Source organism: Eptesicus fuscus, chromosome 11, assembly GCF_027574615.1.
Source record: "Eptesicus fuscus isolate TK198812 chromosome 11, DD_ASM_mEF_20220401, whole genome shotgun sequence".
Lineage (NCBI taxonomy): Eukaryota > Metazoa > Chordata > Mammalia > Chiroptera > Vespertilionidae > Eptesicus > Eptesicus fuscus.
Genome location: NC_072483.1, coordinates 44,163,585 through 44,451,942, shown reverse-complemented (window position 1 = coordinate 44,451,942; position 288,358 = coordinate 44,163,585). Strand labels below are relative to the sequence as shown.

General features: G+C 37.7%; 2 protein-coding genes across 2 annotated transcripts; both read left to right on the top strand.

Annotated features, from left to right (window-relative positions):
• Nucleotides 1-17,867: 17,867 nt before the first annotated feature.
• Nucleotides 17,868-100,597, top strand: SCN7A (sodium voltage-gated channel alpha subunit 7). The gene is made up of 25 exons (XM_008138613.3): nt 17,868-18,079; nt 37,103-37,341; nt 42,237-42,349; nt 42,705-42,794; nt 43,806-43,934; nt 45,900-45,991; nt 50,098-50,304; nt 54,014-54,083; nt 55,817-55,958; nt 57,666-57,866; nt 67,447-67,543; nt 68,287-68,525; nt 69,605-69,778; nt 71,195-71,551; nt 75,519-75,947; nt 79,697-79,802; nt 81,550-81,704; nt 84,740-84,913; nt 86,043-86,147; nt 90,761-91,039; nt 91,794-91,847; nt 92,838-92,975; nt 94,063-94,167; nt 94,474-94,744; nt 97,852-100,597. The coding sequence occupies exons 1-25, from the start codon at nt 18,070-18,072 to the stop codon at nt 98,871-98,873; spliced, it is 4,998 nt and encodes a 1,665-aa protein (XP_008136835.3). The 5' UTR covers nt 17,868-18,069; the 3' UTR covers nt 98,874-100,597.
• A 22,564-nt stretch (nt 100,598-123,161) lies between these two features.
• On the top strand, nt 123,162-249,282 carry SCN9A (sodium voltage-gated channel alpha subunit 9). The gene is made up of 27 exons (XM_054722948.1): nt 123,162-123,196; nt 175,555-175,861; nt 177,796-177,914; nt 178,478-178,567; nt 179,150-179,278; nt 182,105-182,196; nt 183,182-183,388; nt 185,263-185,326; nt 188,207-188,348; nt 190,737-190,943; nt 192,491-192,775; nt 194,577-194,915; nt 197,689-197,818; nt 199,271-199,509; nt 201,563-201,736; nt 203,428-203,784; nt 204,865-205,341; nt 221,461-221,575; nt 229,217-229,371; nt 232,726-232,899; nt 236,313-236,435; nt 240,090-240,371; nt 240,983-241,036; nt 242,592-242,733; nt 243,977-244,074; nt 245,554-245,824; nt 247,355-249,282. Exons 2-27 carry the CDS (start codon nt 175,604-175,606, stop codon nt 248,545-248,547), a joined length of 5,916 nt encoding a protein of 1,971 aa, XP_054578923.1. The 5' UTR covers nt 123,162-123,196; nt 175,555-175,603; the 3' UTR covers nt 248,548-249,282.
• The last annotated feature ends 39,076 nt before the right edge of the window (nt 249,283-288,358 follow it).

Below are 288,358 nucleotides of genomic sequence, written 5' to 3'. Positions count from 1 at the left end.
CAACTGTCCTCCCCTGCCAACCATCTTGTGGCGGCCATTTTGTGACGATGTGGGGGCAGCCATCTTGTGATGACATGAGGGCATCACGTAAGGGCGTCACGCAAGGGCAGGAGGGCCACCTAGGCTTTTATTAGTATAGATATATAAGCCTAATATGCAAATTGTCCCCTCGGGAGTTTGATCACTCACTATGACGTGTGCCGACCACCAGGGGACAGCATGGAATGAAGGAAGGCCCCAATAGGTCCTGATCGCTGGCCAGGCCTAGGGACCCTACCCATGTATGAATTTTGTGCACCGGGCCTCTAGTAAAGCATAAGCAAATAGCTTTTGCTTCAGGTTCTGATGTCCATAAGGATGAGAGAACAGATTAAGTAGGAACACAGCTTTGAAACAGAATGAGTTTTTCCTTTGTCTTGTTGGATACTGTCATAGAAGTAGGGAACTACTGCGTCTCAAATAATCCAAACCAGAAGGATGTTGATAGGTGATGTCTTCTGCTTCACTCTGGACTCCTATTCCTCGTGGGTCAAAGTTTTCCCTCAATAAAAGATTAATTTGCCTTCATTTCCAGGTTCCTCACCTGATTGTTTCAGCTACTGTCAGGAAACCCAATTCCTTTGCCTGCTGTGTGGAACTTCCTTTGAGTTAGAAGGGGTGGGAGGAATAAGCAATCACAAAATTTTGCATGATATCATACTGCAGTGCTGGGACAGGGTCCACATTAAGGTGGTAGATCAAAAACAACTGGGACCAAAGAATTGGTTTAGGAAACAAGATGAATTCAAGAAGCTCTGTAGTGGCAATAAGTGATGCCAGGTGTACTCCTATAACCCGAGTCTGTTTGTTAAACTCTAGAAATATAGCCCATGCTTCTAGTATTCTTTTTATTTTTTAAATTTAAATATATTTTTACTAGAGGCCTGGTGCATGAATTTTTGCATGTGTGGGGTCCCTCTGGATGGCCTACAGGGATCAGGCCAAAACCCGCAGTCTAACACTGCCTGCAGCTCCTAGCTGTCACTCCCACTCATCCTGGCCCCCCTGTACTTGCTGTGGGATTGTAACCAATCATTCCCAATAGGGAGAGGCTTGAGCTGCCGCAGCAGTACTCACCAGCCATGAGCCCTGCATCTGGCGCTCTCCCAAGGGGAGTGGCCTGTGGGATCGGGCTGAAACTGGCTCTCCATCATCCCCTGAGGGGTTCCAGATTGTGAGAGGGTGCAGGCTAGGTTGAGGGACCTCACTGGTGCACAAACGGGCTGGGGAGGGACCATAGGAGGGCTCCAGGGCATGTCCGGCCCATCTTGCTCAGTCCCAATTGACTGGACCCCAGCAGCAAGCTAACCTACCGGTCAGAGCATCTACCCCCTGGTGGTCAGTGCACGTCATAACAAACGGTTGAGCAGCCTTAGCATATCATTAGCATATTACGCTTTGATTGGTTGTTTGGATGTTCTGCTGTTCCGTCTATTTGCATATTATCCTTTTATTATATAAGATTGATTTCAGAGAGGAAGGGAGAGGGAGAGAGAGAGATAGAAACATCTATGATGAGAGAGAATCATTGATCAGCTGCCTCCTGCACCCCCCACAATGGGAACCGAGCCCACAACCCGGGCAGATGGCCGGACTGGGAATTGAACTGTGACCTCCTGATCCATAGATCAACACTCAACCACTGAGCCATGCCAGCTGGCCTAGTGTTGCCTTTTTAATGAATGAAATTATTTGCTGGTGTTCTACATCATACTCAAGAACACTGTTAGACTGTCTCCCAAACTGTTTGCAAAATCAGTATTACCACATTTTTAAGATCTGGGACAAACATCACATATTCTAGCAGAATATACCAGGCTAATATACTAAAGTAATTTATCATTCAAAAAATATAAGTCATTCATTGACATTCAGAATATATTAAAAAGTCCTGCACTAATAGCAAGTTTTATCAAAATCAATAATTTTACCCAAATACATTTTTGTTTCTTATTTTATAGGTCTTCTTAGCATACACTCAGTGATTGTGTTAACATTTCTTGAGTACATAATGCAGTTCTCAGACATTATAAAACAGTGTGATGACAAAAACAGAATCCCTTTTAGACAGTATAAGCAATATTCATAGTAAATTTAAAAACACATTTAGCAAACAGTGAACTGGGTGGTTAGAAGTAAGGAATAAAAATGGCCAATATGCCAATGGGTTTTACAAGTTAACACTTCTCTTTTATATCTAACTTACAATAAAACTGAAAATTATGTTACTAGTGTAAGAGATGGTTACTTCCATCCTTCCATTCCTTTTAGCATCTCCATTTATTGTGTTTAGAAAATGGATTTAAATTTAACCTGTCATTTATGGCTGTTAGTAAAGCTTGGAAAGAGTTGCTTTCAAGACTGTCCACTTGACAGTCCCAGTGGGCCTGAGAGGAGTATTATGTTCTTCCAACTCTTGGCATTATGTTCTAAGATGCCAATGCTTAGCCAAAGCATTTATATTAGGAAAAGGGAATATCTGGAAGGAAAAGGGAATATCTGCTCTGTTTACTTAGGAAGTAAACAGAGCAGACCTAGGAAGGAGTTTGGCTGGTGCTGGGTAGGCAGTGATGCACAGAGGGATGATCCTGAATGAAGAAGCTGCTCCACCAATTGGTAGAAAACAGATACCTGACGCTCACATGTGCAAAATGATTCCATTATTATATTCACGATCATTGCCAAACCAGTATTGAAACATCCATCTTATATAAAAACTGCTTTTTGAAGTTTTAACTCTGCTATTTGGCTTCTGTAAATGCTTGCTTGCTTACATAATAAGGAAAATGAGACTACTCCCACTTCAGAGAGGCCATTAAACCTTCCCCGGATGAAATTATCAGTGCTGGCATCAGGCCAGGCCTTTGGTTGAGGTCTCCCTCCCCAGCACATAGGGGCTCTTTAAGAACTTGCAAAGGAGGCTGGAAACACCCCATATTTGGGAGACAAAGAAGGTAAAAACATATAAATAGGGAAAATTCCTCCATGTTGGGGCCCAGAATTTGAGAGACATTTTCCTCTGGACCCGCACGTAATAAATGTAACTCCATCTCTCTAAGTATTGCTTGGTTCTTCTCCGGTATTCTGTAACAGTATAACACAGTACTTTAGTGTGTCTAAATGTGTGATAGGAACTGTAGTTAAAATATAGTCCTCTGGACCCCACTCCATATCTACTAGATTTACAAAAGGTTCTTCAAGCTATTTGTATGCAAATTGAAGGCTGGGAACTAAGAGTTGGCTTAGACTCTAAGGTTAAAAGTTATCCACTAGGGCAGTGGCCGGCAAACTCATTAGTCAACAGAGCCAAGTATCAACAGTACAACGATTTAAATTTCTTTTGAGAGCCGAAAACCAACTTCTGCGCATGGGCCACGAAGTTTCAATCGCACTGCACGTGCGTGCCCGCACGTGGTATTTTGTGGAAGAGCCACACTCAAGGGGTCAAAGAGCCACATGTGGCTTGCGAGCCGCAGTTTGCCGACCACTGCACTAGGGGTTAAGAACATGGACCTTGAAACAAGTCTACCTGCACTCACTATTTATGTTGGGATGATAATTTTACTTCCTTTATGAGCCTTTAGTTTGGCACATAATATGTGCTCAATGAATGGTGGTTAAAATTATAATTGCAAAGGCAAAGATCCATATTTTCAATGCCTTTGCTCCTTGCATGTTGCTTTAAAAAATTAAATATATTAGAGAGAGAAGGGAGAGGGATACAGAGATAGAAACATCAATGAAAGAGAAACATTATCGATCAGATGCCTCCTGCATACCCACTATGGGGATCAAGCCCGAAACCAGAGCAGGTGCCATGGCCAGAATCAAACAGTGACCTCTTGGTTCCTGTGTTGTTGTTCAACCGCTGAGTCACATGGGCCTAGGCACATGTTGATATTAATGAATTTATTTCCCCTTCAAGAATTCTCTGAATGACATTTATTATTTCAAACCTGCATAATTAGGGATGTTTTAAGTTGAAAATAAAAGATATTATGAACCTTTCTGGAGTCAGGGATCTATTTATTATGTATGGTCTAGTTACTTCTCTATACAAGAGGAAGCCTAGAGTTACCTAAGTAGAAGCATCATCGTTCAGCTGGGTTAAATGTCAGAGGAAAATAGGCTGAGTTGTCCCCCAAGTAACTGGGACCAAGGTAAGCAATTCAGAATTATTTGAAATTTTAAGACAGGTGAAAAATAACTAGATATTGGAAGAATAAGGAATGAAGGAAATGGGTGAGGAGTGAGGAACCCCACTCAAAGGAGAATCCAGGCCATTTTCAAGCAAACAAATCATTGAAGAGTCCAATATACAGCATTATTTACATGCTCCATTATGCCTCAGACTTCAAGGAAGAATTAATCCTCCATGAAATAAATATCTACCATAGTTTGTTTGAGCTGAAATATGTATTGTATATAATGTTATCAAAACATTTTAAAGTATAAGTAATACTCTGAAAACAACTGATTTTAAGGAAAATGAAGCCATCATATTTCAGACTCAATTGTGAGTTCTGAGACAATCACAATCTTCTTAGTCTAAAGACTCAGAGACTTGCATAAGCAGTAATACATTTTTTACATTATATTCACTCTCCAAATGCATTTTCAGTTTTCTTCCCTGCTCTTGGCCTATTGAAAATCATTACCATTGCAGCAAGACTAATTTTTGTGCTATTACAAATAATGGCATTTATTCTTAATGACTACAAGGGCAGAAGCCAAAAAGCAATTGCAATTGATTATATGCAGAAGGCTCTTTTAGTTACAATTATAGCATTTGTATAACTTTTAAAATCTGCAGTTGTTGGTGTCTAAGAAAACAAATTCTCAATTGTCATTAAAATATGAAATATAATTTTCTAAAACAAGTGTTTTTCTAAAACAATATCTGGAACTTGTAACTAATTCTGACCCTCAAAATGTTGTTCTTTTTTCCTAGCTCCCAATATAAATGGTCACCTTTTCCACAACTACCCTACCCCCCCCCACAATGGAGCAAAAATTTCCTGAAATTCTGAGTTCTTGAAACAAATTCTCTTTTTAAAATAAAGTTTGAGAACTGTTTTCATACAAATTCCCTACAGTGTACCTAGAATTTCAAATGCAAATCACTCTCTGAAGCCCTTTAGTGCTGTTAACTTTACTGACGTATATTTAAAACCTTCTAATGTCCTTTCTGCCAACTTGTTTCTCTCTTCTTCTTTCCTTACCTTTTCCCATACCTGGATTAGGGGAGGCTCAAGTATTTAATCAGGAAGAGAATAGGTTCTAAATTTGCTTTCATTTTTTTCTTCATACATTAATCTCTATTTCTAAACAACTATGGCTCTACAAATGTAAGCCCCTTACTCTTAACTTCATGACCAAATTTCTTGCAGTTACAACCAAACTCACTGTTATAGAGATTATTGAAGTTGTTGCATAGGTCAAAGCTTAACCATAACTCCTAATGAGAAGGTTTTTTTCCATCTCTGCCATGTAAATCAGAATGATTTTTCTGGATCCTCTGTAGTACCTTCTATTTGTTCTTTTATTGCACTTAACACATTGTACTGTAAATCCTGTTTATTTATCTGTAGATTATAATTTTACTAGACTATTTTCCTGAGGCAAAGAAGAGGTCTATACCTTGTGCCTAACTCAATATCTGGCACACAGTAGGTATCCTACAAATATCTATAATAATAAAAGCATAATATGCTAATTAGACCAGATAGCCGAACAACCTTCTGGATGAAGCCGGGGCTGTGAGGGCCAAGCCCCTTGCACGAATTTCATGCATCAGACCTCTGGTTTTTATATAAAATTAACAGTAAAAATTCCCTTTGTGTTTGCTTCTGGAGGACTAAGAAGGAAAAAGTCTGAATGGTGGGCAGGACATCTAACACTCTGTCACTGATACTCTGTTATTCTAAATGTTGCTTATGAAATACATCTTAAATTCTAAAATGAGAAGTCAAACTAGATGCCATCTAGAGATCATTGCAAGCTATGAATATCTAATAATATATGATTTCTGATGTTCCTTACAGTTAATTTGAACAGGAGAGGCAGAAAGCAAATTAAATGAATGTGCATTCTTGCAAATGTGCATGAATGTACATATAAACTGAGTAACTAATGAGAGGGAGAGAGCAGGAAATGAGCAAGGAAGGAAGAAGAGTGAGATAAAAAGAGAGCAAACAGATTCTGAAATTTAGATTTTACACAGGAATTATGTCAGATATACCAATTGAATCAACTAAAAAGTATCAGGTATAATAGTTAATCTTGCCAAAATCACAGCTTGAATGAAAATAGATCTACTGGAATAAAAATTTTGTACAACACCCTATTCTCCAATGAAAAAATGCTTAATAAAATGATGGGGATGAGAGGTGGAGGTAGACTGTGTAGCAAATAAGACTTAATTTGAACACCAGAGGGCAGTAGGGTATTTTCTTATTTAAAATATAATGCTATCAAAGTACAGCCTGTGAAATATAAGGTTCCTTGTATCACCTAAAAATGAAATAAAATATAATGTATCAAAAAGAATTTGAAACAGTTTTTAATCAGCCACATTTACTCAGTGCCCACTGTGTGCAGACTCTTGAAAAATACAGGAAGGGCAAAAGTATATTTATAGATGTGAGTACATAAAACAGTTTATTCTAATATTGTTATTATTTATTAATTATTTTATTCTTTTCTATATGAACAAGTGTAAACATACTTTTGCCCCACCATGTATGTTGAGGAAATTCCTGAAGAAGTAATGCACACAATCATAGGTATTTAAAATGGAATAATTATTAAATTCATTATCCTCCAATGTTAATTTATGTAAGTCAATGCTTTCTAATTTAATTAAAACTAAAGTAGCTAGTGCATAAGCCTCTTATAACAGCAAACTATAATTGCTTCTTAAAATTAAGATATAATTGACATATAACACTATATTAGTTTCAGGTGTGCAACATAGTGACATATATGTATATGTTGTGAAATGATCACCACCACAATAATACCCATCATCACACATAGCTACAATTTTTTTCTTGTTATAAGAATTTTTAAGATTTACTCTCTTAGCAGCTAAAGTATCATTTCTTGAGTGGCTTTCTACCTTCTTTGCGCAAATGCTTTCTGAGTAAATGCCAAAAACTGAGTGCTAATTCTCTTCTCCAATATTCAAACTGCTTCAAATCACAAAAAGGAAAATCTTTGGGGTTTATGTTTCCAGGAAATATTTTTTTTTCATGTGAAGGAACACAATCAAAATTTTAGAGCTAGAAGTTAGAAAGAATAGTTGAAAACAACTATTCTGACTGCAATATCGCACTGTTTTCTAGCATGTTCAGTGTTTTAGCCACTGGCTACATGTTACTATTTGAATTTAAATAAATTAAAACAAATTAAACTTTTACAGTGCAGTTCCTCAACTTCACTAGTTATATTTCAAATGCTTAATAGCCACATATGGCTAATGGTTACTGTATTAGGCAGATATGGAACATTTCCATCACAGCAGAAGGTTCTTTTGGATCACACTGAACTAGGAAAGAGCTGGAATAAAACCAGATCTCTTGAGAGGATGTGCCAGAGAAATTGAATCAGAAAAATGTGGTGTCAGCAAACACAAAGCAAAAGATCGTTTCAAGAAGGAAATAATAATACAACAGAGGTGTCAGGCAGATGGAAACTGAAAGGAGTCCATTGATTCTGGCATTTAGGGAATCTTTACCATAACAGTATACAGTGCCTCCCCACCTCCCAGGCTCTTAACATAACATCATGATTTCCCAAAAAGGGAAAATAGTTGCACCAAATGAAAGTACTGAATTATAAGACATATCAATTAATCAGCCTTGCAGCATGTCCAATTTTAATCTTTATAATGTAAACTTTGTGAAATATTTGTGAAACTATACACTGAAGAAAAGATAAACTAAGATGGCTTCTTTGGGAGACCACCACCTATGTGCCCTCTGGAAAGTTATTCATAGAAGATGCTCTTATTGGTGATCCTGGCATTTACATTTCAGTGGGAGAGAAACAGCCTAAAGCCAGGTTCCAAGAATGAAAGAACCAATGGGGAGGAAGCAAAAGCATCAACCTGTTCTTCTAAGAAGGTGACAGAGAAAAGAGAGGATGGCAGCATATGGAAGACCAGGAGTTTGCTTTTCTGCCTATCAACCTGAAGATTAGTAAATGCGTTTCAGATTCGTTCATGAATCTTACAAAACTCAGTGCAAAACTTTCTAGGTTTGTGAATTTGTGTCTTTTTCTGTAGGTAGAGTGTGGACCATATATAATCTAGGTTAGTCAGATGGGAGAATCTGAACATACAGAAAACCAATCAAGCAAGGTCCCAGAGGAAGCAGGTAAGAAAAGGAATAAGGTAGAGAGGGAGAAGTAAATCTTAGGAAAGAGTACAAAAGCTTCAGTTTTGGTCATCATAGGAAGAAAGGCCACATAAGCAGAGATAGTTTTGAATAATTGAATTGAGAAATTTTGCAACACTGTTCAAAGAGCTTCAAATTTCTTCTTGGTTTCATGCCAGCTTTCTCCAAATATTTTTTGCCAAATATGACCTCTATATAGAAATTTGTTTTGGTTAAACTATATTTTGTGGAAAATATCTAAAAACACAGATTATAAACTAATATATCAACATATACTAATTAAGCACTTAATAAAGTTGATTATGTTCAGTACTGTTTTAATATTCTTACATATGTTTACTTGTACCAAGACAAGAACTATGCAAAGAAAGACCTCGTGCAGTATAACTTTAATATTTTTAATATATTTCATACATTTTGGACTCTTACTTTTCTCTCCTATTTCATCATACATAATTAATTTATTTTCTGCCTTTCTTTCAGCTTGTCCAGAAACCCTCATTGTACTTTACATTAAGTAGTTGCAGTACCTACAAAGCCTATCTAATTACAATGTGACATCATTTCCTTTAATCTGTCTATATTCTTTTACTTTAGATGTTTAGAAATTTTATCGTCGTTCTGTTATTGTTCTGATTGTTCCTTAATAATCTGTAGTAAAAAGTCCAATAACAATACAATATTTATTAAGTAATATCTACATTAATGAAGCTTATATTCATTGAATCCCAATGATTTTTGGCCTAATATGTTATTATCTTGTTTTACAGATAATATATGCAACAATTCTAAAATCTCCAGAACTCATACTGAGGCATAGTGGTAAGAACATATATAAATTAAACAGTGACACAATAACTTAATTACAATAAGTAATATGGAAGTCCATAGCTAACTCTGTCTGGTAGGAGAAACAGCAAAAAGTTCCCTAAGGATTAAAAACATGAATGAAAACATGTATTCACAGAGATACTAGTATATTCACCCTTACGTTCATTGCAGCAGTATTCATGGTGGTCAAGACATGGAAATGACCAGTGCCCTTTGATAGATGATTGGATAAAGAAAATGTGGTGCATATATACAATGGAATACTACTCAGTCATAAGAAAAGATTAAATACTGCCATTTTGGACAACTTAGATGGACCTTGAAAATATCATGCTAAGTGAAATAAGTCAGACAAAGAAAGTAAAGAATCATATGATTTCACTTACATATGGGACATGAAACTGAAAGTAACTAATGAATAAACAAGAAAAATGAACAAACAAAAACTCATAGACACAGACAACAGTATGGTGGTTATCAGAGGGAGGGGGTGGGGAGATAGTAAAAGGTAAAGGGCATCAAAAAAGGGGTTGCTGGAAGATGGGGTCTTTGGGTAATGGGTGCACAATGCAATATACAGACCATGTATCATAGAAATGTGCACATGAAAAGTATATAATCTTATTAACCAATGTCACCCTAATAAATTTAATTTAAAAAATAAATGAAATATTAAGGATAAACAGTTGAAAGAAAAATAAAGCAAGATGCAAAATGTCTTGAGATGCTGTTGGAGAAGAAGGTGATTCGCAATGCATTGATAATTCATTCTTCATTTTGTATAACATGCTAAAGGAAAAAAATATGAATACTCCATCATTTTAAACATTTGAGAAGGCTGGCTTTAGATGAGTAGCTATTTACCTGAGCTGATGTTGTGCAAACTGAGACAGTGTTGACAGCATATGAACTCTCCTCAAAGGTTTCATTCCAAGTTCATTCAAGACTTGTTCCCTTCATCAGCTGTAATGTGGGGGTTCTGAAGGACAATTACATTGTTTCTTCAAGGGGTGGAATTACTTCTGGGAGGGAGTTGCCAACAGAAAAGAAGTTACAAGACGGAATCTGCAGGTAGGCTTCAGGGGATGTGGCAATGGAGTTTTGAAGGAGGTAGAGGTGAATTTCTCAGGCTATGGCTATAAATGCACGGTATTAACTTAATAAGAGAAGAGACAATTTAAGATTTGGTGGTTTTCTGGAAATTCCTCTCATTTCTGGTGAGATGAGATACCATCTCTTTGTAGAGTCAAGTAGAGTCATCTGTTGAATAGTTGTTTTGTGAAATCTATCATTACAAGGCTGTTTTTTCTTCTGGTGGAAAATAGGAGCAATCAAGGGGAGAGGTGGGACATTGTTTAAATCTTCATGTTGGTGTAATAACTTCCTGGGAAATTATGTTACATCATTAACTTTATTTTCAATAAATTTTATTTTATTAAGGTAAAGCATAAAGATGATTTAAAACTATAAATACTCCTAAAAGGCTTATGCTAGTATATCAACGCCCTCCCATCTTCTTGACTTTTCTTCCCAATAGGCAATTGTTTAAATCATTTTAGCTGCTAAATCTGTAATCTACCAAATTTACAAATAATATATGGAACTGATTTATTTTGATTCATCAATTTAGGTATTACATATTACATTTCTACTATAGAAAATAAGCATTTCCCCTCTCATCTCTTTTCCATGCAAACATCCTGCAAATGTGGCTATATGACACTAATTAAATCCCCATTGTAGCTTTCATAATATGATTCTGGTAAGAAAGAAGAGTATTGTAATTATATTTCCTTAAACATGTGTTTTTGGCCCTAGCTGGTTTGGCTACGTGGATAGAGCGTCAGTCTTCAGACTGAAGGGTCCTGGGGTCGATTCTAGTCAAGGGCACATGCCTGGGTTGCGGGCTCAATCCCCAGTGTGGGGCCTGCAGGAGGCAGCCCATCAAAGATTCTCTCTCATCATTGTTGTTTCTATCTCTCTCTACTTCTCTGTCATCAATAAAAATATATTTAAAAAAACATGTGTTTTTGTTTTTACAAATTAATACTTTAATAACTTTTTTAGTTTCACATTTTTTTTTTTATCTTTTGACTAAGTTTACTCACACTCTTCAAACTTTCTGTAAAAAACCACATGGACTTCCACCTCCAGTCTAGACTGGATGCTCTTGGGATCTATTGTGCAGCTCTCATTCTGGCACTTTTATTTTCATCATTAGGAAGCAATTCTCATTTTTCATGTGTTGCAATCCTGGTTTTTGGATGCCAGAAACATTTTTGTATTGCTTTCTCCTTGGATAAACCACATTTCCCAATAACTTCTTATGTAAGAATGCATAGGAGTTGAATAAAAGCATGGAAAATAAATTTTTGAGAGTCTCCACATCTAAAAATTAATTATATTTTCTCTTATATTGACTGATGGCTTGGCTATATATAACATACTAGATTGGAGATCATTTTTTGCTAGAAATTTGAACATACCACTCCATTGCCTTCTGGATTCCAATGATGCTATTGCTGAATCCTATACCATTGTAGCCCAATCCCCTGTTGTTGTAGTTTTAAATCTACAGACTTTATTAAAATTTCACTAATTTTCCCACCAATGTCATTTTGTTGGTTCAGAATCTAATACAAAATTCCACATTTTATCTACTTGAGATGTCTCCTTAGTCTCCTAAGGAGACATCTCAAGTAGATATATGACAGTTCCTTGGTTTTTCTTTGCCTTTAATTACTGACACCTTTGAAGAGTATTGACCAGTTTATATTGTAGACTGTCCCTCAATTCGTAGACTGTCTTATGTGTCCTACTGATTAGATTAAGTTTAACGCATATTTGGCGAAATCACAGAAGTAGCATTGATGTATTCTCGGGGCATAATATCAGGAGGAACATGATGTCTGCATGTCCTATTATTGGTGACTAAAGGCCCAGTGCACGACATTTGTGCACTTGGGGGCGGAGAGGTTCCCTCAGCCCTGCTTGCATCTTTCTGCAATCCAGGAGCCCTCAGGGGATGTCTGACTGATGGCTTAGGCCTGCTCCTGCGTTGAGTGTCTGCCCCCTGATGGACAGTGCACGTCATAGCAACCAGTCGTTTCACCGTTCAGTTGCTTTGCATATTACCCTTTTATTACATAAAATGTTATCATATTGCGGACCAGTAGTTTTACTGCTAGCTTTACCCAGTGGCCAGAAAAGTTTCTATTGAATGAGTTCAAAAAACGTTTTACATAAATGTTAAAGGCACACTTTAAAATTAAATACCCATTGCATTTTGAAGTTATTTATTACATGTTCTTACAAGCTAATATCTTTTTAAAGTATGATACTTTGTAAAACACTGTGTAATATGAAGTGAGAATTCTCGTGATCCGCCCTCAATGTGTTAACTATGATTATTTTATTATATTGGCTTCTGCCAGGATATGTCACTGAAAAGTTGCTGTTTTCTACTTTGTAATTATTATTCTTGGGATTTGGGTGTTAAGAGGAAGATCAAAGAGGTAAATCGCCATTTTCATCAAATCGCATCAAGAGCACATACTATCAACATGATTTATGAGTGGATGTTGACCTTGACCACCAGGCTGAGGTAAAAATGTTTTTCAGATTTCTACACAATAAAGTTTCTCTTTTCCCCTATTGCCATGTTGTACACCTTGGAAAAAAGTCTCTATGTGCAGCCCACATGTAAGAAGTGAGGAATTATGCTCCCTTTCCTTTAGTGTGGAGTATCTACATCAATTATTTAGAATTCTTCTGCATGAAAAATTTGTCTCTTCTCCCACATTTCTTAATTTATCCAATTATTTATTTATATCAGTATGGTCTCATGGATATTTTATACTTTGGGTTATAATCCAACTCTACTTCATTTATTTTGTAGCTCAAATTGTTCCAGCTTTGTTCATTAGTAGCTTTCGCGGGTGGCTCCCATGCTTATTTGCTTTGCTATACCTCCATTAATGTGAGGGTTTTTTTGAACACTTTCTTAATTTCTGGAATTATAAGATGCTCCAGACTCTCCTTGTAAATTTCCTACTGCAATCCTAAAATCAGCCATTTATCAAAGAAATCCTGGTTGATATTAATTGGAGAATTATATTAGACCCAAAATTTGTGAAATATGTATCCTCCCCATCTCTCTTTTTAACTCATTTTTTTTTCCTATATGAAAGCTTTAAAATCTTGTCTTTATCCAAAGGTTCTAATATTTCATGATAATTTTCTTTGGTTGAGGAGCTATTTTCATTTAAACTGATGGACCCTCTGTAGGCTCATTCACTTAGGAGAATTGGGTCCTTCAATTTTGAGAAATTTTCTTGTATTATTTATTTGAGGATTTACTCTCCTTGTTCTCTGTTCTCTCTGAAATTCCTGTCAGCTGGAGGTTAAACCTTTGGAATTTATTCTCTATTCTTATCTTTACTATCCTATTGTCCATCTCTTTGTACATTCTTTGTGATTTTCACAATTTTATTTTCCAAACTCTTCTTCTCTTTCTTCCCTCCCCTCCCCCAATACTCCCCTCCCTCTCCCCTCCTTCTTCTATTCCACTATTTCTCCTGTTCCTCCTCCTCCTCCTCTTTCTCCTTCTTCTCCTGTTCCTCCTCCTCATTTTTCTTCCTCCCCTCCTCCTCCTCCTCTTTCTTCTTCATAGATTAAGATTACAAAAGCTTTCATATATAGAGCATCCTACTCTTGTTCCATGGAGGTATCACTCTTATTTCTCACATTAATTCTACTGCTCTGTCTTTACTTCCATAGAGTTACTGGTTTCAATAGATTTGTTTCAGTTTCTCTCTGCCATAACAAAGGCATTCTCCAAATGCCCAATGATTCTTGTTTAGTGAGTGTGGGAATTAATAAGTGAGGGGCAGTGGAGGAAAAAGATCATCTATTAGGGAGGAAGTCAGAAGCTTGTGCTTTATTCACAATGGTTATTGGCATCCAAATGGATAAAAAATCTGTTCATAATTGTAATAAGAATTCAGACGAAGGCGAAGATTTTCAACCAGAAAATAAATTCTTAGTAAGAATGTCCATAAAGTAAGAAGATGGTTGTCACAGCAAAAGAAGAAAAGAGTGACACAGCTAGAGGTCCTATCTTTGAAGGAAGAATTTTGATTTGTTCGTATTTTGGGAGAATTGTTGGTCATGTTTTACACAAGGTTTTACCAACTGAGAATATAGTGATGTGGAGTGGGAATAAAAACGCTAGGCTTATCCCCACTCCAAACACTGACATCTTTGACGCTAGAATAAACTGGCCCCACTGTGGCATCCTGCAAGGAAAGTAATTCCCCCAGGGGGCTTATCTGGTTCAAGTGCAGTGTGATAGAGCAGTTTTATCTTGACAAGGTAGGACATGTGGGTCTAGAGCTTTCGCCTTATGAATATACTAGAAGCCCAATGCATGAAATCTGTGCAAGAGTAGGCCTTCTTTCCCCCGGTTGCCAGCACTGGCTTCCCTCCGGCTGCTGGCAGGCACCCAAGACCTGGGCTTCCCTCACAGCCCTCCTTCGGCTGGAAGGTCATCTGGAAGGAGGTCTAATTAGCATATTATGCCTTTATTATCTGTTTGGTCTAATTAGCATATTATGCTTTTATTATTATAGATACTTAGAAAACACAGCATAGAACAAGGGTGTTAAGGCAGAAATGTGGGAAACAAATAGCAAATGACCCCTCCCACCACATACACCTCTGAGCAAATCAAAGGGATCTCATCAGCTTATTAGGAGCACAATAATTGCTAAAATTTATCAGATCCAACCTAGCAAAATTATCTAACAGTGGTGACAGATGTAATGTGCTCCAGAACAACAACAACAAAATGGATGTACCACTCAGAAGATACAGCCAGTATCATCAGTTTCCCTTCTATCTGTCTCTTGTTTCTATTATTGCTCTGCAAAATGGTTTGAGATGAGTTGCGTGTTCATTCCATATTACACAAAGCCATACAGTAATCTCCCCTTATCCATGGTTATACACTCCAAGACCCCCCGTGGATAGCATGAAACCACAGACAGTGCTGAACCTTGTATATATACTATATATTTTTCTATATGTACACGTGCATGATACATTTTAATTTATAAATTAGGCAATAATTTTATTAATTTATAAAATATTAACAAAAATGCTACTAATAAAATTGAAAATATAATAATATGCTGTAACAAAATTATGTGAATGTGGTCTCTCCACCCCCACACACACTCAAGAATATATCCTATTGTAGTTACTCACCCTTCTTCTTGTGATGTTGTGAGATGACAAAATACCAAACCTATTCCTCAATCTGTGTAACCATCCCTCACTTTCAGTAAACAAGCGGTTTGGTGCCACTTGTTTCCGGGTCTCCCTGGCTGAAGTTTCCTTGTAGGCTCGGTGTTTTCTGGCATATCACGCGGTCCCCAATCAGAACAAGTTCCTATCCATGTCCTCCAGCCACGAATTTAACGCCTTTTTCACTGTCACTAAGCACTTATCACACACTGTGGCCACTACTTTTGCCGTTTGAGGTGCAACAAACAGCAAAACTAACACAAATTTCTCTTTTCCTTCCTTACCATTATATGGGTGAAAAAATTATTCTTACCGTAGATCTTAGCAACCTCAGCATACGATTTCTTTTTCTTTCTGATTAAGTAGAGAATTTTCACCTTTCACTCAAAACTTTAAAATTTCTCTTTGGAGTATCCAAATTGCCAGCATAATGACTTTTGCGCTCTGGGGCCATTACGAAGAACACTAGTGGTACTTGAACACGCAAACTCACGAGCCTTGTGATGCCATGACAATAGCTCCCATAAGCAAGGCGGCTGCTGATGGTCCAGGAGGGGACAGAGGGAGGATTCACATCTCGCTCGCGGGACGGAACGGGATTCTCAAGATTTCCTCATGCTGCTGAGAATGGCACTTGAAAACGTATGGATTGTTTGTTTCTGGGATTTTCCGCATAATATTTTCAGACCGTAGTTGACAATAAGGTAACTAAAACCACAGAAAGAGAAACCGCAGGTAAAGGGGCTTACTCTACTGCTCTTTATTTATGTCAAATCGCTTATTTAAGCTATCAAATATTTTATATTAATAAATTTAAGTTTATATTATGTGTGAATGTACTGAGAGATGCATAGGATTTTACTAAGTGAGAAGGGATGTGTCAGATTGCTCCAAGGAAAAGTTCTGTGCACTGGAACGTTCACTTGTATTGTCACCACAAAGCATGCGGAAGAAAGCTGGTGTCTGTTAGAAAAAAATCAAGTACATATTTGATACCACAAAATAATTATTGTTAATTTTTAGGTATGATAATGGTCTTGGGTTATATGTTTTAAAAATCCTTATAATTCAGAGACATTTGCAGATGTAGTTTTGGATAAAACGATATGACATCTGAACTACTTTTAAGTTCATTTAAGGTGGGAAGGAGGATACAGAAAAACAAGATTGTCTACGTGTTCACAATAGTTGAAGCTGAGTACATAGGATTTTATTGTACTTTCTTTGTATTTTTTGTATATTATGAATTTTTTCATAATAACCATGTAATTTAAACAAACAAAATACATGCACCAGACCCTTTCTGTGAATCGTGAATAAAACATGCTGTCCCTAAGATGGTTTTGCACAGAAACAGTGTTAGCTTAATCCTGCTTTACTCTTCTGTTCTATAACTGGCAATATAAAATTTGAGTCTCATAAATATACATGATTTCTCTGGCCGGTGTGTTGCAGGAATCTTTTTTTTTTTTTTTTTTAAGGGAACCTTACCCCTTCCTAACAAATTGGAATTATAAAATGAATGTGCTATGATGTGGGAAAATTTCCAAACTCCCTTTGAGAAAGAAAGTTCAACAACTTTTCCCTTCACCATCACATTACTATTGTCCACCAGTTTCCCCAAAATTCCCCAAATGCATAATTTTCCCTGTGTCCCTTGTGTTTCAAATCGCCAGAGCTGGAAAGAAATCTAGAGGGCGGAGGTTGTAGCTCCAGGCCTTTGTTCCCTAAACAGCTGCACACCTACACACACCTACATACACATCACACAGCCACACCTCAGCCACGTCCAGATTTGAATGCTGCAGGCTCCACTGGGGCAGCTAGGCAAGGCGACAGAGAGAGCAAATGGAGGTAGAGAACCTGTTTGCTGCCGTCCTCTCTCCCTCTTCTCCTCCCTCTCCCTCCCAATCACATCTCTTTGCCATCCTCTCAAACCTTCCACCTTAACTGCATCCCTGCTCTAAATCGCCTCTCCGTTTCCTCAAGTCCAAGTCTTCTCCCAGCTCCACCTCCTCACACATCCCGCTCCCCTCGCCCCCTCCCTTCCCAAGGCAGCTGGTGCACAAGACCCCGCAGCCGGTTTCAGTCACCATCACCCCGCCCACGCCCGGGTGTTGAAGTCCAACACTGGCCTGGAGCTGAGGGCGGAGGAGCGGGGAGGGAGGAGTGGGAAGAACACAAAACAGCTTCGAGGCGGCGGGCGCGGCTCCACTGCGCATCTGGCCGGAGGGCTGCCCTGGGTTAGTGGCTGGGCGGCTGCCCCAGGGACTCGGGTCTCTAGCTGGCAATTCAGTGGGGCCCGTTTCCTACCGAGCCTAGGTGGCATCAGCTGGTGAGGGCAGATGCTAACCTAGCAACACCATCTAAGCCACCGGAGCCCAGGAAGCCAGAGAGATCAGAAAGCAAGAGAAGCCCAGGAGGAGAAAAAGGGCTCCCAGGAGCCCAGCTCCAAGGGCTCCAAGGAGCCCAGGTACTGGCGGAGACCCATCCCATGGGAGCAAGTAAGTGTTTTTTCCTTGCTGTGTGCCCAGTCCCAGGAGGGTGTCAGCAGCAGCCAGTCTTTCCCACCCAACCCCCCACCGACCCCACCCCATACACACCCCAGGCGATTAATAGCTTCTGGACATGAATTGAGAGAGCTGCTTTTGAGAGCAGCAGTGGCCTGTGGATGTTTTCCCCGCAAGGTATGTGTGGTCAGTTTGTTCATCCCACCAGGTAAGCTTCTGAAACCAAGAAGTTATGTTAGTGTAAAATATCTAGAAACCCCCACTTGTCCAGGGTTTTTAGGTCACATGACACAATAATAGAAGAGAAGGAATGACACCCTATGCAGGCTGGAGCACATTTCTCCTAAGGAATCTTGTCTCATATCCTAAGTAACTTAGTGATTTCAAGATTGGTGCTTTTCGTGTAAGAACTGAGAGTATAAAATTAGAGGCATAGATGTGATGGGGTTGTGCCTAGTTTAAACCACTAGGCATTTTGGTATTGTTTGGATCAACAGGTTTTGGGCTGTGGTTGTTTTCTTTCATTGATGAGTTCTGTAAAATGCATACGTCCGGAGGTTTTCTTTTAGAAGCGATGATTATTCATTGTGACTCTGGCTCTATGTTGCCTCCAATACCCAGGGTACCAGTCAAAGCAGGATAAATGGTGAATACAGGTGGAATGACAGTGATGGGCTCCCTTTATTTGTGGAAATGATGGATGCAAGTTTGGATACTGGTCAGAAAAATCTCTTGAAATGGGAAGGAGTTTGGGTGGTGCTTTTTGTGGTTGATTTTTTCTTCCTGGCTATTGTTCAGGAGAGTAGTTTATGGCACAAATAGGAGCAAGCTGGGCCCAATAAAAAAGAATCCTGGGTACCATACCTGCTACGTGGAGCCCTTATTAAAATTACAGGTCAAGCAGATAAGGCCCATACGGAGTAATTAGTCAGTAATTACCTAGCTAATGAATGAAGAGTTGAAGTCCAATGAAGAAGACTTTGAGGTTAAGAATAATAAAACATGATTTCCATTTATGTGAAAATGAAGCAAATTATTTAACTTCTGATTAAGCTTTATATTTCTTATTTGTAAAGCACACATCAAAAACTTACATTCTGGTAAGGACTAAATTACAGAAGGGTTTTGCGAAGGTAATGTCATGTTTAACTATTGTTTGCATAAAGAATTTTTCTGTTTTTATACATTTATTTCATCATTCTAGCTCTCATTTTAAGTCAAGTTCAATATCTGAATAAAAGGAGCTTTCACAGGCCTCACTAGAATGCACTAGAGGAAGTGAAATTCACGTGCAGGTCATGATCTCTTGCCACCTGTACAGTTTCAAGTATATTCTAACCCGTGAGTTTCCATCCTTGCAACATTTTATGTTTAAACACCTTTGAATGCTCTCAACATATGCTTTAGCCTCTTTCTCTTTTTAGTTTCAGATTTTGATTTAGTCATATGGTCTTACTTCCTTGGGATGAAACCATCAAGTAAATTGGCTATTGCTGAATGTATTTTAATCCATTAGTCAATATAGGAAAACTCAGAGTTTAGGCATAAATAATCTACTCTTGAGGGCTGGGAGTAATTAAAACCCTGCCCTCAGGGGAGAAGTACTCTGAGCCCCTTCTCTCCCATCAATATATTTAAAACAATAGGAGAAAATCTTAAAATTGGACTTGGGCTCAGGAAGAGGAACCAACAGATCCCAGATGATGTGGGCAGGCCCCAGGACCTGCCACTGCCCATCAGCCTCCACTGGAGAGTGGGTGGTAGAGCCAGGCACCTGGGAACTGAGTCTTGTGTCTCACAGCCTCCTGTGGGAGAAGCCCTGGGAGGATAGTTGATCTATACTCCCATAACTTGATCAGGGAGGATAAATATAGGCCTAAAGCATACTGGAAATAAAAACAACAGTATTTGGCTCAACTCCTACCTAGGAAAGAAATATCCTAATACACCCCAGCCCTAGATCCCATTATGATAGGATCTGGACCTTAAATGAGGCATTCAGAGCCTGACCCATGATCCTATCCCTACCACCATAGACTGTCTTTTGAAAGCATATGGTGGGGGCATTAGCATAAAAAGGACATTCTTGATTTCTGGGAGTCTGGTCCGATTATTTTTACTAACCAGTATCGACATTGGTCAGTTGTGAGAGGACATGTGTAAACTCTGCCCACCCTGACTAGCTGTCAGCAATGCACAGTCACTCACCATCAAGGCCAGGTAAGCAAGGTCTCACCTCTACAACATTGAAAGAAGGAACCTTTAACTCGGCAGAGAAAGTTTTCATCTCATGGCTTCGAGGGATATTTTTCCATTGGCCTCTATCTCTCGGCCCAGGTGGGATTATGATTTCCATGAATTTGTTCAATCATTGCTATTTATACACCAGCCTTATTCTGGTTATACTCCATGCTGACAGGGGAACCCCATTTGTCTGGCCAACAGATAGCCCTGTTGTGTACACAGTATTTCTGACTGAATTGACTCAGACGGATGCTGGCTGAGGATAACCACCTCTGTGGTGGCAGCCAACTGCCAAACTGACTGTATCAGCATCAAACAAAAGCTTGATTAAGTTAGGGCCCTGCCCAGGGAAATTCTGTTTTTAAAAGGCTGAAATTAGGTCAGGGCATTTGGTTTTAAACTAGAACATCAGAGGATGTTGATTGGGTCGGGGGAGGACAGCGATGGTCCCTGGTTGAATCTATGGTGTTGAATGGAATATTCCTTCCTATCTGCTTTAGATGCCAGAGTGAGGCTCCCGGGCCACCAACCTCTCACTCTCCAAGTTCTTCCAGAAGCTGCATGGTCTAAGTGCTAATTATGGGCTATAACTCTGGCTCTGGTCCATAGCTAGTTTTGTGCTAATATGTTTCAAGGCTCCTCTCTGGTTTCTCTGAAATTCGAGAAGTGGTTGGGTACTTATGGGTTTGGTTCCTCATTTGAAAAGCTAGAGAGTTGGGGGAGTAGGAGGAACAGACCAGGAGCCGAGGTAGACAACCAGCTTTAGGAGGCCTTCAGGGTTCCAGTGACGGTGGCAGTTCTGGAATTTTTAAAAATTTATATTCCACAGATTCATTGGCACCTAAAACCATAGGTCAAAAGGTCTCAGGCTTGCTGATGAGCATAAAAGTTACATGCATAACAAGCTCTCCTTTGTATGACTCCAGCAGAGGCAAAAATACATTCTTCCTGGTTGAGCTCTTAAATGGCCTCTGGCCAGATTTTCCTTGTCAAGGGGTCTGACTGACTAGGGTCACAGAACATTTAGTTCTGGAAAGATTCTGGCCTTTCCCTAACACACTTGTTTTGGTGGGCTGGACAGGCACAGCTTGGAAATTGTTGTCATATTCAGAGAAAAAAGGGACCCGACTAGTGAACCATGAGGTTGCCATAGAGAAGCTCAAGTGGGCACACTTAAAGACCAAGGCAGCTTTTCTTCATGTTCCTGGAACCCCTTTGTTGCCTTACCAGCCATAATGGCTCACCCTGCTGAGACTCTGTCCCCCACAGAGACTTATTGTCCTGCATCTTCTCAAGGCATTGGGACATGCACCTGGCTTTCTTTGGGCTCATTCTTGTAAGGGAATTTGAGACTGGGTGCTAAGACTGTCATATGACACTTTTATCCAGATTTATTCTCCTCAGTATAGGAGGATCACACATACTCTGATCCTGGATAGAAGACATTTGCAAAGACCTCAGGTCCTGATTATTTTAATGAGCCATCATTGGAATACAAGTTTACCAGATTTTGAGGGGAGTTCAGTTCTCAAAAGTGATCTTTCTATTTGAGGAGAGATGGGACCTGTCCCTTTGAACTTTTGCTACTGCTCGTTGATTTACAAGGCTGTTTTCCTAGTTTTTGAATCCAGAAGAATGCCTAGATTAAAATTCTTAAAATTTATTTTAAAAAGACAAAATGACAGTGCATACTTGTGTTTTTGAGAAAGTTATTTATAATTTTCTTCTGCAAGATGACATATTGGCTGAAATTGCCAGAGTGAGAGAGTTGAGACCAGAATGAAGTGGATATACTGAGGCCAAAATGGGCTGACTTGGGAATAGAAACAGCTGCAGTCAGACTCCAGGTCCGAGGACAAAGGAGGCAAAGTCAATTAAGGCAGGCGAGATAAATTGTATGCCAGGAAGAATTAAAGAGTAGGAGTCAGCTAATCAAAGTTCAACAGGGAATAAGCAGCTGAAGTGGAAAAATAATCCCAAAGCGGAAAACCAAGTGGGTTGAAATCAAGGGGAACAGGCAGCTGCAAAATTCCAGGTGGATTGATGCCTTTTTGGTCAATCTAACCTTTATTCCCAAGCCTTCAGTGTGTGAGCGTTCCAATTCTGGGTTTTAGTAATACGTACATGGTACATTACATTCAAGTAGTAGAGACCCGTTAAGCAGAAAGCAACAGAATCCCTTGACACCTTTTCAGTTCCTCTTCATGGATATAGCAGTTTAATTTCTTCCAGAGAGGAAACATTATGCATGTGGTAGCATATATAACCCTATGTATATAACTTATAAAACATTTTATTCAAAGGTAAACAAGGCAAGCCATTCCTAATGTTACATTTTTCATGAAATAATTTATTTTGGGAATCTTTCCATATGAGCACAGACACAGCTCATTCTTCATGTTTACTAAATAGTGTCTCATGATAGCAACCTACTGGATTTACAATATTAGCTCCTTAGGGTGGACACTTGGATTGATTTCAGTCTTTGAAATGAAAAGCCTGCTGTGACTAACATCTTTGCAAACATGACCTCTCAACTTCAGCAAGAATATTCACTGGGAAGTTTAATTTGGTGGTGGTGGTGGTGGCGGGGAGCAAAGAGTACAAGTAACTATTGCCAAACAGTCCTTCCAATAAAAATGCAGTATTCACACTCTCACCTGAACTGTGTGAAGGTGCCCATTGCTTTCATACCCCAGTGGGTTAAGGGTCGTATCCACTGAGAAGAGTCTCATTTATGTCTCTAGAGCTTTACTGCTAAAGCTATTGTTTTCATCTTATCCGTATCTTTCAGAATATTGTTAGTTTCAATCACATTTCCTCATATTTTTCTGCTTCCTAAAAGACAATGATAATATTTTTGTGTCTTCCATAAAAAAAGCAATGCATCTAATATCATTTGAGTTCTAAACCCCTGTGGGGAGGGGTGGGGGAGAAAGGGAAGATGATAGAGAGCTCTAAGGGAAAAGGCTCTGCATCAGAGAACTTAGTTGTGAGTCATCACAGAATGTGGGGAAGATGAAATATAAGCCATAATATATCTATGAAGTGCACTCAAGTAGTCCTGACAAACAAAAATGTCAATATAAATTGGTCTCTTCTCTAAAGCATGTGTAATTTCTACATTCTCAACAATATAGATTTCATTCAGTAATTACATTACCTGTCTCCTTCACTTATGTATGCAGTACATTCTAGTCCCAAGTTAACTTGTTTATCAGCATTGTCATTACTTTTTTTTATTACAATTATCTGAATTTCATTGGTGCAATAGGCTTGATGCATTGTTCATGCTGATAGAAAGCTTAATTGTTTCAAAATAGTTTGGAAACTAAATGAGAAGTCATTTTTACCTTTTATTTTCTACTAGAAGCCCGGTGCATGAAAATTCATGCACTGGAGTGGGGGTCCCTCAGCCCGGCCTGCCCCCTCTCACAGTCCGGGAGCCCTCAGGGGCGGGAGGCAAGCGGGCAATCAGGAGAAGGCAATGCTCCCATCACACCTCTGCTGCTGCCACTGCCAGCAGTACAAGCCTTGGCTGGCCCTGGTTACCTGAGCCTCGGGTGGCCCTTGGGCAGCTGGGCAGCCACCATCCGAGGCTTGCCTGTGCCTCAGGCCTGCCCTGGCAGCTGGGCAGCCAACATCCGAGGCTTGCCTGTGCCTTGGGCATCAGCTAGGCAGCCACCATCTGAGGCTTGCCTGCACCTTGGGCCGACCCTGGGCGGCTGGGGGGCTGAGGGCAGGTCTGGCCGCACCACATGCCTGCTGACCCTTTGGCTGGGCTGAAAGGGTCGGCAGGGCTGAGGGGACTGGGCAGGTCTGAGAGGACTGGGCGCCACCATCTTGTAGTTATGGATGCCGCCATCTTTGTGACAGCATGATGGTCAATTTGCATATTCCCTCTTTATTAGATAGGATTTCATGTTAGATTGAAATTGGCATTTGGGATATTATCCTTACTCTGTGGATCCATTATGCTTTATTTTCCCCTTCATTTTTCCTAATTCATATTATCTTGCTCTATGGCTTACACCCTTGTAAGCTACCCTAAATCTTTTAGTAAGTAAGGAGAATACATGAATATATACTATCTAGTATAGAGTAGAACATTTCATAATTCTTTTTGGCAAAGCAAATCTAGCATCTGTTTCTCATCACTACGATCAAATTCAGCTTCCCAGGAAGCACAGAGGTTGATTATTTGTATGTTGTTGTTTCATTCCCTAAGGAGAAAAGTGAAATTGAGGAGGCTGTGACTGCCCTAGACAGTCACTTCCTACATGTGCAGAATCTGTCTCCACAGCCTGACTGCATTACTGGCAGGCTGTCTCTGGGAATCAAACCGAAAGACGGAAGAAAGGGGAGTGGGAGGAGAGAGGAAAAACATTGGCTTCTTACTGGCCCTTTCTTTGCTCTCCATCATTATCTCTCAGAAGATGCAGCTACAGCTGCTGGTAGGAAATGTTATCCACACAGCCTCTTTCCTGGGAACAGAGGCAAAGCACTGGCTCACTGATTGAGTGGCCATGTCATTCATCCTCCAACTCAGGATGCTTTTGAAAAGAAAAGAGAATGACATTTTCTTAATAATTAGTTTTCAACAATTTCAGCATCCACCCAAACTTTCCCCAACACCCGTGACTTCTAATCACACTACTTATAGATGAGATTGGACATGTTGGGAACAAGAGGAAAGAGTGGAAAGAAAAAGAGATTTGCTATCTCCGAGGGAACTGGGAGCAATAGGATAAGGTGGATGTCCCAGTGCATTTCTTTGTGTGTTTTTTTAAATTTATTTTTTGATTAATGTATTCCACATGTGTCCATATCCTCCCATTATCCCCCCCAACCCCCACACTCATGCCCTCACCCCCCTGTTGTCTGTATCCATTGGTTAGGCTTATATGCATGCATACAAGTCCTTTGGTTGATCTCTCCCCTTTACCCCCACCCTCCCCTACCTTCCCTCTGAGGTTTGATGGTCTGATCGATGCTTCTCTGTCTCTGGATCTGTTTTTGTTCATCAGTTTTTGTTGTTCATTATATTCCATAAATGAGTGAGATCATGTAACATTTATCTTTCTCTGATTGGCTTATTTCATTTAGCATCAGTGCATTTCTTTGATTTCAAACTTTAGAACTGTTCTACCATAAGATCTGTGTGGCAGAATGGTAGTATTTGGTAAGGTCATTGCTAAACAGGTACCCAGAGAATGAGGAAACTCTAGAGCTAAGGAAAAGAAGGTGCTCAAAGGGGTGAAAAGGATGTGGATCTATGGGAGAAGTGATGTTCTATGTCTCATACTTAGGATATCCAACAAGAAAAAAACAATGAAAGAAAATGTAATGATGTCTCTGCTTGCTTTATAAATGAATCTTTCTGTCTGACAGGCTGCATTAGATTCATTTCAGGTGGCCTCCACCCAACATATTCTGAAACTATCTTCCTGGGTTGGGCTGTTTGCTCCTAGGTTTTCAATATTAACACCTGGAGATTTCTAATAGGTAGTCAAGAGCTAGAATACTAGTAATTCAGCTGCATTGAGGGGATTTGCTTTCCCTATAATTCAGTACCAAGGTTTTGACCAGAGGCCACTCTCACCTTTGTCTTTTGAGGGATTCATGAACTGCAGATTGGACACTGTGCCATCTTGTCAGCCATCCAGAGTCTGATACATTGTTGAAGTTCTTATACACAACTCAAGCTAACCCAGAGCCAGACTAAGTGCTAGAGGTTTGTGGTTTGCCTTACATGACAACTGGTTCAGAACTCTATCTTGTTGCATATTTAGGGCATGGTTTGTGGATCTATGAGCTTAGTTCCACTGCTCAGAAGCTGGGCAACAATGAAGGTTAAGAGAAATTCAACAGTCCCATTGCAGATTAGGAAGATGCTCAGGGAAGTCAGTTTGCTGTGTATGGTCCCCAAGAGCTCGAGGAAGAGTTCCAGTTATGGATTTTATTAAATAGAAATTGAGATCAGGTCTTGCATCTCAGGGGAGCCAGTGGCACCAAGGACTTCAGGGTTGAAGGCAAGTTATAGAATCTGGTTGCATGACAAAACCCTCATGCATTCTACTGGGAAGTGACAAGTGGTACTTTTTCTTTCACTTGTTGAGCCCCAATGTGGTCACTGGCCAGGGATTTTTGGTCAAGGATTTGACAGACCGGGTTCACCAAAAATACAATTCTAGGAAGATCCTGGCTCTTCGACAACTTGTTCATTTTGTTAGGGTAATAAGGGGTAATTCAGAAATTTTAGAGGCCAATTTTACAAAGGAGAAGTTTGAAGAACATCTGGAGAAATTGGAGCCATTAGTGCTTTACAATGTTGGGTTAGACCACTTTCCCAGACTTATTAGTAGGTCACCCAAACCTGTGTTGTCTTAGAAGATTCAAATTGAACTATTTAAGCCAGAGCAGCTTTACTTTTGTGTTCCTAGTAGCTTCACTTTCTATCATCTCTGTCACTGTCATAGTGGCATTTGTTAGTGAGCCAGGAGTCCTTCATTGGGATCCTATCCCCAGTGCTGTATGTTCCTTCCTGTTGTTTCAGCTGCCAATACGTTTTCCTTTATTCATTTTTCATAGCAAATTTACACTCAGATGCAGATAGGGAGACTTTGTTATCTGACACTGCGTATGGACCTCTAATCCTACTGTGTATATTGACTGTAATTCTGAAGCTTAGTTCCCTAGACTGCCCCCTTCCTCAAGAAGAGAGACATTAATTGTTATCAGGTTATTAGAAAATTTGGCACTCTGAAAAATCCAGGTCCACCAGTGTTGGAGATGATTTTAATTTCAGTTAATGTTGCTCTTAAAACTTAAAAATTTTCAGAGATGACCAAGATGACTTGGTTCTTATTTGTGTACAAGTCTGTCTCCTATTGTCCTTAAATTGTCCTGTGATTATATTTTATTAATTTTTCTAGAACTGCTACCGGGCATAGTACTTGGCACTTAAGTATGTTCTGCAAATAATTGCTAAATAAATTAATGCCAAAAGTAAGCACCATGGTTGAACATATTTTCCTACATGACATATTAACTGGCAAGAAGAATCTTTTAAGGAAAATTGGAGCTCACTTTTTAAAACATGTATGTTATTAAAATGTTAAAATATAGAATTAAAAAAAAGTACTGATGAATTTTATATATATATATATATATACATGCATATATATATATGTGTGTGTGTGTGTGTGTGTGTGTGTGTGTGTGTGTGTGTGTGTATACATATATATATATCATCTGCCAAACAAGAAGTTGTTTACAACTTCTTTCTGAAAGAGAGAACATTTCAGTAATGTGTTTCAAGGATTCTGAGAGGGGTTAGGAAGGATAGAGTTGAGCAATCAGGAAATCTGAAGCCATCAAAAAACGCAGAATGTCCACCCAGAGAGTAGGTCAATCCTAGGTCAGGCACACAGATTAGGAGCCTTAGCCAACATCGGTTGAACTCTGGGCAGACCATAATTGCAGAGAATGTAAAAACAAGAGCTATGTATCAACAGTTATTTAGTCAGAAAGAGCAAAACAATCTTAGGGGCAAGAAAACGATTTGAAATAAAAAAAAAGTGATTAGCCACACTAGAGTAAAGAGATGCTAATACAGGAAGAATCTAAGCGTATAAATTATTATGTGATAATTAAAATGAAATCTGAGCCAGTTTTGGAGACTAGAGATTGTATACTCACAGGAGTATATGGTTATTTGCTATTAGATGTTAAGTCTGTTCAGCTAGTTGCCTGTCATTCAGTCTTTCCGCTTATAAATAGTCTACCCTCGGGACTTCAAATTACCAGGTAATAATTTGTGACATTTTAATTATAATAAAAGAAATATCAGATTTTTCTAAACATGACTGGAATCTTGAAATCTAAAGAGACTTATGCTCAGCCCTATTTATTATTATAAAGCCATTTATTTATGCTGCAAGCTATATCTCAGGACAAAAAATAATGGAACTTGGGGTTAGGGAGGATGGAGAAGATTAATGAAAAGTTAAAAGTTTTACAGTATGGTTGATTTTTTTTTTCCATTGGAGATTTTGGACTGTCACTCATGTGCAATTGTTATGGTTGTTTATCCCTAGCAAATTAGAGAGGAATTGTTAGAAGGGTAAGCCAATAGAAGGAAGCAATGTGAAAGCAGCAAGAAAAAAATCTACAAGTATGGTGATGAAAGAGATACAAATAAATAAAGCAGAAAAAAATGTAAAAAGCAGAACTCTTTCAAAAATTATTTAAGCATGTCACAGTATGGCAGTTGATTGTAATTGAATATTATCATTCCTTTGATTTATTAGTAAGAAATTATATTCAGCATATTCTCTTTATAAATTCTAGGAAGTATGGCAGAAATTTTAACTTAAAGAGAGTTAAACATAAAAATACAGTGCTTTAAAATAGTAACAGCTAGTATATACTGAGTGCATATTACCTCTTCTGGATGCTTTGTATTTATTAACTCATTCCATGCTCACACTATTCTAGGAGGTAAGTACTCTTATTATTCCCATTTTTTATAATTGAGGAAACTAGCCTTGGAGAGGTTAAGTGCCTTGCTCAAGGTCACAGTTTAAGAGTTCTCAACTCCAGATTGAAATCCAGGTGATCCAATAAATATTTGGTTATGGAGCTAGATATTTTCCAAATATTTATTACAAAATATTTCAAACATATGGAAAAGCAAACAAAACTGCACAAGGAACATCCAAATACCAGCTGAATCTTCAATTGTCATTTTATAATGTTTACTTTATTATTCATATATATATTACTTTATTATTCATATATATATTACATATATATATGAATAATAAAGTAAACATTATAAAATGTCAATATCATATGACAGATGTTATGTCATAGAATTGTACGCTTGAAACCTATATAATTTATTAACCAATGTCACCCCAATAAATTTAACAGAAAATACAATTTTGAACACTGTGTACATTAATTGGTTTGAGGTGTACCTATTGGGTATGTTCTTATTGCTCAAATTACTAAGGTAAAGTTTACATATTTTAATTTAGAGAACAAGTGCTAGATATGTTTTTGGAAAATATGTACCAATTTATAATACCAAAAAAGTTTATATTGAAGTATTTATTTCTTCACATCCTAGCCATCACTTTGTTTCATTAAACTAGGACCTTCATTTTAAATAATTATAAAGCCATTTATTTATGCTTTCTTTTGTAAGTTTTATTGTGTAGGTTTTTAATTTTAAATTTTGTTTAGCATTTAAATCATTCAGCCGTCCAAAATTTATTTGGCTATTAGAAGTGTCTGGAGCCAAGGATAATGGGAACTGCACAACTCTGAACCTCCCCGTATGTTTCACGAACAATACAATACAAAACAACAACAACAATTAAAACGACACAAAACCCATACCATCAGCAAAACTAGAAGTCAGAGAATGCCCAAACTTCAAAATGCCCGTGAAGAAAAAGTAAAATTCAACCCATATGCACTCTCTCTCATGCTCCAAAGGCTTTACAGAGAATGTAGTCTAAATTTAAGTTGAAATGACTGACAGAGAACACTCCCACGAATGGTGAAAATACTTGGGAGAAAAGCATTTCCCACTAACTTCTTTGTATCAATTATTGAATAGCCTCTATTTTGCCACTCTGCTTTGAAATGAACTACTAAGTATATTCTATATGATCCCAATGCTTCAAGTTATGCTTAATGACAGTAACATATCAGCCTGGGAGAAATGAAATCATTGATAGATTTAAACTCAGCTCTCAATAATCCTCAATCTGAGCATCTACAGAAGAAAATGGAAGGACGGGGAGAGAAGGGAAGGACTAAGTTAAAGCCAAGATCACAGCCAATATCATATGGCAGAAGCAGTCCAGTGAGCATCAATGATACTTCAGCTCAAACCACCAAAAATATTTCACTGGGCACACCTGAGTTAGCATATATTTTCACCACTCAACTAGCTATACCATGATGGAGAAGTCATGAAACTCATCAATGTCTGCTTCCTTATTTATAAATGGTGATCACAAGGATGACATGTGAGAACATGAGATAATAGAAACATCTAGTCCAGTGCCTCACAAATGGTAGTCACTCAGTAAGTGTGACCAAAATTATAATTGCCTTAATTATGATAAATACAATATTGGCTCATTTTCAAATGCTTGAAAATTGTTATAAGGATAATACTTTTCTATCATAATGCCTCTCTTTTTCTCATATTGATGCTGGTTGTGCTACTTTCAACTGATATCCAAGATACATGGCTTGCACTTTAATCAATATAAAATATTAGTGCAACTAGAACTTGTTAGAGTCCAAACTTGAGTTTAATTTGATACAATTCTTGCCAAAAGCGCACTTTAGCTTTCGATTTTTTAGAAAGGCAGTCTAATGGACAGATTAACTATTAATCTTTCTATATTTTTCAGGCTTTAGTGTGCTGTATTAAGATCACTCACCGGAAAGCATAGTGCCTGGACCATATTTTATAAATTCCCCACAGAAATGCTTTTACCTAAGTGTGACTTAATTATTAATAATTTATAATCTTTTCTTAGCCATCTAGAAGTCAGATGCAAGTCGGTTCCATTTGATAAGTACTTGCATTTCTTTGACATACTATAAAAGTCAGTGCTCACTATCAGTTCATTTACATAGTCAACCAGCCAGAGTACTTTCATTCAGCATCAAAATTATCACTAAGGAGCCTGGCCTATATGGCTCAGTAGTTGAGTGTGGACCCAAGAACCAGGAGGTCAGGGTTCAATTCCAGGTCGGAGCTTTCTCAGGTTGCAAGCTCGATTCCCAATAGAGGGCATGCAGGAGGCAGCCAATGGATGGTTCTTATTGATGTTTCTATCTCTCTCTCCCTCTTCCTTCTTCTCTAAAATCAATAAAAACATATTTTAAAAATTAAAAAAATATCACTAAGGAAGTCTTCTGGGATAACTGAATTGGGGGAGAGAATTAGCATGGACAGAGTCAGTACTGTCCTGCAGGCTTTCTGTATATGGTCTGTTTAACCCTTATGATCTTGTGCAATACATGAGGGATTCTGGTTTACATGTGAAGAAACATGACCCAGGCAATGTTATGATACTTTGAAAAGAGAATGTTTTACTTGAGTCTTTTCTACTTCAACTAATGTAGCCTCTATTTTTTTAAGTAGTCTATAGATGCTGTAATTTGAGTCTAATCAATATTCCGATTCTATCTGAAGACCCTTCAGTTTACCTACATGCCTTTTGGGTGTGGTTATGGATTATAGCAGAATAGAGAAGATCTGCCTCCTACATCTTCCTTCAATACAGATCAAGGTTATATAGCTATTTGGCAGATACAAGGTAGTATTGATTTACATTGCAATTACTATTAAGTAAAATCTCTTGGCAGTTTTCTCTGTTACAAAAGAAGTATCTTCACTGTACTTGTGCAGATGGGATTTTTTTGGCCCCACTTTCATAACCATACATATATTCCATTATATATTATTTTATTAGGTTTGGCCCATCATTCTAAGATATAAAATCTTATCACAATTAAAATTTATATTTACTTCCCATTTATTAGGTGCCAATGTACTAGGTATTGTCACCTATATTATTTTATTTTATTCTTATTTAACCCAAAGAAAAACACCAATTTTATGACAATGTTCAAGAATATTGAATAACTTGACTGAGACCTCTCAGAACATTAGTAACAAAATTTAGCTTTTAAATGCATGTCTATATAATTTCAAAGTTCATGATTTTATTTGTTTATTGTTTATACTAACCTATAATCATAAGTCATTAAGAAATCTTTTAATTTATACTCAAGGAACTCCATGTAAGGAGTTCAATTTTTTTAATTTAATAAATCTTTATTGTTCAGATTATTACAATTGTTTCTTCTTTTTCCCCCCATAGCTCCCCTCCACCCGGTTCCCACCCCACCCTCTGCCCTTACCTCCCCCCAATTGTCCTCATCCATAGGTATACGATTTTTGTCCAGTCTCTTCCTGCACCTGCTACACCCCTTTCCCCCTGATAATTATCAATCCACTCCTTTTCTTCGCCCCTGATTCTATTATATTCACCAATTTATTCTGTTCCTCAGATTTTTAATTCACTTGATTTTTAGGTTCACTTGTTGATAGATATGTATTTGTTGTTCATAATTTTTATCTTTACTTTTTTCTTCTTCCTCTTAAAGAATACCTTTCAGCATTTCATATAATACTGGTTTGGTGGTGATGAACTCCTTTAGCTTTTTCTTATCTGTGAAGCTCTTTATCGGACCTTCAATTCTGAATGATAGCTTTGCTGGGTAGAGTAATCTTGGTTGTAGGTTCTTGCTATTCATCACTTTGAATATATCTTGCCACTCTTGTCTGGCCTGCATAGTTTCTGTTGAGAAATCAGCTGACAATCATATGGGTGCTCCCTTATAGGTAATTAACTGTTTTTCTCTTGCTGCTTTTAATATTCTCTCTTTGTCTTTTGCCCTTGGCATTTTAATAATGATATGTCTTGGTGTGGTCCTCTTTAGATTCCTTTTGTTTGGGGTTCTGTGCACTTCCTGTGCTTGTAAGTCTATTTCTTTCACCAGGTGGGGGAAGTTTTCTGTCATTATTTCTTCAAATAGGTTTTCAGTATCTTGCTCTCTCTCTTCTTCTGGCACTCCCATAATTCTGATGTTGGTATGCTTGAAGTTGTCCCAGAGGCTTCTTACACTATCTTCAACTTTTTGGATTCTTTTTTCTTTTTGCTTTTCCGGTTGAGTGTTTTTTACTTCTTTGTATTTCAAATCTTTGACTTGATTCTTGCGTTCCTCTAGTCTGCTGTTGGGTCTCTGCATAATATTTTTTATTTCAGTCAGTGTATGTTTAATTTCTAGTTGGTCCTTTTTCATATCCTTGAGAGTCTCGTTAAATTTATCGGCCTTTTCTAGGAAATTCTTGAAAAACCTTATAACCATGGTTTTGAATTCTATATCTAGTCGTTTGTTCTCCTCCATTTCTTTCATTTGTGGTTTGTTTCTTTGACTCTGCATTTTCACTGCTTCCCTGAGTTGATAGGGTAGCTTTGTGTGCCAGGTTTCCTATATGGCCCAGTGGGTTGGCCTCCCCAGTTACCTGAGGTGAACACTCTTGGTGCTCCCCTTTGTGGACTGTGTGTACAGCCTTGTTGTAGGTAAGTCTTGATTGTTGTTGGTATCACTGGGAGGAATTGACCTCCAGGCCAATTGGCTGTGAGTATCAGCTGTGTCTACACCGGGATACCTTCTGTATTGGAGACAGCCTTATAGGACCAGACTTGTAAAATTGAAAAAGCCTCTGTGTTCAGCTTGGATGGGGCGGAGTCTCAGGGCTGAGCATACCGTCTTGGCTTCCCGTCAGCCCTGCCCTTGCGCACGTGCCTCCAGACCTCTGCCTTCCACGGATCCCTTGAGTTTCCGCCTGATAGTCCAGATTCCCTCTGTAAGAGCATGGGTCCCCCAGGGGCTCGCCTGGAACTGGATTTCAGTGCAGTCAAAACTGGGATTCAGTGCAGTCAGAAGCTTCCGACTCCTTCCGCTATGGAAAGCCTTCAGCAACCTCCGCAGTCAGACCTCTCTGCACACACTCACATGCGCACGCGCCTCCAGACCCCTGCCCACTGCTGCTCCCCCAAGTCTTCGAGTCTCTGAGTCTCCATGTGCCTTTCTCTACAGTTCAGACTCCACCCGTATGAGCCTGGGTCCACGGGGTTTCAGCCGGAGCTGGGGTTCAGTGCAGTCTGAACTGGGGTTCAGTGCAGTTGGGGGCTTCCTTTTCTCTCCCGCCAGCCAGGCACTTGGCCGCCCTTTCTCTTTGTGCGTGTGTCTCCGTACCTCAGCGCTTTGCAGCTCCTCTGATCCGTGAGCTTTTCTCTTTCCTTCTAGTTGTAGAATTTCCACTCAGCCAGCTTTCCTGTGGTTTTGGATGATGTCCGTTCTGTCTTTTAGTTGTTGTTTTAAAATTGTTGTGCAAGGCAGCAGTTTAGGTGCTTACCTAGGCCGCCATCTTGGTTTCTCCTCAGGAGTTCAATTTTGAAAGCACATTTAATATATTAAAGAAGTAAGATTTCAAATGTAACAACAAACTTCAGTATCTGTAGCCTATGTTTATAAATTGTGTTGTTGCTGTAGATGTGTTTGTATGTACATATGGTATATATAAATGATTCTTAACCAACTTTTAATGTGTTAGTTTTGTTCATGATATTGAGCAAGGTACTTGGAAAATAAGCAAATTTTAAGATGAACAATTGTTAGTTTTTTAAAGCATTAATCTGGAAAGAGAGATCCAAGTAGATACATGCCATTATGCGTACTCCATATTTATCTCTTATTGCTTCACACCCCATCCTTGTAACATGCCTTGAGGGAAGTAGAAATGAGGTAAGCTGTTGCTATTGTGAAAATCTTTCTCTCTAGTCACAAGTGACTATACCAAGGGGAAATAAATCCATAGGCTGGGCTAGACCAATTATGAGTATCTTTTTACAGTTTTTCAGACATAGGCATATGGGGGAAATTAAACTGAAAAAACAAATAAAATTGAAGCTGGGATGGCATTGTTTAATGTGTATTCTGAGAAGTAAGCAAAGGCAGCCATTCTTTAGATCAGTGGTTCTCAACCTTTCTAATGCCGCGACCCTTTAATACAGTTCCTCATGTTGTGGTGTCCTCCAACCATAAAATTATTTTTGTTGCTACTTCATAACTGTAATTTTGCTACTGTTAATGAATCGTAATGTAAATATCTGTGTTTTCTGATGGTCTTAGGCTCTACAGCAGCAGTTCTCAACCTGTGAACAGTTATGAAGTAGCAACAAAAATAATTTTATGGTTGGGGGTCACCACAACATGAGGTACTGTATTAAAGGGTCACGGCATTAGAAAGGTTGAGAACCACTGCTTTAGATGAAAAGAAAAGTCCAGAAGACGGTGATCCCATGAGAGGCATAGGAGTCATCCCAGGACTTGATTTTCCATTTTTATGTCCCAGGACACAAAAATGTACTGTGTGTTCTTTCCTTGGATGTCTGTGAGTTTACCATTTGTATAATTAAATGTCTGCCTCACACCATTTATTTAAACAAGCATTTAGAGTCTGATTTTTACAATGACTGCTATTCCATTAATATTAACTAACATCTTTTCTTTCTGAATATATAAGTAATGAACTAAACTATTAAACAACTCAGTTTCATTAAACTGTGGAATTCTGGTGCAGAATATATAAGTGTGTACATATGTGTGTGCTTTCTGTTTTAGGAAAACATTATAGAAGGAATTCAGCCAAGGCCAGCACTATAAGAGACAACATATATACATACAAAATGCCACAATTATCAAGTACAAAATTTCTTATCCTTTATTGCAGTAATAAAATTACAAAGAGGGTTAAGGGGAATGAATAAAGAATAATCAGTCGGTTGTCACCGAATAGGATCACTTGAGTAGGTTTTGACAAGAATTAGACTGGAGAAAATCAGCAAAATAACATATTTTTATGTGAGAGGAAGTAACAAGACTTATGAATGGGGAATTGATACATAAAATTACATTTCATAAAGACAAATTTGAGTGGCCTGTAGGATGATTTGAAATAAAGACTAGGACGGAAGGAAACCTGTAAATACTACAGCAACCCAGATATAGATGACTTACCTCAATGTAGATATGTAAACAATGGATCATATGTAAATACATAATGAAAAATAATTGAAAGAAGATTATTTTCTTTAGAGAAATTGATGACAAATACAAATCTCATGAATAATATTCAAGATAATTAGTTTATATTTGTGCTTTTTTATATAATGAGTAGAAGGTTAAAGTTTGATTATAGTCATGAGGAAAAACAATAATTTTGTTTTTACTTGTTTAGTTGCTCTCATTGGTGTGTTTGCCTAGAAGGACATAACAGAAGGGAAAGGCATAACTTTAAGGAATATCAGAGTTAAAATTTGGAGGGAAGAACTGTCAAAGGGAGTATTCAGAATCATAAGAAGAGTGGATAATGCTGCCATGAACATAGGATTGCATATGTCTTTGCAAATAAATGTTTTCAATTTTTCATGTAGATATAACCGAAACAAACAAAAACTCATAGACACACTCAAGAGTATGGTGGTTACCAGAGAAAAAAATGGGAGTGGACGGGTAGAAAAGGGTAGAGGGGGTTGAATGTGTGGTGATGGAAGGAAATTTGACTTTATACAACACAGTATTCAGATTATGTATAATAGAATTGTACACTTGAAACCTACATAATTTCATTAACTAATGTCACCCCAATAAATTTAATTTTAAGAAAAAGAAGAGAAGAGTGAGGTTCAGAGGCAATGAAGACTGTGTTTAGGAAAGGAAAGCCTAGTCAATAGTTAAATGCAGATGAGAATGAAATCATTGGATTCCCCACTTCCCACCTCCAAATGTCTAGCAGCTTTAGAACTCTTATTACAAAGGAGAAATGGAAAGGCATATTTCAGTAAGAGGAAAAGGATTCAGTGGAGAGGTAAAGAAAACAGAGTGAGTTACACATAAAGTTACAAACTAAGCTTAATATTAAGTATAGCAGGACCTAATTTAACAGCTCAGTTTTCTACAAAACTCAGGACTTTTCTTTGAATACATGCAGTTATCTGTTACCTTTTATTTATATTTTTCCTAAACTTTTTAATTTAAAATTTTTCTTTCTACAATATATCCAAATTTAATAGAGAGCTAAAAAAAATACATTTCTTGCAGGTGCAAAATTGAAAATGGCTTCCCCAGAACCTAAGGGCCTTGTCCCCTTCACGAGGGAGTCTCTTGAACTTATGGAACAGCGTATTGCTAAAAAACACAATGAGGACCATGAAGAAGATTTAAAGCCAAACACTGACTTGGAAGTTGGAAAAGAGCTTCCATTTGTTTATGGAAATCTTCCTCAAGGAATGGTGTCAGAGCCCTTGGAAGACGTGGACCCATACTACCAGAATAAAAATGTAAGGATCGATTGAACTTATTGTGACCACATTTGTTTTTCAGACATGCAAAAAATGTAATTGAGATAAGATATAAAAAGAGAATTAAGAATAAATTAGAAGGTAATTTTAAATTATACAAAACTACATAAGACATCCCACACATATTTGAGAATTTTATCAAAAGTCACTGTTTGCCTGGTTGGCTAGTTTGTTTGGGGTTACTTTACTTTGCAATCGGCTATACTGTTATACCATTTTTATTTTTCCTCCCCATCTTGTGAACATGAGATGTCTTTACATTCATTTAGATCTTCTTTATTTCAACAGTGTTTTGCAGTTTTCAATGTACATGTGTTTGCTTTTATTAAATGTATGCCTAAGTATTATATCCTTTATGGCAATATTATACTAGTGCATGGAACTAGAGGCCCGATGCATGACATTTGTGCACGGGGTAAGGTGGGGGTCCCTTAGCCCAGGCTGCGCCCTCTTGCAGTCCAGGACCCCTCAGGGGATGTCCTCCTGTTGGCTTAGGCCCCCACCCCGTGGTGGTACCCCAGTAGCACTCCCCCATGGGAGCGCACTGACCACCAGGGGATAGCTCCTTTGTTGAGCATCTGCCCCCTGGTGGACAATGCACTTCATAGTGACCAGTCATTCCAGCATTCAGTCAATTTGCATATTAGGGTTTTATATAGGATTGTTTCCTTAATTCATTTTTTGCTTATTTATTGTTACAGTGTAGAATACAATTTATTTTTACATATTAATCTCATATCCTGAAACCTCACTAAAATATTTTTTAAAATTGTTGACACTATTACAGATGTTCCTCATTTTCCCCTCTTTGCCCACCTCCACTTTGCCCACCCCACCCACCCCGAGCCTTCACCACATTATTGTCTGCATACATGGGCTATACCTATGTGTTCTTTGGCTAATCTCTTCACCTTCTTTTATCTAGACCCTCTCACTCCCTCCCCCCTGTTATGCATTCATATAATGATTTGATTGATTGGAGTATGATGATCAGCTACTTAAGGTTATCAATTTTAAAGCACTATAATATAAAAGTTATATAATAGCTACACAATTTCACATGTTCAACTTGATAAGAGCTCACTCAGTAGTTAGGAAAATAAAGTCAGCCTATATTTTATCATTTTTATTCATTCATACAATCATATCCTACCTTATCTCCAGAATAACTTGAAGAACCTACTAAATATTTGAAAAATTGAAAAACAAGCACAAAATGTTAAAAATAAGAATAATTGTTTAGAAAAGGCAGTGATCTGTGTGGCTTGGTAGCTGGAAGAGTCTTCATTAAAGAAATAGAATGTGAGTTATAGTTTAGAGAACATTTCAAATTTTAACAAGGCAAAGGGAAGATCTATGAACAAGCAAGAGCAGAGATTAATTCTGGAATAGGAAATAGATGAAATAAGGGAGATTTCAACATGGATTTAATGTGATGGCCAAAAGACTGATGTGATGAATGCAATATTTAAGTAAGGTTAATATGAAGATTTCTAGATTATTATTGCATGGAAGAGATAGGGTCAGAAAAATGAAATAGGAGAGAAAGAGTAATCCAGTCTAATGGTGTCTTAGAGGAGAGAGAGAGGTAACAAATCCGAGAAGAATCAGCAAGATTTGAAGACTGACTAATAATGCCAAGGTCTTCAGCCTGAAAGAATGGTGGTACTGCTGACAAAAATGTAATAACTATAAACTAGATCAAGTTTGGGAGACAAAATGATTAGCCCCACTGTGGACAAATGTAATTTGATATTCTTGTAGAGCAAGCATGTCAAATTCACAGCCCGTGGGCCCCATGCAACCCACAATGAATATTTTTGTGACCCAGCCAACTTAATGGTATGTAAGAAACGTTCTAATAAAAATTTCATAACTTAATTTTTACAATATCCTGTTATACATAATTATTAATAACAAACTACAACGTTTGCTAATGACCGATCACTAGAATCATGTTGCATTCATTTACCTTATACTCCTTATGCACAGGCACACCATTTCTCTCCACTAATACTAGCAGCGAATATTTTAGTAGCCGATTTCCACGTCATTAGTCTTGGACTGACTTGTTTGGTTGTACACAACAGGAAATATTTCGCTTTCGGAGAACAAGAAAAATAGGTTTATTTGCATTATGCTTATTAATTTGTGCAGTTATTCAGTGTCTGGTAAGTTAATGTTCAAGAAAAAATATTAATTTTTATAGAAGCATAGATCAGATGCTCAAACCTCAAAGGGAAGGTAGGGGAGGGTGGGTATAAGGGGGAGAGATCAACCAAAGGACTTGTATGCATACATATAAGCATAACCAATGGACACAGACACCAGGGGGGTGAGGGCATTAGTGGAAGGTGGGGAGGGTAGCGGGAAAATGGGGGGATAAGAACACATAGGTAATACCTTAATCAATAAAGAAAAAAATAAAAAAATTAAAAAAATAAAATAAAATGTTCTATTATTTTATGTTAATGACTAGAGGCCCAGTGCACGAAATTCCTGGGGATCGGGCCTAAACCGGCAGATGGACATCCCTCTCACAATCCGGGACTGCTGGCTCCTAACTGCTCACTTGCCTGCCTGCCTGATTGCCCCTAACTGCCCCACCTGCCAGCCCGATCACCCCTAACCATCTCTGCCTGCCGACCTGATCGCCCCTAATTGCCCCCTCCACCAGCCTGGTCACCCCTCACTGCCCCCCCACCGGCCTGGTCACCGCCAACTGCTCACCTTGCTGGCCTGGTCGCTCCTCACTGCTCACCTTGCTGGCCTGGTCGCTCCTCACTGCCCCCCTCTACCAGCCTGGTTGCCCCTAACTGCCCCCCTTTGCTGCCCTAGTTGCCCCCAACTGCTCCCCCCCACTGGCCTAGTCACTCCTTACTGTCCCTCCCCACTGGCCTGGTCACCTCCAACTCCCCCCCCCCCCCCCGCCAGCCTAGTTGCCCCTCACGCCCCCCCCCCTGCTGGCCTGGTTGCCCCAACAGCCTGCTGTTCTGTCGTTACCTTTTATTAGTATAGATTACTCATTTATTTCAGCTCTTTGTATTTAGCATGTCTCTATCAAAATAAACCTACGATTTTATGAAAATTGAAGCTTTTGTTTTTTTGCGGCCCACATGAACTTAAACTTTGTTTATTTGGCCTGTGTTAGCCTTTGAGTTTGACACGCTTGTGTAGAGCATTCATTGATATACCAATAGAATTGAAGCAAAACTCTGGATGGACGGCAAGGTGATCATTTTATAGAACCACAGCTCTTCTGAGATATCCATAGATTGTATGTTGGAAAAGGTTTCCATTTAGAACATATACTAGTATGTATAAATAATTAGCACATATATATTTTTATTCACTAATATAAATATAAATACCTATATACTAGTATAAATAACTATATACACTTATATAAATACTTATATATATAAGTGATTGGCTATTTAAAGTTATCAATTTTAAAGAACTATATCTATAATAATAAAAGCGTAAAATGCAAATCGACCAAACTGCCATCTGTACATCCTTCCAGATGACCTTCCGGACGAAGCTGGGCTGTGAGAGACAGATGGAGGCAGCTGTCACAGCCGCAAAGGCCTACTCTTTCATGAATTTCATGCATTGGGCCTCTAGTATAAATATAAATACCTATATATAATTACCATATACACTTCTGTATAATTATATGTTATATAACATAAAATATAATACTATAGTATACCCAGTGGGGCAAAAGTAGATTTACAGTTGTATGTGAAACAATTTATTTGTATTATAATTTATTAATTATTGTATTACTTTCCATATGAACAACTATAAACCTACTTTTGCCCCACCCTATATAAGAGATCATATTTAATACATATAATTTAGTATATTATAGTATACTAAAGGCTTGATGCATGAAATTCATGCAAGGGGCTCGGTCCTCACAGCCACAGCAGCTTACCTTGGCCCTGGCAGCCCCGACTTGGTCCAGAAGGTTGTTCGGAAGGACGTCTGGTCTAGTTAGCATATTATGCTTTTATTATTATAGATTGTATTACACTGCATTATATGCTATATATTATATCCTGTTATATAACATATATAATACTCAATATGAAATGTATTTATGCACATATCACAATAAATGAATTTTCAATTGGATATGTATTATAGTAAAGGTGTGTATACAGAGACATACACACACACTTTCACTGTGTGTAAGTGTATATACATATATATTGTAGATACACACATATATATACATATATACAGATACACACATATATACATAAATGACTCATTTTAAGGATTTTTTTTATCTTTCATTAGTTTTGGTTTTATGTTCCAATGTATTATATTTACATGATTTAAATGTATGTTATGAAAATGATAATAAACAAGTGGGGTTTTATACCATGGATAATTACTAATGATTGGGGTAACATTTAGGTACATTTGGGTCATTTTTACTATTGTAATCCCACACCTCATTGGCTTTGAAATAAAATTAATGTTTTTTTACATTCATTGAATTCTGGTATGTGTAAATAAATCTCCGTGAATCATTAATATATACCTTTCTTCCTATTATTTTAATTTTGCTGGAAATTTTGAGGACTGGTGTGTGGCAAATGGTTTTCTCAGTAGAATCCTTCCCTCCACCCCCCGCAAAAAATAGTGGTAGATAAGCCTAAATATCAATTAAAAGAGTATTGAAAAAACACTTTTCCATTGGTTTTATATGTAAAAGAATATCAAAATATAAGAAAAATGTAATTGTTAGAACTCATGACGGAAATGACCAATGTCAATATGTTGCATAATTGGTTAGATTATATAGTTCATGTTCTAATTTCACATGATCTTTTTTTTTTTTTTTTTTTGCCTTACAGACTTTCATGGTATTAAATAAGAAGAGAAAAATTTTCAGATTTAATGCCACCTGGTGTACATTGTCTCCTTTCAGTTCAATTAGAAGAGCAGCTGTTAAGATTTTGGTACATCCATATCCTTTTCTATTGGCTTTAGAATGTACAAATATCAAATGCAACCGTTTTATTCAAATATTGCTGCAGTCATTTCCTCTTTTGAATTGATATCTCATTTTAGGTCATATACAAATTTGGATTATAACTGCACTAAATGTTTCATATTTGAAAATTCATTTAAATATATTTTCAAGTACACACAACAGTAGTAAACATTAATAAATCTTAATCTTCATCATTTATCAATAACTAATATATTTTTGATAATTTAAGAAACTATTTTATCTCATATGTGTACATACATATAAACAGATTTAGAAACATATATTTCCAATATTATTTATTATCTATTATTCCTTGACTGCAGTCTACCTTTTTTCGACTATTAATTTTGATTAGTGTTCTGATTGACTGCACATTTATGTCCCTGACTGAGAGGCCAAAGTGGGGGCCAGAATTACAGTAAGTTATATAATTTCATTGTATGTAATCTAATATAAGATTATATTTTATATTTACATGTGGCATTATAGTACATTACATACTAAGTATTATAACATTGCATAATTTAATATTTATAATGTATATATAATATTCATTGTACATAATATAATACTTATATATCATGATTAATGAATTTGCCAAATAGAACTCTACATATATATCAACTAATCAATTTTAATACCCTTTCTACCCTTTCATTATTTCCAAACCTGTTAGGTTAACATTGTGTAAATTTGTGTCTTTAGCTGTATGTTTATGTCTATGGTATAATTTTAAAGTTAATCACTAAGGATTAATGTAATATTTCAGTGCCTCAGATTTTCTTTACTATTGCAATCCCATACCTGATTTGCTTCAAACTCAAATCACTTTATTCTTTTTATTCTTTAAGAAAAGTTATTTTCCTTTCTTTCTATCTCTTTTCTCTTTCCTGAGAGATGTGAGTAGATTGAGTTGCATTAGCCTATAATGATGGAAAGGCCCATTACATTTTCTAGGGATGAAGGCTTTTTTGATGCTACCTCTCAAGTTTAATTCTGTTCTTAAAACTAGTTGAAATTGGAAGATAAATATAGTACTGATTCACTATAAAAATCCTTATTTAAACATATGATAAAATTAGTCTTTAAACTACTTTACAATTCAGTGTGATCCCCAATATGGAATAAAGTTGATATTTTATATTTCTAAATATATAGAGAGAATATAACCTTGAGCTAGGATTGTTGAAAAAACTGATAATCAAATTATATGGTTAATGCCATGAGACATATGCCACCCTAGAAGCCCTATCTAAAGCCTGTCTGTGGTTCAAAGGGCACTTGCTTTTCTTATTGTCTGGTTGGTTGCTTGGTTCATTAGTTGATTGTTTGCCAGACAGTTATCATAAACATTGTATTTCAGAACTGACAATGTATTATTTTCAATATATATATATGTATAATTTTTAATATATAATTTTTTCTGCAGGATCACTTTGCTTGCAATTTACACATTTGAAATACTTGTAAAACTCATTGCAAGAGGCATCTGGACAGGATCTTTCTACTTCTTTGGTGATCCGTGGAACTGGCTTGACTTCAGTGTAACTTTGTTTGAGTGAGTATTTATTTAAGTTGTGAACATCTTAATACCTTGCTAAGCATATACTTTTCATTAAAAAATTGAAGTTGGCAAAATTTTCTGCCCCAAAAATTTTTGCAAATATAGAGTATTTTATAAATTCTAATCATAGTGAGTTCTCTCAGACAGCTCCAACTGAACTAGGTAATAGGATATGGAATAAGAATGAAAGGAATGGGATATTATCTATGTTTTCAATATGAAATGAAGAAAATAGAGGTTGATTTTTGCTTTTTAAGTTAGTTTTAGTGAGCAGAAAATCTTCTGGAGACTCAGCAGAGGATACTAGCATATTTGGTTCTGTCTCACATTTACTTTTTTTTTTAGCTACCTTTCTTAATACCAATAATATATATTAGATATCTGAATAAGATATTTTAAAAATACACACACATACATTTTCTACATTTCATAGAGTGTTGTTACATTAAATTCTAATGATTTACATGTGTATTTATTTTTTCAATGCATCTGTTTAATATACTCTGCTTTGTAGCTGAGTGATTAATGGTGTTGAACCCCTATTAAATAAATTAAAAATAATATTCTATTTCTAGATTTTGGGTAAAGAATTTTTCTTCAAAAAATCTTTATAAAGGTTAATAATTAGTGTCTGCCATATGGTAAGCAATAAAAAATAGTAGCTAAAATTATTGCAATTATCACTACTACTTCTATTACTATCACTAATGACCCATTGCACAAAATTCATACATGGGGAGGGGGTGTCCCTAAGCCCAGCCTGCACCCTCTTCAATCTGGGACCCCTCGGGGGATGTCTAACTGCCGGTTTAGGATCGGACCTAAACCGGCAGTCGGACATCCCTCTCACAATCTAGGACCGTTGGCTTTTAACCGCTCACCCTACCTGCTTGCCTGATCACCCCTAACCACTCTGCCTGCTGGCCTGCTCGCCCCCAAATGCCACCCCCTGCTGGCCTTCTCGCCCCCAACTGCCCTCCCTGCTGTCCTGATCACCCCCAGCTGCCCCCACCCTGCTGGCCTGATTGCCCCCAATTGCTCCTTTGATGGCCTGCTCACCCCCAACTGCCCCCCACTGCTGGCCTGCTCGCCCCCAACTGCCCCCCCTGCTGGCCTGCTTGCCTCCAACTACTCTGCTCCCACCAACCTGATCACCCCCAACTTCCCTCCCCTCCTGGCCTGATCTCCCCTAACTGCCTTTGCCTCAGCCCCACCACCATGGCTTTGTCCAGGACATTCGGAAGGTCTCCCAGTCTAATTAGCATATTACCCTTTTATTAGTATAGATTATTTCTGCTGTTGCTGTTGGCAAACAGTTAATAGCTAACATTTAGATATCAAATAGCATGTGCCAGTTGCTTTTCTATGCACTTTACATATATTAGCTCACCTAGTCCTAACCCTCTGAAAAAGAAAGTATTATCCACACCTTACTTCTGAAGAAACTGAGGCAAGAAAGGTTAAGTAATTTTTCTCTGTCACACAGCTAGTGAAGAGTGGATTTCTACATAGGCAGTCTGGATCCAGAGTCTGTGCTCTGGACCAGTATGTACCCTGCCTTCTGCTATCACCACCATTACCATTGTCATCATCAGAATCACCTTAAACCCTTACATTGAAACTCATTCCTTTAAAAGACTGTGGGTTTGTATTTTAAAGAATCTTTTTGTTAGTTAAGCAACAAAATATTTATGAAGATGACATAAATATGGACTTAAGAGTACTCACTGTCAAAATTTTATAAATTCTCATAATTTATTTGTGGATTAATATTTACCCGGCTACTTTGCACATTGTAGCAATCTTTGTCTTCCAATCAGTAATAAAACTATTTTCAAAATGGAACAATGAAAGCAAGGAAAATGTTTGGATATATGGTTTTTAAAATAAGTTTTAAAGAACATAAGGAGCCAAAGATACGTTGTATAACCTCTAAATAACTCTAACTTAATTCCACAGGCACATAACAATATATTCGCCTCTAAACTTCACACCAATATTTAGAGTTGCAAGAAGTTTGAGAATTTTGAAAATTATTCCCTTAAACCAAGGTAAGAAATGATATTGAGTTCCTTTTGTTCATTTTGTTTTATGTACTTCCATATAATCATTTGAATTCCTCTGTTATTGTTTGGAGAAATATTAAATTGAATACTGCTTCAGCTTATTCAATTAATGAATTATATGATATTTAAATTTGTTTCAGTCATTACAGGAAAGGCAAAAAATTTACACATTTGACTGTTATTTATTTGAGGTGGGTTCAATAATTATAAAATATAGAGATCAATCAAAAATATAATTTTTCTATTTTTTAATATTTATTTATTTATTCTTATATCTTAAATATGAACTTATATAATTGTCTTTAGACTTCTTAGAGAGACAGCAGCCTAGACAGATATCTAATCTAACTTCTCCTTTTTCTAATTGCATCTAACAACCAGATGAAATGAATAAAGTAATGTAAAATAAGAAATTCCTTTTTGTTCTGAGTGCTTGGATAAGGTGTATTCCATATGCTACAAAATTCAAGGAGTTCCTGCTAAATAAGGCTGTGACCACATTGATGGAAGATGCTGAGGACAAATTTTAGCTCCCATTCCTGAAGATATCTTAAAACCTTCTAATTTGTTATTAACAAAGTAGAAAACTCCAATGATTCAGACTAGTACGAAATAGTTAGTAGATCAATAAACCCTGAGGCAAGTGTGATAATACCAAAAGTAAGAACTACAGGCAACTTTTGTGCACTGGTACCCCATGAAGAATGCCAAACACATGCATACTGTGTATCAATTCAAACAAATTCCAGGTTGGCAAAACAGCAAAAAGATTGGGGAGTGTGGTGATGGATGCATAACCATGTGGCCATACTAAAACATTAAATTGTACACATTAAATGGGTGAATTGTATGGTTTGTGAGTTATATCTCAGTAGAGGTGTATAATAAACATGATTTGTGCATGACAGTTTTGCCAAACCCAGTGAAGAAACCAGTGAGAATTGCCCTGCTAGGAATAGTCACAGTCTGAACTTCCTTACTGGTCTCTACAAATCATTAGAACATAAAATTGCATCAACTGCATCTTAATCTTGACAAGGATTATAGAAGAAATCAGGTGGATCCCAGTTAATACAAGAGGAATACATACACTAGAGTTCAGAGCACTCAGGCTGGTAGAATCTGCTCTTTACAAGGGAGAAAGTAATCAAGGCACATAGCAGCAATATAAAATGTATAAAAATATTTTGCAACACAGAAAGAGAAACATACTATTTAAGAGAATGAAAATAATTCTCTTTTTTTCTTTAAAAACAGTGCTCTAAGAAATAGGAGCAAGCATAAAAATATCATATTTTGTAGTCCCAATTGAGACTCTTTGAAGCAAAAGAGGAAAATGAGATTATAAAATGACAAATAAAAATACTCTTAAAACTAAAATATGATAAAATTATAATAACTTTGGTTAATATTTGATGGCAGTAAAATATAGTATCATCTCTATAGTATTATGGTAAAGCAAAACCTGTTGTACAGAAAAATTAGAGACATTCTATATTAATGCAGTAGAACCAAAAATTGGATGGATTAATAAAGGAGAGAAAATTTAAGTTTCATTTTATGGATAATAGGTAATACTAAAAAGGAGGCAGAAAAATGTAAAAGACAAATTATTAAAAAATACACTAGAATTTTTTAATCACTTAAATCAGGCGTCCTCAAACTACAGCCCGCTGGCCACATGCAGGTGTTTTTGCCGTTTTGTTTTTTTACTTCAAAATAAGATATGTGCAGTGTGCATAGGAATTTGTTCATAGTTTTTTTTTTAAACTATAGTCCGGCCCTCCAACGGTCTGAGAGACAGTGAACTGGCCCCCTGTTTAAAAAGTTTGAGGACCCCTGACTTAAATTGAGAAAGACCTTAGTTACAAATGGAAAAGGCTCATCTTATACTAGATAAATAAACAAACAAACAAATAAATAAATAAATGATACATTCATAAAAGTATTACAAAACTCCTACAAGCAAAAAAGCAAAGATAAAGAGCCTATGGAAAGGTAATCCTTAGGCCTCGTGAGTGGGCAGTAGAGTTTCAGAACTTGGAGGGCATGTAGGCAGGGAGGTTATGACACCAGAACTTCATACCTGTTTGTCATTTATGTGTGAAGTGAACAGAAAAATAATCTCAGTCACCCAAGAGTTCTTGAATTTTACATGTGTCTTTCCTGAATGTCTGCTGAAAAACAAAAATATAAAAATAAAATATTCAACAATGAGAAGATTTACTATCAAAAGTAATCACAATGAAGTCTTAAATCATTTCAACAGAGAATGAATTACAAATTATGTTGTTAGTGGGTTGCAAAACAGAATACAAATATTATAAATTATAACTTGGACATCTGTGGGTCATTCTTGAACTAGAAACATATGTTGTTTGTGCTTTTAAAAACTTTGGAATAGATACCAACCTTATAAAAATCTGGTGATTTTACATTCAAATCTAAATTAATTTGGATAAATTGTCAGCATCAATCCAACCAAATTCCTGGATGCAGCTACCACCTGTAATTGAAGAGCAGCTTACCCTTTAGGTCAGGCACATTCATCCAAGTCTCCTCCACTCCCTACTTGCACGAATTTATATTTTCTGACAAGCCTTTGTAAGAATATCAATGTTATCTTTCCTGTAAATCATGAAAAATAATATACAATGCTAAATCCATAAAATTCAACTATTATAATTAGGTCAGAGGTTCAAAATTATATTAATAAAAATGAGAACTAGAAACTGAGAAATGTGAGAAAGCAAAAAAATGATTATGTTCTTATATGAGAAGACTATGGTAGATACAGTTTTATTTTTGATGTAGAGAGTACGTTTGTTGAAAATAAGAATTTAAGTTTGATACAGGTGCTCAAAATAGACACACTAGAAGAAAAAAGAAAAATATTAAAGTTAATTTAGGAAAGATAAAACACATAGAAAATCATAAGGGAAATATAAAAATAGGAAACCAAAATGGCAAAGGCCAATCCAAAACAAAGGCAATTTATGAAAATAAAAATAATTGAGTTAAATGTTTCTGTTAAAATGTAGGGACTTTGATATTAAATCAGAAATAAATTGAACTCCCCCAGAGATACCTAAACTAAAACAAAATAAAAGTTTAAAACTAAAATGAAGGGGAAAACAATACCAAGAAATCAAAGTCAAAGTTGGCATATGGTAGGTAACAATGAATAGTAGATAATAAAGAAAATTATTAATCAGTTTGATTCTGTAAAATTGGATGGTGACTTTTTTACCTTCAAACAAAATGTTACCAAAGAATAAAACTCACAAAAACCTGGTTTATATATACTGTATATGTATACACACATACAAATATACACATATACAAACACACACATGTGATATTATTTAAGAGCTACTCCAATAAAACAATATGGAACATTTTTCAGTAAAATAATATACAGAGGGCTCGGGGTAGTTGCCAAACAGAAGTAAGTGCAAATATACATGTTTTAAAAGTTCATTATGATAGCCACAGAAATTACATTATAGTAAAGTGATCCCATTTTTTCTTCTAATAAAATGGAAATACTTATTAAATATTTCATTTTTAATGAAGACTTGGTTATATACATATGTAGTGTTTTGGTTTAGCCATTGGTTTTACATCTCTTATTTAATCAGCTCCAAAAAATGAATTCTTAAAAATTAATGAAAGAATATTATAGAATACTGCTGTTTCAAACTAGTTTTTGTTTCAACATTTTCAACTCATTTTGATTAATAACTCTATATTTTACATATGCTTATAAACAATAGTGATTGGTATGAAAAGCAGTAACCAAGAGAGAAAGTCTGTCCTTTATGTAGTAAAGAGAAACAAACAAATGCCTAATTATAAAATATATTGTGACTACATTATTTTGTTAAGTATAAAAAAATTAGCAATTATACAAAAACCTTCCAGTTTGGTGTTTTATTCATTTTATTTATTAGACCTAGATAATGGTAAATTAGATTATGAAACACAAAGCTACCAATTTCAATGGATATGTATTTGCCATGGGAGAAGTTTGCTAATGTTGCTTTACTAAAGTATATTACTTTATTGGAAACAAACTTGTCTCTTTTCAGGTGTGAAGTCTTATGTAGGGATCCTGCTCCAATGCTTGAAGAAACTTACCGGTATCATTATCCTTACTCTATTTTTTCTGATCATATTTTCTCTAATTGGGATGGGGTTCTTCATGGGCAACCTAAAGCATAAATGTTTCCGATGGCCCCAAGAAAATGAAACTGAAATCCTGCACAACAGAACCAGAAACCCATGTTATATTCGAGGTAAGAATCACTTGCCATCTATGTCAAACAATTTAAATGCTTCTTTAGGGGGACGGGGGGTATTTTTAGTTCTATTTTTTAAAATTGAGGTGTAATTTATGTACCATAATAGTCACAGTTTTAGTTTGTTCACAAGGTTTTATAACCATCACCACTATCTAATTCTAGAACATTTTCATCACCCTAAACAGAAACTCCTATCCATTACCATTCATTTCTCATTCCCCTTGCACCAGCCCCTGGCAACCACTAATCTACTTTTTGTATCTATATACTTTCCTATTCTGGACATCCTATCTAATAAAAGAGTAATATGCAAATTGACTACCACTCCAACACACAAGATGGCTGCTCCCATGTGGTCAAAGATGGCTGCCCCCATGTGGACACAAGATGCCCACCACAGATAGCCAGCAGGGGAGGGCAGTTGGGAGGGACCAGGCTTGCAAGGGAGGGCAGTTGTGGGTGATTAGGCCAGCAGGGGAGGACAGTTGGGAGGGACCAGGCCTACAAGGGAGGGCAGTTGTGGGCAATCAGGCCAGCAGGGGAGGGCAGTTGGGAGAGACCAGGCCTGCAAGGGAGGGAAGTTGGGGGTGATCAAGCCTGCAGGGGAGGGCAGTTAGGGGTGACCAGGCCGGCAGAGGAGTGAAGTTGGGGGCAACCGGGCTTGTAGGGAAGGGCAGATAAGAGCAATCAGGCTGGCAGGGGAGCAGTTAGGCATCAATCAGACTGGCAGGAGTGTGGTTAGGGGGTAATCAGGCTGACAGGTGGAAGCAGTTAGGGGCAATCAGGAAGGCAGGCAGGCGAGCAGTAGGGAACCAGCAGTCCTGGATTGTGAGAAGGATGTCTGACTACCTGTTTAGGCCCGATCCTATACGGGCAGTTGGACATCCCTCAAGGGGTCCCAGATTGGAGAGGGTGCAGTCTGGGCTGAGGGACACACCCCCCCATGCACGAAATGTCACTAGTTTCATATAAATGGAATCAAGCAGTGTATGGTCCTTTGTGACTAACGTCTTTTACTTTCTTCTTTGGAGAAATGTCTATTCTAATCTATTTCTCTTTGAGTTATTTTTCTGTTTATTATTGAATCAAAATAAGGTTTTATATATCCTGGATTCTAGACTCTTATCAGATACATGATTTGAAAACATTTTCTCCATTCTATGGGTTGTCTTTTCACTTTCGTGATAGCATCTTTTGGATCTCTAAAGTTTCCAATTTTGAGCATATTTTAGGCTAATAGAAATAATATTTACCATAATCTTGCAGAGGAGGCATGAATAACCCCTGGTACAAATAAGGAAATGAAGTTCAGAGAAATTTAGTGAATGCTCCAGAATACTGTAACTACATGGGGATAAAATCAGGATTCTAACCAAGCACAATCCAGGTTTAATACCCATTCCCTTTACACAGACCATACTCTTACTGGATTTTTCTCTCACATTAAAATTATCAGGTCCTTTCTGACAGTATTTAGAAAAAAATAAAAGCATATTTTTCAACTAATAAAAACCAAATATTGATTAACCTTATGTAGTCCTTCTACATTAATTTATACTTCGGATTTAATAAGTTCTAAAATAAATCTTAATCAATTCTACTCTTTAGTTTTCCCCATGAAATGATAATGATGCAAGTAATACAGAATTATTAGCATATGAGTATGTGAAATGTTTCCTTATAACATGTGTCTATTTCAAGGCCCCAATTTTAGTGGTGAGAACATTAGGAGATAGATATTAAATGTTAGATTACAATTGAAATACCCTTTGGTTCCTTTGACAATGTAACAAAATATGCTAATTACTTAAAAATAATTTTTGCTACTTCACTAATTATTGCTAAGAAAACAGGTTATTTTCATCTTTGTTAAAATATATTAAGAACAAATCACTTTTAAAGATTACCTCTTTAAAATAGTCAATCCATTTCCTCAAATAGCATGCTAGGAGCTGCTGAAATATAATATTATTAACCTAATTGTCATGTCATAATCCTTGTACATAGAAAAGTATTTGGGACTGTCCAGTTTTACTAATGTCAAATTTCAATTGTTTTTTAAAATTTATCTTTATTATTGAAAGTATTACTGATGTCCCCCTTTCCCCCCCTTGACTCCCTCCTCCTCACTCCCATCCCCTCCTCAGACTTTCGTCTCACTATTGTCTGTGTCATTGGGTTATGCATATATGCACATAAGTTCTTTGGTTGTCATTTCATTTTTAACTGCTATTCAAGAGGTTTGATCAATGGTTTCTAATTATGTATAATTTAAAAATTCTTCTAAAATGATTTTAGATGACAAATTTAAGTGACATTATTTGAGATTGGAGTAATTCAGTTTTGTATATATAACATATATAGTACAATTTTATGTACATGTATTTTTTTGTATGTACATACTCTTACACATACACACACACACACACACACACACACTCAGAACTGCTCTCATGGGTTTGATTTCTATGATTTGAATTTAGGATCTAAAAATAAATGCTCCTAGGAATGCATGTTCCCAACCCTGGTAACTATATTTATAAATACACAGTTTACATTTTAATAGGTAACGATATCTGGATAAATTCTATGGGCTATAATTCAGATCAGCTTCGGATGTGGTTGAAATTAGGTGACACCAGGGAAATAATTGGCTCTGGCTGCTCAATGAAGAAAAATAAGCTTCGAAGTGAGAAGAGAATGGAAATTTAACCCAAAGACAGAAAATCTTGTCTTCTGCTCAGGAAGAGCATCAGGAATAAATCTTGGAAATAAAGACCCTTGGCTTTCCAACATATTAGTTTTAGGAAATTTTCCTTCAGGGGTCTGGATGTACCTGGCTGGTTACATTCATTTTCTTGAACTCTAATTTTGAAAGGGATTCTCCTCTTTCTACACTGAGTTTTGTCACGTTCAGGTTAGTGAAGTAGATGGATTGCCAGAGGACTTTTGGCCTGTGCTTCAGATGCTGAGACAGCTTCCTTGATAAAAGTATGGAGTTTCCTCAAAAAGTTAAAAATGGAACTCCCATTTGACGCTGTGATCCCACTTCTAGGACTATATCCCAAGAAACCAGAAATACCAATCAGGAAGGATATATGCACTCCTATGTTCATAGCAGCACAATTTACACTAGCTAAGATTTGGAAACAACCTAAGTGCCCATCAGCAGATGAGTGGATTAAAAAAACTGTGGTACATCTACACAGTGGAATACTAAGCCTCGATAAAAAAGAAGGAACTTTTACCATTTGCAACAGCATGGATGGAACTGGAGAGCATTATGCTAAGTGAAATAAGCCAGTTGGAGAAAGATAAATATCACATGATCTCACTCATATGTGGGATATAATGATCAACATAATTTGATGAGCAAAAATAGATCTAGAGACAAATAGCAGAGGAGGTCGGGGGGGTTAGAGAGCAACCAAAGAACTTATATGTATGCATATTAGCATAACCAATGGACACAGACACTGGGGCGGTGGGGCTTGCCTGGGGTGGGAATGGCTGGAGGGGCAGGGGGGACAATGCGGGGGTGGGGGGGTGGAGGAGACATATGTAGAACTTTAGACAATAAAAAAAGAAAGCCAGGCTATATGCTAATTTCTTCTCACTATAGAGGTTTAAATGGCTTTCAGATATGCTGTTCACTCAAGATTAGAAAATTAGATATAGAATATAATTTATTTCTTATTTTCAGAAACAGAAAACTATTATTATTTGGAAGGAGAAAGATATGCTCTCCTTTGTGGCAACAGATCAGATGCCAGGTAAGTGAGGTTAATGTTTTCTTCTGTCAAGTCAGTATTATCAATCAATTATATTTATTGGATAATTATTATCTTTACTTATGGTTCCTATTTGATTAGATCATCTATTTTTCTTTCTTTGAAACCATGCTGAGAATGAATAGTATGGAATACTATTAAACCGATTCTATTTTTTTTTTTTTTTTTTTTTAGAAAACAATGGGCAAGCTAGCTAAATGATTTGTTTAAGGTCAAGAAAAATATAATGCTCATTTGTAAACAGCAGAGCTGGGACTTAAACAAGATCTGATTTTTTCTGTTTTTAGCGTGCCTCAGAGCTAGCAGAAAATACCAAAAAAGACAATAAAATTTTTTCTTTGGCCCCAAGTCTTTGAAGAAAGAAATATTAAAGACATGCTGTTGTTTCACTTATTTATGGCTTGTCTATCTTTTATGACTATAATGTTAATTAAGAAAAAGCTTATTGTTCTTGAAAACAATATTTATAAGTAATTCTTCAGTGAGAACACAACTCTCATGTCTTGTCCTATAATTTCAGATGAAGAGATAATAAAGTAGAAATAAAGTGCTTCTTGACAGTGCAATGCCTTTCGGAGTTCCTTATGCTACTTTCCGCAGCTGGATGACTTGTTACCCATCTGTAGGCTTACTTTTTCTTAGGCTCAGGGGCCCACGTTGACAAATGGCACATGATGGGGAGAGGAGCCTAAATTATGCAGTTTTGTCGTATTTCATTGATTTAGATATTTTGTCGCTTGCTCAACTCTTTTTGCCCAGCCACTTCTGGGTTTACACTCTATTCTCAAGTCCAAATTGTGAACTCATCCCATTGTGTCTGTCGTATACAACACCAGCTAACTCCTCTTTGTGGACATTCCTAACACATATTGAAGATACCTGGTTATGAATATCCAGAATCACAATAATATATTTCAAGGCCAGAAAGTCATGCAATACTTCACCTATAGCCATCATACTTTGCTGCAGGATAAATGATCCCAAAAGTTAGTGCCTTAAAAACAAATATTCATTTGTTCAGATTATGTGGATCAACAATTTAGAAAGCCTCAATGCGTAATTACTTTTTATACCTATGTTTGTATCACATTTATTAAACATTAACCAATGTTCAAAATAAGACACTTGGCCAAAGCCAAAATAATGTATGAGGGAACTAGGATAGATAATCATTTATTGGGCCACTACTGTAATAATTGACCTCAACACTCAAGCCCCCAGTAGATAAAAGTATGAAGACTCCATAAAAGGAAATGAAATATTATTTGTTCTTTCCATGGTAGTGCAAGTACTGCTTGTAATTACTGATATAATAAATGTTTTCTCACCCTTAGATAATAGGATCTAAGAATTTGAGGTGAGACCAATTAAAAATTAAACCCTTAACTCTTGTAGTTTTATTTTTATTATGTTATAGTTCATCATTCATAACTTCACGCTGATATTGGTTACTAAAGAAACCTTTAACAAAGGCTTGGCAAAAAGTACTTGTCAGGCCCCTTTTCTTTTTAGCTTAATTAACACTCTTCACTTATACCAACTTAAAAATCTAACTCATTTGCAGCTTTCCCCTGGAAATTGTTTGGGAGAAGATTGCTCCCTATGGAAACAAGAGCCCTTTCTGATTTATGGGCAAATGTTCTAGATTTATGATTTGGCCATAATCTGGAAGTCACCTAAAAGTAAGCAGTTGTTCTTTTCTTTGTATTCTTTAGTCAGTGTCCTGAAGGATATGCGTGTATAAAAGCTGGCATGAATCCTGATAATGGCTACACAAATTTTGACAACTTTGGCTGGGCCTTGTTAGCCCTATTCCGGTTGGTGATGCAGGACTACCCTGAAGCACTGTATCATCAGGTAAGAACAGAGAGAATATGCCATGCATATAAGAATGGTACCACACCCCTCCCTTTTAAGACAATGTTCAAATGTGACATAGTTTATTACATTTGGATGTGAAGAATTTGAAGACAGAAGGAAAGAGAACAAGAATTATTAAGGATCAAACTATACCCTAACACTGTATTGAAGTTTGTACTCTTATGTGTGATATCTCATTTAACCTTTGCAACAATCCTACATAGTGCGTATATACATCTGATTTTTATATGAAGACACTAAGATCACAGTGGCTGCGTAACCTCTCCAAAGTTACAACACAGGTATATACGGGGATCACTGTCCTGCTCTGTGATATGAACTAAGTTAAGAAGATTTCTGGGTACCAATTCTTCAGTCACAAATTTGAACCTATGAGATTACCAAGTATTACATAATTATTTATTGAATACCAACAATGGGCTATTTTTTTTTCAATTCTTCTATTCTCATTTCTCTTTAATGTTTAATCATGCCTCAGTTGTAACAGAAGGCTTGCTGTTATCAGACTTGAAATCCAAATTCTGAAAGTGTGTCTTCATCACTGATGATTTGTGTGCCATAGTTTCTCAAGAAGATATAATAATAATTAAAACAAAGATTCAAGTTTTTTATTCAGAGAGGATTCTGACTCCTGAATATAGTACAGTAAATGACAGCTAGTTCAATAGGAAAAAATATTTAACCAAATCTTAAACAGTTGACTCATTGGGATACTAGGGTTTATTAAAAATATTTTTAAAGACTATATACTATAGATTAATGAAAATTATTTCTCATGGAATGTTACAACTTCCTATTAATCAGTACCTTCTTAACTCTTTATATCAACACAATATTTTCTGTAAATAATGCTTATTTATTGAATCAAATGGATATTTAAAAATTAAACTATTCCCATTTTTTTCTTGACTTTGTTCATATATTTTTAACAAGGAGGATAAATCAATGGACTATATTTTGGATTTGTAATGTCTACTTAAAATTTTCTAAATTTTTTTAATTTTATGATCTGTCTTAGGTACTTATTATGAAATAAAAACTAGTTAATGCTTAGTTTGGAAATCTAAAATTTAGTATTTTTCTATCTATAAATGAATACACATAAGTGAATTATATGTCTTTCCCTTGTGATTAATCCTAAAGTTCTTTACCAAATAGATATTCTGACAGGTACAGAAATATTTCTTTTCCCCATCCTTTTGAATACCTAATTTTGGATTTTGTTGTAATATTTCCATAAAGTAATTATTAGAAGAAAGTAATCTGTAAACATTCATTTTCTAACTTTATTAAATTTCATATATTTAAAGATTCCATTGCAAAGAAAATAACCTTCCATATTTAGATCATCCAGCTTTCTTTATTGGGAGATGACAATTTTTTACTTTTACTATGTTTTCTTTATTAATGAAGACATAAAAGTCAAATGCTTACCCTAAATTAATTAAATTACTCAAATCTTTTTTTGGTTTTGTACTATATATTTTATACCTTAGATAAGTCTAGAGTTGAAGTTCATTTTGCTTATTTTTCCACATAGAGCCAGTGCTTGAACTGTCTTGTGATTACATTTCACTTATGACTAAATTATTTTCATAAAAAAACTTCATTTTTATTTTAAAAAAGATTACAGGAAAATAAATAACATTTTCCTTTTTTGCCCTGTTTTCCACCTCTCCTTAGATTCTTTATGCTTCTGGAAAGGTCTACATGATATTTTTTATTATAATAAGTTTTTGGTTTGCCTTTTACATGGCAAGTTTGTTTTTGGGCATACTTGCAATGTCCTATGAAGAAGAGAAACGGACAGCTGCTGAAAAAACTAAGAAGATTGGAACAGAATTTCAGCACACTTTACTTCAAGAAGAAAATGAAGCAGCTGAGGTATAATTTTTAAAATGCTTCTTAGAATCACAGAATTTGAGTTATCTTCTTAAGATCTTAGAGTATATTGCTAGATCCTCAATATGTGTGTGGTGCATGATAAGAAGATTGAAAGTAATTTTGATAAGAGCATTTTTTTTCTACATAACATTCTTTCCTGAGTGCACTATAGTAAGAAAAGCCAATACCTATAAATATTTCATTAATATATACATTTTTGTTCCAAAACATGTATTACTGCTGTTAATAAACTATATACATATATATTTAAACTTGACTTCCCACAATGCAGTTATAGTTTATTAATTCAGACTTGCTTCAAATAGCACATCATAATTTTGAAAATTTTGGTGATCAACTCAAAGTGATAATGTCTTCCATAATTAGAAATCACAAAGTACTAAAAGCATGGATAAACAAACATACAGGGCTGAATTTGTAAAAGGAGAAAAAAATTACTTTATTGGCTTTCTAGATCCTTCAAGAGGAAATACACTATGCATCATGATATATGAATTATTTTATCCATGAAATAATCAAATCCATGATTAGTAAGACTTAATAAGGGTGTACTCTAATTTTTGATGATTTTAGTGTGTTTGAATACATTTTCAAATTTTTAGCTTCCTAGCAAAATATTTGGTTTATGAATCAAAACAAATGACAGAAGTGGCATTAAAGAAGTTGTAGGAATTTATCTTTTAAAATCTAAATAGTGCTGTAAAGTTGGCTAAATGGGAGAACAGGACCCAGGACAACAACCACAAGTAGCTTTCTTAAATCCCACAGGAGCTCGCAACCTCACACCTCTTCCTTGGATTGGAGAGGGATAGTTTTAGCCAGTCTCCTAACACCCCTACCTGGAGTTGTTGAGCTGTGCTGGGAGCAGAGGCCAAGCAGCCCATGATGGTACCCAGCCCAGGAATCTTCGGTGGTGTTGCTCCTTTCCCCCTGGGATCTTGTTTGAAGATCCGGCGGTACTGGGTTCAAGGTGGCTGGTCTGGTTACAGGCCCTCAGCTGGGGGAAAGGAGCCATGTCCTGCCTCCTTTGGATTCCTCTGGAATTGTTACTAGTTTGTACTCTTGACACCTGCTAATAAAGATTGTGCACTCTGGAGGGAAAAACCCTCAAACTACATTCTCTATTAGATGGAAAAAGGATAGATTAAGAGAGCTGACAAAGATAGAAAGGCCCTATACCAGGAACCCTGTCATATTGATGCCAAATTTTCTGTTCTGGTCCAATTCCGTTGTCTCGCAAAACCGAAAAATGGATTCACAGACAAAAATGGTGAACAGAGGCAAAGTTTATTGAGAGTAGATGGACTTCTTGACGCAGGCGGCAGCAGGAAGGGGGCCCAAAGCAGGTTACTCGTGAAGCTTCTTTGTCTCAGGTTCCAAAGTTCCATGCACCCCAAGCCAGTCCTGGAAAAGGTGCATCTGGGGTTCGAAAAGTAGGCCAGTGCTCAGAGCTTCCATTCCATGTTGTAGTTCAGCATCCAAGCTAATTAAAGTCCATTAGTCCTTGTGTGGAGTCCCACACAGCCATAAGCCACAAGGGTAGAGAGTAAGCTATCCTCTGCCATAGAAGCTAGAGAGAGAAGAGAAGAGTGTGTTCTTCTTTGTGTAGGGTAGATACATGCTTTGCTAGATCCTAATTGGTGCTTTCAAATAATCCCGCCTTAGCAACATCCCTATGATTGGTTATCTGCAAGCTGCCTGTCTTAGCAACATCCATGCATTTTAAAGCTCATGTTTCCCATGTGCCCTTCTTTTCCCGCCCAGCTGGGTTGCTTAGCAATTCCACCTAGCTAGGGTCAGTTCTAGATCCTTTTGTTTGTCTCTGTGGTACAGTCAGAAAGCTTTATCCTGTTCACATCTGTAAGGTCCTGTTATTCAAGGACTTCCTCATTCTTCTCCCTCCCCCAAGGTCCTGTCTCTGACTGCTTAGGCCTTCTATCTCCTCAATATAGGAGAGATGGGGAAAAGTAAAGGGTCAAGATATATGCTCCGACACTAATTGAAATGCCTAGTAAAACTGGCTAGGAGGTTCATGGATACTAAAGTTTCCTTCTGAGTCATAAAGGGGAAAATGTTAACTTACCTACATATGTAATCCTTTTTATCAAGTCATCTATACTAATAAAAGGGTAATATGCTAATTAGACTGGGAGACCTTCCAGGAGACCTTCCGGACGTTCTTCTGGACAAAGCCATGGTGGCAGGGCCTAGGTAGAGGCGGTTAGAGGCCAAGAGGGGAGGGCAGTTGTGGCTGATCAGGCCAGGATGGGACAGCAGTTGTGGGTGATCAGGCTGGTGGGTGGTGGGGCCATTGGGGGTAAGCAGACCAGCAAGGTGGCCAGTTGGGGGCGAGCAGGCCGTCAGTGGGGTTCAGTTGGAGGTGATCAGGACAGCCGGTGGGGGGCAGTTTGGAGTGAGCAGGCCAGGAGGGGGGCAGTTGGGGGCAAGCAGGCAAGTGGGGAGGGACGGTGGAGGTGAGCAGGCCGGCAGGGGAGGCAGTTGGGGGTGAGCAGGCCGGCAGGGGAGGCAGTTGGGGGCGAGCATACTGGCACGGGGGGGCAGTTGGGGGTGATCAGACTGGCGGGGGGCAATTGGGGGTGAGCAGGCCAGTGGCAGGGGGCAGTTGGGGACAAGCAGGCTGGCAGGCAGGCAGGCAAGCAGGTGAGCAGTTAGGAGCCAGCAGTCCCGGATTGCAAGAGGGATGTCCGACTGCCAGTTTAGGCCCGATCCCTGTAAACCGGCAGTAAGACATCCTTCAAGGGGTCCCAGATTGGAGAGGGTGCAGGCTGGGCTGAGGGACAACCCCCCTCCCCGTGCATGAATTTCGTGCACCGGGCCTCTAGTCCCTATATATAAAAGGCTAATATGCAAAATGTCCCTTCAGGAGTTTGGCCGGGACACCGGGAATTCAATTGCTTATTATGATGTGCGCTGACCATCAGGGGGCAGGGCAGAACAAAGGAAGGCCCAGGTCAGCAGCTGGCGGCTAGCAGCTGGAGAAGGAAGGCCCTGGCAAGCAACCAGAAGGCCCCTATCAGCCCTGATTGCTTCCAAGCCTAGGGACCCTACTTGTGCATGAATTTTGTGACCAGGCCTCTAGTTATCAATAAAGAAGCTCTAGGAAAGTCATTATTCCAAGTAGTGGGGCCTGGGTGACATGATGCAGGATCATACCAAATGACAACTTATTAATAGACTAGAGGCCCGATGCACAAATTTCATGCAAGGGGCTCAGCCCTCGCAGCTGTGGCTTCGTCTGGAAGGTCGTTCTGCTGTTCGGTCTAATTAGTATATTAATTCTTTATTATATAGGATACTTATGTCTACATGGTCCATAACACACATACCATTGAAACAAGAAGCAATTATACACCATATGAAGAAAACATGTATAAAAAGAGGCTATTGAGTATAGCCATTATATCACCCATGAGGAAGTCACAGAAAAACAAATTACAAAAGCTTTCTGTTTCTAGAAATGAGTCTTGGATCCTTAAGATTGAATGATTACCGTCTGAATGATATGTTGAATGTGTAATTTCTTTTGAAGTGACATTTCAAATGTCAAGGGCAACACACAAATGTATCCAAGAGCACAATACTGCTCTTATCCCAGGATGAGATGCCCTATTAACTCTGCTTAAGAACTTGGATTATTTCCTAATTTTCCAATATCCTCATTCATTTGGCGGCTTTGGGTCACACAAAGCCTTTCTGATTTTAATTAAAGTTTCCAATTGTAAAGGATTTCTTTTCTTGGAGGAGTACTAGAACATTTTGTCATGCAAAGGTTTTCCAGGAAGTGAGAGTGAAAAACATTTTCACAGGATTTCTTTTCTTTTTGATTTATACATAAGAAAACACTGGAGGGAGAACTTAACATGGAACATACTGAGGACACTTTAGGTGACCCATCTGAATGAAGACTAGTCAGATTCCAATGTTGGTATTATCGGGAGAGTATTTAGATGCTTCATATTCTCACATTACAGGAAAGCAAAAGATCATATTGGCTAACAGCTCAGTTTTTCAGTCCATTTTAGTCAATTAATGGAAGTATTGCCAATTCCGTTAATTTTTCTAAACTTCAGCTTCTTTATCTGTAATATGTAAAAATCTATAGTATGCATCTGTCGCATAGGTTGTTATAAGATTCAAGTGCAATAAATTCATGTTAAGTGCTTGGCACTTCTCAGAATATACTAAGCAACTGAAAAATGTTAATGACTAATTATAGGGAACACAAGAAAACAAACGCAAAAAGGCACAGCAGTTCATATGGAGAATACTTCATCAACATAAAACTCTAAGTCACTGACTATATCCCGTTTTAGGGAAGTTTAAAATAATAACAATAATAACAAATAATGCTTATTGGTCATCAACTATGTACCAGACACATGAGTGTCTCCATGAATCATCAAATGTAATCCTCATTGAGGAGTTCCAGTTGCAATAAATCTATAATTATTAGTATTTGATTTCTCAATACATAGGAAGAGAGCCTATTGTTCACTACTTTACTTAATTGTTTCAATGCTGAAACATTATTATTCCATCAATTGCACAATTTGAAATCTTTTCTATAAATTGTCAGTTACCGCAAAACCTCAGGAAAAGAATCAGACATATACAACTGCAGGATTATAAATATTTTCAAATTATTTCCCCATCTAAACTGTCATTTCTGTAACTCATCTATCCAGTTAAATAACACATTATTGTCCATCTGCTGTGTGCCAGGCATTGTACAAAACACTGAAGATAAAAAATAAACTTGAATAGATACAAATATAGTACCTATCTTCATGAAGCTAATGAACTAGTGGGGAGATAGACTATAAAATTATCATGACAGAAAATTGTAACTCTAGGACCACTAGTCATTATGTCTTTCCTGATGTTATGAAATAGAAAACATAAAACACCACATACAATAAATTATTTTCCAAAATTTGAGCTAAGTCTAATAAGCCTCTAGATCTATCTTTTTCCAGGGACAGTAGGAGAGAGAAGAACAGATTAAATTACACTAAGTGGGCATAATCTGTCAAACAAAGAATGTGGAGAATTCTACAGTATAAGTGAACAAGTATCATCAACAAATAAATCACATAAGAAAAAATAAATTAAAATCTCAATATAGTCAATGGACATCAACAAATGCAATATATAGATCTTATTTATATTTTTATTGGAACAAATCAACTAAAATAGAATGTTTCTGATCAATGAAAGAAAATTGAGCATGGTCTGGGTATTGGATAATATTAACCCTTTGCACTCGCTTGCTTTTTTCTCGATTCCTTTATTCTAATGCTAACCATGTCAAGTCACACTCGACAGCCGAGTGCAAAAGGTTAAGAAATTACTAATTTTGCTGCTGACGATAATGGTGTTGTGATTATGTTTCTTAAAAAGCTTATTCTGTCAGAGAAAGACAAATGCTTTGTCACGTGGTTTATCTTATATGTGAAATCTAAAGAACAAAATAAATGAACAAACAAAACAGAAACAGATGTAGCCAGATGGGAGAGGTGTTGGAGGGCTGGGTAAAAAAAGGTGAAAGGATTAAGTACAAATTGGTAGCTACAGAATAGTCATGGGGATGTAAGGTATAGCATAGCAAGTATCCTACCTAATAAAAGGGTAATATGAAAATTGACCACACCTTCGCTATGCCTAAGCCACGCCCACCAGCCACGCCCACCAGCCAATCAGGGTGAGTATGCAAATAAACCCAACCAAGATGGCTATAGCCAGAGAGAGCAAGGTTTCCCAGGCAACAGAGGAAGCCAAGCTTTCCGCCTGCCCTTGCTAGGCCTAAGCCTCCACTCAAGCTACAAAGTTTCAATTATAGAAGGTAAACAAATCTTAACAGAAATGGCGGCAGCCACGGAGCTGGAGAGAGCAGGCCAGGGTTGCCCCCGGCAATGGAGAAAGCAAAGCTTTCCGCACACCCTGGCCAGGCCCAGGCCTCCGCTTAAGGCTACAAAGTTTCAATTATAGAAGGGGAATTAACCCCAACAGAAGTGGCTGCTGGCCACAGAGCAAGCAGGAGGCTTGGCTCCATTCCAGGCTACAAAGTTTCAATTGTAGAAGGTAAATAAATCCCAGATACCAGGGCCTCCTCTTGGGTCACCAGGGGGCGTGGCTGGCCTGCAAACCACCACAGGCCCCTTGCTCAGGCCACCCCACGCCCCAAGGGAACCCCCATCCTGATCCAGGACACCCTTCAGGGCAAACCAGCTGGCCCCCACCCCTGCACCAGGCCTCTAACCTATCTAATAAAAGAGTAATATGCAGATTGATCATCACTCCAACATACAATATAGATGCCCCCATGTGGTCAAAGATCCTGCCCCCAAGTGGACACAAGATGGCCACCACAAGATGGCCAGCAGGAGAGGGCAGTTGGGAGGCACCAGGCCTGCAAGGGAGGGCAGTTGAGAGGGACCCATGCCTGCAAGGGAGGGAAGTTGGAGGCAATCAACCCTGCAGGGGAGGGCAGTTAGGGGTGACCAGGCCGGCAGAGGAGGGAAGTTGGGGGCAAACAGGCTGGCAGGGGAGCAGTTAGGCATCAATCAGGCTGGCAGCGGAGTGGTTAGGGGGTGATCAGGCTGGCAGGCAGAAGCGATTAGGGGCAATCAGGAAGGCAGGCAGGCGAGCAGTTATGAGCCAGCAGTCCTGGATTGTGAGAGGGATGTCCAACTGCCCGTTTAGGCCCGATCCCACTGGGATCGGGCCTAAACGGGCAGTTGGGGATCGGGCCTAAATGGGCAGTTGGACATCCCTCGAGGGGTCCCAGATTGGGCTGAGGGACACCCACCCTCTCCGTGCACGAATTTCGTGCAACGGGCCTCTAGTGGTTAATACTATTGTAATAACTATGGTGCCAGGTGGGTACTAGATTTAAAAAGTGATCACTTTGTAAATTATGTAAATGTCTAACCACTAAGCTGTGTACCTGAAACTATTAGAATATAATATTGAATGTCAACTATAATTAAAAAATAAGAAAAATGTTTAAAATTTGATTTTAAATCTTTCAGAAAGAAAGTTGGATGAATAATATATTATAAATGAAGGGCATAGTGTTAATTGTTGAAGCTGAATATTGGGTTTCTGGTGGTTGACTTTATTGTTATCTCCAAGAAAAAAACACGTGTAGCTATAAAGAGAGAAATATGCTGCTTTGAGAGACTAATAAAGCATTTCTCTGAATCAGAAAAAGTTTTTATGATGAACTGTTACTTGAGTTGAGATCTGAGGAATGATCATGCTATATAGGGAGAGAAAACAGGGTCAGTGTGGCTGCAGTAAAGAGAGAAAGTCTGAGCCCAAGATGAACACTTCAGGTATTTGTTGCTTAATGCCAGAAATATGACTATGTTCTTTCTTCCTTATTCACTCCTCCCTCCAGAGAAAATTTAAACCAGTTATGAGAAACATAGTTCCTTTTCCCAGTCTAATTTTGACATTGAATTGTCTGAAATTCAGGCATATGCCCTTATTAACTCTTAAACTTCCAAAAAGGAGTTACTGTTATAATCCTCTCAATTTGCATTATAAATAGCTGTAGCCTCAAGAGTTGGCCCACATGTGGGTGTTCATTTAATATTTTTAGCTCAATTTGTTCATTTTGTATTCTAAAATACATCCATATTCAACCCACATTAGTAGAAATTTGGCATTGACTATACCAACAATAACATTGTTATTCTCCCCACTCCATCTTTCCATTCCACACGCAGAAGGCTGTCTTTACTGACTTGCTCTTTGGTGTGATTCCATGAATTATTGTCACTGCAAGAAATAGCTCTATGGGAAGTAATTTCTCTATATTAAAAGCATAGTGAAAGATATTATTCCCTATGTCACCAAAGTGTCATCTTCATGAAGATACACTTGGGAAATTCTTGTCAGATCTTAATAACAGGAAAAAGGTATGCTTATGTATTTTTTTATTTCACGGAAATTTGGAATTGTATAATTTATAACTTATATTTTATGTAATTTTATGTCAGCTAAAATAATTTCTTAAATAATCATAGTTTAAGTAAATACATTAACGTGGCATCCTCAGTTTTTAGCTTACTTTTTGAGTTAAAAGAAGGGGGTGGGGAGGAAACCAAGATTTGTAGACCTGCAGAATCTGCCAGTGGAACTCAGTATGAAATACAACAGGTTTTCACCACTATATGTGAAATTAGAGGGGATTTGACTGGTACTGAGTGAGATGAATGCGATTCCTTTCATATCTATTATGCCTCTTCAGATAGACCACAGCAGAACTGCCAACCTGAGTGTATTATGTGTGGGTTATTGGTGAGTCTCAACTACTGATTCCCTCAGTGTTAAGGTGGGAGTATTCCAAACAGTGTATATGTAATTACATATATATGGGTATTACATAATATGTATATATATAATACATATATATATGTAATTAACATATTAAGGTCCTCTCTATATTGACTCTGCTTTTTAAACATGGATAGTTACTTCTATCCAAGAGTAGCTTCACCTATTTATCCCAAGTTAACAAATCGATAAATATTATTATTCTCTGTGTGTGCCAAATGTGAAAACTCTTGGGAAATCTATGGTGTAATATCATTACCCATTATGAATTTCTTAACAGTTTAAATCCAATTACAAAGTTTATACATGGTCACTAGAAACATCTTGAGCTATATTTGTGATACTGATTGTGTAGAAGTTATAATCTCCACATCAACGTTAGGAGTTGTGAGTGCCTTTTCAATGCAAGGATGCTTTTTAAGCCTATGTAGCCACATCAGCAAAGCAGAGGGTACCTTAAAACTGTTATTCAAGAGACATGAGAGACAGAAAGAAGTGATTCCTTTGTAGAATTATCATATATGTTCTAACAATGCAATTTTAAAAAATTTATCTATTACTTGATATTCTTCCAGACTTATTTCATTGTTACAAAACCAAGTCATTTTTATTTTGTCAAGAGAATTTGCAAAGTTATATTGTTAACAAAGTCTCAAGGAAAGAAATTTAAGATGTTAGAGCAGGGGTGGGGAACCTTTTTTCTGTCAAGGGTCATTTGGATGTTTATAACATCATTCACGGGTCATACAAAATTATCAACTTAAAAATTAGCCTGCTGTATTTTGTAAAACATTTAATTAGCTCACTCCTAATGCCTTGGCAGGGCCAGATCAAATAATTTCATGGGCCTTATATGGCTCAGGGGCCAGACATTCCCCATCCCTGTGTTAGAGGAACACTGTTGCTATTCAATAGCATGCTTACCAACTGGATATTTCACAATAATCCTAAACTATACATTGAATTATTTGTCAAATATGGGTAATACCAATATCACTCTCTGATTTACTCTTTTTATAGTTGACTTCATAGGATACAATTATTTTGTCAAGTTGCAAGTTATACGTATTTTCCAAAAAAAAAAAATGAAAAGCTTCTGGAAGTAAAAATCAGCATATTTGAAGAGGTTGTAAACCTTTTTATAGTTATAATCTTGGGAAGAAGCCAGTATTATACTCATCAAATTTCTTTTTAGGCCAAGACCACACAAATAGAAATGAAGAAAAGATCACCAACTTCTATGATCACTTCTTTGGATATGTTGGATGATGCTACTATCAGACATGAAGAAGGTAAAGTAAAAATTATTTAGATACTATGAAAGGTACTATTCATAAGATTCACTTTTAAAGAAATTTTATAATGACTTCAGAATTTTATATGATAACTAAAATTTAAGGAATAACTTGAGAATATTAGGATGAACAATTTAGAAAAATTCCATAAACATAATGTTTTAAACATTGGAAAGGGTTACTAGAGGGCCAAATAATTATTTTTAACATTGAAAGTGTCATAGTAGTGGCTACTTGTAACTAAAAATAAAGCTTGAATGTGTGTGTGTGTGTGTGTGTGTGTATGTATATGTATATATGTATCTATGTATCTATGTATATATATTAATTAATATATTAAGGTCCTCTCTATATTGATTCTGCTTTACATACAACCAGTAACTCATTATTATGCCAATATTAAAGGGCATTATTTTGTAAAGTATATAAATCTAGGAATTATAAATCATAATGCTCTCAGCTATATTCCATATTTGTTTTTTTGACAGATACTCTTATGTTTTTCTTCCACTAGACAGTTGGTCTCATTTTCATTTGTCTAATTCAGCTTCCATGAAAAAAATAGAGGAAATTTACTTTGTTCTGCTTATTAGTATAAAATATTTCTCTTTTTTTGCTAATTCCAAATCAGAAGTCTAGTTTCAAACCTCTTTTTGCTAGTACATGCAAAAGTCAACATTTCCTATTAGTTATACTTAGGCAATTTTCTAAAGTTTTACTTTACTATTCTTTCATTGCAGAGCATAAAAAATCTCAGAAGAGATGTCCATTGTGTTGGTATAAATTTGCTAAAATTTTCTTGATTTGGAATTGTTCTCCCTGTTGGGTAAAGTTGAAAGAGTTTGTCCATGTGATTATGATGCATCCATTTACTGATCTTTTTCTCACTATATGCATAATTCTAAACATATATTTTTTGGCCATGGAATGTTATCCAATGAGTGCAGCCACATCCAATGTTCTCAGCATTGGAAACCTGGTAAGGCTCTTATTCTATGTTACTTTCATTTGCAATTTCAATTTTCTTTAGTTGTCATTATTCCATTATTTTATTCTATAACTTTAATATGTTGGAAATGCATTATATAAGCACAAGATAAAGTATTGTGTTCATGCTTCCCCACTTCACCGACCCCAGCCCTGCTTTGTAAATGTTCTTAACAATGAATAGGTTTATACCTAGAGTTTAAAAATCTGTCATTTAAATTTGTGATTTCTCGCCAGCTGCTTAGCAGGCATGTTAAGTGGAAATTATCCCTTTCCTCTCCTTTTCCAAGTATACCTTCTCTTGGGTACCATATCCCCATAGATCAGAAATAGGGTAGAAGTCAAATAACAGACACACGTTCTTCACTGACACCTGATTCTGAATCCTGACTACAACTGCACCTGACCCTGTCTGCTCTCACCACCTGTCTTTGCCTTAGATTGGAGCTTATCCTTTGCAAGGTATTGTTGGGATCCACCTATCTTTTTCATCCCATACAATGCAAAAGGCAAAACAGATTTCTATGAATTTAAAGACAAGTCACATTCAAGCAAATATATAGTGTTTAATTTTTTTCCCTTTTATTAAGTTGTTATTGGTTAGTTGGTTGGTATTCATACAAACAGTCATTTTGCTACCAATTTTGAATTATACATTTACTTGATACCAAAACCACAATTTAGTTATTTCTTCCAATATAATTTTCAAAAGACAGTTTTCATAGCTTCATTCTGTTTATTTATGGATCATATATGTACTTCTTTTAATCTTTTGCAAGTTGAAAAATTAAATATCTTAACAAATATCCCATATACCAAAGGAAACTATTCAAAACGAAAAGATTTTTTACCCACAAATATTCTTTTATTTTCTTCCAGACTTGCTTTAAAAAGTAATTGATGATTTTGTATACAGTGTTTAATATTAGATTATTAAATAAAACATATGAGTCTATTGTAATAGACAGAACTGTGAGGATTGTGGCTTTAAAAAGATACAGTTTCTGTGCATGAGGGTTCCAAAGAGCCATTGCAATCATGTTCTCATCCATGTGTTTTGTTTTTATTTAGGTTTTTATTGGAATTTTCACAACAGAAATGATTTTTAAAATAATTGCCATGCATCCATATGGGTATTTCCAAGTAGGCTGGAATATTTATGATAGTATAATTGTGTTCCTTGGTTTAGCAGAACTTTTTCTAGCGAATATTCATGGACTGGATATTTTTCGATTATTCAGGGTGGTAAGTAGAATCCAAGATCTAAATTTTATTTTATGAAAATTTATCTCAGTTTTCTCAAGCATAAAATGAAAGAATAGTAATAGAAATACCATTGGGACATTTGGACTATTACATGAGTTAATACTGCCTCGGGAAAAAGTATGCAGTCTCTAATACTATTATTTAACCAAAGCATTCAAGGAAATAAGCCATATACTAGTATGTAGCAAATTTGAGATGTAGTTCTAGGAAGCAGGGCCAGGGGTCCTGGGCCAGCTTCAAGGAGCAAGGTAATGAAGAGCCCCAGAAGCTGAATGTCCATGTGTAACTAAGGAACTGGAACCAGGTATTTCTAAATGCAGGGCAGAAAACTTTATATAACAGCAATCAGGCCAGCAGAATGTTCTTATAAAAATTATTGTCAGAATCAGTATGTATGCAAAGAAGATTGATGGTAAGAATCAGAAAACTAGATAAGGTAATAATGTTATTAGAATGGTATTTATGGAAATATTAAGCATTTGATAAGTAATATATTGTCACATTCTGGCAACAAGTTGAAGGAATGAAGCAGGAATCAAGAGCAACCTGTTTTAATCCTCGTCCATAAACTTTTCTAATGACTGAGAGAAAAATATCAAGATGTAGTTATCAAGTTTATGTAAGAAACAAGACTGGGAAATGCAGAAAATGTGATCAAAGATTGGATCAAAATATCTGAAAGGCTAGTAAAAGAATGAATAAAAGATGATTAAGTTTTACTTGGATAAATGTAAAGTCCTGCTCTTGAATCCAGAAAGCCACACATATACTAGGAAAGGTTAAGGAAAGTAGATAGTGCACATAAAAATGATGTGTGGATTTTAGATGACTAAGTTCATTGTGCTATGGTGGCTAAAATGTTAAGGTAATCTGTGCTGTACCAATTTAAAAAATTAGTGAAAAGAAGGGAAATATTCAAACTAAATGTTGTGTTTGGTCTTTAATGTGTTTCTTTAAAAGGAAAACACACAATAGAACCTTCAATGGAATTCAGTGGAAAATGACAGGTTTTTTTCAATATCATCTACATGTCAGAATGTGGGAAAATACCTGATATAGTGTGAAAAGCAAAACAGAAGGGACAGTTGCCCTACCAGATATTAAAACATATAGCTAGAGTAAATATAGAGTAATATTGAATGGGCATTGACAGATCAATATGTATGAATTGTGTGTAAATAGTTATAGAATATGTATGCTTTGTATTAAGAATTATTCATAAAGTGAATTGTTAGTGGTTAATATTAAAATGTTCAAAACTGAATATTACATTAAATACTATATATTTGAATATGTATATTGCTGATACAGATTTTAAATGTATAACATAATAAATAATAACCACGTTTTTTTGTATTTTGTTTCTTATTCCTGTTTTTTACATTGCTCTATTAGTTGCGAATTTTCAAGTTGGGGAAATACTGGCCAACATTTGAGATTCTGAAGCTGACTCTTACAAATTCACTGGCGGCCCTGAGTGACTTGATCCTGCTGTTGTTCACATTCCTGTTCTTCTCTGCTGTGGTCGGCACCAGGCTGTTTGGTTTGTATTACAAAGCATATGTCTACAACTTAGACAAAGACTGCCAACTTCCACGCTGGCACATGATGGACTTTTTCCACTCCTTTCTGAATGTGTTCCGGATTCTCTGTGGAGAGTGGATAGAGACTCTATGGGATTGCTTTGACATAGCAGGCCAAGTCAGTTGTGTTCCTTTTTACATGATGGTCATTTTAATTGGAAACTTTTTGGTAAGTAAGCCATGCTTTTAAATTTTCCTTAGAAGACTGATGTAATATAGTCTAATATTTCCATGACGTGGATTCATGGGATCCAATGGTCTATAACTGTGCTGCCCAATGTGGTGCCACGTAGCCACATGTGGCTCTTGATAGGTTGAAATATGAGTGCTTTAATTTGAGGTATGCCCCAAGTGTAAAACTATCCACTGGATTTTAAGTCTTATCCAAAAATGTATGTAAATTACTTGATTAATAACTAGGGGCCTGGTGCATGAATTCGTGCATCTTGAAAGTAACTGTGGGCCGTGAGGCTGCGGTGGGCACAGGGGCAGGTCTTGGCCCATCCTCCGTACCCCTGCCCGGCCCCTCCCACCACGGCCCCCTGTCCCCTGTTTGTCAGCAACCCCACTCCTGCCACTGTGACTCCCACGGGCTGATGGCTCTGGCCCTGCTCACACCCGATGACAGCGCTGGGCGATAGGGGCTGGCACCAGCAGCGGGTACGAGAGGGCCCGGCGCCATCAGTGGATGTGAGTGGCAGCCAGTGCCAGCCCCGAACACCCCTCATGAGCAGGGGTTGGTGGAGAAGCCCTGAGGGGCACTTGGACCAGCAGCCACCACTCGCACCTGCTGACAGTGCCGAGTGATCGGGACCGGCGCTGGGTGCTGGCAGCGGGTGCGAGCAGGGCCAGTGCTGGCAGCAGGTGTGAGCACCAGGTGGGACCACGGTGCATGGGAGCAAAGAATTTTCAGTAACCACCAGAGGCTCACCCCATGACAGCAACTGGCACCTTGTCTTGGTCTGGTGCCCCGCTCACCTGCTGTACCATCCTGCTGCGACTGAAGCCCACCATGTTCCACACATGCCCCCTGGTGGTCAGCACATGTCATAGTGACCAGTTGTTTGTTCCACCATTAGGTCTATTTGCATATTAGGGTTTTATATATATATAGAAGATTTTTATTTAATTGCATTTTAAAATGATATTTTTATATATTTAGTTAAATTAAATGTTAGTAGATTAATTTTAACTTTTTGTTTATGGTATGAATGTGGCTATTAAAAATTTGATGTGCATCACATTTCTATTGGATAGAACTGGTTTATAACCTTGCTACTCAAAGTAGCATTGGCATCATGTGAGGGATAGTTATCAATGCAGACTCTCAGAACCCACCCTGACCTATGGGAGCCGAATCTATAGTTTAACAATATCCATAGGTGATTTGTATGCATATTAGATTTTCACAATCACTTATGCATAACACTAATTGTCAAACTTTGATGTACATTGAAATTACCTGAAGAATTAATAAAAATATAATGTCTTGGATCCATTCCCAAAGATCCTGATTTTATTGATACATGGACATCAGGATTTTTTAGGAATCTTTATCTGATTAAATTGTGAAGCAAAGTTTGAAAACCACTGTTCTACAAAACTGCTATGCATTAACTAAGAGAGAAAGCTTTCACTTTTAAATATCCAGTCATTGAAGTGCTACATGAATGGAGTAAGTAGCTTTTACTCTTTCTAAGAAAAAGGAATAGCTTATAAAAGAAAATTTTATTACGGAAGAAAAACAGGACTCAAATATTTGCTTTTTTCTCATAAGTGATAGAGATTAAGTACATTTCCCAAAAGATTAAAAATAATAATAATAACCTGATAAGTTAGACCCCACTGTTTTGTTTTATATATATTGCTTCACCTTTCATCTCTTAACCCAAAAGCAATAAATATGTGTTTTGACTCTCATTATAACACTGTGACTGAAAAAAAAAATAACCCTATGTTTATATAATATAATTTATGTTTTTCCCCCTTCCTTCTTTATTAATCCTCAAATTAGGAGAGGTCATCAATCCTCCATAGCTTTGGTCATTTATACATCCTGTTTTTCCTTTTTAATCCTTCAAGAGACCAGGCTATTTTACTAAGTTCAGAGCACACTTAGTAAAGGAGAAATAAACAACCAACTACCTTAAATTATATTTGGTCTTGCTCTTTTACATCCTGAACTTATTGTCCTTTGAGAATGACAGAGAGGCTAATAGTGAAGTTCCTATACTGGTAAGGACTCATTGAGCTTGTCAAGTGAGGCCTCATGTGAGAACAATCACATGAATCTCGGGGGATATTGGCATTTGATCATTGTATTTCCAGTTATGTGTTGTTTTTTATTTTCAGTTTGCCCTCAGAGACTCTGTCATTGGAGGTTCTAGGAAATGTGTTAATTATTCAGATATTATCACTTGTAAGAAATTTCCAGTTTTGAGCCATCCATCTTTTATTGCTCCACCAAAATATTGCGAAGATTATGATTATCTATGTGATGACAATATTTGCAATAATATTTTAATTTTCCATTTGAGTCTTAGTTGAACTTTATTCCTACATATATATGAAGATATAGGTTTAGGGAAGTACAAGCAGTCCATTAGGACTGAACACTACATGGTGGGCAGTTCATGTTTTCTCAGGTGTGTAAATTTAGGAGAAAGACAGTAATTAGAGTATCTGAGAACTTCATCTCTTCACATAGATATAGAATTCTGAGAGAAGTTTTAACAAATGAGTGTTTGGAGAGCTTCGTAGACTTATTTTATTTCATATACACATTAATTGTCAGTATACTTTTTTTAAGAGTAGATCTTAATGTTTGAAAAAATCAGAAACACCGACAGGAAAACGTTGCATAAGTTATATATACAGCAGTTCCTTCAATAATGTCATTTCACTTAATGTTGTTTCAGCCACCCATCCATGGCCCTGAAGTAGAATAAGCGGGTTGGAAAATAATTGTCTTACTTGTTTTTATTAATGTTTCTTAAATGTGTGTATAGCTCACATTTATTTTATTGTTTACTAGTGGAAATGTTTTGGATCTTTACTTAGAAGGTTGGTGATGTTTTGTGACCAGAAATATGCTGTAGGAACTTAGCTCTTATTTATACCAATTAGCCTATGTTAAAATTGGTTTTATGTTATTTTACTTAAAGTCACAGTTTTCAAGGTCCTGTGAATCATGTTAAATGAGGACTTACCATATATATTCTTAAACATAATGCATGCCATTTGAACTTTGCACTCTAAAATAATATGTAAAACATAAAATGAACTAACTCTTAAGCTCATATATCTGAAGAAAGAAGAGGAAACTTCCATAATAGGTAATTATGCTCAAATTATTACTGTAAGTCTAAGAGAACAATTGATGTTAATCTTCAACACTAGAATCCAAAAACATCATCTATACCTTATAACTATAAACAAGATAAAAATCTGATTCTCTGAAAACTGAACATACTTAGATCATATTTCTTAGTGATAATAAAATCAAAATATATATTATCATGAAGTTTTAATAACTTGCAAGTATTAATAATAATATTTTTTCTATCATTTGTCTCTTTCTTATTTGGCCAAAATTATTACTAAAAATAATCAATTAACCTACCCAATCCCTATGCTTGCATGGGTCAAGAAATATTATATGTGGGCCACAGAACCAGGAGTAGATGCCTCCCAATGAGATTCCTTATGGGTTTGCAGAATCCAAGAAGATGTCATTATACATCTGGGGTAGAATTGAAGTCAGCCACTTTGAGTAGCAATTCATTTTCTCACCTTGTCAGAGGTAGCTTGGCTCAGTAAAAGAAAACAAGCTTTGAAATAAGACAGACTTGAATTCAATCTGTGTGGCCTTTGATATGTAACATCTACAAAACTTTCCTGTTTCCTCTAGAAAAGAGAAACAAGTATTTCATAGAATGTTGTGACCTTCAGTTGAGCTCTAGCTATACAAATCTCTAGCCTAGCACCTGACCCATTGTAGATGAGTAAGAACTGAATAGTATTGTAGTTAATATGCTGTTTTCAAATCTCAGGTCAGCCATTTTAAAGAATTTTCTTATTGTTTAAAGAGAAACAAAAAATGAGATATGCTTAACCTCATTTATGTCTTCATTTAGATATTTTACCTGTTTCTGGCTTTGGTGAGCTCCTTTAGCTCATGCAATGCTGCAACACATGGAGAGAATGAAGAAGCCAAAAATCTCCAGCGCGCAATGGCAAGAATTAAAAAAGGAATATGCTATGTGCTTTCTAAAATATTATGTAAAAGACTAAACGTTCCCAAGGACACAGTGGACAATGTAAATGTTAAAGAGAATATTTCTGACCATACCCTTTCTGAATTGAGCAACACTGAAGATGCCCTCAAGGACAAAGGAAAAAGCAGTGGCACAGAGAAAACCACAGTCACTGAAAATGAGAGTCAGTCACTTATCCCCAGTCCTAGTGCTTCTGAAACAGTACCAATTGCTTCCGGAGAATCTGATATAGAAAATCTGGATAATAAGGAAATTCAGAGCAAGTCAGGTTACAGCAGCAGCAAAGAGGTAAGATATTTCAATATCTGGATTGCTTATTATTAACTTAGGGCATTGTTGATAAGAAGGTGAATCAGCACTGAAGGTTCAGAGTTAGATTACCCATTCAATCCTAGCAACAGCATTCTTCACTCCTGATTTTATGATTCTGATCAAGCTGTTTAAACTTTATAAACTTCAGTTTACAGATGAGGATGAAATTGTTTCTATTTCTAATAGAAAGAAAGATTTCCCAGCCATACTGGCTCAGTGGTTGAGTGTTGACCTATGAATCAAAAGGTTATGGTTCTTTTTCCAGGTCTGGGTCCATGCAGGTGTTGCAGACTCAATCCCTACTGTGGGCATGCAGGAGGCAGCCAATCAATGATTCTCTCTCATTGATGTTTCTATCTCTCTCCCTCTCTCTTCCTCACTGAAATCAATAAGATATATTTTAAAAATAAAAAATAATAAAAGATAGAAAGATTAAGAACAGAGGTGCATATAACAATGCCAGTAATATAGTAAGCACTTCACAAAAATTGGATAATATAATTATAAAATTATACAAATTAATAAACAGGCAGTGTGGAGTGATGATAAGCGTACTGAAGAAAACTAAATTTTCAAAATCAATTTGAACTACTGGAGAAATCATTAAACTCTTCTGGGCATCTTTAAATTGTGAGATTGGACTACAACACTGCTAAGATACATTATTGCTTGCTAAAATTCTAAGATTCTTGTCAGTTCATTTCTGCAACGTATTTTATAACGTATGTAATTAAATTGGACTAAGGAATAGAGAGAAACCAACGGTTTGATTTGGGAACAGTTTGCAGCTTTATAAACTGGACCCAAAAAATAGGGACACATTAAAAGAAGGGTAGATATTGCTGTTCCCTTGCTTTTCACATGCATGCATACATCCTACGGGATACAGTTTTATTGTCTTCATTTGAAAGCTGCATAATGTCTTAGTAGAGGAGATATAGTGTAATAGAAAGCTACAATCTATCTAGGTCACAATGGCACTGTGGGCTTTTTGCATTGGAACTCACTAGGGACTCCTCTCAGATTACTCATAGACACCAGGGAGAGGCAAAGAATGTCTCTTTACAGGTCCCCAAACTCTCCAGCACCATCTTGTCTTCCAAACCTCTTCTGGCTTGGCAGCCACTCTGGGCAATAACTTCTGAAACTGGCCTTATAAAAGGGTTGAATTTCAATTATTCAAAGGCTTTCTAGCTTTTAGTAAAGGCATCTTTGTTTTAGAGAAACTTTCACTCTTTAGCATACTCAGTCTCAGATTCCTTTTTTATTTTTATTTTTATTGATTTCATAGAGGGAGGGAGAGAGATGGAAACATCAATGATGAGATAAAATCATTGATCCGCTGCTTCCTGCACGCCCCACCCTGGGGATCAAGCTCACAACCCGGGCATGTTCCCTGACTAGGTATTGAACAGTGACCTCCTGGTTCATAGGTCAATGCTCAAGCACTGAGCCAAGCCGGCTGAGCTCTCAGATTCCTTTTTAAAAATATTTTAAAGTATGTTTTTATTGATTTCAGAGAGGAAGGACAGAGAGAGAGAGAGAGAGACAGAGAGAGAGAGAGAGAGAAACATCAATGATGAGAGAGAATCATTGATCAGCTGCCTCCTATATGCCCCCTAATGGGGATTAAGCCCGCAGAACTTGCATGGGTCTTGACCTCCTGGTTCATGGGTCAAATGTTCAACCGCTGAACTACACCAGCCAGTCTCAGGTTCTTCTTTTTAGAAAATAATAATAATAATAATACCATTATGAGAAAACCCGAGAAAATTCCTCTCCAGCACAATTCTGTATCTTTACTTAAGACTTTGACTATCAACCGTCTCTGGGCAAAATTGCTATTTATCACAGCACACCATGTAAAGATGTTCTTGGAAATTCCTTTCCAAATCTCATTAAAAAGTCTGTGATATGAAAATGTAAAGGAAAGAAGAAATGAAATATAATTGGTTATGTTGAACTTTATGCTGCATACTTATTTGGTCCTATTGATTGGTTAGCTACTCATAGATTTGTTCACATATTTGAATGTTTTTAGTTACATGTTTAATTTAATTAGACACTTTCCAGATTACATAACCCATGAGTACCTAGGATGTTGATCTACCAAGTGCCAAAGAATAAAATATAAAAATCACATGTGATTTGATAATTCAGAGATATATACTCTCATTTCTTTGGTATTTAAACTTTCAGCCTTTTAAATTACAAATATGTAATTAAATTTTATAACAATAACATCAAAATTTAAATTGGGTTTTATAACTTTTCTCTATGTAGAAATATATTATGGCTATTTTTTCATGCCATTAAATAATCTTCTACTAAAATAAATTATATATAATTTTGAATCTTAATTGATTTATTTGTAAATTTAAGATAATGCATACTAAAAGGGGTTTGGAAAAAATCACATCAAAGTGTTTAGGTACAATGGTTTTAAGAAGTCTAAAAAACTTAAATATAATATTAATTTATTTATTGTCTACTTCTAAATCAGTGCGTGGCTATAGCCTTTAGTTAATCAGAAATAAAGAAAATTTAAGAGAAATGAAATTATAAAAATGATTTATTTATTTAAGAGGAATATTCAGTTGGACATATTTTTTAAATTGAGCACCATACTGTCTTACTGATAATTACCATTAAGGCTTAAGCAAACAAAGCTTCCTAATTATATTAATTGACATTTTTTGGGCATAAGAGGAAGAAGTAGGACAAAACATTTATAATTTCCTTTTTTACATACTCTACTGGAGCTTTCCTTAATTTTTAAGAAATAAGATTGGTTTTCTTCCAAATGTTTTAAACACATATCTTAATTTTTAAACTTAGAAAATTATTTGTTATGCTATTAACTTTGGGATCTTTGTCATTTTAAAAGATAAATTGTATGTCCACTTTTCAATAAGGTGCAAGAAAGCATTGTGGGCAAATCATTGTAAGTAGAGGACAAGCATTGCATTTGCATTATTATCACATGTACAAAACCACAACTACCTTTATCCTAGCCAGTCTTAAACTTCAGTTAAGAATAGAGTGGGGGGAAATGTCAATCTCTGCAACTAGCCTCTTTGCATGTCCTGGTACCACTTTCCCAGGTCTATTATTGACCCTTTTCCTTGTGCCATTTCTTCATTTCGCTTCAGGATAACCTCCATCAGTCCCATTGTATGATGAAATACATAAGAATGTCTGGACTGGATTTTACAGTAAATACTAAGTACACCCTTGCTGCCCATCTTTAGCATCAAGGGGTGATTTATTCTGATGCTATTCATCTAATTGAAATAGCATCCTGGGAACTTTGTGAATAACTTCAAGAAAACTTTGTAACTCAAATCCTTTTGGAAATTGGAGATAGCCTATACATCATTTGGGAGAACAGTGTTATTAACTGAATGTCAATTTTAATTTAAAATGTATTTTATCTTTTTTGTTGTTTTTTTCTTTTTGAAGTGGTGATGGAAAAAATAAAATAAAAGTAAAGTAAATTTAAAAAATTATTTTATCATAAATTAATTTTAAAAATAATTTTAATACCATCAATCACAGATATATGTATGCATTTTAATATTAATCATGAACCTGGCCTAAAATCTTTTAAACCTAATAATGGTATTCATGTGCAAAATTTTCTTATTTCTAAAAATGAGATGAACTGTAACTACAGTGAGTAAATGAAACTTTGTTTACGTTTTTGGTGGGACTTTCCTTTTCAGAAGGTAAAGCCATCTAGCTCCTCTGAATGTAGTACAGTTGATATTGCTATCTCTGAAGAAGAAGAAATGATCCATGAACATGAGAAGCCAAAGCATCTTAAAAACAGTAAGGAAAAGTTCCTTTGGATATTATACTGCAATTAGACTAAATTTCTCTTAACCTAAATAATACTATTTGGATATATTTTTGATTCTAGAAAACATTAACTTGGCTGACGAATACACACAGTGTGTGTGCACATGCCCATTTGAATCCTGATAGAAAACTAAAATAAATATCAAGAAAAAAGTCAACATTTGGAAAAAAGGAAATGGGGCTACTTTCTAGAGACTCTAATGCAGTAGTTAAGAGTGTGGGCTCTTGTCCTAGCTGGTTTGGCTCGGTGGATAGAGTGTCAGCTTGTGGAGTGAAGGATCGAGTCTGGTCAAGGGCACATGTCAAGGTTGCAGGCACAGTCCCCAGTGTGGGGCGTGCAGGAGGCAGCCAATCAATGATTCCCTCTCATCATTGATGTTTCTATCTCTCCCTCTCCCTTCCTCTCTAAAATCAATAAAAATTAAAAATAATTTTTTTTTTTAAAAAAGAGTGTGGGCTCTGGAATCAGAGAGCCTGAGTTCAAATCCCAGTCCTCTACTTTTACTTACCCTCTCTCTGACTCATTTCCTTATATGTAAAATGAAGGTAATAACAAAACTTACTTTATAAGATTGTTAAAAAATTGAATTATGGTTATGTGTATATGTATTTTTATGCCTTGTAGAATGGAGTCAACATTTAAATATTCATATGAAAGTACCCTTAACTTTCATAGAAAAACAAATCATGTAATAGTGATATACTTTTACATTCCACATGAATATTAAGAAATGTATAAGGCTTCAGTTGGTTGACTCACCAGATATATAACATACATCTATTAATGACTTATAATTAAAAGTAGTTTCCTAGGAAGATTAACAAATGGCTACAGGTTCTAGTCCTTTGAGATGACTGGACATCATCAAAATGGAAACTGCTAAATGCTCAAATTTTTATATTCAAAATAAGCATCTGCTCTTAGTAGCTGAGTTGTAGGACTTGTTTCATCCAAAACAAAGGAAGAAATATGTTATTTTTTTAAATTTGACCAAAACCATATACATTGATATTAGGTAAAATTCTAAAATAATAAATGTTGGTGTTAAACTCCATCCACCTCCATTTCCTCTTTTTTTTTTCAGGTTAATCACTTTCTTCTCCTTAACTTTCCTTATGCTCTCTTGACCAGAAAATAGAGTTCAAAACCCATGCACATGTACCCTACTCACAAAGTACTCCGTAATCTAGGTTAGCTCCTCAGGTAATCTCGAACAAAATTCCCATTTCCATACCATCTAAGAAGTGAAATCAATTTAACTGATATTAATACCTCTTGACATTCAATAAATATTTTCAAATTTAAATGGGAATACTTGTTTTGCCATGGGAATCTTCAGAGAATGAATTTTCAGGCATTATATCAATGTGATATTCAGAAGATGTATGTGTGTAATTAATTTTTTTTTTTTTTTTGTAGAAGTGGTAGTACTAGTAGGGGATAAATTCTACTCTCAGACTCTGTCCTGCAGGTTTAGGGAATGTACTAAGTCATCTCTGCCTGTCATTATTTCTTTTAATTACCAAACTCACAAGTTAAGTTTTTGTGTTTTTTCCTCGGTGATTGCAGTGTTCAGTACAGCAGGGGTAAAAATCAAATGCTTGTAAGTCACAGACCACCTATATCGGATTCTGTAAAGCACATGGTAGAAACTTTGAGATGTTTATTTTTTTCATGAATTGTCAAGATTTTTTTAAACAGTTTTATTCTTGACAGGTAATGAACGAAGATCTTCACCAGGTCAAATTAGTAGAGAATCCAAGAGAGGAAAAATTTGGCGAAACATAAGGAAAACCTGCTGCAAGATTGTAGAAAACAGTTTTTTTAAGTGTTTCATTGGCCTTGTCACTTTGCTCAGCACAGTTGCTCTGGTAAGTGAGGGTATGTGAGATTTTTATAGGACAAGTATATTAGAAGTCTGTTAATTTGTAGAGTCACCATAACAAATTAGTTTCCCCTTAGTACTTATTTTTATACCACCATAGTTCATAATCTGTGATTTTAGTTTTGAAATATATACATTATAATTTCTTTAAAATCTGTATAGGCATCATTTAATATTAAATAAATAATACAATTCCAAAATACTATATATGAATGGCAGTGGGAAAAAGGAATGTTAAAAGATACTTAATTCTTCTTATTTTATTAAAGTTTCATATAAGAAAAAAAGTTTAGGCTTCCTGTCAAGATGGTGGCACAGGTAAACTCAGTACTTGCATCCTCCCTCAACCACATCAAAATTGCAACTAAACTACAGAACAACCATCATTCAGAACTGTCTGAAATGTAGCTAAACAGAAGTCCTACAGCTAAAGATATAAAGAAGAAGACATATTGAGATTGGTAGGAGGGATAAAGATGCTGAATGGGCTGGTTCCACACCCAAGTATGGCAGATAAAAATTGGGAAGGATATCGTGGCTTGTGGAGGGACACCCTGAGGAACCAGGGTTCCAAGCTCCACACCAGGCCCCCCAGCCCAGGGTTCCAGTACCAGGAAGAGAAGTTCCCATAACTTCTGGCTATAAAAACCAATGGGGATTTTGGCTGGCTGAGAAAGAAGACTGCTGAAGTCCCAGTGGTTTCTCTTAATGCAGTGGTCACCAACTTGTGGTCTGCAGATCACTGGTCGTCCCTGAGGTCCGAAAGGTTGGCGACCACTGTCTCAAAGGGTCCATGCATGGACTTATACTCATTCATTCTGAGCTCCTACACTGTGGGAGCACCTTCAAAGTCATCAGGGACATACAGGGAGGAACTGAATTGTCCAGCATCAGGACAAGAGCTAGAGGGACAGCTTTTTCCCAGCCAGAAGTGCTGGAAGAGGTTATTGTTCCTTTTCAGAGCCTCACCCTGAAAGAGCCAGCAGGCAGGGACCATATCTGAGTCTCCATCAACCTGGCCCCACCCTCGTGATTCCCTGAGACTTCATGTCACCCAACGCATTTCCAGTGGCTTTATCATATGAATGGTCTGTCTTGGTTCATGCTTCAGACTCTCCTAAAATCTCTCAAACAAGCAGTATCTGGACTCTGTATGCCCTGTACTTCTAGCTATTCACAGGATAATTTTTTATAGTAGCAAAGGATTGAAAAGCAAAAATAGTCCATAATAGGTGTTTATGGGATTATCATACAGTGGGATACTGTGCAGCTATTTAAAAAGTGCAGGAGATGTATGCATCCTGATATTGCAAGATATGGTAAGAAATGAAAAAAAAAAAGATCTAGAATAAAGTGTATTACATGCTACATTTTAGGTAAGAAAACAAGAGTAATAGAATGTATATTATTTGCTTTGTTTGATTGAAGAAGATCAGAGAAGAATGCATAAGAAATAGTTAACTGTGAGATGCACAGGATAGAGAAGATAAAATAATGGTTGGGAACCATACTTTGTACTGCATATGTTTTTAAGTAGACTTTATATTGACATTTATTACACATTCTGAAAAACCACACAAATTATAATTGTACAGTATAAAGGATTTTCAAAGTAAATGCACCTGTGTTATTGTCACTTGGCTTGAGAAACAGAACATTACCAGGAATTCAGAACCACATTCTGATTTTCCACAGTCACTTCCCCACTCCATATGTGTAGCCAGTATGTGCAATTCAACTCCCATTGATTAGCTTTGCCTGTTTTTTAAAATTTTAAATTAAAATGGAGACTTCTGTACATCTTATCATTTTGTTTTGCATTATATGCCTATTCAAAAAATAAATACACATCTATATATATAAAAGCCAAGCGACTAGACGACCAGCATGACTGGTTGCTATGACACTCACTGTGGCCAGCCAACCTGCCCTGATCAGGGGTGGGCCAGCCAGCCAACCTCCTGTGGCCCCTCCTCCCAGCCGGCCCCGCCCCTAATCACCTCCTCCCACCCTGATCAGGGGCGGGATCGGCTGGCCAATCTCCCATGTCCCCTCCTCCCAACCAGCTGGCCCCAATCGGCCATGATCAGAGAGGGCCGGCCAGATGCCAATTGTGCAAAAATTTGTGCACTGGGCCTCTAGTAATAAAATAGTCCTTTAAAGTAACTTTAGATGATACTTATAATTTGCTTTTATAGACACTTTTACTCCATAATTGGTTCAATTAAGTCAGTAATTCTATTGTCATTTTATATTTACTTTTGTTTAACAGTGGGTTTATGAAAATCACACCATTTCTTGAATAAGATTATTTAACCCTTGTTTACTTTTTAACCTTGAATATACTTTGATACAAGTCTGCCTGAGATTATTAGTACTTTGTTGCCTTTTGTCAGCGCTAAAATAAAAGCAGCATGAAATTGCTTTGAATGTCATTATTAAACTTTGCATCCTTCATAGAAAAACCAAGGTTGACCTTTTAAAATTGAGAAGCTTTAGAGAAACTATTACAGTTTTACTTCATATTTGTGTGTTTTAACTGGTATACCTGATTATTCCTGCAGTGAAACAAGCTTTGTGACGTTTTCTTATAATAACACTATGGATTTCTAAAAACATTTAAAAAACAATATTTGCTCTGTTATTAGCAAGTGCATATATTTGTACATTGGCCACATGGAATTAGAGATGAGCCACATCAGATGTGACTGAAAATGCTGCCTTTTATATTAAGGTTGATTAACTTATTTGGTCACTATTTAGAACAATTATGAAGTCTCATGTTCAATCTCTATAAAAAGTGGTTCTAGGATCAATTAATGATGTCTGTTACAGGCATTTGGATCAGAAAATGATACTTAAGGGTTATGTGAATAAATGCAAGAAAAGTGAACCAGTCCTTGAGATTACAACCTATGCTTTGCTCACCATCTTCTTCTTAGAGATGGCATTCCATTCCCCTCATACAAAAAATGTTTTAGAAATTACATGTATGCTAATCCGTGAATTTTTCCCCCATAGGCTTTTGAAGACATATATATCAATCAAAGAAAGACTATTAAAATATTATTGGAATATGCGGACATGATCTTCACTTACATCTTTATTCTGGAAATGCTTCTGAAGTGGGTGGCATATGGTTTTAAAGCTTATTTCACTAATGGCTGGCACAGGCTGGACTTCATGGTTGTTATTGTACGTATGCAAAACAACATTTTAGAACTATTTGATTTGCTGTTGCTTTTTTACTCTTACTCTTTTACTGTTCCATTTACTTGTATCTTCCTTTATCTCTCTATATACACCAACATTTAGTCACCAACATTCCATATTTCTTCATTTGTAATGTTTAATATTTATCCTTTTCTTCTCATTCTAAAACTTAAAATTCAGCACATTTCTTGATTATTCTAACAGTCACCTATGTACTCACTGCTAACAAACTAGGCTTATTGCATAATATTTTAAAATTATCAGCATCCTAAATAATTAAATTCTATTTGCTCAACTTTTAAATTATATTTTCAAAATGAGATACATATCATTCCCTTCACCAGTACCACAGCAACCAAAAATCCTCGTTTGGATCACTGCAATAGCTTCCCATCTGATATTCTTGCTTCCACATTTTTCATTTATGTTGCCTTGTAATCACAGAAAATATGAAGGCACAATAAAAGTTAATCATAACTCTTCCACCTTGCTCAATCTCTATTAATATTTATTAATCTCTAATCATTTTTATGCAAATATGTTTACTTTGAAAAATAACCTTACCATATTTCTACTCTTTGTACTTAACAATATTTATATCTTTCTTGATGCCTTTCTCTAAAATCTAATTCTGTATATTGTCTTAACTATATTTATATACAGATGAATATGTAAATATATTCAAAGTTTTGTTTCAGCAAATAAATTGTATACTATAATTATATTGAAGTAATCATGAAACTGATTTTTTTATCTAATTACAAACTAAAAAATAGATATAAGTATTAATCCTTAATTATAATAAAGAATAAAGTATAATAAAAATAAATTATAATAAATAATAAACTATCTATTATTTATTTTAGTAATATGTATTATTACCAGAAGATATCTTTAAATCATTTAAGTGATTTTAACACAAAATGATATTCTTATACCTTTCTATAAGTCATTGTTAAGATGGATTGAAATATATAGTAAAGCTTTTGCATATTTATTGTTAGGCTTTGACTATGTATCTTTTTGTAATAAATGAGAAGTTTATTTTATAGATTGTTTTTGTTAAAGTTAACACTAAATCCTGTTAATTATTTATTTTTCACATACCTAGGTATTTTGTCTGAACTTAATAGGCAAATCTCAGGAACTAAAACTACTTATGTCCATTAAATTCCTTCGGGCACTTAGAGTTCTGTCTCAATTTGAAAGAATGAAGGTAAGAGAAACATTCCTAAACTAATCTATAACTTTTAATTTAAAATTACTAAATTTCCACAGAGGTACAGTTTTGTAATCTTCTCATTTATATCTTTAACAAAAATCTAATACAAAAATCCTATATTCTACAAAAAGTATAGAAGAAGAGTACTGGTATATTAGCTTTGCTTACTAGGATTTTAGGAGTTTATTGTTCCTAAGATGAAAACTAATAAAAATAAGCAAAAGTATAGCACAAAAAACCAAAAACCCTAATAGTTGAGAGAAAATATTTTCGGCCGAAATCTACTAGCCTTGTTCCAAAATGCCCTTGCTTGTCAAACAAACCTGTGTGAGGGGAACGAACAGTTCTGAATTCAACCTGGGGAAACTCCAAAGGTTGTGAACCAACACTTCCTGGATCAAATGCCCAACCTGTGCTGCTCCCGGGCAGAGCCTCTGGAATCCAGAGTCCAGCAGCGGAGAGCAGGAGTCCACCCTGCGCCGTAGGGTCCCCAGCATTTGGTCCCCGCAGGAAAGGGGTCCGCTGCTGCTGCAGGAGCAGGCGGGGTGACGCCTCCTTTCAGAGGATCGCTCGCCTGTGGGACTCAGCTCCCTCTTAGTCCTCGCATCCTCTTCCTTGTCCTCTTTGCCCCAGACACCCCAGAGAGGGGGACTGTGCCCCAGATGATGGTGCACGGAGTAGGGGCCTGGTGTCACTCTGGTGCCTGGAGCAGAGCCCGCACGCAGCCCTGTGGAGCCGCGACCCTGAGAAAGGCGAGGAGCTGGACAGCACAGAGAAGCTGACCATAGGTAGCTGTAGATTCCCTGGGTTCATGGGAGGAGCATTTCCCTCTTTTTGGGAGAGGAGAGCCAGAAGTCACACAACATGTACTGGGGTCTGAGCTGTAGTTGAAGAGCTGAAACATTTTGAATTTGAGAACTATTATGTTGTCAAGGCAAGAATGAATCTTGGAAGTTCTTTTGGTTTTACCAGGAAGATGACTAGAAGACTACCTCCCATCTTTGAGGGCGTGAGGATCTGATATACAACATAGAAACCTTATTCCAGGCAGGAATGGCTCACCTCCCTTCAGCCCTGCAGTAACTTGGTTATTCTAGGACCCTCTGTGTTTGGAGACTGAAATTTCATAACGTGCTCTTTACAGTATCTGCCACTTATTTTATCAGAACCATTGCCATTTCCCATGTTACTAAAGATCAGAGTTTCCTCTGTTTTGACTGTATGTATTTCTGCAAGTTTATATATGATTTCCTGCTATCCAGATATATTTCTTAGAAATGTTTTCATTGTTTACTAGAATGAAAATGTCTATGCAAACTGATCATAAATGTTTGGTTTGATCTTTAAAAACATACAGCTACACAGTTTTTAGTAAAATACAGGTCATGACTTAGGGACGTGAGAATTGAATTTTAGACTTAGGCTCAAGTTGCCTTTGAAGAGGAACTATAATTGTCTCCTGTTAAACCTGAAGAAAATCCCTTTGAGTTTTGTAGTATTTGATATTCCTTTCATGTAAGTCACCTAGTTAATTTTTCTGAAGTTAGGCTTTGTATCATTACAGTAATTTTTTTTCAGTTTCTAGGAATATGCAAAAAAGAATTATGGGATTATCATTAATAATTAAATAATAACTAATACAATTATTCATGTCCCTGGTTAACTTATGAAATATTTTTAACAGCATTATAGAGGCCCACAGGTGGTATTATCCCAAATGGTTTGCTTTTAAACCAAAATAAGGAGGAAAATAAGCTGAAAAGTAAAATGTGGTTGAAGAGGTTAAATAACAAGACAACTAATTTTCCAGCATAAACATAGACATAGAAAATTTTTATAGAATATGCTAGGGCTGTAAACTACACATGACCTGTTAACTCATATTACTGTGGGGTGGCAGTTACCGAAGGGAGATATTGGTCAAGGGCATAAACTTTCACTTATAAGATGAATAAGGTCTGGGGATTTCATGTACAGCATGGAGACTATATACAGTTGATAATATTATACTGTATACTTAAAATTTTCCAAGAGTAGATCTGAAGTGTTTTCACCACCACCACCACAAACAAAAAAGAACTAGATGTGGTTAATTAGCTTAATTGTGGAATCATTTTATAATGTATACATATACCAAATCATGACTTTGTACACCTTAAATATATACAACTTTTATTTGTCTATTATACCTCCATGAAGCTGGAAAACACAGAGAGAGATGTTAATTAATGTAGCTAAAATAAACTTTTTGTTACTGTAAAAAATGTTATGGGATAATACCAGCGTTGTTTTTTTTCTCTAGTAAATTTAGATACACGGGATGAAGAGTGCCTCTATTAGCAAATTGTCTGCAACTAATTTAAAGAAAAGTAGGAAGATATTTGCCAGGAAAGCTCCCTCTGCTTGTTGTAAATTAAGCACTCTACTATTTGATGCCAAACATTTACTAGAATGGCAGTGAGATTGTAGCCATGGACAACTCAAGGACGGGTATATATTAGTAGTAGCCATTCTTAGATCAAGGTCAGTTCTAGATCTTAAGCTTCATTGAAACCCCTGGAAATTCTGTAGTTGAATGATCTCTGAAGACATATCACTGATTATATAAGGAAGCTACATGATTATAAAATTAATATTTTATGTATTTAATGAATTTTGGGTCTTGATGCTCCCCCTGTTGAAATATTTGGGTCAACCATATCCATGGCTTTTATTCTTACATACATGCAATTACTAACAGGCATGGCATTTTTTCATCAGAGGCATCAGTGGACCTATCAAAATACCTGAAGTGTCAACAAAGGATTTGTGACTTAGTTTTAGAAATAAAGTCTTTTTGAAACCATAATTAAAAGTCAAGATATTAATTCAAGCCCAGAAAACTAAGGAATGTAAGCAAGAAAGTACAGGCAAATGTATATGTATCCAGTGATGACTGAGGGAAGGAAAGGTTAGACTGGCAGAAAAGAAAATCAATGGTGACTCAGAAAAAAAGGAAAAATAAGTGATTTCGAGGGAAGAGAGTCAAAAGTGTAAATGGTAACTGAAAGATAAGGAAATAGCAAAGATTGTCCTGACTGAGTTGTTCAGTTGGTTGAGCATCATCCTGTGCACCAAAAGGTTGCAGGTTTGATCCCTGGTCAGAGTGAGTAAGGGAGGCAACCCATTGATATTTCTCTTTCACATTGATGTTTCTCTCTATAGCAAAGATTGAAAATATTCTGTTAGATATAACAACTGGTTTTACATTTGCCATACCAGCATTAGTGGAGTGATTAAGAATAAATACAATACTGATTGTAATATTAAAGAATGAAGGGAGTTGAGGAAATGAAGGCAGTGATTATAGGCTATTTCTGTTAATTCAAGTTTAGGTAGTGAATTCACTTCCCAAACTTTCCACTCTGGAGTATCTCACCAGTGACATAGAATGATTCAGTGCAGTGATTTGTGAATTTTTGAGGCTAGCTGCTTATTAATGTCTCTTGGAACAGTCTTCTGACTTGACTTCACTGATCTACAATCTCTTGGTCTTCTTTTATGTCCTCTGCCATTCTGTACTTTCTCCTAAGTAGGCTGTTCCTCCTGAAGGTTAGAATTCCCAACAATTATGTCTGGTCCTATTTTACTCTCATTTTAGATGCTTTCTATTGATGTGAGAGAGACAGAGAGAAGAGAGGGAGAGAGAGAAACATCGATTTGTTGTTCCATTTATTTATGCATTCATTGATTGATTCTTATATGCGCCTTGACTGAGGGTTGAACCCACAACCTTGGTGTCAGCCTTGGTGTCCTCCTTGGCATCAACCTTGGCATATCAAGATGATGCTCTAGCCCTAGCCAGTTGGCTCAGTAGATAGAGTCAGCCTGTGGACCAAAGGATTCCTGGTTTGAATCTGGTCAGGGGCATGTATTTTGGTTGCAGGCTCCTCCCCAGCCTGGGTCCTGGTCAGGGCACATGCAGGAGGCAACCAATTGATGTATTGCTCTCACATCGATGCTTTTCTCTGTCTTTCCCTCTCTCTTCCACTCTCTCTAAAAGATCAATTGAGAAATATCCTGAGGTGAGGGTTAACAACAACAACAAAAAAAGATGATGCTCTAACTAACTGAGCTACCCAGCCAGAGCCTCATATGCTTTCTAGATAATCTTATACATGTATACAGGTTCATTTGTCTCATCAGAGGCATCAGTGGACCTATCAAAATACCTAAAGTGTCAACAAAGGATTTGTGACTTAGTTTTAGAAATAAAGTCTTTTTGAAACCATAATTAAAAGTCTCTTGGACTTCTCACACAATAGTTGATACACGTGTGTTAAATTAGTAGAATAATTCTTTATTCTAGCATTTATACTAATTAGCTCTATTTTTTAATGGTTATTTTTACTAAAAATATTTTGAGAATATCTGGATTTTTCATGTATTTTTTTTAATTGAAATTTTTTATTTTGGTTATTCAAATACCAGCATGTGTGTGGTTTAAAGATAACCTTTTTTGTTGTTGTTATTTCACTATGACATTAAATTAATTAGCATTCCCAATTTAATCAAAATAGTTTCACATTTCTTACTTAGTGTTTACATGTTTGCTTTTTATATGCCAGGTGGTTGTGAGAGCTTTGATGAAAACAACTTTACCCGCTTTAAATGTGTTTCTGGTCTGCCTTATGATCTGGCTGGCTTATAGCATCCTAGGAGTAAACTTATTTGCTGGCACGTTCTATGAATGCATTGACCCAACAAGTGGAGAAAGATTTCCTAGATATGAAATCAATAATGAGAGTGAATGTGCAAGTCTTGTATTCAATGAATCCATGCCATGGGAGAATGCAAAACTGAACTTTGATAATGTTGGAAATGGTTTCCTTTCATTGCTTCAAGTAGTAAGTGTGCTTTTGATTTTATTATCTTTTACATGTGCATCCATATTTTAGGTAAGCATAAGGACAAGATGTGTATGATTCATAGAATTGGTTATAAATTATTTTAGCTATTATTTGTTCATAGATACATGTTATAAACAAATACATTCATTTGGAAAAACAAAAGTGAAACAGTTCCTGTACTTTTTGGAGAAGGCAGGGGAGATGAAGGCAGGACTGACTGGGGAAATGGCAGGTACTGGCCAAACCTGCTTCCATCACTGATCATGTACTAGGGTCACAATTTTTGGTCCAACTCAGGTTACTACAGTTTTATTTCTACTTAGTGCTTTGAAGAATGACTACTCAGTCACCCAACATCTAGCAGATGTGAGGAGGGGAACCATTCTTGTCTTGGCTCCCCCGTAGAAAAGCACATGTAATAGCAGTTACAAGTAACTATGATACCTGAGCAGCATGAATTATTTACTATTTACCTATCTCTCTACCTATATCTCTGCCTTTCTATTTATACTAATCTTAAAATATTTTTAGTTACCAACTACAGTTACACTAAGTAGTTTTAAATATTTGTTAACAGACAACATAAATGTAATAATGAAAATGGTAGGAATCTCAGTTACACAATATATTGAAGCGGGGTCAGTCTTACTAATCAAATGTTTTACTATATTAATAACAGATTGAGTTTTACTTTATCTTGCCATGAAGCATAAAATTTCCATAAGAATTAAACACATGCCCTTTTTTACAGGCAACATTTAATGGATGGATCACTATTATGAATTCAGCTGTTGATTCTACTGGCGTAAGTACAATATAATCCTAAAGTCATTGTTATAGTTCAAGCAAAGTCATTTTTCTAGTTTAAGAACAGGGCACCGGCAAGAACAATAATTAACAGTGTAAAAGCAAATACTTATGCTAGACAAAAGTTAAATACTGTTCAGACTGAGTATTTCATGGACAATGAAGTCCTTTCGGGATTATATACAATGGTTGAGGCCCAATAGGCCCACTTGAAGGATTATCAGACTTCATAACAATTATTAAACCAATACAATAAACTTTAAAATACAATAAACAAAGCAATGATATCCCTTCACCAATGATCAAAGAGGAAACATACCTCAAGTAGCATTGTTGGAATTTTTTGTCAGAAATTATTTTATAAATCTAATGTTTTAAAAAGTCAGTACCAATATTGTCCTTATTTTTTCACTTTTTATACATTTTTACTTTTAAAGAATTTCTTTTTAGTGCAGTTTTAGGTTTACAACACAATTGAGAGGGAGGTACAAATATTTCCCACATACCCCCTTCCTCCACACATACATGGCCTTCTTGTGATTAACATCGTTCACCAGAATGGTATATATAAATTTTTTTTTTACCAAGGATGAATCTACATTGACATGTCATAATCAATCAAAGTTCATAGTTTACCCTGGGGTTCACTCAGTGTTGTACATTCTATGGGTTTAGACCAGGCGTCCTCAAACTACGGCCCGCGGGCCACATGCGGGTGTTTTTGCCATTTTGTTTTTTTACTTCAAAATAAGATATGTGCAGTATGCATAAGAATTTGTTCATAGTTTTTTTTAAACTATAATCCGGCCCTCCAATGGTCTGAGGGACAGTGAACTGGCCCCCTGTTTAAAAAGTTTGAGGACCCCTGGTTTAGACAAATGTATGGTGACATGTATCGATTATTACAATATCATATAGAGTATTTTCACTGCTCTAAAAATCCTCTATGCTCTTCCTCATTTTGTTTATTTTTTAACTTCACTTTTAGGTAAATACGCAGCCTGATTTTGAAGTGAATATCTATATGTATTGTTACTTTATTGGTTTTATTATCATTGGATTATTTCTTCCTCTGACTATGCTGGTCGGTGTTATTCTTGCTAATTTCAACAAGCATAAAATAAAGATAAGTATAAATATTAAACACATTTTTAAAAATGTCCTGCTTCAAATGACTGATTTTGGATTCAACTTAATGTCATTTCTATTTGGTACTCACCTAAAAAAAGATTGATGTTCCTGCATATTGATAAACATTACTAAAATCTTCATTCTGTGCATTGTTTTCTATATTCAAATATGTACAGACAAGTTTAAAAGGTAAAGATTTCAAGTGTTTCCATATGTACTAGTATGTTCATAAATAATGGCATGCTAAGAAACAAAAAAAAAACATTGTGCATTTGCGCAAATATGTGGACTACACCTTTTTCCTCTCTGAAATTTTCAGTCTTCAGAGTCATAACCAGCATAGACATCTTCTCAGTTAGAGTAGCTTTCATGCTAGAAGTAGAGAGCGTCATACATTTGAATTGGGTGGCTTAAATAGGAGTGCTTAATTAGAAAGAATTCAGAGGCAGAATTGAACCACTTCTTTTTTTTATTTTTTTATTTCTTAGCAGCCATTTTCATGTAAATGTTTCTACAAATTGCAAAGGTTTCAGAATTCATCTACGTATATTTATTCTAACCACAGGGACCTACTTTTTATTGGTGGAGGAAAGCCTTCTAACAAAGCAAAGAAAAGAATCGTTTAATTTTAAAAGTACAGTTTAGCCATGTCAGTAAAGTTTAGCTATGTGTAGATTCTGGTAAACAAACAACTCTGAATCTCTACTAATCAGATGGGATTAGAGAGGTCGGTGGTCAAATTTCTAGAAAGATACGCCTTTCTAGAGATTCCCTTTCCCCTTTGTCTTGGTCTAACAAGAGGTAGCCCAGTAAACTGAAAATTTAAAATAGGCTGACCACCCACAGGAAGGTGCACCAAAAGAAAACTAAATATCAATCACTACCAATATGTATTCCATATATGTTTTATGTGGATTTTTGTGCAGAAAATCAGACGTGTTTAAACATGAATTATTTCATTGCAGTTAAGCCTTTCTTTAAAGAGTAAATCAATCATTACCAAGCTTTCCAAAATGAATATTAATATAAAATTAAATTTGGATTAAATCTGATTTTAATATATTTTTCTTTAATTTCTTTACCAGGGAGGCTCCAATATCTTTATAACAGAAAAACAGGAGAAACAATATCTAGCACTGAAGAAGCTGATGTATGAGGACTCTCGAAAAACAATACCTCGCCCAGGAGTAAGAAAACATCTAGATTTTTTAAAGTTTCTAAAAAAGTTTCCTTGATATATTCATCTTTAAAATAAACATGTTTTTAAAATTCTTAGCAACAGATGCTTTTGACAAAAATTTTTCTAAATGTGTTCCTTGGCAAAGCTTTTGATGGTCTTATTTGCTTTGTGTGCTATAATTCTAGTTTGGTAAAAACTTAGGCCCTGACTTACTCTCCTATTTATGCTAGGAGGAGAGATATAAATCTAAAGCCTATGTGTATGTATAGATATCCTATTAATATGACTATTACACCCTTTTCTTCACCCACAGAACAAGTTCCAAAGATTCATCTTTGACTTGGTAACAAGTCAAGCTTTTAATATCATCATTATGGTTCTTATCTGTTTCCAAGCAATAACCCTTATGATACAAAGTGATGAACAGAGTAGACAAATGGATATGGCTGTCCTCTGGCTCCAGCTACTTTTCGTTATTCTATACACTGGAGAATGTGTGCTGAAGCTCATCGCTTTCCGTTGTAACTATTTCACCAGTGGATGGAACATTTTAGATTTTATAGTGGTCATTTTCTCTATTACAGGTAAGATTTCATGTTATCAGATTTTCATTTGTAGTAATATTAATTCAGGCAAGTTCTTATAGTAAATGTCTCCTCTTACTCAGCAAAGCAGTTATTTCCAACACAAATGCTTTACATTTTTGCATATTATATAAAAATGTTTGTACACATGCCTGACATATATAAAATATTAAAAAATAGTGTTTGAATTAGTACATAGACTTCACAGACCACCAGGTAAATATTTAATTACCTCTTCAGCATATCAACTATATTATTTTTCTAGGATGACACTAAATATCTATATATCATAGCATAATATAAACTTTCAAGCTCACTATTTTCCCTTTCCTCTAATCTCTAAAACTACGTACAGCTTTCACAACAGTAGAGTTTAATGTTCTAGGTCACTAGTTTTACTCTGGAGACCTCAGTCTTTGACTTAACTAATGTATTTGATTATCCTCTTTGTGAATGGATATTGCATTATATTCAAAGAACTCATTAGTAAACAAGTTAGCCATAATTCCTGTATGCCCATAGTTTATAATCCTATATAATAAAAGCCTAATATTAAAATTGTCCCCTCTGGTGGTTGTTTGGGAGTTTGACCATTCGCTATGACGTGTGCTGATCACCAGGGGGTGGCACGGAACATAGCGGGCATAGGTGATGCAGCGCTGGCAAGGGGCGCTCAGGTGCTGGGCATCTGAGCCTGCCCTGCACCTGCGCAGCCTCTTCTGGGTGAGCTGGTTTGCAGCTGCGGTGACCGCAGGGGCTGATCGGACTCTCATGCAGGAGCCGGTCTGGGAGACTGGCCAGGAGAAAGCACACTGCCCACCAGGCTTCCATGCAGCGCCGCTGGGTGGCCCAGAGGCCCACGCTACGCCCTGGCCCGCGGCGTCCAGCCACGCTCACCGCATCTCCGCGTGGGGACTCGGGCGCTGTGACTCAGGCGGAGGAGGGCATGTCGTGGCTTGGAGGCCCAGGTGCTGCCCAGGGCCCAGAGGTCAGCTGGGATCTGCCCTTCCATGCCAGATGCTGCACTTTGATCGCCAGCCAGGCCAGGGACTGCACCCGTGCAGATATTTAACGGTGCATTTTACTGTGCTATTGAGGAAAAGGTTATATAAGGGATGTTACAGCAGCACACCGAATCAGTAAGTAGAGGTCAGAGAGAACATCATGGAAAAAGCAGAAGTTAACTATTGGATAAGGAGGTAGCCAAGAAATAAAATAGGAGAAAAGGGTTTTAGGCAGAGAAAAGTTTGTTTCTTGTCTGCCTCCTATAAGACACATACTAGAATGTGAGCTCCATGAGAATAGGGACAATATTTAATATTTGTTGTCAAGTACTATTGTGTGTATCAGCAGTAATAAAAAAGAATGTAGATAAACTGTCGGCCCAGCTGTGCTTCCAGAAAATCCACTCATTCACCTGGTAGTGGAAACAGTGCAACTACTATTGACAGACAAGTACAAGACGTTTGACTGACAGTGCATAAAGGCAGAGGGAGGGGGTAGGAAGGTAACCGAGGAATATGGCACTAAAGAGCCTTATGAGACTAAAGTGAGCATTACTGAATCAGAAAGAGAGGAAACTGCGGTCAGAGAAAGCTGTTAGGAGTTGAGATCTCGGAAGGCAGGTATCCTGCATGGGTCCAGAATGTGGCCATTAATGTAAAATTGTTAAAAAAGCCAACGACTGAGCGAATGGCCTTTGAATGGGTTGTTGATGGTAGGTGCTGAGATGGAAAGGACAACATGAGCCAAGTACTGAAGAGATTAGTTGAATATAAATGAGGAGAAATGACTAGATCCTAGAGTCAGGAATGGTAGGTGATGGTATTGTGAAATAACATGACCCACAAGGAGTTGAAATTATTTTTTTTCTAAAAATGATGGAAAGGAAAGGAAAGGTGTCTAGAAATCACTTTGTAAAGAAAAAAAGATGCCTGCTTATTCCATCTTTCTACCAGGAAAAATATGGGGTGGGGAAGAATGAGCTGTCTGCAGTTTAGAGGATGTGGAAAAATATGCTTATATTAAAGGGGGATACTCCTGCATAATGGAAGAGTTTGGAAGATTGAGGAGAAGTGAAAAATTGAGTCAGAGTAGAAGGTTCACTAAAACACTGAAAATGAGGGTATAGATAAGACAGAACGTCAGAGAGAATGCCAACATTAGTAACGACAAAGTTCAACAGAATGTGAGACCTGAGTCTTCCAGATGCAGCATGCCATCTCAGATAAAAGCGTCATATCTCCCCTCCCCCACCTTTTCAACTCAAAATGAACCACATCCCCTCCAGTACTTCCAGAGAACATCCTCATGCTTTTTATGGCAATTATAATTTCACCTTGTTTTATAGTTCTGTCTTCACTTTCAGAGTTCCCTCATTCACCCACTACTGCCAAAAAGTTGTTCCAGGCAAAGACTCAGCTATTCGATTCACATTGAAAGCTCCCAAGGGCCCAAATACTGTTTATAAAATAAATAAATTAAATTATAATCTGTGAGTCACTGGATTCAGTGTACAGATGATGTGTTGTGGAATTGTCCACCTGAAACCTGTGTAATTCTGTTAGCCAATGTCACCCCAATAAATTCAATAAAAAACATTTTTGTAATTATATTTATCAACCAGATTTTTCTGCTTTGCATTATAATTAGTTTAAATGTCTACCTCTAAAGATTCCAAAATCTTTGAGGACAGAGCTACATTAATCATCTTTGCATATTTGCGCAACACCTTAATTAAGTATCCAATAAAGGTTGCATTGAATTAAATTTCTTGATTCAACTACAATCAGAAAAAAATGACTACTGTCCTATATTATAGATTCATGCCCTCTGTTATTCTAGCAGTATTTGAGACATAATACTCTTAAGGTGATGATGCAAAGAATTCTCCTCTAAACTTTACTAGATACTCTGAGCATTGCCACAACCATTATTTGGCTAACGCTAACCCAAACTTTCAATGTGTGCTAAATGTTATATCGGGAGGATGAATAAAATGATCTTAACTTATAGAAAAAGGGGAAGTGTAAAATAAATTTATTTTCCTCTAAATACCATGAAATTTAAATAATTTGATTGCCTGGTTTATCTTTCCCCACATCAAGGGCTACTTCTGCCTCTGATAGGAGAATACTACCTTGTACCTCCTTCCGTCCTGCAACTGGTAGTTCTCTCCCGGATCGTCCACATCCTGCGTCCTGGGAAAGGGCCAAAGGTGTTCCATGATCTGCTGTTCCCTTTGGTGCTCTTCCTCCCCGCGCTGTTGAACATCAGCCTTCTCATCTTCCTGGTCATGTTCATCTACGCCATCTTTGGAATGTACAATTTTGCCTATGTTAAAAAGGAAGCTGGAATTAATGATGTGTCCAACTTTGAAACCTTTGGCAGCAGTATGCTCTGTCTTTTCCAAGTTACAATATTTGCTGGTTGGGATGGGATGCTCAATGCAATCTTTAACAGTAAATGGTCTGACTGTGATCCTGATAAAATTAACCCCGGGACCCAGGTGAGAGGAGATTGTGGTAATCCCATTGTCGGCATTATTTATTTTGTCAGTTACATCCTCCTAGCATGGCTGATCATTGTGAACATGTACATTGCTCTTATTATGGAGTTTGTAAATATTGGTTCTAAAAAAAGGGCCAAGACCTTGAGTGAAGATGATTTTAGGAAATTCTTTCAGGTATGGAAGAGGTTTGACCCTGATGGGACCCAGTACATAGATTCTAGCAAGCTTTCAGATTTTGCAGCTGCTCTGGATGCTCCTCTTTTCATGGCAAAACCAAACAAGGGCCAGCTAGTGGCCATGGATCTTCCAATGGCTGTTGGGGACAGAATTCATTGCCTGGACATCTTACTTGCTTTTACAAAGCGAGTTGTGGGTAAAGATGTGAGGATGGAGAAACTTCTCTCAGAGATGGAATCGGGGTTTATTTTAGCTAACCCTTTTAAGATCACATACGAGCCAATTACAACTACCCTGAAACGAAAACAAGAGGCAATCTCCGCAACCATCATTCAGCGTGCTTATAAAAGTTACCGTTTGAGGCAAAGTGACAAGAAAACATCAGATATCGATATGATAGATGATGACAGGGAAGCTCAAGCTACCAAAGAAGATGCCTAATTTGAGAAAGCTTAGAAAAACCAACTATTCAAAGCCAGATCTAGTTCCATTTACCACCTTTTCACCTTCTTTACATATCTCAAAAATTTTAAAAGTTTAAGACAGAAATAAAAGCAAAGATTAGAGATAGTAAAGATTTCACTTAATCATCAATTGTTTACAACTCATGGAAGTTAAGCTTGTTTTCACAAGATTTTATATTAAATTCACCGTTTTACCCCTCTGTATTCAATGTAACCAAGACAACACTTTAAATCGCTGTAGTGAATTAAAGTGGTTTAAACTTCCCATTTGATAACCCAATGCTTGGGTTCTATATGTGATTTACATAGTGTGTGCTTCCTCTGGAGAATGGGGAGCGGGTGGTAGAGATTAGTAGTGAAAGGGTCTTATATATTTTATGTATATTTTAATTTGATGGGATTTAAGTCCCCTCTTTCTTAATGTAGGATAGTGTTTAAAAACAGTACAATGCTACAAGCCATTAAATCATGATCTCAGCTACACAGATGCCAATTGGGGGAAGAGGAAGGGCAGTTCTTAGAAAGTACCTTTAAGATCAATCACAAAGACCTTGGGCTGAATCAGACCACATTTGAAAAAGATTGATTGGAGCTCTGTTGTTGTTTTCTTTTATTTTTGGTATGAGGAAGGGGAATTCATGTTTTTCATTGTTCTTGGATTCCTGGTTTCTCATCTCTGGCTAGTTCCACCCAAGCTCAGCTCTTCAACAGAATGATTCTTAGAAGAAGAAAAATAAGGGAAACACATTTTTTAAAGTATACATTTATTAAAATGATATAATAGGCTATGTTAATAGACTCAAGTCTTACATTATCATAGACCTGATGTATTTTACTATTTATCCATAATGTAACATTGAGTATATAAAATCTGGCAAATGCATATAATAATATGAATTAGAAGGGTCAAGGGCTACCATTGTGTCTAGGGATTTTCACAGTGTCTTGATCCTGGTAAACTGGCCAATTTCACTGGGAAACTGACCAATTTGAAGTACGTTTGGCTGTATTTTATGGTTCTTTAAAATTTAGAGAAAGAAAATGATCAAAGAAACTGTGAGAACTCTGAATTAGGAGATCAAAGTGTAAGTTTGCTGTTGGTGGGATTTTATAACATTAATGTATGCAAGTTAGTTTACACTTACGCATTTATCGTTCCAAGTTCTTTGTTGTTTCTATCTCATCACATACATAACTACTTTGTAAAATGTTTTATGTCTGAAACACTTTAAAACCCTAAACATTAATTTTAAGTATTAAAATTATTTTGAAAAGATAGGCACAAAATTATTTTTCGATATAATCATAAAAATGCAGTCACATCCACTAAGTTTGAGATCCTGAAATTTATTAATTTTGTATAAAATTTGCTATCAATGTGCCTATAAAGTCCTAAAGGATTCAAAATGAAAATATCTATACTGTAAGCTTAAATGACAAGTTTTCAATATGTTGTATGACATTCAATGCCATTTAAATATCAATTGTATTTTATTATGAATGCATGATCTTGAGCCTTAACTATTATAATCTAACTATCTTTGCTCCTCAGAAATGCATTAACCTGACCAAGATGCCTTTGGGGAACCTGATCCCCTAAGCAAATGTAACTTCAGGGTTCTGTTTTTTTCTATGTGCCCCTTCCCTTTCTCCTCCCGCACTCCATCAGGTATGTGATGGGGACCATAAGAGATCAGTGTTAACCTGTTGACCTGGTGCTTTATCTAAGCTTATCAGTTTTCTGTGTCTTGGAAGTGCTTTAATGCAGATACTGCTTCCGATATTTAAACTGAATCTTAACTTGCTTCTGTAAATTCCGTAAAGACCACAAACTGATTTTAGTTTGAAAATTATATCTTTTACTTGTAAACTGTGTTTGCCACTAACCGACCAATATTGTGTAAAGAATTATTTTTAACAAAGTCGTACAATATATTCTACTTTTTAGATACTTTAGAGAAAATAATAAATGCAACCTGTTAACCACACTAAGTTTTGTTTCTTTTCTTTGGCAAGTCAGTTTGGCAACTTTCTATAATAAAAAAAAAAACCACCTTTATAAATGAGTCTTACATTATAGTTTATTCATTCAGGCTCAAAATTCAAAACTGGGAAAATTTGTGCTTTCTTTTTATTCACTTAATTTAGTAAAATTAATGTTAGTAAGCTTACCAGAGACCCCTACGTATTAACAACATGTAAAAAACATTATTTTCATTGAAATCATATTAAATTCATTATATGTATTTCAGTATTATTAGAACCTGAATGTTGAAATTAGAACAAAAAGTTGAAATTAAATTTATTGGTATGCAAAAAAAATTTATTGGTATGCTATTATTTCCCAATATCTGCTTCTTTAAAAATTGTTTCTGGTCTTCTAATAAATGTAATTACTGAAAGGGTTATAACGATTTGGAAATGGCTACCATTTGTTAGGCAGACAGTTATGTCCGGTCTCATGCTAAATGTTTATCATGCATAAGCTTAGCATTCACAACACTCATGAAACAATGATGATTCTCATTTTATAGATGAAAAATATTAAGATTAGAAGGGTTATAAGAACTTTTATCTAGCACAGAACTTGTAAATGACAGGCCAGGTCTCTAAACCAGGTCTAGTCTCAGTGTCTTAATATTTAATCACCTTGTACAATAACTGTCTAGTAATAAATGACCTCAGTTGAGACAGAGGAAGTTTAAGATTAGTGAAATTGCTATATAGAGATAAGGAGTATCTCTCTATCTCTATGTTTGTCTTAGTCTCTAACTCTATGTTCATCACTATGTCCTCTTCTATGGAGGAAATTTTAAAAGTAGAGACAATCCTACAGGTAAACCCAGAACCTGGGTAGATAAACATATATACATACATACATACATACATACATACAGAGACAAATCTGAGACAAAATAACTTACTGACTTCTGTGGGGAACACATAACTATATAGCTGATTATAATATGTGGTAATTTTTATGCCACTGGTATAAATTATAATATGTATACAGAAAAAAATTATGGGTTCTGATTGGAAATTAGTAAAGCACAGGTGAAGTTAGTAAAGCACACCTCTGAAGAAAAAGAAAGATTTTATCAATTAGAAAAGAAGGTAAATATCTTGATTTATTTATGGTGTTTTTGAGTGTATCTCTTTGTATATTTTTGGTAGTGATTATTCTGAGTATTAATATCGACCTAACAATCTATCTACCTATGAATGACACAGTCTAATAATTTCAACATTTTGCCACTTTGAGTGAAGTGTGGAAGCCCCATTAAGGTCCCTTTCTCTTCTTTGTTTTAAAATAGCTTTGTCATAGGAATCAAATGGTGCTATAATTTTTGTTATAATCATCAAATGTGCTTTTAAAACTCATGAGGAAAAGAAAGTTTTTTTTAATGTACCTATATTTATGCTCTTTCCATTATTCCTTCTTCCTTTCTGATGCTCCATTATTCCTTCCTTTATCAATTCCTTCCTTTGGAAAAAAATCTGTTCAGCCAATCTTTAGAGTAAGTGATTTATTTCTTTGTAATATTTTAATATTTATTACATGTTGAAATGATAATATTTTTATATATTGAGTTAAACTGAATTCTTAAAAGCGACATCTGCTAGTAATATTTTTTAGCTCTTCTTCCTTTGAGAATATTTTTATTTCTCTTTCATTCCTAAAGGATAAATTTATAGAATATAGAATTTGCATTTGACAGTTCTTTTCTTTTAGCACTTGAAAAGTATTGTGCCACTTCTTTCTGGTTTCCATTACTTCCAATAAGAAATCCATTATCATTTGCATTGGTATTCTGGATAGGTGCCATGTTATCTCCCTCCAGCTGCTGTCAAGATTTTTTCTTGGTTTTAGTTTTCAAAGTTTTTACTTTGGTATATCTTTAACATAGATTTCTTTGTGTTCAAGTCTTTGGAATTGTAGATTTGTATCTTTTACCAAATTTACGACTTTTTTAGTCAATACTTTTCAAACAACTTTTCAGCCACTCTTTTCTACTTTCCTTCTGGGAGTGTAATGACATAAATGATGATTCTTCTGTTGTGGTCTCACAGGTCCCTGAGGCTCGTTTTTCCAGTCTATTTTTTTCTCTCTGTTGTTCATTTTGTGTGAATTCTATTGCTCTGTACTCAAAGTCACTGATTTTTCTTCTCTGTCATTTCTACTCTACTATTGAGCCCTTCTATGGAGATTTTTACTTCTGTTGTTATATTTTTTTAGTTTCATAATTCCAATCTTTTTATAAAATCAATTGCTTTTGAAGTTTTCTATTTTTTAGATTTCTTTCAAGATAATTTTAATTGATTAGTGCTTTAAAATACATCTTAGACAATTCCAACATTAACTTAATATTAGTGCCACAAATTGTCTTTTCCCCTTCAAGGTATGATTTTCTTAGTTCTTGGTATGCTGGGTGATATTTTTCCCTCTGAAATTTTGTCTATGTCTTGTCTAACTCACTTTAGATCCAGATCAAGAATAAGCCTAATTGTTCTGCCTTCTATTTTTAGATCCAAGGTGAGTAGTCTTCTGCTGTTGGGTGTTGGAATAAAAGATGCCCTTCATTATGGTGTCTCCATTCTCCTATGATAATAGTATTCCTGTTTCTTAGTTAGACACATGGCCTTCTGGAATAAAGAGTACATTTCATAGTCTCTTTTTTCAGTTAAGGCTGACCATGTAAATAAATTAAGTCCTTTTTAACTTCTTTCTACTGATTGTAATATGGATGAAGGTGGGCAATCTGTTATGAAACAAGCCATCAATCAATGAATGACAACCAATATGATATAAGAACTTGGTTCATATACCAGTAATCATAAAGTAGCAGGGAATAGCCACATCATATTTTATCTTTTTTAAGCTACCAAGAAAAATAACCTTTGAGGGACACTTAGGTGATCGGAAACCTTTTCCCAAAACTTCCAGGCAAAGATCCAAATCATTAAAAACGAAATACACACCATTATAGCAGTATTATATTCTTTAGAGTTTAAACCTGGATAATTGTTATACAGTAGAGAGCACAGAAGTCTAATACATCCCATGGGCTATAGTTTCCAATCCTACATTGTCTTTCACTTCTTGCTCAGTAAAAATCTCTCCAAGATTCCTAAACAACTGAATTGGAAGGGAACTATCATAAGCCCACCATATAGTGCAATGTGAAGCAGGAGGACATTTTAATCTTTGGGTATATCATGCTGCCTCTGTGTGTGAAACAGCTATCTTTGCTGAATAAATATCACCTTTCCATTGTCTATCAATCATGCTTGATAGTTTGGTGAAGAAATGTATTTGTTCTCTCAACTGAGTGAACCTTCTTTAGATTAAGGCGAAGCACTGACATATTTTGGGGCAAGCAAGACTGCAATACCAGCTCCAGTTTGATTAAAGATGTGATGATTTATTTTCTTTATCATCACAGAAATGACTTAGAATCATCTCCAGGGTGTCTGCTTTTCTCCTGAACCTTAAATGAAATATATATATATATATATTGTCCTTACATTGCTGTCTGCAGAAGAAAACACTGCATCCTTCCAATGCACACAAAGATTCCGCTGCAGTGCAACCCAAGCAAAACCAGCCAAGGTCTGCCAGAGACCTCTGCTGCTGCAGTGTTTGATGCTCACAGGAAAGGTCTCATGAATAATGCAGTTATAAACAGGTGGCCATGTCAGGATCTCTTCACTTAATGCTATTCTCAAACACACTCTGAGGAAAGTAATTGGATACCTTCATTACCAATTGATCTGTACAGGAAGAAAGTGTGATTAAAAGCTTTGCAAGGCATTGATTGCATGTGCATTAGCTTGCATTGGCCGGCATTATTTTCTACCGAAAACCCACGTAAATTGTAGCAATAACCAGAATTGTGAGGCTTAACAGAAATATAAACTATTTTAAAGCCACAAGTGTGAGAATCCAGAGCAATCCTTCCACTGTAGAATATGTAAAAAGCAAAAGCAGCTTATCATGAGGCCACCTTATAATTGGGTAAGTGCTTGTGAAGCAGTGTCGACTGCTGATGTATTACCAAATGGAACATCTTGTAAAATATGAATCCACTCTAGTCCATTTTCTTAACACCAGTGACAAGAACTGTCAGGAGGCTCCAAGCATCTTCCTGGAACAGCCACCATTAATCTCCAAAATGATCACATTATCTTTTTATTATTTTACAAAAAATAATGGGCCATACCTACCCCCCAAATCACATACTATTTGTTAAACCTACAAACCTTTGTGCATTCAATCAGCCAGAATTATCGACGCAATTGTGAAAGTTAATGCTCTTGGTGGTGAGGGGGAGGAGGTAGATGTCCATCACGACCAAGTCATATATTACAGATACAAGCTTCTTGACTCCTTTATACAAATCTTCTTTAACAAGAAGATTGAAATGTGGTATACAATTTCAACTATACCATGAATTATTATTAATACTAGTGGCCCAGTGTATGAAATTCGTACACGGGGTGGGGGGGGAGAGGGGTGTCCCTCAGCCTGGCCTGCACCCTCTCCAATCTGGGAACACTCGGGGGATAACCAGCAGTCGGACATCCCTCTCAAATCCAGAACTGCTGGCTTGATTGCCCCTAATCACCTATGCCTCGGCCCCGCACACGGGACCCAGGATTCCCTCCTCCAGCCGACTACAGGCACCCGGGATCTGGGCTTCCCTCCCTCTGGTCTGGCCGGCTGCAGCTGCAGGGGATGGTGGGCAGGTGGCTTCACCTGGGCTGCAGCGGCAAGTGCTGGCGCCCGGGACTGCGGGGTGGGCGGCTTCTCCGTCTCCCGAGCCACAGCCAGCCGCAGATACTGGTGCCTGGAACTGTGGGGTGGGCAGCTTCTCTGTCTACTGTAGCCATCCTCAGGCACTGGCACCCTGTTTCTCCATCTCCCCCAGGACGTGGGGCAGGCGGACGTGAGGCTTCTGCAGCTGGCGGCCACCTGGGATCACAGGGCAGGCGGCTTCTTCGTCTCCTGGGCCACAGCCAGACTCAGGCGCTGGCACCCAGTTGCTCCGTCTCCCCCAGAACATGGGGCAGGAGGACGTGAGGTGGGCGGTTTCTGCGGCTGGCTGTGGCCTGGGATCATGGGGCAGTCAGCTTCTTCATCTCCCCGGCTGCAGCCAGCCTCAGGCGCTGGCACCCAGTTTCTCCGTCTCCCCCAGAACATGGGGCAGGAGGACGTGGGGCGGGCAGCTTCTATGGCTGGCTGTGGCCTGGGATCACGGGGAAGGTGGCTTCTTGGTCTCCCTGGCCTCAGCCAGCCTCAGGTGCTGTCGCCCGACTTCTGACTCCTATAGGCCCAGAGCGGCTGGGGGGGCAGGGCTGCTGCCATCTTTGTCAGGTTAATTTGCATACTCACTCCTGATTGGCTGATGGGCGTAGCAAAGGTATGGTCAATTTGCATCTTTCTTTTTTATTAGTGTAGATTGTAAGTATCTATGGGCATTTGTAAGACAGCATTACAATGATTTCTGCATGCTTTTTTACATATTATTTCATCTTAGTGGTTATTATATTAGCAATAAGGTCTATATAATATTAACTATATCTGATTACCTTTTTCTCCCTGAGATTATACAGTGATTTATCTAGGTGCTCTGGATATTCTATAATGCTCATTGTCTATAGAAAGTTTTATTTATATTACTAGTGGCCCAGTGCACAGATTTATGTACATTGAAAGGAAATTAATTAGAAGAAATATTTTAATATCGCTATTCACCCTTTCTCTATAATAGAAGTGTCAGAGATGAAAGAAAATTAGTAAGATGTATATAAAATAGTATATAAATTGATTAATAAACAATAACATGATATAACAACAAAAGACATGATATAAAAACAACAAAAACATGATATAGAAATAACATTGATAAAAACAATGACTTATAAATTGATTAAACTTATTCTAATATCTCCTTGTATACCATATTAAGAGTAAAAACACTTTCAGAGTGCTTGACTAATTTCCCTTGTGATGAAGTATTTACAACTTTAACTTTAATGTCACATGCTCCTCGAACTCGAGAGAAAGCAACATATAACTGACCATGTCTGAAAACCGGCTCAGGTAGGAATATTCCTACTCTGTCTAGATTGGCACCAGCAAGAGCTTTATATGTCTCACACATACACGAGTCAACGTTTGTTTTTACATTGCCAGTGCACGTCATATTTACTGGCTGGTTGGTCGTTCAGAAGGTCTGACAGACGGATGGTTGGTCACTTAGCCTTTTACATACAGGGATTACTCTATTTAGTTATGATCTTCATATCTTAGTTATTCCTCCTTATCTTTTTTGGTTGAATGCATAAAATTAAATATGCTAGTGTGGAAGAGAAAAAATAAAATTCTAAACTGTCATTAGTGTGAGGTTCAATCATTGGGAAAAAGGAATTAATTTTAGGTTATTTAAAATTAAGGCTAAGATCTGCTTCCATTTGTGAAAGATTAACTGTAGTGGGAATTGCCATCACACTGTAAACAATGAGAAAACTTGACAAAAATGTATGAAACACATATTTTTAGACTTTGGATAATAGGGAGCACAGAACTGTGATATCAGACAGAAGGAGTCCTGAGACAACTACGTTTCAGAATCCCTGCCCTAATAGGAAAAGGCCGCTCCAGACCTGACTTAAATACACTTTAACACAAGCCTCAAAAAGGCTAACCAAACCTGAAAGTCATTGAGTATGTACCATATTTAAGGACTACATTAAAATGCATCACTCAGTAATGTAAAATTCACTAGACATTGTGAATTTTACATTACTGAGTGACAAGGTAAGAAGCAGGAAAATATGACTCTTAAGCAGAAGTAAAAACAAATAGACTCAGTTATGATATTAATTATAAAATAGGCAGACTATAATATTAAAATGGCTATTCTAAATAGTATAACTATGAGCAGGAGGTAAAAGAACACATGAATTGCCCGACTGGTGTGGCTCTTGGTTGATCGTCGACCTATGAACCAGGAGGTCATTGTTTGATTCCCTGTCAGGGCACATGCCCTGGTTGCAGGCTAAAATCCCCATTAGGGGGTATGCAGGAGGCAGCCAATCAATGGTTTTCATCATTGATGTTTCTCTGTCTTTCCCTCTCTGAAATCAATAATAATAAAAAAGAACACATGAATTAATAAGGAGAGAATAAAAATTGTTTTAAAAGTCCAAAGATATCCCAGAGATTTAAAACCATCATTTGAAATGAAAAACTGATTGGGTTAAGCTGCAGTTTAGAAACTGGAGAAGAAATCTGGGAACTTGAAGAGATGGGAATACAAACTACTCAAATTTAACAGAGAAAAATAAAACTAAAAAGTAAAGAACAGAATCTTAGTGACCTGAGGGCAAACATCTAGCAATCTTACATATGTGTAATCTTTCCAAAATGAAGATAAATAAATATTTTAAAGCAAACAAAACATGTTAATAAAATTGTCACTAGTAGTGCAGCACTACAAGAAAGGTGAAAGGAAGTTCTTCAGGTGGAAAGCAAATGATATCAGATTGAAATGTGGATTTAAACAATGGAATAAAGAGCACTAGAAATTGTAAATATGTGAGAAAACATAAAATATATATATTTTCCCATTTTAATATATTTTAAAATTGTATAAAGCAAAGGTAATAACCATGTATGTTGTTTATAATATGTTTGCAATATATTTATATAAGAAAAATTCATAACAACATAGCACAAAGGACAAGGTTGAATAAATTAAATTCTGTTGAAATAAGGATTTACTCAGTATATGTGAAGTGGTATAATATTATTTGAAGCCAGACTATGACAAGTTAAAGGAGCACATTCTAAATTATAGGATAACCACTGAAAATATAAAACAAAGAAAAGGCTAATAAGCCAAAAGATGGGATATAATGAAATCCCAAGAAGTACTAAAATAATTTGTAAAAATGAGAAAAACTTTTAAAAAAGGACAAATAGAAAACAAAAAAATAAGATAGCAAGATTTGAATTCAACTATATAAATAATTATATAAAGTGTAAATGATTTGAATACTCCAAAAGACAAAAATGTCAAATAGAATAAAAAGAATATCAAACTCACATTTCCCTTTATATTGAATTTACTAGGGTGACATTGGTTAACAAAATTATACAGATTTCAGGTACACAATTCCACAACAAATCATCTGTATACTATATAGTGTGTACACCACCTCAAGTCAAGTTCAAGCCTACTTTAAATATGAGACACAAATAGATTAAAGTACAAAAATGTGATAAAATATGCAATGAAAACACTATTCCAAAGAAAGCTGGCCTGGCTGTATTAAAATAAAGAATAAGTATATTTAAGATAAATATCACTAGAAATAAACTTGTACATTTTCTAATAATAACTGAATCAAGTTATCAAAAAGAAATATTAACCCTAAATAGATATGTATATAATAGTAGAATTTTAAAGCACATACAATAAAACTAATGAAACTAAAAAGAACAGGCAGTCACAGTACACTCAGAGATTTCAACGCTCTTCTTTCAGTATTGACAGAACAAGTAGACATATAATCAGAAATGATGTAGGAAATGTGAACAACCAGCTTGACTTTATTGACATTTTAGAACTCTCTGCCAACAACAGCAAAATATAAATTGTTTTCAAGTACAAATGAATTATCCATCCAGGTACAATAAGCTGAGACATAAAACAAATTTGAAAGGAATGAAGTTAGACCAATATGTTCTTTGACTGCATCAAAATTAAATAAAGATTAATAAATAAAAGGTATATGAAAAATCCTCCAAATTTTAAAAAATGAAAGCCTCAGCTAAATAACCCATGGGTCAAAGGAGAAATAGAAATGAAAGGATGGACTAGATCTGTTTTTATATTGAGACAAAAACATTGTGTACATAGAAAATGCCATGGACATTTTTATAAATAACTAGAGGCCCGATGCATGAAATTCATGCAAAAGTAGGCCTTCCTTCCCCCGGCTCTCCTCCAGCACCTGGACCCGGGCTTCCCTCGCAGCCACAGCTTCTTCGGAAGGATGTCTGGTCTAATTAGCATATTATGCTTTCATTATTATAGATTTTTGAAAAAGCTATGACACAGCATAGAATTTAGAAAGATGCAAGGTCAGTAAACAAAATTAGAGAGTGTTTCTCTATAATATTAGATAATTATTGGACTATTGATGTTAAATAAATAATAGTATAAACAAGAGCATAAAAATATGAAGTATGTAGGGATAAATTTGACAAATTATGTACAAAACCTGTACTCTAAATATTGTAAAACATTTCTGAGAGAAGTTAAGGAAAATGTAAATAAATGAAAAGAGATACACTGTTCATTGATTGGAAAATTTAATATTGTTAAAGATGTCAATTTTTACCCAATTAATCTGTAGGTCAATACAATCCCAACCAATATCCCAGTAGAAATCATCAAACTAATGGTACGTTTGGAAATCCAAACACCCTAGGGGAGCCAAAGATCCTAGAGGAGCCAAAATAACTTTGACAAAGAATATAAAGTTTGATGACTTACATGATTTGATTTAAAAAGCTACAATAAAGTTACAGTAATCAAGATAGTGTGGTATCAGAATAAGAACAGGCATACATAAATCTGGAACAGAATAGAGTCCCGAAATAAATCCACAATTATATGACCATTTGTTTTTTAACGATGTTACCAAGATAATAAAATGGAGAAAGAAGATTTTTCAACAAATTATTCTGGAGGAGTAGTACAGCCACATTCAAAAGAAAAATCTTGACTATACCCCCCATCAGTTAAACAAAAATTTTACTTTGAACAGATCTTATATCTAAACATAAAGACTAAAACCATTAAAATTTTACAGGAAAGCAGAGGAGATAACCATTATAATATTGGGTTAACCAAGGATTTCTGAAACAAGATATAAAAAGCAGGAACCAGTACAGAAAAAAATTTGATTACTTGGACTGCATAAATATTTGCTCATTAAATACACTGCAAATAAAATGAAGTCAATTATGATCAGGAGGAAATATTTCAATACACGTATCTGACAAGAAACTTTGCTCCATAATATGGAAATAATTGTTATACATCAATATCAGAAGATAAAAAATGGAAAAAAAATTTGGATACTTCACAAAAGGAAAGGTATAAGTGACAGATATAAGAGATATAAGTAACAAATAAACTCAAGATAACTAGTCATAAGAGAAATGCAAATAAAAATCACAATGATATACTAGAACATACCACGAGAATAGAAAAAAAATTTTTAACTTTATTTTTATGGTTGACACTATTAAAGATGTCCCCATCCTCCCCCTTTGCCCACCTCCACTCAGGTCCCGCCACCCCTTCTTTCAGACCATAATCACACTGCTGTCTGTGTCCATGGGTTATGCATATACGTTCTTTAGCTAATCTCTTCACCTTCTTTTTTCCAGTCTCCTGCATACCCGCACCCCACAAAAGGTATCCATCTGTTCCATGTACCCATGCCTCTGGTTTTATTTTGTTCATCAGGTTATTTTGTTCATTAGACTCCACATAAAAGTGATACCCTATGGCATGTGTCTTTCTCTGACTGGCTTATTTCACTTAGCATAACAATCCTCAGGTCCATCCACGGCTGTTGCAAAAGGGAAGAGTTCCTTCTTTTTTTATGGCCATATAGTATCCCCTTGTTTAAATGTACCACAGCATTTTTGTCCACTCATCTATTGATGAACACTTAGGCTGTTTCCAGATCCTGGCTAAAAATAAATAATGCTTCTATGAATATAGGGGTGCATATATATTTTCTGATTGGTGTTTCAGGATTCTTAGGATATATTCTAAGAGGTGGAATCCCTAAAATTCACATGAAAAATAAATTGTTCAAGCATAGCAAAGACAATTATAAACAAACAAATAAACAAATAAATAAAGCAATCACATTTCCAGACATAAAAAATAGCAACAATTTCTTTCCTCCCTTCCTTCCTCCCTCCTTCTCCTTTCTTTCTTCACAATTTTCTTCTTTCCTTTCTAGCTTCCCTGAAATCCTCCTGTTCTCCCTGTTTCTTCCTCTCTCCCTCCTTTCTTTCCTTTTCACTTATTTATGTAACCTGATCCCATAATGGAAAAGAGTAACTTCAGCCAAGGTATTGGAAAACAATATTCTGACTTCTCACACACTCCTATTACCTTACATCACAATTTCAGGAAACTTTATCTTCAGAAATAGTAATTTTTGGCTGAGCCATCAAATGTATCCAAACCAAGGAGTGACTTTTCAGATAACAAGATGGGTCCTAAGTTGGACTCAGTAAAATTAATGATTTAAGAAAATAGTACTAATCAGGGGATTTTCATAGAGCAATAATTTATATGTCATTTTAATAAATCACAGGATATCTCACTTTATTGGGGCAAAGACTAGTCTTATTCTTAATTCTCATCATGCTTTTCCTTAATTCAATCTACAGTATAAATAATATATATACTGGCAGCAGCTGATACTTGGAGGTATTTTTTATCAATCAAATTATCCACATGCAAATTTAAGGAAAAAATGTTTCAAATAAATATACATTGAAGATTTTAGTGGTTAAAATAATGAAGCACTTATAAAAGTCATTTTATATAATGCTATAAATTCCACTCCTGCCCTTAGTTGTAATGAATGACAATAGCTAATAATAGTGGCTATCATTTACTGAATGTTTATTATAATCTGAGCACTATGCTAAACATTTTATTTGTATTATCTCCTTACAAAGAAATCTATTGGATGGGTATTATTATTATCCCCATTTTACAGATAATTCTTAGGATAGGATATGATAGAGATAAAATTCAAGCCTATGTGGTCACACTCGATTACACATCAGTACTTCTAACTAAAAACATGTGAAGTGCCTGCCACTCTATATTTTCATAAATTAAAATAAATTTATATTTGTGTAGGTATTTATTAGTATCCCATCTTGTTCTAGAATGAAGTTAAAGTACCTCTCAAAAATACCTATGTAGTAGATTGTATTTATGGTACAAAGTTGTCACTCTTCCCTGTATCCATGCCCTTCACTAAAGAGTGAAATAAATTCATTTCCCACCCTCTAATCTAAGCCTAGCCATGTGTCTTGCTTTGGCAATTTGAATGTGGCAAAAGGCTCTGCATACCAATCCTGAGGCAAGGCTGAAAGAGAGCATGCAGGGCTCCACTTAGTGTCTTGTGCCTGAAAACATGCCTAGGCTAGCCTCCTGGATGCCGAGCCATCTGTCCACCAGAACTAAGCGGTCCAAAGTTTCCCAGTAGAGGCCCGTCTAAATGAGCCCAGATTAGTCACATCAAGCCGACAACCTGCAGATATGTGAGTAAGTCCAGCCCACATCATCAGAGCTACCTATCCAACTCCCAGTAAACTGACTATGGCAATAAATTCTGAATGTTGGATGCCAGTGAAATTTTTTTTTTTTACTGTGTGTTATGTATTATTATTTTGGTCATACATAACGGACAGAAAAATAGCACAAGTTTCATTGAGCAAGACTTGGAGTGCTCACTCTACTTAAGACACGATTGTAGGTGCTAAGGCTACAGTGGTAATCAAGAAACAAGGTCCCTGCTCTATGCAGAGATCATGTTCTACAGAGGGGCACAGAGGAACACAATGTGCACAAGATACTTTCAGATAGTGAAAAGTGCATGAAGAAAATCAAGCTAAAGGGAAGAGGGGGCAAGGGAAAAGGGGGAGCTGGGCAAAGGAAGGGGAAATGGGGACATCTGTAAGCAATAAAAAAGAAAATGAAGCCAGATGGTATAATAGAGACCAATTGGGAAATAGAAGATGTGAGACATGAAGTGTGGGGTCAGGGAAAAGGGACATTTTGGTGTGGTGTCACCTTACTTTTGATTTGAGAAGATGACATTTAGGCTGGTACCATGCTTAAGAAGGTAGCCATGCTAAGATTTGAAGGCAAATCATTCCAGGCAGAAAAAACAGCAGTGTTAGACTCTGGGCTGCTGTTGTGGGTTGCATTGTGTCCTGCAAAAAGAAATGTTCAAGTCCTAACCCCTAGCACCTGTGTATGTGACCTTTAGAAATAGAGTCTTTGTGTATGTAATCAAATTGAGATGAGGACATAATGAATTAGGCTGGGTTTATAGTGTTATTATAGGAAGAGGGAAATTTGGACACACACACACACACACACACACACACACACACACACACAGATCACCACGTGAAAACAGACTAAACGATGCATTTACAGTCCAAGGAAACCCAAGAAATGTTGGCAACTATCAGAAGCCAAGGAGAAGTCATGGAGTAACTAGATTCTCCCTCCAGAAGGAGGAATCAACCCTGCTGACACCTTGATTTCAGACTTCTGGCCTCCAGAATGGTGAGAGCATAAATGTCTGTTGTTCTAAAGCAACCAGTTTGTGATGCTTTGTCACAGCAGCTCCAGGAAAAACATACAACTCAGAACAATGTGGGTGGATTCTAAAACCTGAAAAAAGGCTCATCAACTTGAATATGGCGAGTGAGGAGAGTTTAGACAATGAAGTGAAAGGGACTGGCAGGGGCCCCATATGGGCACTTAGGGGTTTACAGGTTGTAACTATTTTACTGCACTATTTTTTATCATTTCCTTATTGGTATATGCTGCTTGATGAAATATCTCACCATCATCAGCCCCCACATTCACTTGTCTATTTCTTATTATTCTTTATTATTTCATTCATTTAATAACTGAGTTTCTCTTTATCAGACATCCTTCAGCATTAAGGCATAGAAATAAACAAAGTAGGTATATTCCCTTTTCACAGAGCTTTGGTTTTGTAGCTAGGCTAAAAATAATTAGACAATTAATTACAATTGTGTCAAGCATGATGAAAGGAAAGTTCAAAGCTAAGGCAGGGAACACCTGACCCAGCCGTGGGAGTTGAAAATTGGCTTAAAGCTGAGAAGTAATGGATGAAAAGAGTTGGCTAAACAATGCATGGGAGTGTCTTCCAATCAGAGACAGCTGCATGATCAAAGGCTCTTGAAATAAAGGAGTATTTCATGTCTCAGCAAACTAAAGAACACTTCTTCTCTTTTCTCTCTTCTCTGGCTTTTCCTTCCTTCCTCTCTCCCTTCCTCTTTCTCTTTCCCTCCTTTGGTTGTTGATTTTTGTTTCCACTCAATAGAAGTAGAATAGCATCACTTACTCTTTGTGTAAAAGGTTATTTATTTAAGATAGGCCTCAGTATCCTTATTTGTTAAACAGGTGTAATAAAAATGTGTACCTTATGGATTGTAATGAGGACTTAATGTGATTGTGTGCCAATGCCTGGCATGCCATGAACACTCAAAATACGATCTATTACTCTATTTACTTATGTATTTATCATTGAGCATTAACTATGTGTTTTATGTGCCAAGCCCAGTGTTAAGGTTTTTATATAGATGTGGTCTTATGCAATCCTCACAGACTCAGAAAGTCAGGTATAATGGTTCCCAGATGAGAGAACTAGATCCTAGAGTGAGTCAAGAACTTTCTCAGACTAACACAACAAGCATCACGCTGTGATGTATTTGTTTATTTCATCTTTTTAAAAATGGAAAGATGTTCTTTAGTATTGACCCTAAACAGATTTGTTTAGCTTTGTTTAGATATAGAGATTTTGAACTAAATGTAGAAAAGAAAGATAAGATTGCATGACTCTATAGCTCATTACTAGTAATACTACAAAGCAAATCACTGGGAAAGGGATAGAAAGCAAATTGATTTATAAAAAGAATGTTAAAGGAAATAAATAGTCACATAAATCTGTCAAAATTGAGTCATTATGCTCTTAATTCCTGAGAAATACAATCCAGGTTGATGATACAGATCATTTTTCAAATATGTATAATATGGGAGACTTCCAAGAACTTGTAGGGTGGATCATTAAAAGCTACAATTAGCCAGTAGCCATCATTTCAGCCTTCTGTCACCATCCCCTTCCTTCTCCAGTTCCCATAAGGCTGATGCTTATCACATCCCCTAATGTAGGCTGATGGCCCAAGAGAACAGGAAAAGCAGTTGTACCAATTGGGCCTCAATTTATAGTTCTAATTCAGATATATATATTTTGGGAAGTGTCCATAAATAAGAAGTACATATGGATGGCTGAATATTCTAAGTGTATCCCCCTTTTTTTCAACAGTGCTATTGAAGTACAGTACATAATAAATTCTCTGATAAATACAATGAAGCAAAGATGGTATTTTTAAGAAATAGTGCTGGAACAACTGGACATCCATGTGCAAAAAAAAAAAAAAAAAGAATCTAGACACAGACCTGAAGCCCTTCACAAAAATTAACTCAAAATGGATCACAGACCTTAATGTAAAGTGCAAAACAATAAAACTCTTATAGGAGAACACCCTAGATGACTTTGGATATGGTGATGATGTTTTAGATATATCAAAGACAAAATCCATGAAAGAAAGAACTGATAAGTGGACTTCGTTAAAATTAAAAGTGCTGCTCTGTGAAAGACAATATCAGAGAATTAGAAGAAGAGTCCCATAGTGCGAGGAAATGTTTGCAAAAGACACATCTGACACATGACTGATATCCAAAATATACAAAGAGCTCTTAAAACTCAACAATATGAAAACAAAACAAAAAAAACTATTAAAAATGAGCCAACAACCTTAATAGGCACATCAGATATATAGAAGGAAATACACTGATGGCAAATAAGTATATGAAAAGATGTTCCATAGCACATGGAAAATTAGGAAAATGCAAATTTAAACAACAATGAGATACCTCTACACACCTATTAGAATGGCCAAAATCTTTAACACTGTCAACACCAAATGCTCATGAGGATACAGACCAACAGAAATTATCATACATTGTGGTGGAAGTGCAAAATGGTACAGTGACTTTGGAAGATGGTTTTGCAATTTCTTACAAAACTAGATATACTCTTAGCATATGACCCAGCAGTTATACTCCTTGGAATTTACCCAAAGAATTTGAAAACTTAGGTCCATATGAAAACCTGCACATGGATGTTTAAAGCAGCTTTATTCAGAATTGCCAAAACTTGGAAGCAACTAAGATGTCCTTCAGCGAATGATAAATAAAATGCCAGACAACAATGGACTATTATTCAGCGCGCACCTCCCCCCCGAAAAAAAACAACAACAAACGAACTATCAAGCCATGAAAAAAGACATGAAAGAAATTTAAGAACATATTACTGTGAAAGAAGCTAGTCTGAAAAGGCTAAATACTTTATTCTTCCAATAATATAACATCTTAAAAAGGCAAAACTGTGGAGACAATAAAATAATTAATGATTGCCAGGGGTGGAGAGGGAAAAGGCCGAGCACAGAGTATGTTTAGGGTAGTGAAGCTACTCTGTATGATATTAGAGTGATGGAGAGGTGCCATTATACATTTGTCTAAAACCATAGAATGTAAAACACCAAGACTGAATGCTAAGGTAAACTATGGGCTTCAGATGATTATAATATGTGAATGTAGGTTCATCCTTGGGTAAATAATAACAATAATAATAATAATAATAATAAAGTATCATTCTGGTGAGTGATGTTGATAATGGGGAGGCTATGCATGTGTGGGGCATGGGGATATATGAGAAGTCTCTGTACATTCATCTCAATTTTATTGTAGAGTTAAAACTGCTCTAAAAAGAAGTTTTTTAAAAAAGTAAAAGGTTTTTATATTACCTTCTACGACATTTGACTTATTTTGAACACCAGGTGGCAGCAGATATAGCACTTACCAAAAATGAATGAGGAGGAAACTGATTTTGAACTGTATGTATGCAAATTAATGGTGTACACAGAGTGTCCACTGTCAGCACTGTGCTAGAATTTTTTGAACTGGGGTACCTCTGAAGGAAACAGTCATAATCCAGTGAAGTAAAGAAAACTTCATATTGAAGTCTATAACTTCTATTTAATTTTCTCATTTGATTATTTCTCTTCCAAAAGTGGCTATCATAGAGAAAATATACTAGTACATGTTGCTCACAAACAACAATGTTTCAATGAAAGAATGTTCTATTTAAATTTTACTTAGAAAGATGCATATATCCATATAAAAGAAACAAATCTAAAAGATCAGAGAAGAAAGGACCTTAAAATTAATTGAGCACAGACCTAATTTACGAAGGAGAAAACTGGAATACACAGAGATTAGGATTCACACCCACTGGAAGCAGGTAGTAATTGGTAGGTAGATCAGGAAATGGCTTCTGTACTGTTTCCACAGTACTCTGAAGAGATTCCACTTCACCAACGTGTTTGTTTCAGTCAACAGTTTGTTTGTGAATGAATCAACTATTGAGGGTTGAGCTTACTTTATGTTTACGTATTTTGTTCTACACTTACCAAATTTTATTTTCATAATTTTAATGTAGTCTGGCTAATATTTTCTAAATACACATATTATCTTTATTAGACATAGAATAGCCACTTCCCTCTAAAGGTACTTACTTGAGCACACAGGCCCCAGAACCTGAGTACTTAAAATATAGAGTGAGCTTATTGGCTCTTCTGCATAGCTGGGTGGCCTTGGACAAGTTGTTTAATCCTTCATAGCTTAGTTTTGTTAGCTGGAAATATGGAATTATGATTTTACCTACCTGCAGGAGTTGTATCCTATCTAATAAAGATGGAATATGCAAATTGACTGTAACTCCACAACAAAGATGGCAGCGCCCACAACCAATAAGGAAGGAATATACAAATTGACGCAATAAGGAGAGAGGCGAAAGGCGGCTCCGGGCTGGAGCGAAGGCGGTGCCAGCAGCCAGGGGAAGGAAGGCCTATTCTTGCAAGAATCTTCATGCATCGGGCCTCTAGAGTATTAAATAAGTTAAACAAGTAAAGCTTTAAAAATAATACCTGGTACACATTAAAACTTCAATAGGCATTATTACTAATTGCACTGGCAAGAACCAAAATAACTGCAAAAGTTTAACCTAATTACATTTCAAAATTTTTTATAAAAACATATTGACCATTTGTTAACAATATATTATTATTTGCCATTCAACCTGTCTTCACTACATTTTCACTTGATAATGCATTCTCAGAATATCATCATGTTTCTTGGAATAGTTAGGTAATTCAGACATCGTTAAATCAGGCCTCAAAATCAAAATTTACCATCTTATTCATTACTATATAAATACATCCTTTTAAGCTTTGTCGGAATAAATCTAGAGCAACTTTAATCTAAAGCTATTTTAGCCCCATTATTAGGAAAATACCTTTCTAAAGACTCTACCCAATATTGCATGTGTGATGAGGGATTTCCACTTTGGCTGGGGGGACACAAATTATTTCTAGCTCTGTGTGAAATCCAGTTACTGTTTTACTTGAAGCATTCCATTAGTTTTTTCCCCTGGCCTTAGGTATTTTTATTTATTTCATTGTCTTCATATTACTATCTATTTATCTCTCCTCCAGAAATGTCTATAGTTTTAAAAACTGGAGTGGCAATTATGGAGAAGATAAAAGTGTGGATTTGCACAGTACCACAGAGTAAAATAAAATTCTTTATTCCTGTTGTGATTTTGAAGTATAACATTAGTTTCAACATGTAAACCTCTCCACTTCTTTCTACCCAAGTTATAGATGATCTTTGTGAATAGTCTTAGGAATTTATTGGTTCAACCAGGTATCTTATCAGCCTCCCATAATTCAAGCCTACCCTTTAGCCTTCTCGCTGGCACCATCTACTTATGTCTACCTTTGACACGATCACTTAGGGTTTGGTGGATTCACAGAGGTGTTTAGTATAATATTCAATGAAAGACTCAGTCTTTTTCTTGATTTAAACAGAAACAAAAAATCTCAGCGCTGTTAAAAGAGCAATAAAAGCACAGACAACATAGACTAAAAGTAACCGAATACAAATGCATGGGAGAATAAGAATGGCACACAAAATAAATAGGTGGAAGGTAAATAATATTTGGGGATGAAAGAAAAATGGGAAAATAATGAACAATATACACCATGCTTTGCCAATGAGCTCAAAGGCAAAATCTTACAAGGGGTACTTAAGACAGACCTAGGAGGCTTTCTCTTTGAAACTTTAAAAGTTTAAAAAAAGAACTTAGGTATATTGAGAATGTATTTGTGAATATACTCTTATGGTGGAAAAATCCTATATAATAAAGAGCTAATATGCAAATGGTTGTCACACCCTTGCGCCGGGATGGGGGGACCTGAAGCCACGTCCCCCACCTGTGCCAGGCTGGGGAACCTGAGGCCGCACCCTCTACCCGGCAGGGCTTGATGGGGGTGGGGCCGGTCGGGTCTGGGTCTGGCATGATTTCGAGGCACACGCAGGTGGGTGGGGACTTGACTCTGGGCCCCACAGCATGCCCCAGACTCTGACAGGAGGGATATTTTCATATACATTTTACTAATTTTCTTTCATCTCTGACACTTCTATTATAGAGAAAGGGCAAATAGCAATATTAAAATGTTTCCTCTAATTAATTCCATTTTAATGTGCATGAATTTAAAAGGGAATTAATTAGAGGAAACATTTTAATATATATATATATATATATATATATATATATATATATAACAAAAATACACACTCATTGGCAAAGCAGGATATATATTATTCATTATTTTCTTAGTGACCGGGGGAAGGGACAAAAAATTCCTTTCCCATCACACAGAGGGAAAGTAATTTTTGTCCAGTGTTAAAAATTGCTATACTTGCCATGGCTGGGTGGCTCAGTTGGTTGGAGCATTCTTCTCCATAACCAAAAAGTTGTGGGTTCGATTCCCAGTCAGGGCACATACCTAGGTTGTAGGTTCCATACCTTGTCAGGGCTCATACAGGAGGCAACCAATTGATGTTTCTCTCTCACATCAGTGTTTTTATCTCTATCTCTAAAAAAAAAAAAAAAAAAAAAAAAAAAAAAAATCAATAAAAACGTATCCTTTGGTGAGGTTTTTGAAAAATTGCTATACTTCATTAAAACCAGCCCAATATTCCTTCACTATCCCAAGTGGTATTTTCTGAATAGTGCTATATGATATTAACTACCAAAGGTGACCCCAATTTCCTGTAATAATTCCATATGGTGCCATCATTTATCAATTCATCCTGGATCTATTTTTGTCTTAATTTTGCATTATTTCTAGGAATAACAAATCCCATAAGCTCACTATATTTCATAATATAGTAATTTGATTTGTTCTTGAGTGAGGATTTTGGAATTTATTGATCAAATCTGTGCTAATCATCTTAATAAATTTTATAATTTTAGAGCCATTGATGATTTTTTAGTTGTCTTAATCAGCTACAGTCTTTAGGTTCTAATTTATCCGCTTAAGAGAAAATATAACATAGATATGAAATCCCGTGGATTCTAATTATTCTGTGTCATATGGATTTTTCCCTGCAAGAAAGGAGATCAGATGTCAGATAACGATAAGAGAAAGGATTGATTGTGCTCATTTTACTTCTCAGTGACAACTGAGTTGAAGGCTATCTTGAGGGTGTCAAGAAAACAAAATGGCAATGATTGCACCTCATCAAAAAGGCTGTCATTGCTAATACAGTTGAACTCTTCTTATGTCTGCAACCAATCAAGGAGGAGAAGGTGACTTACATTGAGAATTACTAGTATCCCCAAGTGACCAAGTTCACCCTTCAGTGGAGAACCTCAGAAACTGAAAGTTTCCTTCCTTCCCTAGCACATCTTACACAGCAAGAATGTACAGTCCAAAAGCTACAGCAAACCTCAGAAGCTCAATAAGCATCAATGAAGGGTAAATCCTGGGGCTTGAAATCCTGTGTGTTGACCACTAAGTACCATGTCCACAATAGAAGGCGTGGACACAAATAACACTAGAGCTGCAAATGCCCATCACTCAGGTTTATACTGCGAAGTGATCTGCCCCCTTTAAAAGCCTAAATCCAGAAATCCACTCTACCCCAAAGTAACCCTTGATTTTTCTCCTTGGTGGAAATTTACAATTTCTCTTTGAGAAAGAGAATTCAGTCCTGTTTCCATCAGTCTTCCTCCCAGCAGGCTGCTGTAGAAAACTCTCTCTCTCTCTCTCTCTCTCTCTCTCTCTCTCTCTCTCTCTCTCTCTCTCTCTCTCTCTCTCTCTCGAATTTAAAAAGATTTCTTTTCACAGTCGCACCTACCCAGCTCAAACTCACAATCCTTATGACCCATGGTGCTCTGAGAAAGCAGCCTCTCCCCACGTCTCCCTCTCCACCATGACGACCTCTGACTCCTCACTCCACCTTAGGGAAAAAAAAAAAAGTATACTTCTTTGCCTGCCTGGAAGACTCGGCGACCCGATCGATCGATCGATTATAAAAAAGAAAAGAAAAATCGTAGCCTAGACACCGTCTAGCGCGCCACCGCCGGTCTCCGCGGGCAAAGCCCCCGGGAAGACACTGATTCCAGTCTCCAACCCTCAGAGCCCAGGGCCGTGGCCATGGGTCCCGCCTCCTCCGCCCGGGAGTTCTCCTCCGGCGCCCCTCCAAGCCCCGCGAGGTGACTTCTCGGAAACGTCAGCAGATTCTGCTGAGCAGGGCGGCAGGGAGGGAGGGGTGATGGGGCTGGGGGAGAGGCAAGGGAAGGGCGCTTCTGACTGTTGGACACACAAACGCACATACATGCACACATGTACGCGCGCGCGCACACACACAAACACACATGTACACACGCGCGCGCACACACACACACACACACGCCCCACCTCCCCCCACCCCGTAGGGTAGCTGTCAGTGGGAGGTCGCGACCCCTCCTCTGCCTCCTACTTGGCCCGGAGTGGAAGGGCTACAGCTTCGCCACCACCGCGCCCGGAGCGGGTCCCGGCCCTACGCGCCCTCGGGAGCGGAGCGCAGGAGGGCGGGTGGACAGGTCTGCGAAGGAGGGGGGGGGATGGAGAGGGGGGGCGGGGCCCGCTGGGGCGGGGCTGCGGGCCTGGGCGCGCCCGGAAGGAGGGGCGCGGCGGTGGTGGGGCCCTGCCAGCGCTCCCGCAGCGGGTGTCTGCTTCCCAATTCCTCCGCTCGCGGGCGGCTGGCCGGGGCTGGGCTGGCCGGGGTGCAGGCGGCTGGTGGCGGCGGGCGCCCGCTGGGCAGCAGGAGCCTGAAGAGCGAGGGTGGAGCAGCCGCGGAGGGAACGCCGCGGGAGCGAGGAAGGCGCCCTGAAGCCCGCGCCCTTCCCGGGGCCAGATTCTGCGGGGGGTCTGGTGGGCATGACCGGCGGGCAAGGTTGCAAGTAAGTGCCTTCTCTCTTGCTCCTCTGGGGTCCGTGGCCGGGAAGCCACCGGGGTCGCCAGGGCTCTCAGCCGCCACACCCACCTGTGTCCATGTTCGCATCTCTCGGCTGTGGCCGCCCGGGGTGCAGCCACCTGGAAAGCAGAGAGCGGGGAGCTGGGCGGGGTGCGGGCGGGGACGGCCCACTGTTTGGGGCCAGAGGAGCTGAGAGGGCTGGAGAGGCAGCTGTTTCCATTGCGGCGCCGGTCCTTCGCGGGTTTTGACCTCGTGAGTTTGCTGCCAGGTTCTGAAATGTGGAAAGGGCAAGACACCTGATGGGTTTTTCTTCCTGTTGATGCTAGCAGAGTAGTTGGATGGGTTTCGGTTCCAGGGACAGGTCTTTTCTTTATGAGCAAAAAAATAAAGTGTTCTCTGCCCCATTGGCTAAGGTGAGAACCAGCGCTGATGGCTAAAACGCGAGGGACAGGGAAGAAATGTCACCACCCTCTGGGGCACACAAACCAATGATTGACAAGACTGCTTAGCACCCAGTTCTCCATGCAGCTGGTTTTTCAAATGATTACGCCTTTTATAGTGAAATTCAGATAAGGTTCAGAATCACTTTAACTTTTTATCCACTTCAACAGAAACGGATATTTACTTTCAGGGGGAAAAATAATAGGTACTTTCGTTACTTGTAGTAAGGCAATTAAAAGATCAAAACAAGATTCCCAAACCAAAAAATGTAATGACAACTTTGTGGTTATTTAATTCATTATTTTAGTGTTTTTTTAAATTATTACAGCTGCAGCTCTCCCGGTAATTTATATCTCCTTTGAAGCGAAGAGCAATTTTTATGAGAGAAGCGTAGGGGAGTTTTTATAAAGCTCAGTTCAGTAAGATAAAGACCAAATCAATATGAGCTTTTAAAATAATGGTGGGTTTTCAGTGGCTGAGTGTGACTTGGGGGTTAAGTTCTTTTCAAAAGCACCGACTCTTAATGTTCTTTTCTATTTCTGTTGCTGTTTTTCTTCCTTTCTTTTGGTTTTTTAAAATACATTTTCACTTTAACATAAATATAGCCTGTCTACATATAATATGCAAACCAAATCCAATTATTAAGTGGTCCTTTTCATTGAATCTTCTAATTATTTTTTTCATCATTTTTTTTTTAAATTAGAGTTCACTTTCTTAGGATTTTAAAAAAATATCTTGGTTATTTGAAAGCTAGTCTAATTTGATCCCCGTGTATGGAATTATCATGATTGTTAGAATACTGCTTACAACAAAGTGCTAGACAAAATATGGCATTAGATGTAATGGAGGATGTGCCCTCTATTGAGGAAACTGGTAATAGTTTTACTTAAGGTCAATTTTTTTGTATGTTGTAGGTGTTTAAAACACCTGTCTACTAGAGGTTCCCTTTTGGAAGTGAACCACTGTGCAGTCATGGGACACAGTGACATATTTTTACAGAGGGTGGGTACACAGTATGCCATGATTCTTATGGTGCAGGGCAGGGCTCACCCGTACCTGGTGCTTCTATGGAAGAAAGATGAGTCAGGTCTGGCTCTCTCCCAAAGGCATTCTGGTGCCTCCTTGTGTCTCCTGGGACCCAGGGGTAATCTTGGGAGCCCTCCTGTCTCAGTGCTTGTGTTTTTGCTACCTGTGGCTGAGATGTGTTTTGGCAGCAGAGAAAAAGTAAGAAATTCAGAGGTGGGATCAGAGGGGTCCTATCCAACTTTTTATTAAGACCAATCCATTTTCTCTGTGGCAAGGACAAAACAATAGAGTCTTACATTTTTGCATGAAGAATGAATACTAATATTTATCTACTATCTATTCCTCTTAGATATGTGGAAAAAAGTGTGAAGTGCTGAAAGGATTTATACGCTATTTTTCTAACCTTGTAAAGGAGCTAAATGTTTACAAATGTGAATGGGCCGTTCTAAATGTCATGATAGTAATAGCATGATTTTTCCTAAAACTCTGTCCTTAGATTCTTTCCCACATCCATCCTTTGAATAAATGGCTCAGCCATCCACCAGGTGTTGATTGCTCTCTCTTCCTCATGATGGCATTTCATCCCTAACCAGGCCATATTTAGATCTATCAATCTTATTATCCAGACACACTTCTATTCAATTATACTTCTCAGATGTATCTCTTCCACTCTGTTATCTATATCTCTCCTGCCACCAAATTAGTTTAGGCTGTTGTCATAATTTACTCGGGTACCTGCTACAGCCTTTATAGTTTGTTCTACTTCCATAGATTTTTTTCCTCCTGCAAGTAACTCTTAATAATAAGCAATGATGCCTCTTCTTACAAATATTCATGGACTCATGACTGCATAGATATGAATAAATGCAGAACCACAGAAACGGATCAACAGCAAATTCTTTCTGTTAACATGCAGCTCACTCTGTGATCTGGCCCCTTCTCTACAACCTCACTGAACCCATCTCCCTCTCATGTATATGCTCCAGCCACACTGGTCTTTTACTACCTGGACCATGTGGAGAAATTTCCTAAGGCATTTTCAAATGCTGTTCTTAGAGCCTGGACTATTCCTTTCTCTCTTTGAATGGCTAGCTCCTTCTAAGCCTCAGCTCAAAGGCCTCTTCCTCAGATCATTCTGGATCACCTTGTCAAAAGTAGGTTGTCATCTGTTAGTTTCTATCTTGGTACCTGGTTTGTTTCCTTCACAGTGCTTATTATACAGCATGCAGATATTTTGTGGATTTGTCCAATGCATGCTTCAGAGTGCAGGTCTTTGTTGTTGAGTTAGCTTCCAGTACAGTGCCTGGCATGAAGTAGTGAGGGAGGGTGTCCCCAGATATTTCAATACAAAGATATGACTTATTTCATCATAGAGCACATCAATCCAGTAAATATATGCATTTCCTGTTGTTGTTGAGCATCTGGTACATTCACAGTCTTGTGCTATGATTTTGAATAGGTAAAATTAAAATATCCTGAGATGTATTCCTATCTTTAAGCAATTATTAGGCAATAACATGTTCAAAGGTAAGTAGATTATAATGTATTCTTAGGAAAGCAGTGACGACAACTGAATTAAAATGTATTTTAAAGAAAAATTGGAGTGCATGAGCCAATATGACTTTAGTATGAATGACTCCTAATATACAATGATGACTGTATTTGGTTTAAATCTGTATATTTTACCAAGAATTTAGGATAAATTGGTAATTAATAAATTTAAAATATTTTTGCAATAAAAATGAGCATTTGAGTAGGCTCAGCTGATGTAAATATGGTCAAGTGAGGCTCAGGCTTAAGATTTGGTGCTCACATGATCCACGTTGGTGTTTACTCCAGGCTCAAGGGGCAAATTATCTCTCAAATTCAAAATGTTCACTGAGAAAAGCTCTGAGAGACACTGTGGGCTAATCCAGGAAGATCCATCACTATTATTTGGTGCCAGAGGAGGGACTTCAAACTGCATGCTGGCTAATGATAGCATCAGATTTATATACACACTCACAAAACTCTGTGTGGCAATAAAATCTCAATTATTTTTTTTGAGACTACACCTAAGGATAAACCAAACAAGTAGTTTTGCTACTAATATTTGGTTGAAAATTTTGCTTGCAAGTAGGTGACCAGCATTGATTCATGATATTGTTTTCATTTTGGGGAATTTGGGGTCAAGAATTTGGCAATCATGTCTCTTCCGAAGGACTAAAGGTATTTTATGAAGTGTCACTAGGGATTTTGTTAAATGTGCTATTAAGATGGCACATCGTGGTTGTTGTAATGTTTTGGAGTGCATCTGTGTACTAATTGAAGATGGCCCTCTGTTTTACATACCACAGTCCGCTAATTTATTATTACACAGGGTATTATAGCTTCCTTCTTCAGAACTATGAAAATCAGGTTGCCACTTAAGATGGCAAGGTCATACTAAAGGACACTATAAGACTATATAAAAATAATTTTCATATAAGGATTTATGAAAGAGCATTCATGAATGTGAGATATGAAAGAACAGTTTTGGTGTCTCATCGTCCTGCACAAAGAAATTTCTTCATTGGAGGTTTAACTTACTTCTCTGTATATCTGGAAAGAAATGGCTTTAGGCAACAGGGAAAGCCTCAGCTTTTGGCAGCTAAAGTCGGAATACAGTTTGGAGGAATGAAACTTGGATGGTGAGGAAAAATGCCAGGCCATGGTGAAGAAGGAAAGGAGAAGGGAACCCTTGAACAGTGCCAATAAACAATAGCCACAGACAAATTGCAGTTGGCATTATATACAGAATTTAATTTTATATTTTTTACCTCACTGACAAAAGAGTTCCCTCTTTAAAATAATAATTGCATTTTAAGTAAAACTATGCTATGATTGCTTTCTTTATAGAGGAAATGGAATAACTTTAGATTTTTAAAGTGATGTAATAGGGAGCCAAATATGCCATATATTATTATTAAAATATACCATTACTTTAATTGTAATTTCATTGCTGTTCATTTTATTATTTCCTTTTGTTGTGTCAAGTGTTTGAGAGACTGCTATTATTGATCATGAATTTCTTTAAAATGTCTCCTGGATCTTTTACAAAGCTTTCTGAATAACTTATCAAAATAAGATAAAAGTCTAATTCTACCTATGATTGTCCACTTGGAAATTTAGAGGGAGAAGTACATTTACAGTGTCATTAACTGACCATCTCTGCTCTGCTTTGAATGTTTTTTTCTTTCCTAGTCTCCTCTTCTCCATCTCATCTTCTGAACATTTGATAGACATGCCAGTAATACAAATTTTGCTTGATTATTAGGTCAAACTATTAATACAAAGAATTGGATAATTGAGCCTCTAACGAAGATTAATAAGATTAGATAGATGAATTAAAATATAAGCACAAAGACATTTCTGTGCAGATTTTTAGTGAAATTTTCTATGTGCTATATGCCAAACTTGACTTCCTGTGTCTGGTTGTTTTTTTTAAAAATAGGGATGATTTCACTAGACATAGTGTCTGTCAACTGTTCTATTTATTCATAAATATGTACCTTAGAATATAATGTAATTGTTTAAAATATGTCATCTTCTTGAAGGTCTATAATTTAGAGATTCAGAAAAGAAGTAAATGTAGATATTCAAATGCATACAGGAAAGTTAAACAGGGGAAAGTAAAAGAAATGTTACATGATAATGAGATATCCCCTTATGTATATATTTTTCTTGTTGTTAATCCTCACAGGATTTTTATCCATTGCTTTTCAGAAAGAGTGGAAGGGAGGGATCGAGGGAGGGAAAGAGGGCAGGAGGGAGGGAGGAAGTGGGAGAGAGAGAGAAAGAAAAGCAAACATGGATGTGAGAGAGACACATGAACTGGTTGCCACCTCAACTGGGGGCAGGGAGCAAACCCATAACCCAGGTACTTGCCTTTGGCTAGGAATCGGACCTGCAACCCTTCAGTGCACAAGCTGATGCCCTAACCACTGAGAAACACTGGCCAGGTCACCCCTTACGTATTGCTTTAAACTTCATAAATGATTATTTTTTTAAGTCCAATGGACAGTGCTTCTTTTGGGGCTTGGGAAAGATAATTGAGTAACTGAATGTATATTTTGAGTAGGATAAATAGAATATTTTACTTGTAAATTATATCCTTTCTTTATCTGGCTGATGATATAAAGTCTCAGGAAATATTATGGGACCAATTTTTACAGATGATCCTTTCATGGTATAAAATAATACAAATTTTAAGTGAAGGGTTTTGTCTTCTTAATGTAATATATATTCTTGTTACCCTGGACAAACTTGGCTCATAGTGATTAGGTAGGGAGAAGGCAAATGGCATCCTCAGGGGCCAGCTGGGAGCAGGGTTCTTACCATCCCATGAGATCATCCAGCAGGCTTTCAGGAATGAATGTTTGGAGAATGGTTATGCAGAGAAGTTCTTTTGAAAATTCATATTATGAACCTACTGTACTTCAGAATTTTTGTAAATATTTTTATAAAGTGTTAAAAGCACAGAAGAATAAAATTATAATCATATTAGTATAGTGGTCTTAGTCAAATGCTTTAATTTCTAAAGTGTAACTTCATTGTAAAATAAGTAGTGTCTAATTCTAAGGGTATCTGTGCAAATTAAGTAAAATATATACACATACACACTAAAAAGGGCATTTTTGTGTCTCACATGATAAGTAGTTATTCAATAATGGTAGGTAGACCATTGTGAACACTATATTATAATCAAAGTGAGTTTTGATTATATCTTAAATACAATGATACAGCATCTAAAGTTCATTGTTGTTACTTTTACTTTTAATCCTATTTCAATGAATATTAACAATGCATAGTGTCTTACATGCAGTCATTCTTAATCAATAGCTGCCGATTAAATGAATCATTTATTGCTCACCTATATATGCTCAACTTTTATTAAAAATAGTTCTTTTTCACTGAAACTTTCTAAGCATGTGGGAGGAATAACTTAAGGATTTATTAATTTATGCTTCTCAAACCCAGCTTTCTATCATTACTAGGTCCTGATGAAATGTCATATATCTTATTTCTTAGGAAGGGAACAGCACTCCTGTTTATTTTCTGCCACAGTTTGGGTTCACTAATTCTAGATGACAATATTTAGTTTTCTTTGCATAAAATAGCCAAACTATTTTAACATGTTTGACACATTACAAAGACTGAAGCCCAAATCCTTTCCTGAGAGTTAAAAGATTTTCTTAAGAGGTGGACTGCAGTCACATAAAAAATAACAAAAAAAAAAAAGAGTTAGAGCTAAAATATCCAACTGGCCTGGTGATCAGCCATTAAACCCTATCTGGTTGCCTTCCAACATGTGTAGGTCAGGAATTGGAATCCAAGTTGGTATCAATGCCACTGAGGTTTGTGGGAAGGGAGAACCTGGCGGAGATCCCAGGAGTGGTGGTAAAGGGATGCTGAGTTGCTCCGGGTCCGTTCCCAGAACTCTTAGCATCACTATTCTCAGCACTCGTATGTTTTCTGAAATTTAGCAATAATTTCTTTTTTCCCTCCCTCTTCCTTTATTCACTCCCTTCCTTCAGCAGGTATTTATTGAGCCAGCTACTCAAGCACTATTATAGACACTGTAGATACAGCAGTGAGCAAAACATGAAACTTTATGCAAGTTTGGAGACAGATGGTGAGTAAATAAATAAATAAATATTTACTCATCATCTGTCCTTGTATTATAATATATGCTGTCAAGAAACATGCAGCAGGACAGGGAAAATTGAGGGAAAGAGGCATCTATACTAATAAAAGGGTAATATGCTAATTAGACTGGATAGACCCAATGTCTTCCAGACGTCCGTCCGGACAAAGCCGCAGCAGCTGCGAGGGCCGAGGGCCTGCAACTCGGGAGTGGCGGTGGTGTGGGAGGGGTGGCAGCCCAGGCATGGCAGCGGCACAGGCTGGTCCAGCACCACAGCCCCTTCTACAGAGGCAGCGGGAGAGGGGGCTGCGTGGTCCTAGTCCCAGTGCTGCCCCTTCCGCAGAGGCAGCCACAGAAGCAGCGGCACAGACCCGGTCCCAGCACCACACCTCCACAGAGGCTGGACGGGGTGCAACCTGCTGTGCCTCAACCTCCCCCAGCCCCTCCCCCAGCTGGCCTGGCCCCAGATCACCCCCCACCCACCAGTGGGCGGGGGCGCAGGGCCAGCGCTAAGAAGTGAGGGCTGAGGACCAGCAGCCATGGCAGCCGGCAGTGGCAGCAGCAGTGGAATGATGGGGGTGGTGCCTTCCTATGATCAGCCCAGTCTCTTCCCATAGAGGAAGGCCAGACTGAGGCTGTAGGACATCCCCTGAGGGCTCCCGGACTGTGAGAGGGGGCAGGCCGGGCTGAGGGACACCGCCCCCCAGTGCACAAATTTTCATGCACTGGGCCTCTAGTTATTTAAAAGGGTGGATAGAAAGCTTTTTAATTTTTTCCTCTTTCTTTAAAATTTATTTTTATTAAATTTTGGGGAGTTACATTGCTTAATAAAATTATATAGGTTTCATGTGTACATGTCTATGATACATCATCTCTATATTGCATTTTGCTCTCTACCCAAAATCTATAACTAGACACTCAACTCCCTTGACCCTTCACTACCTTCCAATCTTCCTTCCCTCTGGTACCACCATAGTGTTATCTATGTCTATGCATTTTTGTGTGTCTTGTTTGTTCATTTATTGCTTTCCATTTGTGAGGATCCTCAAAAAATTAAGAATAGACTTACCTTATGACCCAGAAAACCCCTCTTTTGGATATCTACCCCCCAAAATTGGAAAACATTTACATATTTGTAAAGATATATGCACCCCTATGTTCATTGCAGCATTACTAGTATTCACCCCACTGGATCCCATTTTGGGCAAATAAATGATTGGGAAACTTCTAATTTCCATACATCTTTTTGTCTTTTTTATGGGTAACTTATATGTGATTGTTTTATATTCTATTCCCGTGTGCAATGGCTTAGATCCTTCATTATTACCATTTGAGAGAAAAAGGCTCATTTGACCAGAGGTTACATTTGAGAATATCATTAAATGTTTACATCTGGAAACTAAAACATGGTGCAAGTACAGTACTATTTTGCATAATACATACAATGGAAGTACATGTGTATCCTGTCAAGGTTGATCCATTGCTACTACTTTGACTTTAGTATCCTACTGACTCAATTACAGTTTTAAGGAAAATATTATGAATTAAAAAAATTAATTGTGATAAAATATGCATAAGATATTTACCATTTTAACCATTTAAATGTATAATACAGGGGCATTAAGTGCATTCACATTGCTGTGCAACCATAATCACCATTCATCTCTAGAACTTGTTCATCATTCCACACTGAAACTCTGTACTCATTAAAAAATAATTCCTCATTTCCTTTGCCTCCTTCCCAGGCCTGGTCCTTCTCAACTGCCCTCCCTTGCAGGCCAGGTGCCTCCCAACTGCCCTCTCCTGCTGGCCATCTTGTGGTGGCCATCTTGTGTCCACATGGGGGCAGGATCTTTGACCACATGGGGGCAGCTATATTGTGTGTTGCAGTGATGATCAATCTGTATATTACTCTTTTATTAGATAGGATAGAGGCCTGGTACAGGGGTGGGGGCCAGCTGGTTTGCCCTGAAGGGTGTCCTGGATCAGGTGGGGGTTCCCTTGGGGCGTGGCGCGGCCTGAGTGAGGGGCCTGTGGTGGTTTGCAGGCCGGCCATGCCCCCTGGCAACCCAAGCAGAGGTCCTGGTATCTGGAATTTATTTTCCTTCTACAATTGAAACTTTGTAGCCTGTAGCGGAGCCAAGCCTGGGGCTCCCTCCACGGCAGCAGCCATTTCTGTTGGGGTTATGATTGAAACTTTGTTGCCTTAAGCGGGTGGGCCCTGCCAGGGTGTGTGGAAAGCTTTGCTTCCCCTGTTGCCGGCGGCAACCCTGGCCTGCTCTCTCAAGCTCCATTCTGCCGCCATTTGTTTGAATTTGTTTACCTTCTAAAATTGAAACTTTGTAGCTTGAGTGGAGGCTTAGGCCTGGCAAGGGCAGGCGGAAAGCTTGGCTTCCTCTGTTACCTAGGAAACCTTGCTCTCTGTGGCTGTAGCCATCTTGGTTTGGGTTAATTTGCATGCTCGCTCTGATTGGATGGTGGGCGTGGCTTGTGGGTGTGTCAGAGGTATGGTCAATTTGCATATTTGTCTATTATTAGGTAGGATTAGCAATGCACAAGGCCTCCAATTTCCACATCAGGAAATTGTAAGCAACACCCTTGCTTACATTTTTTTCTCTTTTTTAATAATACCCACCCTAGTGGGAATAAAGTGGTATCTCATTGTGGTGTTGATTTGCATTTCTGTAATGATTAGTGAGGTGGAATATATTTTTATGAACTTAGTGACCATTTGTGTATTCTGTTTGAAGAAATGTCTCTTCCAGTCTTTGTGCACTTTAAATGGGTATGTTTTTGTTGTTGAGTTGCAGGAGTCTTTTATATAGTGTGGATATTAATTCCTTATCAGATATGATTTACACATATTTTTTAAGTTCTCTGAGTTTACTTTTCATTCTCTAACAGTGTCCTTTGATATACAAAAGTTTGTGATTTTGATGAAATCCACTTTATCTGTTTTTTTTTTTTATTTTGTTGCCTGTGCTTTTGAGACCATATCTGAGAAAATGTTGTTCAACCTAATTTCCCCCCTATGTTTTCTTATTATAGTTTTAGCTCTTACATGTTGTTTTTTTCACAATTACTTTAGACATTACAGAGTCTAACAGTTTCCAACTTCCCTTCACCAATAACTCCAAGAGGTCTGGTTTTTAGCTCAAATATTTCTTACTCTGAGCATTTACCTTTCATTTCAAGAACCCCATCTAATTTTTTTCTTATATGAAGGATTAAAATTCTTGAATTGTTGGAAGAGTGTACCAGCAACTTTAGGGCATTCCTGATGTGGAAAGAATATTATATATTCATATTTTCTTACCATCTGATGGGGTTCATTAATTTTTTTTTACCAGTCCTGTTATTGGAAAAGTTGGGGTTTGGTCCCTTCCTGTATAGTCTAAGAAGTCTAATTCCTTGTTAACTAGTTAATAGATTCAGGAACTCTTTATGTTCTTATCCTAAGAATTAGATGATATAATTAAGTGGAGCAAGAATTCTACCTGGCCCGGTTGGTGTGACTCAATGTTTGAACATCAACCCATGAACCAGGAGGTCACATTTCGATTCCTGGTCAGAGCACATGCCCAGTTGCAAGCTCAATTCCAGTAGTGGGTGTGCAGGAGGCAGTCAATTAATGATTCTCTCTCATCATTGATGTTTCTATCTCCCTCTATCTCTTCCTTCCTCTCTCTGAAATCAATAAAAACGTATTTTAAGGGGGGGGGAAAAGGATTTTATCTGCTACAATCATGATACCCTCTGACCCTAGCACAATGTTTTGCACAGAGTGGCACTCATAATACTGGAGTGAGTAGACAAATGAATAAATGAATGCAAAAGAAAGACTATCTTGTTTTTTAAGCATTTAGACTTCTACTATTTAAATCTTAGATTTATTTTAATAAAACAAGTTCAGAAATTTCTTGTCTCCATAGTGAAAATTAGTAAAGAAACTAATTTTTCATTCAGTTTTGTTCGGAGTGTTTTTAGAAGTTTGCTAATGAGAACTGAAGTTTGAAGGTTGGAGATTGTACCACAAATATTTCTTGTTCCATTAGACAGTCCTTGTGGAGGTTCAGTCCCATAGGCAGCAGTTTTTCCCATGGGTAGCTACCTGCAAATGAAAACGGTGACAGTTTACACTGATTATGGTATATATTGTCATGAAAATAACACATATAAGTATATTTTGTTTATGAAGAGTTCAATACATTCATCATCATAATAGTTAAAAGAGTTAAAGCCTGTAAATAAAAGTTAAGCACCTTTGCCATTGAATTGTTGGATACTCTTTTTGCCTAAACACTTACCGTTTTCAGAATCCAAGTCTCCTGGACAGATATACAATGTGTACCAGTTAATAATGCAGATTTTTTTTCAATAGATGGAGTTACACATATGTTGATATGTATGCGATTTGATATGTATGCTATTTTATTGTATTGACAACAAGCTTCAAAACTTCATATGTCAAATTTTCTGAAGGTGTTAACATCATAGATATTTTTACACTTAAAAATGTCGAATTTCATGCCAAAAATAAGAGCATTTGTGGGAAGTTATAATTCATTACTTTACTTTGAAGAAAAGAGCTGCTGAATACTTCGGGAAGCTTATGGTGAACATGCTCCATCTCAAGATACTTGTGAACGCTGGTTTAAATACTTTAAAAGTGATGATTTTGATATGAAAGACAAAGAACGTCCAGGTCAACAGAAAAAGTTTGAAGACCAACAATTACAAGCATTATTGCATGAACATGCATGTCAAACTAAAAAAAAAAAAAAAAACTTGCAGAAAGATTAAATGTTGCTCAGCAAACAATTTCCGATCATTTATAAGCAATGGGAAAGATTTTAAAGGAAGGAAAATGGGTGCCACATCAACTGAACGAAAGACAAATGGAAAACCGAAAAGTCATCAGTAAAGATGTTGCTTCAACGGCATGAAAGAAAGTCTTTTTTTATGACTGGCGATGAAAAGTGGTTTTATTTTGAGAATTCCAAATGCACAAAATCATGGGTTGATCCAGGTCAACCATCAACATCGACTGCAAGGCCAAATCGCTTCGGAAAGAAGACAATGCTCTGCGTTTGGTGGGATCAGGAAGGTGTGGTATATTATGAGCTTCTAAAACCAGGTGAAACAGTTAATACTGATCGCTACCGACAACAAATAATCAATTTGAACCACACTTTGATCGTGAAATGACCAGAATGTGCCAGAAGACACAGCAAAGTAATTTTGCTTCATGATGACGCACCATCACACACCTCAAAACCAGTTAAAGACACATTAAAAGATCTTGCCTGGGAAGTATTAACCCACCCGCTGTATTCACCAGACCTTGCTCCTTCTGATTACCACTTGTTCCAATAGATGGCACATGCACTTTCTGAGCAGCACTTCCAAACATACGAAGAAATGGAAAATTGGGTCTCTGAATGGTTTGCCTCAAAACAAGAAAACTTCTGTTGGGACAGTATCCACAAATTACCTGAAAGATGGGGAAATGTGTAGCTAGTGATGGACATTACTTTGAATGTTGATGTTTCTCTTGAAATTATCATGTTTTCTTTGATTACAAAATCCACTGTTATTAACCGGTACACCTAGTATACTGGAATATAAATTTGAGGAAGGATGGGAATTATTTTATTCCCGTTTAATTATTATTCTGTAGCAATGGTCTAATCTGGAATTTTCTTCATGAGTCTAAGCCTGTTTACATCTACTATGAGATTCTAAAAACCCTGTCTTAAACAGTAAAAAATAAGAAATGCTATCATGTAATTCACCCATTAAAAAAAATCTATGCCCTAAGTCTTCTGAATACCCTTTACACAACAATAACCTCCAAAGAGAATACATTTTAAACAGTATTATATGGGTTTCATCTTATTCCCAGATTGAGGTCAAGGCTACGAAATGCCTTGCTGCAATTATAGCCTGTAGTTCCATGAGAGAGTAGAGAAATATGAAACACAGGATGTTTCTGTTTATGAACATGTTAATTTTGTAAAAACTTATTTGTAAGTTCATGTGATTTATCCCATAGTACTTTAGCATCCTTAGATGAATTTCTACTATATAAGCTATTTCTTTAGAATCATAAAACTGGGTACCTCTTTCCTCTGCCAATATACATTCTAAAAGAATGTCTAAAGCAAAAATCTTATAAGTACACAACCACTTTCTTCATAATATCCACAAATATTCCAAGGAATTCCTTGGCATGCATACTACTGAATTCACTTGTCCCAATATTAAATTCAAGAACCTTGAATGTATTGAACTATTCCTGGCCTGTTGGGAGTGTTTCTTCAGAAATTGTCACTATGCTTGGATTTTACCTTCTTAAGCAACTACCTCGCCTTCTCTTGTTTAATGTTAGGTTCTAGAGCATTCATTACTAATGAAGAGACACTATCTGATCTGTGCTAAAACATTCTCCCTTAAAACATTTTTTTCTTTGTGTCTTTCTAGTTTTTGCCTAGGTTCAGCATTTTTAACCTATTGTATAAACCTGCTCAGTACTAAAGAAACATGTCTACTATTGGATGATTAATCCTTTATGCACTTGCCACATTGCTTTACACTTTAAATTATTTTCTTATTTCTGCTTTGAGTTCCATAACATTCCAATTCCTTGGTTTTTAAATCTTTCAGCACTCTCATTTGCATTTAACAAGCCTGATGGGCTTAGTCTTCATCACCACTTAAAAACAGTGTATACATTCTGCATGTACTGCATAGACTAATGAGCCTTATGTTGACAGGGTCTTTATAAATGGCTGTGTATGATATATATCACCATATATTGGTAGAAAGCAATGTGGTCTTGGTTTTGCAATGATAATAGCTTTGTTTTAACCTTTAAAATATTTAAAGTTGAAATCTCCTCAAGGAGAAATGGTTCTGTACATGCAATATAAACATCTATCTATTATGAATAACCAACTTTATTCTCCTCCCTTAAGAATGTTAGGTGTGCAAAGTCAATTTTTAGGGAAGTTGATAAAAATCACTAATAACAATAGTGATTTTTTGCACTTAAAATGTATCAGGAAATGTGCTAAGTGAATGGTTTAGGATGTATTGTATATTTAAAGTGCACTAGGAAATGTGCTTAATGATTAAAGTGCAGTGTCTCATTTTTTTCCCTTGGAATGGCCTTATACAATAATCATTTTCAGCCCTGCCTTATGATGCAGAAACTAAGCTTTAGAGAGATTAATTAATGTGCCCCACCACACAAGCTAGTAAGCAGTAGAGATGGAATTTGAACCCAGGTCTCTCTCACTCTGGAGCCACAAACCTGACAACTATGTTATGTTTTCTTTCTTATTGCAGACCTATTTTAGAATAAAGCCATAAACATGTTATGAAATAACATATAAGTAACAAATATTCTCCACTTAAATGTTAATAAGGTTTTACTTTTAATGACCAGCTCACGGTTTATCATTTAAAATTGCAGTTGGTAAAATTGCTATATATATATTAATACTGGTAAGATTTATTTAGGCACTATGGTAGGTATTCTACAGAAACTGTTTCTATTTTATCTAATAATCTTTGAAGACATATTTTCTCCATTTCATTTATGAGGAATTTGTATAATGCCACAGAGCTAGTTATGTGTTTTAATCAAGAATTAAAACCTAAGTCTGCCTGATACCGAAGTTATTAGACACTTTTTCCTAAACCATGTTGATGTTTTGGAGGAAGTGGATATGTGCATAATCAAAGAGTGAAAATGCACTCTTTATACAAGACTCTATGAAAAGGAGTAGGATCTCTTTTGCAGCCACACTTCAGTCTGTGATGATTTTGTGATCTCAAGTAAGGGTTAATTCTGACTATATAAAATTATTGTTAGCTAAGATATATTTTCTCTTTCATATATCATGCATAAATAAGAACACATGAATTTCTCTATTAAACTTTTCAGATATGCCAGCAGTCATTGACAATAACCTTCCTTTACCCCAACACTTCTTGAGATTTTAAACTTTATTTATTTATTTATTTATTTTGTAAATTTGAGTTCTATATTTTGTATTCTCAGGCATGGAGACAACTTCTTTCTTTTGATATTTTTTTCTCACCAAAGAACTAGAAATAAATCCCTACTATTCATCTGCCACTCTAAATATAAAGTTGTCAGATACACCTTTAAAGTGTTGTTTTTTGCCTAGCAATTATTCAAAAAACATAAAATATTATAAAACTCTTCGGGTGAATGGCTAAATAATTTTGGTACATCTGTACAATAGGAATTTATGAAGCTGCTGTAAAGAGAAGTGGTGACTCTATACATACTAATGTGGAAATATTTCCAGGTTATAATTTTAAGTGACAAATGTAAAGCAATGTGTATATATGTATTATTAGTGTAAAAGAAAATTTCATAGGTATATATGTGTTTTTGCAAACATGTAGATGGATACACAAAGGACTGGTATAAGTGGTTGCCTCTAGGATAGGAATCTAGCTGCCTAGGGAAAAAAGGAGGGAGAATAAATTTTCATTATGCATACTTTTGAGTTTTGTGGCTATATTTATTCTGTAAAAATAAATATAAAAATACTACTTAGGGAAGAAACAAGAGTCATAAACATGCAGCATTAGCCCAATTACTCAACTTAAAAGTGTCCTGTTCTTGGAGTTAATACTTCTCTGAGGTTTAGGATTATAATCAAGTAAAGGGTTCTCAAAAATTTGTCTAGAGTGAATTAAATGATGAATGTGAATGAATGATGAATGATGATGAATGACGTATCTAAGTGTCTTACAAACCATATATAATAATAAAAGCATAATATGCTAATTAGACCAGACGTCCTTCCGACGTCCTTCTGGATGACCTTCCAGATGAAGCCGGGGCTGCTGCTGTGGGTTTAAGGAAGCCACTGCGGCTGCAAGGGAGGGATCCAGGCAGCCACTGCAGCTGCAAAGGCCTACTCTTGCACAAATTTCATGCATCGGGCCTCTAGTCATCTTACCTAATAATAGATAAATATGTAAATTGACCATACCTTCACTATGCCCACAGCCAATCAGAGTGAGTGAGTATGCAAATTAACCCACCAAAGATGGCAGTTAATTTGTATACGAAGGCAGGGCGGGCAGCACCATGGCCTGCTTCGGGGGGTACGGGTCCATCGGGGGCGGAGGAGGCCCTGCGGGCAGCGCCAGACACCACCCACAAGGTACCAGTCCATCGGCAGGGGAGGCGGTGGGGTAGGCAGCACCAAATGGCACAGGAGGGGTCCGGGTCCATCGCAGGCCCCAGGAGGGGCAGCGGCCTGCCTAGCCACTTCCGGGGGTCCCTGGGAACAGCGCAGCCCTGGGGAGGCGAGGCCGGACCCGCCTAGCCACTCCCGGGGGTCCCTGGGAACAGCGCAGCCCTAGGGAGGCAGGGCCGGACCCGCCTAGCCACTCCCAGAGGTCCCTGGGAAGATTGCAGGCATGGGGTTGCTGAGACACAGACCTGGCCTCTGGCCACAGATTCATAGCTTCGCGGAGATCTAGGGCAGGGATCTGCCTCATCTGCAGAGAGACAGAGGTTCTGCAGTGCCCCCAAGATGTGGGTGGGCCCAGCCAGGGATCAAGGGGCATGGAAGGACTCCCAGGCAGAAGGGCAAGGACCCTCATCCCTGAGGCAGGGGTTGAGGGGTGGTGCCACCTCAGTGGAGGGGTGCTGCACTGCAGGGTACTGGACTGACTGACGTGATTCAAAGAAGCTCCCAGTGCTAACGGGCCTCACTCAGGCGGCCTTCACACTTCAGAGGCGGCGACTCCTGCTCCTGCCTTGACCCAAAAGCAAGCCCGACACCCTGCCCCATGGCAGAGCATGCCTAGGCAGTGAGTGCGAAGCCTTCCACCTGCTCCAGAGAAGGGGGGGCAGTAAAGAATGGGGGGCAGGGGACGGGGAGAGGAAAGAATGTGGAGCATCTGCAATGAAGAGGTGCTTGAGAAAGAGGCTCGGAAGCCTGACTGGAAGGTTTGTTCTGTTTGCCGGGCGGCTGCCTCTTAAGAAGCGCAAAGAGCATGGCTCTGAGGGCTTCCTGTATGCTGAGTCAAGTTCCACAGCTAACTGGAATTGGCCTCAGTTTCCTGGTCTGTAAAATGGATGAAGCGTGTCCCAGTGCCTTCACTGAGCTTTGATGGCCAATTGAGATACTATATAAAGAAAATGAGGGAAGAAGTGAGAAAGAAAAGGAAGGACGAGCAACACAAAAGAAAGACTGAAAGGAATCTGTAAACCCATTGTCACTTAAATAGGGAATATAGTCAATAGTGTTGTAATGATGGTATGATGCCAGGTGGGTACTAGAAATATCGGGGAACACTTTGTAAAGTATATGATTGTCTAACCACTATTCTGTAACTAATATAAAACCTGAAACCAATACAAAATAATATTGAATGTAAAGAAATGAAAATTGCAGTGAAATTTTTATAAATTTCAAAGTTTAAATAAAAGTTGTAAAGGAAGGAAGGGGAGAATAAAAATAGTGTTTTTCATTTTACCACTTCATTAAAAAGACAGTTGTCTTTATATGGTGCTTTTATACTTTTCTAAGTCATTATCTCATTTTAATTTCTGGGCAACTTAAAGACAAGATAATTATTCCGTCCACTATTCAAAGAAAGGAAATCTTGGTGTCTGGTCCTAGTGATTCAATCATCAAGCCCTTATTGTACAGCAGGGTTAGTAAAATTTTCTGTGCAGGGTCAGATCTATACTAATAAAAGCCTTGGGGGTGATCAGGCCAGCAGGGGAGGGTATTTGGGGGCAATCAGGCCCACAGAGGAGCAGTTAGGTGTCAATCAGGCCAGCAAGGGAGCAGTTAGGGGGCAATCAGGCAGGCAGGTGAGCAGTTAGGAGCCAGCAGTCCCGGATTGTGAGAGGGATGTCCAACTGCAGGTTTAGGACCGATTCCACAGGGATTGGGCCTAAACCTGCAGTTGGACATCCCCCGAGGGGTCCCATATTGGAGAGGGTGCAGGCTGGGCTGAGGGACACCCTCCCCAGTGCACAAATTTCGTGCACCGGGCCTCTAGTCCTATATAATAAAAGCCTAATATGCAAATTGACCTAACTAGTGGAACGACTGGTTGCTATGACGTGCACTGACCACGAGGGGTCAGACGCTTAATGCAGGAGCTTCCTGCAGGCCCCAGGCCAGCCAAAGCGGGTGCCATTGGGCACCCCCAATTGCCCCGCTGGTCGCCCTGCAGAGGGAGGCGACTGGTGGCAGTGGCAGTGGCGGGGGCAGGGCTGGCTAGCGGGCAGCACCAGGCTGGCCAAGGCGGGTGCCAGCAGGGGCCCCCTGATCACCCTGCCAGTTGCCCCACAGATTGGCCCTGATTTCTAGCCAGGCCTAGGAACCCTACCCATGCACCAATTTTGTGCATCGGGCCTTTAGTAATGTATATAAAAATATATAATGTCATTATTAGCCTTTAGGAATAGTCATCTGAGTTAAAGAAACTGCATTATACAAAACTCAAAGTGCAGAAAAGGTTGTGCAGAAGATCTGAGGAGGTGCATGACCCAACTACTGAGAAAAGAGCAGAGCAAAACATTTTATGTCAGTTGGATGGTTCCATTTGAGATACAATGGGCAAACTCAGCATCAGACAAGACTCCAGGGACTGTGTGAATATTTCATTCCCAGGTCTATGCTTCCCAGAAATATATCTTGAAGATAAAACTCTATTCTCATAATAGAAAAAAATATATATGCACAAAAGTGTGAATATTTTAATTATAAAATAACTGCATAGTTCTGTTAAGTAGTAATTATGATTTCTTTTTACTAAAAAAACAGGTTTACCAAAGGTAAAAACTTGAAAAATGGCAAACTGACAAATAAATAAATGGAAACTTTTGTGAAAAGGGATCAATACCTTAGCGTAGCAAAGAAGGAAATGATGAGTTCCCCAATAGGAAAAGGACCAAGAGAAGAAACAGGTTCATCAAATAAGAAATAGAAATGTTCCATGTATTGCACATTTTAAAAGAAACTTTTTCCCCATCAATTTGGGAAGCATTTTAAAATTTACTGTAGTTAATATTGTTCTGGTGTGGAAAATATATTTCCATACCAGAGGGAACATAAATTATTATAGCCTTTTTGGAAAACATTTGGCTTTCTGTTTGTACGTAAAAAGACAAAGTAAATAGCTCAAAATATCAGTCATTTTCTCTGAGTAGATTAATTTTATTTTATGCTTTATCCTTTTTAACACTTTCCACATTTTCTGCCAATAAAAATTTGCTATATGTATATTCAATTATATTAATAACCCCAAATTCGTTATATGCTCAACTTTCTGCGTAAGATTATTGCCGGAAACAAATCAGTTTTACTAAAAGAGAGATGTTGACAGGAAGCCAGGAAGGCTGGTCAACAACCTTAATTGCTCTAACCACTCACCCTTTAGTTGAGATATTGTTAGCTGAAGCAGCTTCCACCTTGGTTTATCCCATTAAGTTTTTGTTATTTCCTGCCTAAAGGCTACATGTATATTTCTGTTTATCTTGCCTAAGATGTTTTCCCCAAAGCCTCAATAAAAGGGATGGCAGAGCCAGAGCAGTCGGTTAGTTCTCCCACTAGAGGTGGACTACCGCCTGGCCCCCCATTTCGCCAAATTGAATTTCTTCAAGTCTCCATTCATTTGTGTGCGGCCCTTCTCCAGAACTCGAACCCTGAACCGGAACCCTGGACCACGCTGGACGTGGAAAGGGATTCCTACAGATTATATCTTGGATTTAATGATAATAAAATGTTTCCTCTCTAACTTGACCCTGTTATTTACCTACAAACTATTAAATAAACTTTATTGTTTAATGGCAAACATTAAGTTAGGATAAATCAAGTATGGCATTTGGGCATGTGTCTCTAAAATAACTGTAATTTATCACTTTGTTAGATATCCAGACATTTGGTGATTTGTCCTTAAACAAATATATATTTTAAATGAAATGTTTTCAGTTTTGGGGTGCATGAGTATTGGTGAAAATGGAAAAATACTCCTAGTGGATTTTTAACTTCTACTGTGATTACTGCTGTGACGAGTGTAATTCAGAATTAGGGAATTTTAAAGTTTAATTAGTTGGTGTCCACTGTATTGGTTTTCCTTCTCATCTGATCAAGCTTTTGACTTTACTCATGGTTGGGAGAAAGCTGCTTTAATTAAACTTAAGCAGATGGATAGTAGTCTTTATTTTGGTATAATTAAAATGAGAAACAGATTATATTTCTTGTGCACATCTGCCTACCTATAAGTTTTAGGAATTGTTTTTTTATGAACATGTTTTAATTTTTTAAATGAGAAAAAGAAAAATTGAGAGTGCCATAAATTTAAAAAATGTTTCTGATGTAAAGTCAGTGATAGCTATTGTATATTATAAGTATTTGAAGGTGCTCTCAGAATATTGAAAAATCTTAAGTAATTTTGTTAAGTAATAGAGTTTGCTTACAAATCAGTGTGACATACATGTTATCTTACTTGTTCAGGTGTTTGGGTTAGGAGAAGTCATCATTCCTCAAGTGTTTAACAGGTTTCTGTGATGTCCAGATATCATGGTATACACTGGATATAAATGATAGCTGAGATAAATTTCCTATCTAAGGAGTTTATTTGAAAAAAGCATGGAGACTGATGGAAGAAATGAGGCATTATTGGAACTATGGTAAAAAAACAAAACAAAACAAACAAACAAAAAAACCACAACACACACAAAAAACAAAACAAAACCCTGCATTAGGGAGCAGATGGGAGTCCAAAGCAGACAGGAGATGAGAAGAAGCTGATGAACAGTTTAATTTATATGTGAGGGAAAGAGGGGATGAAATAAGGTCAGGTCTCTTAATAGAGGAGATGTTGAGCTGCATATGAAAAGGTAAGTAATTGGATTATCAGGATCGTTGAAACTGTTTGGACAGAGGGAACATCATGAGAAGGCAAGAATCATAGAAATATCTGGCTGCGCCTTTGGGGAAATGAAATGTAGGGTGATGTATGTGGAATGTAGATTGAATAGGGGGGAAAAGAAGCTGTCGGCACCAGAGTAGGAACGTTTTTTATGCCATACAGACACATGACAGTTAGTGGTCAGCTATAGAGGATTTTTTTATTTTTTTTTGGCAGAAGGGATCGAAATCAGTATGGGTTCAACAGTTTTAAATTTTCTATTAAGCTATCATAAGCAAGGCTGTGTAATACTGATACTATGTTCAAATTATGATAGGAAAACATCAATATTCCAAGCTAGCAGTTTTTCTTCAATCTTACAAGTATAGGTTTATTTGCTAGCAATGTCAAATATAGTTTCCACATTGTACATGTCCCTTAACATCATGCCGAGAAAGGAGATTGGGGAAGAGTATTTGTAATAGAGTCCAGTCCTCATTTTTTTTTTTACTGTCTTACAATAATAACAAAAACATATCATCTACTGGAATGAAAAAACATGTTTCAAGTGTCACTGTATTATTTGGCATGTAAGCATATTCTTAGGTAGTAGTATCAGGTGCTTCATAGTAATCCCTTAAAACTTCAAAATGAGATTTGTTTCCATTCCAATCAAGAAGGAAAAGGCATTTGGGAAAAAAATAAATAAAATATTTGTTTTCTGGTAATTAAACTTAACCATATGGGCTTCTGGTTCAAAAGGTTTGGACACACTGAATCCACGTGATATTTGCACCCAACCCCCAAGCCTAATGATGTGGATGGCCATGTTGTATTCTCTTGTCCCTAGCAAAGGCAGATGGATCAGCCAGGGAATTCTTCGCTAACTTGGCCTTTCTGAAACCACAAAGTCAGGAAATGCAATCAGAGTGCTCAGCTGAACCCAGAGCAAGAGCTTTCCTAATGGGTAACTATGACTTGAGAAATCACATCCATTAGATAAAGTGATTAAATATACATCAGTCCTTTGGCAAGGGAGCCATGAAGCTATTGCAACAGAGCATCAGGATGTGGCCAATTTCTCCTGCTAGAAAAAGAAACATGTTTTGACCTTTGACATGTATCATTTCTGAATTCCTCAGCTTAGTCAAAGGAAGAAATTTTTTCATGGTGAGATTTATTCACTTCCTGGGTTGTTGTTTTTTTGTGAAATATAAAGTAATTGTGTAGTTAATAAAACATTATAAAGGAAATATTTCTGAATTGCTCACACACACACCCCGCACACACACACACACACACACACACTTTTTTTGTTTTATATTATTGTTCTTTCTTCATGTTTTAGGCATTTTAACTTCATTATTTTTTTAAATTCTTCCAACAGAAGCCTTTGTGTCCCAAATTAGATTATATTCACTTATATAAACGTATCATAAATATCTAATTAGAAAAAATACATTTTCAGGTATTTATGAAATTTTATCTTAGGTTTCCAAATATGCTTTTTTTAAATTAAAATGATGTTGAAAGAAAATTTAGTCATAAAGAAATGTCAGTCATAGTCCTAGAAATTTGTTTCTCACTCCTAACCATCTTTTGATTAATGATATGCTGCTCATCATATATTAATAGCTATGAATTCCTTTCACTTTTCCCCTTGTTACCATCAGTAGGCAACTGCAAGATGACTGACAAAATGTGTTTACAATCATGGAATCATAGATAAAAGTGCCCTCAAAAGTTGTAGTCTATCTCCCTGTTTTACAAGCAAGTTTCTTAGAGCTCAATTCCATGTGTCAAGAGTAATAGGAAGCACAATTAAAGAAATTATCAAAAGTAGTAATTGTCATTTAACAAATTTATTAGTGAATTCCTGATAATAGTCAAAGTCAGCACAGATGAGGGGAGGGAGCTCTGATTATACTGGGTTTTCTGCTGGTGAGGCACATATAGGGATGTCTACTTTCAGGACACCTAGTGGTTGGGATATTATATGCAAAGAGAAGCTGTCACAAGCAAGCCCAAGAATGAAGAGGAAATGCTGGAGGGGAATCGTCAATAGCCTGTTTGATAATCTCTGTGGTTGTGTACAATACTCAAATTACTTGTAAATTATACATGCAGGAAAAAATAGAATCGTATAGTTTTCAAGCCTGATTGATGTCCTAGTCGAAGCTTCTCTTTATAAATTTTCTTGATGCCCAGAGATTGTTTGGCTGTAGCACACCAAGTTAGAGTTAAGTTCATGAACCAATAGTAGAAAGGCTTTCAACTGAAAATATAGCAGACCTAGCAAGTTAACTTGAAACATTTTTTAAAACAAATATTGTCCCAGCCTTGCATCCCTGAAATAAATCCCACTTGATCAGGGTGTATGATCTTTTTAATATATTACTGAATGCGATTGCTAATATTTTACTGAGGATTTTAGCATCTGTGTTCATCAGAGATATTGGCCTGTAATTCTCTTTCTTTGTAATGTCTTTACCTGCTTTTGGAATTAGGACAATGATGGCATCATAAAAAGAGTTTGAAAGTGTTTCTTCCTCTTGGATTTTCTGAAATAGTTTGAGGAGTATAGGTGTTAGTTCTTCTTTGAATGTTTGGTAAAACTCCCCTGTGAAGCCATCAGGACCTGAGCTTTTTGTTTGGTGGGAGTTTTTTGATTACTGTCTCTATTTCATCAGTTGTTATTGACCTATTCAGATTTCCTGATTCCTCCTGATTCAGTCTTGGGAGATTATATTTTTCTAGGAATTTGTCTATTTTATCCACATTGTCCAGCTTGTTGGTATATTTCCTTCCTTCTACTTATTTTGGGCTTTACTTGTTGTTCTCTTTCTTTAAGTTGCAGGGTTAAATAGTTTATTGCTGATTTTTCTTGGTTTTTGAGGTATGCCTATAGTGCTATGAATTTCCCTCTCAGGACTGCTTTTGCTGTGTCCCAGAGATTTTGGGTTGTTATGTGTTCATTTTCATTTGTTTCCAGGAAGTTTTTTATTTCTTTCTTGATTTTGTTGGTAACCCATTCATTGTATAATAACATTCTATTTAACCTACATGTGTTTGAATGTTTTGCGGTGTTTTTAGTGTAGTTGGTTTCTAATTTCATTCCACTGTGATCTGAGAAGATGCTTGATGTGATTTCAATCTTCTTGAACTTGTAGAGACTTGTTTTGTGTCCTAACATGTGGCCTATCTTTGTGAATGATCTGTGTGCACTTGAGAAGAATGTATATTCTGCTGCATTGGGGTGATATGTTCTATAGATGTCAATTAAATCCATTTGATCCAGTGTGTCCTTTAGAGTCTCTGTTTCCTTGTTAAGTTTTTGTCTGGAAGATCTATCCAGTGAAGTCAGAGGGATGTTAAAGTCCCCTACTATGATTGTATTGTTGTTGTCTCTCCATTAAAGTCCTCTAGAAGTTTTGTGTTTATATATATATATATATTTATATTTACGTGCTCCTATATTGGGTGCATATATGTTTACCAGAGTTATATCCTCTTGTTGGATCTATCCCTTTAGTATTACATAGTGACCTTTGTTGTCTCTTGTGATGGCCTTCATTTTAAAGTCTATTTTGTCAGATGTGAGTATTGCTACTCCAGCTTTTTTTTTTTAATCCATTTGCATGGAAAAATGTTTTCCATCCCTTCACTCTCATCCTGTGTGTGTCTTTTGTTTTGAGGTGGGTCTCTTGTAGACAGCATATAGTTGGGTCATGTTTTTGTATCCATTCAGCTACCCTACGCCTTTTGATTGGAGCATTTAATCCATTTACATTTAGGGTTATTATTGATAGGTACTTATTTATTGCCATTTTAATTCTATATGGCTAAGTTTCTCTTTCTGTTTCTTCTTATTATTACAGCAGTCCCTTTAGCATTTCTTGTAATGCTGGCTTGGTGGTGATATACTCCTTTAGCCTTTTTTTTTTTTTTTTTGTCTGGGAAACTTTTTATTTGACCATCTATTTTGAATGATAGCCTTGCTGGATATAGTAATCTTGGTCTCAGATCCTTCCTTTCCATTACCATGAGTACTTCATGCCATTCTCTTCTGGCCTGTAGAGTTTTCTGATGAGAAATCAGGTGTCAGCCTTATGGAAACTCCTTTGTAGGTAACAGTTTTCTTTTCTCTTGCTGTCTTTGAGATTCTCTCTTTGTCTTTAATTTTTGGCATTTTAATTATGATGTGTCTGGGCGTGGGCCTGTTTGGTTTCTTCTTGCTTGGGGTTCTCTGTGCCTCCTGAACTTGTGTGACTTTTTCCTTTACCAGGTTAGGGAAGTTTTCTGCCATTATTTCTTCAAACACGTTCTCTATTTCTTTCTCCCTTTCTGCCTCTTCTGGCACACCTGCTATTCTAATATTATTAAGTTTCACTTTGTCCCACAGCTCCCTTAAGCTATCCTCCTGTTTTTTAATTGTTTTTTTTTTCTTTTTGGTTCTCTGATTGAGTGATATTTTCAACTCTGCCTTCTATTTGACTGATTCGATCCTCAGCTTCCCCTAATCTGTTGTGCATTCCTTTCAATGTGTTCTTTATTTGTGTATGTCATTCTTTATCTCAGACTGTTCTTTTTTCATAGTTACTATATCTTTTTTCATGCTGTTGAGCATCTTTACATCATTACCCTGAACTCTGTTTCAGATAAATTTCTTATCTCTGCTTCATTTATCTCTTCTTCTGGAGAATTCTCCAGTTCTTTCATTTGGGGGTTGTTTTTTTGTCTCTCCATTTTGGCTGTTTATGACTATGTATTAGGCAGATCCTCTACACCTGAAACATTTTTATATAGATGGTTTCTCTAGCCTCCTATGGTATACTGTTTCCAATATCTACTATGTGCCCCATTGGGCTAAACATTGAGAGTAGAAAGATGAATATGATATCAAATCATGAGGAGAGTAACCACTTTGGAGATTTGACGACAGTGGTCCTGGGTGAAATAACCCTTGTCCTGGCTCTTAAAGGTTGACTAGGTATGTTTATTGGACTATATACATCTATCCAGAGCATTGCAGGGAATGAGGCTGGGGTCTCTTAGAAAAGGCCCTGATGGGTTAATCTCATACACCTTGAGGGAGACATTGACAGCATTTAAAGAAAGAGTGATGTGATTAGTTTTTATTCATTATTTTATTTATTATTCTCATAGTAATGTGTAGCCTATAGATAAGAGGAAGAGACTGAAAACCTAGAAATTAGACTTGTGATAATGCAAATAAGAGGTAAAGAGATAAAGAGAAAAGCTGTGGGGATATAAAAAGGAATGAATTTAGAGATGACTTAGACAGAATAATCAATAGGACTTGATTAGATGTTAAGAGTCTATTCTGAGTCCCCAGTTAGTGAATGATATATGTCATTTCTAGTACTGGCTACTGATTAGTAGCATCATTTAAATGAGCAGGGAGATGCAAGAGGAGATACACAATTATATATGAATTTGTTGAACCTAAAGGGTATATCTAGACAAGAAAATAGTTGTTTTTCATATTTTTACCTTGGAAAGCCTTTCCATTCTTAGTGTGTAGGAAACAATCTATACTAATAAAAGGGTAATATGCAAATTGGTCAGGACACCCTCACAGTAACGACCAAACAGAAGGCTGTGTGGGCTGACCAGGCCGAAAGCAGGCTGAATGGGGCAACCAGGCCGGCAGGGGGGTTAGTGAGGGACAACCAAATGACTGAACAGCAGGCTGCGTGGGTGACCAGGCTGGCAGAGGAGGCAGTGAGGGGTGACCAGGTGGGCAGAGTGGGGCAGTTGAGGGCAACCAGGCCCATGGGGGGCAGTGAGAGGTGTCCAGGCCTGCGGGGGGGGGGGGCAGTTAGGGGCAACCAGGCCTGCAAAGGGGGCAGTTAGGGGTGACCAGGCCAGCAGAGGGGGGCAGTTGGGGGTGACCAGGCCAGTAGAGGGGGACAGTAAGGGGGACCAGGCCAGCGGGGGGGGGGCAGTTAGGGGCAACCAGACCAGCCGGGGGGGCAGTTGGGGGTGACCAGGCTGGCAGAGGGGGGCAGTTAGGGGCCATCAGGCCAGCAGGCAGGTGAGCAGTTAGGAGCCAGCAGTCCTGGATTGTGAGAGGGATGTACAACTGCCAGTTTAGGCCCAATTCCCGGGATCGGGCCTAAACTGGCAGTCTCACATCCCCCAAGGGGTCCCGGATTGGAGAGGGTGCAGGCTGGGCTGAAGGACCCCCCACACACACACCCCCGTGCATGAATTTCATGCACCGGGCCTCTAGTCTATGTGATAATCAACAAACAATTGCACATGTGCAAAGGTGGTATATTAGTTCATTTTCATTGACTCACAAGTTGATTGCTGCCAGGCACCCTCTGGGAGAGTCACAAGTTATCAGCTGGGAAGTGGGCAGTGTCTCCCCACATGTTCTCCCTGAATATACACCTAGATTAAGTACCCAGCCATCCTGCTATAAGGCTTAGTCCTTCTGGAATATGTTCATGAACAGTTGCCAATTTCTATGTAGGTTCTGGGTTTATATGAAATCCAGATTCATCTGGGCAACATGTACTTTATCTGGCAACCCTATCCTATGTTTTTCTGTCTCTTCAAGACCCCTTATATAAGCTCTAGATCTGAATGTACCAGACCCCTTAAATTCTTGAACATGAATTTCTAGTGCATGTGAAGGATAGGGTTCGGGGAGGATAGTCTACTAGTCAATTCCAGATACTTCAGACACTAATTTCTGGATTTATTTTCAGTGTTGTTATTTATTGATTACTTCACAGAAAATCTAATGTGTTTAAAACAGAAATAAAGATGGAATAGTACCTAAAGAGCCACATGTGTGTTGAGCATTAATTAGTTAATTATGAAACAGTTAGAGGCATTCTAAATAGCACAGAACTCAAGGCTTTTCACCTCGATTGGGGGTCCACTTAAATAGCACTTTACTAAGCCAGGAAAAACAAACACAACTTTTACAGGAGGAACAACACTCACTAAGAGTGCTGATCTCGCAGTGTGACTGCTTGCATAAAAATATCCCCTGGGTATCCACGTCTTTCTAAGGGTAGTGATTCATGAGCCTTCTGGATTTAGGATGATGTTGTGAAGTTATTTTTATAAGTATTCTTAGTTGACATGAATGAAATATTTTACATTTTGATCTAGGAGATAAAGAGAAGTGAATACAATAGAATATTCCAACAATATAAAATCCCAGAAGAGACTAAGAAGGTGGAGAAGGCAGTGGCTCGGAAGAGGGAGAGAGTGACAGAAGAGTGCCCAAAGATTTTAGACAAACTTGCAATACTAATACCTCTTGTTTGTGTTCTCTAAATACCATTCTTTTTTAGGGTCACCATACTACATAAAAACATTAAAAAATATATACCAGACAGATGTCAGCAAATTGATGTGGAGAAATGTGGCAGACACATGGGTGACTCAGTCCCAGTCACAATTCCTCATTTTATTTTTCATTTGAAATATATATATAATAAATAATATATATATATATATCTTCAAGCACACTGAGTTCTATTCAGAAGCTCAAGTGATTTGCATGATCACCTCAAAGCTAATGTGCAGATATCTGTTTTTCTATATTTTTGTTGTCTGAGTTTTCCCTCTCCTGGCTTCTCTGCCTACTGTTAGATAGCAGATACTTATTATGTGCACTTATATGTCATATGCCCTTTTCAATGAGCTCAGTTCCCACCTGAACCCATGCTTTCGAGAGGACAATGCTGGGTTTTTCTGCACCTGCTCTATGTTTAGTAAGTGTCCAATTCATTTCTGTGTCAAACAATAGCAGGTAGCTCTGCAGTCCCTCAGGTCGCTAATGTGCTCGGTTTTGTTGTCAAGGTAGCAGCTGAACTACATCTTTCACAAACATGTGATACATTTTTTTTCCAGCTTGGGCAGCACACCTCCCATTTATTAGGGAAAATGCCCCTAGAGGCTCATCTCTACGTCCTTGACCTTGTTCGAACATTGTAAACTTTAAAATCTTTAATACGTTCTCTATTGTACAGTATTGGATTGTTTTAAAATATTACGAATTTTAATAAATCCTCTTATTTTGTTGAGATGAATCAAAGGTGTTTGTCTTCCTGAGGCAAAACTGAAACAGTCTGTGAAAAATGCCAAGTCATGTTAGACTCATCGGAGGGAGAAAAAAAAGAGAAAAGGTTCATGGTCTTTGATATTTTGATTTTTAGAATTAAGGTTAGACCTAAATAATAAGAAGATTTTCATGATGATCTGTTCCATTTTTATATCCCTTGACCAAGCCCATGGCATCGGAGAAAGTGACTAAAGCAGGAGAGAGGGGGCAAATGTTAGGACATCACTGGTCCTTCTTCCCTTGTTTGTTTACTAGTGGCAAGAAAGTTACTTCCCACAGCAGCGAGGTTCATCCGGAGGCTCAGAGCACGAGGATGAGACACTCCTCATAGATATTTCAGTACTGGAGTCTCTTCCATCGTGGTGGTTTCAAGGCAAAACCTCCTCAGCCTAGAGATCCCAGTTAGCAGACCTGATGACATAGAACTTCATCACGTGGTCCACGGTGGCTGTTGTAAGTGCAGGATATTCCCAAGATTCAGAGAGAATGCTAGCTCTAATTGCTTTTCAGTCAGGAGATTGGAAAGTGTAACTTATCATGACTATGTTTAAGCAGCCTTTTTTATTTTTATGTTTTTAGAATAATCTTTTTAAAAAATGTATCTTTATTGTTAAAAGTCTTTTTAAATAACAGGTTATAACTTCTACAATTAGATGCTCATTTTTAGGGTGAGAATAAAAAGATACAGGCTAGACACTGTTCGTTTTATTTTGGGAGGAAGTTATAATAGGTGAAAACACAACCAAGGCTCTCATCCTCATTCCTAGTCATGGCAGCACAGAGCTCTGGGAATCCAGAAGGAAGAAAAGCAACAAATACCTTCACCTTCAACAGGATCTTCTGGCAGAATTACCTGTTTGGCTTTTTTGTTGTGTTTTATGCCTCAATTGATTTGAAATACCTATTTCTCTTGTGTTTTCTTGTAACTTGCATCTTTGTGGAAGTCAATAATCCCCTTTTCCCTATTTTTTTTCTTTCTCCCTACTTTTTCAAAGCTTTCAAAACACCAGAACTGAGTTTAAACCCTGCCTCTGCCCCTGTCCTAGCTGTATCAAATGACCTGTGTAAGTCTCCATGGATTGAAATGATAATAATAACACATGCTTAGTCTTGCTGAAAAATTTCACTTCTAACACACTAGAACACTTTATGTATAGCACTGTAATACTTTATGTATAGCTGCTTTATATATACTAGTATTATTCTTCTATTGCACAACTGAACTCGACCTGTTGTCAGAAATCGTATTCTCCCTGATGGCCTTTACTGCTTTATAAGAACTCCGTTATCACTGGCCAATTTTCTAAGCTATGCACTTCACACTCAGTACCAATTTTGTTGTGAAATGTCCTACAGATAGCCTAAGAACAGAGATTTGGGAGCGAACTTTGGGTGCCACTAAATCACGGCGTGTATTCTAAAGCAGGGATTCACTTGCTGCTCTTCCCCACAGATGATAGCTGAAGTCTATTTAGGCCACTTGATGCCCATTGTACATGGCAGCTGTGATATTTTAACTTCTGAAGTAATTGGGGTGTATTTGCAATGCAATCAGCTCAAATCTAATTTATCAGTTTTATGAGGTCTGAACCGTGGTCAGAGCTCCCTTTCAGTGCCTTGAGAAAAAGCTGCTTGTCAAGATAACAAAGGGCATGACTCAACTGCTTTCTGACTTGCGCGCCTGCTTCACATCAGAGGCAGGGGATTTTATGTTTGGTGACCTACTCCTTTCACACAGTTTGGATTTGCTCATCTCAAAGCACAGCTGTGACATCAGTGGTGGAAATTTCCACCTTGGTTTGTTATTGTGAATGTGTTTTTTTTTCTGTTTGTGTAAAGGATTTAGGTGGCTTTCCATAAGACACACATGGACGGCACTTCAAAATAAATCCAATCTTATTTGCAGTGGAGAAAAAAAAATCCAAGCAGTAGGAAATTTCCTTTTGTCTTTTGCACAACAAGATCTAACACATACTGATGAATAGCACCTATGACAATTATTTATACAGCTCAGGTACATCTTAAAATTCGTTCTCTGTTTCTTTTGACCAAGCTCAGTACTCTCAAGAGGTTGAACGATTCTTAGGACAGATGATTAAAGGATCCCTATCAAAGCCAATGTAAAACATTACAAATTCTTAGTTTCACCAGATGGCTTCTCACCAATAAGCTTTATTTGTGGTGTCTCGTGTTTCACATTTTTGTTAACGCCTAGGTGATGGTTAATGGTATTTTTTCAGCAGTGTTGTCAGATTCAAAGGAAATAATAGACACTAAAAAGCCTTATAAAGTTAAAAATATATCAAAATATGGTTTTAATGTTGCTTTATTTTTTCTAAGTAATGTGATGTGGCTCATAATTTTTCAATTAAGTATTCTTCTGTGCCAGTTTAGTCTGGTTGATTGGAAAATGATGCTACTGAAGCTAATGGAATGGATTGGGTCCCTGTAGGAATACTTTGCATTTCTCCATGGAAAATCATTTTCTTACACAGTCCTATTTGACCCGAGCTAGTTACTGCATCTCACACAAACATGGAATTGACTCATAGCATTTTGAGATTTAATGCATTGTTCTTTCTGTTTAGCACCCCTCACTCACTTTATGTTATAAAGTATGGCTTTATATGCATTATCTATTGTAATGCAGAAGAGTAATATAAGGAGGATGGGCACTTCTTAGATGAGAAAAACCAAGGCTTAGAGAAGTAACAGATACTTGTTTATCACTCACAACCAGAAAATGATAGAGGTGGAATTCAAACTCAGGTTTGTCTGACTCATAATCCCTAATATTATGCTTTGTTCCTCAAACCTAGGGCTCCCTCTTGCCTGATTTTGAAATATATAGAATAATTCCTGAAAAAAACCAACAATTTTCTTTCCCAGAAAAGTCATCTGCCATGTATTTTGCATCAATAGGGAACTTCTTTTATGAAATACAGACATTTCCAGTGACATATATAATCTCCTGAAAGCTTGTGGTTACTATATCTAAAAACTGTATTTCTTTCAAAATAAAACATCAGTTAAAATTGTATAAGAATTATCCCAAACATATAATTTTCTCTTATAAACTAGCAAAATATATGACAAAATTTTTGTGTGTTTTCTTTTTCACCCCAAGAAAAATCAATCTTACAATTATATCATATGAATAAGACTTTTTCACCTGTGCTAAATTATGTAGTTAATTTATAACACCTAGAAAAATATTATACTGAAGATGTTACCATTAATCTTGGTGTTGAAAGAATGATAGTTTATTTTTAATTTATTTCAGAGAAAGAAAGGGAGAGAGAAAGAGAAAAACACTGATCTGAGAGAGAGACATCAATCGGTCACCTCCCACACCCACCCTGACTGGGAATTGAACCCACCACCTCTTGGTGTACAAGAGGACACTATAACTAAATGAGCCACACCAGCCAGGGTGAAAGAATGCGTTTTACAACCAATTGCACTCAATGTGCTAAAAGTATTTTTGCAGTATAAAGGCAGGAATAGATGGGGACATGTTTGCCAGAGTTCTCCAAGGAAGTTTTGGTGATGGATGTGAGACCTGAGCCATGCCTGTCAAATAGGTTAAGATTTAGACATGCAGATGGCACAATATGTGGTCTCTAAGTGGAACATACACACCCAAGGACTCTGGAAGAATTTGTGTGTTTTTTTGTTGTTGTTGTTGTTAATCCTTATATTTACATTTTCAAATTTTCATACATTTTATGCATAAAATTTTTCACAGTTGCACATGTAGATTTTTAAAAATTTAACAATAGTATAAATTCATGTAGTGGGAGATGCTTAATTTTTTATTATTACTGCTATTATTACTAAATGCTAGTAAAAATGAGTCTAGGATATTTTCTTAATGATAAGGATGGAAAAGCTTATTTTATAATTATCACCATCTTAAGAAAAGGCAGGAAAATTAACTGCAGAAATTGACTGTTGGCATAATACAGGGGTCATGATTGGCCTAGACCAGTGGTTCTCAACCTTTCTAATGCCGCGACCCTTTAATACAGTTCCTCATGTTGTGGTGACCCCCAACCATAAAATTATTTTCGTTGCTACTTCATAACTGTAATTTTGCTACTGTTATGAATCGTAATGTAAATATCTGTGTTTTCTGATGGTCTTAGGCTCTACAGCAGCGGTTCTCAACCTGTGGGTTGAGACCCACAGGTTGAGAACCACTAGCAGGGTCGCCTAAGACCATTGGAAAACACAGATATTTACACCACTAGCAGGGTCGCCTAAGACCATCGGAAAACACAGATATTTACCAACAGTCAATTTCTGCAGTTAATTTCCCTGCCTTTTCTTAAGATGGTGATAATTATAAAATAAGCTTTTCCATCCTTATCATTAAGAAAATATCCTAGACTCATTTTTACTAGCATTTAGTAATAATAGCAATAATAATAAAAAAATAAGCATCTCCCACTATATGAATTTATACTATTGCTAAATTTTTAAAAATCTACATGTGCAACTGTAAAACATTTTATGCATAAAATGTATGAAAATTTGAAAATGTAAATATAAGGATTAACAACCTGTCGAGACCCACACGTTGAGAACCACTAGCAGGGTCGCCTAAGACCATAGGAAAACACAGATATTTACATTATGATTCATAACAGTAGCAAAATTACAGTTATGAAGTAGCAAAAAAAATAATTTTATGGTTGGGGGTCACCACAACATGAGGAACTGTATTAAAAGGTCGCGGCATTAGAAAGGTTGAGAACCACTGGCCTAGACTATCAGGACGTGACCAAACACAAACATCTCTATGTGGCATTGACTGAACAGATTGATCCTGCCACTGATTTCAATCATTTGTGTTTCCTACACAATCTTGAAATAACACAATAATCTAAGTTATTTGAAAGCAAATACTTTGTATTATTAATATTATATATTCTATACATAGGTGTTTATATACATTTATTTGCTTTCCTTTTTTCTGTTTGTAAGACATCATAATTTCCCAAATGTCAAAGACAGTATAGTATAATCATGACAAGATTTTTGGAAAGTATACACATCCCTTAATTAATTATTATTTTGATAGATATTTATGACATACACAGAGAAATATAAGTCTGAGACATTTCCTATAAATTGACCACATTATTCTGCAAGTATGCTTACAAGACAATATAAGTAAAACCAGAATCTCCTAGTATTCTTAAAGTTAAGACCAAAACTTACCTCATATTTCCTGAATAAAATGACAAGTTAATGTTATTGATGAAATGATTATGGCTTGGCTTCCTTGAAATATAAGCTGTTAGTCAAGAAAAGCAATTAGGAACATAAGAAATGAAACAGCAATTCCTCTTCCATTTTTCCTTTCATCTGTATTGTGTCATAAGCAAAAGTAACCTAATAGCCACTAATTATAGGAAACCTTTCAGACTTTGTAATTGGATCTTTCATTTTTCCCACAGCACCTGGGAACTAAGAATTTATTCACAGATAAGCATAGTTTATTCCTATGAACTCTTGTCAGTGTCTTCATATGAGAGTCTTAGAAAAAAAGAGACTCATGTTCGTATTTAGGCATATTGGCTAACCTGGTACATTCTTTTGGTAAGAGCAAGTATAATTGTATATCAAGAATATGGTAGCAGGACTACACAATACCATATTTTTTGGTAATATTTGTACAACAAGAAATAAATTAATGATATGATTGGAATACTGAGTCTAAAACATTAGAAACTTAATCAAATAAAAATAGAAAACCAAGAATCAAAGTACTAATTGAAAGAGGGAAAGTAAAACTGAGAAGTAGTGGTAGAATTGATGTAGAAACAATATTTGATAAAAATACACATGGATATTTCCTTTAAATAATATATATTAATGTTAAAAATTATATAGCTTGGAAGACACTCCATGTCAAAAGTAGTTTTATTAATTATAAAATTTTCAAAGTATATTCTTCCCAGTTTCTATTATTTGGGGATTTTGTTTTTATGTTTCCCATTTTCCCTTCTCTCTCTCTCTCTCTCTCTCTCTCTCTCTCTCTCAAGTCTTTAATGCTGTAGAACAAAACGAGTCAGTTTCTTGACATGCCTTATTTCATGATCTTTTCCCCAACAGATTAGCCAGGTAAGTTCTTCACCAGTGAAATTAGGTGTATAGTTCCTGAGGAAGTGAGAGAACATGTCACTTGCTTCTCACACAGCAGTGGTAAAGCCAGCATTCAGACCTCTGCTTTTGTGACAATGGGGCTTATGATTTTCCAAGTATAATACGCTGCCTCTGTAGACAGTAGACTTATTTCAAAGAGATATCATAAGAAATGTTATAAATACATATATTCTGCACTAAGATTCCCATTTACTTCATTTTTTACCATTCTATTATATAGAGGTTATTAAAATAAAAGAGCTAATGCAACTTAAGATGATTTTTATACTAGCATTAACTTTTTTTTGATGGTGAATTTGCAATTAATTAATAAATAGTTGTTGAGCAGGAACTTAGATGCAAGGGAATCAAATTTGTTGTTGTTAATGTATTTCTTTTTTACCTAAATAGACTTGATATCAACTATTGGAATGAAAGGTAATAGATTTAAGACAGTCTCTTCAATAAATGGTGTTGGGAAAACTGGACAGATACATGCAAAAAAAATGAAACTAGACCACCAACTTACACCACACACAAAAATAAACTCAAAATGGATAAAGGACTTAAACATAATACTGGAAACCATAAAAATACTAGAGGAATCCACAGGCAGCAAAATCTCAGACATGTGCCAAAGCGTTTCTTCACCAATACAGCTCCTAGGGCAATGGAGACTAAAGAGAAAATAAACAGATGGGACTACATCAAAATAAAAACTTTTGCACATGCCCTAACCGGTTTGGCTCAGTGGATAGAGCGAGAGCCTGAAGACTGAAGGGTCCCAGGTTCGATTCCGGTCAAGGGCATGTACCTTGGTTGCAAGGCACATCCCCAGTAGGGGGTGTGCAGGATGCAGCTGATTGATGTTTCTAACTCTCCCTCTCTCTTCATCTCTGTAAAAAATCAATAAAATATATGTTAAAAAATTGATGTTTTTTCTAAAAAATTTTTTGCACAACAAAAGAAAACATCAACAACACAACAAGAAAGCACACTGCATGGGAGAACATTTTTTTAATATTTGTTAAATAATATTTGCGAATATTTGCCAAATATAATATTTGCCAATGTTATCACCAATAAGGGTTTAATCTCCAACATTTACAGGGAACTCATACAACTTAACCCAATCAAAAAATGGGCAACAGACCTAAATAGAATCTTTTCAAAAGAAGACATAAAGGCCAAGAGACATATGAAAACATGCTCAAAGTCACTAATCATCTGAGAGATGCAAATCAAAACAACAATGCGGTACCATCTCACACCTGTCAGAATGGCTATCATCAACAAATCAACAAACGACAAGTGCTGGTGAGGATGTGGAGAAAAAGGAACCCTCATGCACTGCTGGTGGGAATGCAGACTGGTGCAGCCACTGTGGAGAACAATATGGAGTTTCCTCAAAAACTAAAAATGAAACTCCCATTTGACCCAGTGATCCCACTTCTAGGAATATATCCCAAGAAACTAGAAACACCAATCAGAAAGAATATATGCACCCCTATGTTCATAGCAGCACAATCTACAATAGCTAAGATTTGGAAACAGCCCAAATACCCATCAGCAGATGAGTGGATTAAAAACCTGTGCTACATCTATACAATGGAATACTACGACGCTACGGTAAAAAAGAAGGAATTCTTACCATTTGCAACAGCATGGATGGAACTGGAGAGCATTATGCTAAGCGAAAGAAATCAGTCAGAGAAAGATAAATATCACATGATCTCACTCATTTATGGAATATAATGAACAACATAAACTGATGAACAAAAACAGAGACAGAGAAGCATCAATCAGACCGTCAAATCTCAGAGTGTAGGTAGGGGAGGGTGGGGGTAAGTGGGAGAGATCAACCAAAGGACTTGTATGCATGCATATAAGCCTAACCAATGGACACAGACACCAGGGGGGTGAGGGCATGAGTGGGGGGATAGGGGACAATGGGGGGATAAGGACACATATGCAATACCTTAATCAATAAAGAAAAAAAAAAGAAGTGAATAAGGCCATTTTAATTATTTAACAATTAGTAAATTCGAGTATTGTGTTTATTAATGCTTAGTATGATAATAAGGCCAAAGTAAAACAGAATGGAGATGGTGATATTTAGGAAGTGATTATGTAATAATTGGTTTATCTATAGAGTTGTAACTTGCTGAGTAATAAAGCAGAAACTGTTGCCATCACTAAAAAAAAAAAAAAGAAGCTTCTCCACCATCTTTATACATTTATTATACTTAGGGGCAGGGGGCCTATGAAAATACACGGACGTGAAGATCTTAAACGGAATGCTGAGAAAATTTATTTCCTTCTCAAGACATTTCTTTAATTTTCCCTTCTCTTCACCCATTTTACACACGTATTCATAAATTAATTATGAATTTAGAAATTCCCAAATTATGTTGCTGTTAATAAAAGATTCCAAATGAGACTTTTCTGTGGCACATTAAATATCAGAGTTTGCAATTACCTGTTCATGCCTTTAAAGAAGTTAAGAGCAACCTGGCTGTCATTTTAAATTTGATTTTCAAAGAGCAGTGTGTCAGAAGCAGTGTAGCTTCTAGGTGTTACCGATGGGTAGGCATTCTTCAATTAAGTTCCTGGGGATTGTTTTTATTTAATTACAAGGGCAGTTAAGCAGATAAACTACTCACTGATTGAATTTCTAAACTCAGGCCTGCTGACAAAAGCCAAATGAGTCATCAGTTAAAAACTTCAGTGATTCTGATGCCCAGACTTTTGACAGGTACATACCCATACCCTAAGCTATATACTTCTGTACTTTGAATTTTTAAGAACATAAACATCCCTCACCTAATGTTGTTTTTTTCTGTTTTTTTTGTTTATTTGGGTTTTTCCTAGTCCTGGCTTTCCTCTATAGAGCTCTGTCACCTTTAACAAAGTAACCCTCTAGGTCAAGCATGTCAAACTGGAAGGCTAACACGGGCCAAATAAGCAAGGTTTAAGTTTATGTGGACCGCAAAAAACCAAAAGCTTCAATTTTCAGAGAAACATAGGTTTATTTTGATAGAGACATGCTGAATACAAAGGGCTGAAATAAATGAGTAATCTTTAATAATAAAAGCATAATATGCTAATTAGACCGGATGGCCTTCTGGACAAACCTTCTGGATGAAGCCAGAGCTGCGAGGGAAGCCTGGGTCCTGGGTGCCAGAGGGAAGCTGGTGCCAGTAGCCCGGGGAAGGAAGGCCTACTCTTGCACGAATTTCATACCTTAGGCCTCTAGTCATTAACATAACATAATAGAACATTTTAATAAAAATTAATATTTTTTCTTGAACATTAACTTACCAGACACTGAATAAGTGCACAAAGTAATAAGCATAATGCAAATAAACCTTTTTTGTTTGTTTGTTTCTGAAAGCGAAATATTTCCTGTTGCACACACCAAACAAGTCAGTACAACACTAATGATGTGGCCATCGGCTGCTAAAATATTCGCTGCTAGTATTAGTGGAGAGAAATGGTGCACCTGTGCATAAGGCACATAAGGGAAATGAGTACAACATGATTATAGTAATCAGTCATTAGCAAACTTGTAGTCCATTATTAATAATTATGTATAACAGGATATTGTAAAAATTAAGTTATATGAAATTTTTATTAAAACGTTTCTTACATACCGATATATTGGCTTGGCTGCAAAAATATTCATTGTGGGCCGCATACTGCCCTCGGGCCGTGAGTTTGATATGCTTTCTCTAGGTGACATTTCAGCTTCCTGATTTGTGAATTGAGAGATCTGATTTAGATTTCCTCTAAGCCCTAATCACTCTAGAATAGTATTTTTAAACAGGATTAGCGAGTTGTAGATTTGACACACCACACACACAAATGGAATGGGGGGTAGACTGGAAGAGAGAACATCAGTGAGTAATGCATAGTAATAATAAATATTGTTTTATGAAGCTTTGTTTTAGATATAGGTGAATATGTATGCTCAGACACACAGTGTAAAATATAGTTTGTACTGTGGGTCATGGTCCAATATGTGCAAAGAACTTCTCTAGAATCCTAACGAGCATTCCCACTCTATTTATAATGGTTGAAAATGAGAAACTTAGCAAATAACATTTGTTCCCAATACAGAATTTAATTGTCACAGCCTTAAAAATGCCATTCCCACCCTGGCTGATGTTACTCAGCTGGTTGGAGCATCGTCCCCTACATCAAAATGTGGCGGGTTCAATTCCCTGTCAGGGCACATACCCAGGTTGCTGGTCGGATCCCCATTTGGGGCGCATGGGGGAGGTAACCAATTGGTGTTTTTCTCTCACATGGATGTTTTTCTCTCTCTCCCTTTCACTAAAAAAAAAAAAAAAAAAAATCCATACCCCCAAATAAACCCCAAAATGAAGCCAATACAAACAAGGATAATTTATGCCTGGAATATATATGACAAAGGTTTTGTTTTTATTATCTTCCCTAAATTTTGTCATGGAAAGGAAAAATGTGTTTAAGCACTATATTGTGCCCTATTAGGGTGAGGTGCATTTTAAAGTATTTGCTGCGTTTTAAAATATTTGCTGCATCCTAAAAGTCAATTGATAATTAATTTTTAATGTTAGCTTTGCTGCACCCTGTTCCTTTCAGAACAATGAGTCTGATAATTGCTATCTGAGATTTGCATATTAAGTCAAGATGGTTAATAATTGTTGAGCCTTGGGAGATAGTAATTAATGTAGTCTTCTTAAATATTCAAATTTTCTTTTTATTTCTAGGCTATAAAATAGATGTTATCACTATTGGTGTTGGAAAACTTCAATTAGGAAGAATTGTTTTAATATAGCCATTTATAAACAGACCATTTGGACTAAGGTCTATATACACTATAATTGCTGGAGTCTTATTAAACTCCTAGAGGCCCGATGCACAAAAGAATAGGCCTTTGCAACCTTGGCGGCTGCCTGGATCCCTCCCTCGCAGCTGGCAGCTTCCTCGATTCCGTGGCTGCAGCCCCACTTTGTCCAGAAGGTTGTCCGGAAGGACGTCTGGTCTAATTAGCACATTACACCTTTATTATTATAGATTACCTCTGGATTCATGGGATACTCTAAGTAAACTGATAATTTCCTGTGCTTTGAACTTCCTTTTGAGTGCTATCTAAGGTATAGTTGTCCTATGCTTTATTTTTCTTTTTGGAAAAAATATTAATTATGGTATTAAAATTGTTCAATTATGGGATTGTTTTTATAGCCCTTGGCAAGTTATAAAGTATTTGCTTCTTGAGGGAACCAACCTCATGGTAAAATGTCAAACACTAAGGTAATTTCTTAAAAGTAGAAATAATTGTGAAAAATGAAATAAAGTTAATAAGTATGAAAAATCAGAAGCATGTACAGTGTGTTTCAGTGTTGTATATGGTGTTACTAAGAATAACTTTATTCAGAGTTAAGCAGTTTAATATACTATGAATCAGATTAATGTCATTTAATTTGATAGTTTTTAATAAAACTTTATTGCTATTTGAGATTATATTCAACTGCTAATAATAGAGACCTGGACACAGTAGCTCAAAGACCCAGGTTTTATGCTTTCACTTAATAGGAGCCCAAGGTAGATGCCTAAAACTGGTGCAAAGTCACAGATGATTCAGAAGAAATGTTTTAATCATTTAGCAAAACAGCTCAGTCTAGTTTCCACACCATGAGTCAACAGTAATTTCTCCATATTGAACAAGAATATTTGTTGAAAACAAGAGAAACTGTTTGACCCAAGCCAAAGGGAGATTTATTGGAAGGTGCTGGGTTCTCACAGAGTTATTGGAAGAATTTGGGAAGCTGGATGAGCTGGAGGTGAAATGAGCAGACTAAAGAGAGGAGCAGAGGCTGTTGACAGACTTATCTGGCCAGGACAGGACTGCTGGACAATTCTGCCATAGCGGCCCAAAGGCTCCAGCACAGAGGAATTCCAGCCAGACCTTCCTGCATCCTGGCTTCACTCATTCCAGGATCAAAGTAGAGAGCAAGTGAATCCATTTGAATGAGCTTAGGAGTAAGTTTGGCCTCACCGTACTTAGAAGGGTGGAAGGAAGGATAGTTCACCTTAGATTCCTACAGTAAGAGGCAGGTCTCCAGTTTCCTCACCACTACTCAGCCTGGGAGATTCCCCTTCATTCCAAATGAAAAATATCAGATGGTGCATAAACATAATACTAATAATTACATATAAATAAATATATATGTATAGAGACATATACATATATACATATACATAATATGCATAAACATATCTGTAATTTGCTTTTGATTAAAAAGGAAGAAAATAAGATTGGCCAGGTATTTGCAATCAGATGTGGAGTAACTGAATAGTTAAAATGTATACATCTTATATACTTGAAGCAAAAGAAGGTATTTTACCTCAAATAGTATAACTTTCAAATAGTGTCATCTTACATTTGATTTTAAGTGCCATTAGATGGCAATGGTTAGCCCCTCCCCACTCAGGTAATAATACGTGGTAGTTTTCTAACTTGTGAAATCGTAATTCTACAGTTCAGACAATTCCCAAGTGGTTTAGACTCAACTATACCTATTGTCGAATTTGATAAGGGAACTACAAAGTAGTATATTATGAAGAGATAATATGAGTGCAAGAGGTAATGCACTAAGCATAGATTATATTAAAAAGAAGCAATTAAAATTGAGGGCAATGGATTTTGTCATATCATTGAATTCCCAGATCTCACCCAGTATCTGACACAAAGTGGTTACTCACACTTCTGATTGGTGCTCCAAGAAAAGAAAAAGAAATACAAGGATAAAAAAATATTTGAAATAATGTTCTCAATTATCAGTAATAAAAACAACACACACACACACACACACACACACACACACACACACACACACACACACACATATACAGTGATGCTAAAGGAAGGACTAAATTACCTCTGTTCCCTTCATTTCAAAATTGTTGCCCTGTAAAGAGATAACCAAAGAGAAGGAAGGCAAAAATTAAGGGAAAGCATTAAAAAGGTGTGCTAGGAAGTTCATTAATTAAATTTTGGAATTTGTGGTGTTTGTGGTATTGGTTAGTTTATGAAAAATGAGCAATCCATTTAATTTCTGAGGTCACTTTTAATATTATTACTTTTGTATCTAATTTTCATTTGTATTTTGCATTTTTGGGTCACCACCTCCTCTCCCCAGTTGTATAAGCTACAAGCCTATAAAACCTGGATTTGTCTCTGGGTTGTAGGAGGCTAGATGTTCCAACTAAGAGAGCAAATAGGTAAAATGTCTGATAATGTACATTGAAGAATTGTCCAGTAGTTAGAAGTATAGTTTAGATGTACTTATAGTAACATGTTTGGATCTTAAACCCATAGTGCTTATTAAAGAAAAAAAAAAAGAACCGAATGAAGTATATAACTCAATCTATGTAAATTAAAGACATATAAATTCAAAATAATATTTAGTTTTCAAGAAAACATAACACAAAGATGCATAGTAAGCACATTTGGATGGTTGCCTAAGGATGGGAATGGAAAGGGGCTGGAGCGGTGAGGAATGGAGCATGGGGCTGACAAAGAAAAAATAATAATAGAGAGGTTTACATGGCCAATGACGACATGGGCCATGAACTGGGGAGTTTTAACTCTCTAAACACGAGATTAAAAAAAAAATCTATAGAATACAGGAACTTTGATTTATATTATCCACAATATAGCTAAATTATTGTTCAATCTTACAAGCTTTGTGCCAACTTTTAATTTTAAATTAGACTAGCCTGAGTGTATATAAAACTGGAAATTGAATGTAAAGAGCTTATTAAGTTATACATGTCAAATCCCACGGAAGGACAAGCCAAAGATGATTTTTTGTTGTTTGGAAGAGCTGAGAGTAGTGAAGTGATCAGACTGCAGAAAAACCTAACAAATGAGAAAGACAGTTCCTGTACCATAGCAACACTTAATAAATAATCTTCTGAATGAAGAGGGTGGAGAGAGAGGACTTATTAGGAGTATAGTCCTGATAAAGAATAGCAAGCTTCTACTCAACTTTCCTTCTTGACCTAAACCCCCTTCCTGAATCCAGGTCAGGTGGCTTTTCAATGTGGTGTGTTCTCGTTGCTTTCATGAGAGCTGAAGTGCAGTTATTTACCTGCCCATATTCCCCAATAGACCGTAAGTCCCAAAGGACAAGCACCAAGGATGCCTTATTTGTATTTGTGTACCTAGCACCTGGCATCATATCTAGCACTTAGTAGTCACTTTTAAAAAAATGGTTGAAGAGTAAATAACACCGAATGAACATATGAAAGGCATATTAGCATCACATGATTTCACACATATAACAATCATTGTTTGTATAACCTGTAGTGGGATTATCTTAGAATCAAGATTACTTTCTTTTTGTTTTAGTAATTTGAACAATAAGGAATTGATAACACTTAGATCTTTATGCTTTAATCTTTTGTAGCTTAATAAAGAAAAATCCCAAAGCATATTTCGTTAATTCTGCTAATAGGTTATTGTGATGGCATTTAAAAAAAAAAATAAAGTTTAGCCCTAGCAGGTATGGCTCAGTGGATAGAGTGTCAGCCCATAGAGGGAGGGATCCCAGGTTCAATTCCAGTTAAGGGCATGTGCCTCGGTTGCAAGCTGAATTTCCAGCCTTGTTTCTCTCTTTGGTCCCTTCCACTCTCTAAAAATCAATGAAAAAATAATCCTTGGGTGGATAAACAAAAAAATAAATGTTAGCCCAGCTGGGGTGGCTCAGTGGTTGAGCATCAACCCATGAACCAGGAGGTCAGGGCACAAGCTCAGGTTGTGGGCTCAATCCCCAGTAGGGAGTGAGCAGGAAGCAGCCAATCAATGATTCTTTCTCATCATTGATTTTTCTGTTTCTTTTTCTTTGAAATCAATAAAAATATTTTTAAATACATAAATTTTAATACCAATAATATTGCAAATAATTTAACTGAAGACTGGTCATTCAAGCTTCATTTTCTAATTACTTTTAAGTTATAGGGTCTTTCAAAATAAGGCTACTTTGAAAAATAGTAATTTTTATACAATAGTATACTCTAAGGGAATTCTTGGATAGTATTTCCTACACAAGAGCGGAAAATTCCATCTACATTTTTAAAAAACTGAGAACAATTGCCTTAACAATAAAACCACTCAAGGTTGTAGACTGAGCCCAGCTGGTGAGGGCACATGCCCGGGTTGTGGGCTCGATCCCCAGTAGGGGCCCTGCAGGAGGTAGCCTCTCTCATCAATGTACCTCTCTCATCAATGTTTCTATCTCTCTATCTCTTTCCCTTCCTTGCTCTCTTAAAACACACACACACACACACACATACACACACAAAAACAAAACACACACACACAATAAAAAACATATTTTGGAAAATAAAAGATTGTAGACTAACATAATTGAAAGTCAAATAAGATGAAATGAAATCTAGTTTGCATATACTAATTGAAGGATTTAATAAAAGATACTAATTGGAATTCATTCTTGCATTTTATTCCACACAGTCTTAAAATCCATAAGACATGGTCATTGCTTTGTATGGTATTTGTTCACTTTGCATGGTAGAATCCATTTTTCCTGATATGACACAGAAGCATACCCATTCTGATATTCTTCAATTCTTTCTCCATTTCCATTTTTCTGCCTTAGGATCTTTTCCTTCTGCCTAAAAACTTCTTTTAATATATACTTTAGTTAGAGTGATGATTTCTCTCCATTTGTCTTCTTTTTAAATTCCACATTTACCTTTATCTTTCAAGAAGTACAATATTCTTATAGAAAAAAAAATGTTAGGAAGCATGAGACTTGGTTGGAAAGTTTGTAAGGAGGATATTCTGATAAAAGGGAAGTGTGTGGAAGGACCCCTGCCCCATTTATCAGAATTCTGACTTAGGGGAAACTTAAAGGAGTGTCGAAGGCGGCACCCCTAATTATTCCTCGACTTTTCTAAACAAGTCTGTGCACATGCAGACCCCCAGGTGTTTACTGGAATCCTTATGCTTAATCCCTCAATGCCCTTACCTAGAGTACGATAAAGGCCTAATGAGGCAGGCAATCTACGCCCTCTCTTTCACAGTGAAACTGTGTCGGAGTAATCTGTTCATCTGTCATTTAGGGGTTGCTGGTCAGCCCTGGCAAAAATATATATATATATACTAAATATAAAGTCCAATGAATTCTTCCAAATTATACAAACCATGCAACAAGGGCTGGAATAAAAACACAGAACTCCCTCACTCTAGAAGGATATTTTTACTTCCTGTAATATTCTGGATGTCAGGGACCAGTAACTATGAAATCAAGCAGCAGGTCTACTTTGTTCCAACAAAATTATAAGCTAAGGATACACTGCTCTCTAGGATTTCATAATCTAATTCTAGCAGTCAGTTAAGTGAAGTTATGGATTTATGGACTGTAGTTTAAAGGGATAGGGATAAATGTACCTACCCCACCTTGTTGGGGAAAGCTTACTACTGATGAGGCATGAGAAACCATTAGAAGTTACCAGGCTCAGGGGGTTGGGGAGAGTTATCCTGCTTCAAACTAGCTTTCTAGTGAAAGGGACTAGCTAAAGCCATAGGGAAGATAGGCAATTATTTTATAAACTAGAGGCCTGGTGCACAAAATGCATGCACTGGGGGCAGGGGGATGTGCCCCTTAGCCTAGCCTGCACCCTCTCCAATCTGGGACCTCTCAGGGAATGTCCAACTAAACCGGCAGTCGGACATCCCTCTAACAATCCGGGACTGCTGGCTCACAATTGCTTGCCTGCCTGCCTGCCTGAGTGCCCCTAACTGCTTCTGCCTGCCAGCCTGATCACTCCCTAACCACTCCCCTGCCAGCCTGATCGACGCCCAACTGCTACCCTGCCGGCCCGATCACCTCCAACTGCCCTCCCCTGCTGGCTTGGTCACCCCTAACTGCCCTCTCCTGCAGGCCTGGTCCCCCCCAACTACCCTCCCCTGCAGGCCTGGTAACGCCTAACTGCTCTCCCCTGCTGGTTCGGTGGCCCCCAACTGCCCTCCCCTGCAGGCCTGGTCCCTCCCAACTGCCCTCCCCTGCCAGCTTGGTCACCCTAACTGCCCTCTCCTGCAGGCCTGGTTGCCCCCAACTGCCCTCCCCTTGCAGGCCTGGTCCCCCCTCAACTGCCCTCCTCTGCAGGCTTGGTTCCCCCCTAACTGCCCTCCCCTGCCAGCCTGGTTGCCCCTAACTGCCCTCCCCTGCCAGCCATCTTGTGGCAGCCATCTTGTGACCACATGGGGGCAGCCATCTTGTGTGAGGGCGTGACAGTCAATTTGCATATTACCTCTTTATAGGATAACCCTTGGCTGTTTATCTTTGTTTACTTCTGATGTCATTTTAAGAAACTATATAAAGTTAAAAGCAAATTGAGAAAAAAGAGGATTGTATGTAGATTTATAAAGGCTGTCTGAATGAATTCAAGTCTTTCTGCCTACTTACATGTAAAAGTTTTGGTTACTTTTAAATTTCAGGTAACAAATATTATATGGGCATTACCTAAATATGTCAATATAATGGATTATTACCACTGCTTTTAGTGATTGGTAAAGGGGAAGATAAAGCATCAGAGGTAGAACATTATTGGCTATTTGAAAATTTGTGCAGTGTCCAAATATAATAAACTGATGATCCTCAGGAAGTGTCAGAGCTAAAATTGTGTATTTTATTTTGATCAAAATAGGACACATATCAAGACAGCAAATTAAAACATTGGTCAGGTTTCAAAGACCTTTTCTTGCATATTAAAGGCAATGCCAAGCAGAATTTGGATAACTGAAGTTGGGAATCCTCTGTTATCTAAGGTTTCCAGCTCTAAGACTCACGAGGATGCCATTTAAGCAAGGTGCAGGATTTCCAAACAGTAGCAAATGTCAGTATGATGAAATCTTAATAACTTAAGACTTAAGATCTCCTCATGTTTAATTCAGTACTGCTGTGCAGCCATGCAATCTGTCTTCCAGAAAATCACATGGTAACTGTGGTTACCCTGATAAAGAATAATGATTAAGACAGTCTCCTATGCTCCCCCGAAAAAGTAAATTGTACTAGGCAGGTCCTATTTGGTAATTTCTCCAAGGAGCTCTCAAAAGTCAGATGAGCAAATATCTAAGCTTGCCCAGAACAGCCCCACTTTATGTCTATTGTCTTGATGTCCAATGTGATGTAACATTTATTTTTTACATAAAACTCTTGGTTCATAACATGGTTGCTGTGGTCATATTGCCAAGGATGGAACCAAATTTGCAAGTGTATTCCTTACAGTCAGGGAAGATCTAGTTGCTTTCCTCCAGTGGTGTTCTTAGGTGTTCAAATAGCAGTAAAATGAAAATCTATTGAGAGTCCTTTTAATTACAATTCAGAGAGCAGATAAGACTGGACTCAAATCTGGTTTAATAATTATGTTTTCCAATATTCACCAGATTCAGTTTTCAAGCAGTTTTCACGTTCTTATCTAAATAGTAAGTAGAGCTACTGGATGATAAAGTGCACTGCCTCTTCTCTTTGAATGTTTCAGCTTTGTCGCCTTGCTGTTGACATACAGGATTTATATGATCTTGATATTTCCCTCACCTCCTGAGGCTGGGTGTAGGAAGGACTCACACTCTTCATTTGATGCCAGGATATAGAGCAGAACTTCCAGACTCATGTACAAGTATTTTAGGTCTCATGGAAGAAAGCTTATGTCATCACAGTTCATACTGGAAGTAAACATTGCCTCTCATCTTTCATGATGATGTATTTCTCTTTTATCATGGGATTTTAGATTTTATGAATAGGAAGGGGGTGAAGGAGATGCCACTGATTATAGAAGATTTTAAAATGCCATGGCGGCAAAAAGAGGTCTTTGTAGTTTTAAGCAATGGTTAAGTGTTTCCCTGGTGGCCAGAGTGGGGCTGTTCTTTTGCCTTGTTTTGTCGATATTATCAGGTGTTCAGTATCAGCAAAATGAGAATTGCTGAGGCAAATAGGTTTCTTTCATCTCATTATTACCCCACAATTCCTAAAGTAACACAGAAACCGAAAGAGAGATTTTTGTAGCGTAACAGCATCATTCAGATATATAAAATGAAGCCTTAATTTAACAACTTAAAAAGTATTTAGTATGTGTAACACTACCAAGTGAGTTAAATTATCTTTATTCTAAAACAAAATACATATAATCCCTTACAGATGTATTTTTTAGCCTACTTAACCATAATGACTCTCACATATAATTAGGGCTCAGACATTGTGACTCCAATCTAGTGCACATTTGTAGAAAGTTATCATCCCAAACATAATGACTTAAAAAAATTGATCAGCATTTCTAATGGATCTTTCATTGATCAAACTGATGCTATTTTGTACTTTGTAAAATATTATTTTATCTATTAATTATGACCCATTTTAATTAAAAGTAGTTAGAATTATAGGTCTATTATCGCTTAGCTACATTATCGATAATGGCAATGTATTTATTTGATAAAGTCAAATTTACTGAGACATTGTTAATTTTATATAACATCATTGTAATTCTACATCTGTGATTTCTTTTTTAAATAATCTTTTTCATCTTGGAATAGTTTTAGATTTATGGGAAATTTATGCAGATAGAACAGAGTTCCCATGTACTCCATACTCAGGTTCCCTTATTATTAACAATTTACATTAATATGGTGCATTTTCCCCAATTAATGAAACCATATTGGTAAATATTATTATTAATATCTTTAGTCACCTTTTCTTAGTTTTTCCCTACTGTCCTTTTTCTTTTGCTAGATCCCATCCAAAATACCATATTATATATATTTCACTATCCTGTCTCCTTGGGCATCTCTAGGCTCTGGCAGTTTCTCAGATTTTTCTTGTTTTTGATGATCTTAACCATTTGAAGGTGTACTGGTCAGGTTTTTGTAGAACATCCCTGACTTGGGATTTTTCTGATGTTTTTCTCATTATTAGATCTAAGTTGTGAGTTTTGGGGAGGAAAACTGTGTGTACAAGTACCATTTTCATCATATCATCTCAAGGGACTATATTACCAACATGAGTTATCACTGATGATGCTAGGTATAAATTATTTTAAAATGCTCTTTTTAAATGCTCATGTATTGATTCCTTTGTGGCTTGAGAATACTTTAAAAATGAATGGTGTTCCAGCCAAAACCAATATCTGTGGAAAATAGCATTATCTGTTTCCAGAGCAGTGACATTTTCAAAGCAATTTTTCAATTTCCAACAGTGTGCACCAATAAAACATTCTATTTTACTTATTTTTACATTTGTCCACTATCTTAAGTAATTTAGATCTGACCTAATTTGACTCAGATTTTGGCAGACATTCAAAATGATTTATTGGACCAATTTTAATTTTGTAAAAATAGAATTTAAGTTAGCTACAGGTAAGGGACTTGATGGTGAAATATAAAACAGAGCCATAAATTATTATAGAGTTATTAACATATAATTACTCCCCTGCTTCTTGGAATAATGAAATATTATATCTTAATCCTTTTAATCACAGTTGAAAAAACAAGAAATTCAAAGATTTCTTGCTTTTTACAAGAAATGTTGAAAATTGTCAATGAAAGCTGCTTCCTAAAGACATTTTATGAAAAAATATTTTAAGAGAATAATTCCATTTTAAAATATATAAATTTCATATGTAATACAAAGTGCTGATAATAATCATTACAAAAGCACAATTCTTATATAATATTATATGGACTTAATACACACATATCCTACTTGAACCATAACAGAGTTGACACTCTGACATTAATAAATTAATTTGGAGCTGCAGTTTGGAGTTGCAGAATTATGAACTAGTTATCTAAGTATCTCTTAATATGAGATTAGGTGGGTAAAACAATTATGAGAACAAAAAGGTGGTTTTTTTTGTGTGCAATATTGTGATCTCACTCTAAAGAAGATGCCATGATAATACTATTAATAAGAAGTGGAAATGTGCCCTAGCTGGTTTGGCTCTGGATAGAGCGCTGGTCTGCAGACTGAAGGGTTCTGGGTTCGATTCCGGTCAAGGGCACATGCCTGGGTTATGGGCTCAATCCCCAGCAGGGGGCATGCAGGAGTCAGCCAATCAATGATTCTCTCTCCTCATTGATGTTTCTATCTCTCTCTCTCCCTCTCCATTCTTCTCTGAAATCAATAAAAATATATTTAAGAAAAAGAAGTGGAAATGTAATAATACATTTGTCAAAATTACAAATTAAACATAAATAAATATTGACTTATTAAATATATTAAAATTATGTCAAATCAGTTTAAATCCTTTTCAAATACACTTGTTGAATAAAAAAGCATGACATTTTCCTTGTAAAAATTTAAAAAATGTCAATAAAAATTAATAGAAATAATTTATAACCCCTCAGATAGGAATAAGCTTCATTAAATATATTGTATGTTTAATTTCAGATTTACTTTATATACATTTTAAAAATTTAAATGAATATACAAATATGTTTGTGTGCATGTAACCTGCATTCCATTAATTATCCATTATAACATTTTTTAGAATTCATTTAGTAGTCATTAAAAGCAGTCTTTAGAGGCTACTGAGTTGCTCAGTTTTTCATTTTATGCTCATTTTTTATTTAATGAAATCTTGAATATTAGACTTTTGGATTGATTACAATTTTTCAATATTATAAAAACACTGTAGTAAACATCTCATAAATTTTTTCTGTAGGTTTTTTTAATGTTTTGTATTCATATATAGGTTAATTAAGGAAGTCATGGTTTGAATGCATATTCTAGCGGTATTTTTACCTTTTTAATTGAATCACAAACATTTCCCAAATTTCCCTCCTTTGTGCTTTCCAAAATATTTTCCCAAATTGTTTTTAATTCAAAACAGAAATGTATTTTTTCTGATTTCTGAAGGGATATGTATCCTATCTAATAAAAGAGTAATATGCAAATTGACCATCACTCCAACACACAAGATGGCTTCCCCCGTGTGGTCAAAGATGGCTGCCCCCATGTGGACACAAGATGGCCACCACAAGATGGCCAGCAGGGGAGGGCAGTTGGGAGGGACCAGGCCTGCAAGGGAGGGCATTTGGGGGTGATAAATCCTGCAGGGGAGGGCAGTTGGGGGGACCAGGCCGGCAGAGGAGGGAAGTTGGGGGTGACCAGGCCTGCAGGGGAGGGCAGTTAGGGGCAATCGGGCTGGCAGGGGAGCAGTTAGGCATCAACCAGGCTGGCAGGGGATTGGTTAGAGTGTGATCAGGCTGGCAGGCAGAAGCGGTTAGGGGCAATCAGGAAGGCAGGCAGGCGAGCAGTTGTGAGCCAGCAGTCCTGGATTGTGAGAGGGATGTCCGACTACCCTTTTAGGCCCAATCCTAGGATTGGGCCTAAATGGGCAGTCGGACATCCCTCGAGGGGTCCCAGATTGGAGAGGGTGCAGGCTGGGCTGAGGAAAAACCCCCGCTTCCCCCCGTGCACGATTTTCGTGCACCAGGCCTCTAGTATATTATAAAAGAAATGAATGTGTAAAATAGAATAAAACAGTCTTCACCACCTCATTCACAGAAATGAGTTTCCCCAAGAGAGAAGTAGGGGTTGTGAGCAAGTTATGAGAAGAGGATCAGAGAGGCAAGAGGAGAAGCTGGGGAGTGGTGGTCTCAGAAGCATTCTCATAAAGTCTTTTAAATGGGGAGAGTTGAGTTGAAATGCACTAAGAGTGAATACATATGAAAAATAAAGGAAATTCATTGTTTTTCATTAAGTTGTCACTTTTTTACTTTAAAAAAGTTCAAATTTTAAAATAAAGGTGGCTAGAAAGCATGGAAAATGTGTTGCACATAATAGTCAATAAATGCTGACTTAACATGCTAATAATTCTGTGAACATCATGTTTTATAGTTGAAGCCAAAAAGTGGTTTATTAATAATAATAATGATTGCTATTATTACTATTATTTTGATGTGCCATCATTGGTTGGCAAACACTTAAGGCTTTATTTTTCAATTCCCACTTAGGCCTCTTATGAAGGAGCTGAAGGGGAAATAAAATATACAGGATGAAAAGATGGCAATGTTGCCTCCCCCAGGACCTCAGAGCTTTGTCTACTTCACAAAACAGTCTCTTGCCCTCATTGAACAACGTATTGCTGAAAGTAAAACAAAGGAACCCAAAGAAGAAAAGAAAGACGATCATGAAGAAGGCCCAAAGCCAAGCACTGACTTGGAAGCTGGCAAACAGCTGCCCTTCATCTATGGGGACATCCCTCCAGGCATGGTGTCGGAGCCCCTGGAGGACCTGGACCCCTACTATGCAGACAAAAAAGTGAGTTTACTGAGATTGCAGTGGTGCAGTCTCTGCCTCTTTCTGTATGGAAAGTTAGTTAAAATTGGAGTGGAATTGAGGGAAAATCCACATCATGACTAAAATATTCAAGTAAATACATATGTAGGATATTCAGAATATCTACTTTTTCTAATTTTTTGTTGAAACTGGTTCTATCATACCATTTTGATTTCCTTAATCTTTTAAAAGTGTTCAGCATAATGTTCTTCCTTTCTGGACATGCCTTAAATGCATACCAGTAAGAACAAAACAAGTGTCAATTGACAAGTCATGGGAATATATCCAGAGTGCATTTTGTGGAGGTGACAGCTGACTCCCTGGGAGTATATAAGATTGCTCAATTAATAATGAAGTTTGGAGAGCTGCTTCATTTCCAGTGTTGGAGAGAAGGAGGAGTCTGGGATATCAGGGAGGTAGGGCATATATCAGAAAAATTTTCCATTGTTTCAAGAAGAAGGGAAAAGAGTATCTTTTAAAATTACCCAGAAAGTTGAGGAGAGAAAGGCTATTGCAATGAATAAGGACGAGAAATCTCCCGGATAATTCTGACAGACATATGACCCTATTCCCTCTTTGCTCTCATACTCCTCCATTTGTATTTCTCTGTATGATTCCTTTCACATCTTGTCTTTAATATATTAGAGTTATCATGTTCCTATTGCCTTTCTAGAAAGTTCCTTGTATGCAAAACTCATGCCTCATTTAAGTTCAAACTCCTTTCATTGCCTCTTACACTATAGTTGCTCACTACACAATTGTAGAAAATAATGGATGAATGAATTTTAAGCACGGTATATTGAAATTTAAGAAAACAGTACTCATACTCAAACACTAGGTATTCATTTTAAAACTAATTTTCATTGTAAAAGTGAACTTTATGTTAAATTATGTTTAGACATAAAACTAGTACAGTGAAAGAAACCAGGAATATTAAAAGGGCATCCAAAAATAATAGATTCAGATTCATTTTCTTGAAAAGAGTGTCACATGCAATTGAAAAGCAAGATATTCAAACTTATGTCCCCAGTTTAGAAAAATATTGACTATCAGAATCCCACTCATTAGCTTGTATAAAATGAAGATTAAGTAACAACAATAAAAAGACCAAGTCAACGTGTTCTAGCGAACACGAGTAATTTGCCTGACAGTGCAGAAAAGTAAGACAAGGATTTGAACTTGGACTTTCTGATTTTCAATCCAAAAACAGTAGATTGTTTTAGTGTTTTGTTATTGCTGCTATTTACTTATTTGGATTTTAAATGTTTTAAGAATGTTTAGTTCTACTGGTATCATTTTAAAAAATTACCATGGGTAGTAGCAAGCACTTTAATTTGTGTCCTTTTATTTTTAGCTGTTATTAGTATTACATCTAAAATAGAAAAATTGATCTAGGTACTCGGATTATTCCAACTCTAATATTTGTGAAAATATTTTTTGAAGGAATTCATATTTTGGAGCACTTTCTGCTAACCATAACAATAGCCAACAAGGATTAAAAGTCTCAAGGTGTTATGGTAAAAATCAGGGATAGATAGTTTTTAATTGGTTTGCTTACAATGCAGTGTAGTGAATGAAGGAAGTTGTATTTTAAACTAATTCCGATGGCCACAAGTTTTTATTACTGATGTGGGCATTGAAGGGATATAAAAAAGAAAAGACACTGTATTTTGGGTGCTCTAGCAACACATGCTCATAAATAGTTCATTTCCTAACCTGCTTAGAAGTGATGGACTTGGAGTTCATTGGCCAGCATGATATATATAGGTGTTTCAGTGGTACTGGAACTGCATTGCTTGAGTCTGATGGCAGTGTTACTTTAATATGACACTACCACATAGAGAAGAAAATTGCTGAGATTAATGTACTACATTTTGGATTCTCAATTTCATCCTGTTTTCTTTTTGATCCTGCAGACTTTCGTAGTTTTGAACAGAGGGAAAGCAATCTTCCGTTTCAATGCCACGCCTGCTTTGTACATGCTCTCTCCTTTCAGTCCTCTGAGAAGAATATCTATTAAGATTTTAGTACATTCATATCCTTTTAAAATGCTTACTTGCAATGGTTCTTTAAAATGTAGTTTTAGCTCTCTTATTTAATATAGATTTTTAGTCCTTTCGTACCTGAAGAGACTGTTCTTAGTTTATCATTTCAATATAATTTGGTGTAGGTCTCTCAGAGATTGGAAGAATGTCACTTTTAAAACTAAGGATAAATTACTCTGACCTATTACTCTCGTGTTCAAAGAGATTTTACAAAGTCTATAAACTTATTAATAACTAGAGGCCCAGTACATAGATTCATGCACCAGTGGGGTCCTTCGGCCTGGCCTGGGGTATTGGGCTTAAACTGGCAGTCTAACATCCCCTGAGGGGTCCCAGAATGCAAAAGGGCACTCTGCAAAGTTGCTGTTGCTCTGCAGCTCCTGCATTGAACGTCTGCCCCCTAGTGGTAAGTGCATGTCATAGCTGCCAGCCAATTGCTTAGGCTTTTATATGCATAGATTATTTTCTAAGAAAAAGATTTCAACAGGTGTTATAATTAAATAGTCAAAATTCCTGCCATGGTCGTTCATCATATTCCTTGACTCTAAGCTACCTTGTTCGGCATGCTTATCATGTGCACTATTCTGACGAACTGCATATTTATGACCATGAGTAACCCTCCAGACTGGGCCAAGAATGTAGAGTAAGTGGGTATATGTACATTTTAATATGGTCTTAGAAGTATCATTGTTATCCTTTCCTTTTCCGACCAGAAGTTATTCCATCTATAAAAATTGTGGTGTTTATCTTCCCATGTTATATAGTTTCTTTTCTTTCTATTATTATTTCCTCTTCTATGGTATTCCCCTGACAGCAGTAGAATAGAATATTTAGAAAAGAATAATTAGATTATACAGTCTTTTCCAGAAGAATGAATGTATGAGACACCCTGCCTGTTGTTAGAAATGTTATATATTTCTTATCCTTGGCTATATTCCTGATAGGATCAACATAGGAACTTTCTAGGCATATCTAAACCTATGTTCTTAGAAACTTTCAGTACTTCTACTTTCTAGGAGAGCTTCCGATATGGACCTTCTAAGGTGTGTGGTTTTTTTGGAAAGACCTTGACTATTAGTTTATTCTAATAGAGTAGGTCCATAAGCCAACAGCCACACTGCAGTAGATATCTTCCTTTGATTAATCAGGAAAAAATAAATTATAAAGATTCACCTAGTGCTGTATGTTTTTCATATTTAACATCCCAATGGATTCTTGTGTCTAGGTACACTTTTACTGGAATATATACTTTTGAATCACTTATAAAAATCCTTGCAAGAGGCTTCTGTGTAGGAGAATTCACTTTCCTTCGTGACCCATGGAACTGGCTTGATTTTATCGTCATTGTTTTTGCGTAAGTACTACATTCAGTTTTGCAAATGGCAAACTCGTAAAAATCACAGACAGCACAATATTTCAGTAAAAACAATGCTTACATTTAAATAAAACTGTATAAAAGCTAGTCATTTGTTGGCAAATACTAACTTTTATAGGAAGATCATTTCTCACTCGAATGTGTATGACATCATTAAAATTGATCATCTCCCTCTGCACCCAGCACTTGGATGGACAGTCTATGTGGTGACAATTAGGTTCACACATTTTCCAAGTTCTTACTTAAAAACTAATAAAACTTGTTGGAATCATAGGAAAAAAAAATAGGTCTTTAATTATAAGTATGGTACCCTTTTTATTAACATATACTGTTCAAATGCTAATAAGTATATTAAAATATAGACATACACACACACATATGTGTGTGTGTGTGTGTGTATTATATATATATATATATATATATATATATATATATAAATATATATATATATACATATATATATAAAAGGCTAATATGCTAAGTGTCCTTCCCTCCATCCTGGTAATGATGTCACATATCAATGCGCAGCTTCCTCTCCCTAGCGACGACTAGCCTCCTTGCAGTTTCTTCAGCCCAGGAACACAACTTGCTTTATAGCCAGGTGGAAACATTTCCACTTTAACCAAATGTCTGTGAAGCATTTTCCCGTGCCTCATCTCATTTGATCCTCACAGAACTCCTGGAGTAGGTAGATAGGAGACTCGGTGGAATCCTATTTTCTTTTCATTAGCCGGAAAATGGAGATTTAGAAAGTTTAGAAACTTGACCCAACTGAAAAGAAGTAAGAAATGGTGGAACTTGAAAATGACTTCAGGTTTTCTCACTGCACAGAATATAGTCAAACACTGCTGCAGTTAAATATTTTACCTTTTATTCTCCCTGCGTGATCTATAATAATAATGTGCTTCTTGTTGATATTTACTGCTATGTTGCTGACAATTACCTGAAAGAGAAGTTTGTAGTGCTTCACTGGGTTGGAAAAAGTTTAGCTAAATCAGAAAGCAGGTCTAATTAAGCAAGTTTGTTCTATATCTATAAAAGGCTAAGTTGACTCGCGCATGCACAATACATATAAAGCCATATAAAACTCTCGCTGGTGCCAATCGCATGCATGTGTTTTGATCTGTCATTGTCGATCATGAATTTAGTTGACACTTCTATTATAGAGAAAGGGCGAATAGCAATATTAAAATATTCTAATTAATTTTTTTTTCAATGTGCACGAATTCGTGCACCAGGCCACTAGTATATTTTATAAGGGCTGTCACTGCATATTGAACCTAACATTATGCATTGTATATGTATTACACATGCATCCACAGTTTATTTTCAAGGAGAAAAATATTAACATACTAGTAGCCCGTTTGCACGAAGATTCGTGCAATAGACCTTCATTCACCTGGCTGCCTGCACCAGTTTTCTGCCGGCACCGGGGACCCAGGCCTTGGCTGTGGCCACCGCCTTCTGCCTTCTTTCAGGGTCCGGGCTTGGCCCTGGACGGTGGCCTTGGGCTCGGCTGCACCCAGCGTCCCTGCTACCCGATCGCAGGCACCCCGCTGGTGCCCAAGGCCGGGAAAGCCGCAGGCGGCTTTCCCGGCCTTGGGCTCCGCCACACCCCAGCATCCCTGCGACCCGATCACAGGAACCAACCCCCAGGTCGGCTCCTGCGATCGGCGCAGGCTCCCCACTGGCGCCCAAGGCCGGGAAAGCCTCGGGCGGCTTTCCCGGCCTTGGGCTCTGCCACACCCCAACGTCCCTGCAACGGTTTCCTGGTGGGCGTGGTTGGTGGGCGTGGCATGGTTGGTGGGCGTGGCTTGGGCGTAGCGAAGGTGCGGTCAATTTGCATATTTGTCTATTATAAGGTAAGATAATTGTAATTTATTCACATGGTTACTTTCTTCCAAAATATGTCAGAAACATTTAAAAAAAATTTTTAATCTCAAACCTAGATAGAATATTTTTGGCTCTATCATTTTGATGTACAGGTAGTGGATGTTCATTAAAAGAACTTAGACAAAAACGAAGGGTCTTTAGATTTCTGGACTCCGGTTCCCTCACCCCCTGTCCCACCTCCTTGTCCATCAAGCTCCCTCCTTTCATGATCACACATGACTGCAGTTGTACCTACCACTTGCTGGTGAGACAACATTGTGTCACACAGGGCTGCCACTTCTCAGGGGGCATCTCCTTTATTATAGAAATAGACTATACATACCATAAAATTTACTCCTTTAAAGTATAAAATTCAGTGTTCTTTCTATGTTCACAAAGTTGTGCAACCATCACCACTCTCTAATTTCAGAATATTTTCATCACCCCCAAAAAAGCAGTCACTTCCATTCAGCCCCCACACCCCCCCTAGCTACTGGAAGGCACTCAACTATGTTTCATCTCTATGGATTTGTCTACTGTAGTCTTTTCACATGAATGGAACCATATAGTATGTGGCCTTTTGTGTCTGGCTTCTTTCACTTAGCTTACAGTTTCCCAGGTTTGCCACTGATGTTTTATAAGATTATTAAATATCTATATTACCATAATGTTGAGATCTAATAACTGCAGCATGTTATTGTTTATTTAGGCATTTAAGTGTATAAAACCATTTTAATAATATATTTACATTTTGCTCACACCAAATATGTCAAATAAGATCTATATAAATTCAATTAGGTATGATAGGAAAGAAAAGGTTTGCAGAACTATATTTTTAAGACTTTCCAAATGTAGGAAATACCTTGACTAAAGGCAAAGGTAAGTATCATAGACTCTATCTAAATTCTGAATAACTCTGATTTAATTCTACAGGTATTTAACAGAATTTGTAAACCTAGGCAATGTTTCAGCTCTTCGAACTTTCAGAGTGTTGAGAGCTTTGAAAACTATTTCTGTAATCCCAGGTAAGAAGTGATTGGTGTGAAGCATTAGGCCACTCATAACTCCAACTATTTGGGAGTTGTTCTTTGTGTTTGTGTGTGTGTTGTCACTGTGTTTGTGTATAAACTCCCCTATTGCAGATATGTGACAGAGTTTGTGGACCTGGGCAATGTCTCAGCGTTGAGAACATTCAGAGTTCTCCGAGCATTGAAAACAATTTCAGTCATTCCAGGTGAGAGTTAAACACGGGGGCTGACTTTGATCATTTGGAGAAAAGACAAGAAAGACTTTCTCTTATGCAAATTTAATGAATCTAATTTCTTATGTTTTTCAGAAACCTTATTAAAAGTCAGCCTTTGAGTTTAATCAATTGCATGGGTCTTAGAGGATGAAGATGGCCATTTGGCTCACATCTCAACTTGAAATTTTCCCTCCTGTCTAACAGTTCATTTCCCATTTGACTGATTCAGGAATGAAAATTTCAATTTGTTTACATTGCTTTTCATAGAGTTAAGAAAAGAGAGAGAAAATATCAGCATGAAGGTATTGCATGACATATTTCTTTTATCTTTCCTCAACAAACCATTTCTTAACTGAAAATTAGTAAGTTGTCACTATACATTGCAAGTCAGCCTCTTTGTTTTAGTACTAGTATATAGAGAAATGGTTTGTTTGACAAGAATTTACTGAATTGACACTTTTAAAAAATTATTTTTTTACAAGTGAGTGTGGATATGGTTTGAGCAACCAAATTTTTTATTTTGACAATTTTGTTATTCATTGGAAATATTTTACAATTTTTAATTGTTTACAATAATATATGGAAACAATATATAAAAACCAGCAAATCCACCTTTTTGACCTCATGGGCTTTTTTTGAGTTAGGCTATTTAAGGTCACTGACTTGATATAATGCATGCGTTTCCAGGAAAGCTGTGTTTGTGTTTGTTTCTCATTCAGAAACTTTATTTCATTATGAATACCTTTTTTCACGCCCTCTGCATTCAGGCCTGAAGACCATCGTGGGGGCCCTGATCCAGTCTGTGAAGAAGCTCTCAGACGTCATGATCCTGACGGTGTTCTGTCTGAGCGTGTTTGCGCTGATCGGCCTGCAGCTCTTCATGGGCAGCCTGAAGCACAAATGTCTGCGGGCTCCCCTTGAAAGTAATGAAACATCAAGCACGTTGGACGACCTTGATGAAGAGCTCTACAGAGGTATGACTGTCCCTACAGTGGTTCAGAGGTTGAAATAAAACTAAAAGCATTGATCTCTTTGAAGGCTAAATGTTGCTTTCATTTTAATTATTTCAAAATTATTCAAATATGTAGAAAGTTGCTACAGTGTGAATTTGGATCATATTATATTTTTAATCACTCTCCCAGGTTCAAAGCTTTGTAGCAGTCCTGGTATTGGAAGCATGAGATACTTCCATAATTCTCAATTTCTGTAAGATAAAAAAGAATAAATTTGCTCTAAAGAAATCAATTTAGCTATGAATTAATACTATTAATTATTACACTTCATCATATCTTTTTATGTATTTAATTTTATTGTATAATCTTTACCTATGTTTATTTTATAGTGTAATTTATTATATGAGAATATAATTATATTTTACATGTATATTATACTTATAACTATAATAGTATGATATATTAGTTATAATATAATGATATATCAATTACTACATATTAAAATGAATGTCTTGATAGTATTTCTAAAGAGTTCCATATAGCAAAACAGTTTACTCAGATTTATCAGCACTACCCTTATACTATAACCAATGACGGATTTTACAGTTCTTTCTAATGGCTTCTTCAATCTCATTAATATATCATATCAAAGTTTAATTTTTCAGAGCTAGTTCTAAAGGTACCATATCAGATGATCTACACACATTGTCTCAGAAGTCTGCTAAATTCACAAGTATATTTTAGAGTATGTTACAGAAAGCACGAACTGTATGTCTTCTAAACAATTAATCCCTAACACAGTTTTTCTCACCAGAACTGTTGATAAGTTTGGGTGAGAATGAGATCTAGCAAGATTGTGCTTTCTCACACTTGCATTGTGTCTGTATGATGTTGCCTGCATGAACGCATAAACCTTAAAGATCATTAGTCTCAGAGTGGGCTGTAAGTCAAGAAACCTTTCAAATGTATGTGCCTGTGATATAAGGAGATAAGGGAGTAAGGTCAGGATTCTCCTTGGATAATAAAGAATTCTATACATCTTTTTTTTTTTTTTACTTTACTTGTCCACTCACTGGGGAAAATAAAAGCAAATAATACGTAGCTGATATATTTAAATACTGTAAATAAAACAAAAAATATAATCTAAAACAAGAAAATGGAAGGTTTTCAAGTAAAATGTAATTTTTTTTTACTACAGGCTTTTGATGAAGAATTTAGCATATTTTTCTTCATTTTTATCTTTATTTTTTTTCAGTTTCTAATTTTTGTTAATATGATCTTACATTAACTTTCCAATATCCAAAGAATTTTATTCCTCAATTCATATGCCATAAAAGTAATATATCTATGGTAAATTATTTACATTTACATTCTCTCTTGTGAATCAATGTACAACTTTTATTTAAACAACTTTTTTTTTTTACTAGTCCTTTTACTCTTATTCTTGGTTCCATTACTGAGTTTGGAATTTGAATGAGTTTTTTTTAAAACCTTCTGAAATGGTCTCAAGCAACTGTTTTGTTTTGTTTTCTTTTTTTCAAAAACAGTAGAAAGAATCCTTGAATTTTGTAATGTGTCTTTATATTGCCTTTACACATGAGGGACAGCTAAGCCAACAATAAAATATTATTCCATGATCATTTGCCTCAGTACTGTACATTATTCTTGATTTTCTTCTGAAATATAGGCTTAGAGAGGAGATGTTTATTATCATGTTTATTACTGTTCATTGCCTGGCCCATAAGAGCTTATCAATAAATATTTGAGGGAGACTATGTGAGAAATAAATGAATAAATGCATATCGCCTAAATGTGTGTGAATGTCTATATTAATTAATTCACCTGCTGCAGGTTACACTCCATAACCTTCTACTGTTCAATTTCTTCCCACACAGAGTATTTTTATTTCTTGGAGGGATCTAAAGATGCTCTCCTTTGTGGTAGCAGCACAGACTCAGGGTACGTAGTATTTGTTTTTAGTGTAAAGACTTAAAAAAAAAAAAAAGAAAAACATACTCATTCAGATTACTGATAAGAACTTTTGATTCATATTGTTTTTACATATTTCATGGTATCATTTAATTCCTTCTGCCCCCACAGTGAGTTCAGACTTTATACAGTTCATAGTTACTACATACCTTTGAACGTAAAACTTGGAAGTAGTGTTTAAATAAAAACAAGATATACATCATATAAGCCTTAAGAAAGTAGAAAAAAAAATTTCCAGTAAACCCCATCAAACTTTGGTGGGTTACTTTCCAGCTTTGCTTCTTTCTGAAGAAAATCAAATTTTCTTCCCATCCTCAAATTCTATTCACTCTCCAATCAAGTTTGACTGATAGGTGACTGAATGCAGTGACATTTGGGGCACTCTTAAAAAAAAAAAAAAAAAAGGATCCCATGGGCTTGGGTAAAGACATTTTAAGAATCTCATATTAATGCAAATATCCACCTTGCTGTTTCTCCTGCTCACCAACTTTATTTCTGCTCCAGCAGTTTGTACTTGCTCTCCTTCTGCCCAGACAGACATCTCTTCACCAGGGCATGTATGCACTGGAAACACAAAAATAAAGGCGATGAGGTGGCTGCTCCCAAAGACACCTCAGAACACTGTTTATTTGGCGTCATACACACCAATCCACCAGTCTGAGGGAGGAAAAGAGTCTTAAGGCTACAAATCTTACACAATTGCTATGCTTTGACTATTCTTTACATATATATACATATATATTACTAGAGGCCCAGTGCATGAAATTCATGCACGGGGTGGGGGTGTCCCTCAGCCCAGCCTGCACCCTCTCCAATCTGGGACCCCTCGAGGGATGTCCGGATGCCCGTTTAGGCCCGATCCTGGTGGGATCGGGCCTAAACGGGCATCTGGACATCCCTCTCACAATCCAGGACTGCTGGCTCCCAACTGCTCGCCTGCCTGCCTTCCTGATTGCCCCTAACTGCTTCTGCCTGCCAGTCTGATCACTCCCTAACCACTCCCCTGCCAGCCTGATTGATGCCTAACTGCTCCCCTGCTAGCCTGTTTGCCCCTAACTGCCCTCCCCTGCTGGCCTGATCCCCCCCAACTGCTCTCCCCTGCAGGCCTGGGTCCCTCCCAACTGCCCTTCCCTGCAGGTCTGGTCGCCCCCAACTTCCCTCCTCTGCTGGCTTGGTCACCCATAACTGCCCTCCCCTGCCGGCCTGATCCCCCCCAACTGCTCTCCCCTGCAGGCCTGGGTCCCTCCCAACTGCCCTTCCCTGCAGGTCTGGTCGCCCCCAACTTCCCTCCTCTGCTGGCTTGGTCACCCATAACTGCCCTCCCCTGCAGGCTTGATTGCCCCCAACTGCCCTCCCTTGCAGGCCTGGTCCCTCCCAACTACCCTCCCCTGATGGCCATCTTGTGGTGGCCATCTTGTGTCCACGTGGGGGCAGGATCTTTGTCCACATGGGGCCAGCCATCTTGTGTGTTGGAGTGATGGTCAATCTGCATATTACTCTTTTATTAGATAGGATAGAGGCCTGGTGCACGGGTGGGCGCCAGCTGATTTGCCCTTAAGAGTGTCCTGGATCAGGGTGGGGGTTCCCTTGGGGCATGGGGCGGCCTGGGCCGAGGGGCCTGTGGTGGTTTGCAGGCCAGCCACGCCCCCCGGCGACCCAAGCGGAGGCCCTGGCATCTGGGGTTTATTTATCTTCTACAATTGAAACTTTGTAGCCTGGAGAGGAGCCAAGCCTTCTGCTTGCTCTGTGGTGGAGCCATTTCTGTTGGGGTTTACGTATCTTCTATAATTGAAACTTTGTAGCCTTAAGTGGAGGCCTGGGCTGGCAAGGGCAGGCGGAAAGCTTGGCTTCCTCCATTACCAGGGAAACCGAAACCCAAGCCTCTTGCTCTTTCCAGCTCCGTGGCTGCAGCCATTTCTGTTTGGGTTTATGTATCTTCTATCATTGAAACTTTGTAGCCTTGAGTGGAGGCCTAGGCTGGCAAGGGCAGGCGGAAAGCTTGGCTTCCTCCATTGCCAGGGAAACCCAAGCCTCCCTCCTGCTCTCTGTGGCCATAGCCATCTTGGTTGGGTTTATTTGCATATTTGCTCCTGATTGGCTGGTGGGTGTGGCTTGTGGGTTAGTGGAGTGATGGTTAATTTGCATATTACTCTTTTATTAGATAGGATTGTTTTCAGAGAGAGGAAGAGAGAGGGAGAGAAGGATGGAAACATCAATGTTGAGAGAGAATCATTGATTGGCTGCCTCCTTGCATGCCCCCTATTGGGGATTGAGCCTGCAAACTGGGCATGTGCCCTGACTTGGAATCGAACAGTGACCTCCTGGTTCATGGGTCAATGCTCAACCACCCAGCTATACCAGCCAAGCTGCTTTGACTATTCTTGATTGTAATTCACTCCAAGAATAATAAAGGTGGTGGTGGGAGTGGGGAGACACAGTTTTGTTAGAGGCCTATATCAATCTTTATAGACATAATAACTATTATATGACATCTGGTGTATGTTTCCAAGTTTTAATGGTGATGATGATGATATAATAGCAGCTACTGTTTATCTATGTGCAGGAACTAGGCTAGGTAATTTGCATACATTATCTTCTTTAAACTTAATAACAATCTTAACCATTTGAGATAGGTGTTATTATCTTGTTTTCATAGAAAGAGGGCACTGGCCTTGGAAAATTTAAGTAATTTGACAAGTTTACCAACAGTAAATAGTAGGGGGTAGGATTAAAACCCAGTTCCTCCTAACTCCAAAAAATGTGTTCTTAATTAAGTTTCCCACATTTCTATAAAATTGTTTAGCTTGTATCCTGAAGCCACTCTGACTTGTTATTCCTTTCCTCATGTAGTCAGTGTCCAGAAGGGTACATATGTGTGAAAGGAGGCAGAAACCCAGACTATGGCTACACGAGCTTTGACACTTTCGGTTGGGCCTTCTTAGCCTTGTTTAGGCTAATGACCCAGGATTACTGGGAAAACCTTTACCAACAGGTGAGTGCCAAGAGAAACATTCATTGTGTAATCAGATGTATGGCTCTTGCCTGCTTTAAATATGTGATGTCTTACTCAATTTAGAGTGGAGAAAACTCTATTGTCTTATTACTAAAATTAAACATTTCTGCTTCCAGCACTATTAAATGGATAGTTCTTGAATGATAAATTACTTTATTATCTTTCCTGGACTTATTTGATCTCTAAATCTCCTCCCCTCCCCCACTTTGTAAATGTAGCATCCCATAATATCCTAAGTAAATAACATGAAATATATTGTAATATTCTCTCCTATCTCTCTTGAACAAACTATGCTTTCCTCACATGGCTTTCTGCTTGGAGTGCCCTAACAGCCAGCTGTCCTATGCTCACCATGCTTTATTTTTTGAACTCCCATATACAATTGTTATGGACTGAATTGCATGCCTCCAAATTCATATGTTGGAATCCTAACTCCCAGTACCTTAGAATGACTATATTTGGAGCTAGAGTCTATAAAGAGGTAACTGAGTTAAAATTAGTCTATTAGGGTGCATCATAATCCAATATGACTGGTGGTCTCATAAGAAAAGAAGATTCAGACATGAGCAAGAGAGACATCAGTAATACACACACATAGAGAGAAAATGCCATGTGAGGATTCAGTGAGGAGGTGGCCATCTGCAAGCCAAGGAAAGAGGCCTCAGGAGATCATACATGCCAACACTTTCACATTGAACTTCCAGCCTTCAGACTGTGAGAAATACATTTCTGTTGTTTAAGCTACCCAGTCTGTAGCATTTTGTTGTGGCAGCCCTAGCAAATTAACACAAGACTCAATTCACTTCTCTAAATTCTCCTCTTCCAATTCAATGGCTCCTTGCTCTAGACCTGCATGCCCTTTGCACATTCTTCAGTTTAAAGCATCCATCTCTTGTACTATAATTGCTAATTCACATGGTCATCTCCCCTAACTTCAATGTGATCCTCTTGGGCCTGTGGGCTCTATCTTTTCCCTAAGAGGAAGTAGACCAAAAGTGATAATTCTGTATTATAAATACCTAGAGGCCCAGTATTCATGCACTTGGGGGGTGTCCCTCAGCCCGGCCTGCGCACTCTCGCAGACCAGGAGCCCTTGGAGGATGTTTGGCTGATGGCTTAGGCCCGCTCCCCTAAGCCGCAATCTGGCCTCCCTCTGTAGGAGGTGACGGGATGGGCGATTGGGGGACAGCACTGGCCAGTGAGTGGCCGTCAAGCGACCAGCCCCACCCCTCGATTGCCCCTCCGTCACTGCTGGTCACCGCCCCCTGGTTGCCGTCCCCTCCCTCTGCCCACTGGCATCCACCTTGGCTGGCCTGGCACCACCTGCTCACCGGCCCCCCCCCCCCAGACTGGTCTTTCGTCTGGTCAGTCAGTTTGCATATTAGGCTTTTATTATATAGGATAACCAAAACTTCTCTCAATTTGCCACAGATTCTTCTTTTGGCCTGTTTTATGTTTATTTAATTTCTGAGAATATTATAAATGAATATAGAAAGGAAATACAAATATAATGGAAAAAAAGGAATATAAATGACTTTTAAGTATGCAAAAAGATATTCACCTTTTCTGCAAATTAAAAGTGGCATAGATTTGTTTTTACCTGTCAGAATGACAAAGATCAAAATGTAGATCAAAAGAGAAATACTGTCTGACTAAGATATGTAGAGGAAGACATTCCTGGGAACCACTGGAGAGAGTAACATGGGAATTTCTATGAAAATTAAAGTGGATATACCTATTGAGCTAACAATTACACTACATACTAAGAATTTATCCAAGACAAGACAACATTAACTGATAGAAAAAGGATTTGAGTAACTAGGCATCAGAGATAGGACTTATTTTTCATTTAATATCTGTACCATTTGAATTATTTTTACCATTTTTTATTGTTAAATTTTTAGTAAATGTTAATTAAAAATAAACATAATATGGATAAATAAGTTCATATGATGGGATTATCTTTTATGAACAAAATGCATCATTGCTAATATTTCTTGTTAAAGAACGAATTTTAAAATTAAAAGGCACTATTTATCTAGTCCTATAATTTAAAAATTAACAAAGCAGTTCGTTTTTTGAATAATTTTTAGACTGGAGAAAAATTTTCAGGATTATTCTACTTAATAATAATCAAGAATTATATCTAATTTCAGTACAAGTTTAATTGTTATATACTTTATACTAAAAAAGTATATATTTTAATACTGTTTTCCATGAAGATATAATTTTATCCCTTTATAGTTTGATAACATGAGATTATGCAGAACTTCTCAATTTGCCCATGCTTAATATGTCATTCAAGTTGAAACCATTTACCAAAAATACTTTTTTGTTATTAAAATAATGATTTCCATTTTCCCCTAGACACTGCGTGCTGCTGGGAAAACATACATGATCTTCTTTGTTGTGGTGATTTTCCTGGGCTCCTTTTATCTAATAAACTTGATCCTGGCTGTGGTTGCCATGGCCTACGAAGAACAGAACCAGGCAAATATCGAAGAAGCCAGGCAGAAAGAATTAGAATTTCAACAGATGTTAGATCGACTTAAAAAAGAGCAAGAAGAAGCTGAGGTATTGTTATTTGGCTTAAATTCTTCCTAGAAGTAGAAGTGCAGAGGGAACACAGAGGCCCTGTGGCCTATCCTCCACCTTCCCCAGGGCGATTTTCCTTAATGGATTCCTTTATATAAACTGAATCTTCATTCTGGTGGGGCCAAAGGAACCAATTCTGGATTGAGTTACAATTGATGTCTGACCCAGTCCACTTTCCCCCATAATCAGCACAGAGAATGTTCTGTTTCTCCTAAACCTGTTACCTGTGATTCCTCAGTGTCTGGGGCATTGTGCAAAGTCCTAAAACATGATGTATTTCCCCAGAAAATTTGTACAGAAAGGTTTAGGAGAAATTATTTTAATGTTAATGTTAACAGATACTCTATGGGTAGAAAGAAAAATGGGTACCAATTTTTGTTAATGTAAAGATTTTTAAGATAAAAATGTGAGCTATTAAAAAAATTATACTTATGGTTGTGGCCACTTTGGGCTAAGTCACAAATTTTTAAGGATTTCTCCTTAATCCTCTCTCCGAAGGGGTAATTTAGTGGAAAAGTTTGAGAAGGTTTGTACTAAGAACTAAAATTTCAAGTATTCTGCAATTCTTAGCACTCATTTGATGTTTTGCCTAGTTAAATCTCTTCAAGGAATCTAACCTATTGAAGAGAGAGTAGTAACCTATAATGCAGAGAAACTTGATGCAGAAAAAATGTTCAGTGCAGTATTTTAATAATAGTAACTATCAGAAAGCATTTATATTTTCAAAAATTAGAAAATAGTTAAGAGGGTTATGATACTTTTGTACCTTAGAATATTTTTGAACCATAGAATTATGTGTTTTACGAATATTATGACAGAAAAAGGTGTTGTTATAACAATGTATTAAGTGGTAGAATATAAAATTGAGTATAAGACATAAAAATTTAAAAAATTACTTATATAAACACTGGAAGAAATAGTAATACCAGTTATTTTGGGGGGTGTAGGATTATTAGTGATTTTTATTTTTTACTCACAATATATCTTCCAAAATTTTACAAGGATTTTTTTCTATAATGGTTATCTCAGGAATTTCCTAGGGAACTCCTAGAAGTCTCTTTCATTTTCTTGGGATATTATTCTGTGATAATTAATTTTAATTTTCAGATAACTTACTCTTCACTAAGCTATAAAGGGCCTGATCCTTTTGATACTATTGCATTAATTATCTGAACAAGATATGCAAATTATCTTATCACATGGTTTATGCTTTATGTCCCAGAATTACCGAGTAAAACTTTCACATGTATTATTAAAGTTACTTTACTATAAATATAGTAATACTATGTAATAGTTTAATTCCAGAACAGAACTGCACTTTGTTATAGTGCAGGAGAAGCAATGAATACATACTTTGTACTAGTAAGATCTCTGATCATAGTGTCAAGAAAATGACATTTCTTCTCATACAAGGGACATGATTATATGCACAATATAATTAAATTCATGGTAGAGAGGTCTCCCATCATCACATTTCCCCAACTTTGGAAATGACTCACTGTATGTGTGACATCTGGATCCAACAGGCAATAGCGGAGGCAGCAGCCGAATATACAAGTATGAGGAGAAGCCGGATCATGGGCCTCTCTGAGAGTTCTTCTGAAACATCTAAACTGAGTTCTAAAAGTGCAAAAGAAAGAAGAAACAGAAGAAAGAAAAAAAATCAAAAGCTTTCCAGTGGGGGAGAAAAGGGAGATGATGAGAAATTGTCCAACTCGGAATCAGAAGAGAGTATCAAGAGAAGAAGTTCCCACCTTGGTGTTGAAGGCCACAGGCGAGCCCAAGAAAAGAGATTGTCTACCCCTAACCAGGTACCACTGACAGTATCAAATGCATGTCACCAGAGTTAGGATCATTGAGCAGAATGCTCTCTTCTGAGGGAAGGGACTTCAGGAGAGGAGAGTGTGACCTCATTGGTATGTTTTTAATGGGCATTTATGGGAAGAATATGGATGTACATAGTTTTCCATTTAGTTTGTAAGGAGCTTATAGTTTTGGAATTGTCATATCTTCTCCAACAAACACATGTTCAACACAATATATTAGTGAGAACCGTTGTAGAAATGAAAAGAGTACACTAAAAAAGTACATTTTTATTCAGTCTGTAATGCCTATATTGCTTATAAACTAACCTCAGACTAGTATTTTCTCTTTTCTTCCCCACTGTAGGTAATATATCACCCAAATATCAGTCACCTAAGCTGGAAAGACACTAACATCTAGTCCCATAGGCTGTTATTTCTGCTCATGTGGAATTTATCTTTCCCTTTTTTTCTTTTTCCACTGAAACCTCCATATTTCAGGTCTCTCTGCCTGCAAATCTCCAAGATAAACCATTGCTTCAATTCTCTTTGACATTTTTATTTTCCATTGTACAATGTCTCCAAATAATTTTTCTAAATCAAAGCTGTCCCTCTGCTGAAATCAAATAAAGAAAAAAACTCTGTTGAGTAACTACTGCCTAGAGAACAACACCCACATGTTATTCAGTCTTATCTCCTACATGTACTGTACCTTCAGATACACGGAGTCCACCATGATTTTCCACTCTCACTACATGCCCTGTACTTTCATGCCTTTGTAATTTAGCACATGTAGTTTTCTCTAAGTGGGATAATTTTCTTCCATGTTTTCCTTCTGGCATAGTGCTACCTATTCTCCGCCCATTAGTTAGGTGCCACCCATCCCCCAAGTTTCCCCTTGTCCTCCCCACTGCCCTCAATCAGTTTTTTCAGTGCCCCACTCACACTGACTATTCTTCTCTTCTATGTCTTCATTTCAATTTCCCAGCTTCTAAGAGTTAAGCCTGCAAGACCCTGTCAGACATGCACAGGAACAAAAGATATAGTCCCTGCCTTCAGACCTTGTGATATGCATTTTTTCTATTACTCCCTATGCCTGCCACTTTGTCCTTTACATAGTAAAAACTGACATTTATTGAATTAGATACTTCCAAAGAAAATGCATTCAGTTTGGTTCACAGACACATAAAACTGAATGTTTATCCTGGACATGAGTCATATAAATGTGACTTTCCCCCTCTTTGGTATTGGGCAACTTCTTTTCCAAGATCTAATATTTTATGATTTTGTAAGCTTACTAGTATTAAAAGGTCTTTCTTAAAATGCCTTAACTGAGCTGTCAATATGTAAGGTAGAGTTCCAAGCAATGGAATGCAAAGAAGCATACAGCTTATAAATAAATCAGGAGAGTTTAATACTTATAGAGCTTTAGGAGTGATAGATTAAAATCTAAATAACAGGTTTCAATATCAAATTATTTTTTGAAGTAATATGTCCTTTAGAGCAAAATGGATGGCTTAAGAGATTGTCTACCCCAAGTCACTCCAGGCCACTCCAGGCCAGAATAGGAGAGAGCTTTGCAGCAGCAAGTAATTTTCCTGGTTCTGAAAGGATGGATTCTTCCAGCCTTTCTGTCCCTTGGTTGGAAGAAGTTGTCTTCTTGCTTAATCGTTTTGTTTTGAAATATGTCTCTTTTCAACCAATGTCGAGCCACTGGCCCTCAGGTCAATGGTCTCGATGGTAATTACGTGAAATGCACTTCTGTTTTAGGTGCTTCAGCAGATACGTGTCATCTTTTCTTTTTCCGCAGTCACCGCTGAGCATCCGTGGCTCCTTGTTTCCTCAAAGGCGCAGCAGCAGAGCAAGTCTTTTTAGTTTCATGGGTCGAGGAAAAGATAATGGATCCGAGACTGAATTTGCCGATGATGAGCACAGCATTTTCGGAGACAATGAGAGCAGAAGGGGCTCCTTGTTCGTGCCCCGCCGACCTCGGGAGCGGCGCAGCAGCAACATCAGTCAAGCCAGTAGGTCCCCCCCAATGCTGCCGGTGAACGGGAAGATGAACAGTGCAGTGGACTGCAACGGTGTGGTCTCCCTGGTTGATGGACCCTCAGCCCTCATGCTCCCCAATGGACAGCTTCTGCCAGAGGTGATAATAGATAAGGCAACTTCTGATGACAGTGTAAGGACATTTTAAATAGCTCAGGCATGGCTCGGCCCTGGTCTTGCATCAGTCAGTCTTTTCTGCTGGAAGGGCCTTCTCTGCCCTGTGAATGGCTCTGCATTTTGCAATACTTGGTAGAAACACACCTTTCACTCACTCACTTAATCCTTTTACTATGTGCTATGGGCATATAACTCAAAGATATTTAAAACCCCGTTTTTAAAAGTTGAGGTAAAATTGATATATATTAACATTAGTTTCAGGTGCACAACATAATGATTGACTGACTATAAGACCCCATTTTTGAAAAAGGTACTTAGTACCTATTATTATTATACTTGAAGATTATAAATCATCCCTTTATAAAACAATTTATAAATGATATATGTCAGCATAGAAAATGCAATGATAATGCTGATCATATTAGTTGATAACAAGTCCCATTTTTGTAAGGAAATTTGGAGTATTTGCTACCTTCTGCTATCTTTTTCAAGTTACTACTTAATATGTATTATACCTTAATGCAAGGGATCTTATATGAGTTGTTAATAATAGTAATAATAGCAAACATGTGCTTAGTATTCACAACAGCCCTATGAGGTGATGGTATTGTCCCTGCTTGACAAAGGGGAACTGAGGCACAGAAATGAAGCTAATAAATGGCAGTCGAAAAGTTCAAACAGAGGCCCTCTGTTTCAGAGCTTGTGCTCTAAACCACCATAGTGGTAACATAGAAATAAATTAAAACAGCTCTGCTTTTTTTCCCCCATACATAAGTAAAATTTACTGTTTTCAGTGAAAAAAATAACTCCTTGATCAGGAGTCCATGAATAAAAATATAACATCAGAACACACATTAATACAAGCACACACATAAAAAGAAAACCAAAGCAACCATTTCTGGAGTTTAGGAATCGCTAAGTGGTTCAAGGGTCTGATTAGGTTTGAAAGTGAGATGTGTCTAGTTTTTGGAATTTCCAGGTTACCTCTTTAGGCCACTCACTGCCTTACTAATAAATACCAGCAAGGTCTCTGACTAACCTAACAAGCTTTGAACTCATGCTACTTATTCATGTATTCCTATTTGCAGACAATGTAGCATTTCAAGTGAGAATCAAGTTCCATCAAAGCCATGGCCACACATATTTCAGTTTGAATGAATGCATGTGCTTTTAGGTCACATGTGACCTCTGTGCTGCATGACACAGCTTGAGGCCCTCTGTCAGGGCAGTTTTCCTTATCAAACACGCATGTTCAGTTTCTGTGGAAGCAGATCCTTGTTGAGTTTTGCTTTTTGATGTATGTTATCTGGAAAAGATTATATTAGCTTTGAAGATCATTTCATGTTTTTAAATGAAATGTTTTCATTTCATTTGAATTATTGATTAAACAATTGAAATTGTTCATTTCAATTGTTGATGAAACAAATTCTTGTCCTGACTTGGCGAAAAGAAAGTCTCTGCTTCTGTAAGGTCAGAAGGTGGAGACTATCAGAGAAAACATGGTGATGGAGCGATCTCTGTAAAAAGCCACCTGTAGATATGCATATGTCTGAGAACATGCATATACTTATACATACATACATACACACATGGGCATATTTATGCCTGTGTGTCTATGTTTTGGTATACATATATATGTATCAAAACAACTCTACAAATTTACAATACTACAACTATACATAGATGTTTGTAAATGTTGTGTGTGTGTATATATACACATATATACATAACACACAAGCAGATAGATTGATAGAGGGATTGAGTGATGATAAATGGAGAGTTGTATAGCTGTTTGCATATATGTATGTGTGTGAGCATATGTGTTTGTATTGTTGTCCTGCTCTGAACTGGCATAGTGTTTTCACTTTGAATTAGTTGCCAAGATTGAGAAATAAGGTATTTCACATAAAAATGAGTAATACCTGGTAACATGGAGCTCATATTCTTGCATGGCAGCAATCCTTTGAACTAAACAGTGGTCACCACTTTTAGATGGAGCTTAAATTCTCTATTTTGCTACAGTTCCCATCAGTCTTGATTGTCCTCCTCACTCTGAGTAATTTATCATCATATACTCGGATGAGCTCTTCCTTGTCAATAAGAAACAATCATTATAATCACCTCCATTAGTACTGTTACCTCAACAAAGAATAATTAAAGAGATTTATCAGAGAATACTGAGATTCTATCCCTTTACACACACACCCCAAGGAAACTTGTCTTGGGCTGTTTTCATATAAGACTCTTACATGGTAAAACAACCTGTATTCATTGGAGAGCAGAAAGATAGAGATGGTAATAGTAATCTATAATAATAAAAGCATAATATGCTAATTAGACTGGACGTCCTTCCGGATGTCCTTCTGGGATGAAGCCGGGGCTGCTGCTGTGGCTGCGAGGGAGGGATCCAGGCAGCCATGGCTGCAAAGGCCTACTCTTGCACAAATTTCATGCATTGGGCCTCTAGCAGCTTATTTAATTTTTTTTTATTTTCTGAGTTAATTCCTTTATTCCTCATAGCAAAAATATAAGGCAAGTACTATGATTATCCCCATTTTACTAATGATGAAACTAAGCCAGAGAGAGGTCAAATAACTCTCCTGTGATGCAGCCAGTAAGTAGCAGAGCCAGGATTTAGCAGAGCAATCTTGTCTCTACTTTTAATCATGCATTACAGCTGAGTAAGCAAGATTTTATTTCATGCCTATAATTTATTATAATTCTATATTTTAAACTTTAATTAATCATATTTTTAGGGTACAACCAACCAAATACATAAAAAACGACGTTCCAGTTCTTATCTCCTTTCTGAAGAGATGATGAATGATCCCCATCTCAGACAAAGAGCGATGAGTAGAGCAAGCATACTGACAAACACTGTGGAAGGTAGGTAATAATATTCTTTTTGGTATACAGATTTTCAAATGAAATTCAAATACATCCTGGTCAGTACATGAAGTTCTTAGGAAGAATTCAAAGAATTTTTAAAGTGGTCATAAGCAATGGAAAAATAAGCAGTGGTCACTAATGGGATCATTTTTATGTGCTTAAAATGGATAAAATTATTTGTGATTAAAGACAGGCATTGGATGATACAATCTTTCAAAGATAAATAGCTTAATGGTAATTAATGAAGAACCTAGGTTAACCTAGAGCTGTGTGGTTCTCCCATTATGTAATTTAGAAACTTGATCTACTCTCTCTGAATTCATCATCCCTCTAATATGTAAAAAAAAAAAAAAAAAAAAAAAAAATGATACATACTTCCAGATGTAGATAAATTCTTACTCTGAGCACATTCTATAAAATTGTAAAATGTTAACATGTGCCATGACATCTCTTAAAATTATGGTGAAAAGGCTCTAGAAAAAGTAGGTTAGAGAATATAACGTCAATAATAGTGGTTAAAATCTCATATGCATTAGAAGGGAGCCAGCTCTGACCAGTTTGGCTCAGTGGATGGAGCGTCGGCCTGTGGACTGAAGGGTCCCAGGTTCGATTCCAGTCAGGGGCATGTACCTTGGTTGCGGGCACATCCCCAGTGGGGGATGTGCAGGAGGAGCTGATCGATGTTTCTCTCTCATTGATGTTTCTAACTCTCTAGCCCTCTCCCTTCCTCTATGTAAAAATCAATAAAATATATTTTTTTAAAAAGGAGTCAAAGGGTGACAACTTTTATAATGTGCTGGCTCCCATTTTCTCCCCCCAAAATATGCTCCAGATCCTACCTTTTCCAAAGGCTACAACCTCACCAACAAAGTTTCCACCCACCTCCTAAATTTAAGGTGAGAAGCAAGTGGGCTAAATGGTATGAAATATCAATTGTATGAGTCACTCCATAAATTATTTCCAGCCTCCTTGTTATGGGATTGTTTTCACCTATGAACTAGCAAAAGCTTTTCCTGGAGACAGTATAATTATCCTATTGTTTTCATGGGATTAAGGATACAGAGGGAAGTAGGTATATCGGTGGAAAATATATATTTTCCCTTAAGAAAACGTTGGTTGTCTTGTTTACCATCACATATTAGGTACATGTTTCTCTGAGAGATGCTGTATCAGTTTTCAGTCACTAAATTCACTGCCTTCCCCTCACTTAGGCTTGGTCTAGTAAATGAACACCTGATGGGGTTATTACATTTTTCTAAAATAAAATTACATTATTTCATCTTTATGCAATAATGCTATGTAATGTTACATTTTATGTAATAATGCTATGATTTCATGGAATCAGTACTGTTCAATTTGTAAAGTCTACACCAGAAGACTTGTGAAAGAGTACTGCTGATTTATTTAGAAATAAAACATACAAATGTTCTCTTGTTTTGTTCCTCCCAGAACTTGAAGAGTCCAGACAAAAATGTCCACCTTGGTGGTACAGATTTGCATACACATTCCTGATCTGGAATTGCTCTCCATTCTGGATAAAATTTAAAAAGCTTATGTATGTTATTGTAATGGATCCATTTGTAGATCTTACTATTACCATTTGCATAGTGTTAAACACGTTGTTCATGGCGATGGAGCATCACCCAATGACTGAAGAATTCAAAAATGTGCTCACTGTGGGGAATTTGGTGAGTCACTTGAAATCATTTCTCTTTTGTTCTTTAAGTTAGAAGGATACACAGCTTGGTAATTATGCAAATTCAGAATTCACAATATGGATCATTGTACAGAGTCATGTTTCTGGTGATAGATCTTATTTTTAAATAATTTTGCAATAGTGTTGAGGTTTATAAATAACACTATTTTCATAAAGAGTCACCATTTTTGGAGTTATTAGTGGGTTGTTTTTCTGTCAGTATGTGTCTTGGAATTAATACTTGGAAAATTTGATACTTTCTTACCCATTTTATAATAACATTGCAACTTCCTTGAAAGTACATACCCTACATATTTTCAGAAAAACTATGGATGCTTTGTTTTGATATAATAGGTGAAGTGTCTGGGCCTTTAGAATCCCAAAATATTGGACTGAATGCTGATTTTGCCTCTTACTGATTATATGACCTTGTACAAATATGTTCATCTCTATATCTTTAATTTTCTCATTTGTAGAATATAATGCCTCATTTATTAAATAATATTATTTCTTCATTTATAATATAATGATGATAATAATTCATTTATCACATTGTTGGGTTAGGATTAAACTTTCTACTTAATTTATTAGCCTGGCATACAGTAAGTACTCAGCAAATTAAACCTGTGGTTACTATCATCATCATTATCATCATGCTTTCAATCAGCCAGCAGAAATAAGCCTTAGGAATAAGAATACTATGGAACCAAAATGGTTGAACTGGACATAAGAGACAAGTGACAGGGTGACCTACAGGTTTCAGGAAGGTATAGGATCCAATTAGGAAAATCAGTGCTAAATGATCTTTTAAATGTGCAGTGTTGGTTTTTACTCTAGCTTAATTAACACCTTATTGCAAACAAACAAACAAACAAAAACAAACAAAAAAACTACTTTCTGACAATCTGCACAAAGCAGGCAGAGGTTCTATTTCATGGCCAAAGGGTCCAAATTTATGATTCTTCATAAATATGAATCATCTGGATGCCTTTGTGAATATCTGTATCGGGGAATTTCGCTTTTGCCTTGGTTCTAAACCAGTTGATCTTTAAAGCGAAAGTGTGTTTCAGTCTTCTCTTCCAAATTGCTTACAGATTTTTGTAGTCAGAATGTTTGTACCCCATTTGCTTTCTGAGTTAGCATTCTTCGACCCTTTAATTCCTCTTTAGAAAAAGACAGGATTACCTAGTTTCTAATTGTTGGAGGTTCACATCATGAAAATCAATACCTTCTTACTGAGTTGACTGCACCACTATAAACACAAAAAGCATTCACTATGTTTCTTATCTATTAGCACAGCCCAAGTCTGAGTGCCCCTGACTTTCTTCTTGATGCTGCATTATTTTAGAATTGACTCATGTAGTTATAGACCTAACCATTTCCCTTTGAAATTTCCTGGTCAGTTTCTTTGAGTCAAATTATGCCTTGTAATGAATGATACATGAACAAGTCTTTCACTATTGCCTTTTTAAGTGAGTCCTTTGATACCAATGTCATGAATTAATGATGTTTTGTGATGCACTTTTGTGTCAAAGCTTTGAAAGTCTTGCTTTAGCTGCCACTGTGTCAATTAAACACTTTTTCCTCTTCTATCAATAAATCTTTAAAGAGTGAGTCAACATATTCTTTATTACTCTAAGAGTAGTCAGACCCCCCAATAAAGACTGGTTCAAAATCTCAGTATCCATGTTTTCTTTTTATTTTCTTCCAGAATAACACCTTGACCACATAAATTTTTTGCAAAAAGTGACTGTTAGTTTTTGAAAGTTTTATTTATCTGGAATTTTAACATGCTTTTCTCCAGTGCTATCTAAGGATAATGAGAGATGACAGGAGAATTAGCACTTTTTACCCCTTCAATGCTTGCATTAGAACTGGAGGAATCATTCCTAGTTGATAGGAGTAAATGAGATAAAAACATACATTTGTAAAGTATCTAGCACACTGACCAATGCACAGTAAATGCTAAAGAAAGTCTTTATTATCATTATGTTGATTCTATACCTTCTAATAATACCATAAAAACATTATATTTTTTTCATTAGGTCTTTACTGGGATTTTTGCAGCTGAAATGGTTTTAAAACTAATTGCCATGGATCCATATGAGTATTTCCAAGTAGGATGGAATATTTTTGACAGCATTATTGTGACTTTAAGTTTAGTAGAGCTTTTCCTATCAGATGTGGATGGCTTGTCAGTTCTTCGATCATTCAGACTGGTAAATATAGACTAACCTTACCTTATATTCTATATGTAAAAATATTTTTCTTTGTTTTTGGATTAATATTATTTTAAAAATTTTGAGGTTTGAATCAAAAGAGAAGATTAAGTCCTGATATCTAATAAAATAAAGTTAATTCAGTAACTAATGCACTTTAGGAGCTCAAAGCCACATGGATTTTTAATTTTAGGATCTTGAAGATGTATTCAGTTGTATATCCTATATAATAAAGAGGTAATATGAAAATTGACTATCACTCCAACACACAAATGGCCACCCCTATGTGGTCAAAGATGGCCACCCCCATGTGGACACAAGATGGTTGGCAGGGGAGGGCAGTTGTAGGCGATCAGACCAGCAGGGGAGGGCAGTTAGGGGTGATCAGGCCTGCAGGGGAAGGCAATTAGGGAGGACCAGGCCTGCAGGGGAGGACAGTTAGGGATGACCAGGCCAGCAGGGGAGGACAGTTGGGAGGGACCAGGCCTGCAGGGGAGGATAGTTGGGGGGACACAGGCCAGCAGGGGAGGACGGTTGGGGGGGGGACCAGGCCTGCAGGAGAGGGCAATTAGGGATGAACACGCCAGCAGGGGAAGGCAGTTAGGGATGACCAGGCCTGCAGGGGAGGGCAGTTAGGGGCGACCAGGCTGGCAAGGGAGGGAAGACTGGGCCAGCAGGAGAGGGCAGTTGAGGGAGACCAGTCCTGCAGGGAAGGACAGTTAGGGGCGACCAGGCCTGCAGGGGAGGGCAGTTAGGGGCAACCAGGCTGGCAAGGGAGGGCAGTTAGGGGTGACCAGGCCAGCAGCAGAGGACAGTTGGGGGTGACCAGACCTGCAGGGGAAGACAGTTAGGGGCAATTGGGCAGGCAGGGGAGCAGTTATGCGTCCATCAGGCTGGCAGGGGAGTGGTTAGGCGGTGATCAGGCTGGCAGGCAGAATTGGTTAGGGGCAGTCAGGCAGGCAGGCAGGCAGGCAAGCAAGTGGTTGGGAGCCAGCAGTCCTGGATTGTGAGAGGGATCCCAGATTGGAGAGGGTGAAGGCTTGGCTGAGGGACATTCCCCCCACCCCCGTGCACGAATTTTGTGCACAGGGCCTCTATTATTAATATAATAAAAAATATTTTCAGTTATATTATACTAGTATAATAGAAAATATATATTTACCCTGTAGGACAATATTTATTTCCCAGTAAAAAGCTTATGGTTTAAAGAATTTCAGCCATTACAATATATTCAATACTTTGTGGATTTGATAATTAAAAACTAAGTAATTGTTCCCCAAACAATTGTTGTCTAATAACAAGAATACAAAAAAAAAAAGTAAAGACTTTTTAAAACTTCTTTCTCTAACAGTTTGGACTTTATCCCTATGTCCGCATTAAAATTTTATGAAAAGTATCAGAAAATAGAATTAAGGATAAATTATTAACTCTATATCTGAAACCATGTCAAGTGGCATCCATAGCAATCTTGAACTAAAATTACACACTTCCTTAAAATGATATGGTCATTATATTGGAGCAAGTATAACAAAATAACAGAAATACTGTAAATAGATTAAAATTAAAAATACAAATAATTTTTTGCTAGGTAATGACAATATTTTAGAATTTAATATTTGGAATAAAATTTAAGCTTGGAAACATTAAAACTTAGCATAATAATTAATATTATGCTTTGTGTTTGCTTTTAGCTCCGAGTTTTCAAATTGGCAAAATCTTGGCCAACCCTGAACATGCTGATAAAGATCATTGGTAATTCAGTGGGGGCCCTGGGAAACCTCACCTTGGTGTTGGCCATCATCGTCTTCATCTTTGCGGTGGTCGGCATGCAGCTCTTTGGTAAAAGCTATAAAGAATGTGTCTGCAAAATCAATGAAGACTGTATACTCCCACGTTGGCACATGACTGACTTCTTCCACTCCTTCCTGATTGTGTTCCGTGTGCTGTGTGGAGAGTGGATAGAGACCATGTGGGACTGCATGGAGGTCGCTGGTCAAGCCATGTGCCTTATTGTTTACATGATGGTCATGGTCATTGGAAACCTAGTGGTATGTACTCAGAAGTTCACACATTTAAAATTCTCCATGGAAAATTGTTATATGAGGGTATGACAAGTTATTTTATAATTTAGAATTAATTAGAACTAAAACTATTAATCATAATAGAACATTGATTATTTCAATATACGAATAACAGGAAAGACTATGAAATATTGTCTTAATTTTCCTGCCAGCTAACCCATACTTATATTTTTTACAAGATTTTGCTAATGAAAGATGAAAGAAGCATAATTTACAAAGTTGATTACTAACCAATAGAATTTACACATTTTCAGTCCTCTGTGAGAATCCTTATTTTTTACAATGTTGAGTTCACCTAGACCCTATCTCAGGGAAGAACAACAGAAATGGTTTTGCACACAAACAGGATTTTGCTTCAGGGATAATTGTCCTGACCTCTTTTAAATCTCATCGAGGGCCAAAATGATTGGCATTGAAGCCACCCAGATCCTAATGCCATTATCTCACTTGAATTAGGTTCAATGGGCAAACCCTTTTCTCTGCTTTAAAAGCTTCATTAAGTTGCAAACTGGCACAATTCTTGGACAGAATATTTTATTACAGGAGGTCTGCAAGTATGACATGTTCCATTTGTTGCAACAAGTAACATTTATCTTCTGGGAAAAGTGACTCGGCCTAAGTTCGCCGCAATAGTCAGTAGTCACAGTTTTCTTCTACTTGTTTCTCACTGGTAACATATATTAACTACAGGAAAACATTAGTGGGGCTTATTAGGTCCATAAAAGGAAATTTGACCAAGGGCTTCCTGCTGCAGGAATGAACTTCAGAGTGATAATGATATTGGTAAAGGGAGTGCTCTCTTTGCGCCTTAGGCCAGTCTAGTCCTTCCAGGGTATGGCTGAGCTCCCAGAGTTCACAGGAGCTGGTCTAAGGAGAGGTTGATGACAAGTCTCACCTCTCATCTACCCCTATCACATGTTCTTGTCTATGAGTGGAGAAGTGCAGGGTTCTTCATTGCTGGGGTGGATTTTTACCTTTATTTCAGAAAAGCGTACTTACTTTCTTTTTTTCCTGTCTCCCTCTTTTCCCACCCCCACCCTGATATAGGTCCTCAACCTATTTCTGGCTTTATTATTGAGCTCATTTAGTTCAGACAATCTTACAGCAAGTGACGAGGAAACTGATGCAAACAACCTCCAGATTGCAGTGGCCAGAATTAAGAAGGGAATAAATTACATGAAACAGAAGTTACGTGAATTTATTCTAATGGCATTTTCCAAAAGGCCAAAGATTACCAAAGATACAAGACAAGCAGGAGATCTAAATAGCAAGAAGGAAAATGATATCTCTAACCGTACACTTGCTGAAATGAACAAAGATCACGATTTCCACAAGGAAAAAGATAAAATAAGTGGTTTTGGAAGGAACACGGACAAATACTTGATGGAAGAAAGTGAATTTCAGCCATTTATTGATAATCCCAGTCTCACAGTGACTGTGCCAATTGCACTTGGAGAATCTGATTTGGAAATTATGAACACTGAGGAACTTAGCAGTGATTCAGATAGTGAATACAGCAAAGGGGTAAGATTGTTTTATACACATTATGTTTCATATTATTAATTCATATGAAATGAATCAAAATTTCAGATTTTTGTGTTATAAGTTCTTTCTTATATTGCATACTGATGGGTAGTTTTTGTGTGCACAAGTTTACAATGCAGCTTCCTGAAGGTGTATCTGGTAAGGTTTTACTTATTGGTTCATAATTAATGATTTGAAAGTACCAGGTATCTTTAAATCTTACCTTCCTTCAACCCCAGTTCATTAGCAGTTATAAAGTCATAGACAGTTTTCTTCCACAGTGTCCCTTGAATCCACTGCTCCTCTCCATCACCTTTGCCTTTGAACTCACTATTTCTTGCCAAAACCATTCAAGTAGAGTCCCTTCTGGTGTCTCTGCCTCCATTTTTCCTAGTCTACTGATTTGATTAGTTTTACTGAGGTTCAGTCCTAATCATGTCACTCCTCTGAAGTATCCTTAGCCCCCAAAGTCTCCTATACACATCTTTAAAGACATAGCCTTCAGCTTCCCCATCAGTAAAATTATTAGTCCTTACATTGTAGGGAATTGAGGATTAAATGAATTAACACATATAAAGTGCTTAGAAAGTATTCAGAATTACATATTTTCTGATTTCTCCCCAAGAAGCTGTGATCTCTCCTCATTTTGAACCCCACACAATATTATGCTTCTTTCTGTTTTTAATATTTACTCTTGTATTTTAATTTTTTTGAGAAATGATTGTATGCATCAAAGACTACTATAAACTCAGTGAGAACAGTAATCTCTAATTAAAACTTTTTGCATACTCCTTCCCTACACCTGCTTACATATATTCAAAGTATTATTGAGCTATTTTTATTAATATGAAATAGAATAATCATAAGTGATTTTTATGACAGAGCATTTAATGGCATCTGTTTAAACTTTTAAAATATCACTTTAATATTTTTTCCTTTCTTTAGATCACATTTGAAAGTATTTGACAGGTATTTACCAAATGCCTTCTATCTGCTTAACCCTATATTAAACTTGACCTCCATGAATTTATAGTGGATTTTGGAATAAAGATACACAGGTGTGTGTGTGTGTGTGTGTGTGTGTGTGTGTGTGTGTGTGTACTGGCCATATGACCAGTACTAGGTGCATAATAAATGCTCGATACTTATGCTCAATACTTATTGATTAAATAGATAATTAAATAAATTAGGAGTATATGTTTCTAAGTAGTCAAACAAATTATTTCCAGGGTGTCAAAGTAAGAAATATTTTATTTTTAAAACCTTCCATAGGAGAAGTGATATCTCCAAAATTCAAAAGGTGTAGATTTTTGTGTTTATTATTGAATTCATCATCATTACCATCTAAAAGAAGTTCATTTAAAATTATTGACTTTGAAGTTTGGTCTTTATGAAACATTTTCCATGACATTTCTCAGAGTGTGTCATTTTGTGTACATTCAAATCTACTTGACTATACACTGGACTTGAGAAATAATAAAAGTTCAAGATTTATAGGAAATAGCTTAGAGATAATATTAAGTGGTCATCAGCTGTGAAACCCTATGTCTAGAGTGTCTCTCCAATTGCTTGAGATTTAAATGTTTCTAGTTACCACTTGGTTTTGGTTTCCTTTCTCAATTTGAACCACTAAACAATGCTGATTTCCTTTTTCTAAAATGTTTCTATTACCCTTCCTTGTTAACTCCTCTGCTCTAATTCCCCTAATCTTCAACTCCCACCTGAGTTGCCAGATGTTTTAACTGCTTATTCCCTCCTTATAACTTTTTTATCTTTTCATGTCTGAGATAGCTTTGAAATAGTGATTGCCATATTCTTGATGAACCTTGCCCAAGAGACAAATCTTGATTAGCTAGCAAAAAAAATAATGCCTGATTCTATATAAGTAGGTTATTTAAGTCTCAAGCACTACCTTGAGGTATGGTTAGAATACTTGCCCTAAATCCTAGCTTTGATATTTACTAACTCTATGATCTTGAGAATTTCAAACCTCTCCCTTTTTTTGTTTCCTCATATACAAATTAAAATTGTAATGAAGATTAAGGAATGTATGTTAATAATTATAAAAGTTCCTGTTGTAGAGTAAGTTCCCAATTAATAATTATTATGGGTATGAAATTGAGTAGGCATGTACACACTATAAGGAGCTACTTGCTACTGATTAAATTTAAAAGAGGAAGCATGATATAGATCTGTGGTTCACAATTTTAGTGTGTAAAGACACACAGGGAGCTTGTTACAAATTCCTGTTCTGGGACATGTTAACCAAAGAAGTTTACAATAAGCATTAATTTGAGCAAAAAGGAATGCAATCCTGTAGGCACAGATTCAGGTAGCAATCCAAATTGCACTCCGAAGAGAACAAAGAAAGACAGGGTTTTTAAAGGAAAAAAACAAGTGCAGTTTCCATTTAGGTCCTCCATGTAAATAAAGGATTGCTGGCTAGGTTAATTGGGATTAGTTAGTTGCAATATGCAAATGAGGTTGGCAGAAACTACCAGGAGGAAGTTAAGTCCAGGAAGCAGTTGCTTTTCCAGGTGGTTATGGCTTGGCCTTGAGCTGAGTTTAGCAACTCAATAGCAGTTCTAAGAACTGACACATGAGATATGCATAGACCCCACTTCCTCAGTGACCACCCAACTCTATTTTAAGTGACTTTCTTAGCAATGCTTAACTCCATTTTATTTCCTCCATTATCAGCCACATCCTTTGAAGTCTCCCCGCCTTAAGTTGGGATGCCACCTCAGCATCATTATCTGCAGTGTTCCCAGTGGCCACTGTGATGGATTGAATTGCCACAGGAAATGAACCTAAATTCACCCTGGCTTCTTTTGATCCAGCCTTTTGAGATATCATTATCTTTATTCAGTGGCTGCTTAAGAATCTGCATTTTTTGCCCTAGCCAGTTTGGCTCAGTGGATAGAGCGTCAGCCTGAGGAATGAAGAGTCCAGGGTTCAATTCCAGTTAAGGGCACATGCCTGGGTTGTGGCTCAATCCCCAGTAGGGGGCGTGCAGGAGGCAGCCAATCAATAATTCTCTCTCATCATTGATGTTTCTATCTTTCTCTTGCTCTCCCTTCCTCTCTGAAATCAATAAAAATATACTTTTAAAAAAGAATCTGCATTTTAGCTCATATGGTGTGATTCAGTGGTTGATAGTCAACCCATGAACCAGGAGGTCATGATTGGATTCCCTATTAGGACACATGCCCAGGTTTCCAGCTCCATGACTAGTAGGGGTCATGCAGGGGCAGCCAGTCAATGATTCTCTTTCATCATTGATGTTTCTATCTCTGTCTCCTTCTCCCTTCCGCTCTCTAAAATCAATAAAAACATATTTTTTGAAAGAATCTGCATTTTGAACATTTTGAACAGGGGGGAAAGAATATTTTTGACTTTTGATAACTTTCTCTCTTTCCCCCTCCACATTAAAAAACAAAACAAAACAAGCAAACCCTGTCTTTTATGACTGAGTACCCTATTTTATCATTATATTTTATGAAGACGTTTCCATCCTCTTCTAGTATCAGCTCTCAGGCAGGTTCCCTTGTTCCAACAGACAGTTAAATGTACACTCCAGAATGAAGTAAAATAGCTATATATATAAAAGGCTAATATGCTAAGTGTCCCTCCCACCTTCTGACCAGTTGTTATGAGGTGCACTGACCAACAGGGGGCAGACGCTCAATGCAGGAGCTGCCCTGATGTACACTGGCCATTTACAAAGCAGCACTCGGCTTCCCCCAAGTGGGACACAATCCCTGCCACCACCCCGGAGTGACAGCCCACCAAATCACAGCCAACGCTGCCGAGACCCATGGCGTAAAATTTGGCCCACAGCCTAGCACAGCACAGAAACAGTTGCTGTGGGCACTGGGTAATGATGTCACATAGCAACATCCAGCTTCCTTTCCCTAGCGACTAGCCTCCTTGCAGTTTCTTCAGCCCAGGAACATGCCTTGCTTTATAGCCAGGTGCAAACATTTCCCACTTTAACCAAATGTCTGTGAGGTGTTTTCCCATGCCTCATCTCAGTTGATCCTCACAGAAGTCCTGGAGTAGTAGATAGGAGACTCGGTAGAATCCTATTTTCTTTTCATTAGCCAGAAAATGGAGATTTAGAAAGTTTAGAAACTTGACCCAACTGAAAATAAGTAAGAAATGGTGGAACTTGAAAATGACTTCAGGTTTTCTCACTGTGCAGAATATAGTCAAACACTGCTGCAGTTAAACATTTTACCCTTTGTTCTCCCTGCGTGATCTACAATAATAATCTGCTTCATGTTAATATTTACTGCTGTGTTGCTGACAAATTACCTGAAAGAGAAATTGGAGTACTTCACTGGGCTGAAAAAAGTTTAGCTAAATCAGAAAGCAGGTATAATTAAGCAAGTTTATTCTATATCTATAAAAGGCTAAGTTGACTCATGCATGCACAATACATATAAAGCTCTTGCTGGCGCCAATAGCACACGTTGTGTTTCGATCTGTCATTGTTGATGGTGAATTTGGTTGACACTTCTATTATAGAGAAAGGGCGAATAGCAATATTAAAATATTTCTTTTAATTAATTTCAATGTGCAGGAATTTGTGCACTGGGCCACTAGTTTTATAATAAAACACCTTACCAGAAAATGACCCAAGTGTGAGTTCAAATAAAGGGCCAAATAAAATGTCTTAAACAGTTGTGAGGAAAGTATTGGCAATAGAACATTCACATTTTTCTGAAGATGAAGTTTGTCTCAGATTCGAGAGAGACACACTGTCATCCCCGTGGACCCATGAGAATAAGATTCCTGCCACTGCTTCCTGGAACACAGACCCAGAACCACAGCCCCTCTCAGAATCAGCCCCTCCAGAGGCCAGGGCAATCCTCTCAGCACCAGCAAATGGTAACAACCCAGTGCACAGATTTTTACCATTGGCAATGAATCCCTTCGTTATTATGAGCCTTAAATGAAGCATGAAATGCACCCATTCACTCATTAAATATTTACTGAGATCTACCATGCTCCGGGCATTTTGCTAACAGTTGCTTAGGAAAAAAGTCCTTCACCCAGCTGCAGTACTTGAATGTGATTGGCATCTGGCTTAACTAAATTCTTAAGAAGTGTGTCTTTTCTTTTTTTTTTTTTTATTGTGCCACACCTCAAACTGAAAGCTCTAAAGAACTAAATTAATAATTAATTTTTTTAAATGGAGAGCTCATTCTTAGAGGGTCAGAGAGACGTTCCCTTTGTAGCTATTATAGGTTGCTTCCTTCTCTGCTTTACAGATGAAAACAAAAGAGCCATTTTACCGAGTTGTAACATTGATTTTGGAAGCATATGTAAATTTTAGAGAGAAAAGTTAAATCTATCCAGTTTATTTCTCCAAAATATAACAGCCTCATATGATGTTAAAGTACATAAAGTAGACTCTTGCAGCTCTCGGAGCTCCTTTACTCGCTGTGAATCATACCCCCAACTCATCCTTACTGCTCTTTTGACAAATGCAATCACTTCCCAAGGCCGGCTTAAGTGAATTTGCTCATCTTGTGTGCTCAGCAGACAGGAAAACATCCTGTGTAAAAATTTCCTCACAGAAAGATCCCCATTCATTCCTTCTCAAGACGAATGCAGATACTTTACTTGGTAATTCTTTAATGTTTTGAAATATTGTATGGAAGTTGTGAAGGAGCTAGCTGAGAAAGGAGGTCAATGAAAGCTTCCAAATTTTATACAATCAAACTTTCATATAATCAAGAGTGTCACTCAAAACACTGCAAACATACTAATGCAAAACTTCATTTTCTAAAAGGAAGCAAAGTCCGTATAAGCCCTTCCTTCACTTGATCACTGTGGGAGAGGAAATGATAAAGGAGTACATCTAAGTACATTGTCTGTACATCATCACTAATCCCTTTCCAGCTCACATTTACCGAGCACCTGCTTGTTACATATACCTGCTAGACACTAGAAAGACAGTATCGTCTGTGCTCATTTCTCCGGTAAATGTAGGCTGAAGGTCTTTGTCTCTGGCACTGCCTTAAGGGCTAAAGAGTAAAGCAAGATTATAATTAATCATATAAAAAATTAAAACAGAGTTTTAAACAAAATATTGAGGCAGGATAGAGTATGGGGCAACTAATTTTGATAATAAATTAAAATACTTCACAGAGGAGATGGCACTTGAAGTGTGTTTTACTAGTATAGTAAATAGAGAATTTATCAGGTGGATCAGGACAGAGAGAGACATAGAGAGAGTAGAGATCGAGATAGAGAAAGGAAATGAAAGAGACAGAAACCTTTCTGGTAGAGGTAAAGGGGCGGGGAGAGGGGAGGGTGGCTGGCACATGTGAAAGGATCCAGATGCAAAAAGGCCCATTAAATGCAGGTGAGGGTGGCCTGGTGGGAGGTACTAGATTTCAGAGGTAGGTTGAGGCCAGGTACTGGATGACTTAATGTACATGACAAGAAATTGAAATATGTTTATTTCTATTTAACAGAAAGAGGAAACATTGTCTTCAGGAGAGAAGTCAGTGTTGTAGACAGGTTGGAATTTTGTGTTAAGCATGGGATTACGCAGGGAGTCTGTCTGGGGTCAGGGTCCCTGAGAACCAACTCTGTATAAGAGATTTGGTGGGCAGTGTTCTCAGGAACAATGCCTCACCCTGTAAGAAGTGAGGGAAACCAGAGGATGAGACAGGGGGAGAAGTTGAAATGCTCTGCAGCTACAGCAGAGGCCTCGGCTGATCCTACCGGCATCTCTGACCTTGGGATGACTCTGTGGAGCTGTCCCATCCTGAAGCAAGGGGGGTTCTGGGTGCAGACTCCCCTCCCCTCTTCTAGGGAAAGGGGTGTAAACTTGGCTGAGGCAGCTCCCTTCTGTATGATCATTCCCAGAGAGGAACTCAGCCGTGAGCCTGCAACTGCCAACACCCCTGGCACTGGAGGAGTGAGTGGCTTGCCCGAAAGAAGGATCTGGGCAGCGCACACAGCCTCCACTGCACTACAGGGACTATAGGAGCACGAGGTCAAGTGACCAGCTCAACACTCGATAAGTGGACACAAAAAAAGAAAGCACCAAGGAAACCACGGGAAAAATGTATACTTTAGCCACTTTCCCCTACATTATATAACCTCCTCCTGTGACAACCCTGGAAAGTAGATACTATTAATCTGTGTTTACTGATGGTTGACACGATAAAAGATGACAATATATGAAGCTGGTTAGTCGCCGATGTTTCTGGGGTCTCTTTGAGTTTGAGTGGCAAGCTTTAACCATTTTAGAAAGGCAAGAGAGTGAATAGGAATTTAATTATTTTCTATTATATCCCTGTAATGTTGCAATTCAGGATCACATTTTTTTTGTTATAATGGTGTTGTGCATTTGCTGATTCATGTTCAACTTCTAATCCTCTTTAATGCTAACTTATTAGGTTATAGTCTACTGTGATAATATACCATAGAGCAGAACAAGGCACATTCCACATCACAGTAATAAACCAGTCCATTGAGGATGCATTGAGTCAGAGGTGGCACTTGAGCCAGACTCTGAGGATGGAGATGAACTCATTGGGTGAATACGGTGAAGAAGGAAATCTGAGGCAGAGAAACAAACATTCATAGTGTTCACTTGATTTACTCATTCATTTATCCACCCACCCATTCATTCATTCAGTATTCATTTTGAAAGACATCAACTTTGGAGAAACTTAAATGTGCTTACTTGTTATTAAAGGCATTTATTTTATTGATTTTATAAATATTTGTAGTCATCACGGTTAAATATATTAATCCTTTTACTATATAATATTTTAATTATGTTGCTATTATGTCTACCTCTTTAGATTTTTTATAAAGTTTTTTCCTCAAAAAGGGAGTTGAAGGCAGTTTAGATTTATTCTCATTATTGCATTTTACAAAACAAAATAAATTTTTTTCAGAAATGCTTTTGACTTAGGGATTCATTACAATTATACCTTTGGGGGAAGTTAACATTTGCTCCTGTCTTTTATGTATATATTCTTACAAAAACAAAAGACTTCTATGGAATTTTACTTATAACATTCTTTTTTGAAAATTGGTTCCAAACTATTTTTTGAAAATCTTTCATCTTAATTCATTTGTTCATATGTCTAAAACAATGAAATTTTGGTCTGACCTATTTAAATTAATTTTTCTCATGTTTCAATTTCAATTAATTTGCAAACACCTTCTTCTGCAATGCTGTTTGAAATATAAAAATTAAATAAATATGATAACTAAAAGTAACTAAAAATGCTGCTTTAAGAATAGTCTTTTCAAAACTACAAACTGTTACTCTCATCCCACTCCAGTATTGAGACTCACTTATATTAAGATGTTTTTATGAAGAGCAAAGAGAATACAAACAATTTTCTCAGCTCACTATAGTATTTCAATTCTTCTAAATGACAGAATTATGTAACTGTTCAGCTCATTATTTTTAAATCTATGTTAAAAGATATTTAATCTTATTACTGGGCTTCAAATATATTGCTTCATATTGGGCATATTGTATGTATTGTGAAACATAACAAATTTCTATTTACAGGCGTGTGACCTTAGCCATTTGAAATCAGTTGACTAAACTGTTCCATCATGTTGCATTTCTAAACTTCAGTGCCTAACCTTCTTACTTCTCACAGGGGTAAAACCAAACTGGACCAATCAAGGAGGCAGCTCTGTGCTTTTAACCAGGCAGAGACATATGTGAACACTTTTCCACAGGTTACCTAAAAAAAAAATCATACCTATATGATATTTTTTTCAGTTTCATGCATGCTCTTCAGCTACAAAATTGTTCTGCCTGACTCATTGCAAGAAAGTAGAAACATATACATACTCTTGTTCCATAGAGGAATTGACATCACAGCATGTCACTGGGGCAATTCCATCATCTTTTTGTTGTGCTCTTGACGACTTTCTTGATCTCTCATGTCCTTAGGTCATTTCAAGTGCATGATCTATAGATGTTTATTGGATGGATTTTAAAAGTTGTAAGATGTAGAATGTAACAGAGGCCATTGAAGCAACATTTCATCTGAAAGCCTCATCAACTTCCCCTGCTAATTTAAGCTATATATGTATAGATATACATCACATTAAATTGTCACATTATTGCTGTGAGAGGAAAGTTGTATTGTTCTCACCATAACAACAGCAAAATGGTAACTGTGAGGTGAAAGATGTGTTAACCAAACTTATCGTGATAATCATTTCACAATATATACATGCATCAAATCATCATATATACACCTTAAACTTACACCATGGTATATGTCAAGTATAGCTCTATAAAGCTGGAAAAATTGTCTCATTTAAATTCAGTAAATTAAAACTCTCTGAAGACACTGGTTTTTTTTGTGGGAGAAATATTTTAGAAATAAACATAAAATATCAGAACAGGAAAGCAGCATTCTATTGCTAGACCTATATTTACAGATAAGGAAATGTCTCATTCAGATGAGCTTCTTTCTAAGTACACATCTAGAAAGCTGGGGCAGAGCCAAAGTACCAGCTTCTAGGCCAAACTCAGTACATTTGAAATGATCTTAAGCACAGTGATAACTAGATTTCTATTTCTTTAGTCCATTCAGTAATTAATATTTGGTTATTATTTGATCATATGCAAAATGCATCAATAATTTATTAGGCCCTGCATATGATCAAATGAGTTGTAAGTGCTTGAAATGCTTAATTTGATTCCAGAAGCAATACTAACCATTGATGAGAATAAGTTTCTGATTATGTATTTATTGCATAAGATGTGCAGAGTAACCTCAAGAAGAGGTTTAACTAGAGCATATTATGAAGTGAACACTAAATCTGTCAATAAGAAATAAAACACTTTTTCCTAAAATTAGAAACAGATTATTATGAATTGTCTTATCTAATATTTTTAACAAGTATAAAATAAAATATAATCCATTGTTTTACTTTTAGTGTATATTCTTGGATTACAGAACTCTAATAGTTCCTTGGGTTGGGGGGGGATCTATGTTAAAAGGGGGATCCTTGCCCTTTTTTAATAATCCACTTCATATTTTGAATTTCTCTGTTATTGTTGGGATGTTTATATTATTATTTTCCATTGGCAATGATGAAAGTAGAATTTCATCCTGAAATTGATACTCTCTAGGGATAATAATGCTACCAGTTTCTAATTATATATATATTATTGTTCAAGTTTACTTGAAGTTAATTTTAAAGGTGCCCCTAAATAAAACATATATTTTTCTATTTCAAATTGATTGGATTTAGAGGCAATATTTTCTTAGAAAACAATTTTATTTCAGAATATAGTAAACCTCCTCCCCCCTGGAACCTGAGAAGGATGCACACATATAGAATACTATATATATGTACAGGTAAAACACAATTTTTCAGAAAACTGTTTCCAGAAATAAAATGGGTGTGTTTAATTCCTAAATTAGTATTACTGTTTTCTTTTTACCAAAGTACTGTTAGAAAACATGAGGTACATGCCAGCAACTGGTCATTCTCTGGATATTTCAGTTGTGGAGAATGACTTAAAATATATTACTTTTCTTTGGCAGAAGCTGCCTATATAAAGGTTAGGAAAGATATGTTTTATCGGTGCCAATTTTCACTTTATATTGTACTTTCAATATTAGAAATTCACATGTTTGAAAAACTGGTAATTGTTTCATTTATTGGAATTTATCTTTCCTTGTCCTTTCTCATGCTGAGTAGTTGCAGAGATAGCATTAATCATTCAAATGTATAGGTAATCTATTTTTTGTTTGTCATTCTGGTCTTTTTAAAAGTATAAATAATATTTAATGAGGGTGAGCCTTTACTTTGTGTTTTGCCGTCATGCTTGCCTCTGTTCCAGTCTTTATTTATCCATTTGTTGCAATTTTCTAGCAGGCCTCAGTAGAACTGTTTAAAGGTTTACTTGTAAAGTTTTTGAGATATTCTTTCTGATTTGATCCACAGTATTCCAGCTACTTAGATATCTATTCTCTGCAAATATTTGTTCAGTGTTAGTGCACAGGACCCTTGAATACTGTTGTTAGTTGCTTTAAATTGCAAGACCTCATTGGTGAATGCTACTTTCCTTTCCACCAGAAAGAAGCTTGAAGACAATACTGTATGATCTGGCTGAGAGATCTATAAGCAGTTCAACCTTCTTATTTGAGCAAACTTTGCTGTGTTTGCCTGTTTGTTTTTGTTTTCAGTCATATAGTAGATACTTTAAATGTAGCTTCCTTGGGATGTTTGCCAGCCATTCTCTTTGAATAGATGGTTGTTGAGTTTTGTTTTCTTCAGTGTTGCTATAAGTTTGATGGTTTTCTGCTTTTAAGGTCCAGAGTATCAGGTTATTAGCGAATTCTACTTCATACCTCTCAAAACAAGAAATGACCAACTGGCATTAACTACTATCCAGACTAACATGAAATAGTCTTCCAATGTGATTGCCTATCTCAGGAAGTGTGAATAATAAATTTCTAAGTGACCAGTTTAGGGAAATTTCTCCTATGACACCTATACTTAACAGTCTCCACTCATATGCCGTGCTGTAGAAAATACACCTGCAAGGCAATCAAAAGGAGAATCATGAAAAATAATAAAGTTTTTAACTTGATCATGTTTTCAGTCATTCAAAGGGGCTGCTTAGATAGCTGCTTAAGCGTATAATGAAGATTAGGAACATTTCCAAACTACTTCATCGTTTGATGGATGCACGTTAAAGAATATAAAAAGATGTGCCCCAGGGTGGGGCAAAAGTAGGTTTACAGTTGTGAGTATGTGGAAGAGTTTAATCTTGTATTATTATTTCTTAATTGTTGTATTATTTTCCATATGAACAACATATGCCACACACACACACACACACACACACACACACACACACACACACACTGTATAGTAGTTCACCTCAAGGGAATAGAATCAGGCAAGTGTGTGTGTGGGGGAAGGGTATTTTTTACTATATACTATTGTACAGTTAAAATTTTTGATTCAGGTATATAGGTTTATGTGGAGAATGACATTTTAGAAAGTACCTTCATTCATTATCATTATTCAATAAAAAGGCAAGAATACTACTATGGCATACTTCCTATTCGTTATGCTAGTGTCTGCCTCTATGGTCCTATGTTTACACTTACTTTTATTTATATGGAGACTGAGAAAGATTAAAAAATATATATTTTTGTTTACAAGCAAAGAAGTAATAAAAAGTATATTTCACTTTTTGTTAAAAATAAAATATACAGCATTAGCCAGTTTTGCTCAATGGTTAGAGCGTCGGCCTTCAGACTGAAGGGTCACGGGTTCAATTCCAGTTAAGGGCACATACCTCAGTTGTAGGCTGGATCCCCCACCCTGATCAGGGTGCGTGGGGCAGGCAGCCAGTCAATGTGTCTCTTTTGCATCAATGTTTCTCTTTCTGTCTCTCCTCCTCCTTTCCATTCTTTCTCTAAAAAGGTCAATGGAAAAAATATACTCAGGGGAGGATTAGCAAAAAAATAAATAAAATATACACGAAGATTTCAAAATGGCCTACTTATAATATCAAAGTGGAACATTTTCATACTATATTTATTTCATTGCTTTTAATATAATCATTCTTCCATGCCAAAATTACAAGGGAGCTAAATAACCAATGATTGAGTTTATAGGGATGAAAATAATTATTTAATTAATTATATAAAATTATACAAATTATTGACATGATCTTCTCTGTGCACTAAACAAGTATAAAAGAAGATTCAATAGTTAATCTAACAATGCCTGCCATGAGAATTAAATGAACTTGCCTTCAAGAGAAAACTATTATACATGTTAACCTATTTAAAGTCACCTTTTTTGGACCCTTTAAAGAAACTTATGCTTTCATAAATATTGATTTTAAAAGTTGAAAATATTAGAACTACTGTCCTATATTACTATGGCATGTACACAAATATTATATATATGTATATATATATATATGCATAATTACCGTGTAAATACTTAATGCATTCCCAGAAAAACACTGACTTTTTAAAAAAACATTCTAAACTTAACATTTCAAAAAGCCATGATAATTTATCTTGTGATATAAATTATTTGTAGTTCATATTCAATATTTAGATAATTTCTGTTCCAGTGAGGAATAACATTGAATAACTGTCATTTATGATATAAAATCTGAGCCAAACTCTGAATTTAATTGACAAAAAAAAATTGCCATAAAAGCTATGGGGAAAAAAAGGTTTCAATGACAATATACACTCCACAAAATCATCTTAACTTTTACCTTTGCTTATAAATTAACTTGGCATAAGTCTTTTTTGTTGATGCTCTTATAAACAGTGAGAAAATAAAATATTGAAGTTGAAAATGTTTTCATTGATTTAGGCTAAGTCATAATTCTGCAAATTAGAATTATTTTTAATTATTTATAATTTAAAAGTTGTTAACCAAATAACTTATATGTATATATGCATAACTCATGGAAAAAGACAGTGTGGTGAGGGCCTGGGAGGGGGGGTATAGGATGGAGGGGTCAATGGGTAAAAAAAGGGACATATGTATTACGTTCAGCAATAAATATAAATTAAAATAATAATAATAAATAAAAAGTTGTTAAAAGTTGTTACCAGCTGAGAAAAAAAACCTTATAATGATTTTCTAGTTATCAATATTTTGGCTAATAGCATGGAGGGGCTTTGTATTCTTTCCAGCAGCAATTCCTCCCACAGCTTTGCCTTAAAATCCAGGCTACTAATTCTTTTTCAGGGTTGAAGGACTTTGTCACATGCAGCTGAGAAGTCAAGAACTGAGGACATCAAATAACTGTACTAGTAGTCATTTAGATATAGTAAAAATGGTGTGTGTTTTTGTGGTAATTGGCACAATAGGACATATTAGTAATTACAAGTTTTCCCATTGTTTCCTGGGGTAGTGTATGTTTTGTAACCTTAAGTTTTACAGAATATTTAGTCATAATTAATTTCTATATCCTTTATTTTACAGTAATTTTAGATGAATTCAATCAGTTTAAATAACCTGCTTATTAAGTGAAATTTTATTCTGATACTCTTCATAACTGATATTATTATAACTTTTGGCCTAATAGAAATAATGCCCCTATTCCAACATAGATTTCAAGTATTAATTTAATAGAGTATTCACAATTCTTTACTCCCATTATAAAAAGAACTTTGCTTACATCATTCATTATATACAACTAGAGGCCCAGTGCATGACTGAATCATGCATGTGTAGGGTCCCCTACACGCTTTCGCTTTTCGCAGTAGAGCTGGGTGCCTGTCCGCTGGTGCACCCGGCCTTTCAGAAGCCTCCGGCTCGGCGGTGGCTTCTGAAAGGCCTGGTGCCAGAGCAGACAGGCACCCAGCTCCCCCACTTTTGATGGTATGCGGCCGCTGAGGGGGGCTATCCTGCGGTTGAGAGGCGCAGGGGGCGGGAGTCCTACCCCCTGCACCTCTCAACGGCCGCTGAGGGGGGCTGCCGCGGACACCTGGCTACCCTGCCGTTGAGAGGCGCAGCTGGGTGTCAGCTGGGTGTCCGCGGCAGGCCCCCTCAGCGGCCAAGGATCTGGCCATTGAGAGGCGCAGGGGGCGGGACTCCGCCCCCTGCGCCTCTCAACAGCAGGGTAGCCCCCCTCAGTGGCAGCAGGTCCGTGCCTCTCAATGGCTGGATAGGCCACCCCGAGTCCCTCCCCCCAGCCTCCCACCACCCAATCGTGGGCGTAGCGGAGAGATGGTAATTTACATGTTACTCTATTATTAGATAGGATACTTTATCAATGCCTTTTTCACTGATGTTGAATACTGGGTGATAATAATAGCACTGAGAATTTAATGTGGACTCATAAAGAACACTTAGATTCCAAGTCAGTCTCTAAAAATTAATATTTTAGATTAGACCTGTGATATTAATGCAAATTAATAGATTAAAGAATTAATTAACTGAAATGAATATTTCCTCATTTTTTAGCACTTGAATTTTTTAATGATTCTAAACAAAGTAAAGCCATAATCTTAATATGAGACATATATGCTGTAATAATGAGTAGTTTTCAATATTCACATGTTATTTAGCAAATGAGAATGAAAATGAACTCTTCCATTGATGGGCTGCTCTACCCCTTATAAAACAGTATTAGGAAAAATTGACAGAGTTTTGCTACAATTGCTGTATGTACTTTTTTCTAAAATTTCTGTGTATGTGTATATGTGTAAACATCATGTCTGATCATAAAGTTCTGGGTGGGAAAAACTTGATTGTGTTATGATCAGTTATATGATCATAACCACAATGAATCCATCCCTCTCATGTGTTAGTCTGCCATGTTTAATTTCATTAAATCTTTGTTTCAGAGTTTGCATGTGGTGCTCACTTTAGTAGCCACTACCTCTTGACATTTTAAATGATACTTTATGATCTTTTGTACTATATTATACTATAAAATTTCAGCACTACACTCTGAAATTTTATACTAAAATGTGTGGTGTTGGATGAGATAATTACTATGGTCGTCGTTAGTGTCTTGATTCCAATATAATATTTGACTTTTTTGGTCTCGATGAAAGGCTTCTATCTATATCATCCTGATACATATTCTAATATGAGGAAATATGTTTGAATTTTATTTTACATTAACTTCTTTCTTTTTATCAATTTTAAATATCAATTTTTTTCTGCCAACTGTCAGGTCTGACCTTTCAATTATCAGGTGTTGGCAATTTGGCACTTGTATGATATTGCAATTAGGATCTTGATTGTCATAAAATAATAATTATTAGTATAAAGACATTCTCACTAAACATAATAACAATGTGGCCAATACTTTGCAAATGCTGTAGTTTACATAAAATATTACCTTATGCTAATTATGTCTAACTACTTGTTAGCATAATAAAAATAATAAAAATTATTTTTCACAGGATGTGTAGATAGATCAAACATAAATGCATTGTAAGGTTACTTGAATTCTGTGTGTTTGTTTTTTTATGGCCATCATATTATTAATATTTTTTTCATAACAGTTTGCATGACTCTGATTAGTAAATATGCTTAAGTGCAAGATTTGAATGAACTCTAAATGAACTCTCTGGTGGGTGGTGAATTTCTTTCTAGAAACCGAACCGGTCAAGTTCCTCTGAGTGCAGCACAGTTGATAACCCTCTGCTAGAAGAAGAGGCGGAGGCTGAGCCTGTGAAATCAGATGAGCCAGAGGCCTGTTTTACTGATGGTAAGAGGAAAATCAAGACCTTGGTTAGCATTCATTTATTAGTGTTTGGGGTTTTATTTTAATCCTAAATTGACCTGGGGTTGTTTATTAAAAGGCAGACTACTCAATTCCATGCTGAGTCAGTCATGGCTCTGTGACCAAGGACAAATCATTGGAGCTTTCTGAGCTTCTTTTTGCACCCTTATGATACTCTACTAACAATAATTTATAGTGACAGTGTGTTATACTGTAAAGCACTCTACTTACAGTGGGATGTTCATACTTTTTAATTTTAGATCCTTAATTCATGTTCCCAGCTCCATGGAACCACTAGAATACAATTTAATGGATAGATGGTACTATTGTTCGGGGTGGGAAAAAGGTCATCAAAAGTTAAAGCTATTCACTAACTCTCTGTAAACCATTTGATGCTGCTAACCACAGTCTGTCTTCATATTCTTTCTTCCTTTTATTTCAGAAGCCACACTGTACCTGTGTTCTTCTTTTATATTTCTGAGAGTTCTGAGTTTCTGCCCTCATTTTTTTTTAGTGACTGGTTTAATGCACATCCCTTAAATAATAATATATCCATATTTTGTTGCTTTGTTATCTTGTTATTCTCTAGCCCTATGGGTTTCATCCATGTTTATAGCTTGAACAGACATTTCTGTGTTGTGGACTCTTCTTTCATTATTTTTACTCCTACCCTCACTCTTTAATTCTGATCTGCCTACAACTGCCCATTACCTGTGTTGCCTTTAAACATCTAAGGTTTAATACATTTAAACAAGCTTTAGTGGGTTCTCCACATATAATCTACTACTTTCTTCTGTCTTCATCTCATTTAGCAACTTCATGGTCTATTCTGCCACTCAAGCTAAAGACTTTGAGTCAGTCCTGATCTCTTTCTTTTTTGTCACAAGTTGATCGGAAATTCTGAGGATAGTATCAAGTTCTTTGGTGTATTCTGATTGATGCACACTAAAATTTGAGAACCATCTTACCTAATAATAGACAAACATGTAAATTGACCATACCTTCGCTACACCCATAGCCAATCAGAGTGACTATGCAAATTAACCCCAAAAAAGATGGCAGTTAATTTGCATACATAAGCGCCCATCACCTGTGTCCCAGGAACATCCTGGCACCCAGGTCACTGTGAGGTAAGGCCTGGGCAGGAGCGGACCCCCTGTGATTGCAGGGAGCTGGGGTTCTGCTCCTGCCCTAGAGGCTTTAGGCCTGGGCAGGCCTGGGCAGGGGTGGAGCCAGCGATCAGAGGGAGCTGGAGGGCCCCTGCCCAGGCCTAAAGCTTCGGCCAGAGGCTTTAGGCCTGGGCAGGGCCCAGCCCTTGATTGGTGTGAACTATAGAGGAAACACCTTTTCTGACTGCACATTGGCTAAGCTTCCTGTATGCCACTGGTAATATTCTTAGTAACTTGGGTAATAAGAATCCAAAAAGGTTATCTAGGGTTTTTCCACCACACTTCTGGAGAAAAAAAAACGAAGGGCCGCTGCTGGAGGGCTAAAAAATGTCATATATCCTGCCCTAGCCAGTTTGACTCAGTGGATAATGCCTGGGCCTGCAGACAGCAGGGTCTGGGTTTGATTCTGATCAAGGGCATGTACCTAGGTTGCAGGCTCCTCCCTGGCCAGGGCCCAGGTCAGGGCTCATGCAGGAGGCAACCAATCAAAGTGTTCCTCTCACTTTGATGTTTCTCTCTGTCTTTCCCTTTCTCTTCCACATTCTCTAAAAGTCAATGGAAACATATCCTCAGGTGAGGATAAAAAAAAAAAAAAAAAAAGAAAGAAAGAAAGAAAGAAAGAAATGCATATCCTATGAAAGACACATCTTGAAAATGCCTAAAGAAAGTTGTCATTTTTTTCTTGGTGAAGGGACTGGAGTCCATGTTGATGAAAACACCTTGGTGGCTGTGGTGACTGGCAGTGGCTGCAGCAGTGGGGTGATGGGGCTGGCACCTTCCCCTGATCAGCCCGGTTGCCTCCCACAAAGGGAGGCCAGACTGCGGCTTAGGCCCACTTCCTGTGGGGATCGGGCCTAAGCCATCAGTAGGACATCCCCTGAGGGCTCCCAGTATGTGGGAGGGGGTAGGTTGGACTGAGGGACCCTCCACCCCCAGTGCATAAATTTTGTGCACTGGGCCCCTAGTTGGTCTATAAGGTAAAAACTGAAGTCCTTAACTTGGCATGTAAAGCCCTTTTTTGGCCTCCATCTATTCTTTTCTAACAGTATCCCCTTTCAACCCTTTTCATTTTTCTGCCTAACTGAATCTCTTACTACTCCTGCAATTTTTCAGGGATTTTATTCTAAGTAGTAAATTTGAGCTTGACCTAGAAAAGTATGTGGAATTTTCTAAGTAGATATTGTATCATCTAAATAAACACATAAACTTAGAGTAGGATTGCAGTAGAGCACAGAATTTGAAGCCTAATAAACATGAGTTCTAATTGGCCTACTGCTAACTCCCTGTGATAACAGGAGCACATGTTAAAATATTTTATACCTCAGATACCTCATCTGTAAAGTGGGTATAACAACTACATCCACATCATAGGGATGTTAAGGAAATTACATGAGATAACACCTAAATTAATTAGCATAGTACCTATCTTCCTTCTCCTCCTTTCCTTTTTGTTTTTAAAGTATTTTGTTAACAATTCTATATAGAAGCTATGATGGCATTGATGCTAACGGGCTTATCATCAGCATCAGTATTTTTTAAAGAAATTATTGACTTGCTTTCATTCTCTAAGACTTTTGCAAATAGTCCCCTATAAGACCCATGCAATAAACAAAATAAAGATAACTATAAACTACTATGGGTGCATGAATTTTCTTTGAATACAAGCCAAATATCATTTTATGGGAAAAGTAAATGATGGCATCCAATTAATAGAAATTTTGTATTTTTGTTGTATCATAAGTAAAACACTTGTAAAGAAAGTATGAAGGAAGAATATTTTAGGCAGAGTAATGAAGGCACATGCCCTGAGATGAGAATATGCATGACATTTGAGGAAATCAAGGGGCTAGTATTAATATAACAAATTGAGAGATGAGAAGAATGGAAAAGTTGAAGTCAGAGGCATAGTAGAGGCCAGATCATAAGATCTGTGAAGTACATTGTAAGCATATCATTTCAAAGTCCCACAACACACCATCATGAGAGTGAATGAGTGGATAGCAAGGGCAGAAGTTGGACAACTTCTTGGATGTTCCTGCAGTAATGCAGATGAGAGATGATGGAAGTTTACACTAGTGTGCTAGGATTGGAGGTGGTGTGAGTATGAGAGTCTGACAATATTTTGAAGTTAAAGCTAAAGGAATTTGCTGATAGGTTGGATGTAGGGTGTGAAAGAAAGAGAAGAATAAAAAATGAGTGAAAGTTTGGGGCCTCAGAAACTGGAAATAAAAACTTCAAAATGAGTGGGCTTGTCAGAATGGGAATCAGGAACTCGTTCACTTACGTTGGAAATGACTCTTAACCAGTTCATGATTGGTCTGCAGGAGCTGAGCCAGAACCAGTGCCCATTTAGAGCAGCATTAGACCTCCAGAGATTTTTGTTACCTGAAAGGTAGCAGAAAAATGGAAGAAAATGTGAGAGTTAAATCAGTGAAAATGAATACTAAATTTATTTTTTGTTCATTGTCTCACATCCATTGATCCTTTTTAACTTGATGACTATCACTTTATTATTTCACATCTTGTTCCTCTTCTTCACCTTCCTTATTCTGTTTCATTAGCTCTATAATTCAAGACTTCAGGCTCCTTCCCTAGATCTGCTTCTCACCATCCTTAATTCTACTTGTCTTGGCAAACTATAATTATGAACCTGGCATGATTCTTTGATTTTGCTTGCTTTTATATTGTACTTTTATTGGATTATACAGTTAGTAAATTGGACCAGCATGTGAGATACACACTAGTTCTTAAAATAATGTATTTTCTGTTAATTTGGTATGAGGAACCAATTCAACTTCCCCCCAAAATGTTCTTTGTTTATCAACACATAACTACTTCTAACTTTAATAACACAGTAACCAATTTCTTTGTACCTTTTATTAGAAAGAAAATGTGGACAAAACACTTATTTTAGAGGATTTGGACATTTTTAAGAGGTGGTGAAATAATGATTTATTTTCCTGATGAAATTTTTACATTAATTGTATGGATCATGCTACTATGTTTTTATTAATGGGTAATCTGTCTTGGAAGAGGTCAATGGTTTCTTTATCATTTGAGAGCATTGCTTTAACATGATGAAACCAAGTTTAAACTTTATGTAATGGATCACAAGAGCAAATTAATGAAACCACCCAAAATAAATATTATCTACCCACAGGGATCTATTAAAATGTTTGAGAGGTTCTCTGTTATGTTTACTTTGAATTAATAGTCCTAAAAAAAGAAGGTGTGATAATGTTGCTAACCAGCTAGATTGGAAATCTCTTGGGAAATGCCTTTGCATAAAAGCCAGACAGGTAGTCAAACACTCCAGCCTCAAAATGAGAGAAACTCTCTGTGATAAATCCTGAGGGCAATATTTATGAAGCTTCATCCGCGATAAAAAAGTTGTCTTACCTGTCTAATTAGAATGCATAGTTCCTTTTCTTGCCTCAATCAAGAATAATATTTTTCTTCAACTTTAAGACTGCCAAAATAAATCCCAGTTGGTAAAATCTTCTTAACCAAAGGGTTAAGAAGATCCTGTTCTGAATGAGAATTTTGTTTTTAAGTTTAAGATAATTTCTAAAGTCTCAAGCATTAAGTTAATATAAAATCAAATTCCATTCTAAAGTTTTCCAATCTTTCTGGTGTTTTCTTGTGCCCTGAAAAAGATCTACTATTTTTCTACATAATTTTATAAAATATTTTCTCTTTACTAATGTATTTGAGATATAAGATAATTATTTTAAATACAATAAAGGTAAATTATTTCAGATCTGAGGTCATGTTAATTGTAAATTAACATTGGATAAGTGAAGTCAGGTGTATATTTTCCATTCCCTGTTGTTTTTTAAATCCAAGTTTTGTGTAAATTCTAGAATTCACAGAGATATGACCTTTAGATCATGATTAATTCTTAGGTGATTTTAGAACTGTTTTGGAGGGACTGTGTCTTTTCAATCAACTATGCACAGCATATTAAGCTATCTATGTATAGGACTAGAGTAAGTATTGTAAGCAGAAGGGGCAAAACAGACACAGGTTTAGCCTTATTGGAACTTAGAAACTTCTGGAGAGTAAGGTCAGAAACACATATAATATATATAATGGCAAAAATACCAGAGACTTGGGGGGAAAAACATTGCTTGCATTTCTATAAAGCTGGAAATTGAAGTGAGAGGGAAGGAGGGAGAAAGGGAGAGAGAGAGAGAGAGAGAGAGAGAGAGAGAGAGACATCAATGTGAAAGAGAAAAATCTATTGGTTGACTTCTGCACAAGCCCCAACCAGGCCAGGATAGAACCCCCAACCCAGGTATGTGCTCTTGACCAGGAATGGAACCTGTGACCCTTTGGCCCATGGGCCAATGCTCTAATCACTGAGAAAACTTGCCAGTGCTATTCATTTTAATTTTTTATAATGGCTGCATTTAACAATGGGCTAGTAAAATATCCTAAAAATTTCACAATGTGTTATCAAGAGCTAGGATGAACTGGGTCTCCTAAACCACTGAATTCTGCCCCTTCATATTGCTGTTACAGAATATTCTAGACTTGACCCTTTTCTCTCCAAAATAACTTTTTTTTTGTAGGAGCTCAGAAAATGTCCTGATCTCAGATGACACAGCTCTGCTAATGATTCCTACATATTCTTTTCTAGCTCAGACTTTTCTCTGAGAGTAAAATTCATTCCTTCAAATAGCTACAGAATATCTGGATGTAGAGATTTCTCTGGCATCTCAGACTCATTACCTCCCTAGTCAGCTGCTGCTCCTGTACTCATCCTGGGCTCCTCCTTTTATCTCACATCCACATCCAGTCAGTCACCAAATCCTACAATGTCACCTGCCAAATATGTCTTGAATCTATTATTGTTATTCTTGCTGCCCCGAACCAGAATTCTAAATGTTTTTTTGGCTTGGGATCTTTCCTCACCTCCACCCCTCTTTTTTCTCCTCTTCCAACTTACCCTCCACACAACTGTTGGAGACATCTATTTAAATTGCAGCCTGCCTTATCATTCTCTGCTTACAACCCTTCCCTGACTCCTCAATGTTTATAGGATATAGACCCGGTTCCTTAAGGTGGGAGAGATGCTTTCTGTAATCTGATCAATTTCTCTAACCTCAGGTGGCCTCCTGTGTACACTTTGCTTTCATAACAATTCTGAACTGCTTGTAATCTCTATGCATAGCACATTTGGCTGCCTCTTGGCCCAGAATTCCATGCAAACCCTTTTTGGCTAGTACTGTCATTCAGTTCAGGCTTCACCCCTTCTAGGAAGCCTCCTCTGACCTCTCCTCAATGAGCCAGGGTAGGTGGACTTATTCCAGATATACCAAAATAACCCCTGCATATCTGTCAGTTTAGTTGCTTATCAGGTTATAGTCATTTATTTATATACTAGAGGCCCAGTGCACAAAATTTGTGCACTCGGGAGGGGTCCCTCAGCCCGGTCTGTACTGTCTCACAGTCCAGGAGTTCTAGGGGGATATCCAACTGATAGCTTAGGCCCGCTGCCCGTGGGGAGCAGGCCTAAGCTGACAGTTGGACATCCTTAGTGCTGCCGCAGAGGTGGGAGCCCTACTTCTGGCTGAGTGGCGCTCCCCCTGTGGGAGCGCACTGACCACCAGGGGGCAGCTCCTGCATTGAGCATCTGCCCCCTGGTGGTCAGTGCGCATCATAGCGACCGGTCATACCTCCATTTGGTGGATTTGCATATTTGCCTTTTATTATATAGGATCTGTCTGCCTAACCAAAACCAAAAATAAATTCCTCAAGGATAAGAAACTCTGTACATAACTAAGTATATAGAAAATATTCAAGAAATATTTAATGGAGAAATGAATGAATAAACCTGAAACATTTTTTTAATGTTTCTAAATTTTTTATAGCAATATGTTGTACACCTAGGATCCCAATGTCAGATTTGTTTTCAACTGAGAGTACTTGAAACAGTTTCATCTATATTTTGTAATCAAGATTTATTTTTTTAAACTTGATTTTAGGACCTTCGCTAATATTCTTAATATTATTTAGAGTGGTGTTTGTCAAAGGTTTTTTATGGAAGTGCTAAAGCCACACCAGATTGCATACTAGATCTATATTAAGGAAACTAGATCTTTCAGCAAATATGACCCTGAACTGTCCTCAGATTTTAGTTCATTTATTCATTCCTCAAATTCAGTGTTCATTGTGTATTAGGATTGCAAAAAAATGTTTTAAACACTGTAGAAGAGATTGGTGAGAAGTCAGGGAAATACAGAAGACAAGAATATATCCTAAGTTAGAAATAACTGACAAGTATTAAGAAAACACCATGAGAATTAGGAGATGAGAGAAAGTGGCACCCAAGTTGAATCTGTTTGAAGCTGCAGGTATGTGTTAGAAATTATTTGGTTGAGGGACTATCATAGGGACATATTTGCATTAAATCATGTATTTTAGCTATTTTAATGCATATCTTTCTTGCCAGGTTGCATACGGAGGTTCCCATGCTGTGACGTTAACATAGACTCAGGAAAAGGAAAAATCTGGTGGAATGTCAGGAAAACATGCTTTAGGATAGTTGAACACAACTGGTTTGAAAGCTTTATCGTTCTCATGATCCTGCTCAGCAGTGGGGCTCTGGTAAGTAATCTGACACCTAAAGCAATAAATTGATTGTCAGTAATTAATGAATTGGAAGATAAAAATACCTTAGCAAGTTGTTTTACCCAATAATTAATCCCTATGATTAGTACTAATGATAGAATGTTAGTTCAGTTCAGTAAATATTCACTGAGCACTTCTACATGCAGGACATTATTCTTGCTGCCCTGAATACAAAAATGGATAAGACCCAGGTAAGATAAGGAACTTGGAGAGCAATTGGGGAAGAGAGGGGTACAAGTGCTGAAAGTTTATAAGTGAAGAATATACCGATAAAGCCTGTAGCAAGAACCATTGACTGCTTGGGATTTCAGGAAAGTAGATGATGTTTTGCAAGATCTAGAAAGATTAGTAGTAATTTTCCAGTGAGGGGAACATAGTACAATTGGAAGGAAGCATAAAACAGCATCAGATGTACAGGAAATTAAAAGTTGGCATACTTAGGAAGTGTTATGGGAGGAAGAGCAAATACAGAGATGGAAGTGGTGGCCATCGGTACTGTGACAAAGATAGGCAGTGTCAGCTTATGAAGCATCCTCGTTATTACTCTAAGGGAAAATAAACTGCAGTTTTAGGGTGAGAATGGACAAGTTTCTCAGTCTTTTACATATATCAAGCACCTTCCGTGAGAGTTGAAGGGAATCTGGGAGTTAAGAGCTCCCTGAGCCTTTTGTTAATTTGTTTTTCTTCCCTGCTGACACTAACAGAGATGAGCCACTAGAAGCCTAGTTCCAGCTGGAGATACCACTGGAAATTCCACTCTACTCAAAGCAGAATTTGCAAGAACTTCATAAATTGCCTCATAGACAGTCTTCATGGACCCTGGGATTTGATTTTACTCTTATAAGCAGTTAACCTATTATTGTTTTGTGTGTGCTGGTGGAAGATGTGAGACTTTCGAGTCAGAGACAAAGGACTTGATTACTCGTGGCATAAAAAGGAGCATGAACTTCAACATGTTTGTGTTGGTTCCCCTTGTCCCCAAATCCCACGGGGCCATAGCAAGAAGCTAACTGTACATGGCACACTCAGTGGGTTAGCATCACAGCTGATGAGCACTGAGCTTAGGGAACCCATCCTCTTATAGCAAGCAGTAAGCAACCTGGCTCTTGGTCCCCGAGGGTGACACCACCTCAACTCTCAAGGTTGCTTGTTGTAAAAACAACCTTGAGAAATGGCCTGGATCAAGAGTAATCCAGCCTTGCATTCTTGGCACACCCAACAGGAACACGCAGGGACGTTTAGGGCTCACAGTAAATTGCCTCTCCTAACAATTCTCCTCTCTCAAAAACAGGAGATGAATACGAAACTGCTACTTCACTTATCAGGTGGAATGCAAGCAGGAGTCTTGACAGTGTCTACATTATCTTGTATTCCTAATGACTAAGGAAGTTTATCCCATGCTGAGTCACATATATAACTAGGAGATTACAAAAAATTATAGAAAAGCTTAGAGTAATGCCTTGTTCAAAATGTCTAAAAAGGAAGATACCATTTTTGGGGAAGGGGCACTCTCAAAACTAAAATTCAAGTGAGTCATAGGAAGAAGAAAAGGGAAAAATATTTCAAGAAGCTGGTGTTTTTGCTCAGGGAATTTGCCAATTGAGCTAGATTTTAAAAACACTTATCTATAAAATAAATAAAAAGTGGTAACTCTAATTTAGTACATATTTATTGTATTTCAAGACCTTTAAATAGGGTTTTCTCCTTTAATTTTCAAACAATCCTGTGAGATTATGGTATTTTGCTTATTTTAGCATTGAGGAAGCTAGGTACAGAGTGTTAACAGTTGCTTGATGTCTCAGAGCTAGTAAATGATAGAGCCATAACTTAACTAAGGTCAAAGTCAAAGCCACTGTACCTTTTTACTATGCTGTGGCTCCTCAGGAAGGGGAGTGCACACCAGATAGGCGAGTAAGTGGTAACTGAAATGAGTAGTAGTAAAGCCCACACCCCAAGTCAGATAGAGCTCATGTAAGGCCCTGCTTGTCCCCTGGCTCTCACATCCACAAAATTAGTCCTAGAAGCTAGGAGCCCCATTCCAGGCTCTGGGACTGGCCAGAGCAGGGTGTGCTCAGGCAGAGTATTTGGCTTTCAGCATCTGCTGGTCCTGCTCTGCACCCCAGGTCCAGGAACGGCACTCTTCTTCGTGACCAAGCCCCTTCCCGATCTCCCGCCTTAGTTCCTGTCTGAGTAGCTGGCCCGCCTCCTCCAGAACTTGGAGAAGGGAGGCAGAAAAGTCCCGAGGGCTGCAAGTCTCCCCTGCACTTTAATTCCACTGACTTTCAGAACCTCTGCCAGCTGCTAGAACCCTCTTTTAGCATCTTAGTAATCTGACCATTCTCTCCGTCCCAACTTCTCTGTTTCCTTCAATATTCATACCAACAGTTTGCACAAAGTGCTTGGGATCATTTTTAGGGTATTGATAGGTGAATTTGGAATAAGAAGAATAAGAATGGCCCAAGGCCAGGCTTATGGACAGATAGTATTATGTTAATCACTGAGGATACAGGCCCTTTTGCTTTAATTTTCTTCACCATGGTAAATATTGTTTAAACTTGAAAGAGATAATTCTTACTGTAGACCTGTTTAAGTCAGCAATCATTTTCAATGTCTTCAGTGAGCTCAGCTCTTCAAGTTTATTCAGATTATTTCCCAAGGAACTTGTGGCTGTGGCTTGTTACTGGGAGAGTGTTACGGGTGCCATGTTCATGGAATGAATATAAGAGTGATTCATAGAACTGAAGCTTTTAATGAATGATAAAATATTGTGCAAAATTCAAAGAAGAAATCAACCTCTATGTTCTATAGTCATACTAAGCCCCTGCACATGTTCATTTAGCAAGCCCTTCTGCACTTCCTGCTGTGTTCCTGGGGATGCACAAGCATGTAAGACCTAAAGGAGAGGCTCCAAATCCTACTGGTATAGGAGAGTGCCGGGAGAGAAAGACATAGCAGAGTGGCTGATCCTGGAAACATGTCTTAAATTATTTTGTCTTATCCAATTTGAAGAGAGATAACAGAGGAATCAGATGAGGTGGAAGTCTCTGCAAGTGCCAGAGATCTGGTTCTTTTCAGAATATTCTAAATAATTTCATTCCTTTGTGCCCTCTTTCTCTTCTCATGACCTCTGGTGACCAGTGGCATGCACTGGTGGTGAGAAGTCTAGAAATTGGTGTCACACAATAGCTGTAAAATCAGAAGAAACTCAGTTGACTCATAATAGTATTATATTTCAGTGGTTTTCTTCATTAAAATTTTATTTCTCATTTTTATTATGAATAATAAGCTTTCAGTTGGAAATGAATTGAAATTTGAATATTATTTCCACAGGCTTTTGAAGATATATATATTGAAAAGAAAAAGACCATTAAGACTATCCTGGACTATGCTGACAAGATATTCACTTACGTCTTCATTCTGGAAATGCTTCTAAAATGGGTAGCATATGGTTATAAAACGTATTTCACCAATGCCTGGTGTTGGTTGGATTTCCTAATTGTTGATGTAGGTACTTTGAGTGAAATTTCAAAGAGGATTTCGTGTGATGATTAAGTGTTCTGCTAAGCCTTCACTAATGTTGTATATTATAATTTTGGTTAGCTTTTTGTATTTTCTGTCTATAGGTTTATGCTTTTAGAAATATTAATGTAGCCAGTAGATGTCTGTGAGGAATAATAAAAGAGAAACTTTTCAACAAATGTAAATTCTTTTCTCTCCCATTTTAACATAATTTACTCTTGCATGTGTTTTTTGCAATCAGAGAAGATGTGATTTGGATATCATTCCTGTTGAGACTATGAATAGAATGAACAATTGGAAAGTAAGGGGTGGGAATGGAAAAGGGCAGAAACACAGGTTAAAAAGATAAAATATTGATTTTTTTTACTATATAAAGTTAGAAAATAAGGTGATGGGTACATCAAGTTGTCTTTGTTAGCTAAAAGTTATATAAAAATGGTAGTACTAAAGCAAATAACTCCAATGTTAGGGAGAAGTGAGGGTGTGGAATTTCAAAGTATGTATCTTAATGACAATAATAGGGAAAACCAAAATTAGTCACAGCTCTTATCCCCATTCAAACACCCAACTTACCGTTCATCTCTAGAGTGTTGCTGGAGCAGAGAATTGGTGTTAATAATTACAAATAACAAATTCAGAGAACTGTTGAGTACTTGGATGAAAGAAAATACATCAGAATGCTTCAGTTTATGTATTATTTTTAATAAAGCAAAAATATTTTTTAGTCATCATCTTGAAATAGTCAGGAAACAGATCCTAAAATAGCTTGTGAGATCAAGGCATCTCACATAGAAATTAAATGGTACAACCCCATTATTGTCAAGTCATTCTTATTTAGTGTACTCTAATTATTTTAGTTTATATTTTCTTGATATAATTTAATTATATAAAATAATGTAATTGTTATATGATATTGTATATTATTTTAAAAGGCTTCCTTAAATTAAGCTATGACCTCAAGCTCCTAATTTTATTTTTCTCAGAATGAATTGTCTTCTTCATTCTTTTACTAATTCTTCTAGATTTTCCAAAATCTAGTCTTTGTTGTTAGGAAGAAAGATTCTAGAAATAAGTCATAGTTTTTAGAGAATTTTTTTTCCTCATCTGATGTCTGGAATTAGAAGACAACATGCAACTTTTTCGAGTATCAAGTGCTCTAACATTTAACCAAGAGTTTGCATTATGAAACTTTTCAGAAAGGGTAAATCAATACAACATTATTCATAGATATCAAAATTATATGTAAGCATAACTATAAACAACAAAACCTGACTGCAAAATTAAGCCAAAACTAATCATATCTACTCTAAAGTTCAGTTTCTCAACTGTTATCTAAACCTCAGTAAACTCTTGCCTTTCTAATAGCTCAATATATAAAATATTAAAAGTAATAACAATTATTTATTTTCTATATAGGTGATGTGCAAAATAATTTTCCCAAGGTATACATAACACCTCATATGTCCTCTTGGGCTTCCTATGGGTTTTTGATGCCTTATATTAATGACTTCATATTGCTTGTTTTTATATTCGCCTTTTATGTATATGTTACCTAGTTACTGCCTAGGATGCTTTTGTAATAGTTTTAAAGAAAGGCTAACCAAAATAAGAAAAAAATGATATAAGAAATTTAGTTTATTTCTTTTCTCTTAACCTGTAACTATGATAGTTCTTTTAAAAGTTATTTTAAAATATTTAAGAGATTCAAAAACCTTTAAAATGTTACTATAAATATGTTATTTTTATCACTACACTTAGGAAATAAAAGTTTACAAGTAGAGTTGCATTTCTTTTAAACTAAGAAATAAATATAGCTATAATAACAAATTACTTTTTTGTGTTTGAAAATATGAAGTGGTGATATGAAGGGTTATGTAATAAGCAGAACTTGGGGAGATATGTAGCTTTGATTTGAAATATTATTTAATATTTTGAAAAACAGTAAATAAGTATATATGTAAGTATATAACATATTAACACATATATTTGATATGAAATGTTTCTATACTGTAACATGGAAGCAAAGTTGTACACAATATTCTTGCTGGTAGAGATGAAAATCTAGGAATGTAGATTTGAGAGAGGACTGAGATTTTTTTTTTAATTTCTCAAAGATTAAGCAATTTATCTAGTCTAGTTTTTCTCCAAGTGTGATTCTTGAACCAACATCATTGGCACATATACTGTAGGTGGTAGCTTATTAGAGATACAATTCTCAGAACCCACCTAATATCTACTGAATCAGACATTCTGGTGTTGGGACCCAGCATACTGTTGTAACGAGCCCTCCAGATGATTCTGGTGCATATTCAGGCTTCTGAACCACTGATCTGATTTGATATTCAGAGAATGGACTTATTTGATTTCTGCAGGCTTTTTGATTATTTGACTTAATTGAACATTATTCATCAGTATGAGCATATATATATATATATATATATATATATATATTGTGTGTATTCGTGCATGCACAAATTTCATGCACCGGGCCTATATATATGCATAGTTAGGTAAATGGATATATATACTAGAGGCCTGGTGCATGAAATTCATGCACAGGCAGAGTCCCTAGGCCTGGCTGGCGATCAGGGCCAATCCGTGGGGCGACCAGCAGGGCGATCGGGTGGCTGGGGGGGCTTCTGCTGGCACCTGCCTTGGCTGGCCTGGGGCCTGTGGGCTGGGGGAAGCTACTGCATTGAACATATACCCTCTAGTGGTCAGTGCACATTGTAGCGACTGGTCAACTGTTCCCTGGTGGTCAGTGCACGTCATAGTGAGCAGTTGAGCCGCCTTAGCATATCATTTGGCTATTATGCTTTAATTGGTTGAAAGGATGACCAGACAACCAGACACTTAGCATATTAGGCTTTTATTATATAGGATATATATATTCTCAGTTACAGACTATACTGTAGTTTTCTCAATAATTTTCACTATTATATTCAATATAATACCCCATTGTGAAATCATGATTCTTTACATTGCTTTTATATAAGGTTTATACTAAAGTTTAGATGTAGTTGAGTTAATTCCATATGCTCTTATGACTTAGCTTTTGTTATGTCCTGGGTTTTATTTCAATTGAAATTTTGATAGCTGCTCTCATTAAATGTTCAGCATTAATATGCAAAAGTACATTTCCACTGACTATCAAAGTGTGAAAGGTACATATGATTTTTTTCAGATATAGGAAATAACTTACTTTCCTTCTATTGTTTCATTTTATTTTAGTTAACTTTCTTTTCCATCTATTTCCTTGCAAAGCATTCCTCTTACCCATATTTTAAGGCAATGACTAGTTAACTTGATATATTAAATCATGTTGTTCTTGTTGAGCTTCTCTTAGTGATTGTTCATAATTATTTCATTGAAATAATAATGAAAAAATTGTTTTGCAGGTTTCTTTGGTTACTTTAGTTGCAAACACTCTTGACTACTCAGACCTCACCCCCATTAAATCCCTTCGGACACTTAGAGCTTTAAGACCTCTAAGAGCTTTATCTAGATTTGAAGGAATGAGGGTAAGAAAATACTAAACTTTCTAACATAATTTGTTTATACTTTTATAATATTCTTATTTTATAAATGGAGTATAAAATGTGAAAAATTAATATGTAGAATTTGTAGACTGTTTCTATTTACACATGCATATATATGTGTATATATATGAACTATTTATGTATATAAGTGTGTGTGCATGTGCATATACACTCAGTTGTTTAGTGCATATGTTTAACAAAGAGTAAATCAGATATTGTTAGGTGATGATCCAAATAAGTAGCTTTTCCCTTCTAAAATAGAAATCTTCCCTATGCTAGAAGATCAAATGAAGGGAACACTGTTAGTCCTGAAAATATCTCTCATATGCAAGTCATCAAGGACTTGCCTATATCAGGTGCTCAAATAATATTTTGTAAAGAACTACCTTGGGTATGGGGGCATAAGAAAAAACAAAGGAAGTGAAGTAGCATCTGCCATCACTTTTAATTTCATCCTTAAAAATAAAAATTTCAATAAAAGTATAATTGTCTCCAAACTATATCTGAGAAAACTAAAGCTCTGAGAGTTTCCATAATTTGCACGAGGCTGCATAGCACCAGAAAAGAGATTCATTTTGCAAAGACAAGGTGAGATAAATGATGACTCCCAGCAACCTAGTTTTAAGGGCTGTAGTAAACCAGCAAATTCTTTCTAAAATACATGGAGGACAATGGCCTTAGTTTTTCTAATGAGTCTATATCCATATCTGTTGTTGCTCTCCTCATTTTCTTCTTTTCTAGATTTATACCTGTTTTCTCAAGCCTCTGTTCTCTTGGCCAGGAATCAACCCTCATTCATCAATGTAGCAGATAAACACCTACCTATTCTTAAGCCTCAATTAAAAATGTGCCCTGTCTGTCCACCACCAGGCATAATTAGGCATCCTTTCTCTATGTTCAGATACATATAATCCTCATTATAATGTACTTATTTGTTTATTAGACTTCCTCTCTTCCTATAGTCTCAGAGCAATTTAACATGCAAATCAGTCTAGCTCACTGCTTCCCTGAATGTGCTCTACTGACCAGCTATCAGCATCATCAGAACTGATTAGAAATACAAATTCCCAGGCTCCACCCCAGACCCAACTGAATCAGAAACTCTGGGGTGGGGCTCAGAAATCTGAAGCCTCTGGTGAATATTAGCAATTGTTTAGACTAGCAAATCTTCATTATTATTCCCGCTACACTATGACTGTCACCTCTGCTGCTTAATGAACCCAGTGTATGATGGATCCAGGTATATGAGAGGTCCTGATTATATAAAATAAGCTTCATAAATAAAATTGAAGTACTTTTTCTCATATGAGAATTGAAAAATTACAAGTTACATTGTATACAGAAAGATGGTGTTGAATTCATTGATATTACCTCCCTTTTTTGAGCATTAGCAGAATGCTACAATTTATCCAGAACTTAAGATGGATCCCTGAACTTGAACAGACGTTATACTGAGTTTTATGAACAAATAATATACTTTCCTCTACAAACTTACTTCCCTCAGTGATTAAGCCAGCCCATTATTTTACCCTGTTTGCTTTGTTCTTTATCTATAATAATAAAAGCATAATATGCTAATTAGACCAGACGTCCTTCCAGACGTCCTCCTGGATGACCTTCTGGACAAAGTCGCAGGGGCAGGGGCCAAGGCAGAGGCGGCCGCCGTGGCAGCAGGGGCCATGCCCCTTGCACAAATTTCGTGCATTAGGCCTCTAGTCTATAATACAAGTGAATAGTTTAATATATATGGAAGGGAAAACATGTCTATTTAGTCACATTTATTAGCCATGTTAAAAAGGAGATGTTTCTTCATGCTGTGTGTCATTTTGAAAAATAAAGTAAATAATGATTTGCAGCATTTTGTAATCTTGAGGTTTGACTGAGTAGGGACAATGGTCATGGAGAGACAGATAGGGGAACAGTATTTCTTCTTTGACATCTGCCATGAAATAGTAATCATATAGTGCCACAGGAACATAGGGTTGGGTGTAGCTGCCCAAGGACATCTGGGAAAGCTTTGCCAGGAGGTGACATTGGGCCATGATTAAGAGAGGGGGCCCCAAGACACAGGCGGGTCGGCATTCCAGGCAGAGATGCTACATGGCAGAGAAGCACAAAGTCCAGTGTGCAAGGCACATGTGAGCAACGTCTAGAAGGATCAGTGTGCCTCGCTGATAAGCACAGAGGGGAGGTTAGCAAGAAAAGAGGATGAAAAAGTAGGCTTGAAAAAGCGTTGGCCACTTTGAACTTTATTCTCTCATCCTGTTCCTCCTAACTTTTGTATACTGTATGAATCTCATGAAAGTATGAATCATCTCTCCGTAAAGAAAGCAAACCACATGTTTTTAAATAGGCTTTCATGCCCACATAGAATCTCTATGGGTCCATCGGCCCCAGGATAATAACTATTGTTCTGGACCAGGGGTCAACATACCAAAGCCCACCATTGTTACTGGATTTCAGTCATGCTCATTTGTGTATACTCTTACTACAGTGGCAGGATTGAAGAGTTGCAATAAAGATCGTATCACCCTCAAAGCCTAAAAATATTTAAGAAAATGTTTGCTAACCCCTGCTCTAGACAATCTCAAAGGTAATCAGAGACCCTTAATGTTTCACCAGTTAAAGATGACTTAAAAGCTTCCTTGATATATTGCAAAAAAAAAAAAAAGGGGGAGCACAATGCTTAACAAATTAGACTTTTACACATTTGCACCCAAATTTGGACTAGAGCTGAAGTATCAGAAGACAGGAAGGTTTGAAGGACTGGGTAATTAAGAACATCTGGAGAGGGATAAATGCTGCAATGGTCGCCATGCAGGAAAACTGGAGGGGCAAGAGGCACTGGTGATCAATAGCAATGGAAATGCTTAAAAGCAGAAATAAAGTATTGAAGATAAATTGCACTTCTTTTCTGCTTTAAATGAGGCCCAGCACTATCTATAGTTAGCCAAGGACCTACATAAAGTATTTTTGGAGTTGGGATAGTACATTTGAAAAGATTGCTCTCGTTTTGCAGACAAGGAAACAGAGGGTCCCAAGGTCTTCACTGAATTCACATATCACACACTAGCAGAATCAATTAAATCTAAAGGGTTCAATACCATTAAATGATTCTTAATCTTAACTCCAGCTAATACATACCACCAATTTGTCTATATGGGAGAATTTTAGTACTGGTAATTCTAGGACTATAAGCTTTTAACCGTACATTTTACTTATTTTTTTATGATTTATGTTTATAAATTTCTTTTTTTCTAGAGTATGCAGATTTTACGACTTCACCTTACATGTATCAGGTTTTGGTTTATTATTTTTTATTTATTCGTTTTGTTTATTTAAGCTTTCATGGCATTTTAGTTATTTTGTTTTTTATTGTTATAGTTTCACTGTGTGTCCATCATGTATTTTTCTAAACATGTTTATCACAGGTCTCTTGTCTTGTTTTGCTTTGCTTGGCATACTGCTGAGCACATAGTAGGCATTCAATTAACATATGTTGATTGCTTGATTTGATGTCTTAAACATTTAAGGGTGGCTTTTCTAATTTCATTAATTCTGCACTTTGTTTCATTAATGTTGACCATTTAACATTTTTATGAATTCTAATCATTCTTTTCTTTCTTTGAATACCAGGTGGTCGTGAATGCGCTCATAGGTGCAATTCCTTCCATCATGAATGTGCTACTTGTATGTCTTATATTCTGGCTAATATTTAGCATCATGGGAGTAAATTTGTTTGCGGGCAAATTCTATGAGTGTATTAACACCACAGATGGGTTACGGTTTCCTACAAGCAAAGTTCAAAATAAATCCGAGTGTTTTGCACTGATGAATGTTAGTCAAAATGTGCGATGGAAGAACCTGAAGGTGAACTTTGATAATGTTGGACTTGGTTACCTGTCTTTGCTTCAAGTTGTAAGTGACCCCTTTCATGAATGCTTGATATTGTAGTGGACACTGACAGAAGTCATTATTTAAAATAATCTGCTAACTAGAAGTTAAAGATAAAGTACTTTGTGACTTTAAAAAGAGACTTGGTGTCAACTAGAACAATTGCCTATACAAATGACTTGTTGGGGTCATTTGACCCCTCGCCATTGCACCATCTGAATATTGCTCCAAAATGAATAGTCATTTTTCTGGATTGCTAGTTTTGCACTACATGGGAATGAGAGGGACTTCTCATTAGCACAGAGCATCCTTAAGAAATGGAGATAAATTTTTTCCTGCCTTTTTTATATAATTATCCTCTACCTCTGGAAAAATAAAAATCATGTGCAAAATTTTCAGGAATTGTAACAGCCTGGAAATAACTGACTAGGACTAAGATTTAGAATACGACCCCAGAATATGTCCCTTTTTTTTCTTGACATAGCACCTTTATATTAAATTGGTATTTTGAAATACAGCAAAACTTAGTGATTTGATATTACTTAATGCATGTAACATTTAATGGACTAAACTCATGTGTTGCTGCTTAAAAGTGTGAGCTTCTAATTCAGATTCTACAAATGTTATATTTGCAGGCAACATTTAAGGGATGGATGGATATTATGTATGCAGCTGTTGATTCTGTTAATGTAAGTATTGGTCAACATTAAACTAAAATCTACAAGTTTAAAAAGCTCCTTAGTTTAGTTTAGCCATTTTCAAACAGTGGCAACAAGGAGTCAGTCCTTGGTGTGTACACACAAACTGAAAAACTTCCACCTAATAGTAGCCTAGTGATTAGGTATGCAGCATTGGAGACAGACCTTGATTCAAACTCTGGCTCTACCATATCGTGCAAGCTGTGCAACTGAATCTGAACAAATTCCCTCTTTGAGTGTGTTTATTGACGATATAATTCAAATGGAATAATAATTCAGTGCCTACCTCATGCGGATCCAACAAGAAAATGCAAGTAGAGCACTTAACACAGCCTGAAAATAATAAGTGCTCGGTAAATAAAGTTTATCAAAATAAAAATGAAATAACGTATTTTATTGATAGTTTTTATTTTTATATTTAAAATATTTTTAATTCATTTCAGAGAGAGGAAAGGAGAAGGGGAAAGAGATAGAAACATAAATGATGACAGAGAATCATTGATCAGCTGTCTCCTGCATGTCCCCTACTGGAGATCAAGCTGCAACCTAGGCATGTGCCCTGACTGGAATCAAATGATGCCAACCATTGAGCAACACCAGCCAGGCCAATTTTATATTTTAACCCTACCAGACCTGAGGCTCTGAACCTAACTGTCCCCTATACCTGGGCTCCTGAGCATTAAAGAGAAAAAAATCAACATGATATAGAAAAATGTTAGTTACATGCAAACAAGTGATTAGAATAAGATGGAACTTGGAGACATTGTAGAAAATAGGTACTAGGCAAAGTACAGAAAATTAGGTAAAGCAGTATAGCGGCAGATTCGTAAATTACCAAAAAATTGGTACAGCGGTCTGGTAGCCTTAAAGTGCCATGGAAGCATTTATATAAAATAACTTCCACACTAAGAAAGCTAAATCCAGTGAAGTCATTTCTGTAATGAAATGTAAACAAAAATAAAATAAAATTTATATAATAAATATGGTATCATCTCTTCTACAGTTTTTTCTAGGAAATAAAAAACATATTTTAGGTCAGTGGTCGGCAAACTCATTAGTCAACAGAGCCAAATATCAACAGTACAACGATTGAAATTTCTTTTGAGAGCCAAATTTTTTAAACTTAAACTACTTCTAACGCCACTTCTTCAAAATAGACTCCCCCAGTCCGTGGTATTTTGTGGAAGAGCCACACTCAAGGGGCCAAAGAGCCACATGTGGCTTGCGAGCCACAGTTTGCTGACCACTGTTTTAGGTCATTTTGTTACTAAATTGTCCTACCAATGTGAGAACAAGTACTTTATATGGTTAATCCCTTTGTAGTCATTTCAAGGTTATATTCATGTATTTAGTAAGCATGTAATAAATACTTAATGTTGGAAAATTTTTAAGAATGATTTTGTTGAACATCACTAATATGGCTCCTGAAAAAGCTAACTCACTAGAATAACATTGTTTGGATTACCTTATGAAACCATGTGAAAAAGGAAAGTGATGAATGTATTGTCAACATACTAACTTTTGTTAATTACTTCTAATTTTGTAGGTTGACAAGCAACCCGTATATGAATCCAACCTCTACATGTATATTTATTTTGTCATCTTTATCATCTTTGGGTCATTCTTCACTTTGAACTTGTTCATTGGTGTCATCATAGATAATTTCAACCAACAGAAAAAAAAGATAAGTATTTTAAGTTTCTTTCATTGCACTGAAAAATAGGAACAACTATTTTCCAAAAAATATATAATGTGAAATTTAATTTTATATCAATTAGTAATTATCTTCATTAGAACTTCATTTATTTTTTAAACAATTGGCCAGTGTACAGTTATAGATATATTTAATCTCATTTATCTCTGCACAGAAAATAATCTTCTAAGTCAGAATTATTTTTAAACAATAGGGCAACTATTCTGTTTTTTCAATGTTCCCTGTAGAGGATTGAATAATTAAGAAAAAAATAATGCACTAATTATTTATTGAAAACACATTTCACAAATGTTACTTCATTCCGTTCTGAGCCACTGTTCGTGTGGTATGTCTTGGGCTGGTGCTTGAGGAAAAACAACATAAGATATGGCTCCTGAGCTCAAGTTTATATTATAGCAGAAGATATGATACATGTATTGGAAATTAAGATGTATTGAATATTGCTAGTGAGGCATCCCTGGAGATTTCTGGTTTAACTATTGGAACATTTTATAATCTCTTAGTTTTCTCCCATCCTTCATTATGTTGCCAACTAGGGTATGCATCATCAAAAAAATATAAAATCTGTACTTTGACTTTTTCTTCTAATTCAGAATTCTCTTCCCAGTGTTTTCCTAGCTTTTCTTGGTAAATTCTTGATATGCTATGATATTCAGCCCCTATCAGTATGCAACAAAGGATCTAGGCTTCTCTTGACATTGGTATGAAGGCTCTCTCTCATGCCTACTGTCAATAGATCAAATGAATACTAAAATTACATAAAGACTGCATATCAACTAGAGGGGAAAGGTGAATTAGAACACTCTAGGACAGAAAGGGGAGTCTGGTTTTTATATAGGCATTTGATAAATCTTTTAAGATATAATATAATAGAAAGCTGAATATTCTCTAACCCGAAAAATCTAAAGAGAAACCATAACTAGATCATCTTTAACTCAAGGATCCTACAAGTTAATTAAGGATTTCAGAACTAAATAATTATTACATGTAATACATATACTTTATATATGTACATTATATTAAGTATGGAGAGTCATGTGCCTATACCTAGGTAATCCTTTAAGACAGGTTTTATGTATAGCCACATTGCACATAATAAAATGCATTTCATTTCTATATTAATACATTTTCAACCTGTCTTAATAATCTGAGGAAAAATCTAGACAATGATTCTGGTTTTAACTAGACTTCTTTATTTTTATTTTTTTACCTTGGAGGTCAAGACATCTTTATGACAGAAGAACAGAAGAAATATTATAATGCAATGAAAAAGCTTGGATCTAAGAAACCACAAAAGCCAATACCTCGGCCAGGGGTAAAAAAAATATATGTGTGTGTGTGTGTGTGTGTGTGTGTGTGTGTGTGTGTGTGTGTATATAATGTAAATTTTCAAATTATTTTCTATTCAATTTTAATATACAACTTTTTCTTAAGCATAAATGATTAGAATTAATTTTGAAAAAAATTGGAACAAAATTGCTGTTTTGAACAAAAGTCCTTATAAAACTTAATATATGTATTTTAAGCACTGTATCTTTTTTTTTGAGTGCTTAACAAATGTATTTTATTATGTTAGCCAGATCCACATCTCCCAGTCTGTATTTTAGTCTCTAAATAGCAGTAATAATTCTGTAGCTCTTACTATGAGCTAGGCACTGTTCTAAGAACTCTACATATTTTAACTCATTTAATTCCTACAATAACTCTTATGAGGTGGAAATTATTATTATTATCCCATTTTATGGACTCCAAAATAGGCACAGAAGAGGCCAAACAATTAGGGAGGGCTGGAGTTTGAGAACTAAACCTAGGTAGTTGATTTCTAGAGGCTGAGCTGAGATGTGAGAGGGTTAAGCACTGTATCTTAATATTCCTTCTTATTTTTTAATTTTTCTATAAAAATGAAAAATAATTACATATGCATTTACTTTTATCATAGCTACACAACTTATTCCTGCAGTGGCCTGTAGAATATGAAAATGAATGTACTTTAGATTGAATATAACATACTAGGGTGGATATACTTAACAGCCAATCCTATCTAATAAAAGAGTAATATGCAAATTGACCATCACTCTAAGACACAAGATGGCCCCCCCCCATGTGGTCAAAGATGGCTGTCCCTTGTGGACACAAGAAGGTTGCCACAAGATGGCCTGCAGGGGAGGGCAGTTGTGGGAAGTTAGGGGTGACCAGGCCAGAAGGGAGGGCAGTTGGGGGAGACCAGGCCATCAGGGGAGGGCAGTTGGGGGGGACCAGGCCAGCAGGAGAGAGCAGTTGAGGGGGACCAGGCCTGCAGGGAATGGCAGTTGGGGGGACCAGGCCTGCAGGGGAGGGCAGTTGGGGGGGAACAAGGCCTGCAGAGGAGGTCAGTTGTGGGGGACCAGGCCTGCAGGGAAGGGCAGTTGGGAGCCTGCAGTCCTGGATTGTGAGAGGGATGTCAAACTGCCCTCAAGGGGTCCCAGATTGGAGAGGGTTCAGGCTGGGCTGAGGGACACCCCCCACCCCCGTGCATGAATATCGTGCACCAGGCCTCTAGTGTAAGTATACAAGGCTAACTGAATATCAGTCTGATATATTGAAAAACAACAACAAAATGTTTCATTTACTCTGACTTTGATTTAACCCATTAATAATATTTCTTGTAGAAAGCACAAAACTTTGACCAGGGATAATTTATGCACGTTTTGAAGACTGATATCTTTTTTTTTTAAATGTTTTACTAATGTAATGATTAGTGGATACTACTTGCTAAGTTTACTCTATATTCCATATTATTCCTGTTTATTTGCAGAACAAATTCCAAGGATGTATATTTGACCTAGTAACAAACCAAGTTTTTGATATCAGCATTATGGTTCTTATCTGCCTCAACATGGTAACCATGATGGTAGAAAAAGAGGGACAAACCCCATACACGACTAATGTCCTCTATTGGATAAATGTGGTCTTCATTATCCTCTTTACTGGAGAATGTGTGCTGAAACTGATCTCCCTCAGACACTACTACTTCACAGTAGGATGGAACATTTTTGATTTTGTGATTGTGATTATCTCCATTGTAGGTAAGTGCATTTATTAACCAGGTTTTTATATTGAATGGAACTAAACTCACACATGCTCAGAGCAGGTCCTGAATTCTTGAATATAAATTTACTTTTGAGTAAGTTAAATGAAAGAATGAAGGAACCTTAAAAAAAAAAAAAAAACTTTACAAAGCAAATGCCTTCGTGTCAGAATTTCTGAGTTCTCACTGCAGGCCTCAAAGCCTCAAGTTTTCTATTTGTTGGGAGCACATAATACCACTTGATCCAGTATTTGATCTCCAAGATTACCCTTCACAATTGTAGCAATTGCTTCTATATGTAGTTATATCAGAGAAGACCATCGCAGAGTCTGCAATTATTTCCAGTTTTAGCATTTCTGAGAACTGCCCTTTGATGAATGATAATGTTAATAGCTAGGTTATTGGTGACTCTTCATGAAAATTCTTCCAGAGGTCAAAGTAAAGTTAAGGTCTCAAGAAATGTCATCTTCATTTCTTATGGCTTTAATATTTGGCAAGTCTACAAAACATGATCATTTCTCTACCAACCCCAGTCATGTTTATGAATGTCAGTACATGATTTTATACTTCCTTCCCTTTTCATTATCATCACTATTTTTATATTCTTCTGCTCATTCATTACCTGTACATGTCCTGCCCAGTATTTTAGGATTGCATTTATTTTTTAATTATAAATTTTAGGAAGGGATTGAGGATATCATAAATTGGAAACAACATAAAATTCTTCACTATGTGGTTATTTTGACAGGGCATTTTACAACTATAACAAATTACTTAAGAGAAGCATTGAACAGACTATCAAACCTCAGAGGGAAGGCGAGGGGGTGGGGTGGTAAGAGATCAACCAAAGGACTGTTTTGCACACATATAAGCATAACCAATGGACATGGACCATGGGGAGGTGGGAGCATGTCCTAGGGGGTGGGAGTGGTGGGGGTGGGAGTGGCCAGGGAGGGGCCGATGGGGGATAATAGAGACATATGTAATACTTTAAATAATAAAGAAAAAAAAGAAATTACTTATTTGTCATTTGAATGGAAATATTTTCATGATGTGAAGTGACTAAAATAGATTACAAAAAAAATGCTTATGTGTAACATGATTACATTCATGTGTGTATGTATGTGTGTGTGCTTGCATAGAAAACTGTGGAGTGATATTCAACAAAATATTAACAATAGTTATGGTTGGTGATGTTTCAGGTGATTTACATTTCCTTTTTAGCATTTACTGTATTGCTTGAATTTTCTACATGAGTAGGCATTATTCTTATAATTAAGAAAATTATTGTGGAGGGAAAAATTTCAATGCCCATAAACTTAGTGAAGGAGGGAAAATGTTACAGTAGTAAGACTAAGCATTTTCTTATGGTATTGCTTAATACTCTAATTGCTATGAAATTTTTTTCAATAAAATGACAGTCCTGAAATTTTAAGAGATAGGCTGGCAGATAAAACTATTTAGAGTCTAGATTTTCTATAGCATGGAAATTTAAATATTTTCTTTTTATTCTTTCCCTCCTCACCAGGTATGTTTCTGGCTGAGCTGATAGAAAAATATTTTGTGTCCCCTACCCTGTTCCGAGTGATCCGTCTTGCCAGGATTGGCCGGATCCTACGTCTGATCAAAGGGGCCAAGGGGATCCGCACGCTGCTCTTTGCTCTGATGATGTCCCTCCCTGCGTTGTTTAACATCGGCCTCCTGCTCTTCCTGGTCATGTTCATCTACGCCATCTTTGGAATGTCCAGCTTTGCTTATGTTAAAAAGGAAGCTGGAATTAATGACATGTTCAACTTTGAAACCTTTGGCAACAGCATGATCTGCCTGTTCCAGATCACCACCTCTGCTGGCTGGGACGGGTTGCTAGCACCTATTCTTAATAGTGGGCCCCCAGACTGTGACCCTAAAAAAGTTCATCCAGGAAGTTCAGTTGAAGGAGACTGTGGCAGCCCATCTGTCGGGATATTCTATTTTGTTAGCTACATCATCATATCATTTCTGGTTGTGGTGAACATGTACATCGCTGTCATCCTGGAGAACTTCAGTGTCGCTACTGAAGAAAGTACTGAACCTCTTAGTGAGGATGACTTTGAGATGTTCTACAAGGTTTGGGAGAAGTTTGATCCCGATGCCACCCAGTTTATAGAATATAGAAAACTCTCTGATTTTGCAGCTGCCCTAGATCCTCCTCTTCTCATAGCAAAACCAAACAAAGTCCAGCTCATTGCCATGGATCTGCCCATGGTCAATGGCGACCGGATTCATTGTCTTGACATCTTATTTGCTTTTACAAAACGTGTTTTGGGTGAAGGTGGAGAGATGGACTCTCTTCGTTCACAGATGGAAGAGCGGTTCATGTCAGCAAATCCTTCTAAAGTGTCCTATGAACCCATCACAACTACACTAAAACGAAAACAAGAGGATGTGTCTGCTACTGTTATTCAGCGTGCTTACAGACGTCACCGCTTAAGGCAAAATGTCAAAAATATATCAAGTATATACATAAAAGATGGAGACAGAGATGATGATCTGCCCCGTAAAGAAGATACGGTTTTTGATAAAGTTAATGAGAACTCAAATCCAGAAAAACCAGATGCAACCCCATCTACCGTCTCTCCACCTTCATATGATAGTGTAACAAAACCAGACAAAGAGAAATATGAAAAAGATAAAACAGAAAAGGAAGACAAAGGAAAAGATGGCAAGGAAAGCAAAAAATAGAGCTTCATGTTTAGTACACTGTTTACAGCCTGTGAAGGTGATTTATTTGTGTCAATAAGACTCTTTTAAGGAGGTCTATGCCAAAACTTTTTACCAAAATATTCTCAAAGTCAGTGCAGTCACTAGCTCTGATTCCTTAAGATAGGTGGGCAGCATTACCAAATGGTTATTTTTGCACTGGTAAATGATTGTGTAAGAATTGTAGAGCAACTCTATAGGGATTACTGATTACAGCAAGCAAAGTTAATTTAATTTTATTTGCTTTTAATAAATCACAAGACCATGTAGGAAATCTTTACATCTGCCTTGTCAACTTTTCACAGGATTGTAAACATTCATGTTTCCCACGCAAATACACACACACACACACACACACACACACACACACGCATACACACACACACGTACATATCTATAATTGGACATCTACAAAAGTATTTTGTCTTGGCTCTGCCATGAAATACCATGATAGAAGGAATAGACATTAGTAATGAGAGTTTAGTTAAAACATGTTAGTGTTAGGGAACAAAACACTTTTATCCATGTACAGAGGTCATTCTATATTTTGAGGTGCTTAAATTTATTCTATATTGCATCAGAACCAATTTATATGTACCTATAAAATGCTATGGAATTAAAAACATGTGTAGGCTATTCATTTCAACAAATACTTTTCATTTATCTTGACTCCTGTAACAACCAGAATTAAGATTTACCTTTAGAGTATTGTGCTTTATAGCCTGTATTTTTTATATCCTTCTTAGTTTATACAATCAAAGAACATGAAAAATTATTCCAAGTACTACATATCACTTCCCTCAAAAGAAAAAAAAAAGAAGATAATTAAAAAAAGAAGCAACTGAAGAAAGCTTTATTTACTATTATTTATATAATCTCACACTATACTGCGCTGCCACAAAATACCAATAATGACACAACTTTTCATCTCTTTTGTCACATTTTTTTCTGCTGTCTCATGCAGTATTGTTTAGTCATTCTTTAGCACTAAGCAAAATTGTTATTTCCCTTCACTGAAGTGCTTCCTGATATGCAGGTCGCTATTTAATACCATTGCACATGACTGGAGTACAGTATTTACTCCATCACCTCTATACCATCCTAAATATATGTGACAAACTTGGAAATTATAATATCAAACTTACAACTCAAAATTGACTTTAGAATGAACAAAAAAGCATTTGACTGGGATTCTTGCCAACTTGCTTTCTTGTCACTTAATTTACTCTCCTAATTTGTACAAGCAGTCCTTTTAGATGGCGAATCTTTCATCTGAAAATGAGGAGGCTGTCACTTTGTACTTAAAATTCCATGACTATGAGGTATATTATACATCAATCAATAAAGTACCACGAGCTTATAACTTACCGAGCACATAATTCATTTTACTTTAGCTGGTGTCCTCTTACCAAGGGTTATAAATCTAGCTTTTAAGAAATTCTTGTTAATAGTGGCTTGAAAAGAATGGCCATGATGCAGTTTTTCATCATTTCATTTCAGGAATATGAGGTCTTTCTCCTACCGAGTTATACATGTGTAGGCAAAATTGAGTTACGTAAGGAGAAAGTAGTTTTATTTAGATTTTGTGGGAGTTTCAAAGCAAACATCTAGAAGATATTTCATTCATTTGCTTTTTTAAGTTAAAAGGGAACATGAATTATAATTCTGTAATCAGTACTTAAACATATTTTTTGTTGTTATGGCTAGTTAAAAATAAAGAATATTTAAACATACCTATAGAGATGAAGAGGTATGGGTAGAGAATGAGAGACTAAGAAACATAGATATGGGAAAATCAGATAGAAACAGACATTTCCACAGAATATCCTATCTAGAACATTTTTTAATTGTGATGTATTTTATAATACCCATGGCAGAGATTATCACTTGTAGACATTTGTCATAAGGTACATATGAAATTAAATTTAGAGCCAAAAATTCTTTATATCTATGTTCAATCATTCATCTTTGATTATTTGAGCCACTTTTCAATTTAATATGAAAGATACCATGCAGTGTTTTCCTAGACTCTGTAGAGCATTACATCACATACCTGCTAAGCCTATTAAAAATACATTTTGACAATTTAATTAGGGAATCATACAAAATATATTTGTAAGATTTTTAATACATTAAATTAATAAATTAATATCACCTTAAATCTGAAGTAAGTCTACCCCTATTATTTTAAACACGTATAAATACAACTGCATTTTGCATATTTATGTGGGATTTACTCAATGTTTTTACATGTCTTGATTTTTATGTAAAAGAAAAAATATTGGCAACTGATTTCTCAACACAGTTTCTTCAGAGCATTTCAAAAAATGATAGTTGCTCTTTCTCCTATTTCATGCTGAACTATAATTTTTAAAAAATACTTGGGTTTTGTACATATATATGTTTTCCCAGGAATGTCTAGTTTTGACTTTTTGTCAATTAAGAACAATATTGAAAGTAAGAGATCATTCAGTACAGTGTAAACTTGAAGAAAAAGTACACTATTCATGTAGGTTACTGTTTGGCTCTGATTATGAAATATCACCACTCCCCCAAGGCATTGTCATACTGATATTTAAATTACATATCACTGAACTCATTTCACCTAATGATGTGGAATGGCAGTTACACTGTAAAATTTAAGTGAGAATAAAATGGAAGCAAACATATTTGAACACAAATCTATTCATATAAATTTGGATAAAAGTGGGAGAATCTCATTTTACCTTTTTGATTGTTACATCATTTACAAAAGACGTAAGTGACTTGGGGGCTGATTCTTAAATGCTGGTTGTTAAATCTCAACCCAAAATGTCCATCATGATTTTATAGAATTTTTAATAGCTTTATTACAAAGAGTTAAGAAAAATGCTTATGTAAATAAAGCAGTTCTAAATAGAACTTTTGGAGAAATGTTAATGAAAGTACATAATGAAATGAGGGCCAGCTAAGTTAGTATGACCAAGTAACTGGCCTGGGTTTAGGACCTATGTATAGAGGCCACTGATTTACTTAAATAGCTCTGGTTTATTATGTTATGTTCTTGAAGAAAACAAGAATTGCTTCACAAAAATAAATGAATAGCCATGAATATAATATGCTGTTTACATAGAAGTCTTTACAAATTTTATACATCTATGAATGCTCATATTTGAGTTTGAGTTTGTCATCAATGAATTGTAGTTATATTTGAGACACACTGTAACAGAATCTATAAATAAAAGACATCAGAAAAAATAAAATGTTTGCAGGCATTTTCTGCTTCTGTGAGAACTACCTTTAAGGAGATAAGTTCAAAAATAAAATGTTTGCAGGCATTTTCTGCTTCTGTGAGAACTACCTTTAAGGAGATAAGTTCAGTGCATCTCTAAGTAAGTTGCAGCAACTGATTTAAAAAAAAAAAACAAAAAAAACTGAACAGGAACAGTTTCAAATGTCCTCCATAAGAAGTCTACCAGAATAAGATGGGGATAAAGAATATAGAGCTCTGCCCTAGCCATTTGGCTCAGTGGATAAAGCTTCAACCTGTGGACTGAAAGGTCCTGGGTTTGATTCCAGTCAAAGGGCATGTACCTCGGTTGCAGGCTGGGTCCTGGCCCTTGTCAGGGTGTGTGCAGGTGGCAACCAATCAATATGTCTCTCTCACATTGATCTTTCTCTCTGTCTCCCCTTCCCTTTCACTCTCCCTAAAAAATCAATGGAAAAATATTCTCCAATGAAGATTAACAAAAATAATTTATATATATATATATATATATATATATATATATATATATACACATATATATATATATTTATAGAGAGAGAGAGAGAGAGAGAGAGAGTTCCAAAGCAATTCACTAAAATCCACGATAGAGTTTGTGCCAACGGGGAAAAAAATCGAGACAGGAAGTGAAATATACAAACATTTAGCCACACAATGAGAGTATGCATTTTGTGTATGTGTGTGTGTGTGTAGTGGCAGAGTGATAGTATGGCATACATAATGGCTAAAGGCTTAGGTCCCAGAAGCAGAACTGTATTTGGATTCCAGTTAAGCCATGCCTCTGAGTTTTCTGAATACATTATTTAACCAACACATGCCTCAGCTTTCTCCTCTATCAAATGAGGGTAATAGTTCTACGTCATGATATGGTCATAAATATAGAGGGAGAAAATCCCCAAGAAGCCATTAGAACAATATCTGACAGCACAGAGTCAAGGGTTTATATTAGTAGTGGCACTTAGTGTGGCAGTCAGTTTGCCACTAAAAATATAAGAGCCCAGCTGCCTCTCTATCATGTAGGAGCACAATGCATTCTCCCTAAATGTTACATAACAGCATTCCCTCTATTGTATGTGACTGTGTGTAAATATGGTGCCCCAAAGAGTCTCATGCATCCTTTTGATACATAATGAACATATAGTGATGTGACATATACACCAAATTATTTCAAAATTGAGCAATTTTGATATTTGTGAATTTAACACGTTAAAATTGAAAAACATGTATATTTACAAAGGTTTATCTTATTCCACTAAAAAATTGGGGGGCAGTAATTTCCATATTTAGCTAAATAATCCAAATCTCTTTTATTTGAGAAGATAAAAATGACAATATATGAATGATTATAAATATCAGAGAGTAATATTATATTCTTCATACATTATGAATCATGCATATGTTATAAGTATTAGATTATGCTTCATTATATGTTCTTTTACCTATATTATATACTATTGTATTTTATGATAGGAAGATAATATCAGGATGCTTCACTCTTAAAAGCTTCACAATTTTGGTCATAATTTAGGACGAGTTTATGCATATCATTTTACTGCACATTTTTATGATTCTGGAAGTACTCTAGTCATTCAATTTAATAATTTATTAGCTGTTTTGCAGAAAACATCATACAGAAGCTAACATTTTATTCTTAGTAGTTATTTTATCTCTCGTGCCTATAAATGGGTGATTTTTTACAAAAGACAGGATCAAAATAGTCATTTTACTTTGGCAGTTCAGGCCAAAGATTTAAAGAGAAAATATTAAACTTTGTAATTAAAATAAAAATGTGTGCACTGGCTGGGTGGCTCAGTTGGTTGAAGTGTTGTACCATATACCAAAAGGTTGCAGGTTCAATTCTTGATCAGGGCACAAACCTAGTTTGAGGGTTTTATCCTTGGTCAGGGCACATACAGGAGACAATCAAATGATATTTCTCACATCCATGTTTCTGTCTCTCTTGCTCTCTCTTCTCTCTCTCTCTCTCTCTCTCTCTCTCTCTCTCTCTCTCTCTCCAAAATCAGTTTTAAAAAACATATCCTCTGGTGAGGATTAAAAAATAAATAAGTAAAAACTTATCCTTCTGTTTGAATCTAGGACATTATCATTATCCTTGATGTTCTCCGTATGGAAATTAAGAAGTAATTTTAATACAATTTTATGGATGCGAAATAGATACTAAAGCTCTACAGAAAATATTTTTTCTTTAAAAACATGAAGCTCACAACTACCAAACTTTTAAATATCAAAATTGAATTTGACTCCCTTTAGGAAACTAGTAAAGATAGAATTCTCTTGTAATCTCCCTAAACAACTCAGCACATCTTGTTATGTTGGTGCCCTCAATAGAATCAGCTCTGATAAGAGAGGATGGAGAGAAAACAAGTGAGAAAAGAATTACTTCTTCATGCCAAAACCGGTTTGGCTCAGTGGATAGAGCGTCGGCCTGTGGACTGAAGGGTCCCAGGTTCGATTCCGGTCAAGGGCATGCACCTTGGTTGCTGGCACATCCCCGGTAGGGGGTGTGCAGGAGGCAGCTGGTCGATGTTTCTCTCTCATAGATGTTTCTAGCTCTCTGTCCCTCTCCCTTCCTCTCTGTAAAAAATCAATAAAATATATTTAAAAAAAAAGAATTACTTCTTCATTTTCCTGCCTAATTCATTTCCTTTTACATATTCATCTTACCCTAATCATCTCAATTTTGACCCTGAATTCAGAACAAAGATTGCTAACTGGTTTAGAGTCATCTAATTTTGTCCTGACTCTTGAAACCAAAAGAAATGTTTACCTCTAAGGAAGTACACATCGTTCATTTATTTTAGATACAAATAGGTCTGCCTCCTACAAGCCACAGCCAGAATAGCACTTAGAGCCAGGTTATGGGCAGAAAGGGATCTGGAAGGGAGCCAGGAAGAACAAGGGAAGCCATCTACTTTAGCTTTGTGACTCTAAGCAGAAACCTGAAGCAGAGACCTGAAGAATGACCGCAAGCCAGAAGTGCATGTTTGCCGGCAAGCATATTTTAATACTGCCCTTTGAAATAAAGTTTAACATTCACTAAGTCTCATGCCTAGAGCTAGAAGGGTATGATTAGCTTAGTCTAAAGAAGCCTGTGCTTATATAGAAAAGCAAAGCTCTTTGATCTGCACAAAGCTGAGGAATCATATGGCAGCTTAAAATGGCAGCCTTGGCATTCTTTCTATACTAGCATTTCTTTCTGACCAGATATTTCCTCTGAGAGTAAGAGAACTCTTTTTTCTTTCCCGTTTCTGTCATCTGTAGAGCTAAAATCTTCGAAACGAACCTCTTCCTCTTTATAGGATCAATAAAGCAAATTAGACATGACATTGAGAGCACTTAAAGAAATGTTTTTCAGAGTGCAGTATCATCCTATGCCTTTAAGAATTGTCAATAAATGTAAATATACAAACATATACACAGTAGCATCATATTAGGTAATATAATGAGTTTTTATCTTTCTGTCCCTGACAATGTGGCTGTGAACTTGAGCTTCAGTGTCTTTATAAGAGAACTAGAGGCCCAGTGCATGATTAAATCATGCACATGTAGGGTCCCCTAGGCCTAACCTGCCATCCAGGCCATATCCACTGCCCCGCAAAGCCTAGCACGCTCCGCGGACACTGCTAGCAGCCTGCTTCCCGCTTTTGATGGCAGGGGATCCGCTGGTGCTGGAGCAGACACACAGCTCCCCGCTTTCGATTGCGGGGGAGCTGGCTGTCTGTCCACTGGTGCACCAGGCCTTTCAAAAGCCTCCAGAGTGGACAGACAGCCAGCTCCCCTGCTTTTGATGGTCCGCAGCAAGACGTGGGCTCGCTGCCCCAGAGGCCCCTTCTGTGCCGCAGCACAGCCATGGTGCAGACACTGAGCTCGCACCACCACTGGTGACGCGAGCTCAGCATCCCACCGGCCCAATCAGCCACCTCAGCCACCACGAGTCCCGCTCCCCCGCGCCTCCTGGCCAATCGTGGGCATAGCGAAGGTACAGTCATTTTGCATATTTGTCTATTATTAGGTAGGATGGTACCCATTAGTTCCAAAGTACGTAAGTACAAGGTAAGAACTTTAAAGGGCAATAATTTATTATGTATTTTCTGAAGTTCCTCTCAATCAAGGATTCAGTCATAAATTCAATAAAATGATATGGAGCATTTACTGTTTCCTGGAAGAATGAGCCAGTGATAACAGTATCATGCTATATTTCCATATTGTATCATGGACACATCAGGGAGAAGAGCCTAACCTATCAGGACATGAGTATAAACACTGAGGAAGAGTTCCTTTTAAATGGGTTGAACCCTCGTGCACTGCTGGTGGGAATGCAGACTGGTGCAGCCACTGTGGAGAACAGTATGGAGTTTCCTAAAAAGTTAAAAATGGAACTCCCATTTGACCCAATAATCCCACTCCTAGGAATATATCCCAAGGAACTAGAAACACCAATTAGAAAGGACATATGCACCCCTATGTTCATAGCAGCACAATTTACCATAGCTAAGATTTGGAAACAGCCTAAGTGCCCATCAGCAGATGAGTGGATTAGAAAACTGTGGTACATCTACACAATGGAATACTATGCTGCTGTAAAAAAGAAGGAATTCTTACCATTTGCAACAGCATGGATGGAACTGGAGAGTATTATGCTAAGTGAAATAAGCCAGGCAGAGAAAGATATCACATGATCTCACTCATTTATGGAATATAATTAACAACATAAACTGATGAACAAAAATAGATCCAGAGACAGAGAAACATCGATCAGAGGGAAGGTAGGGGAGGGTGGGGGTAAGTGGGAAAGTGGGAGAGATCAACCAAAGGACTTGTATGCATGCATATAAGCCTAACCAATGGACACAGACAACAGGTGGGTGAGGGCATGAAGGGGGGGGGGGTTAGGGGGTAATGGGGGAATTAGGACACATATGTAACACCATAATCAATAAAGAAATTTAATAAATAAATAAATAAATAAATAATGAGTTGAGTATGAAGTACTCTGGGCCAAAGTAAAGAAGTCCTGAAAGCAATTGAATAAAAAGGATCTGAAGTTCAATGAAGACATCAGGGTTAGAGACACATATCCAGGAGTGGTTGAATCCAAAAGCAGATTAAGTCAACCACAGCGTATGCATGCAAGTAGAAGCATGAAACAGAGCTTGAAGGAGAGGGGACAGAATATTAAGAAAGAGAAGCGCTGGCCGTAGCCCAGTTGGTTAGAGTGTCGTCCCTGGTACACCAAGGCTGTGGGTTTGATCCCTGGTCAGGGCACATAAAAGAATCAACCAATGAATGCATAAATAGTAAGTGGAACAACAAATTGATGTTTCTTTGTGTGTGTGTGTGTGTATGTGTGTGTGTGTGTGTATGCCTTTCTCTAAAATCAATTTAAGATTTTGAAAAGAAGGAGAAAAGGGTCAGCATTACAAATTGCTACAGAGTAGTCACACAATTAAACACTGAAGTGTCAATTGTTTAATACAAGCCACATTGTATGAGTAAATGAGAAGTGTGTTAAGGCTTAATAGGACTATTAACCACCTCTCGTAAAACTTACCTTTCCAGTACCTAGCAGGATAAATATTATAAGAATGGAAATTTAACAACTCAAATTGAATATCCTGTTGTGGAATATGTGCTTGCTTTTTCAACCTATTTTTTAAATTGGGCTTTCAGGACATCAATGGAAATATCAGAGTAAGAACATTTGATTATCTATTTCTCAAAAAAAAAAAAGAATAAGAACACTGGCGAAATTGTCACAATCAACTTTTCAGAGCTCTGGAAATTAGCTAAAAGAGCATATTTTCAAGAAAGCCAATGGCTGAATCTCAGAACAGTAAGCTTCACAGTAGCTTTGAAAATCAACTGTCCAGCAATAACAGTGAAAACCTGCAGCCTCAAAGCCACTAGAGGAGTCAGAATGGTTCAGAGCTTCCCCAAAGCCCTGTGTCTAGAAAATCGTTTGTCAATTCCCTGGACAACCCACTTGCAAAGCTGTCTTTATCTGGCCTGACTCAGAGCACAGCCAGTACAAACAGCTTTTTCCCTGGGGTTGTTTGCAATTATTTAACATTGCAGCTGCCTGAGACATTAATGGGTAAACAAGATTATCAAACACTTTTAAAGGAAAAGCTGGAGACTGAAATATTCATAATGGACTTTGTAAAGATACAACATATTTCTGGGGAACTACAAAGCACATGCATTTACAAGGCTGTGAGCATTGCAAGCCATGAGCATCCCAGGGCTGTGCATATGTTCTGAGCTCTCACCTCTGGCTGACCTTGAGGCTTGCATATGCAAGAAGTAAAAGCTAAGGTAGAGTTGTAAAATGCCTGCCTGCATCTTAAAGGTATGTCCCATCCCTTCAAGCGAACAGAGGCACTCAGCAAAGGCTGGGATATTTAATGGTCTAAGGCACTGGTTGGCAAACTGCAGCTCACAAGCCACATGTGGCTCTTTGGGCCCTTGAGTGTGGCTCTTCCACAAAATACCACGGCCTGGGGGGGGGGTCTATTTTGAAGAAGTGGCATTAGAAGAAGTTTAAGTTTAAAAAAATTGGCTCTCAAAAGAAATTTCAATCGTTGTACTGTTGACTAATGAGTTTGCCGCTCTGTTGACTTAATGAGTTTGCAGACCACGGGTCTAAGGCATCTAAAGAAATTCCTATCCAGTCAGCTGACCATTAACCTAGAGACTTCAGTGTCCACACATGACAAAGAATACAGACTTTACTGATTTAGTCCAGGAAAGTCACTAAATAAACAAGCAGCAGCAGTCACCACCACAAGCAAAAGCAACAATGACAAACCCAGGGAAGAAGGAGAATCTGACCTTAGTAAGATTAATAAGTGATTTCTTATTAGAAACCATGAAGGACAGAGGCAGTGCGATAACATAGTCAAAGTATTGAAAGAAACACTGAATCTGGAGTTCTATATCTAGGAAAACTAACCTTCAAAATGAAGGAGAAATTAGGACATTCTTATAAAAACAAAACTAAGAGACTTTGTTGTGGGCATATCTGCCCTACAAGAATTACTAAAGAGAGTTCTTAGGCTAAAATGGAAGGACACTAGACAGTAACTCAAATTCACATGAAGAAATAAAGAGCACCAATAAATAAACCAAATCAGTAAATGAGACAATATAAATGTATTATTTTCATTTGTAATTTCTCTTTTTCTTTGATGTGTTTTTTAAAATATATTTCTTATTGATTTCAGAGAGGAAGTGAGAAAGAGAGATAGAAACATCAATGATGAGAGAGAATCATGGATCGGCTGCCTCCTGCATTGAGCACACAACTCCTGGCATGTGCCTTTGACTGGAATTGAACCCGGGACCCTTCAATCTGCAGGTCGACACTCTATCCACTGAGCCAAACCAGCTAGGGCTCTTTGATGTGTTTTGAAAAACAACTGCATAGATCAATAATTTTGCATCTGTGTTGATGGGCATATAATGTGTAAGGATATAATTTGAATGACAAAAGAGCACAGGAATGGGGAGAGAAGGGAGATGTGTAAGAGCAAAGGCTTTGTGTACTATTGAAATTATATTGGTATTAACCCAAACTAGATTCTTAAAGTTAAAATGTTGACTGTAATCTGCAGGGCAACCACTAAAAAATAACACTAAAACAAAAAAACAAAAAAGGAAAGAAATGACAAGGTAATTAAAATAGAACACTAGAAAATATCCATTTAACACAAAAGAATGCAATATAGAGGGAGAACAAAAAGACATAAGAGGTAGAAAATAAAAACAAAATGGCAAACAAATGCTACTTTATTAATGTTTTGGAACATTAGTCTTTTTCTCTTTTTTTGTTAATAATCAGAAGAAATGAAAATTAAAACAGCAATGAAATATCCAAGCACCATCCGAATGGCTGCATTTGAGGAATACTGACAATAACAAGTGCTGTCAAAGATATGGAGCAAAAATTTTCTCATACATTGCTAGTAAGAATATAAATTTGTACAATTACATTGCAAATATGTTTGTCAGTATCTATTAATGCTAAAAACATATATACACATATATGTACATATATATATGCTATAACCAGAAATTCTGTACTAGGCATATATCTATAAATATGAGTTTTATGGCCATCAAAGGACATTTATAAGGATGTTCAGAGATGCTTTATTTATAATAGCCTCAAATAGGAAAGAACACAAAAATCCATAAAAATTAGAAAGGATGAATATTGTGGTATAGATATACAACAAAATACTATGAACAGCAGAACAACTTACTGTTACATGCAAAATAATGGAGAATCTCACCAACATAATGATGAGCTAAAGAAACTAGACACCAAATATATATTGTATGAATTAATTTATGAAGCTTAATAACAGGCAAATCTTTTTCTGATTATAGAAGTGCAAAGAATGGTAACTTTGGGGGGGGTGTTATTGAATTAGAGGGCATAAAGAAGACTTTTAGGATACCAGATATGTTTTATATCTTAATCGAGGTGGTATTTACATGGGAGTACAAATACACATATTTGAGCTGTATAATTTCCTCATTGCACTCTACATTTATGCCTCAGTAAACTAGGTTGTCATAAGTTGCAATGTTGACTGTAATCCCCAGGGCAATCACTAAGAAAATAACTCAAAAAATATAGTAAGAGAAATGAAAATGAAATTAAAATAGAACAATAGAAAACATTTATTTTACACAAAAGAAGTAAGTAAGAGAGGAATAGAGGTGGGGGAAAAGACGTAAGACCTGTAGAAAATAATAAAATGGCAAACAGGAATGCTATTTTATCAATGCATTGGAATATCACTCTTTTTCCTTTTTTTTTTTTTTAATTTTTTTAAATTTCTTTATTGATTAAGGTGTCACATATTTGTCCTCATCCCCCCATTCCCATCCCCCCCCTCCCCACGCATGCCCCAACCCCCTGTTGAACTTAACCGTTGGATAGGCTCATATGCATGCACACAAGTCCTTTCGTTGAACTCTCCCCCTCCCCCCACCCTCCCCTATCCTCCCTCTGAGGCCCGATAGTCCGATCGATGCCTCCTTGCTTCTGGTTCTGTTCTTGTTCCTCAGTCTATGTTGTTCATCATTTCCCCTAGATGAGTGAGATCATATGTCACTAGATATATACTTATGAGAACTGAATGTGAGACGAGCAATAATAGTTATGCTGACAGGCAGATGGATCAGTCTGTAGTGAGTTTCTTTCTGGACCAACAGTTCTTTTGAGACCCAATTTCAATGTCCACCAGTTCCTTATGTGTACATGTCAGCACTGACCCCTCAGCTCTGGATGGTGGACAAATGGTGGTAACGGAGGTCCGACTCCCTCTGGTTTGGTCTCGGCGAACCCAGGGGCACGGCTTCACCCGGACTAAGGGGCACGTGGCCTCACCCAGATCTAGGGACACATGGTCTCACCCGTACCCAGGGACGCTTGGGCTCTCCCAGACCCAGCGGCACGTGGCCTCATCCGGGCCTAGGTGTACGAGGCCTCACCCGGATCCAGGGACACATGGTCTCACCCGGACCCAGGGACGATTGGCCTCTCCCAGACCCAGGGGCACGTGCCCTCACCTGGGGCTAGGTGCATGAGGCCTCACCCGGATCCAGGGACACATGGTCTCACCCGGACCCAGGGATGCTTGGCCTCTCCCAGACCCAGGGGCACGTGGCCTCACCCGGGCCTAGGTGCACGAGGCCACACCCGGATCCAGGGACACATGGTCTCACCCGGACCCAGGGACGCTTGGCCTCTCCCAGACCCAGGGGCACGTGGCCTCACCCGGGCCTAGGTGCATGAGGCCTCACCCAGATCCAGGGACACATGGTCTCGCCCGGACCCAGGGGTGCGTGGCCTCTCTCAGACCCAGGGGTACGTGGCCTCACCTGGACCTAGGTGCACGAGGCCTCACCCGGATCCAGGGACACACGGTCTCACCCGGACCCAGGTGCGATTGGCCTCTCCCAAACCCAGGGGCATGTGTCCTCACCCGGGCCTAGGTGCATGAGGCCTCACCCGGTTCCAGGGACATATGGTCTCACCCGGACCCAGGGACACTTGGCCTCTCCCAGCCCCAGGGGCACGTGGCCTCACCCGGGCCTAGGTGCACGAGGCCTCACCCGGATCCAGGGACACATGGTCTCACCCGGACCCAGGGATGCTTGGCCTCTCCCAGACCCAGGGGCACGTTGCCTCACCCGGGCCTAGGTGCACGAGGCCTCACCCGGATCCAGGGACACATGGTCTCACCCGGATCCAGGGACGCCTGGCCTCTCCCAGACCCAGGGGCATGTGGCCTCACCCGGGCCTAGGCGCACGAGGCCTCACCCGGATCCAGGGACACACGGTCTCACCCGGACCCAGGGACGCCTGGCCTCCCCCAGACCCAGGGGTACGCGGCCCCACCTGGGCCTAGGTGCACGAGGCCCCACCCAGATCCAGGGACACATGGTCTCACTCGGACCCAGGGGTGCGTGGCCTCTCCCAGGCCCAGGGGCACGTGGCCTCATCTGGACCTAGGTGCACGAGGCCTCCCCCGGATCCAGGGACACATGGTCTCACCCAGACCCAGGGGCGCTTGGCCTCTCCCAGACCCAGGGGCACTTGGCCTCACCCGGGCACGGGACCCAGCGTCATCTGGGTCCAGGGGCACTTGGCCTCACCCAGACCCGGAATCCGGCCTCACCTGGAGCCAGGGGCATGTGGCCCCACCCAGACCCAGGGACGCGAGGCCCTACCCATACCCGGAGGCGCGCGACCACTCCCGAGCCCAGAGGCGCGCAACCCCGCCTGCACCCTGGTCCCAGCGGGGCCCCGTTCTCCTGATCCCAAATCCCGCCGGTCAACGCCCCCCCAGCAACCCCCCCCGGCCATCCTGCCAGAGCTCCAGGACGGCCGCCGCAGAACTCGTCGGGCGGCTGCTCGGCGAAGCTCCGGTGCGCCCGGTGCGTGACGGCGGGCCGGTCCGGCATCGCCGCGCCAGCCCCTGGGTCCGCAGTGGCGGCCGGTCGCCGAGCATGCGCACCCGGCCGCCCCCAGGGCACCGAGATTCCTAAAGGACTCGGAGGCCAGCAAGCCCGGAGTCCCCCACCCCACGTCTCACAGGGGCCCGTCTGTCCGTGCTCGGCAGCAAGTGGAGCCGCCCCCTCAGCCAGAGACCGCCGGGGGGACCGCGCCGAGCACGCTCTAGGTCGCCCCTGCGTCGCCCGAGCCGCAGTTCCCAAAGTGTGGTCCTTGGGTCATCTGCATCAGCATCATCCCGCATACCCCTCTTATTCTAGCTGCAGAGCATCCACTCAGCCAGCCCTACGGTGGTTTTGGGTGGTGTCTGCTCCGCTCTCCCGTCGCAGCCTCAAAGTTGTTGTGGCAGGCAACATCCAGGCCTCCGCCCTATGTCTCCATCCCGGTCCTCCCTTGTATAGTTAAGTCTTTATTGTTGCTGGTGCCACCGGGAGGGCTCTCTTTGTCTATAAAGGAAGAGTTTCTGTGCAGGAGACTCTTCTATGGGCCGGGTCTTGGTGCAGCAAGGCTTTGGCGCTCACTGAATCTGCCTGTTGGATTTGTCCCTTATGTGCGTGGTTGAAGTCTGGTGTCATTTCCCACAGACCACCAGATGCCCTCGTTTCTGGGTCCCCAATGGGGCGTAGATCAGCCACTGCCTTAGGCACTCAGCAGGGATTACAGCAAGAACTGTAGTTTCCTCCTCCTGTCTGAGTGGCCCTGGAGCAGTCCGACAAGAAAAGCAGTTTATCTGGTCCGCTGCCAGAGGGCAGGCCACCCACATGCATAAGCCATTGCTTGGAGCGTAGATGCGCCTGCAAGACTTGCGGGGCGGGTCTTCAAAACGTGCGGGGCGGGTCCCAGGGCGGGCCGGGTCTCAGGGCGGGACGGGTCCCAGGGTGGGGCGGGGTTTCAGGGCGCCAACAGGCCATGGTGCGGCGAGCCACAATGGCTGCGAATCTGCTCCTTCTGCCTTCCAAGTTTCTAAGTCCCCTCGTTCCTCGCTCTAGCGCAGCAAACACTGATTGCTGGGCGCACCTCCGCAAGAGTCCCGCCTCTCCCCGCAGGCATCTGGGTCTCCCGCGGGTCCCCAGAAGCTGGATTTCAGGGTGATGGAGAGCTAATCTCCCCTAGGTTTGGAATAAAAGCCCCTTTCCCCCGCCACCAGCCCGACCCACGCGCCTCCGCACCTCGTCCCCTCCGATTTCGCTGGTTTCCTCTTCCCTCTTAGCTGTAAATCTCTCCTGTAGTTCTGGGCTGCAGACGCTCCGTCCTCCAGTCGCGCCCCTGAAACCGCTGCGCGCGGCCCAGCCGTCCTCTTGATTCTCCTCCGTCAAAATGGCTAGAGGACTTGAATGTAAGATGAGAACTCCTAAGAATCCTCCAAATCGGTGTTGGCGGCGTCCGGGGCCCCGAGGATCTCAGTGCGCAGCTCGGCCAGGTCGGTGGCGCGGGTGAGCCCCTCCTGCAGAAAGATGGTCTCTTTCTTCACCGAGAGCCGCTGCGCCGAGTCCGCGGCCGCCGCCACAGCAGCCGCCGCGGCCCCCACGAGCCCATGGCCCCGGCTGCGGTAGTGACTGAGGGGAGCAGCTGCCCAGTCTGGGGAGACGCGAGCAGCAGTCGCCACCCTCAGCAGTCCATGTTTCAGTTGTATTTCCGAAACTGCCATGCTAGGCAACAGATCAGCCTTTCACCTCCGCCGCCATCTTTCTCTGTCTTCCTCCTTTTTTTTTTTTTTTGTTATTAATCAGAGTACTGGAAATGAAGACAGTAGGAATGAAACACCACCATTAGAATGGCTACAGTTAGGGAGCTCAGATTGCTCAGTGGCAGTCACCTTATTACTCTGTCCCACTGCTTCTCTGCTTTTGGTTCTTGGGAATGTCCTTTTGTTTGTTGCCTTGCATTAAAAAAGATATTTATTAAATTTTACCCAACAGACATTTTATATCAGGATTTTTTCAGGGTAATCTGGTCATCTCATTGCTAGGTACTAAATGGACACCAAATTATTTTCTGTTTAGGAATATCCTGCAACTTTGTCTGACAGTCGTGAAAACTAAGGCTATTCTAATAAAATTTGGGCTTCCAAAATAATGTCTTTATCCATTTCTAAAACCTCCTGGAGCAAACATAGAAATAGCTTTAAAAAGTTGTAGGGAAATGGGAAAAAAAATTGTTCAAAGAGACTCATTAAGCCTGAGACTTAAATTTATAAATTTAGATAATTTCTATTCTCTTCTACAAGAGTAATTATTTGATCTAATTGAAGGGTCATTATCCTACTGTATTGTAATTGAATTTTGCTTAACAACACAGAGCTCTCTGAAATATTGGGTGTATCTTAAATGCATTAATCATTTAGCGGTGGAGGAAGGATGTGAAATGAAGGATGCAATATGAACAGCTCTCTTTTCTTCAACCTGCAGTAAATCTAAAGGTGTTTCTCTTCCTCATTATTTAGACAACTCTTTTTTCACAACTTGCCTCAGACTAGAAATTAGCCGATAAACATATATCTACCATTTCTCAGATTTAAAAAAAAAAATCTCAGAGCATTCTTGTTTTCTTCCCTTTCGTAGGCATATAATCCATCAACAAGTGCTATTGCTTCCACCTATCAAATCTATCCCAAATCTGCCCATTTCTCTTCATCTCTACCACCTTTACCCTCGTCCTAACTACTCTTGTCTTTTGCCTGGACTGTTGTAGTGGCCACTGAACTGGTCTTTTAGCTCCACTTTTGATTCCTTACAATCTGTTCTCCACAGAGCAAAGTGATTCTTGGAAACACTAATTCAGATCAAGCCATTCTCCCCATGGTCCCAATTCCTCTTGAGTTTCTTCAGAACTTTCCATTGATCATAGCATGAAAGGCAGACTTGTTCGTATTCCAAAGGGTCTTACAAAGTCTGGCCCCTGCTTCACTCTACTCTGCCCCGCCCTGTCACAGCACCTTCTAAAGTCAGCACTTGGGCTCCCCTGACTTCCTCTCTGTTCTTCTGTAAGTTCTCCCTTGCCTCAGGGCCTTTGCTCGAGCTCTTTTTCACCTCCTTCAGAATACAGCTGCATCATCTTAAATTTCAGCTCAAATGTTTCCTCCTTAGAGAGGCCTTCCCTAATCAACCTTATGAAAGCAACCCAACTGCCCTAGTTATTCTCTACCATGTTGAACTTTTATTTTCATCTCAACATTTACTACTTTCTAATATTATTATGATTACTAGAGGCCAGGTGCATGAAATTTGTGCATGGGGGGGGGTGGTGTCCCTCAGCCCAGCCTACATCCTCTCCAATCTGGGACCCCTCGAAGGATGTCCAACTGCCCGTTTAGGGCCTAAACGGGCAGTTGGACATCCCTCTCACAATCCAAGACTGCTGGCTCCCAACTGCTCACCTTCCTGCCTTCCTGATTGCCCCTAACTGCTTCTGCCTGCCAGCCTGATCACCCCCTAACCACTCCCCTGCCAGCCTGATTGATGCCTAACTGCTCCCCTGCCAGCCTGATTGCCCTTAACTATCCTCCCCTGCAGGCCTGGTCCCTCTCAACTGCCCTCCCCTGCTGACCATCTTGTGGCAGCCATCTTGTGTCCACATGGGGGCAGCCATCTTTGACCACATGGGGGCAGCCATCTTGTGTTGGAGTGATGGTCAATTTGCATATTACTCTTTTATTAGATAGGATATCTATTTGTTTACTTATCTCCTCTCAATTAACCAATGCAACCCCATGAGGTACAACCTCCTTTATTTCAGCTATCTTTATCCCTAGAGGGCTTGGCATTTAACAGATGTTCAGTATTAGTTAAGTAGATGACTTCAGAGCCCTGAACTTCTAGCTGGGCTAGAAAAGGAAAAGCTCTGGTGGACTAATGCCATGAAAAGGTCAGTGTCTGCTAAGAGTTTAGTGTTACCTTTCCCACTGGTGGGTGACTTTAACAGAGAGGCTGTGGGACTATATAGTGGGAGAGGATGGCAGGGAAGGGAATCTTTCCATTCATATCATATCTTAAGACTGTTTGGCGATTGTTGTTTGCTTCATAAGAGAAAAGCAAACTACTCCTAAATATACCTGTCAGGATACAAATAACTACAAAGGAATACCTATGAGTGGTGTGCTGGCAAATATTTAATAACTGGCTCTCTTGTAGAAAAACGTTCTTATTTGTGTGTACCTTCTGTCAGTTTCCGTGGTATAAATACTCTCACCACAGCCAGTTTCAAGCACACAACCTGAGGCCCCTGAAGGTGGAGTAGACAGGAGGTGGGCACCGCCAGCCCTCTCCGGCTGGCCCAAGCTGACTTCAGCGTACCCCTGATGCCTACTGTGTGCCAAGAACAGTGTGAAGCATTTTCTATTCAGTCTCTTCTATCTTAGAGCAGCCCATAAAACAGATTTATTAGACATATGTCAGCGATAAGGAAATAATCTTAGGTAACTTGCCCAAGGACACACACCATGAAAGGTGTGAAACCAGAGTTCAAATCCAGATCCTTCTGACTCCAGGGATCACATTTTTCCTTTACTTTAGGGAGTGGTAGTCAAAAAACACACACAAAGTCAGGAAAAAACAAAATAACAAGACTTGGTTAAATGTCAAGCTGCTTCTTAAGGTCGTGACTGTTTTCTGACTATCCTGAATGTGTGGCAGATGATGTGAATTGTATTGCTAGCATCAATATATGTGGGGTATATAATCAGGTGGAGTGAGAATCCTAAAAGTAGAATATTAATCAGAATGTAGTGCACCAACAAATCTTGGGACACCTTTCTCTACTCTTTCTTGTTTTGTTTTGTTTTTTCTTTGTTGTTGTTTTGCTAACTCATATATATATATAAAACTGGCTCAGATGGCCAGATTATTGGAGGGGGGAGTGGGAAGAGATAAACAAAGATCTTATGTGCATATATGCATGACCTATGGACACAGACAGGAGGGTGGCGAAGGATGGCCAGTTTTATATATATATATTTATATATATATATATATTTCAGAGAAGAAGAGAGAGAGAGAAACATCAATCACTGATTTGCTGCCTCCTGCACACTCCCCAATGGGGACCAAGCCTGCAATCAAGGCGCATGTGCCTTGATTGGGAATTGAACAGTAACCTCCTGGTTCATAGGTTGACATTCAACCACTGAGCCATGCTGGTCGGGCACTAGCTCTTTTTAAAAAATCCCTTCCCTCTAAACATTAACATCCTAAACACCAAGAAACACAGGCATTGAAGTAAAAAAGCGAGTCACTGTCAAATAGGATGTCTCTATTTGTTTTGTAATTGCAGTGAAAAGCAAAAAATATGGATCAGTTCCCAGGATTAAACTGTTCATAAGGTAGTGAAGTTTTACCCCTTTGTTAGATAGTCACCACCTTCAGGGATAAAAGGAGTGGGAGACTGGTCCCGACCTAGACCAGTGATGTTAGGTATTAGTCCAGAGCAGAGTTACCACAGATGGCTGGGCTGCACGCCCAGTTTCTGGTTTAGTAGAGCTAGGGGGGTGGGCCCCAAACCTGCAGTTCCAGCAAGTCCCCAGGCGCTGCCGAGGCTCTTCATTCAGGGACCACAGTTGGAGCAGGGCTGCTCCAGATGCCCAGCCATTTGTATGTATATCACAGCTGGAAGAGCACTGGCCCAGACGCCTGCTTCTCAAATTTGACTGCACAGTGCAGTCACTTGGGCACCTTAATATCAACATCTGGGTCTCAGCCTAGAGATTCTGCTTTAATTGGTCTGGGGTGCAGGCTGGATATTGGGGTTTTAGAAACTCCCCAGGTGATTCTAAGGTGCAGCTAATTTGAAAACCAATGGACGTTGCTTTGCACTTGAATCTACAGGTGCTATATATTTTACACACAATTCTTGGTGACCTCTCCCAAAACTGACGCATCAGAAAAGCACTCATTCCCTCATTTTCCTAGTTTGTTTCAAGTGTGTGTTGATGGTAGGAGTTGGAGTGCCAGCTGAGAGCCTATGGACTGTGCCTAAGCTGTGAATCAGGAAACTTTCCTGAGCGCCTGTCTCTGCTGCTCACTGCGGGTGTGATCTTACTTATTTGAATATGACATTAACTTCTCTGTCCCCTGTTCTGAGCAAGTATAGATAATAGTGAACAGTATGTAAAAGAATTTGGAAAATTCTTGGAAAAGTTTAAAGAGTTATAGAGAAGAATTATTTTTTCTTTTATCTTTTATCTTTATTGTTGAGATTATAAATGTCCCTCTTTTTTCCCCCCATTGCCTCCCTCCACCCGGTTCCCACCCTGCCCCAGGCCTTCGCCACCCTCCTGTCTGTGTCCATAGGTCATGCATATATGCACATAAGATCTTTGTTTATCTCTTCCCACTCCCCCCTCCAGCCTCCTTCTCTCTGAGAATCATCAGTCTGTTTCACTTCCATGCCTCTGATTTTATTTTATTCACCAGTTTATTCTGTTCATTAGATTTCTTATTTGTTTATTTTGATTTTTAGATTCAATTGTTGATAGGTATTGTTGCCATTCTGTTGTTCATATTTTTTACCTTTTTCTTCTTCTCCCTCTTCTTAAAGAATACCCTTCAACATTTCATACACCAAGTGGCCAGATTATTATGATCTCTGAACGCACAATAATCTGGCCACTCAGTGTATGTATATGTGTGTGTGTATACAACACACACACACACACACACACACACACACACACACACACACATTAGAGGCCCGGTGCATGAATTTGTGCATGGGTGGGGTCTGGCCAGCCTGGCCAGGAGGAGGGGACATGGGTGGTTGGCCGGCCTGCCTGCTGGTCAAACTCCTGGTCGAGGGAACAATTTGCATATTAGCCTTTTATTATATAGGATATACACTGAGTGGCCAGAGTATTATGCGTTTAGAGATCATAATAATCTGGCCACTCAGTGTATAATACTGGTTTGGTAGTGATGTACTCCTTTAGCTTTTTCTTGTCTGTGAAGCTCTTTATCTGCCCTTCAATTCTAAATGATAGCTTTGCTGGGTAGAGTAATCATGATTGTAGGTCCTTGCTATTTATCACTTTGAATATCTCTTGCCACTCCCTTCTGGCCTGCATAGTTTCTATTGAGAAATCAGCTGACATTTGTATGAGCATTCCCTTGTAGGTAACTAACTGCTTTTCTCTTGCTGCTTTTAAGATTCTCTCTTTGCATTTTGCCCTTGGCATTTTATGATGTGTCTTGGTGTGGTCCTCTTTGGGTTCCTCTTATTGGGACTCTCTGTGCTTTCTGGACTTGTAAGTCTATTTCTTTCACCAGGTAGGGGAAGTTTTCTGTCATTATTTCTTCAAATAGGTTTTCAATATCTTGCTTCCTCTCTTCTTCTGGCACCCCCATAATTCAAATGTAGGTACGCTTGAAGTTGTCCCAGAGGCTCCTTATACTATCTTCATATTTTTTGGATTCTTTTTTTTTTTTTTCTCTTCTGGTTGGGTGTTTTTTGCTTCCTCATATTTCAAATCATTGATTTGATTCTCAGAATCCTCTACTCTCCTGTTTAATCCCTGTATATTATTCTTTATTTCAGTCAGTGTATGCTTAATTTCTGACTGGTCCTTTTCCATTTTTTTGGAATTCTCACTAAGATCCTTGAAAGTCTCACCAAGTCCCTTGGAGGTTTCTAGAAGTTTCTTGAGTAACCTTATAACTGTGGTTTTGAACTCTATATCCAATAGTTTGCTTTCTTCCATTTATTTCATTTGTGACATTCTTCTTTGTCTCTGCATTTTGGCTGCTACTGTTTGTTTCTATGTATTGGGTAGATCTGCTGTGTCTCCTTGAGTTGGTAGAGTGGCCTTGTGTAGTAGGTGTCCTATAGGGCCCAGAGGCTCAGCCTCTCCAGTCACCTGAGCTGGCAATTCTAGTTGTACCCCTTTGTGGGCTGTGAGCACAGTCTTGTAGTTGAAACTTGAATGCTGTTAGTGTCACTGGGAGAAATTGACCTCCAGGCCACTTTGCTGTGAGGACCAGCTGTGCCTACAGTGGGAGAGCTGCTATGCAGGAGATACCCCTATGGAGCAGGACTTGCTTCAGTGGTGCTTTGGTGCTCACTGAGTCTGCCCCTTAAGTGTGTCACTTATGGATATGTAGAGTTGTAATCTGGTATGGTCTGACATTGACTACTGGATAGATTTGGCTCTTGGGTTTCCAGGGAGGTGCAAAGTCAGCCACTGCCTGGGGTCACCCAGCAGGAAATACAGAAAGATTTTCAGATTCCTACTCTTTGTATCAGGTTTGGAAGTGCTCAGAGGAGGCCCAGCTATGAAGCAAGGCAGGCTGGTGCTGGTGCCGGGTCTTGGGCCTTTTATTGATAGGTTTGGAGCTCTCTGTCCCAGCTGCAGCTTGTTTGAGATTTTCAAGGGCAGACTATTTATATGCAAAAGCTGCTGCAGGCAGCTTGGGTGGGGTTGTAAATTGGATGAGGCTGAGGCGGGGTCTTAGGGAATCACCAGGGTGGAGCAGACATAAATGGCTGCCAGTCAGCCCTGCAACCGGGGAGGTCCCAGCACTGGAACAATGATCCCTATGAGTACCTCTCTCTGGGAGAAGGCCGCCCCCAAGTTCCTACCCTGATGCCAGACAAATATGGCCCCCAGACCCTTGCCCTGGTGCTGGAGCTCAGAGGAAACAGGACCTTGTAAGTTCCGTTCATGGTGCTGGCCTTTTAACAGGAATGGCTGGGTCTCCAGCAGCCTGTGTGTCACTGAGCTTCAATCTGCACTGGTTTTTACAGCCTGTAGTTCTTACTGCCTGTAGAGACTTCTTTTCCCAGCTCTGGGACCCTGGGCTGGGGGTCTGGTGTGGGGCTGGGAGCCCTTGCTCCTCTGGGTGGCCTCCATAGAGATGATCTCCCTCTCAATTAAAAAAGCGGCACATGTGGGTGCCAGACCAGCCCATTCCGGGCCTCCGCACCTCCTATCAGTCTCAGTGTGCTTTCTTCTTCACTTCTCCAGTTGTAGAACTTCCATTCAGCCAGCTTTCCGGTGGTTCTGGATGATGGTTGTTCTGTATTTTAGCTGTAATTTTGATGTGGTTGTGGGAGGTGGTGAGTACAGGCGTTTACCTATGCCTCCATCTTGGTTCTCCTAAGAATTATTATTAATGCATATGATGACAGTGGTGCTCATAGGTGGTATATAATGGCTCAAAAAATTAGTCCAGCTCCTAGTTTAAAAATATTCTCGCAGAAAAATCTGCTATATAAAAATCCCAAGTAGGAATGTTAAAGAGTAGCAGCTCAAATGCTACCTGTTATTGAAATTTCGTTTGGTCCAGGGTAACCAATGGCTTATAATTCTGCAGTGTAAATATGTAACATCTTGTTCTACCTTTCGGATGTGACTCTTTATAGAATCCACATACTGAGGACAGAAGCTATGCATTTTCCATGTATACACTTGCTTAAATAAGTGCTAATTGCCTAACATATTACTTCTGCACATATGTGAGGTTAAAACACATTACCTTCTTTCTACTGTTAAACACAAGGTGATACTCAGACTGCTCATTCCATAAAATGTTTTAAAATGATAATATAGTAAAGCATGAAACATAGTTCCCTTTTGGCCCGCAAGTTTTATAAATTCCTTATATAATGGCTCCATCTTCTGGTCAATGAAAGAACGAGTTTTTCAGGCTCCAAAATTCAGTCCACAAATAACCTTGTCTGAGTCAGAAAAGAGTAAGGTGAATTTTCATTCAGAATAGTTCCGCAAATTTGACTAATTTTTTCCCTGAGAATTTTACTTTTTTATTGTTTGAATTGACCCCTATCTCTGTAATGCTGCCATGTGAAAGTGAATGTGGCTGTATTTGTCATGTTCCCTCTAATTTCCTTTGTCATCGCTCCCCATTCTTTCTCTGGGTAGATCTTCCCTGGCACTCAGATCCCTGCTGCTGCCCCTGAGACTTAATGCAGACTTGATGTGTCATCCTCTGTACCTAACTTTCCATTCTAATTTGGAAGAAATGTTGGCTATAATCACAATGAGAAATTATGGATACCTGCACTGACCCGTGAACAAAGTTTGGTTCCTACTGATGGAATGTCTAGCAGAAAGACAGATTCTCAATAGCAGATCTGGAGCCAATATGTATATGAGATCTTTGGGGTTTGTGGGCTCAGCTTAGTAGGAGTGAAGACCTATTGGAAAACATTTATTTTAAATGAATAGGAAAGATGTGTACTTAATGAAAAAAAAATGACAGTGAACCCACTTACTGTTTGGATATAAGTCTCATGAAAACATTTTATTCTTCTGTCCCTAGTCTATTTGATGTTCCTCTGGCAAACATACCACAATTTACCCTTATTCTCTAGTTCATGCAATACAGTGAAATTTTAAAACTACATTGCAATGTCTATTTGAACCTTTGCAAATATAACTTATTGGTGCGATATAACTGAATATTGATATATACAGCTAGTTTAGTATTTTATAAATCCAGTTTGAGTTTTATTGTTTTGCTTGTTATTAACAGGAAAGAAAAACCTTTTCTTGAAATAGGGAGACAGTGACATACTTAAATAGAAATTTTAATTTTACTCTTTATGTTTATTTATAGAAATTGTGATTTACTTTCGTATGCATTCAAGGGTTCTGGGCCACAATAAAAGATAGTATTCAAACCGACATAATAGGTCTAAAAGAATATTACTCATACTAAGGCATGTTGAGTCTATCAATATGTCTCTTGGGATTGAGCATATACAAGCAGTTAGCTGGGAAAAAAATGTTAGAAATAAATACTATACTTTGTTCTCTGTAACATATTTTCAAAAAGTATAAAACCTTTACTAATCTTTTTGCTACAAAAATGGTAGTGGAAAAACTTAGTCTCTTGTGGTACTTACATATGGAGATATTTTAAATAGTTTATTAAGATGAAAGGACAAGAAAATTACCCCAAACGTATGGTAAAGAAACTAAAAAGTATATAGGAATAAGATATGAAATGCTCCAAATATTAAAATAATTACTGAGCCTTTTTGAACTTCCAGTGGACACAGTATTTTCACAAACTCTTACATTCTCTGATATGAAGTGTACCAGGAAAAGAAATGATCACCAATGATTTTTTGGTAGAGTAGCTAATTCAATAGATAGTCAATAAACATTGCTATCGGTTGCTTTCCACACGCATCCCAACCAGGGATCGAACCCGCAACCTGGATATGTGCCCTGAATGGGAATAGAACCAGCGACCTTTCCCTGCAGAGGATGATGCTCAACTGCGTCACACCAGCCAGGGCTTTTCTTCTCTCTTTGATAACAGCCATTCCAACGGGTGTGAGGTGTGGCTCCTGTTCTGTGGCTGATGTTGGGAGCTCCCACTCTTCCTTGTTTCTAGCATCTGTATGTCTCAGCTTCACTCGTCTCCTCTGTGAAACCAAAGCGGGTCCTTCCTGCAGTGGCCCAAAAGGCTGGAGAAGCTGGTGTCTCCTGCCACTCTCCTTCCCTGGGGAGGAGAACTCTTTCTAGCTGAGAGTTACCTCTCAGCTGCTGGCCTGTGACAGCTTGCGGATTGAGATGACACAGACAAAACTAAGCTGTTCTGCCTTCCCTTTTTGTTTTCTCAGGTTTTGTTCTTCCACAGTATTACTCAAGTTTCTTAGTTGGAATCCTGAGCTCTCCCAGAGCTGCGCTTGTTTGTGAATGACTGTCTCATTGTTTATCTTTGTGGGTGGACGAAGGCTGGGGTCTCCTATGCCACCAATTTGGTGACAGTACTAATTATTCTATGTCTGCGCATCACAAGTAGAAAATTTTTGAAGATCAGACTGTTTTTGATAACCTTAATTTGAATAAAATAGTAAGAATCATTTTTTTTTATTATTATTATGGCTTGCTCTGAAATCTATAGAATAATTATTGGTAATTTAGTCTGCATAAGCCCAGCATAATAAAACCACTTGGGGTCATAGGAAAATATTATGCTTTTTTCATCAGTCCCTTGTTTTCATATCTGCTGTCACTATCTAGCCAAGGACACCATCTTTTCATAGCCAGGTTGTGGCAAGAGTTTCCTGTTTTCAATCCATTAGTCACAAATTAATCTTTCTAAAATCTAGTCAATGTTCAGATAGATGGTGCTGCTTAAAAACAACCAGTGTGCTCCCAGTACCTACGGGATAAAATCCACACTGATTGTTCTGATGCTATTCCTCTTATCAACTCCAACTTGCTTTATCATTTTAATCCTTCACTATTCCCCCATTTAATCCTGTCACCCCAATCGATCAGAGCTGCTCCCCTGAAGATATCAGACACTTTTCTGCATCTGCCCTTGGCCTCATGCTATTTTGCCTGCACTTTATCACTCTGGCATCTCTTTCCCTCAGTCTCTCCAAGTCCCCCCTTACCCGTTATTTGAGTACAACCTTGGGGACCGTAAAGGAGAGAAGCTTGGCATGTACCCAGGAGGTGATGCTCAAAGGGCCGTTTACATCAGGAGAGGAGCCAACTGGAAGAAGGGCATTACCAAGAGGACACTCCAGAATCAATACTGGAGGAAGAAAGCAATTTCCAACCTGCAAGTAAAGTGGAAGAATCAAGAGCTCTGAGATTTGATCAAGTGAGTTTCCAAGTCAGACCATCTGAGCAAACAGAAAGTCAGAAAGCTAGTGTGAGCGTTGAACTGGAAGATGGAAAAGGCGTAGGTAACAGTGTGCCAGAGACCGGTCCGAGAATATTATCATCATGTATGCTCCACAGCTGTTCTCTCTTGCGGGCATGCTTTGCAGTTGGGGGATATCCTTGAATGAACAATATTGCTCTACTGGACACATTCCTCATGGCCCAGTTCAGTATAATCCATTCTAGGCCTCTGTGAAGCTTCCTTAGATCATGTCAACATGTAAGAGTCCCAGGTTCCTCTGACATCACAGCACTTGTCTCTGTCCCTCATTTGGCAATGACTCCTGTGATTGCCTCAGGACACCTTTGGAATGGTGGTTTTATTTTTACTTAAGACTTACATTTGTTTGATTTTCTGTGGTTGTGTCTAACATAACCTTATTAGGTTATGAAATCATATCTTCCTTCAGTATGAAGATATGGAGCTTTTATTATTTTACTCGAGGCCTGGTGCATGAAAATTCATGCACTGGAGGGGGGGGGGTCCCTCAGCCTGGCCTGCCCCCTCTCAGTGGCAGGAGCCCTCAAGGGCGGGAGGTGACCCGGGGATCAGGGGAAGGCGACGCCCATCACACCTCGGCAAGCTTTAGCCGGCCCTGGTTACCTGAGCCCCAGGCAGCCCTGGGTGGCTGAGCACCCACCATCCGAAGCTTGCCTGCACCTTGAAACGGCTCTGGGCATCTGGGGGGGCTGAAAGGACTGGGGGACTCCAGAGGCAGGTGCACAACAGGGCTGAGGGGACTGGGCGCCGCCATCTTGTGGTTGTGGGCGCTGCCATATCTGAGTATGTGGCAGTCAATTAGCATATTCCTTCCTTATTGGCTATGGGTGCTGCCATCTTTGAGGGCAGAGCAGTCAATTAGCATATTCCCTCCTTATTGGTGTGGGCACTGCCATCTTTGCGATGCATGAGGGTCAATTAGCACATTCCCTCTTTATTAGATAGGATATCTCACTTTATTTTATTTTATTTTTTAAATTCTCACCTGAGAATGGAGAGAGACAGAGAGAGAATCCAGTTGGCTCTACCTGAGGCATTTGTTCTTTCTCTTGACCAGCCGAGATCAAGACACCTTAACTGCACAAAAATTAGGTCTATAAATCCTGCCCAAAGTGAATCCTGGTATTCTTACCAAAAGAATAATGGAAAATAGACTCCCAAATAAAGAACAGCTGGGAGGACTGATGTACATTATAGTCCAATAAATGTAACTGTGAGGCTTCATAGATCAAGGTTCATTCTGGTGAATTAATTTTTAAATCAGTTTAGAAAATTAAGCAGGTGGAATGAGTGTGGGGCAAAGAGGTTATTTAAAATTGGAATACCAACCAGAGGCTTTAACCTTGGGCAGACTTGGCCCAGGAGTATGAGAATGAGCTTTGGGACAGGAAGCACAATCAGGTCAAGTAGGAATGCAGGGAGTGGGCAGAGTGCCAGGTGAGGATACTTACAGGATTCAGACCTCACTTTCTACTCAGAAACCCCTTAAGGTCAAGTTTGCAAAGATTCCAACTGGTTCACGCTGAATTGAAGCTCTGTGTGTGAAAGATAATGATTTTATGGTGAAAGGGAAAAGGGACAAATTAACAAAATATAGCGATGCTATACCTGACATGGATCCCTAGTACCCAAGTAGCATCTAGGTTGCATAGAATTGTATTCAAGAACACCTGCAGTGGGTGAGATAAGCTGCCCACTTATTCCTCAGGCATTACCAAACTAACACAAAGGTCTTAGAAATGCTTCTTTATTCATTCAGTATCTGAATATACTCATACGTCTACACAACATTTATTAACCAATTTTACTTTGGAACAAGAATAATACCTTAAGCCTGAAAATAAACTACGATTGACTGTATGGAGTTTAAAAAAATAATAATTTATATACAGTATGTATTTCTAGTCTTTGTGTTACTTTTTACTGCTTCTATTATCTTAAAGAATAGTAAGTGCACAGCTTACTCTGTAAGAAGATTCTAATTTCTGTATTCTCAGCAGTGGACCCCAAAACTCTCATGTCTTCCCTAAAACAGAAAAAAGTTATTGAGAAAATATGATTCTTTTAGAGTGAAGAGAGCTAATCTCAGCATGAACACACTTTGAAGAAAGATTCGGTTACACAGGTTGTTCAGCACTGAACAAGATACTTTACGTTACTAGTGAATATAATAAACCTAGACAGAAAAAAAGAGGTTGACTGCACATGAAGAAGTGGAGACAAGAAAAACCAACACCTTATTTTCTTAGTATGTGGAAGAGAGTCGAGAACCAGTGAGTAGCTGCTTGATTATTTTTGATAAACAGGAGGAACAAGAAGACCATCAGTCCCATTTCCATGGGCAAATACAGAATTTCAGTGAGAGAACAGGCATCGCTAAACTGATGAGAATTCTTTAATCCATGGTTAAATATTTGAGCTCTATTTCTAAAATTATGTTTATACCTGTTACTCTCTTACTGAGGAGTGTTCTAATACGTGTGAGTTTAGTTTACTTCTTGGGTTAAAGGAACTATAAAATAAAATGAGGAAGTTTTCATTTTTATGGATTCCAAGGATTCAGTAGGAAGATGGGTTCATACCTTCCCTTTCCTTTCTACAGCTAGCCATGTACGAAAGGAATTTTAAGAGATGTGTTCTGCAAAATGAAGCTCACTAAGAATACAACTAAAAGAGAAATAAAAATACAGAGCAGCTATCTGAATGTTATACCTTCCCAACAACTATATTTAAACATTTCATCCAATGCACATAGGAACTATTGGATATGTTGTACTTAGTTCCCCTCTATAAAGATAGCATCGGAGATGCCAGACAAAAGCACTGATTATACATGTCCCACAATCACTATTTAACATGAATATTGCTATTGGCACACATCGAACCACTTAAACCCAATTTGCATATGGCTAGGAAGTAGTAATACTGGACTTAGGGGCACATTACAGTGTGTTTAACTCCACACGAGACACTAAACCAATGTGGAGACTAGCAATTTTACCGACTACAGAGCACTTTCTAACACAGGAAAATAAAGGAAGCATGTTATAAAAGTGAAGAAGTTTGGTGGGAATATATTTTATGAAATAAAGTCCTTCTAAGAAAAAAATGTTCTTACATCATTTCCTCAGGGCAGCAAACTAGGGTGTTGTGTGTACAATATTAATATTACTATTTAGTATTACTGTGGCGGGTGCATAAAAATGTGTGTGTTGGGGGTGAGCTAATAAGTGTAGAAGATACTGCAGTCTCAATGCAGTTTCCCAGCTCTGGGGGGATTACTGACCCGAGTTCCCAATTCCAGAAAGAGCTTCCTCAAGGCAGCAGCCTCTCTGACTTCTTTTCCAGCTGGTGGTTGGAACCTTTGCTTACAAAGGTGCCGAGATAGCTGAGGCCAGCATGCTGGCAGCCCATCTTGTGTCACTATCTAATGATGTCTCGTTTCTGATAGCAGCAGTGGGGACAAAAGATCTGTTAGATCGCAGTGGAGCAATGAACCAGATGAAATTGCTTTGGGGAATCTCAGTCTAAAATATTGTAGGGGAAAAAAATAAAAAATAAATAAAATATTGCAGGGAAACATGTATTTGTCTCCCAAAAAGGCAAAACTAGGATCATCTCAATCTGAAGACTTATGTACTGCTGTTAGGCATAGAAAACATCAACCACAAAAATGCAGCAACACTAATGTATTTTAAAATTCCAGAAAGATTATAACATGACTTTTAAAAAGATTAGTAAGTGGCAACACAATATGTGAGTTCCAAGCAGTGAACAGTTAGTTCTTCCTAAGGACCTTCTTACCCCTCACCCAATTTTAACAAAATAAGCAGCTGAATATTACTTAGTTCCTTGATGGAATGCTCTGACAAAGAAGTGCTTTAGTATAAGCTTATTTTCCCTTCACTAGCTTCAGGTTAAATCTGCCTGAGGTTTCAGAATAACATTTCTAAGATGAAAGAACTTTAAAAGTCAGGTACAGAATGCTAGCGCCAAACGGAAATAATGGAGATAAATATTTACTCCATGTCTGGTATGCAGCACATGCTGAACAAAACGGCAGTAACTGCTGTTCACCTGAGCGTATGTTCTAATGTATGTGTGCTGGGTTGTGTGTGGAGGGGCCTGGGAGAGGGGAGGGAATCTGAAAAATTTTTTGAAAAGCTAAACAAATAAATGGACAAGATAATTTCCAGTACTGGTAAATTCTAGGATGAAGGGAAGTCAGTGTGATATGAGAGGCAATGACTGTTGGGAAAGGGAAAGAAGGGGGTTGAATTGTATTAATTTGCTAGAGAAACACCTTGCTAAGCAGGTGTATTTAATGTAAAGCTGGAATGACTAGAAAATAACTCATTTAAAGATCCAGGGTTAGAGCATTCCAGACAAAGGAAACAGTACGGGGAAATTCACTAAGCAGGCTATTGAGGAAAAGAAGGCTCATGTAATATGGTAGGAAATGAGGCCTGAGTCAGGCCAGGGCCAGATCTTGGAGGGCTTTGTGTAATTTGATAAAGGCTGTGGGTTTTCTTTAGAATGCATTAAACAGTGGGATAATATATTTTGATTTACATTGTTTTAAAATTTTTATTGAATTTATTGGGGTGACATGGTTAATAAAATTATATAGGTTTCAAGTGTACAATTCTATAATGCATCATCAGTTTATTATATTGTGTGTTCACCACCCAAAGTTAAAACTTTGTCACTATTTATCTCCCCTTTACCCTCTTCTACCTCCCGTCACCCCCTTTCTTTCTGATAATCACCATACTGTTGCCTGAGACTATGAGTATTTTTTTTAAACTTTTGCTTAATCCCTTCACCTTTCTCATCCAGCCCTCAAACCCCCTTTCTCTCTGACAGCTTTCAGTCTGTTCTCTGTATATATAAGTCTGTTTCTATTTTGTTTGTTAGTTTATTTTATTCATTAGGTTATACACACAGGTGAAATCCTAAGGTATTTGTCTTTCTTCAACTGGCTTATTTCACTTAGCATAATACTCTCCAAGTCTATCCATGCTGTGGAAAAAAGTAAGATTTCCTTCTTTTTTATACCCAGGTAGTATGGCCAATAGACATATGAAAAGATGCTCAACATCCCTAATTATCAGAGAAGTGCAAATTAAAACCACAATGAGATACCTCCCCACAACTCTCAGAATGGCTATCATTAATTAATGATTTACATTTTAAAAAGATCATTCTGGTTGCTTGCTGGAGTAGAAACAGGGCAAGTGTGGCAGGAATTATAATTGTGAAGGTTTTTCAATAGAACAGGCAAGAGATTGTGGAAATTTGGATTAGGGTGGTAAAAATGAAGGAGGGCAGATGTAATATTGTAAAAATGTAGAGAGACAAAATGATCTTTTGGAAATTAGTGAAATGCCAATTTCCTAAGTTTCCTTCAAAACATTCACTTATTCATTCAAACATTTGTTGAGTTGACTTAAGTTCTGTTTTGGTACTTGAGATATAACAATGAAAATAAAACCTTGTAGAATAATAGCTTAAGTAGATTAGGAAAAACCGATAGTAGCTATAATATTTTAAAATAGAATATAAAGTATTATCCTTTGCTTCCTTTTAACAGTTTTTTAAATACATAAATACTATATTTTATTAAAATTTGAAAATAGAAATATGCAAAAAAAGGAAAGAGAAAAATAGAAATTTCCAATAAACTTACCAAAGAAAACTACTGCTACTACTTTTTAGTTAAGCCTTCCTCATTTTTCTCTTGCTTTTAGCTATTGTTTTCTTAATGAGAAGTATTAAACTGGAGTTAGGAATGTTGGTATATGGTTGGAATGTGCAGTTTCATAATTATGTCATCAAGCTGTAGTTAAGGAATTATGCTCTAGTTTTAGCCGGGGTTGACTGGAAAGCAGGCTGAGGCCATTAGTCGCAGAGGAGCAAGTGGGAGGGAAATGGGATTGAGCTGGAGCAGGGGGAGTAAATTCAGGTGGTGCTTTATGGGGCTGGCCTGCTTCACCAAGAAATGTAACTGGTCACTCAGACCTGTGGGGTGTCTCTGGACAGTTATCAACACCATAATTTGGAACTGTCCCCAAGAGGAGGGGAAAGAGAGGCAATCTATCTGTGGGCTCCTTCCTCTCACTGTCATGTAGCACTTTAATACCCTGACCGCAATGGTTCATATGACCAGATGTGGTGAACAGAGACAGAGGTCCTGGCAGTGACCTCAGTGCTCTCTGACCACCTGTGTCAGGTGCAGCTGCCATGGCTCAAACAAGCCGAGGTAGCCTGTACAGCAATTCCATGGCGGGTGAGGCCAAGGAGATAGGAGGTGAATATAAGAGTCCTGCAAGAGAGCCTTGAAGCCAACTTACTTTTGGCTTTTCCTGATTGCAAATCTAAAGATTTCACCTGGCCAGTGTGGTTCAGTGGTTAAGCGTCGACCTATGAACCAGAAGGTCACAGTTTGATTCCTGGTCAGGGCACATGCCTGCGTTGTGGGCTCAATCCCCAGTGTGGGGCTTGCAGGAGGCATCCAATCAGTAATTCTCTCTCATCATTGATGTTTCTATCTCCCTCTCCCTTTATCTCTGAAATCAATAAAAATACATATATTTTTTAAAAATCTAAAGATCGCGTGTTCTCTTTTAATCAACTTAGATGTTTTATGCCAAAACTAAGAAAAATGTTTAATCTCTAAACATAAAATTGCTTTAAAATTTGAAATATATGCATACACATATGCATACGTATTCTTAAAAATCTGTAAACAGTCTAACTTTTTCTCCAATAAGTGATTCTTAAAACAATCTCCTTTTCCTTTTAGGGACAAGGATACACTGCCATGGCAAAGGTTAGAGAAGCCCTTTAGACTGAAAAACTTAGCCATGTTATCTTTTTTCCCCAGATCCCACCTGCCAGAGGTACACCTGAGCCACTTGATAAGTTTCCAATAACCACAGCAAGTGTCCAGCCAGCCTGAAGGTAGCCAGGCATCCAGCCTGGAAGTTTACAAGCTCCCCCAAGAGCAAAGAGTTGTCTAACTACTTTCTACTTTACCATTCATGCGCTAAGTTTCATGGTCAGCATTTAGGTAGTGATTTGCCTGTATTTTCACTTTGATCTTCATAATCTCATTTAAAATTCTTTCTAGCCCTGGCTGGCATTGCTCAGTGGTTAGAGTATAGGCCCTCACAACAAAGGGTCGAGGGTTCAATTCCCGCTCAAGGGCGCATACCGAGGTTGCAGGTTTGATCCCATGTGTAGGAGGCAACCAATCCATGTGTCTCCCTCATATCGATGTTTCACTCTCTCTCCCCTACCCCTTCCCTTCCATTCTCTCTAAAAATCAAGGGGAAAAAATATCCTCAGGTGAGGATTAACAAACAAAAAATCCTTTCTAAACTTGAGTTTGAAGCCAACTTTTACTTTGGAAGAAGGAGGCTGGAATTTCATACCTCTGAATGGACCTGTCATTGGATGCAGACAGCCTTGGGAAGGGTGTGACCTTGTGTAATAGATGCTCTTCAGCTGAGAGAATGTCCCACGGAGGGACATATTGAGAGCTGTTGGCTGCAACACTAGAACCAATGCTTGAGTCCTCAGTGGGTCCAGGGGGTGTACCCCATTGTAAATAAAGCATGTTAAGGATATATCATGTAAACCATGTTAGACTAATAGTCATCATGGATTTTAAGGATGGACGAGACACAATCTGATATATATATTTAGAAAGGTCTTTCTGGCTGCAATATGAGGAACGGATTCGAGAGAAACATGACTAGAAGCAGTGAGACCAGTTGAAAGCTGGTTAAAACATTTCAGGCAACAAAGGATGGTAGCCTGAAGTAGGATAGTGACAGTAAGCATGGAGAATTGTAGATGAATCTAAAAGATACTTAGGAAGTAGAAGGGACAGGACTTGGTGTTTGGGTTTGAAAAAATTAGAGAGAGAACAGTGTAAGTTGTAACCCAAATTTCTAGCTTGGACACGCTTGATGGGGAACAAAGCAAGATAAACCAATTGTTTGATTGTTATTGTATTTTTTTAGTAGTAGGAGGAGAGGCTAAATTCAGTTTTGGAAATGTAGAGTTAAAGTGAGTTACAGTGGCGTGTATGTGGGGATTACTAAAAAGCTTATAAGGGTCTGGATCACACGAAAGTGATTTGGACAAAAATAAAAGTAAGTGGGCCATCGGTATAAATGTGGTAACTGTGGACAAGAGAGATCAAGGTTGCTCAGGAAGGTGTAGAAAGTGAGAAAAACAGAAAGCCTAGGATAAAACCATGAGGTCTTGATTTTTCTTTTTCATGACTCATTAATGATATTCCTACCCTGTACTTTCTACTTGATTAGGAAGGAGAGAAGAAGAGTGATAGTTTTAAAATAACTTTGATGTCTCAAACACATTATCTCATTATCTTATAATTTTAAATTATCATCCCCATTTAACAGATGAGAACAAAGGCTAAGGAAATTTAAGCAACTTCCAGAAGTCACAATGCTTTCTACATATATAAAACCCTAATATGCAAATAGACCAAACAGCAGAACCGAACAACCGAACAACTGGTTGCTATGATGTGCGCTGACCACCAGGGGGTGTGCGCGGAACATGGTGGGTGTCCACAGCAGAGTGCGGAACATGGTGGGCATCGGCTGTGGCAGGATGGTGGAGCAGGTGAGTGGGGGTGCCAGACCAAGGTGGGGCACCAGTCACTGTCATTGGGGTGAGCCTCTGGTGGTTACTAAAAATTCTTTGCTCCCATGTGCTGCAGTCCCACCGGATGCTCGTACCTGCTTCCGGCACCAGAGCTACCACTTACACCCACTGTCAGTGCCCGGCGTCAGCCCCAATAACTCAGCAGTGTCAGCAGGTGCAAACGGCAGCTTCCATCCCTGATCGCCCCTCAGGGATTCTCCACCTCCCCCTGCTCCTGAGGGGTGATTGGGGCAGCAGCAGGTGTGAGCTAGCTGGCGCAGCCAGCGCGTGGGAGCAGCAGTGGTGGGAGGGGCCAGGTGGGGTTGCAGAGGATGGGCCGAGACCTGTCCCTGTGCCCACCACAGCCTCACGGCCCACAGTTCCTTTCAAAGTGCACGAATTCATGCACTGGGCCCCTAGTGTATTAATAAAGCTAGAATCTCATTCCAAATATACCTGTATTTTATTGTAATTTTTATACTATATCATAGCTAAGTTCAAATGACCATGTAGTGTAGATTTATTGTTAATTATAGTTTTTACTAGAGGCTTGGTGCATGAATTCGTGCACAGGGGGTGGGGACCCCGGGAGGTTGGTTGGCTGGGGGAGGGACTGCAGGAGGTTGGCCACCAGCCCCAAAGAGGAAGCCAGCCCTCGGCTCCCCTGGGAAAGGGGCCACATCTGGTGCCACTCACCCCCGGTTTCTCATCCCAGCCTGAGCCCAAGGGCCCTAGTGGATCAAGAGAGGAGGTGATGGTCACTGGGCTGGGTGTGGAAGGAATGGACGCCAGACGCCGATGCCAGTGTTGGCACTCCACTACCAGGTGGTTCCCTGCCCCCCCCCCCCCCTTCCTCCTTTCCTCACTGCCACGCTGCCACCGTGGCAGGCAGGCAGCTCCCACAGAAAGGAGAGGATGGGGGTGAGACAAACCCTTGTATCGAGGGCTGACTTTCAATAGATCACAACGAGGGAGCTGCTCTGCTACATACAAAACCCCAACACAGAAGCAGGTTTCTACAAATGATTTAGCACCAGGGACCGATGGGGGCTGGCCAGCCAGGGGGAGGGGCCATGGGAGGTTGGCTGTGGGAGTGCACTGATCACCAGGGGGCAGCTCCTGCATTGAGCGTCTGCCCCCTTGTGGTCAGTGCGTGTCATAGCGACTGGTTGACCCGTCGTTCTGCTTGTTTCGGTTGTTCAGTCATAATGGTCACTTAGGCTTTTATAAATATAGGTAAGCATGGTCTTATTTTGGTTTACATAATGTACTAACCTTTAAAAATATTTTTTAAAATATTAAAAAGTGAAACTAGAAAATTCAAATCTGCTTTAAGAAATAAGAATATGGTCTCCTATGTTTTCAAACCTTAAAGAGGATGTATTAACTTGTTTTTAACAAATAGAAAGAAGGAAATGGCTTCATCTATCAATAATCATTCTGTGGAGAAAAGTTTCTGTTTTCTGAAGGGAATTAAAAATATATAGCAATAGGCATTTAGGACAAAATTACCTCACAACGAAAAGTGTATGTACTGTTAGCACTGCTGTTATTTATTTATGTGAAGCTAGAATTACATGCCCAGATAGGGCCCAGATTATGAAAATGCCTGAATGGGTTTCTCAGGGCTGTGAGAGACTGTGACTGCAGAAGCCTATGGGGGGCTTTCTTGCAGGGGTTCTGAGACACCTCTTCCCACCCAGGGCTTCTATTGAGAGAGATCAGTGGTCTGAGCTCTTTACATCTGCAAATGTCCTCTCTAACACTCGTAGGCTCAGAGAGAAGGAGCTCAGTCTTCCTGCCGGGCAACTGAGAGAAATAGTTAGGTTACCAGAGGGACTTTTTGACCATTCTCTTAAGTGGGTAACCATTCATTTGTTGTTGGCTCCCTTGGATATAGCCTCAATATGAAAGATAGCACACAGTCTTCAGCAGAGCAGCATCTCCATCTGTAGTTCCAGTGGTGAGGCTTGAATGTAGAATAATGTTGAATTATTATCTGTCATTAAAGAGTGTTATGGCACAGGCAATTGTATGGGTGGACACATTTAAAACTGCAAAGCCTCATGATTTGCTGTAATGAATGTTAAATTACACACATTTCAGGATTCCTGGTCAGCCCCAACAAGGAGCAGAAAGAAGACCTCCTTTTAAAATCATCCTTTGTTTCATTAAGTATGTGTAGAATATTGGTTTTGACATTAAGATTTAACTGGATCAAAAGCTGCTATGTAGCCCTTAAAATATTATTTTGCTCCCTAAGGGGGAAAAAAACCACACACACATTTAAATTGTGCAGATCCCATCCATCATGAATGTGGTTTTTCAAAAGGATAAAAATAATAGAGGATTGTGGGCTTTTTTTAAAATATAGTATACAATTTTAAAACTTGAAGGAATTAAAATGTGTTTAAGTGAAAGAAACCAAGATGGCGGCATAGGTAAACACCTAAACTGCAGCCTCACACAACGATTTCAAAAATACAACTAAAAGACAAAACGGACATCATCCAGAACCACAGGAAAGCTGGCTGACTGGAAATCCTACAACTAGAAGGAAAGAGAAAACCATAAGGAAAATCAGAGGAGCTGTAAAAGACTGAGGTACAGAGACACGGGCGTGCGCGTGCAGAGAGGATGGAGCCAGAGAGGACGGGCGGCTGAGTGCCTGGCTGGCGTTCTCTAGCAGGAAGGAGATAAAAGCTCCAAACTGTGCTGTACCCCAGCACCGGGCGAGACCCTGGGGACCCAGGCTCATACTGGGGGAATCTGGGCTGTAAGGTGGAAACTCAGGGGAGCGGCAAAAGGCAGAGCTCCAGGGTGCGCACGTGAATGCGCGCAGAGGACGGACTGTTGAGTGTGCCACAGGATTGCTCTAGCGGGAAGGAGACAAAAGCTCCTGACTGCACTAAACTCCAGTTCCGACTGCACTGAACCCCAGTTCCAAGCAAGAATCTGGGAATCCAGATTCATTGGGGGAGAGACTAGACTGTCTGGCAGCGGGCGAAACTTGAGGGCACCTTTCTCTCAGAGGTGCTTGCAGCGAGTACCCAGGGACACTGAGACCCAGGAACCTCATAGGGTGGGGCCGACGGGAAGCCAAGGCTGTAGGCTACACCCTGAAGCTCCACCCTGAAACTCCGCCCCCATCCAAGCTAAGCACAGAGGCTTTTACAATTTTGCAAGGCTGTCTCCCGGCATAGACACAGCTGATCCTCACAGCCAATTGGCCTGGAGGTCAACTCCTCCCACTGATACCAACAACAATCAAGGCTTAACTACAACAAGACTGTGCACACAGCCCACAAAGGGGTGCACCAAGAGTGTCCACCTCAGGTAACTGGGGTGGCTGAGCCACTGGCCCATATAGGACACCTAGCACACAAAGCTACCCTACCAACTCAGGGAAGCAGTGAAAATGGGGAGACAAAGAAACAGATCAAAACCAAAGAAATGGAGAAAAACAAATGACTGGACATAGAGTTCAAAACCACAGTTATAAGGTTACTCAAGAATTTCCTAGAAAAGGCCGATAAATTTAGCGAGACCCTCGAGGATATGCGAGAGACCCTCGAGGATATGGAAAAGGACCAACTAGAAATTAAACATACACTGACTGAAATAAAAAATATTATACAGACACCCAACAGCAAACTAGAGGAACGCAAGAATCAAGTCAAAGACTTGAAATACAAAGAGTAAAAATCACTTTACTGGAAAAGCTAAAAGAAAAAAGAATCCAAAAATTTTAAGATAGTGTAAGAAGCCTCTGGGACAACTTCAAGCATACCAACATCAGAATTATGGGGATGCCAGAAGAAGAGAGAGAGCAAGATACTGAAAACCTATTTGAAGAAATAATGACAGAAAACTTCCCCCACCTGGTGAAAGAAATAAACTTACAAGTCCAGGAAGCACAGAGAGTCCCAATAAGAGGAACCCAAAGAGGACCACACCAAGACACATCATAATTAAAATGCCAAGAGCAAAGACAAAGAGAGAATATTAAAAGCAGCAAGAGAAAAACAGTTACCTACAAGGGAGCACCCATACGATTGTCAGCTGATTTCTCAACAGAAACTATGCAGGCCAGACGGGAGTGGCAAGAAATAGTCAAAGTGATGAATAGCAAGAACCTACAACCAATAGTACTCTACCCAG

Bases quoted from the DNA above. Each gene is read 5' to 3' on its own strand.
- SCN7A (XM_008138613.3), top strand. The intron at 71,552-75,518 runs GTAAGTAAGCCA...GTCTTCATTTAG, and splicing joins TTTTAATTGGAAACTTTTTG to ATATTTTACCTGTTTCTGGC. The intron at 94,745-97,851 runs GTAAGATTTCAT...CCCCACATCAAG, and splicing joins GGTCATTTTCTCTATTACAG to GGCTACTTCTGCCTCTGATA.
- SCN9A (XM_054722948.1), top strand. From the start codon at position 175,604: ATGGCAATGTTGCCTCCCCCAGGACCTCAGAGCTTTGTCTACTTCACA. The intron at 175,862-177,795 runs GTGAGTTTACTG...TTGATCCTGCAG, and splicing joins CCTACTATGCAGACAAAAAA to ACTTTCGTAGTTTTGAACAG. The intron at 244,075-245,553 runs GTAAAAAAAATA...GTTTATTTGCAG, and splicing joins AGCCAATACCTCGGCCAGGG to AACAAATTCCAAGGATGTAT.